This window comes from Rhipicephalus sanguineus, chromosome 2, assembly GCF_013339695.2.
Source record: "Rhipicephalus sanguineus isolate Rsan-2018 chromosome 2, BIME_Rsan_1.4, whole genome shotgun sequence".
In the NCBI taxonomy this organism is placed as follows: Eukaryota; Metazoa; Arthropoda; class Arachnida; order Ixodida; family Ixodidae; genus Rhipicephalus; species Rhipicephalus sanguineus.
Genome location: NC_051177.1, coordinates 91,922,925 through 92,146,692, shown reverse-complemented (window position 1 = coordinate 92,146,692; position 223,768 = coordinate 91,922,925). Strand labels below are relative to the sequence as shown.

General features: G+C 47.0%; 3 protein-coding genes across 3 annotated transcripts; 1 reads left to right on the top strand and 2 right to left on the bottom strand.

Moving 5' to 3' along the window:
- Positions 1 to 62,381: 62,381 nt before the first annotated feature.
- On the bottom strand, positions 62,382 to 64,388 carry LOC125757189 (uncharacterized). The gene is made up of 3 exons (XM_049412489.1): positions 64,061 to 64,388; positions 63,273 to 63,330; positions 62,382 to 62,479 (listed from the first exon to the last, which is right to left on the bottom strand). The coding sequence occupies exons 1-3, from the start codon at positions 64,325 to 64,327 to the stop codon at positions 62,415 to 62,417; spliced, it is 390 nt and encodes a 129-aa protein (XP_049268446.1). The 5' UTR covers positions 64,328 to 64,388; the 3' UTR covers positions 62,382 to 62,414.
- Positions 64,389 to 65,455: 1,067 nt separating this feature from the next.
- Positions 65,456 to 170,322, bottom strand: LOC119381739 (Down syndrome cell adhesion molecule-like protein Dscam2). Its single transcript, XM_049412881.1, has 24 exons — positions 170,262 to 170,322; positions 158,791 to 158,969; positions 158,213 to 158,369; positions 137,961 to 138,131; positions 120,258 to 120,419; positions 102,493 to 102,831; positions 100,940 to 101,272; positions 93,529 to 93,706; positions 92,109 to 92,341; positions 91,157 to 91,318; positions 88,529 to 88,819; positions 86,000 to 86,119; positions 85,081 to 85,260; positions 79,196 to 79,343; positions 78,063 to 78,211; positions 76,250 to 76,381; positions 73,907 to 74,080; positions 73,363 to 73,433; positions 72,220 to 72,472; positions 70,983 to 71,075; positions 70,419 to 70,643; positions 68,745 to 69,062; positions 67,942 to 68,109; positions 65,456 to 65,484 (listed from the first exon to the last, which is right to left on the bottom strand). Exons 1-24 carry the CDS (start codon positions 170,320 to 170,322, stop codon positions 65,456 to 65,458), a joined length of 4,326 nt encoding a protein of 1,441 aa, XP_049268838.1.
- A 28,549-nt stretch (positions 170,323 to 198,871) lies between these two features.
- On the top strand, positions 198,872 to 217,057 carry LOC119381737 (scoloptoxin SSD43). Its single transcript, XM_037649503.1, has 4 exons — positions 198,872 to 199,171; positions 199,721 to 199,811; positions 206,755 to 206,933; positions 216,944 to 217,057. Exons 1-4 carry the CDS (start codon positions 198,872 to 198,874, stop codon positions 217,055 to 217,057), a joined length of 684 nt encoding a protein of 227 aa, XP_037505431.1.
- Positions 217,058 to 223,768: the final 6,711 nt, after the last annotated feature.

Below are 223,768 nucleotides of genomic sequence, written 5' to 3'. Positions count from 1 at the left end.
ATTAGCCCTATTTATATTTTTATATTTTTTTTCGTTACAGCGGTCGTTGCTGCTTTTTTTTTTCTCTCTTCTTCTTCTCCTTCGTCTCACTTAGTTGGTGGCACGAGCCCTCGTAGCTCGCATATTCAGACGGCGCGTTTACCTCGAGCCCCAGCGAGCTGCGCCATGGACCCCAAGAAGAATGCTGGCCAGGACGGGCATCCGAAATCGTCCAAGTCACGAAGCTCGTCCCATTCACCCAAGTCACCCAGGTCACCCAGATCACCCAGGTCACCCAAGTCGCCCAAGTCGCCCAGGTCGCCCAGGTCACCAAGGTCGCCCAGGTCGCCAAGGTCACCAAGGTTGCCAAGGTCACCAAAGTCGGCCAGGTCGCCCCGGTCGCCCCGGTCGCCAAGGTCACCGAGGTCGCCCAAGTCAACGACCTCACTATGTCCCGATCGTGTAGGCTCGGGCAGTGCTCGCAGGTACGGGAAACCTCTTGGTATTTCCGATGAACGTGTCCGCTCATCCAGTCACCGTTCAGTGTTCAGCATTCGTTTGCACTTGGTGCTATATTTTCTGAATGTTCGGAAAATATGGTGAGTGCACATCTAGAGCAGTCGCTTTCTCGAACGCATGCACGAATGCCTAGCAAACACGTATTTCTTTTCTCGGAGTTCGAATTCACGAAGCACGAGTTAATGGGCCAGTTCATTGGCCATAAGAATCAAGAAGTGCAAGAGCATTAAAGAATAGATTATTATTGTCACAATTTCTTCCATTTATTTTATTTTCTTATTGACCTGTCTTAGTGGGCATGGCCAAAGGCTATATAACTGCCAGACCTCGCCATGCCAACCCGACAGCAGCGGCTGCATCTATGCACAAGTTGATCATGAAACGTACGAAATACACGATGAACAGAGAAATCTTACAAAGGTTACGAAATTTATGCATTTGTAACATGAGGTGAAAAGGACAAAAACGCGGAAGTGCAGCATAGGAAATACATTTGAGAACGCAACCCGATTTCCCTTTTTCTCGAGCTGCCCTCTGCCGTTTCTGTAGCGTTTTGGTACGGACCGAGATAACCGGTATCGCCAGAACGAAAGCGTCCGAGATCGAGGGGCGTTGCTCGGCCTTGCCGCTGGGGGAAGGGCTCATGCGCCTTGGCATCGCGCAAAAGGTGGATTGCAATGCCACACACACGTAGCATGCGCTGTATTAATCCAAAATGAAACGGTATCAAGCACTTTTGCGTACAATTTGGATTTTTGATATCATTCGGACTGAAAACAATGTCATAAGCAGTGTGCTTCATGAGTGTACATTTCAGTGTAATGAATGTCAGATGGCACTTATTTAGGAGCTAGTCTTCGTATTTCGTAGGGCAGTGATTCGGTGGCATCATTGCTCTTGATATCTTATTCCCTGCGTTCTTTCTGCAGCACTACTTACAACGTCTCGGGGGCGTTATACGGTTCTTGCTGCTCATGTTAGATGATATTTACCTTTGTTTAAGTGTGCCACTATTTGTATTCGCAGCCCGTCATCGCCTCGATCAGCTGGCATTGGCAGTCGCACGAGAGGCACGATGTCGGGTCAAAAGTGGGGCGCTTTCTCAGGTAAAAGCTCCCCCGTACTTCCGGTGAGCGCTTCCATTATTCCGCAGCCATTACGTAAGCGATCAGAACGAAAGCGTATAGCATCCTGTCATTAGTTTTGTTATTCGTGAACTCGCAAAACGCTCAGATTCTTTTATATCTTGAGCACATGTTGATGCTATTTGAAACACCCTGTACACCAAGGGTATACAGGGTGTTTCAAAGAAAAAGCACCAAGTATTAAAAAATCAAGCATAGGCGCTAAGCGTCTCCCATTAGCGTAGTATTATTTTGAGCCATATACAGCACATCAGAATAATTTTTTTTCCAAACCGCAAAGCTCGGCAATTAACGAATATTGCTTAATGAACTTTTTAAATAGTAACTGTAGAGAAAAATCTTCCAAAGTTGTGGCGCTTGTTCAGTAATGTCGTATTCTTCAATATATGGTAGGATAATTCCCTTGTTTAATTTTTTTCCGGCCTTTATTTAAATCGCGTGAATCTTAAAAAAATACAACGTGACTGCCGCCTAACGCGTGGCGCATTTAGTGCCCTGAATTGTAAATTGAATGAATTATCAAAGGCTGCTCTGCGCGCGAAGGTCGACTGAGAAGGCTATATCGGTGACTGCGATGGACGCTAAATGATGGTAGGGGCGTGCCGTCTGAAAAAAATAAATCTACGAAAGAGTGGCTGCCTCGTGTGAGTGAATCTTTTATTTCGGTCCTTCATCACGCTTTCCCCCTGGTCCCTTCCCAAGTATTTCTTCAATGGTGCGAAAAGAAAAGAAATGCGTACGCTGCATCAAATGCTTACTACGGTCTCATGTGACATTTGCTCCGTGGCTGCCACTTTTTTGATGAAGAATTTTGTTGTTGTTGTTGTTGTTGTTGTTGTTGTTGTTGTTGTTGTTGTTGTTATTGTTGTTGTTGTTGAAACGATATGCTGCTTTTGTCGCTAAACGTCCATCGCAGACACCGACAACCTGTTGAATCGATGTCATCACGCATGTGTTCCTTTGCTACTTTTTATTGGCTCAAGCGTGAAGCCTATAATGTTGCTTCACCAATTTTAGCTACGTGAACGTTTATTATTTAATTTTTATCTTTTTGCATGTACGCGCAGTCCTCAAGATCTGTTCGTGGCAAGGTGTCTGGCTATGCGAAGCTCTGGATGGCGGCGCTAGCTGTCATTGTCCTGGGCGCGATTGTGTTCGCGTTTGTGCGCATAGCTCGACTTCGAAGACCGAGTGCCCTACACGGTGCATCATGCAGTAGCGAGTCCTGCGAACGTTACAAGGCGCTCCTGAAGGATGTCATTGACTCAAACTACGATTCCTGCGACAACTACTACAAACACATGTGCAGCCTGTGGACCAAGTCTCACTCAAGGTCCGTGCCGAGCAACGCCCTTGAACACTTCATCGACAGCTCCATCGCAGGAATAAAGTCGCTGCCCTCGATTAAAGATGTGGTCACAAGGAAAGGGACCATGTTCTTCGCCGACTGCCTCAGCGTAGCCAACGTGTCCAACGTGGCGAACGTGAAGAAGCTTCTCGCCGTCGGAGGCATCGTGTGGCCCAAGAAGAACGCCAAGCCGGACTTCCTCAATGCACTTTTCTATATGTCGCGGAGCCTATTTGTACCCGTATTCTTCAATTTCCGGGTTTTAGAAAATGGAACAATACTCTACGTCACTCATGACAAGGATTTTTCCGATACCTATCTCATTATGCGCGGGCACATGAAAACTAACCATCTGCTTCAGCATTTGAAAGTCACGTACGAGGCTTTCGACACTCTCGACAATGACAGGCTTAATGAAATTGTCGCACGCTTATATAAGCTAACGCCGTTCCTCGAGCGCCACGTTGAGAGCAGCGGGGATAACATAACCTGGTCGGACAATAATAACGTATACAACGCGGAGTCCTTTCTCCGACTGACGCCATCGGTTCCGCGTGACAAGTGGGACACCGTGCTTGAACGTTATTTTGTAACCTCTGTCGCATACCTGAGCGCCGCGATTGTCGAAGGTGTGCCGCAGTTTAAGGCTCTCATGAAACTGCACCACGACTACGGTGAGGCAGTAGTCAACGATTTGGTGGAAGCCCTCTGCGTGCAGAGCCTAGTGCGCTACATCTCCTTAGATATCATGACCAGCCTCCACAAAAGTAGCGGCGTTGCGGACGTATGGCTGCAGAAAAAGTGCTTCTTTTCGACTTTCAGATTTTTCGGCTACGACATCAACCGGTACTTCCTCAGCAAGCGTGGCGACGCCTTGGGCAACGTGGAAAAGCTTGCCAAGAGAGTGCGCCGGGAGTTCTTCGCGCTTCTTAAGGGCAGCGAGAACGAGCCAGGTAGCCGCGACGAACAGCGAAGAAACGCCAGCGAGCCCTACTTCGGTAACGTGTTTGCCGTTCTGAATGCGGGCACAGCCCGGGCGTACCCCAAGGTGTACTTGACCTACCCGAACATGACCGGCGACCCTCTTATGAACTGGAAGATCCTAAACAAGCACTACCATGAGCTCCCAAAGACGGCCTCTTCGGCGTTGCTCGATTTCTCGGACAAAGACATGAACAAGTTTCTGGATTTCTCGCTGTTGATTCCACACCTCAGCTTTCCATATTACGAGCCGGACGCTCACGTGGGCGCCTTGCTCGGTGGACTGGGATCGCATGTCGCGGCGGCGGTGTACTACGACTATGCGGAGAGCCAAGCCAACTCGTCAGAGTTCTATCAACGCAACCAAGACTGCCTTGGTCACCTCGCTGGCAGCGAACAAGCAGACTATAATCTACAGGGCGCCGTCGCTGCGGTTCCCGTCATATACTCGATATTCAAGAAGGCTCGAGAGGACAGCGGGAACGCTTTAGTTCAGGACCTGCCGCCTTTCGAGGCTGATCGCATTCCGTTCATGATGGGATGCTATCTGATGTGCGGAGAAGTGCACGGTGAAAGGATGTGCAACGTTCCGCTGAAACACAGCGAAGACTTTTCCCGCACCTATGGATGCGCGCCGGGCTCACAAATGAACCCGGTTAAGAAATGTGTAATGGTACCGTAAGCATCGTGTAATTAAAAGCATAGTTTAGGGGCGAAGGTCCTTTGGGTGTGGGTCTGTCCCTCCTCTGTAGTATGTAGTAGTAGGTAGCCACCTCTAGTTCTTGGAGTGTTCACTAGATGGCGCTGTCGTAGACACCTATGGTTCACAGGAAGATCCCTAGATGGCGCGGAGGCGCTCGCTGCGTTGCAGATGCGTGCTCTAGTACACCCCCCCCCCCCCCCCCACGCCTCTCTCTCGCTTCGCGACGCTGACGCTCCGAGCTCGCTGCGTTGCAGATGCGTGAGGAGGTGGGAAAGGAGGCGGGAAAGGAGGGGGGAGAGGATAGCGAGGATGGACACCACAGAAAGCGGGTATGTGCAAAGCAGTTCCTATCATAGCATTGCCATGCAAAGTATCGTATAGCGCGAACGTTACGAGCTGGACATTGTATGCGCCAGAGAAGCTGCCTGCGCAGTCACGTACGGAGAATTTCATGAGCCCCTACATTGCCGCCCTCTGGGAAACACATGCACTGGCCAGAGTTAGAGTTGGCACGGACGATGTGCAAGTCTTCGACCTGCGCAAGGAGTTAGACCTGACTAAATCTACGAAAGGACGGTAATAATGCTGCTATCCATGCACCGGCTCGTGAGAGGTCGAAGCGCAAGACTCGCCAGAGCTCACAACCCGAACAAAATAAGCGTTCCAAGAGTTCACGCGCCACTAAAGGCGTGACTGAACTGCCGATTGTCGAAGCTGATGGAAAGAAATCCAGCGACGCCACGGAGGTTAAAGACACGCACAGCAATCACAAAATGAGAACGCCTTCTAAATCAGCATCGGTCAACAAGGAAACGACCTCTAGTCACCACATCGACGACAGCGACAGCTCTTCGGCAACAGAGACTGCGCGCCAGGAGGTTAGCTGCCCTCACGCTGCAGGCAGAGAGACCAGCGACGAAACGAAGACTGCCAATGACGTCACACAAGAAGGGATTCCAGCAGTTCCTGTTTCTACACTGAAGCTATGTGACGACTTCTACGCAGGCGCGACTGACAAAGACCCGTCTGTGCTGCCTGGCCAGATAGCCCGTGAACACTTGGAAGTGAAAGACTCGGATAAAGAGCCCAAGATTATCGTTCCGACCAACGCAGAACTGAATGTTTACAGGTGCTGTGCGCACGAGGTTGCATGTGTTTTGTACTTTGAATTCTTAGCTGTACTTTGCTTAGCAAGATATCGTGTAGCAGTTTGTTTTTTTCTTGAGGAGCCGACAACTACCGAGTCTGACCAATGAGTTTTCTTTCTTTCTTTTTAGAATTACAACATCAGATCAGGGAGCAGCGACAAGTTGTGTCGTTCAGTAAAAACACTTTGACAAGTGAAGTCGACAGAGCGAGGATATATGTAGCTTCATCTTGTAATTACCATCAGAGCCTTCTCTTTTTTTAACCTACCGTGGGCACTAAAGCCTCAACCAAGCATCAGCTTTCCGCTGTTTCGGAACTTGCAATCAGGTAGCTTTACAAAATATAAATTGCTTTTTTTTCCCTACCAATATTCTGCTCTTTCATGCAGTAAATCGCTATCCAGAAAGCATACTGTGGTACTTGCATGTGAAATCAGAGCACTGCTTCGATCTTCATTTCTTTTTTGTTCGCAAGAGAACACGACTTCCTTGAGACAAATTTGGTGCTGAGCACAACTCAAGTTATGACCTTTTTTGCTTTCTTGATGAAATTGTTAGGAGCGGTATGTCACACTGCTCCTCTCTCGTTCTTTCTTTTTTTGGCCCACTTGCTTTCTGAAAAAAAAAAGAACGGATGCTTGTTCAAACCTTACTTCCTTGTCCTGGCGTATTAGTAGTAAATGTAAGGTAATACCTTACATTTACTACTAATAACATCCCCTATACTTTCCTTGGCGTTATTGTCTGTTAGTGCTCATTAATATTGTGTAGAACTCAGAAGAAGTAACTTTCATTTCCCCCCTGAAGTATTTGTTTTTGGACAAATCGATTTCCTGTTGTCCTTTGCTACCTACTTTAGCGGCATCATTGCGTAGTATTAATGCAACGCAATGTGCTTTCCAGAGTGCGAAAGGTAGCACCTTATACGAGGCGTCGTGCCGACTGAGCACTTTAAGGCAGTAACTTTGCGAAGGCTATGACTCGTTGTGTGATGCATTACCGTCTTGATTACATTCGGGGATGTACTCTCAATTCTCTACTCATATATTTCTCCTACTATATTTACACCTGAGTGCAAGCTGTGCGGGGCCCCCCGGGCCGACCTTTTTCACATGCTTTGGGGCTGTCCCAGTAAACCTGTGCATCGTGGCCCACAGGGCTTGCAAATTACCACTACGCAGCAGTGGGAGGCCCCACTGCTCAGCTCCGACCCTGCCGTGCAGGTCTGGATCACGGGGCGGGCAGAGGCAGCCGCCAAGGAGCAGGGGCTCCTGGCCGACTAGCCGTCGTCGCCTGCCACAATCGAGGAAACCATTGGTTTTCATTAAAAAGGTTTTGTTCTCTCTCTCCTCTCTCTCAAGCCACGTGCACACGAAAGAAGCGGGCGGGGAACAAGGCGGGAAGCCCGATACCTATCGGTCTCGTGATTCCGCGAGTGAGATAGGCACGTCACATCGCTATTCGCAGGTGAACCTTGCCTTCCATTTCGCGGTACTGAGGTCAGGTAAACACATCAGCAGATGCAACGACTACTAGTTTTAACTTGCTTGATTACGGAGTCGCGTTACAGTAATTGTGAGTTAGCCTTACAATTTCGCTTCGTCCCCGTGCATTGCGAGGAAGCGTGCCAATCCAATCACAACTGTTGCCCGTTTTCTTCAGCGCGAAGCAACGCCCCACAAGCGGTACTCGCAAGTCGGAGGCTGAAGCGAGATCGAAGGAGTCCAAGCTGAACACGGCGTCTGTTCTAACTACGGACACGCGAGGAGCGTCAGTTTTACTTTCGCGAAGCGTGGTGCCGGCTAAAGTTCGTAGCACGAAGGTTGAGTCTTCTTCGCTGCCGGTTCGAAGATGGTACGTATTTTTGCCGTCAGCCGCTGTAAATTGCGACTCCTTTAAAAGGAATTCAACGATGCATCACCCTACTTTATTAAGCCGCTCATTTATAGTATGAAAAATTCGCGAACACGGGGTGTGGCTGGAGCCGACGTTTCGACAAGAGGACTTGTCTTCTGCAAGGCCTGCAAGCATTGAAGAAAAGTCCTCTTGTCGAAACGTCGGCTCCCCGTTTTCACGAATTTTTCTTCTCATCAAGTCTCCAACTTCCCCTTAATTATGTCACTTATAGTAGTAAATATAAAGAGGTGTAGAACAGTTCGTGACAGTAAACATTTATTGATCGAAGGAAGGGGAATTTGTTCGAGGGGCTCTTTTCTTTGTTAGACAAAACCAAATAACCAATACACAACTAAGCCAAAGAAAGCACAGGGTACATTGACTGCTGTCTTTATCTGCAATGTGGCAATTATGACGAAATTTGAAATTAATTCAAGTGGATGAAAGAACACTCTGTCGGTGGGATCCGAAGGTTGTGTGCTCGGATCCCACCTACGGAAAGGGCGTTTGTTTTTGATCCGCTTGAATTCATATCAACTTACGTCATAATCACTACAACAACTAAGGCCGCTTACGCTTTCCTTGGTCTAATTGTCTGTTGGTTTCATTTGGTTTAGTAAGCATTAATTGACAGATAGTCGGTTCGGCAAGCTCATAAAAGGTAAATTAAGATAAAGTATTGAATTTTGTATATAGTCAGGCGGTAGGTTTCACCTCAACGTCTGCACTTGCGAGCACGTGCAAGCTCACCAATTGCATCAGGAGCGTATATAGGTGATTTTTGCTCGAAATATATATTGCTTCACTCAGCTTCTGATGTTTGCGGGTACATTTGTGTGAGAACAGTCTATCTCTTGAAATCTTACTGTGTCGTTGGTAACGAACAGCTGATTCCGACAGTACATTGTACTTTTTGGACCACACAGAAAAGGTATTCACATGCGCGTTTATGTTTTCGTCGCTATATATTTCCTGTCATGAGTCCACGCCATTATAGTGTAATTTGTGATTTTTCGGAGCAAGTGGCTAATTAAGTTTGCTTGCAGCCTGCTTGTCAATGCGTAAACGAACGGGCTTTTAATTGTATTCGAGTCTCATACATTCTCTGTTGGAAATATGTCGTGGTTTTGGTAGGGGCTTTCACTATATATAGGCGCTGCACGAGACGTGGCTCAATATATCTAAAGCAATTACGCTCCTACAAGCTGGTTGCATGTAACGCAATTGAATAATAAAGAAACAGCGCTTATAATCTTCTACAAAATACATATCTCTTGGAGGGTTACCACCTTGATGCTTAGAAGATGGTACGCAACTTTGCCACCATGCGCTGTAAATTGCAAGACCTTTTAGGGGAATTCAATGCTGCATCATATTTCATCATGTATCATGCATGATAGCGTGCAATCATGACAGGAAAATAAAGGCTAGCACATCGCGGATGCGGGGAACTTTTCTTTGCTGTCCAAAAAGTACATTGTAGTGTCGGAATGAGCGATTCATTACCGACGACTGAGTAGGGTTTCAACAGACAGACTGTTCTGACACAAATTTATCAGTCGCCATCAGCAGCTGAGTGAAGCAATACATTATTCCAGCGAAAATCCTCTTATCCTTGCGTCGACTGCAGCGAAAACAGGTCTCTCTTGGATATCGATCACTCATTTTCATATTGCGCTGGCAAATTTCCTCGTTTAATTGCACCTTCTCAGTCTCTGCAATACTTTCTACCTCACTATACCAAGCATAGCACAGTTGAAGCTCGAAGAAAAACCTGTCTTTGTCGAAATTATAAAAAACATCTCGTCTTTTTGCTCACTTACTTCAGGAAAAGCTTCGTTAAAACGGGTTGACGACAACATTCAGCCCTATGCGGGCCTACCGTGAAATGTAAGTTTCCTCGCTAGATCGGGAACTTTGTAAATTCGGGTTTCGTTAAATCGGGTTTGAACTGTAACCCCTTTCTTCATTAAGTGTGCTGTTATTGCGTCATCTTCTACCCTGATTTCCTTTTGTGACATGTCTGTTCCGTAGGCACAGAGAATGATTGACGGTTGTCATCTGCAGTGGCGACGAGACGGCTGTCGAGCACACCAGCGGCTGTCAAAGCGTCGAAGAAGTGATCGACTCAGTGCCCAAAAGTCAACGTGCCACTACCAAGCGCCACTTCGGTACTGAAACGTCCTTGGAGCATGTCGCGAACACCGGCCGTCTCGCCAAACTTTCTCACTGAGATGCCCGTCTCACGCAGAGCGGCATATTATTAATTGAATAATTAATTTATTTATTAGCAGCTAAGCTGTTGAAGCCGGCCGTAAAATGTCGATCCTGCCGCGAAACTGTCGTCATGAATGGGTATGTGCCACATAATTCGGGCAAATCCAATTACTCACCGCTTAGCGTGGCCTGTAATAACCACGATAGGTGAGATAACGAGTGCAGCGAAAGATAGAAGAAAGAAAGAAAGAAAGAAAGAAAGAAAGAAAGAAAGAAAGGAAGAAAGAAAGAAAGAAAGAAAGAAAGAAAGAAAGAAAGAAAGAAAGAAAGAAAGAAAGAAAGAAAGAAAGAAAGAAAGAAAGAAAGAAAGACGGAAATAAAGATGTAAAGAACGGGGAAAACAATAATTCTCGCCCAAAAAGCTTTTTTTATTCGAACCCACGCACCCTCGATTCAAAGGCGAGCATCCTACCCACTCGGCTATCCAGGCACGCTAGCAAAGCACGGCATAGCATAGCATAGCCTTGTATAGGATAATGTAGCAAGGAGGTGGTGGGAAAGGGAAGCGAGCGTGAGGAGGAGAGATGTGATAATGAGGATGAGGATGAGGGAGGGCGAGAGTAAAGCGTAGCACATAAAGAATGAGAAAGATAGAAACAGAGCGAAAGAAATGCAGAAAGAAAAAGAAAGTGAGGCAGAGAGAACATCAGAGAAAGAGAGAGAAAGAAGTCGAGAGAGGGAAAAAAAGATAGAAAGAAAGAGAGAAAAATTCTTGCCGAAAAAAAAAATTCTTCACGAAAAAATTCTTCACGCCTGCCGACGTAGACATTGCGCGCATTGGCCGCGAGATCGACCTATAGGTGGCAGCACCGTCGCCGCGTTAATGTGGAGAGGCCGTCGTCGGCGCGTATACAAATGCACACAGCGGCGCTTCGTTGTGAGCGGTTTGAGCTGATTCTCGGCGAATAAAATGCGTTGATTGCAGCTTACTCGTAATATATAAGCTCTTCATTGTTGCATCGATGCACGAAGATCATCCAATGTTATTATTACTAGTGAGAGAAGTGCAATCTGCCGATGAAAGGGATGCTCGCCCTGGATGACAGTCTGCGCTTAGCAGTTTGTGACGCTTTTGGTTGTTTTCTCTGTACGTGTTGGGCTTGTGTTCTGTGTACTACGCATTGCTGTAGCCCGACTGAACTACTCAAGTGTTTACTTCTTGTTCATTTGTATACCAGCCCATATTACTGTGCAGTTAGCACTGCTCGCGCAAATACGCATTTTTTTATTCTTGTTCAGTTCTCCATGAAATGTAGGACAGTTGATAAGTTTAGTCAGGAAAGCTAGGTGATCGACAGCGCTTTAGCGCCACGGAGAATTTCAACGCGTACGCAGTTGTTCTTGCTCCAGTAACAGAATAAAAAGTTAAGAGTTTAGCACAGAGCTTTCATTGATTGATAACATGCACGACAGTGATGCAACAAAGGTCTGGTTATTTTATGGAATAAGTTTTTTTTAAAACAAGTAATGTCCACTGCCTTCCATCAATTTTTAACAACTCCACACAAACGCTCAAGATAATGTAATAAAAAAGGATGAGACATTGCGTGAAATTATACGACAGAAATGTAAGGCACGCCGTCGGGATTAATTTTGAACATATGGGTCCTTCAAAGCGTACCTAAATCTAAGCACACGGGTGGTTCTGCGTGAATTTTGCCCCAAGTTAAAATTGCGCTCGGCAATTCCGTTTTATCACTGCCATGTCATTTTATTGTCTGTTTTTTCTTTTCTTTTTTTAGGGAAAGCTTGAGTACCGAAGTGTCAGACTTCACTTGATAGAAATATTTCGCTGTAGCGGGACCACGACCGTACAATAAGAGGACATTTTAAGCACAACTAAAGCTCATCGCATAACCGATGAACTACAGTGCCGCAGTAATACACCTAAAAACAACGCGAAAGTGCATGGCCCAAAGCCTCGTTTTTGTTTACCAACGAGTCACTAAAACGTTGCCTTCACACACTATTTAATGCACCTCATGTTTGGGGCTATGCCGAGCGCACTTTAGGATGCTCTTAAACCAGAAAGTGGCACCAACACTGAAATGATTCTGGCGAACGAAGGGTACGACACCGATACACAGCCCTCTCGAAAGTCGCACTCACTGATCTTATTACAATGCGCATGCAGCCGAGCAAGCCCATTTGCTTCTGTACACCATGTTAGGTATACGTACGAGCAGTTGAACTCGCGCTAACACAACAGAACACACCGCCCTTTGAGAACGTGCATGACGTACTCGCACATGCAAATACGCCGCGGCTAGCAGACGACGCAGGGAGCAATCCACACTAGGCGCGCTTCAGCCAGTAGCCGCCAGGTGGCGACTCCGCTCGATCTCGCGGCCAATAGTGCATAGCCTGGCTGCGCCCGATCGTGTCCAGATAGTCATGGGGCATCCTAAGAAAGTGCGTACTCCCGAGGAGGAAGCCGCGCATCTCGAGCCTAGACTTGTCGGTGGGCGGAAAGTACGAGCGGCGACAAACCCGTGCTTCGCAGTGCAAAGTTTTGCGCGACTTAGTGCAAAAATTAACATTTTTTTTTATTTGCGCACTCGAGGTACATACTGTACATTATAGAGGAGATGGGCAAGAACACTAGTATTTGTAACAAACAGCAAAGTGGGAACGAAATGTACAAAAATCAATGCAGCGACTACAGTGGCAATTTGCAATAATAGCAAAAAGTAAGGGATGACACTGATTGAAAAATCGGCAATACAAAGTTTAAATGTCCCCTTAGTGAATGCAGTAGGGATCTGTAATAATAAGTAAAGGGGCTGTGTACACGTGTACGTAAACCGAACGTTGATGGGACGGTGCTTAATGATAAAGTACAGCACTTAGTTTTCATCACCTAGAAGTCTCTTTTTCTTCGTCCATGTTCATTTCCTACTCGTTGTATGTAAAGTACGGTCCGCTGTTAAAGGAAACACTCAAATGAGCATCGTTTATAATGCTTGCCCTCTAGCTTCAAGTGGATGGAGAAACCTTGCCTGTGCGCTGCACTAGTCTGTCAAAAGGAGTCAAAGCTATCAACCACCAGCAGCCTTACGCAAAACTAAGCCACTATGCTTTTGCACGAGTGCGAAATCCGGACACGCGCTCCACGCAAGTCTTCCCTTTAACAGTGGACCCGTCTGTACAGTTGAATTTCAAAAGTTGCTTAATTTTGCCTATGCTATATATGGCCTCAGTGTGTTTTTGCTTGCGCAAATTTCATTGCAAAAGATAGAGAGCGCTTAGCGGAAGGCTAGTAAATCGTCATAAAGAAAGACTTAAATGACTGAGTGTGGCTCCATATGGGTCGAAAGGCTCGATATGGCTCGGGACAGGAAAGAATCAAGTGACACATGTTCCATTTGTCTCCGTCTTTCTCGACGTACTTTTTCATTGGATTCTCCGTACTGCGCGCCATGCTGACTTCGCACAATGCTGAGAAGCCCTCCTGTGCGGGCAAAAGTCATACAGAAACGATACAGCTTGCCGCCATCTACGTCGTTGTTTACATAATATAATAATTGTTGGCGTTTTACGTCCCAAAACCCCGATGTGTACAGTTGTTAAGAAGCTATACTTTCTAACAAGGCATATTTGTGCAAGCCCGTTTAAGTAATTTGCTTTTCGCGTGTTGTTTCCTTCAATTATTACGCTGGAGGTTTAAGCTTGCAGAGACGCATAGTACGGTTGTTCTTGCAACCGGATGTCAGGCTAGTGATACCAATCAAGAGTGATAAGAACAAGTGATACCAATAAGCGTGTGAAAACGTATCAACAAGTGATACCAACAAGCGTGTTGGTAGGGGAGGGGTTCGGTAAAATTGCGTTGAGATAAATCTCAACGCAATTTTACCGAACCCCTCCCCCTATTTGTCGTTGAACTCAACCTGCAGATCTGCCTGCAAGCGACGCTGAATATTTTCCCGACAAATTGCCATTCTGGCTAGCCAGTACCGTGGAAACACCTGAGGCGCGCTTTTACCTGGACGAGATGGTCACCATGTTGAGACAATCGGCAAGAGACCTGGTTTACGAGGCCAAGTCGTTCGCGATCAACGGCTCAGAGTTCACAAGAACGCCAGTGACGACTATTCGTGAGCATTCTCTCTCTCTCTCTCACACACAAACACACACACACACACAAACACACACGCACACACACATACACACACACATACGCAAGCACGCACATGCACGCACGCAGTACAGGATGGCAATAAGCACCACTGAGTTCCCTAACGAATACGCTAGCACTTATTATTGCGCAGTTGGGGTATTGCATGAAGATCAAAGTCAAGCAGCCAACAAATACTTGCGCAATTAGAAAGCTTAAACTTGTGTCGTTCAACCTTTACTCCCACTTCAGCGATGCCATCACAGACACATCATCATCGTAAAAATAATATGATACCTGCATTGGTCAAAGCGGATGCGAAACAGTTGACGTTATTTCCCCTTCTGAGCAATTCTGCAAGTCATTTAACGAAATTCATGCTGGTCTACACTACGCAGATTCTACCGGGCTAATTGTGTTCATGTTAAAGTGCTAACATCGAAGATCACTTACACAAAGGTGTACATTTAGTACTTATTTCACCTGACATTCACTACCAAAAGCAGCCTTGATATAGGAACTGCAATATTAGGAATGTGGGCTGGACCGCAATGGTTTTACGAACCTTTACTTTGTGCCCCATTGTTGCGAATGTAATTATAGCGAATGTAATTATAGCATGGAAACAACCAGCAATTAATGTGGGTCGCGTAAGCGCACCAGGCGATGTCGATACCATAGGCCCATATAACAGAACCTGAGCCTGCTTAGTGCACAATAATTCTAAACTTAGCAGGACACTATTCTACCTGCCTTGCAGCAGTTGTCTTGAATTCTGCCGTGTCGTGCCAACACGCCACGTCGTGTAAAGTTAGCATCACGTTAGAACACTATTGAATAAGAGAGCTAATATAAATACTGGTGTATTACGTGCCAAAGCAATGATATCCGTATACGCAGAGGGAGACCCTGGGTCAGTTTCGACCACCTGGGGTTCTTTCACGCGCTCCTGAGTCTCAGTACGCGGGCGATATTACAGCTTGTGCTTCTGGAAATGCGGATGCATGCACGGGAATCGAACCCGCGCCATTGCTTACCATCCCAACGCCGTAACATCCAAACAAGCACCGCAGTTCGCAATTCGACGAGTCCTATAGTGCAATGCTGCACCTTGCTATCACTGTAAATGATAAGCCGTTAATGGCACAACTGTCAACGTGATTTGTATTAAAGGGATGCGGATGCCACGTGCAGATCGCAGGAGAAGTGCCCAGGACAGCGCGGTGCCTGCCTTGTCCGGAGTCTTCCCACTCTCCATCATCCAGCTAAGCCGGGAGCGCCTCGACCAAGATTGGCTGATGGCGACGATGACGGCGCAGCAACAACTGCGAGGGCACATTACCGCCCAGAGATCGGCCTCAGGAGAAGACGCCATGATCGTGCCCTCGCTGTTCCTCACGTCAGACATGATGCACTCGGACGACTTGGAAGAGACGCTCGACTATTCGATGGTCGGCATCCGGCTTCTCATCGCGTGGGCCAACATGGCGACGACAACCGATAACGGGTAACGGAAGTCATATGTCCTATTGCCTTCCACAACATCGACCGATTCTAGAAAATAGTTCGATGCGTCGCCTTACACGAGGTATTCATTTTCTTAAAGTGGCATTAATGATTAGAGGCCAGGTGTTCAGGCATTAAAAAACCCATTTTAGGCGCCGAAAATAGGCAGGCAAAACGACCTTTTAGGCTTCCAAAATCATAAATATAGGCACAATAAATTTGCACATAAAGGCAAACAATTTGAAAGGAAGACGAGCACGACCTTTATCTATGACAGGAAAACAAAAATGTTATTGCGCAAGATGGCACAAAGGCGCCAACTGTTGAACATAGCTGTACAACTGTGCTTTAATTGTTCTGCACGGTTCGCAGAACACGGACTTTCCCGTATTCTGCACGGTGAGTCAAGTGTCCACTGTCGCATCAACACACTCCTAGGTGTCTTTTTGGCATGGCTGGGAACGGCAGAGCAAGAGCAGATAGCCAGATCGCTAAAAGACCAAACGGTAGGGATTCCTCCTATTGGCCGGGTCGAATAGCTTAGAGCCAATTTCTCCCCTGGCAGTGAACCACTAGCGTAGCCAGGGAGGGAAGGGGGCTTCGGGGGGCTCAACACCCCTCCCCCCCCCCTCCCCAGAAACATTTCAGTTTTGCATGTGTATATATACACGCACACATGCAAACGCACGAGCGAACATACATAAAGCATGGTTGAACCCCCCTCCGAAAAAATTTCTGGATACGTTACAGTAGTGAACCCATCATTACAAAGTATATTACATACAAAACAAAAGCTGCGTGCACATCATATTTTACAGCGAAAGCTGTTATGAGATCATTTCACCGGCCGTTTTTGGCGCCGTAGTTGTCCGGCGCCGCCGCCGCCGCCGGTGTCCGTAACCACTATCGCTCGAAATAAAAAAAAAACGAAAGAAGAAAAAAGTTCCAGGATAGAACGAGGTTCGAACCTGGGTCCTCTGCGTGGGAGCCCAGTATTCAACCTCTGAGCCATGTCGGTTTTTTTTTTCTTTATTGTCTGAGCCACGCCGGTGCTCGAAACTGCTTTGCAAAAAGGCCCTATACAGGCTTCATGTCGAGAAGAAACCACATTAACATATGCAATATAGCGTGGTAGAAGAGTAAAATAAACACCAAGCGTCGCACAACGCGAATTCTGTAATCAGGCGTCAATGCGAATTGCGCAACGAGAAGGTTGTTCAATGCTTCCAACCCATTACAAAGGGCTCCGCCATAATTCTTCATCGTCATCAGGCACAGCATCAACAAAGTGCGCATAATGCCTTACATGCGTTTAGCATGTACCACGGCTCTCCGTAGAATGACGAAAGTTGGCATAATGCCTGCTTTCCTACTTCTCAAAAATTACAGTGATTTATAGCTTAGTGGGTTCCTCGCAAGTGCACTTGTATTGGTTGCCAAGGAAGCCCATAAGCGCATGATCCATTTCCTCGGGATCTCAGTAAAGTTCTTCGCCCCCCCCCCCCACCTCTCTCTCCCACGTCAACGTATGTTATACAGCATGGCGGGAGAGGGACATAGCGACCGGGCGTCACCTAATACAAATTACATAACTGGTGGGCCGTTTAAAGCTTCCAACCCATAACAAAGGGTTGAGCCATAATTATTCATCGTCATCAGTCGTCGCGTCAACAAAGTGCACATAATGCTTACAGACGTGTAGCTGGTGCCTCGCTTCTCCGCAGAATGACTGATAATGGCTTACTAGGTGCTTCCCAACTTCACAAAAATTGTGATTTATGGCATAGTGGGTACCTTGCTAGTGTACTTGTATTAGTAGCTCCGAGAGAGCTTACAATGGTGCTTTAGAAACGCCGCTCTTCCAGTTTTCGCTGTGACTGTGCTGCGGTTTCAGCGCAGGCCAGGCGTTTTTTTCCTTCTTTTTTTGCTCTTCACTCTCCTTTTCGGCTGACTACTCTCCGCGATCTCGCATTCGCCAACCACTAGCGCCATGTCAGTGCGGCGGCGAATGCTCGCCGGCGTGTCCCATTTCACTGCTGCTAGCGGTTGTTTTCCAGAAGCTGGCTGAACTAGAGGACTAGGTTGAACTCCAAACAGTTCCCAACAGCCATTTTTGCTCGGTAACTTGAATAACGGTCTCCAACTTCACTTCAAAGCGAAACTTAAGGCTAAACAGCATTCATATAAGCGTCAATTTTGAAAATAGGCATTTATAGGCATTTGTAAGCATTTAGGCACAAACACCACAAATAGGCATTTATAGGCACTATAAAACAATGTAAAAGTCCTTCTTAACATCTAATTCATGCTCATATTTCAAAGTGGCCCGATAGGAACGCAAGGAACAAAATAGGCATTTGCCTAAAATCCGGTCTCTATTAATGATATCCTGCTTGCTATTTATTCTACAAATCTTGATGGATGATCCGTGTTAGTTTATGCTGGTCGTCGATAAACTAGTTTTCCTCATGGTTTTTTTTTATAAACAGAGAACGGAAACTTCTGGATAAAACGGGGTTATGACACGTTGTGCAGCCGCCGGCACTGGACTTAGCACAACCTTTCAAATAGCTTACGCTGCATACCAGATCTTCTGTAGCGAAGAACAGAAACGGGTTGTTAATTGCAGATTAAGTGGGCTAGTTATAACTGTAGCACACATCAAGTCTAGTATTTGGTAGCGACGCGTAATGCTTCATTCGATGCCACAGTCTTACCGTCATCCGCTTACGGCCGGATGATCCCGTTAATAACGTTGGCGGAGTGTCTCTGTCACCAGTGGCCAACATCGAAAAGCACATAAAGGCATTGTCACCTGAAAAGGTAACACTACAAAATACTGACTGACCAAGATGATCGAACATCAGTTTCGTGCCATCTCGGCGTCTGTTCCGGCCATGGTGGCCGCATGTAGTAATGATTTCTTGTGGTGAGCGTGCCAAAACCACGATGTGATTAATAGGAGCTCTGTAAAAGCGGGGGGGGGGGGGGGGGACTGCTGATTCGTTAACGTGCTGGATTCGTTATCGTGCACCTAAATCTGAGCACAAGGGTGTTTTCCGCCTTTCGCCCCCATCGAGATGCAGCCACTGGGGCCGGAAATCGAACCCGCGCCCCGGAACTTAGCAGCGCGACACATATATGCTGGGCTGTCACGGCCAGTTGTGGCCGCATATCGACGAGAGCAATAAAAAGGGAATTCTTGCTGGACCTACAGGTTTAGACTAAAGTGAGCAAAATTAACCCGTAGTTATCCGCTATCGAGTGTCTGTAGATTTTGCATATTAAACCCCAGAACTTTATTAATTTACTGTCCTGGACTGGGAAATTTAACGCTGCACGGATCGAACGTCGGCTCGCCTTGGTGCATCACTAGCTGGGCCAGAACACGTGAGCCGACCAAGAGGTCCGGACTTGGGATTTCGTTTCTTTGGAACTAATACACGTTGTTTCTCTCTCTCTTCTGATGAATGCAGGGAAGTGAGCAACGCAAGTTCCAAGGACATCGCTGCTTACCGCGAATGCGTCGCCGACCGCATTGCTCTTGGCACAGGGGCGAGCTTGAGTCCAGACGCACTACGCTTCGTACTCTTCCTCCGCTGGGCTCTGGACGTGGCCCTTCTGTCTTCGACAAGAGGCACGTACGCCAGCAAGCGGGTGGGCGTACTCAGGGCGAAGCAACGGCTCTTCTTCCACCGCTTCTGTCAGACCACGTGCGGCGACCCTGACGCGGCCGACGCTTGCCGCTACGGCGTTATCAATTCTGAAGCCTTCTCAGAAGCATTCTACTGCGCTAGACTACCGCTGCCTTCGCAATGTTGAACGTTTTTCCTGTTTTCATCTCTTATATTGATCTTATCTATGTCATGTACCTTTTTGTGCTCTAGTGATAAGCCGGTACGTTTTCGAGACGTGCCAATTCTTATATTCTATCTTTATGTAACATGCATGACAGATGAAGAATCGAATACGACATGCTTTCTGCATAGTAACCGTATTCTACAACCTCTCTTTACTCGGCGCTGCTCGTTGACATGAGAAAATGGATGGCAGATACGCTTCGGCCGAAACGGTCAGCGCTTATGAGCGATATTTGGCATCATTTCTTGATAATCGCTGCGTCATGTTCAGTCGAGCGGTGGCACTTCGCTCAGCTCGGTCGAGTGAAGGAAAAACTTCAAGTCGAGGCTTGTTCGAGAATACGGGTATCAGAGTTTCGACTTCGCACTTGAGTACCTGTCCAAACAGTTACGAACGGAAGTGGCGCCTACGCAGCCGTATGAATTTTAACTGAGGTTGGTTTAATTGCACGTTCGAGATACAATTGTTGTGTTTTGCCAAGAGGTGTCTCGCGATTAAATGCAAGTGCGGCGATCCGAGGCAACTTCTTACATCGCGAAATTGTCTTTAGTCGAACAGCATCTTCTTTTTTGTGGCACGAATACCGAGTGATCCTCCTGAGTGATCCTCGAGCACTTCCGGTTTTCTGAATATTGTATACATCTGTTGCCGGATCATATTATTACTTAATATAAGGGTCAATTATATACCTGTCAGGATAATTGATGAAAAATTGATTGAGTTCATAGAAAGAATGTGGGCAGCTGCGATCGTTGCGGCATCTGGAGGAGCAGATATTAAACACGCGTTTCTTTATACGTGGCCTCTGAGATGTGTATCGGCAAACTGCTTCGAAATTGATTACTCTGGTTTAAGTTGAGAGTTGTATATTAAGGCGAACACGTTAGGTACCTCATCCAATGAGAAGAGTGACCATCGTCTCGTCAACACGACCGGTGCAGAGTCACGGCTTGATTACGTCATCAAGTGTCGCCTTCATGAGGTCACAGATCGCCACCATTTGTGACACCATCATGACGTCACATAAGATGGCGTCACGTGATGACGTCCTCACGCGAAATCATTGCACGCACAAATGTAGGCCGATCCCGGAGGCCGTGCAAAACAAGATGAGGTGCAGAAAGCTTGCAATGCAAAACCTCGTTAGGTGCACAAAGCTTTCGGGGGGCAAGAGGCAAGGATCAATACATTGACTTATAAGAAAAAGAATATGCAGTTAATCACAAGTTAACCAACACAGCCAGTGCGAATGCCTCCGTTCTTCGCCTTCTATTTCTTAGATTTATGCAGCACTTTCACGAGAGAAATGATCAGAGTCTGGTTATGGTGCAAAGCACCTTAGGGTCTCAGCTTGTCGGCGTCTAATGTCACGGTGTGTCATGCAGTCACGGTCCGTCATAAAACGGGTATGCGCTACAAAAATTGGGTAAATTCCACTACTCGCCACCGGTCCACTAAAAATGAAGAAGGCAACCCTTAGCCCAACAAATAGCCGACGACGTTAGTTAAGCTGAAACACCGTTCCCTACATGCCGTAGGGAACTGAAATAGGGCATGTAGGGAACAAGAAGAACCTTAGGGCTGAACTGAAATTGGGCATGTAGGCAAGAAGTAGAAGAAGCATCTTAGGGTCAGCTGCATTCCGACGCAGTTTTCCAACGGCGTTAGTGGAGCGGAAACACCCTTCCCTACATGCCCGTTTTCAAGCTTGGCAGCACTAGTGCCTCATCAAAGAAATCTCTCTCGAAACACTGCATGCTTCGCACCTCCCCAGGTTTCACGTTCGTGAAGCTGAAACACCCTTGCCTACATGCTTCGCACCTCCCCACTTTTTTAAATTTACGGTCGCGAACCCACCCTGCCCCATGATACTATGCGTTTTCATATACGCCAGCTGTCTGTTAGCCAAACTCCCGCTCTTTATGTACAGTGCATGTTCCAGAGAATAAAATTTTCAATCATAATCTGTGTTATGTTGGTTAATCCATGTACGTTCACAAACAAGCTGGCGAAGTTTTAGAGCATTTGGCCGCACACTTAATTTATATTTGAACACATTTATAAACACGCGAGCGGTCTGAGAGCCGGGCAACAGTGGCGCACTCGCGAGCCGTGACGTAACAAGCTACTTGCCGTGCGAGCGTCTGTGCGAGCGTCCGTGTTCAGCTGCACGTGACAATCGAGCTATTTCAGATTTGTTCAGGTTTGCACTGAAATTGAACGATTTGCAGCCGCTCAAACTGATAGAAGACAACGGTTTGGCTCCATGGAGGACATGACGTCACACACGCCATGGTAAAATGGCGGTCGCGGGCGGCGGGCGGGATTTATAGCGAGCGACTTATAGGGGTTATTTTGCATTCAAATATTCTTTTACAGTCCCTTTGTTCATATATGTATACGCGCTATAGACCCTTTACTTCTTTTTTTAGCTAAAAACCACAGATTTTTTGGGTGACCTTGTCACGGCCCCTCTAAAGAATTCACGGAACCACAGCAGCGAAAATAACACCGTATTAATGCCATCAATGGGTTATGAGTGCCGGAATGGGGTCCTATAGCATAACTACGAGTCTTCGTCTATTCAGACAGGTACGGAAATGGTCACGCTAGCAAACGAAAACCAAGCACGTTCTTTTATTTTCTCTTTTTTAGATGCGTAGCAGCTTTTGGGCTGGGCTTTGTCCGTAGTTCCACTGGCGACCGTCCGCTTTCTACCACCTAGAATAACTATCTGTGCGCGCGCTCGCGCCAAGGAGAAGTCTTCTTCCTCTTGTCCTTCGACCGCCTTGATGATGATACGTGGAGAGCACTAGCAGTGATACGTGCAACAGCAGCAGCAGTGAATTCATGGTGTGCTCCACTTGCAAGGACGCGTTAACATCGGGCAAGGTGCCCGTGATGAACGGAACTTCAAGTCGACCCATGCGCTGCTTCGCATCCCCACATGGTTCCCTTTAGTGGGAGATGGCGAAATTTTTTTTTTTTTTGTGGTGTACCTGCTCGTTGGGGCTCATTTGTCTTACCTGATTGCTGGATTCTTGTGTTGCATGAGTGCAACACCTGCCGAGGTTTTTTATAACATGGCTTAGGAGAGGCACCCTTAGTTCAGGATAACGCCGCAGGAGTGCCCAGCTAACACGTTTCGTGAGAGCGATATTTGGCGACGCAATAGCAAATATATCAGACATATACAGAAAAAAAGTGCTCTATAAACCCTCGCTGTGTCTTAGTGGCTATGTCGATGCGCTGCGGAGCTTGAGATGAAGCGTTCGATCGCAGCCCTGTCAGCCGCATTTCAACAAAATCGAACACGCTCGTGCATTTATACTCAGATGCGCCTTAAGTTCCATTACGGGGTCAAATTTAAACTGTAGTAGGTACCCTGACTACAGAATGCTGGCCAGGACGGGTCTCCGCGTGGTTCGTAATGAATGTTTGAACATGCAAACAAAAAGCTCTCGAATTTCATCATTTGTTTGTCGGTTGAGCGTCATTCTTACAGTGTTATTTACTGTGTACAATACGGTATATGCATTTAGTGGCTGTCGCATACTTCTCGGCTGGCACATACCCACATGGTGGATATGTGCCATTGTTTCGCTTTTCGACTTCTTTCTTCGTGTTTCCTATGAGCCAGTTTGCACAACGCATAAATGCAGCGAAAGACGTGCCAAGAGACATGTTATCACAGTGCAATTGATCTACAATTTAGTATCGACAGACACAGAAATTCAGACGTTCTATGAGCTTTATTCAATGGAGGAGGAGGATACAACTTTATTGACGCCATGAAATGGGTCAGGTGAGGGGGGGGGGGGGGATGGGTGCAGGGAAAAGGTAGCCGATGGGCCCTCGGGCCGCTTTAGGTGGCCGAAAGTCCTTGCGCTTCGGCGACCCCCATGCCCAAGGATAACTTCTTTTTCGTTACAGCGGTCGTTGCTGCTTTTTTTCTCTCTCTTCTTCTCCTTCGTCTCATTGTGTTGGCGGCACGAGCCCTCGTAGCTCGCATATTCAGACTGCGCGTTTACCTCGAGCCCCAGCGAGCTCCGCCATGGACCCCAAGAAGAATGCTGGCCAGGACGGGCCTCCGAAATCGTCCAAGTCACGAAGCTCGTCCCATTCACCCAAGTCACCCAGGTCACCCAGATCACCCAAGTCGCCCAAGTCGCCCAGGTCGCCCAGGTCGCCCCGGTCACCAAGGTCACCCAGGTCGCCAAGGTCACCAAAGTCGGCCAGGTCGCCCCGGTCACCCAGGTCGCCCCGGTCGCCAAGGTCACCGAGGTCACCCAAGTCAACGACCTCACTATCTCCCGATCGTCTAGGCTCGGGCAGTGCTCGCAGGTACGGGAAACCTCTTGGTATTTCCGATGAACGTGTCCGCTCATCCAGTCACCGCCCGGTGTTCAGCGTTCGTTTGCACTTGGCGCTATATTTTCTGAATGTTCGGAAAATATGGCGAGTGCGCGTCTAGAGCAGTCGCTTCCTCGAATGCACGCAGGAATGTCTAGCAAACACGTATTTTGTTTTTTCTCGGAGTTCGGATTCACGAAGCACGAGTTAATGGGCCAGTTCATTGGCCATAAGAATCAAGAAGTGCAAGAGCTTTAAAGAATAGATTATTATTGCCACATTTTTTTCATTTATTTTATTTTCTTATTGACCTGTCTTAGTGGGCATGACCAAAGGCTATATAACTGCCAGACCTGACCATGCCAACCCGACAGCAGCGGCTGCATCAATGCACAAGTAGATCATAAAACGTACGAAATACATGATTAAAAGAGAAATCTTACTAAGGTTACGAAATTTATGCATTTGTAACATAAGGTGATAAGGACAAAAAATGCCCCCACCTCTCCGAAGGGAATCGCGAGGAAATGCGAATGCATTTCTTGCGCCGAGAGTACACGGCGTAGTAATTTTAATGGCGTACATTAATGACGAGACGAGGATTTCTACCGTAACCATTTATTTACACATTAATCAGCACCTGTTTGCGTTGTCATTGTACCTGAAGGCCATAATCTCAGCCTTGTGGTCGCTAAAGTGTACAGTCAAAGGGTCTTTGAGAAGCGAGGACTACCGTTGCTGTCGCAGTTCTTCGCTGAAGGGCAGGTATCGCTTGAGGAACACGTCCACACCGCCCGCTCGGCGAGTGGCAACGGCGCGCGCGCACGCAGCAGCGTCGTACCGCCGAGCTCCCGCGATGCGAGTGCCCTCACACGCCAGAGCGCGTTCCTCCTCTTTACTCACTCTCCGCTTCTCCGCCCGCACCACCTGCTCCGGTTGCTAGGGGCGAGGATAAGCGCGCGCGCCCACAGCTGTTGCTATGGGAGAGGGAGTGAGAGCGGAGAGATAACACCTGACGGCGCGCGGACACCGACAGACGCCTGACATGCCCCGACTAAGAAATGCATTCGCATTTAAAACGCGAAAGTGCAGCATAGGAAATACATTTGAGAACGCAACCCGATTTCCTTTTTTCTTGAGCTGCCCTCTGCCGTTTCTGTAGCGTTTTGGTACAGACCGAGATAACCGGTATCGCCAGAACGAAAGCGTCCGAGATCGAGGGGCGTTGCTCGGCCTTCCCGCTGGGGGAAAGGCTCATGCGCGTTGGCATCGTGAAAAAGGTGGATTGCAATGCCACACACACGTAGCATGCGTTGTATTCATCGAAAATGAAACGGTATCAAGCACTTTTGCGCACAATTGGTACTCTTGATATCATTCGGACTGAAAACAATGTCCTAAGCAGTGTGCTTTATATTTGTGCATTTTAGTGTAATGAATGTCAGAGGGCACTTGTTTAGGAGCTAGTCTTAGTGATGCGGAACTATCGGTAAATTGACTATCGATAGCATCGATAGTTTTTTTGAAACTATCGATAGTGTAGACAAACTATCGATAGTACTACTATAAACAAACTATCGATAGTGCAATAGGTCGTACCATGGTTAATATTACTAGCGATACTACTGCCATGCCTGTTTATTACTTTGTTTTGATGTATTCGGGTTTCACCCACAAAGACTGTTAGCAATGTTTGACGCAGACCGCGCCGTAATGTTGGAGAAGCTTCACGATTGTGTGAGATGACTTGTTAAGATTACGCGCCGGACGCGAATAGTCCAGAGCTTACGCGAGCACCAGCGATAACGCTGGAAGGTTGGATCACTGATGTATAAAAGTCGACGCGTTCCACCGATGATCAGATTACTCGATGGCCGACGACTGTTCTCGCCGCTATCAGTGCTCAGCGTGTAATCGCTTGTATTTTGAGCTTTGATTTTCTGGGCACAGGTTCGCCCAAATAATGAGCTCCGTATTTCCCAGTCTTGCTGCAGCATTTTTCACCGTCACAACCGCGTGGCACTACTAACGATGGTGGTGTGAATAATGATGCTGTTGCTGGCCGGCCAAATTGCCAAAATATTTGCGATAGCCTACTATCAGCTTCGCTTAATTTATGAGCAGTTTTTGGCGAAAGAAATAAATTCCGCAGTGAAAATGTCACAATATGTCCATAAATAAAATTACATCCAAAAGCAACCAGTTACACCTTACAATTAACCAACCTAGTTCATATATTTTTTTTTATTTTGAAATTATAAAATGCAGTATAATTTAAAGCCGCGCAGTTCCACCACCTGTAACGCCTTCCTTTCCGCCACAGCTGAACAGTTTGACTTCATGATCATGTGTCAGCAAAGCACTCAGGTGAAGAACACAACATGTTAACTTTCTTGCCCTTCAGCCTGCTCCTCCGGCTCCACTATGCACCACGCGCGCGATGAACCATGTTTATTCTCCATTGAGTTCGCGCTGTTGCATTTATACTATCGATAGTACCGTCAAATTTTAACGCGAAAGTGTTTTATGCCGGGGTCCACCAAGACTTCAGTGACGTATTTCCGTCACGGAAATGACGTAGAAAAAATATACACGATCAGATGTCAAAGGAAAAAATTTCCATCAACGGGCATCGAACCCAAGACCGCTCGGTCCGCAACAACAGATGCCTGGTACGCTATCCACTGCGCCACCGTGACAGACTGTAGGACTGTAGGACTGTAGAAGCTTTACAAACGCGCCTTTTATATCTACCACTCTCCCGGTCGGCGGGGGGGTGTTGCCCTCTGGGAGCGGTAAAGTAATTCGTCATTACTGTGGCCTCGGCGATTAGCACCTGCAACGCGTTACCCGTCCCTCACATTCGGCGCGTTTTCAATAGAAGTTCAATTTTCTCAATGCCTTAACACACCACGAGGTGGCGACTCTAACCAAGCGTTGTAAAAGCGTCGGCCTCGCTCGTAGCTCTGTGACGCGCGCCTGCCTCACCTGGCTGTGACACCGCGTTTCCCGCTCACGCGCTCGCCCCTAGAAAAATCGCGGTCGGGCTACCGGGGCGGCACTACGAGCTTTGCGTTTCCCTCTAGTCCGGCCGTTGTGATCAATCACATTTTAACATGCCGCGGGATAGCGACCAAGTTCAGCGTCCAATATGCGACGCTCTTCTGGCTATCACACCTCGTTCTCTGATTACGCTTTCACCGTTAACTACTACAGCTACCACAAGGGTTTGTGTAATCATTTAACATGGACGTTAGTCGTCGGGATGGAGGTGTACCACCAATCATCAAAGTGGGTACATCCACGTTAAACGGTGCTATAGCTGCCAGACATCAGTATACATTGTGCAAACTCTCTTATATCAGTGTACAGTAAACATTCAGTTAACGTCTGTAAGGGCACGCTTTACTTTCGTGTTATTCCGATTCCTGTGACGGAGGGATCAACCATGTTTTTTTTTACTATCAATACAATATCGATAGTATTTTCTACCATCGATATTTCGATAGTATTTTTTACCATCGATAGTTCGATAGTGACTGCTATCGATAGTATCGATAGTACCATCGATAGTTCTGCATCACTAGCTAGTCTTCGTATTTCGTAGGGCAGTGATTCGGTGGCATCATTGCTCTTGATATCTTATTCCCTGCGTTCTTTCTGCAACACTACTTACAACGTCTCGGGGGCGTTACACGGTTCTTGCTGCTCATGTTAGATGATATTTACCTTTGTTTAAGTGTGCCACTACTTGTCTTCGCAGCCCGTCATCGCCTCGATCAGCCGGCATTGGCAGTCGCACCAGAGGCACGATGTCGGGTCAAAAGTGGGGCGCTTTCTCAGGCAAAAGCTCCCCCGTACTTCCGGTGAGCGTTTCTTTTATTCCGCAGCCGTTACGTAAGTGATCAGAACGAAAACGTATAGCATCCTGTCATTATTTTTGTTATTCGTGAACTCGCAAAACGCTCAGATTCTTTTATATCTTGAGCACATGTTGATGCTATACGGCTCCAAGGGTATACAGGGTGTTTCAAATAAAAAAATTACACCATCTCCCGCTAAAGGGGACCATGAGGCAATGCGAAGCCGGAGCACTTGCACGATCGCGTTCCGCTGGCGCTCGCTGGGCATGCTACCGACATCGCGTCGTGGAACGCGGAGAGGAACACTACGTGCATCGTGTTTTCCCTCCTAGCCTGGCTGTTAATTCTCACAGGGCGTGCGGGGAACGTGGTCGACAGGCGCGCAAGAGAGAGGCAGCGTAGGAGGGGAGAGAGAGGGGGAGGGGACGCGCATGCGCTGGCCCTCATCGCGGCGCTGCGCAGGAGAGAATTTCGGCATGGCGAGCCCGCAATTCAGAGGAGCCAACCGAGGCAAGCGCTGGACTGAACGCGCGCAGCGCTCTACCACTTGAAGGAGAGGAGGCTAGAGGAGGAGAGTAGCGTATGCGCCGTGACAGCGCCCTCTAGGTGCATTGGCCATGACAGCAGAAGCGAGAACGCAGGAGAAGCGCAGTGTGAGTGCGGACTACTACGCCACGTGCGGATTACCACGCCGCGATACATACCCCCGAGCCAGAGATACTTCGCATCTAAAAGCACCAAGTAATAAAAAATCAAGCATAGGCGCTACGCGTCTCCAATTAGCGCAGTATTATTTTGAGCCATATAGAGCACGTCAGAATATTTTTTTCCAATCCGCAAAGCTTGGCAATAACGACTATTGCTTAATGAACTTTTTAAATAGTAACTCTAGAGGAAAATCTTCCAATACGAAAGTTGTAGCGCTTGTTCAGAAATGTCGTATTTTTCATTATATATGGTAATGTAACTCCCTTGTTTAATTTTCTTCCGGCCTTTCTTTGAATAGCGTGAATTAAAAAAAAATACAACGTGACTGCCGCCTAACGCGTGGCGCTATTAGTGCCCTGAATTGTAAATTGAATGAATTATCAAAGGCTGCTCTGCGCGTGACAGCGATGGACGCTAAATGATGGTAGGGGTGTGCCGTCTAAAAAAAATCTACGAAAGAATGGCCGCCACGTGTGAGTGAATCTTTTATTGCGGTCCTTCATCATGCTTGCTTTCTCCCTCGCCCCTTCCCAAGTATTTCTTCAATGGTGCGAAAAGAAAAGAAATGCGTATGCTGCATCAAATGCTTACTACAGTCTCATGTCACATTTGTTCCGTGGCTGCCGCTTTTTCGTTGAATTTTGTTGTTGTTGTTGTTGAAACGATATGCTCATTTTGTCACTTAACGTCCATCGCAGTCGCCGACAACCTGTTCAATCGATGTCATCACGCATGTGTTCCTTTGCTACTTCTTATTGGCTCAAGCATCAAGCTTATACTGTTGCTTCACCAATTTTAGCTATGTGAACGTTTATTATTAAATTTTTATCTTTTCGCATGTACGCGCAGTCCTCAAGATCTCTTCGTGGCAAGCTGTCTGGCAATGCGAAGCTCTGGATGGCGGCGCTAGCTGTCATTGTCCTGGGCGCGATTCTGTTCGCGTTTGTGCGCATAGCTCGACGTCGAAGACCGAGTGCCCTACAGGGTGCGTCATGCAGTAGCGAGTCCTGTGAACGTTACAAGGAGCTCCTGAAGGATGTCATAGACTCAAGCTCCGATTCCTGCGACAACTACTACAAACACATGTGCAGCCTGTGGACCAAGTCTCACTCAAGGTCCGTGCCGAGCAACGCCCTTGAACACTTCATCGACAGCGCCATCGCAGGAATAAGGTCGCTGCCCTCTATTAAAGATGTGGTCACAAGGAAAGGGACCATGTTCTTCGCCGACTGCCTCAGCGTAGCCAACGTGTCCAACGTGGCCAACGTGAAGAAGCTTCTCGCCGTCGGAGGCATCGTGTGGCCCAAGAGGAACGCCAAGCCGGACTTCCTCAATGCACTTTTCTATATGTCGCGGAGCCTATTTGTACCCGTATTCTTCAGTTTTCAGGTTTCCGAAAATGGAAAAACCCTCAAGGTCATCCCCGACGAGGATTTTTCCGATATCTTTCTCATTCTGCGCGGGCACATGAAAACTAACCATTTGCTTCAGTATTTGACAGTCACGTACGAGGCTTTCGACAATCTCGACCATGACAGGCTTAAAGAAATTGTCGAACGCTTATATAAGCTAACGCCGTTCCTCGAGCGCCACGTTGAGAGCAGCGGGGATGACCTCAACGAGTCGGACGATTCCAACACATACAACGTGGAGTCCTTTCTCCGAATGACGCCGTCGGTTTCGCGTGACAGGTGGGACACTGTGCTTGAACGTTATTTTGTAACCTCGGTCGCAAACCTTAACGCCGCGTTTGTCGAGGGTGTGTCGCAGTTTAAGGCTCTCATGAAACTGCACCAAGACTACGATGAGCCAGCAGTCAACGATTTGGTGGAAGCCCTCTGCGTGCAGAGCCTAGTGCGCTACACCTCCTTAGATATCATCACAACCCTCCACAAAAGTAGCGACATTGCGGACGTATGGCTGCAGAAAAAGTGCTTCTTTTCGACTTTCACATTCTTCGGATACGACATCAACCGGTACTTCCTCAGCAAGCGTGGCGACGCCTTGGGCAACGTGGAAAAGCTTGCCAAGAGAGTGCGCCGGGAGTTCTTCGCGCTTCTTAAGGGCAGCGAGAACGAGCCAGGTAGCCGCGACGAACAGCGAAAAAACGCCAGCGAGCACTACTTCGGTAACGTATTTGCCGTTCTGAATACGGAGGCAGCCCGGGCGTACCCCAAGGTGTACTTGAACTACCCGAACATGACTGGCGACCCGCTGAAGAACTGGCAGATCCTAAACGAGCACTACCACGAGCTCCCGAAGACGGCCTCTTCTGCGTTGCTCAAGTTCTCGGACAAAAACATGACCAAATTTCTGGAATTTTCGCTGTTGATTCCACACCTCAGCTTTCCATATTACGAGCCGGACGCGCACGTGGGCGCCGTGCTCGGTGGACTGGGATTGCATGTCGCGGCAGCAGTGTACTACGACTACGCGGAGAGCCAAGCCAACTCGACAGAGTTCTATCAACGCAACCAAGACTGCCTCGCTCACCTCGCTGGCAGCGAACAAGCAGACTATAATCTACAGGGCGCCGTCGCTGCGGTTCCCGTCATATACTCGATATTCAAGAAGGCTCGAGAGGACAGCGGGAACGCTTTAGTTCAGGACCTGCCACCTTTCGAGGCTGATCGCATTCCGTTCATGATTGGGTGCTATCTGATGTGCGGAGAAGTGCACGGTGAAAGGATGTGCAACGTTCCGCTGAAACACAGCGAAGACTTTGCCCGCGCCTATGGATGTGCGCCGGGCTCACAAATGAACCCGGTTAAGAAATGTGTAATGGTACCGTAAGGCAACGTGCAATTAAAAGCATATTTTTGCATCTTCACCGCTAAAGTTAACGAATTCGTTGTTAGAGTGAAGAATAACTATGTGCAACTTTTATTGTGCAACTTTTATTACAATCCTAAACGTGTACTCCCGCTGTGTTTTCATTTCATACGCCGTGTAAGGCAATGGCGACTTAGGAAATGTCCTTGCACAAACTTGTTAGTTGTAAGGACAGCAAGTGAACTGAATAAAAGGCGAATAAACAGCGATTATGGATCCGACCTAAATATATGGCCTAGAGGTGCTGACAATGCCAACGAACAATTGTAACGCCAGCGTTTCAACGACGAGTTTTACGGCGTACTTTTATTTTCATTAGTGAGTTGTAAAAAAGCATACGCAAAGCTTCGCGTTAGCGTTTGTCGCCACATTATCCGCCCCCGTGTGGCAGGGGACGCAGGGGGTCACTCCACGCGCCGCAGTTTAAAAGAAAAAGAATTATCTAAGAGCATGTTATTCTTCACTGTCGACACTTGCAACGCGTTGCTCAAGCGCAAAGACCTAACAACTACGACAGTTGTTAGTTAGTTCACGCTTGCCCTGTGCATGCCTGTGCGTTCTCTTCGGGCGTCGTCCTTTGTGCTTCAGCGGCGCGCTGCAAGTATTGAGCTGTTTCTCTTTGTTCGTGTGACATTCCAATTTCTTGCTATCGCATTCATTGCTTCGCCCTTGCGGCGAAACCATGACTTTTTCTAAAACTGCCTATTGACACATGTGAACAAGCGGTCTCTGTCGTGTTAACGTCATCTGTGGGATAACCAGCGCCCCGATTTCGCATTGAAAACTGCATACGCAATGCATGCATTGAAGACTTGAGGTTGTTTACCGACGCTACATTCTGAAGCTGCTTGTATAGTTTTTATACCAACTACCGTCATGCTGAGCGAATTGTTTCAGTGTAGCAATTTTCACGGCAGAAGGTCGGCGTCTGCGTATATTGTTTTTCATTGACCATTTTGTGTAAAGGCGTGTGCCAGTTCGTGACATATTTTCAACAGCGGAGTTGTTTAATATTGGGGTAATTCCGGCGTAGGACGCAAGAACTCGGGCGGGTATGCGCTAAGCAACTCCTACCATCTTCTGAAGAAATCGCGCAGCAGGACGGGACACGAAGAAAGAAAGAAAGAAGCGACGCTAGCTCCTACTATAGCATAACCACGGTCCACGCATAGTATACATTAGCAAGGGGGTGGGAAAGGGAAGTGACGGCGAGGAGGAGTGATCTGAGGCTGAGGAGGAGGTAAAGGAGGAGCGGAGAGGATAACGCGGATAGACGCCACAGAAAGTGGGTATGTGCGAAGCAGCTCCTAGCATGGCATAGCCATGCAAACTATAGTATAGCAAGTGGATGTGAAAGTGAGTGTGAGGAGGTGTGATGTGAGGGTAAGGAGAAACGAAAGTAGGAGAAAAGGGGGCGTTTCCACCTGGGTGCCTGACATACGACTTACTTTCTTTCTTTCTTTCTTTCTTTCTTTCTTTCTTTCTTTCTTTCTTTCTTTCTTTCTTTCTTTCTTTCTTTCTTTCTTTCTTTCTTTCTTTCTTTCTTTCTTTCTTTCTTTCTTTCTTTCTTTCTTTCTTTCTTTCTTAGACTGCAGTGCGTGTTCTCGCCATATCACTTAGGTAAGCACTGTACTCCCCTTTGTTCCAGCAGCAGCAGCAGCAGCCGATTCAGAGGAAGGATGTTGTACGGGCTATCTGGTATTTCGGAGGCACTGCTGCTCTTCTGTTTCTTTGTCTTTATTTACAAAATTCTGGCAAAGCACTCGGGGATTCTAGAGGTGGACAGCGGAGTTTATATAAGGGACAGCGGAAGTCGGTGCATGCCGGATGCCACCCTGAAACAGTTTCATGGAATGCCGCGACTATACACTTTCCTACGGGAAAATCTCTTCGCTTACGCATCACTTAAGCGAGTGACAAAGGAGATTCTGCGTGAACTTTTATTTGTCAACCTCCTTGCCGCCACTTATAAGATCACCAATTCCACAAGAATCCAGTTGACGCTCGTAACACTTAACCTTCATCTTCCTTAGTGTTGTCATAAGCAACCCATACCCTTCGGTGGGTACGCACCACGAATAATACATCTTCATCATCATCATCACCACGAGCACCACTACAATTTATTTCGTTTATTGAGAGGTGTAAAAAAATATGCCGTGGTTGAGTGCTGTGAATCTAAGTTTGTGGAACGATAGCTTGGTTTTAATTGCTTTGGGAAAGAACGAAAACGCTGGTTTGCAGATATTTAAATTTACTCCAATGTCTTGGTGTAGGCAAGAGCGACTTTCTTTCTTCCTTTCTGTTTTTTTCTCTCTTTCGCTTTGCGCAATGCTCCCTCCTAACTGTTTGCTTCCTCAATGCCGGGAATCAGACCTTCGTCCTCGTGCGTAGCGGCGCAACACTTTGGTTGCTACAAGCAACAACTACGGTTATGCGTTCATATCCCAGCAACAATGAAATGTGGGGAACGCGAAATGACAAGTCGCCTCGATAAAATATCAAATTTTCATATCAGAAAGGGCTGGTCGCAAACAGGCCCACGATCGAGAGAGCATAAATTATTGGAAAACGGCACAATATCGAGGGTCGCATTTTTAATAATTGCCGGGGTTTACCGTCCCAAAACCACAATATGATTGTGAGGGACGCCGTGGTGGAGGGATCCGGAAATTGCGACCATTTGGGGTGTTTTAACGTGTACCTAAATCTAGGTACTCGGGCCTGAAGCATTTTCGCCTCCTTCGAAATGCCGCCGCCGCGGCGGTCGCATTTCTGTGCGCTTGCCGGAGCCGGGTTTTTTGCGTACGACGCCGCTACTGAAATCCGTTATTTATAAGGGCTTCGCTTAAAAGTGAGAAGAGTATTGGTTCCCGGTGACGATCACCATATCGTGGGCTCCTATTTCTCGCGTTTTCTTTGCGTTGCGGCCTCCCCGTGAAAAACGTTGTCGGAAGTCTTCTTTCTTGCGTCCGTCACCGCCAGCGATGCTGGCTGCCATGTAAGTTCGCTGTGCTTTCGCGCCTAGAGCGTTGACGGCGCTGAGAAGTGTCCGTGTGTCTCGTGGCATCTTCATCAAATCACACCGGTGTGATTTGGCGGATATGGCAATGGAGTGCAACGCGTTGGCTCCATTGTCGCGGCGAGTAGTCGAAGGGTGTGGACTTCTTGTCGCTGCTGCCTAAACCAAGACACGCAATAAACTTAAATCTCTGCAAACCAGTTCTTTCCCTAAGCAAGTGAAACCGATCTATCGCTCGACAAACTTAGATTAACCCCACTCAAGCGCAGCATATCTTTTTTTGCACCCTTCAATTAACAAAATAACTGCTAGTGGTGATGGTGGTGATTGTGATGACGGCCTATTGTTCATGGTGCGTACCTTAGAGTTTGTCACAATAATACCTAGAGGGAAATCCGGCGCCACCATCTATGCGAATTTCCTAAGGGGCGCCGTTGCCGCGATGGGTATGACGGTATGTGTGCCTGCGAGGCCTGTGTTGGCTGGTGTTGACCGAGGCTTCGGCTAAAAGGTGAATACGACTGCGCAAATAAAGCTTCTCTCAAAGAAAACATTTATAAATTGATATTATTCAGGCATATTGCATTCTAAAATAAAAGTACACCCACCTGTACGGCATAACGAAACAGCGAAAGAAAGAAAGAAAGAAACAGTCTTATTTAACTTATGCCGTAGGGCATACTGGCGCCAATAAAAAAAAAAAGAAACAGACGACAAGCAGTCGCAGAGTGAACGCTGGCTTTGTCGTCTACCTTTCAAGTTTAGTGGCCGTTCGTTACTTTTTACGCTTCGTAAATTTTTACATCAACGCATAAGTTTTCAAAGTTAAATGAAACTCGTTTCTGTGCAATGATAAAAAAGTAATAGCTTACTACGTGCTCTTTCAGTACGAAGTCAACCATTTTGACGCAAGGAACGCTTTGAAGCCAGACACGTCTTCGAGGTGCCCGGGCTCCTCGTAAACGATACCAATCCGAGCCAAGTCTGAAGATCACATATACCGTCATTCCCATGCATACAACAGATCACTAGCGCCAGATTTCCCTCTAGGTTATTGTGCGTACCCCCCGAAGAGCATGGGTTGCTTATGGCAACAAAAAAGAAGAGGAAGAGGAAGGTTAATTGTACTAGCGTCTACCGTATTCTTGTCTGAATGGCGACCTTACGTGGTGGAAATGAGGTTGATGAATAAAAAATTCACGCAGAATCTCCTTTGCGGGTCACTTAAAAGAAGAGTTTTTCCGTAGGAAAGTGTATAGTCGCGGCGTTCCATGAAACTGTTTTTGGGCGGCATCTGGTATGCACTGAATTCTGCTGTCCCTTTATTGTAGACTCCGCTGTCCACCACTAGAAACCCCGAGTGTTTTGCCAGAATTTTATACAGACAAACAGAAAAGCACCAGTGCCTCGGACGATTCGAACTCCGTAATCCCAGGCAGCCAGCACAACATCCTTCCTCTAAATCAGCTCGCTCCTGCTGGAACAAAGAGGAGTACAGTCCTCACTTAAGTGATATTGCGACAACGCGCACTGCAGTCGATACGCATACAGTAACTGATGTGAAACACTGCGTACAAATAAGGGAAACGGCAGGAAATGGCAGATAGGATGGATAAGAGGTAAAAAAAGCCCCGCTTGGACAATGGACAAGTTTGCTGATTCATCGCTGCAGTGCCTTCATCAATCAGAGGGCTGTATTCAATTATTGGATGCCATTCCACAATTCTGCATGCATATACCTGACATAAACCCCACTCTCCCCCCGCTCCCCCCAAAAATGTATAACTAGAGCTCTCACGAATTACCTTCTTCTTTTACAGTATTGCTCGAATTGCCCCGCTACCACGTTCTTGCTTTGGATCACAGGCGAAACTGCAACAACTATTTCTTCGAGAAGAACCTTCTCCTCTCCACCGTGAAAGTCTCGTAGTAAGCGTCTTTCTTCCACGCAAGGTAATTTTATCTCCGAGATTGGCCCACACAGCCACTCGGCTCGAGTGCGCTTCAGTAAGACCAAAGAAAATGGGCACGTAAGGCAAAGTCGTAACGAAAGAAGACAACGTTAAAGAACATGAGGGTAAAAAGAAAAAAAAACAAGAATTAGTAAACACCACATGAAAAAACAAAAAAGGATGTTCCTACCAAAACATATCGTCTGGCATGAGGACGAAAAATATTAATGTTAATGATACAAATATTTGGCAAACATGCTAAACTACGTCATCCTGAATACTCTAATTTCATTAAGCACACGATGCACTCTTCTTCTTTCTTATCGGGATTAGTTGACACGCCTACTGAAACTTCTTCTCAAACATAGTTTTTTGCGTGCACGTTTCTAACTTCTCGCGCGTGCGTCATAAACTTTTCGGTGAACTGGCTAAAGAAGAGGAGAAAGAAGATCAATCAAACTCTGACGTGGTCATGACAATATCAACCATAATACAGGATCAACTGCATCGTTTCGCAAAACTAGATGCAAAAAACGTTCGAAGGAAAGGCCTGCACGTACGCAAGCCGTCAATGATACGAGAAAAGCTCTAGAACGACATGAAACTATCACCGAAAACGAGATTTCGACTTGAGCAACGCCACCTGTCATAATTTTCCTCCAGGTGGCGCTGACCTGAACCGCGGCAGAAGAGGAGGGAGACGAGGAACGGAGAAGAAGACGAAGCCAGAGGGTATAAAAGCGCGCCGAAATCGAACGTTCTGGCATCAGCTGTCCGGGAGCCGCGGCCGGGACCCACCGGAGGCCACGTCGGCAAGTACACGTTTCGCCACGTTAGGCCTAGTCCATCGCCTTTGCTACACGTTGTTCCATTGCGATTCCCCTTTACCACCGATGTACCTCTGCTGTAGCGACTACATTCCTTGCTGAGAGATCCGCTGCTTCTCTGGGACCCCGGGTGCAGCCGTGGACGACGCCCGTGGGGGAATGGACGGTCCTCGAGGAACCTGACTGGAGCGTTGAGGGGGTGGCCCCGAAGACGAGCCTAGCTGTGGCTGTACGTGGGCTCCGCTCGTCCGCTCCTGATGACCTGGCATCTCGTTTTCCAAGGGCGCTGCAACACAAAAAAGCCGCAGCCGTTCAGCCGACCAGTTCGGCAGTTACTCTGCCACAGCAGAGACCATGCCTGCCGCTTCGTGGCGCGATCCGCGAGCCAGGATTTCTCCCCGGTCTTCCTACGGCAGCCCCGACTCGCAAGGGCCCAGCGAAGCACGGGGTCCGTCTACCACAGCCGTGAGCAACCTGCTTGACGATCCTGGATCGCTGCGAGGTCTCATCTGGAACCTGACAGGGGCGTGGAAGGGGGAGGCCCCGAAGGCGAGCCTAGCAGTGGCTTCACAATAGCTCCGCTCGTCCGCTTCTGTTTCAAGGCAGCATTCCAAGGGCGCTGCAACACAAAAGAGCCGCAGCAGTTGAGCCGACTTGTCCGGCTGTTACCTGCCCAAAGCAAAGACTGCTCCGTGGTGCCAGGTTGTGGCCTGGACGCCGTTGGAGAGCGAGAAGGGATTCTCGGCATGCCGCGACTGTGGTGGACTGACGAATTGGCCCTATCTATGGTCGTGAGCTCAAGGACTCTGACACTGTGCGCGTGGCTCCGAGAAGTCTGGACAGTTATTGTTTTCTATGTGTGTTTACCCCTGTTTTTTTGCGACCATTTTGCAGCACATCATGACAGACACGCCTTGATGGCCCCCTAGAAAGCTGCAAGTCTCATCTGGAAGCTCTCAGGGGCGTGGAAGGGGGAGGCCCCGAAGACGAGCCTAGCAGTGGCTTCACAATAGCTCTGCTCGTCCGCTTCTGTTTCAAGGCCGCATTCCAAGGGCGCTGCAACACAAAAGAGCCGCAGCCGTTGAGCCGACCAGTTTGGCTGTTACCTGCCCAAAGCAAAGACGGACCTGTGGCGCTGTCTCCAGCGCTGTCGGGTGGCTGTACGGGGGTTCTCAAGACGTGCCTGCTCTTCATCTGACTAATGAAAAACCGTGTGCGTCACAACCGTGTGGACGACTGCGTCCTCTCCAGGGTCCTGACCGCGCCCCCGGACAGCTGAAATAAATTTACGAAAATCTAAAATTGTTTTGCTCTGCGTCACTTGGCTGTGCTGCTTGCGCACGACCAGCCTTTAAAAGCGAAGCTTCAGGGGCATGGGCAAGCTGCATCGGGTCATTCGGGTCTTCAATCTCCGGTGCAGTTTCACTTTCCTTCATTGGTTCGAGACGACCATTAGCGCTGTGTTCATAACACCGGCATTCAGTGCATTGTATCGGACGAGGAGCTTGCGCTTGGATAGACAGTTGTTCATTTTTAGTGGGCCGGAGGTGAGTAGTGGGGCTTGGCCAATTTCTGCGGCCAATTTCTAACAGTCTTATTTAATCGTAAGACGTCATTGAATCATTCGTGTTGCCGACACCGACGGTCACTATACCCATTTGATGAGGCATATAAAGCACCAGCGCTCTGTCGGGTTACAGTCGGTAGGAACCGCTAAACGGCTGAGTTTCGTATTCATGACTAGTGGCTGGCTAACAGTCTTATTTAATCGTAAGACGTCATTGAATCATTCGTGTTGTCGACTCCGATGGTCACTATACCCATTTGATGAGGCATATAAAGCACCAGCGCTCTGTCGGGTTACAGTCGGTAGGAACCGCTAAACGGCCGAGTTTCGTATTCATGACTATTGGCTGGCCATTGCATCGATGTTGCTCAGTTGCTAAGAATCGGGATCTTCGACCTTTACGCGGAAGTTTCTCTGAGAAACATAATTGTGCGTTCTGGAATGCATCAAGCGGCGGCGTACTATTAACGTGCCGAGCTTTCCTCGTGAAAAACAAAGCAGAAATTTCAAACGCTCGCGCTAGATCCATGCCTACGAGCGGGTGCGAGCAAAGACGACGAAGAAGTCAAGAGACGCCGCACGGTTGCATTTTTCTGCCGGTCTTCGATCATGTCCTCTCGCGCCGACGACAGAGGTGCTAATCAGGTGCCATCGCCGACGCTTTCTGGAGATACGAGTAAGGACCTGCCTTCCCCGTCGTCCGAGTTGTCGGTGAGGAAAAAGCAGCGGCGGTCAAAGCTCGGCACACCCTCCAGATCTAAGAGGCCTCACCGCCAAAACAGGCAGTCTTCGCGAGGAGCACTCAGAAAAGTGGCCGGCGTCCAGGACAACGCTCAAAGTGGTATTACGCAAGAGCCTTCCCATGTAAGTTCTAAAGCCATTGTATAATGGAGCATTCCACATGCGACACCCAAGGAGGTTAAACAAAAAATTGCTGGAGTGGCGACTATTGCGCAAGAGTGAAGCCGTACCCACCACAAGATGGCGGCGGCGCCCGCCATCTTAGTAGGGGCACGATGAACCATCGGCGTTTGGCGACCGAAAGCCAGCGTTTTCCTCGCACGCTAGCCGAGTTTAATATGGCAACTTTTAGGGCTCAGATACTGCTCCAAGTGTGTCGTTGCGTTACTAGTTTTCGCAAATAAGCCTCAAAGTCATGGCAAATTTTATTGTAGATCAATCGCCAATATTCCTCTGGACGGGTTACTTTTGTCGGCAACAACGATCTTTTATTTCATAATTAACGTAGTATTTACACTAACAGATCAAAGCCATTTGATCTCTGAGTGGGCACCACCAGAAAAGAGCATGTTTCCGAGCTCTTTGGTGGGCAAAAGCTGGCTTCACTTTTGCTGGCAAGGCGTTGCGAGAGCTTCCACTCCAGAATTTTTTCTAAACCTCCTTGGCGACACCACCGCCAGAACGCAGAGTAAAGCGATGACTACACGCCAAGGAGGTTAAAAAAAATTGCTGGAGCGGCGATTATTGCGCAAGAGTGAAGCCGTGCCCACCAAAAGATGGCGGCTGCGGCCGCCATCTTAGTAGGGGCACGATAAAACATCGGCGTTTGGCGAAGGAAAGCGAGCGTTTTCCACGCACGCCAGACGAGTTTCTTATAGCAAATTTTACGGATCAGATACTGCTCCAAGCGCGTCTTTGTGTTACTAGTTTTCGTCAGTAAGCCTCAAAGTCATGGCAAATTTTATTGAAGATCAATCGCCAATACTCCACTCGACGAGTTACTTTTGTCGGCAACAACTGTCTCTTATTTTATAATTAACGTAGTATTTATACTAACAGATCAAAGCCATTTGATCTCTTAGTAGGCACCACTAGAAAAGAGCATGTTTCCGAGCTCTTTGGTGGGCAAAAGCTGGCTTCACTTGTTCTGGCAAGGCGTTGCGAGAGCTTCCACTCCAGAATTTTTTTAACCTCCTTGCTACACGCTAACAAGTAACGCTAATGCTAACGAGACGCACGCGTCTCCTTAGATTCGTCTGGAGCAACTAGAGCGCGCCTCGCTGTTCTTGAGACGCACGCAGCAGACCAGCTTTTGACAGCAATAGATGGAGGACGCGAGCGCGCGTCTCATTGTCTCCGTACACCTGCAGCGGCCAATGCCGGCGAGCGTCTGGGCGTTTGAGAGCTACGTTTTACACACTGTAGTCAGTGCATGATTGAGATCAAGGAGGAACTTTTTTTTAATCCTCCTTGGTTGAGAGAGATATGGTGGTAATTTCGGCGTTCTTATGTGACGAAAATCTTCAGCCTTGAGCTTCAGGAAGCTGCGTACAATACAGGGCGTCCCAACTAAAACACAGCACGATTTAAAGAAGAGGAACGGCGTTACGCAAAGAAAACCTAGTTTATATTACACTGTGGCAGCCACTACTGTTTCTTTCGTTAATGAGATCTGATTAAAAAATGCGAAGCATTTCTTAGCGAACATTTGGTACTTTGAGCGTTTCTATCTACGTATCTATCCATCCATCTAGCCGCCTACGTCTGGGGGCTCTCACGATCACCTCCTTAGCTTGGTGTAGACTAAAATTGGCATGGGAGGGTAAAAGGATTTGGCGAATATGACTGTCGGGTCATGACATGAATAACGTGAACATTCTGTCGCGTACGTCGTCAAACCCTTTCCTCCAGACACGTGTGGCACACACCCGTTTACCATGGGCCGCGGCGCATGGATATGCGCCACAGGTGATTCACAGTTTATATTTACCCAGGAACGGTGAGAGTAGATATTAAATGCGAGAGCGATAAGAAAAATTGTCATCGGCAGCGTTGACGCGACGAATGGAAAAAGTGAAAATTAAGATCCCAGCAGGAATCGAACCCAAGCATTCTGCGTGGCAATCAGGTTTTCTACCACAGAGCCACGCAAGGTCTGTAAACTGGTTTCGAAAAACAGTCTATGCAGGCGTAATATCGGTTCAACGTCAATTGTGGTTGTGGTGCTTGCTATCTAATTTTACAAGAAAGCAATAAACACTACATGATACTCCTACGATCTGTATACTCGTACGATACAGGCGTCATATCAGATTAACGTCTGTGGTTCCAGTGTTGGCTCCGCTTTTACAGCAGTCTAATAAACATCACATTTGTATTCCTATGATTCAGCAAGCTATATTGAAGCATTGCTCGACCCCAGAGGAATACATTAACGAAAGTTACGTATGATATTCACATCACTGCACCATAAAGTCCGACATGGCGCAGTGTCCTTTTCATTTCTTGCGAGGCTCAGCGATGGCCTCATGCTGACCGAGGACGATGCCAGATTGATTGATAGCCGATTGGTAGACTAGGCTACGTAGGTCACATACGTCCAGTTAGTCTACGAATACGACAAGCGCCATCCACTGATGTTGGTCTACGTAGCACTATCCAGGCCTACCAGCCTCGACAGCCTATACTTCACAAACGCGAAGGGTGACTTCAGATTCCGACATGTCGCCGGTTCTATCGACAGACAATTTGTCGACGAAATGACCGAGGCATCCACGATTTCCAATAGCTGTACTGTACCTCATACTCCACTACACATGGACCCCTCGTCACCGCGATCCCGACCTGATACGATAACAAGTCATGACCAGCTGCTGGTGCTCCCTGATCGCGGAGATGATGACCTTGTTCAAGAACTGTCACGAGCTTCTTCCACACATGCACGCGGGTTCGTGAAACGTGTGTGCGTTCTCCATCACAAGGGACAAGTATAAGCACTACATATCAGCCTACCGCTACTGGTGTTGGTATAATACCGACGTTGCCGTGGCAGCGTTATCCAACTATAAACAACTGTTTATATAACACATATGTGGCTCTTCAACATATATGTATGCGTATAAAATTTATACAAATTTTTAGCGTCATTTTGTAACGTTTCGCTCAGTGAAAAAAAAAAAAAGAATTACGCCACAGTCACCTTCCCGCCACATGCTTCGTATAACATCGACTCCCATGGTACGTGGGATCTACCGAATTTTTTTAGTCATAATTATATTTGTAACTCGTGAAGTACTCACCTAATTATGAAAATGCCAATGAGGCATGTGTAGGCACGTTCAAGTGACATCTAACTGCACTATTTTCAACACTGTACTAACTGCGCGCTCATTTAGTTCTGGTTGATAAAGAAATCCCACGAAATCTGAGAAGTAACGCGTGACTGGACTGCTGCGTGCATCAGCAAGTTGCGCCCTCAAATAGGCCCACTGTGAGGTGGCCGGTATAAAGGAAAAAATATGGATCGCCCTTTTTGCCGTTCCCCGGACGAAGAAACGTGCCGCTTTGGTCTTACAAAGTCAGGCCTTAATTAGAACAGCGCTCCTGCCACGTTATCCATAAGAGTCGGCCTTGGCAACTGGATAATGATAGTACAGTCGAGTGGAATGAATCGCTGCAAGAATGCGACGCATGCTGGCGCCCGGCCTGTAACCTTGCCAAAGTGCAAAACGCTGTCTCTGGCAACGGACAACAGGGAAAGCGGTTGCTTGCAGCATATAAGCTTATTTGAGGCCGCTGTTTCTTTTGCGGTTGGGAGCGTAGTCGCGTGCTATTCATATTTTGCGGGCTGTCTTTATCAGCCGGAAAAATTGAGCACGCAATTAGTACGTTCTTGAAAATAGCGTAGTTAGATGTCATTTGAACATTCCTACATATGCCTCATTGACATTTTAATGATGACATGATCACTTGTCGAGTTATCAATACAATGAATACTAATTATTAAATCTTATTAACAAAAAAATTAGTGCTCTCTACTTCAGTCTACTGGGAACAATGTGTACTAGGCTTGCTTCGCCTAACGCCGTTCCTCTTTTTCTAAAATGATGCTGCGTGATAGTTGGGACGCCCTGTATAAGGTCAACATGTGTGAATTAACGTGACTCCTCAATAAACTGCAAAACAGATTTCGTCGATAATTACCTTCGTTGTGAAAATTTATGTCCTCAGTGGTAACGTCCTGAAAGCAGCTTTACATCGTGCCCGGCCAACTATCTACCTTATTCATTGATGGGCTCGCCCAAGAAAACGTTATTGTGCACCTTACTCATCGCTGCGGACAATGCTTCATCATCGTGTTATCGACGTGACTGAAAAGTCATTATAACACCTGTGCCGTTGTCTCACTAGAAATGCTGCAGTTTTCGCGTTTCTTGATAAGCGTTATGAAACCGTCAGCTTATGAGTCCAACTGAGCTTACAGAGAGGGCAGAAAAATGAAGACATGCGCGTTTTCTTGTTCTCGTGCTGTTGCGCTGGTAAGGCTACACTAAGCCCGACACCTATACGGGTGCGCTACTATGCATTCGGTAGACGGAAAATTAGACCGTTTTCGTGCACAGTTAACGTATGTGCAGTAATACTGAACGGATAGTTCATGCATAACCAGATAGCCAGTGTAACGGACGCACTCGTTGGGGAATTCTACGAAGAGTATAACTGCCGCGCTGGCGAACGCATACGCAAGCGCTAGCATTCTAGCGCGGTCATGGTCTAACGTTGCAACACCAAATGTCACTATTGTTTTCAATAGTGTGCATGCGTTAGCGTGTGTCGCGAAGGTCATAGTAGGAACGTGAATCGGTCAAAGTATATTAGTGTATCAGCCCAAACACTCAATACTTCATCCGCATATATAACTTCTTGGTTGTACAAGTGAATGCTTCACTCACGCCCGCGTTGTACGTTACTGACGCCATGCTTTATGAGATATGTTGGACTATTATTTCACAGCTTGAACTTGACCGTGTGAGTGAGGCTATTGCATGCGTGATGATTATAGTCTGTCAGAAATCGCCTCGCATAAAACCAGTATGAGCCGAGTTGTGATGCGATGCATTATAAAATGGCACACTCTAAGAAAAAAGAGTCCTTCGACTCCTTTAGGAGAGTACTAACTTGCCACGTATAAGACTCTTTAAAGAGGCACGTTACCACTTTTTGGAGATCATCGTACTCTCTTCGGAGAGTCGTGTGAACCACAAAAGAGTTAACGTGTCTCTCTAAAGAGAGTATATACGTGGTAAGTCAGGACTCTCCGAAAGGAGTCACGCATATTTTTTTTTTCTTAGAGTGCAGGTGAACGTAAGAATGATTCTTGTACACCAAGCACACTGTCTGTCCTACCTTTCACGGCAGCTCTGTTTTATGCCTGAAAATGACAATTTCGTGACCTTCTATTTTCTCGCACGTAGCATGCGCCGGCGAGAGGAAAGGAGTCTCAGGCCTTGGCATCGGACACAGACTCGACGTCGTGGAATAAGATACGCGGACCCAGGCATTCTCACGAGCGTATCGACGAAAAGCCTCGCAGTTCCAGGACGTCCCGTACCGCGAGGGCTGGTTCGTCTTCAGCCGCCGAACTGCTTTCGTCGCTGTCATCGCTGGACATTCCACCAGGTACTGAAACAGAGTTAACAGCACTGGCCGTTATGAACTGATACTCTAATTTAAGCCTGGCAAACGCAACGCAGTTTATAACGTCGTTTTTTTTCTCAGATGTAGATTGGGCTAACGCACTCTGCTAACGTACTGCTATTGAGACCTGAGTACAAAATGCCACACTTAGTTATCCAAATACTCTAGCCATTGCTAGAAGTGCAGGTTAACAAGTGGTTGGAATTCCCCTCTAAGCGTAACTGTACGTGGGCCTTGTGAGGTTAAAATGCAATTACGCACCACCTTTCCCAAGCCTCACTTTCCTATACGCGGTCATACGTTCGCTGTTTCGTTGTCTTCAGCTCGCATGATCGGAACATTCTTTCCATGGCCGGCACAAGGTGTGTTCTGAGGGCTATTCAAAATAGCGCTTCGCGCATATGCTTATGCGTATAATACCGTAGGAGCGCACTCACCTTGAACCACCATTGCTATCAAAGGCTGCTGTAATGTGCAAATCTAACTGGCCATTAAACTTTGGGTCTTTACGTGCCAAAAACGACGATACGATTAGGAGTCACGCCGCAGCGGCACACACTGGATTAATTTTGACCAGCCGAGGTTATTTAACGTACACCTACATCTATGTACAGTGGTGTTCTTTCAGCCCCATCGAAATGCGACCGCCGTGGTCGGTAATCTAACCAGCCTCCTCGAGGTTAGCAGCACACCACGTTAGCCGTGAGGTTACGACGGCGTGTAACTAATTGGCTTTTCTGTGCGGGCTCCCGTAATGAATGCAACGGAGCTCGTCGATTTTGATATTCCATTTCAGTGGTCATTTAAAAGCGCGCGCGTGACAGTTATTAATCAAGTCATGAATCGCGTGCGCAAGAAGTCGTTCGTGGTTGAAAATGCACAGACTTGTTTGACGATTGATTGATTACCTTACGCCTTTACAACAATATGTGAAAGCATCGGTCGTTGTCACTTTAGAAGTTTCCACTGTTAACGTTGTCGGTAACACACGTGTTGGTACAGTCCGACAGGGAACTACGTGTAGGCTCCAAGGAACGACCAGCTTCTCTCCTGTAAATGTATCGTTCTAGACATGACATGAAGCAAACAAAGCATTCCATTGGCATTAATTAGCATTCATTATTGCACATGTTCACACACCTGTACGTGTGTCAAGAATAATGCGCTGACGAGAAATCTATGTTGTCACCCATCACATTGTGTGAACGCACTTATGGCGCAAACATCTTGCCGCGTTTACTATGGACGCCACCATCTATGGCACTGGACATACACCTACGGTCAAGTGCCTCCGGTAATATTGATATATAATGACAGCAGGAGCTGTTCTACGGTAGTTGTCAGCACGTGTAGGCCTTTCATTTCTTTTTGTCAAAAAGCCGCCATGTGCACGCTAACTAAAGCTTCCATTCGCCTTTTCTATTTGAGCATCACTGTAACTGGTTCCAGAGTGCCTTGGGCAACAATATTTGCATGTCACCATTGCACACATGCGCTTTCAATGCACCTTTTACACAAGATGTCCATGTACGTAGCCACCGACATTATACATCTGTAAAGAACAGCTGTCAAGGTTCACAGCCTAGGCCTCAACAACTAGGATTTAACTATCTCGCTAACGACATAACTAGCTGTCGCTGTGCTTCCACGTAATGAACGTTAAACTCTCCCTGTCTACTTTTACGACGTTGTTATTGCAGCTTCGGACACACTTTCGCCCAAAGCAGACCTGCGTGAATCCCCGCACGAACTAGATCGCTGGACGGCGTCCAAATCCTTTACGAAAGGCGAGCAGACGACAGATCCTGCTGGAAAGCTTCTGGAAGAGCCGCAAGCAACAACATCGCCACTGCCCATCTCGACCCCGCAAGGATCGACGTCGCCCGCGCCAATGAAGGCGCACGACGACGACGACGGCGTGACGCCCGAAGCTCTGGAACGCGTCGCGAGGACTTCTCATGGATCTCTGATGCCGACCGCCGCCGCCACCCTGATTTCCACTCCTAAAGTCGCATCCCCAATCATGTCTTCGCCGGGGACCGCCGGGAATGAGAGAGGCACGTCTGCCGTAAACCGCGAGGATTTCACGCCCAGGCGACGCGATGACGCTAAGGACTCGATAAACTCATCCAAGGTGTTAACCGCTGCGAAGGGTGTAGTCGATCCTGTCGGCGGGCGTCGTCTCACCGATGGAACGGTCAACCTAGCATTCGAAGGCGCGCCGACGATCATCTCTGTTACGGCACCGCTTAGCGAGACGGGCGCGCAAGTGTCTGCGACGACCGACCAGCAACCCGAGACGGCGCTGAGGGACATGGCCAATCTACCGACCATGCTGGACAGGCTCCTCAACCCGCTCAGAAAGCGGGCGTACTTCGGATCGGTCACACTCAGGGTATGTGAGGCCTTAGCACGCTTGTTGATGAGCAATTCCTCTACTATCTACAGTGTTATCTTCCCCACCTTAAATCTTTAGAGATGCAATATAGAGGAAGAAGGCCTGTCGCCCAATCCCAAGTCGCCTCTGCCGCTCTTCAAGCCACTCAGTTCCAGGCTGGCACTTTTTTTTCTGCCTTTTCATCCCTCATTCTAATCAATTTTTCCATATGTTTTCTTGCATATGTGCGTTCCTGCGTGTTCTAATCGCAATGTACTAATGGTTCTAAATATCAGTTTTGCATGTGTTTTTTTCTGACAGTCGTGACTCTCGTCATACAGCGCCCTACCTAGGGCCTGTGAAATACTCTAAATGAATAACGATCTATAATTTGTAGTCGCGAAGTTCGCACGACGTGGTACGTGCTTTGTTAAATTAAGATACTAGGTATCTGTTGCACAAGCCAGATGATTTAACCAGCTCCACATCTTCGTCTATAGAAAATCACAAGTTCCGCTTGCACTCCCATCACTACTGCCCATTTACTTCTTCTGAATGTCGCCCCTGTAAATTTTATAGCATATTTCGTACTCGTCGCTACTTGCGCTTTATTTTAACATTCGTGCCATTATGCTTAACTACCATGGCTGCCCCGGTAGTACCGGTTATATTGAAACACCTGAGCAACCGTGGAAAATGGGCTTGCATTAGTCTAAATTGGGCGAGTTGCAACGGGATCACTATCTAACAAGTTTCACAGCAGGACATGACACAAGGCTCGTCTGTCTCTTCTATCCTTGTGTCCTATCCCGCTGCACAGTCTGTTAGAGGTCATTCGTCTGCACTTTCTCGGACTTATCGCTCGCATTCCACGCAAACGTGCGCAGATGCTGTCGCCGCGGTCGACATCGACCCTGACGGCTACGCCCCATAAGAACAGGTCCTGGAGCTTTTCGACCGACGACAAGTGGCCACAGATCGTCGTGGTCACCATCCTCGCCATGGCCACGGTGCTGGTAATGTACTCGCTGTTGCACGGAACGAGCGGAAGCGGCGGCGGTGACACATCCGGCAACAGCCCGAACCTCTGCCAGACCGCCGACTGCATTCGGCATGCCGACTTGTTTGCCCACTGGCTGAACGCCAGCATCGACCCGTGCGAAGACTTCGCCGCGTTCGTCTGCTCCGCGTGGGCTTACGGGGCGCAATACCGCCGCGGCGAATCGACATCGGTGCGCCAGGAAATCGTGCTCGACTTTACCGAGCAACTAGCGGAGACAATCACTGCTGGCATGACGTAAGTACGTGAGGGATCAACGTGAACGTCTCCTAGGCATTGATTCACGCACAGATAATCTGGCCGGTTCATGAAATTTTAAGGGCGTATGTTCCAATTTTAAGGTTAGGTGAAGTTGTATCCGTCAGTTAGAATACTGGAAGTATTGTGATAATGAATTGCGTTATCATTTGCGATGAAGCGCTTCCCAGAACCACTCATATGTGTCAACTTATCGGGCGTCTAGCCAAAAAAAATCTTTTGTCGCAGAAAGGAAATGGCCCTGCGCGAGCACACAGCACATGCGCGGCCACAGTTGTGAATGTCAACTTTCCCCAAGCGCATTCGAGGTGGCCGCCTATCCGATTAGATATTTCGAAAGGGTAGGGCCGAAAGGCTTTCTCAGCCGGTTCCGTAGAAAATTTTGACGATACGTCAGAGCTGCAGAGTATCGCCCGAAAAGCTTTGGGTGGCAAGAATATTTAACGGGGGCATTAGCCACGATTGATGCGAATAATGCGAGGAAGCGTAGTATCATTTCCTTAGCCAACGCTTTCTAATTCAGTGTCAACCAAACAATCGCAAGCAACATTAACCTCTTGTCTCGTGTAAGAGGTTGAGACGGCAGTTGTGAAGAGTCTTTCATGAAAAGAGCTCCCAGCTTTCTTCTTCCAAGTGTTTGAGCGACGTACACCCTGTGACAAAAAATTTTCCGGGGCAACACATTTGCGAAAAAGCTGTGTTCCAGCTCAACCTGGACCCGCCACAGTGGTCTAGTGGTTATGATGCCCGACTGCTGACCCGAAGGTCACGGGACCGAATCCCGGCCGCGGTGGCTGCATTTCGATGGAGGCGAAATGCTAGAGGCCCGTGAACTTAAGATTTAGGTGAACCCTAATGAACACCAGAGTCAATATCCGGAGCCCTCCACTACGGCGTCCCTCATAATCATCATATCGTGGTTTTGAGACGTAAAACCCCAAGAAGTAGGTATTATTATTAGCTCAACCTGGTGGCAGAAGCTTAAACAATTACGCTGGTAATTGTTGTGACCTTGGCATTTATCTATTGTATTAGCAGCTTTGCTAATTAGGAAAACGGAAAGCGATCATTATTTTGGAGCTCGCCGTGTTCGGCTCACTTTCTTGTGAGTACATTACCGTAGTGCCATGGCCACTGGATGTAAATGCACGTTTTAATCCAGCGGCAATGGCAATACTTTGCAAACACAATAGCATTATTTTGAGAGCTTACATTTATTGGGCAAGATTTTCTGATCTGTACCCTCGTATACTTGGACGACTGCGAACGACATTGCACATGCAGGCAGATTCCGGTGGGCAGCAAGCCTCTGGCCATGTTTCGTACTTGCATGGAGGTGACGGCGCACAGCGCACACAGCAAGGAGGTCATTCGCCGATTCCTGGCTGACGAGGGCGTCCCTTGGCCGCGGAGCGCGCACTCCCCATCTCCTGGAGTCGCCGCATCGCCTCTTGAGATATTGATGCGCTTCGCTATCAAGTACGCCTAGTTTCATTATCGTTGCTGACCATACCCATCGCAGTGCCGAAGTCGTACTGTAGACTGCTTCAGAGTAGAACTTAAAACAATGAGAATGACAGAGGACCGATAAAAGAGGGACGCATACAACAGCGCTGACTCACGACAAAGCTTATTCGTCACAACCGCAGAATAATACAGCTGCGCAGACTATAAGAAAAGAAAGAAAGAAAGGAAGAACAAAAACTCACAGGGTCCAGGGCTTAAGCAGTCACCTAAGACGAGTGCAAGGCGAAAGCCATCTTCTTTTTCTTCTCAGTCGATGTATTGATCCTGCCTCGCCACCCTCGGAAAGCTTTCTGCACCTAACGTGGTTTTGCACTGCCTTCAGGATCGGAGGCACCTCATGTGGTTTTGCACTGCCTCCGTGATCGGCCCATATTTCACTAAGCTACGATGTCGTGTGATGACGTCACGATGGGACGGTACGTCACGTGACGTCATAATGATGCCACAAATTTTGACGATCTGTGATGTCATGCATGACGACATATGGTGACGTCATCATGTGATTTTTCGCATCACTCGTGTTGACGCCGCAGACGGGGGACGCCGACGCGAGACGCCGGGCGATTTCAGCGTTTGATGAGGCATCTAAGGCTTTCGCCTTAATAAAAAATGATCAGCAATGATAAAAAATTGGGGCCTTTAAAAGTTGAACGCGATAGCAATATCCTTCGATTACTACGAGTATTTATTCGAATGTGCGCACTAAGGTGTGTGCCTTATGTAATGGGTAGCATGCTTTAAACCAGGAGCAATTATGCGCGAGAAACTTTTTCGAAGTTGCGATGCACCCACTACGTGGTCTTAAGGGAATGCGCGCAGTAATGTGTGTGCCTTTTGTAATGGGTGGCTGTCTTTAAGCCACCAAGTCGTTAGGATATTGACATGGTGTGACGCCCGATGGCAATGTATGCTTGTACCACGCAATATTACTGCGATATTACATCTCGTACTGTGACACCCGTATACAGGACGCGTATTTTTGGGAAGCATGAAAGTTACTTTCCGTGCAGCTCCAAGCAGAGGCGTGGCTGTGAGGTAGAACACCTGCTTCCCACGTAGACGGCCTGGGTTCGATTCTCACTTGGACCCAACATTTTTATTATTTTATTTGCAGCTTTTTCGATTTTTTGGTCACGAACAAGATGATGACTTTTCGCTCACAACCAACGGCGCCGACGCCGACACCAACGGCGGAATTTCTGCGATACGAGCTCCTTAACGCTATCGCGTTAAAATAGCCAGCCTCTCAAGATCATCGCTGTGTACCATGCGCATCGCGCGCACAAGCGTCCGAAAGGTCCTCTTGCGTTTTGCGCTGTTTTAATTTCTGGTATGTCGTACCAACTCGGCCAAATTTGGCTGCGTCAGAGCAAGAATGCCCTGGGTTCGATTCGTGAACGAATTTTCATTTACGAATACTCTAACGTAAAAATTGTCATGCGCATCAAGGAAACACAGATAGTCAAAGTTGATTCAGGGCTCTCCACTGCAGTGTGCGTCCCAGGGGTATTTCTTTGGATTGTTGAATGCAATCAATCAATCAATCAATCAATCAATCAATCAATCAATCAATCAATCAATCAATCAATCAATCAATCAATCAATCAATCAATCAATCAATCAATCAATCAATCCATTTGATTTCCTGACGTTCAATATATTTCATGAAGTGGGCTTTGAGGTCGACGTTTCCCAATAAGGGAAGCGGCACATGAAACTACCGCAGTAGCATCCATGCCGCAGCTTCCATGCCACGGCGAGAACTTGAACGACAAATATATAATAAACGTTATGAAGACGTTAATAGAACTGCCAGCGCACACATGCATATCAGACAACGCAATTACGACATCCTGCTTGCAAAACGATATCAACCGCTGTTAGAGTGGTGGTCGTGGTGTTACTTGGCTTAAAAGTGAAATAAAATTTATAGGCTACGGCAGACAGCAACGGAAAGCACATGCTCGCTCTTTCAGCAGTGAATTTTATAGCAGTGCTTGCTTTATAACTGTCGGATGACAAAGGAGCTCGCTCAATAAATGCGTATAGGCATTGCCAAGTGAAGGTTCCGGTGCACACAAGGGCGGCAGCAACTTTTCTCCAGCAGTGGCAGATTAATCGTACATCTTCCCATGCATGCAAGCAGGTGGCAGCTACCCCTTTGGTTCAACGTGCTCGTGTTGCCCAAATTCGCGGGGAACCAGCGAGCGGTGTTGATTGCGGATAGCCCGAAGATACGCGGCTGGGCGTCCATCCACAAGGAGCTCGAGGCGACCAATTCCACATTCGAGTACTGGAGTTATCACTACGAGGCATTGTCACCGCAAGGCTCCGAACAAATACGGCAGCAGCCTTCCCAATCGGAATGCGAAGAGGTAAATTAGTATCCCTTATCAGGCTGAAATTATGGTCAGTTGTGATGGGCTATTGTGATGAGTTATATCGGTGGGCTTTTGTGGCGAGTAATAGTAAAGGGCAAGTGTGCTTCGCTTCAGTAAGACAGGCGAGTGTATGTCTGACACAACTTTAATGAAAACGAATAGATCATGAGGCCAAGGAAGGTATAGGAGATGTTAATTGTACCGCTTTAACTGTGTCGTGGTAAGTATGTTATAAATGTGAAGAAAGTAAAGTGGACGACAAGACAATTTGCCGCCGGCAGGGACCGAACCTGCAACCTTCGAATAACGCGCCCGATGTTCTACCAGTTGGGCGACACTTCCAGGTATAAGTGCATTGATATACCCAATAAAGTGGACTGGAGGACGACCGTCACCGTAGCTCGATTGGTAGAACATCAGGCGCGTTATCGGAAGGTTCCAGGTTCGATCCCTGCCGGCGGCAAGTTCTATTTTCATCGACTTTACTTTCTTCACATTTATATCATAATTACTACAACACAGTTAAAGCGGTACAATTAACATCTCCTATACCTTCCTTGGCCTCATGATCTATTGGTTTTCATTAAGGCTTCGTCAAACACTGTGACGAACGCTTCAAAATGTCCTTCTTTCGTTCATTCAAAGCGAGTGTATGTGCCCTATAGTGTTGCGGACAGAAAAAAGATAAGGCCATCCTCGACTCTCGCTGGGAAACTACAACATGGAGTTTCCCTGCGTGCCACGGTGCAAATGTACTATTTGTTTCTCACACTTAAGGAAACAACAGTTTGCACGTTTGATCACCGCCGCACCTAATTTTTTTTCTCGGTATCTTTCCAAGGTGAACCGTATAGAGGGGGCCGTGTACCACGATCTCCTGGACAATCGCCAAGGCGAGGTCAAGCAGAGTGCCATGTTCCCTCTAGAGAGGATCGACAACTATACGACGGGCGTCTTGTCGTCGAGCGAGTGGCTGGAGAGTCTCAACAACCAGGCGTTGGCCACTGGCCAGCCCAGGTTCACGACACGGGACCCCGTTGTTCTCAGAGACACTGGGCTGCTCACAGCTCTCCGCCGGATATGGACGACCCACAGCGAAGCGATGCTGCTGGAGGCGCTCGCGTGGCTGCTCGCGCAGATACTGGGGCCCATCGCAGATGCAGGGCTGCTTAGGTTCAGGTGAGTTATTCTGCGTTCCTTATTACTGTAATATGATGGAATGCGTGGCTGCTACCTTTCTTGATCATACGAATATGATGCGAAAGAAAATGGTGAAACACACCCAAGGAACAAAAACGGGAGGGCTAAACGATACTCATCTATATTCCATAGTAAATTATACTCCTTCACACAACAGTATCATGATGAAATGCTCGATGAGGATCGTTAGTAATGATATTTAAGCAAGATGGTAAGTTCGGTGAGTTGGTTAGAGTTCATTTTGATGAAACAGTGAGTTACTACACGAAGGTAGAGAAAAGGAGTGCGCAGGACGATGTTTAATTATCGGTGTGCGCTTGAAACAGGAAAGCTTCGGTGCAACCTATTCACAAAAATTGTCGAAGTCAATAATCTGTCATTCATCTCACAGTACGCGCACATTATTTGACTTCCACAACAGCCATGGTTTAGCGAAGCGTGACATGCCATCCGCTTACACTTTTGTCGTTTCCTCTCAAACCATGTGAAGACGTTCTATCCCTCCACGCGTGAGAAGTTCGAGCTGTACACTTGACGGCGCGGAGCGTGACACTAGGATGCCCAATCAAGATCTACGTTCAGGGGAATTTGGAGGCTTGAAGGGACGAAAAAGTCTTTAAGTAAGCAATCTTTCATGGAGCCAACGTTTGATCAAGGGGACTTGCCTTTAAGGTCCCAAAAGAGGAGCACCCTTGTCGAAACGTGAACTTCAGCGACGTTCAGCTTTTCATTACTCTTGGGTGGGAAACATCACACAAGAGAAAGATGCTGTGTAATCCCACATCTCTTCGCTTTTCTCGGGTGGAAATAGACAGCCTTGCCTTCCCTCTTTTCTCCCTTCTCTAGATACGGCAACCTCGCCACACCCAACGTCAGGCGCGTTCAGTTCTGCGCCAGCGAGGTTGAAGATATCTACCGGTTTTTGGTGATAGCCCTCGCGACGGCCGTCAATTTTCGCGAGGGTCTGCGCCTGAACATAAGCTCCCGGCTCGCCATTGTCCAGCGGACGGCAGCAGCGCTGGTCGGAGCGCTGCCGTGGCTCGACAACGCCACCAAGACGGCCGCTGGCAACAAGATCTCGCGCGCCAGGACGCTGCTATGGCCGGCCGATGATGTCCTCAGAGAGGACACGCTCTCCATCATTTACTCCGGCTTTCCCGAGGACGTGCAATCCACGGGCGAGACGTTCGCCGATATGTGGCTTGAGTCCAGACAGGCGCTGTCCTACCTGGAGACGGACCGGGACTACGAAGACACGGCGGCCGACATGCCGGCGAACACTCGCCTGCCCCTGGCCGAGTACGACTACGTGCGCAACACCGTCCGAGTCTCGGTCCAGGCGCTGTCCGCGCCGCTGTACTACACGCAAGGCACCAACGCCATGTTCTACGGTGGCCTGGGTTTCACTTATGCTCGCGAGCTCGTCAAGAGCTTGGACGAAGAGGGCGTGTCGTTCGACGCGGACGGCAACGTGGGTCGCGATTGGTCCTCGGATGTCTGGAAGATCACCATGGTTGAACGGACGTTCTGTCTAGCGGCGCAGAGTGGCAGCACAAAAAAGGGCGTCCCGAAGACCGAGCGTTAGTATGCAATGACCTGCGTTTCCTCCTATACAGCGTCTCTAAAAATTTTGATTATTTGCCTACTCTTTCGAAAAGGCTCAATGGCCTCGCCCCGTAATAATACTAACAGGCATTTAGGGTTGTGAGCGGACTTTTAAACATTCTTACAACACAAAGATTACATGCCACCTCAGTGGGGCAAGGCATAGAGTTTCCTAAAATTAACTAGAGGGGACTCTGGCGCTGCCATCGTTCAGACACCATGGGAATGATGGGTAGTACACATATTTGCCTAGTCTTCGTACTTGCGGACTTCGAACGCCCTTGTGGCTTTGTTTATTGCTGTGTTTTGGTTTTCTTTCGGATAACAGAATGGATCGTTGTGAACTTCGTGACCAGATTTCAATTGGTGAGCCTAAACAGGTTAAAGTGGTGAAGTGTAACTGCTGACTCTTGCTCAACTTTGTTTTGCGACAAGGCGGATACAGCCAACGCGGAGCCAAACGGAGCCGAAAGAACGAAGACTAGGCAAATATGTGTACTACCCATCATAACCATGCTGGCTGAAGCGTCATGCGTTGCAGCTCCCATAGACATTAGCGCCAGAGTTCCCTCTAGTAAATATTGTAGGAAACTCTATGGGGCAAGGGACAAATAGTCTGGTGCGTCCTCTTTTCGCCCGATCACACTGGTATGGTTCACTCTTGAGAGCGGAACTTATTTGGTTATGTAAATGTGAGCGCTTCAAATGCTTGCCACGCGCACGTAATCTTCGTTGTGTGCGAGTAGAGACTACCATGCATTTTACCGCTATGGAAGTACATAGAGGAAAGCCCATATTGAAATGGTAGGGGAATAACACCATGTATTTACATACAAAGTATGCGCTATTTTAAAATGAAAACAAAGAAGCGCCTCTACAATTACAATCAGCTGAATAACTACAACCAGCAACTACCCAGCAACCGAAATGCAACAGCGCTGCAGCGGCTAAAGCATAACGACGTTACCGAAGATGATCTAAATGTACGTGTCTTTCAGACGCTAGCGGCAGGCGGTGCCACGGTGTGTCCTCGCCTAGATATATGCTACTTTTAGGTAGCAGATTTGCGCATCTGTCTTCCAAACGCCGCTAGCAACCATGCGTTGTGGAGAAGCTGACGCTCGGGCCAAGTTTTGTATTTCTCGATGGCGCCGCTGCAGCGAACTGGATTGACACTAGTCATTCACAGTAATGTTAATCACCGGTCTTCGACACGCCAAACATGTCGATCGGTGAAGTGAACCGGTAGGCATGTCGCATGCAAAAAGGTAGCATATACAGTAACTCTATCCTCGCCCATCTATGCACAACCTTATTAGTTGCAACCCATGACGTCACTTACGCCGCGTTCTCCTCGCTCTGGTGTGATCGGGTGGCCATGTATGCTAGTGGGAGCTTTTCGTGGTAGTGACAACTGTGCGAACCAGAGTAATTTTAGCATATCCACTGTGTGTTCCCCTCTCCTCTCCAAGAGCATGGCATAACCTCATGCACGGTCGCACATACCAGCGTAACGTGCTAGATGATAGACGGCACTGCGATCGCAATATGGTAGCGCCCTCGAGGGATTGGTCTACGCTTTAAGCGTGAAAAGTGCGCGTGGTACTTCTTCGCAGGCCATCGCCTCTTTCCTGACATTCCGGCGCTGGAGGTGGCATACGCGGCGTTGAAGTGGGCGCTCGCTTCGGACCCACATCCGATGAGAGTGCTCGAGCAGTACACCGAGCAGCAGCTGTTCTTCATCACGCTTTGCTACCTCATGTGTGGCGCAGCTCAGCCGGGCACCAAGGACTGCAACAAGGCCCTGCGCAACTTTCCGCCCTTCGCCCAGCACTTCAACTGCGCGCAGGGCAGCAGGATGAAACCCGTCAAGCAGTGTTCGCTCCTCTATAACCCGAATCGCCAGAGCGACAGCGACTAGGGGACTAGGGGAATGGACTGTTGTATGTGTGTTAATTCATGTAAGATAGGTTCGACAATGCATATTTTCCGAACACTCCGAATGTACTCTATCCCAAGTGAAACGCGATAGGCTCATAGCATGCAGACACAACGTTCGCGTTTGCTTATCTTTTTTTTTTTTTTCATCGAGTAGCACTGCCTCGTGTCAGTCCATGACAGCAACTTTGATTCTCGCTGAACGTTTTTTTTTTTTTCAAATATTTTAAATGCGGGTTTAACGGACCTCCATAGATTGCAGCACGTTGCGTCGGCCTTGCAAAAGTTAGCTTTGTTGTTTTTCATTGCTTTATTGCTTTAGGCAACCTCGTAATGTTAGGTTAGGTGCAAAAATATTTATGTATTGTTACAGATCTGTTACCTGTATGCAGCATTGCTGCTAAAACGCCGGTCTCGCAGGTTAGACGCGCATTGTTGTGAATGTATGAATTTTATGAATTCAGCATAACGTCGATAGACACCCCGTGGCCCACGTACAGACCACATCTTCACATGCGGTACACGGACCGTGGCGCCAAACAAAACGGGCGTTGTGAATCTTGAACAAACGCACACAAACAGTTTCCACCTTCAACATTTGCAACAACATTTAGTAATGTGATTTCCCTTCTGTGGCTACAGATTGAACTAAACATTGTGCACTAAACATTGACGTTGCGGAGCGGAACAGCGTTCTTACTGAACAGAAACGACCATCTCAGCTTGCAGTTAAAACTTTAATGGCATAAGCGTCACCACACGAGCTTCTTACAGCTTAGCGACCGACTGTGGATAGCAAGTGGAAATGTATAATTGTTGTTCATAATGTCACTTTTGTCATGTATTATCCCAGAAGGAGCACCTGGCTTGTTAAACACCGATACTTTGACCATCTTGTAGCCAACCGCCAAGAGTCGTACGTCACACCATGCCAAAAAAGTCAGTTTCGCCGCAATGAATGGGATAGCAATAAATTGGAATGTAACGCGAAGAACGGAAAGCAGCTCGAAATTGCCAGCGCGTCGCTCGAGCCCAAAGAACGCACGAAAGGAATGCACACAGAACGAGCGCGAACTATCATGCGTCACAGCTCGACACTGGAAGCGCACTGCACAAACATAAAGCAGGACGCACGAAACAAACGAACAGGTACACACAGCACGAGCGCGAACTAACTGTCCCAGTTGTTACTTATTTCTGTTTGAAAAGCGCGCTCCTTTCGCAAACGCGGCCGCTGCAGCGAGCGAAGCGATCTTCGTACGCTCTGTGACTTCAGCGCGGACATCGCGGGGACAGCACAAGACATACAACACCCCCCCCCCCCCCCGCCAGCCGCCCCCTTCTTTCCTCGACATAAGCGCACGAAGGCGACCACGCCCTGTAGGTCGAAGAGCAACGGCGTTCGCAGGAACGGGGCGACGATCTTTAAAGCGCGCCACGCGTGCACATCGCGCCATCTATGTGGTAACTAAGAAAGCATGCTGATGTAAGTGGTATGTATAAATAGCTCGCCGTTAGCAGGCTGAAAGGCTGTGCTGTTGGTGGCCTAACCGTCTAACGCCGCAAGCGGGAGGTCGCCCGTTCGATTCCGCACGTCGGAAAGTTTTTCTGAATTATTTTTCTTTGCGGCTTATATATATATATATATATATATATATATATATATATATATATATATATATATATATATATATATATATATATATATATTATAGACATATACGGTGCATGACGGCGGCGACGGCGATGGCAAAAATCAACCTGTCCAAAAATCAGACTGTCCATATAATTGCTATCGCAATAAAATAAAAGCAAAATAAATTCGGATGGCCTAAAAAGAAAGGCAAAACACCTTGCAGTATGACTCTTCCTCGGCTGCTTGTGTAGCTGTAGGCTTCGTAATTGTTACAAACTATTGAAATTGCGCATATTTTTTCAGTTACGTTTCATGTGTAACGACTTACCGATTTTCCATACGCTGTCGGTCTGCCGCTCGCTCCTCCGATAAGCAAGCCACTCTTGCACAGAGGTACTAGTTGCTTCTCAAATCACGGCTTAGCCTGTGGGTGGGCAAGTGGCAGCGTCGAATTGATGCCGAACGAAAGGACACATGTTTCTTTCTTTTTTTTTTAATCCAGCACACCTGCGATGCACAGCACGTGCTTGGTGGTATTCTCCGATTGCTTTGGTGAAAACTTGGCACAGATCGCTTTCGTGATGAGGAGGACCTGCACGTGATGATATCCGCGACACGTGAAGAGCGCCATAGCGGAGCATACAGTCGCCGTGTCATGCGGGAGAGTCACGTGATTTGAACAGAAACGTGACGTATGACGTCACAACAGCGCTTTAAAATTTGGATGGATGATGAAAGGGCAAGGTTCTGCTTATAGGGTTGCATATGTATCGCTGTGCTGCCAGTGTCGCAGTTTTCACTCTTTTTCCAGGATCTCTGCTGCCAGAACCATAGTGGACAGCGAGCGCCGCTCCACCAACTACGTCATAGGTGACGTTTCTGCTCGTGCCACGCGACTTTCCCGCATGTGACGGCGATCGACATTTCCGCTATTTCGGTCTTTAGGGTATATGCAAACACGCGTCTGCGACGCCGAGCATACTGCGTACACCAGAATTAAAATTGCGTAGGGTAGGAATAAGGCATAATGCTAAACTCCGGAGCTATCACGTAGGTCACGTCGTTATCCATAGAGCGAACTTTACGTGTTCGAAAGAAAAAGACAAAATGCAGGAAGCATGCAACAGCATTTGCAAGAGCACGATTTATTGCATCTTACACATTAGTGCCAGGTATACTAGTTTTGTGCTTTGTTATGTGTGCCCATGTTGTAAACAAGATCCGGTAGAGATAAGATACGAGACTGCATGTAGTGAACTTACGAGATGTCACGCATCGGAAAACTAGCTGAGGAGGTGCTATGCGCTTAGTTATGACTCATGAGCTACCAGTACAAACACCAAGTTTGCACGTTGCGTGCGTCGCTTCGTCATCTTTGGATTGTGGTCACTGCGTATATTGTACGCATGGATGAAATCGATGAAATTAAGGCACATTTCTTGACGACAACGTATACTGCGCTTCTTCCACCACGCGCTGGAAACTACTGCTTGCAGAGCAATCACAGTAACAAAGCATAGCATTTTCAGACATCTCACTTGAGGGATGCAGGCTTCTAGCACACCCTGTTCAAGCAATTTTTTTCATTTAACTGCTTCAGCAAACTGCAGTAAGAACACTGTCTGACATGGGCGATGGTGAAGTGTACACTACTTTCTGATATGTTGTTTTTTTTTTGCCAGCATGCGCCTTTGTTCTTCGTCATTCTTCAGCAACATTCAACAAGCAGCAGCAACAGATGGAGACCCAAACCTCCTCACTGAAGCGTGGGAGGCTGCTATCTCCAAGCCAGTGTACTGGGTCGACCAGCGCCAAGTTGTCGCCCGGGTCCAGCGGGCGCTCCACATCAGAGGGTTCATGGAATAAGGGACCCTCCCACCTTCACTAACTAGGCACTTCACTTGCATCCTATCAGCTGCTTTGATGTCATGCACGACTTAACAATAATGTCTGACGACTTCCTTTTCTGTTCTAGCTTTTGCCTTCATATATTTCCGTCTATATCTTGCAGCAGCACGCCGTATTGACCACCGTTATGTTATTTGTATAATTGACTGGCACCTGTTCATACACTTACGATCCGCTTTTACGCATGCCCAATGTTTTTTGAACACAATATCGGAAGACACGGAAGCACGATATACGATTCGCGGACAAGATACAGTGAAAGCTACCAAGCATGTAACATACGTTGTTTTCCAAGCTACCTGATGAGTCTTAAGAAGTCACTCGCGAAAGGGTAACCCGTTGGCAAGCAAACGCACATTTCAGGTAGAACTTGGTCGCTCTGTGCGCTAAAAAAATGAAGTCAGCGCACGAAAACTTGTGACTTGCATGAATTCCAGTCGCAGCGCTGCTTGCAAATACTGCACCGCGAAGGCAATGTATCAAGGAGGGTCTTCGAGGGACATGGAACAGGAGGACTTGGTATCGCGCACCAACAGTACATTCCCGCGGCATCTGGTAGGTCCATCTTATTCGCAGTTGACAACGACCTTGTCTTGTCATTCACCAACGGGTTGAGCCACTGCACACCGCTTGCAGCGTTGGAATGCTCCGACGCCACTGCAGAACGATGATTCTGACCTGCAGTGAGCAAATAAGAACGTTGTTGGCGCGGCCATTAGAAATACGAGTAGCATCCCTCGCGACTGTCGCTTCACAAGATGCTTCGATACACTCGGAGTAGTTAATGTAAACCCCTCTATTATCAACAAGAGCCATTGTTTGCACCATATTTAGTTATATGGCTCTTCAACACACACATATATACCAAAGTTGCGGCGCTTGAAAGCTGTTGTGAAAAAAAAAAACGTTTTTTTGTAAAGGTATAATAAATGTTTGCGTGAATCCCAAGTCTCAAAATGCCGTATACGTTTACAAAATTGATGGTTGTGCGCGTGCTTCGCGAACAGCCCTCAAACTAGCTTACATAGCTGGGGCCGAATTCGGAAAGTTTTCCGTACCCACACATTACCGTTGGAAAGTCCAGAGTTTTTACCACACGCATTTCAGTTTAACACTGTCGGTCATTCAACAAGCAGCGCAAAAATTTTGCACGAGATCGAAGCTATCGTTTAATCTTCCACTTCATGTTCAGTCAATGCTGCGACTGCCAGCCGACCACCTGCGTGCACACTGACCATTTTCGAGTCGCACTTCGGCCGATGGCAGCTGTCTCCAGGAATCTCCACAAGAGTTGCGACCACCGCTATCCACTCGTCTTCCTCGTCAAAAAGAGGGCACCGCTTCGCATCGCGTAAAGAGGAGGGGACGCGTGACTTGCATGCCTATAAAGCAAAATGGGCGTAATTAGCATTTGTTCTTTAAGTAGATGGGAAAAAAAATTACACTCACGTTAGATTTCATTAATTTCTAAAGACCTTGTGGCTATTTGTGTGCCTCCGCTTCGGTGCTCTCTTCAACCTTGCTGATGAGTTGCGCTTGTGAGAAGTCTAACGAGCAGAAGAAAGCGATCGTAAACACACGGACATCTATACGGTAAACGGCGGGTGAAAATTGCATAACGTCGATCATAAGTTTTTTAGGGCCTAATTCTAAGTCACCCTTTGCCTAGGTGATATTTGTAACACTATGTATGACAACGCAAGCTTTATCCGTTAGTCGTTATCTTGAAAAATATCGCGTTGCTATAGGCCTACTCGTATTCTTCAGTTTCTGACGCTGATCTCAAGCTATCAGACACGTAGTATTCCAAGCTCATTTCTTAGTTAGTTAGTTAGTTAGTTAGTTAGTTAGTTAGTTAGTTAGTTAGTTAGTTAGTTAGTTAGTTAGTTAGTTAGTTAGTTAGTTAGTTAGTTAGTTAGTTAGTTAGTTAGTTAGTTAGTTAGTTAGTTAGTTAGTTAGTTAGTTAGTTAGTTAGTTAGTTAGTTAGTTAGTTAGTTAGTTAGTTAGTTAGTTAGTTAGTTAGTTAGTTAGAGCTTTTACGGCACAAAATCAACCGGCTATGATGTGCCAGTTACATTTGCAATGCCTTGTTGCTTGGAGATTGGCTATACATATCCAACGCCTCATTAGTGACAGCGCTTGTCCGCCTGAAGCCTAGCGCGATACTGTCTGTTTCATACCGGTCAAATTGCCTGTATAGCCTTTATTGCGAACATCCATTTCATATGCTCCAGCTACAGCGGTGAAGCAGAAGTCTTCTAAAAACTGGCTTACATTTTTCTTTCACACGCATATATATGCATTCCTTTTGCTTCCACCTGAAATGAGATACCGCCCCACCTTGTTTCGCCGTAGTCAGGCGCTCCGCCGAAGCAAGAAGGTCGTCACGTTCCGCAAGCTGGACAACAGCAAAGGAAAAAGAAAGGCAAAAGTATTGCTCAGCATACGCACGGTTCAGTTCACTACACATGGTTCACTACCATCGCGCGAATATGATAGGCCACTGCGCATCAGTATGAGTAATAGCTTTTAGACGTACGTGCACAACGCATGAATGAGCACACGCATTCTACTTATCTCTCAACACTGTCGCGATGTGTTATGAACTAGAGGCCTAATTCTTCTTCACCTCAAGCCCCTGAATTGACATTTTTTTTTCTGGGAACAAATAGAAATACGGCGTAAGTGTTAAGAAGAGCCGGAAGAACCATTGTAGCGCGCTTCCCTATTGGTTAATTGGGGACAAAACAAGCAGCGCGTGCCCAAACTGCGATAATACGAGTGCCCGTCTGTGCGTTTCTTTTTCGAGATGTTATCATATAGTTAGATAAATATGTACCCAGAAGCTCGGTTCTGCATCACAACAGCCATTTAACCTCTACAACAGGTCCATGACAACGAAATTGATGATTCGCTTAAAACGCCCATATCGGGCTGTACTGGGTCGCAACGTGCCGATTTGCAAGATTGACTTGTACCTCATTTTGGTTTCGTGCGACCTGATAAAAGAACATTAACATCGTCGTCGTCATTAGTTTTCTATACAAGCCTGTGTGTGTTTTCTTTGCAATGTTTCTTCTCTTTATTTAAATATATTTGAGCATCATTTGGCAGGCATACGAGCGCACCTTTTGCAGTGAATCTCTAGGTGCGAAAGGCACATCATAGGCGGACCGCTCCACGCAGTTTCCCGCGTCTAGCTCGATGTTTTCGTGAACGGTTGGAAGGCAGCGAGGCAGAGTGGCCGCATCGATGCGGGCTGCGTCGCTGTCGTCAGCGACGCGGCAGGGCAGCATTCGGGGCCCGAAAGGGGACGGCAAGTACAGCTGCTCGGACCGAGATGCCGAAACGTCGTGCTGCTGCTCCTGAAGTACTGGCTTCTCGTATTCGCACATCGGCACGGCTTCAACCGACTTTCTCGTCAATTCAGACGAAGACGCTCCATCTCCTGGACGCCAAACTGGAAAAAAAAGCCAGCATGTGGCATTGTAACAACTGAAGGCGAAAGCCTGCTGTACACTTGGTAATGCATTGGTAAGTTGTCAAGTAAATTATACTTGATAAGTTATACACTCGGGCGCCAGACTCCCTGCAACACACAATGAGCCACAGTTTGATAGACACGCAATAAATCACTGTAACGTTCGCAGTCGATTCCTATGTTCCTTCCCCCTCCACAGTAGTTCATTGTAGTTCACTGTAGTTCATTGTAGCTTTCTGCACCTGAGGTGGTGTTGCACTGCCTCCAAGATCGGCCCACATTTGACCGATCGACGATGTCCATTGATGACGTCATCACGTGACGCAATGTCATCGTGACGTTATAGTGCGACGTTATGACGGCATCATACTGGGGCGCCATCACTCGCTCGGAAAAGGTCACGCGGGTTTTTGGACGGAGCCTTGCGAAACCTTGCCAGACCAAACAAGACTATTTGCGAGGCTTTGTAAGACCTCACAAGACCTTTGTGAGCATAGAATTTCCTAATAATACACTAGAGGGAAATCTGGCGCTAGTGTCCATGGGAGCTGCAACGCATGGCGTTTCAGCCGGCATAGGAATGATGGGTGGTACCCGGATTTGTCTAAGCTTTGTTCTTTCGGCTCTGTTTGGCTCCGTGTGGCCTGCAGGCGCTTTGTGGCGAGACCAAGTTCCGCAAAAGTTTGGCAGTTCTACTTCATTACCTTGACCGTGGTCACCAATTCAAATCAGTTCGCGAAGTTCCCAACGATCCATTCTTTTATCCCAAACAAAATACAAAACACAACAATAAACAAAACAACAAGTGTGTTCGAAGTCGCAAACACGAAGATTAGGCAAATCCATGTACTACCCATCATTCCCACGGCAACTGGATGATCGCCGCGCCAGAGTTCCCTCCAGTATACAGTGAAACCTCGGTGATAGGAATCTCACGGGACCGCCAAAAATATTCGTATCTTCCGAAATTCGTATCACCAGAAAGCATGAAAAATTATCATGCGACAAAGGATAGCTGGCGTACATTTTCATTTATTGTTTTTCAGGGCTGCAGCAAGGTCAGGAAGGATCCTGAGTGATTGCCAGTTAATAGATGTCAGCAATCATACCAGCACTCGTAAATATACGGCCCGTACGCGCGTATTTAATTAATGAACCAGGTGCGTTGTGACCCGCGACACTCGGAGACCGTGACGCGTCTCTGAAGGTTTATTCTGACCGTAAGAAAACTGTTTTTCTTACACCGTGACTCTGGCGATTTGGCGGTGCGGCGCGCATGGCCACGCTTGCGTTCCCGCGCTCTCACGTGCTTGGCGCGTCTTCCGCGACAGCGTGGACAGCACCTCTTCGTATCTGGGCGGTAGCCAACGTTCGTATCAAACGTCGCTGGGTGAAAATCGGTTCGCAACAACCGTACTCCATTACATTGCAGGCTAATGGACTTTGGCCGACACCAACGAAAAATTCGTATCACCCCGAAATTCGTATGAGCTGTGATCGTATCACCAAGGTTTCACTATATTGTGGGAAACTATGTTTGCGAGCCCATAGTCTCCCGCAATGTCTCTCAAGGCCTTGCACAAGGGAGCGCCAGAACAGCCACTTAAGGCTTTCATTTTAAGGCGATAGCGTTAAAGAACTCGTTTCACGGAAATTACGGTGTCGGCGTCGGCGTCGTTGGTTGTGAGCTAAAAATCATCGTCTTGTCCGTGACCGAAAAATCGAAAAGATGCAAATAAAATAAATAATACAAATATTCGGATTCGAGTAAGAATCGGAACCCACGCCGTCGGCGGGGCAAGCAGGTGTTCTACCACAGAGCCACGCTATTTATTCGAACTGCTTGGGGAAAAAAAAACACTATATGAATGTCATGTAGTGGGATGTGTCTCCTTAACGCATGTAATACTGCGTGGCAGAAGCGTAGAATTGCGCCAAGCGTCAAAACATGTGAATCGCGCAACGATTGGGTGTTTTAAAGGCACACCCATTACAAAGCGCTCAGACTCATTTAATCATCATCATCATCAAAAGCATCAACAAAGCGAGCAGCTGCGTAGGTTCGCATGTTGCCTTACGGACGCGTAGTGGGCCCTTCGCTGATTCGCAAAAGGAAGAACTGTGGCGTAGTGGGCACTGCGCAACTGAACTTACAGTTGGACCGTTTAAAACGGCCAATGTTACGCGCACAGATGCTCATTTCCTTGCGTCACGATTGAGGCATGCACCGAGAACCGAAGCGGGGGCAGGGGGGCCTGCGGGGCCCGGGATCCCCCCTCCCCTCCCCCCTGAAATTCATCCAGTCGGCCATTAACGCAAGAGTATAGAGGCACAAGTATAAGTAGCGGCGTGCGCGTTTAAACAAATGAAAAAGAGACGCTAGTCAAGGAACTCACCAAGAACAGCTACCCAAGGACCTTTATTCGGAGAGCACGGCAACGCTCGCCGAGAAATTAGTGTCTTTTAGCAAGTTACGCAAATACGGTACGCAAATACGGTAAGGCAGCACGGTAGCTCTCCTCCTTTGCCGCTCGTACTTAAAGGAAATAGGCAACGTTCGTCGTATGTGTGGTGTCCGAAATTTCAAGAAGAGATGTCTAATAATAATCTCTGTGGGGTGGAGTGCTCAAACACCTATAAAAACTCGCCCGCAACACGGTTTTACTCATTTACCGCAAAGCCTCATGATAAAGAGCGACGGAAGCAATGGTTGTCACTTCGTTTTCCGTCACTGACTCTTTTGGCCCTTCTTGGTCGAGGTTATTTGGTTGGAAAGCATTCTTTCTGGTGCACACGCACTAGCTTTACAGCAGTGCAAAAACTTGCATTCCATCGCGGATTTAACTCGCGTCTTGTGCTGCATCAAAATATTAGCCCCCCCCCCCCCCCTACCCCACGAAAAAATCCTGGCTACGTGCTTGCTTTCACGGGTCATTTTTCTTTAGTTTTTAGCCAAGTTTATTTCTGCGATACTATTACCGTTATCATGTTCTCGCCTAGTGCAAGACGGGCCCAAAGAACTAAAAATTTCTTGAAGGTTTCGTATCAAAAGCATGATGAACATTGTGATCGTTTATCGGACAGTTGTATCGTTGCTGAATTTACGCGAGGCACCAGCAGTGTGCACGCTGCCAGCGAAATGCTTGTAACTATCTTGGTGATTTGAACATAACGTGTATTTATACGGAGAAGGGGAGAGGGCAAGGTGGGATGGTGGATGGGGCCGTCTCCTCAATAGAAAGTTTATTTAGTTTATTCATTTATACATACTGCAGCCTCAACGAGGTTATTGCAGGAGTGGGAAGAACAGACGTGCGCATATTTATAAACAATCCTGCGTGAAGACTTTCAGTAGTAGTGAGCGGATGTTTCCCGACTTCGTAACTGGCAACTTTCGGGGTATTTAACTGTTCACTGTCACTGCCATGTGATAACACTAGGTCTCTCTTTAATGTGGTTTAACGTTAAATAATAGTTCTCTATTCGGCACATGTCTGAAACAATTGGTATAAACAGAGAAGCACTGACCTAACCGACGTCTTCGAAGGGCAGCAAGACGCCTGCGGGACATAGCGTAGCCGACCACGGCCGCCCCAAGCAGCGTAACCAGCACCGTACACACTACGGGCACGACGACGTCAACGCTTCGGCGTTGCAGGTCAGTCGCCTCCGTCCAGTGAGTGGCCGACAAGGCACCTGCGGAGAAACGTTCAACTCCCACTTAACCACTCAACGAATCCAAGTGTGCCCAGCTTCTCAGTGTAAGGCAGGCAACGTGAAGTGTTTTAAATACTGTCATGACATCTCATGTGTAGAGTTGAAGGTGCAAGACGTTTCATTGTGTTGACCTTTCCTCTTGCAGAAAAGGAACATTCACGCTTAAACGAAGGCAGGCTCTGCTCTACGCAGTGGCACATGTACAACCACCGAACAACATAACGTCGTTTTGTTCGGAAGCAGTCATGACGCACATTTTTCGAGCAATTCACCACGATGACAGTGGGCTATTTTCATAACATTTCGATTGTTTTCCGCACTACATCAGCCATATTATCAACCCTAATCACAAAACAGCGGTTCTTCCTAAATTTAGTAGTTAGTTCCGGGGCTCCAAAGCGGCGTATGTATACGTAAGCCCTTGCGTTCCTTTGTATTCTCCTTGGGTGGAGCTGGGAGTACAAAGGAACGCCAGAGCTCGAGTAGGTAAGCTGCATAGCCGTAAGCCCCGGTGCCAAAACTCTCAAATGTGACGATACGAAATAGAGTGTGAACAGCGTGCTTTCTAAATGCCCACGCTGGTGGGAAGAAGGTAATGAGTTTTTGTATCTCACCTTCAGAGAGCGTGGGCGTGGCGAACACGTACTCGGCGTGCGTTGAGCCGGCCTCGCTGTGCGCCGTGACAAGCAGCTGGTACCTGGTGGCCGGTGTCAGGTGCCTGATGGCCAGCTCCTGCGGTAGCTTTGATAACTCGGACGCATCCGGTGCATGCACAGTGACCGGAGGGTCCCAGTGGTCGTGCGCGGAATGTCTCCTGTGGAGCACGGTGAACGAAGTGATCGGGCAGCCACCGCTTTTCCACGCGGTCAGTCGCAGGACACCGCGAGTCGGGTTCGCCACGAGCAGCTCTCGTAAGTCGGGAGCTACGGGAACTGTATGCAAAAGAGACGAAAGGAAGAAGGAAGGGGGAAGACAACGTAAAGAATGAACATGCAAGAGCGGTATGTCCATATCATCATAATCAACCTGACTACGCCCACTACAGGGCAAAGGACTCTCCCATGTTCCACCAATCAACCCGGTCCTGTGCTTTCTGCTGCCACGTTACACCCGCAAGCTTACTAATCTTATCTGCCCACCTAACTTTCTATCTCCCCTTCGCGCGTTTGCCTTCCCATGGAATCCAGTCAGTTACTCTTATTGGCCAGCGGTTATCTTGCCTACGCGCTACATGCCCTGCCCATGTACTAGGTACATTTCTTCTTGATTTCGACTAAGATGTCCCTGACACCCGTTTGTTCCCTTACCCACTCTGCTCTCTTCTTGTCCCTTAAGGTTACACCTATCATTTTCCTTTCCATTGCTCGCTGCGTCGTCCTCATATGTCCGTATATATCCATATGTATCAGGGGACATATGTGTCCATATGTTCCCAGTAAAGTACCCGCCGTGTAGCTTAGCAGGCAAGGCAGCTTAACTTCTGAGCTGGAGGACGCGGGCTCGATTCCAGGCCGACAGCGGCCGCATTTGAATGGGGGAGAAACGCAAGAACATCCCTGTACTTAGGTTTAGGTGACGTTAAGCAGCCCCAGCTGATCAAAATTACCCCGAAATCCTTCACTACAGTGTGCGCCATTATGTTATCTTGGTTCTGGAACGTAAAACCCAGAAATTATCGGTATTATCCCCGTTAAATTAAGAAAACTCACTCAGGCTAATTCACGAACTCGAACTATATTTTAGCTCGAAGCCTCACTCGAACCCGCCAGAATTCTAATCAGACTAGCACACTCAGACTTAAGCTCACCAAATTTTTCTCAGCCGGTTTCGCTAAAACTTAAGATCATCGAAATTCTACCAAGTTCACTCACACGCACATTCAGGTGTCACTCTGATTCTGCGAGACTATGGCTGAGTTTATTCATGAGAAAATGTGCAGACCTATAGTTCTTTAACACGCTTGGTACACGTGATGGGCGCGTGCTAGAGTTCTACAGATGTCCCAAATTTGAATGTCTCATATTTAAGAGCTACTGAAGCCTTTTTATATAGATGTATCCCGCTGAACTGCGTACACCTTTATGCAATCACAGCTTTCACATGCAGGCATACACCGCAAATGAATCGTCAGCCGAGGCAGTTTGCGTCAATAAAACTGCTGAATTTTGCTTCAGTATAGCTCAGATGAACTCGAATTGTTAACCTTGTAAAGTATCACAGGATCCTCTATTGTCTACCTTTTTCTTTTTGATTTATTGAGAGGCGTATGTGACGTCGCGGATACCAACCTGACCCGTCAGTCTTGGCCAACACGACGTTGCTTCGAGGTCCTCGACCTGCGGAGTTGAAGGCCAACGCGTAGAAGACGTAACTGCTGCCGCAGCTCAAGCCGCGAAACACATACGTCGACCTCTCGGCAGTGGTTTGCACGGACGACCATTCCGGCGTCCCTTCGGCAACAACACTCGTTGGCCGACCGAGTCGAGGTTCACCTTTGTAGAACAAGACATAGCCTGCGAGAGTAAAATTAGAAGACTTTTCTCGTCACTGATTTTATGATTATACCGCGAGCGCGTCTTGTCAATCTAGCCCAGACCGCCCTGTCCAAAAACAGTTGAAACGATTAAGCCGTCAGGTGGGCAACCTTCTTCACTGTATAATTAAGTCATTGGTAATAAATTCCACGATGCCGTGGAATAATTTTCCTCTCTAATTCATTGTTTAATGCATTTAGCAGTAGGGCTTGCAAAATTCCATAAATCTAAGTGAGTACGTCAATCCGCTTACTGAAATCTTGGGAATGGCAACACTGCTGTGTGAAAGCCAGCGCTTCACAAGAAGCGTGAACTCACCGTCGATAGGTTGGTGCTTCGATGCCAGCCAGCTGAGCTGAATCGTGGAGGATGTGGTGGATACCAGCTTTAGCAGCGGAGGAGCGGGAAGGTCTGCAAAAGATGGAGGACACCCCTCAGACTTCCGTAATGCGAAACTTGATTAACATGCATCCTTGTTTTCTATCGCCCTGAGCTGTTATGCACACTCAGGCTGCGTGAAAAATGTCACAATGCTCTTATACATTTCTTTTCTTCGTACCCACACAGCAAAGTTATACGAATAGGCTCGTGCACGACATACAAGCAAAGAGAAACTATCATTCACCACACTCGCACCTCTCGAAAGAGGACACGATAAATGCGCACGCAACTGCAAACCGACACTTCCCTACGCAGCAATGTGTACCACCCCATCCATCCCACATTACACAAATATAACAGAGAATTCTGACACAAGCCAAATACCTCGTGCCCCATTGTGTATAAATGCGACCGAACCATGGCTAATGTTTCGAACCCAAACCGGAACAGCGGGAGGCCTAGCTTAACAGCCTCAACCGTGATGACCAGCGACAACTGATGAAGATGGCGTGGCTGGTGGCCAGGTCAGATGTCCTCCCGGACTGAGGAGGCCATCCACCAGGAAGACGACCAAAAACTCCGTTTGCTCACACAAAAGCGTTCCAATCTGTCCCTCTAATACGTTCTTTTCTTCCACTATAAAAATATTCAATGCCGACTCCAACAAGGCGGGCATAAAAGTACAGAAACAGTTATATTTAAGGAGATACCCTCATACAGACAAATTACAGAAAATAATTTTGAGCGGAGTTCTTTTGTTTACCGTCCTACGGCAGCGTGCAACACTTTTTCCCAAGTGAAACACGAAAGACAGGGCCTGTGCTCGCGAAAAATGTCTTACGCTAAAATTGTTCTTAAAACGAAAATTCGATCAATCCTGATACCGGACGTATCATCAGCGAAGCTGGTCGACCTGTAGCAAAGACCTGTAACGAAAGAAAACCTTGATGAATTTGTCCCCAGGTGCACAGCAGTTGTTTAAAAAGGTCTCAAGCCAGCACATCAACAGAGGAACTCCAGGCTCGAATATGGCTGGAATTTGACGCTTACGAACGGTATTAGATCATATATACATTTCTGCCTCGAGATATGGGCCACATGGTCTCGACCGCAGCTCGCCTATCGCGTATTTGATCTTATTAGGACAATATGGAAAGGTGTCGACATGACTGACCAACGTCCGGTGTGTGCGCGACGATTTCGTCGGACGATGGTCCGGCACCATCAGCGTTGAAGGCTTGCACCACGATGCCGTAGCGGGTCCGGGGACGCAGCTCGCTGAGGATGCACTGTTGCAGTTGTGACGGCGAGGAGGAAGGCAGGCGGCTCTCCAGAGTCTTGTACAGGTAAGGCTGGCCGCTGCCCCACACGCGGTAGCCTACGTAATAGCCTTGCACTCCGCCGTACTTGTCTTCCTCGGACGGTGGCTGGTTCGAGACCACGGAACGTAGAAGAAAGAACGTCGAAAAAGGTGTTAATGGGAAATACTTGTTCAAGCCCCAGAAATATTAATAAATAAAGTGTGTTCTCATTTTTCACATTCAGCAGCATTTCACGAAGCATTCAATGCATGCTGACCTGCGTGCATGAACAAAAATCTAATTTTAACGATACTTAAGCACAAATTCGTAATAATAATAATAATAATAATAATAATAATAATAATAATAATAATAATAATAATAATAATAATAATAATAATAATAATAATAATAATAATAATAATAATAATTGCAGAGGTTTTGTGTCCCCAAGAGATGCCGTAGTGGAGGGCTCCAGAAATTTCAAGTTGCCAACTGAGGTTCTTTAACGTGCACCTAAATCGAAGCACACGGTTCTTTAGCATTCCGATTGCACAGGATTGCGGCCGCCGCAGCTGGGATTCAATCCCGCGACCTTCACGTTCAGCCGCCAAGCACCATAACTAGCCGCCAGGCCCCGCCAAGCACCATAACCACTGGCAGGTGGTTATGGTGCTGGGCGGTGCCTGGCGGCTTACACCGGGGCAGTTGCAACCCCAAAATGACATAGCGACATTCAATGCACAGGGTGGTTCGGAGCCAACGAGACGTGTGATGTTCTTTTCGCACGTTATACTCTGCAGGTGCTTAGGCATGCGGAAATTTCGCACGATGGGCTCACGGGCACTGTGCGCCTTTACCTACACTCCCCTCAACCCTTCTCTACTCCCAACACCACCCCTCGCGTAAGAAATCAGTTACTACATTATTTACGCTCGCGGACTTCGTCGGTTTGTCTCGGTGAAGTTACATTGCACAGTTACACCGAATAGTGAGGTAACACCTGCGATAGTCACCTTCCATGTCACGTAAAGGCTTCGAGAGCCGGCTGGCGTCACTTTGATGTCCTGCGGGCTGCCGCTTGGAGCTGCGACATGTAAAAATAAAAAAAATGTAATCGTGCATTGTTACACAACTGCAATTCGTGCCACTTGCATCGTAGCTTCTATAAGGGCTGTAGCACCATTATTACAATTTAAACTGACATTTCAGGCCCTGATATGTATCGAAACAAGATACTATATCCTCTAAGCATTATGTTGTCGGTAGCGACGTTGAGCATAACTGGGGGGCTTCCCTCGAAAGGTGCAGACACGTGTTCTATCCCACATGCGGCCCGTACATAATCTAAGGCCAACACCAGTGACTACTGCAGAAGGCTACCGGTGCTGGCTGATGAAACATGAATGGAATCTTACTACGCAGAAATACAACGCCCGCATAAGGAAGTCTATCAGCATTATTTTATGTTATCCATCCTATGTGTCAGAGAAAGAGAGAGAGAGGTTTACTCCGAATGATAAAGAAGTTATGATGTTGCAGTAGAAGATGAACTAATACCTTCTTGCTTGGTGGTGACTATGGTCGGATCGCTGAAGTCACCCAGTCCGAGGGCATTTCCAGCTCGGACTCTGAATTCGTAGTTGGTGGACGGTTGCAGCCCTTGTACGAGATGCGAAAGCCCACCATCAGTTGGATGCGCAGTGGAGACATCCACTTCGCGTTCCCAAGTTCCTGAAAAAAACAACAAAAGGACAAGGAAGGAGCACGTAGAGCCCATAGTAGGCGCCATCTTATCAGAGACTCCAGATAGAAGAAACACATTAATACATTTGCTAAATTAAGTGTATATAGCCACATTTCAAATGTGTACAAGTCACTGCTGCAAAATGAGCGGTATATTGCGATGCGCGGCAGCAAGTGATGGACGTGTAGCACAAGGGCGTCATTAAATAATAAATCTTAGCGCAATTTATGCCATATTTATGAAATACATTGTTATTGTCTAAATAAGCGATGTCGGGAGACGCGGAGCCTTCACAGGCATCCACTGTTAAATCAACGCTGTTCACGTCAAGTATCTAGCCTCCTCTCTTCCTTGGATTGTTGCTGTGTGAAGTGCATGGCTTCAGTACACCTCTCTATCTTATAACGTGCACGTGTTACAGCTAATATACGTCAAAAATAATCAGTAATTTTCTACTTGTCTTTACGATGTATCTACCTCTCTTTCTGGCAGTATATCGCCGCCGATATAATGTCATATGCAAAAGTTTCAACAATTTTCACTGGCAACCGGAGGCGTTTATGTCGCAAATGCCGTTTTTGGCACAGCGGTGAAATCCTACACGTACGCGTCAGCGCACTTATTGATGAATTCCTTATTTCCTTCCCTCCTCTCTCTCTTGCATTTCTCTTTCCCTTTCCCAATCACCCAGCGTACTGTAGCCAACCGGATACTTTCCTGGTTAACCTCACTGCCTCCTGCCTATCAGTTTCCTTCCTTACTTCACTGGTACAGCTTCATGCAAGACACAAAAGTGAGTTTTCGAAGACGGCAGCAATACATAAAGGAAATCAAGTATTTCTATAAAACTCTTTTTTAAGTTACACATTGTGAATCTTTTTTGTCTCTATATACTTGAGCAAGACTTAACGATAACGTACATAGTATTTACTTAGGACAGAACTTGAAAACACATTGCAAGCATACCTTAGTCACTGTTGCACGACATTATTGCGTCATTATTGCGGTGAAACTGTGATTTTTTTAAAAACCAATGTCACGTCTGCTGGTCGTTGCCGTTGATTAAGCGGGCTGCCTATTGTGATCGTTAAGGTTGTAATACCGCAGTGGCGATTGTTTCTGCGATCATATTGTCACGCGCTAAGGCACACGGAAAGAGCAACTGCCACACACGCACACACGCACACACACACACACACACACACACACACACACACACACACACACACACACACACACACACACACACACACACACACACACACACACACACACACACACACACACACACACACAAACACACACACACACACACACACCTACGGGCACACGTGGCATTGGTTTTAAGAAAATTCACAGTTTCACCGCAAGCGCGAAGCAATGAATGCGATAGCAACAAATTGTAGTGCTACACGAAGTGAGGCTGGCAGCTAACTGTTTTGTATCCGATCTCGCGTAACTACAAAACGCTGGTCTAAGAGAATACGGCCGCTCCAGGGACAGATACTCTCCGCATAGTCACTTCGCGTTGAGGGCGCAGCACGTAGAAGGGTATACGAGCCGCCCGCTGTGATAGCTGTCGAGATAGCGCACGCGCCAACGATCGCGACCGCGCCCTTAGATTCAAAGTTCAAGGCTGCTGCTCGCGCGACATCCCCCCCCCCACCTCGCGTGTTTTAATGATTGTTAAAGACGGGCGGGGCGTTTCCTGTCTGCTTCGACGGCAGGCCTCTCGAACGGGGTGATGTTATCGCATGCACCCTGCGAGCGACAGAAATGGGCCGGCTCGTTCGATCTCTGCTTCGGCCGCGTTCGTCGCCCCCGCCCGCGCGCTTTTACCCGCGGTAGAACATACGATGCGCTGGGGGATCTTATGAGTTTGGACTTCATACAAGAGGGACATGACGGCGACGGCAAAAACCCGTCGAGACTGTCTTTTTTATTGACTGATTTTTTATTGCTATCGCAATAAAAAAAAATCAAACTACGCGCATGTCGTCGAATCTGATAAAGGAAACTGACTTGAGCCAACAAACTCCCTACAAATAATCAATGTACATTTTTGAAGTACTTGGTTGAGTACTCTTGGGCATATGGAGAAAGCCAGAGACTTTCTATGATAAGACGAACGGTCATTTCCAGACGCACGGTCTCACCAGACAATGTCCTGTGTTCAAGCAGGTACTTCAGCAAGGGGCTGTTGCCCGAGTAAGGCACCGACCAGGCCAACGTCACCGTTCGGCTCGATATGTGCGTGGGCTCGAGGCCAGCAACTTTGTCAGGAGGCTCTGCGTGCCAGAAACACAAAATCAACGTGTTCGTGCCAGTTCAGTTTAATAAGCGTAGTAGTAACACTCACCGGTCCCATGTGACAATTTGTTCCTTAAGGAACGAAATAAACCGCGCAAGCTGCACTTGGCAAGCATAAGGAAATAAATGATCAAAGTTTCAGAATCGTACCGTAGGTCTCTCAATTATGAGATCATTTTCTAAGCGGATAAACTTCAGGTGACACAAAGGACGCGCAAACAGGTTCTAGTTATTAGACAGTTTTAGTACTGGGGACTTCAAGCCCTTGCTTTGTTTTGTGCTCTTACCGTTTACTTCCGTTCCTCAGCCGGTGTACAAGAGAGCGCAAGATCATGGGGCGGCTTGGGCTCCAAAGTAATAAAGCCCTCTATTCATGTGGAACCGCACGTTTTCCAACAAGGCACCGAGGCATGCGGCACACCACGTTTTAACACCATCGGTTGATTTCCATAAAGCATGAGTTCACCGATTTGTTGATACGATACGCTAAGCGTCGTTATGGCTCCATGTTTTCTTTTTACAGCGAAAGCTGTTATGAGATCATTTCACCGGCCGTTTTTGGTGCCGTAGTTGTCCGCCGCCGCCGCCGCCGGTCCGTAACCAGTATCGCTCGAAATAAGAAAAAAAAAACTAAATAAGAAGAAAAAAATTCCAGGATGGAACGAGGTTCGAACCTGGGCCCTCTGCGTGGGAGCCCAGTATTCAACCTCTGAGCCATGCCGGTGCTTGAAACTGCTTTGCAAAAAGGTCCTATACAGGCTCCATGTCGGGAAGGAACCACATTAGCATATGCAATATAGCGTGGTAAAAGAGTAGAATAAGCACCAAGCGCCGCACAATGCGAATTCTGTAACCAGGTGTCACACAATGCGAATTGCGCAACGAGTACTTTGTTGAATGCTTCCAACCCATTACAAAGAGCTCTGCCATAATTCTTCATCGTCATCACGCACAGCATCAACAAAGTGCGTTTAGCAGGTACCACGGCTGTCTGTAGAATGACGAAAAATGGCACAGTGCCTATTGCCCTAGTTCTCAAAAATTACAATGATTTATAGCGTAGTGGGTTCCTCGCAAGTGAACTTCTGTTGGTTGCCAAGGAAGCCCATAAGGCTCCCATGATCCATTTCCTCAGGGTCTCAATAAAGTCAATTCTCTCTCTCTCTCGCTCTACGTTTCTCCGGTTAACGTATGTTATAAAGCGTGGTGGGACAGTTAAATAACGACCGGGCGTCACACAATATGCATTACGTAACTAGTGGGTCGTTTAAAGCTTCCAACCCATTACAAAGGGCGCAACCATGATTATTCATCGTCATCAACCGCCGCATCAACAAACTGCACATAATCACTTACATATGGTACCTCGCTTCTCTGCAGAACAACGAATAATGTCGTGCTGGGTGCTTCCCAACTTCCCAAAAATTACGCTTTGTGGCGTAGTGGGTACGTTGCTAATGTACCTGTATTAGTAGCCACAGGAGAGTTTATAACGGGCTCTAGAAATGCCGCTCTTCCAGCTTTCGCTGTGACTGTGCTGCACTTTCCGCGCAGGCCTGGCGTTTTTTTTTCTTTTTTGTTCACTTGCTGCATCGAGATGAAACTTAAACGACACTACAAGCTCGATTTTTTTTTCCAGGTTATGGGCCACGTGCATACCTTGTATGATGAGCCGAAAGCTGGCGTCGTCAGCACCGTAAGCATTCTCTGCGCGGCACCCGAAGAGCGAAGAGTCCCGACGGTCGGCGCCCGTGATGCGCAGTACGGACTCCGACCACGAGCTGCCGGTATTCTTCTCGACCGCATACCTGCGGTCAAAACATCGGTCAGGCACTGCAAATGCACTGACAACGATATCACGGAGTCGGCCCAAAATATTTCACCAATGATTCGTAATCTTTTCCTTAGGTAACCAAGAGTCATTTCGAACCTGTCAGTATTTCTTTCACGACAGCTGCGTTTAAAGTGCATTCAAGTGCCCAGTGACTGTTGTGTAATCACCTTCATGAACTCTTCTGTAAAGCGTGGACGTTTCGGGTGTGTGAAATTTACGACGTGTAAACATTGTTGTTGCGTGGAGAATTATGTTGTAGCACCGGATATTAGGAATATGAACGTCCATTCATGTGTAAGTTTTGTAGTGTTTTATGGTTATTGACAACTTCACGATGAGAACTACTGTATTTTGTAAGACTAGAGGAGTAGCCGCAGCCACACCTAGGCAGCAACCTCTCCTTAACACATTTCATAATAATTTAAAAAAAACTTAGCAGGTGCGTTTAAATTAGTTTTTTACTTAAAAAACACTTTAACACTTTCGCTATACATTTGAGGACTGAGTGTTTTACTTGTACGAGATGATCTTAACTTCGGGCGCCAACCTATATTACTTTTTTTTCTTTGGCCTTCATTATTTTTAATTTCCTGAAAAAAGGAGTAGCCAGCGCCACCGAAAGGTGCCAGCATCTCTTAAACATAATATATTTTGAAAAAATAAAGACAATACAAGTAAGCAAACCAGGTCTCAAGTAAAGTTTCCACTAGTGCCTATAGGAAATGGCCCAAAGTCCTGGCACGTTGCTCGAGACACAAGAATAACTACTGTAGCATGTATGAACATGTGAAAAATATCAATAAACAAACTTGTTGCACAGTTTCTGGCATGCGCGCAAATGAGTGGGCCAACTTGTTTAACTACTCTACTTCACGTTCATTCAAGTTATCGATCTGCAACGAGGACAAAAGCGCTACGTTAAACTAATGCGCCACCGCGGTACCGCTCTGTTCTTCACCTGGGCTCTTGAGCAGGATCGAAGCGACGGCCATCCCGGGTCCAACTCAGATCTATGGACGGGTCGCCATGAGCCCTGCACTCCAGGCTGGCCGAATCACCACGCCGCACTGTGACCGCCTTGAACTTCTCGACGAAATGGGCCGCCACTGCGCAGAGAGCAAGGGACACCGTCGTCACGATAACAGGACTGTACTAAGTATTCAGACTACACGACTTTGACACGAAGAAATAAATTGTTCAACCTGGGACTAATGCCAGCGCATCGAAATTCATTGAGGAGTAGGTAAGTCGGGATTCCGTAAGGTGAGCAATAACATAACGAGAGTTATGGCGAGGATTCAAACTGTGAAATTTATGAAACAAAGCACAAGCGCGATGGCTCCTGATCTGAGTGCAGGCGCTCGCCGAAATATCAATATCTACACAGGTGTAAGGATAAACTAGCCGCTAATGAAAAATAAATTGAGGCATCTACACGTTATAGTGGTGCGAAGACTGAGGAAGCAACAGAGCTGGTGGTTTTTCTCTCCTCCTTTCCCTCCTCCTCACCTTTACTACCGTATCCCACCCCTTGCTCTACTATGCTGCACCCTTTCTCCTCCTCCTCACCCTCACTTACCTTTCCCACCCCCTTTCTATACCATACATGGCTATGCTACAGTTTACCCTCTCCCCTCCTCCTGACCTGGATATCACTCCTCACTCTTCCCTTTCCCACCCCTATACTATACTAGGCATGACTCTGCTATGCTTCCACTTCGCTTTGCACAGCTTCGCCGAGTTTTGGGCGGTCGCCAGCCACGGACAGAACTCAAGCTTAGACACCTCCGCTGTTAACAGCGAAAAGAGACGTGATAATCCGTAACAGAACATGAACACTGTGCTCATCTCACGACACTAGGGTACAATTCTCAACCCATAGATTTACATATGCGCCCGCAAATATTTGTGGCAAACATGTAGAAAGGACAGTAGTGTGTTTAAGGCGGAAAGTTGGGCTAGTTGGTAACGTGAATAATAGGACATGTTTACTAGCGAAAATAGACGTGGACGAGAAGAAGGAATACAGGACAACGCTAGACTTCAACTAAACTTTATTACACATAACATTCAGGTATATATAGACAACTTGGCGCGCGCATGCGCGCAAAGGTCCTGTTAATACCGAAAAATTAATCAACACAGAAGAGTTATCAGTTTCTTTCCAGATAGCCAAGTTCCTTGTCAGAGAGAGCCAAAGAGGGACTGCTGACATCAGTTTCTTTTTTAAAGACCAAAGCTTCAAAAATCTCCCTCTCCCCCTGCGTTGCGAAGCTGCGCAGCACTGCGGATATGACGTTGATAAAATGGACGCCAACGGGTCAGAAAGAAAAAACCAAGAAAAAGATACCCCGCTGGGAATCGAACCCACGACGTTGCGGCCGCGACGGCAAGCGCCCGACGCTCTACCGACTAAGCTAACTCGAGAGACGCTAGACATGGCGCGAACGCGCCTTATATCTTTCACACATTCTCTTTCGCGGCGGGCGGAGCGGGGTGGTGCCGCCATCTGTGAGATGTGAAAAGAAGTAATGCTTCGCGATCGACACTTACTAGCGCTTACTCCGAGATTTCGTGCGATATCGGAGGTCATGGTTAAAGCGTCTCGATACCAGAGAGGTAGACTGGCCGCGCTGGCGTCGCCGAGGCACCTTTACGCAGTTACGTTCTTTGCCTTTGGCTTCGTGTTAGCGTGCGTCGGCTCATCGGAGTAGTGCAGCTTCCACGTGCAGCAACGGGATTTCTCCGCCGCCGACTGCTTCAATTGCGAGAGCACCGACTAACAAAACTGCTGCAATATGTGTTGCAGAAAGCACGCGATTTCGACGGGCGAATGTCGTGCCTTGGTTGAGCGAGAGCAGCGCCTGCGAGACAGAGGCCAGCGGGACTCACGCGTTTGCGGCTCAGGCTGCGAACCTCTACCTCCCGTGGTGCTGAAGCGCAGTGTGTGTTATGTATGCATGAGCACAGTCGTCGGCTACCCATTACTAGAAAGCGCAACCCGTGCCGTTTCTCTCCTTAATTGACGACGCTTTGAAGAAGTGCATACCGGGTACCAGTGTTGATTATGAGCTTGTTGATATCATCCTTACGCGGGATTCACGATTCGCTGTGCCCAAATATATGTTCACACCGTCAGCTACCACAACGGTTTAATGATGACCATGGGCGTTAGTCATCGCGATAGAGACATGCTGTCAACATGGGTGCATCCACGTCAAACGGTGCTATAGCTGCCAAACACGAGTAGACATTGTACAAGCTCTCATATATCACTACACAATAAGCACTACTTCTGTGAAGACACGTTTCACTTTCGTGTTATACCGATTCCTATGACGGAGGGATCAGCCATGTTTTTTTTTTCATAGTATGGAGAGCATGAACATCTCCTGCAATGGTCGGCAAGGTGTCCACCACCGGCCAACGCTTTCACTGCCGCTCGGTGCTCCCGCAGCCTTACGTTAATGCAACGGCCGGTTTGGCCTACATAACACCGGCCACAGGACAGCAGAATCTTGTACACCACAGCAGTTCTGCATGGAACAAAACGAGCGGCGTGACTAACTTTTACAAGCCTTGTCTTGGCTTAGCCCGTTCACCGCTGCACATATACGTACAAGCTTATTCGGCGCGGTAAACAAGACGTGAACGCCGCATTTTTTCGCCACCTTCTTCAATCGGTGCGAGAGCTGGTGTACGTAAGGGATAGTCACAGGACGTTCCCGTGATTCACTCCCGTTTTGTCTAGCGGCTAGGCCGCCAGCCTTCACCTCCTTTACCAGACTCTCCAGCACGGACGTAACCAGCGGTTCAGGAAAGCCGGCCAACTTGAGGCGTTCAACTTGGCCTTTCACGCTGTCTCCTACAAGGTGCTCGCACGACTTAGCAAGCGCCGCTCGCAAGCAGTTTTTTGCTATGCCTCGCTTTACAATCTTTGAATGGGCCGAATTATATCCCAGGATCGATTTTTTGGAACGAGGTCGGTATTCCCAGCAAATGTGGTCACTAAAGCTAATCCGCAGATCTAGAAATTGCAAACATCCCTCATTAGGCTTCTCTGACGTGAACCTGAGACCCTGACCGCATCTATCAAACAATTGCAGGACTTGCTCTGCAGCCCCCGCTCCCCCTTGAGGCGTGTTTCTTAACAACACAAGGTAATCATCCACGTACCTAAAAATCTTTGCAACACTTGCAGCGTCAACAGCTGAGGCAATACGCTTATCAACGTATGTTAAGAAAATGTCGCTTAAAATCGGTGCTATACATGACCCAATGCACACCCCATCTTTTTGTACAAAGGTGTCATTGGCGAAGGTTACCACACCTTGCCGACCATTGCAGGAGATGTTCATGCTCTCCATACTATGAAAAAAGAGGTTCGCAGCCTGAGCCGCAAACGCGTGAGTCCCGCTGGCCTCTGTCTCGCAGGCGCTGCTCTCGCTCAACCAAGGCACGACATTCGCCCGTCGAAATCGCGTGCTTTCTGCAACACATATTGCAGCAGTTTTGTTAGTCGGTGCTCTCGCAATTGAAGCAGTCGGCGGCGGAGAAATCCCGTTGCTGCACGTGGAAGCTGCACTACTCCGATGAGCCGACGCACGCTAACACGAAGCCAAAGGCAAAGAACGTAACTGCGTAAAGGTGCCTCGGCGACGCCAGCGCGGCCAGTCTACCTCTCTGGTATCGAGACGCTTTAACCATGACCTCCGATATCGCACGAAATCTCGGAGTAAGCGCTAGTAAGTGTCGATCGCGAAGCATTACTTCTTTTCACATCTCACAGATGGCGGCACCACCCCGCTCCGCCCGCCGCGAAAGAGAATGTGTGAAAGATATAAGGCGCGTTCGCGCCATGTCTAGCGTCTCTCGAGTTAGCAACGTCAGTGCTGCGCAGCTTCGCAACGCAGGGGGAGAGGGAGATTTTTGAAGCTTTGGTCTTTAAAAAAGAAGCTGATGTCAGCAGTCCCTCTTTGGCTCTCTCTGACAAGGAACTTGGCTATCTGGAAAGAAACTGATAACTCTTATGTGTTGATTAATTTTTCGGTATTAACAGGACCTTTGCGCGCATGCGCGCGCCAAGTTGTGTATATATACCTGAATGTTATGTGTAATAAAGTTTAGTTGAAGTCTAGCGTTGTCCTGTATTCCTTCTTCTCGTCCACGTCTTTTTTCGCTAGTAAACATGTCCTATTAGACAGTAGTGTGGGCACGGAAGTCATTTCGCTCACCCTGCAACGCGTCAGGCCTGACGGTGTTGTAAGAGCAACCCCGGAGATACGAGTTCTAATGTTCGCGTTGTTCTTGAATATGTTGGAATAAAACTCACATGGTCCCTTATGAATTCGCCAAAGACGACTCGGCGACGAAAACCATCCGGGGCGGCAATTTTGCCGCCACCGTTATTATCATTATCATTGGACCTTGAGAGGTCACGTGAGTGGCTGCACACTGTTTTGGTACTGAGACCGATGATGATGAATTAGCTCAGCCCTTTGTATTGGGTTGGCAGCTTTCAACCATCCACACGTTACGCAATTCACATGGTGTGACGCCTGGCGTGATTCTACTCTTCTGCCACGCAACATTACACCTGTTAACGTGACTCCTTGGCCGACATGAAGAATTCCGTCTTTTTCTAAAGTAGTTTCAAGTGGAGCCGTGGCTGTGTGGTATAATACTTGACCACAACGCAGATAACCTAAGTTCGATTCCGGCTCTGACCTTAATTTTATTTATCTGATTTTTATTAAGGATGCGTGAGTTTTTGTACCGCAGGCCACATTGTTTGAAGCCAGCGTCTGATGAGGCACTTAAGGCCTTCTTATTAAAGAACAAAATAAAGCTACCCTACCTAACGTCTAGGGTGTCTAAAAGTGTGACACGTCCACAGGTTCCCTAGAAAACGATTCCTAGGGAGATGAGAGGGGCTGGTGAATAGGATTACTCGCGCTTCCTTTCAAAATCGTCCCTGCATTGCGCAAAAATGTTGCTCGCACACTTAACAAATGCCTTTGTCAGAATGTTGGCTCCCGAATGAGACTAAGAACTGCGTCTCTTCGGGACGTTAAACTTCATAAACCTAGCGAAACCGAATGATGCTTTCTTCTTTCGTTCACAATCGATCTGACAACCGTTGCTTTAAAGGGGTCATGAACCACTTTGCCAAGTAATCGTCGAATGACTGCAGAATTTGGGTTTATCGCCTCGCGAATCGATTGTTGCAAAATTTTGTCGAATTCGTCAAGAACGAGTGGAGTTACAGGGGTTTATCACGCGCTTTAAGCGCTTTCTCTGTTCTCTCGTCCCGACGAGCGCGCTGGAAGCTACGCAAGGTGGGGGGAGGGGGGGGATTGCACAGGGGAAAGAAGTTGCGTCAATGAGCGTCATGACCTTGTGCGCGCGTGATGAAACGCTATCGCTCTCTCTCTCTCTCTCTCTCGTTGTGAATCCTGTGCGCGAGAGCAGCTCACTGGGAAATTTAGCGTACTATGAAGTGCCGCGCCGGCTCGTGGCGCCACCCCGTGGTGAAAAGCGCATATGATCCAAACGCCGCTCTTGATTTATGCGGGCTATTGGTCAATAGCATGCTACCCGCTGGCCTACGTCACAATGCGGGCGCCGGCGGCTCCGAAGAGCGTGAGTACAGGCCTCTCTATGAATAGAGGGCGCTTGAGAGCTCCGCTTCTAAACTCTCCTTGCCACGTACCACTGGAAGATTTCGCTGAGATGTTCATAGCAGTGAGTGCCATCCGCAGGATGCGTTTTCTCACCAAGCCCGGGTTGGTTCATGACCCCTTTAAAAAAGACCCGTTCCAGCGATGGCCACTTGACGCTCACCGTGAACGTCCAGCTTGACGACGGTCGAGACGCCCGGTCCGACTCCGTTCAGCGACTGGCACAGGTATCGGCCGGCGTCCGAGCGGTCAACGTCGTCGATGGCCAGTGTGCCGTTCTCCAGAACCCGAACGCGGGCACTGCTGGTGATCGTAGCAAACTGGCGGCCGCCATCCTCCGACACTGGCCTCGGCAGAGAATAAAGGAACAATACAGGAGGTACAAGAACAATGTCGTACAGTGCGCCGGCTGTATACACTTATCCCTTAAGGCGTAGAAAAAAACAACAACTTCATTTCCTCTGCTGAAAAGCACAATGTACTGTATGTACATGGAAGATCACTGTTCGGATTTGCGACATCTGCATTCATGCAAGATTTATTGTCGCACGAAAATAAATATGGACAATATGCCAATTTCACGCCTTTCATTTGCGACTGCTTTATGCCATTGATCAGCCATACCGTTAACATGTGCGGCCAAATTCGCGAAAATGTTCTTTTTCGAGCATTTTAGTTTCACAAGTTAGAAGAAAAGACTTGTAAACTACATAAGAGTAATATTCTATTGACAGAAAGTAGTACATTTTCATGTGCACGTGTATAATAACCTCCTTGACAATAACCTGCAGTCTCACATTCTTGCATACGCGAAAACTTAACCACTTCATTGTGTGCGCTGACGTACATCAAGCGGGTTCTGTCGATTTTGCATCGGAAACAAGCGCATTCGGACACCCCACTTGTGTTAAAGCACACATTCACGCACTCCTCCCGTACGCCAGCCGCTAAGCACGCTTTTTCCCTGTACGGCTCAACGTTCCGCCGCAGTAACGTTTCACTACGGTTCTGAGACAAAACCTCGCCAAGAAAATGTGACAATAGGCTAGTAGATAAGAGATTACTTCCTTCGTGGCACTCACAGCGCTCTTTCTTCCAGCGTATCACGGGCACAGGAAATCCATCTGCCTGGCAGTCGAACGTTACAGGCTGACCCATGGTCGCAGCCTTGTCCTCTGGTCGATGACGCCATCGGGGACCAACTAGGGGAGATAACAGCAGCGCTTTGAAGTCATCGTACGAGTTAAGTCATCAAAGGAATCAGGACATTCTTGAAATCGCAAATTTCAAGCCACCTGTTATCCGTTTTCACTCCTATTGCCTCGAGTCTGAGGAATCGCCCAGCTGCTTATTTTATTGCGATAGCAATTATATGGACAGTCTCGGCTGGAAAATGTCCGTCCCCGTCGCCGTCATGCACCGTATATGTATAAGTATGTATATATATATATATATATAAAAGCCCCAAAGAAAAATAATTCAGAAAAATGCTTCCGAAGCGCGGAATCGAACCAGGGGCCTCTTGCTCCGCAGCGTGTGGCGCTATCCACTACGCCACGAAACGCAGATCCTCCACGTAGCTAACGGCGAGCGTTATATACATACCCTTTACGGACTCCGGACTCCGAGACGGCAGGCGATAATAAGCGTTTCTTCATTACCAGCGAGATGGCGCTAGCAGCACGACGGGCGCATTTAAAAGTCGCCGTCGAGCTCGCTCGCTTCTTGTATTTGCGCAGCGAGAACATTGCCCTTCCGTTGTCTGCTCGCGCGGTTTTCTCGCGGTGAGGGGAAGAGGAATGTTTCACGCTTTCACCGTGATGTCCGCGCTCATGTTACCGAGCGTACGAAAGTCACTCGAGCTGAAGGGACGCCGCTAAACAAACAAACAGAAGATGAGCGCGAACTATCAAGTGTCACAGCTCGACAGTTGAAGCACGCTAGTTTCCTTCGCTGCTTCGGCCGCCTTTGCAACAGGAACGCTGCTCAAACTGAGAGTATCCACTGGCGAGCCTCACTTCGTATAGCATTAATTTCTTGCTATCGCATTCATTGCTTCGCCCTTGCGGCGAAACTGCGACTTTTTAATATCAGACACTTCCAGCACGCTGGTAGCCACATATCAGGAGGTATGATGAGTAAGACAACAATGCGTGCATTTCCTCTCTTCACAGACGTTGATATATTTAAAAAGTAATATTCATCATACTTCGAGTACCGACGCAGTGTGCTGCAGCTCATCGAGTCTGCGAGCCGAAGTGGGTCCTGAAAACTGCCTTATCAAATCGTGAACGATACCATTAGGTACTCTGGAACGAGGCGCACTCAGCGGCAGTCGTGGACCTATCACGTGACCATCACGTCACAAGCTGTGCCCTGTAACTAAAAAGTTACCCCCGCGGCCTTTCATTAGCGATCCCGCAAAGTTCCCGGAATTAGTGAAGAACAGGGTTGTTTTTGCTTCATTTTTGTCGATGTCATCGCAGCCTAGGATGGGACAACTTTCTTAGTTGTTCAAGGGAGGATAAAAGGGAATAATATCAGGGAGAGGGTGGAAGGGAGCGGGTTTTGAGGACACCAGGCAGTGATCGTGGCTACCAGGCAGTGATCTTTGTCTTTGTGCCACCAGACCCGCCTGGGCGAGGAGAATCTTCCCAGCTCTCTACCCTAGGTAAGTAACTCGGCATTGAGACAATCCGCGAAGGCAAGATAGCCACTGGTCGTTAAGAGTAACACTTGATCCCAAGAGAAGACAAGCGCGCGAGGGGGAGGCGCAATATTAGGTGAGCAGATGAGATTAAAGGAGCACTGACAAAATTTCGAAGGCGAGATAACCTGTGGGATAGATTTTTGTGGACACACACGCATCATCTACGAAATATCAACGGATAATATAGCCTAGAACATATTTAATATCACGTTTAAAGTCGCATCGCGCCACTCCACGCGAAACGCGCCTTTGGTGTCCTTGTAAACAACCAACGGCCACCTGCGTCACGAGTTTGTGTTGGCTGCCACGATTGCTGCGGGCGCTCTCTCCCACTGTCTCCTAGCAGACCTTTTCAACGGAAAGAAGGGGAGACTTGCACGGGAGTACAAAGACTGATGTCCTCGCCTCGGCAGTGCATCTTGGGGCGGGAGGGGGGTCACGTGTATTTACAACGCCTCACAGGGCATTGTAGCAGCACCCAGGAAGCCTTCGTTGAAAAGAGTTGTCGACGCTGTGCTCATGTGCACGCGGTTTTGTGTGCTCACGTAGCCAGCTATGTTTACACAGCCACCACTCTGGGTCCTGCCTCCCTCGGTGCTCTCTGAAGCCGAAACTGCGACTGGGCGCTATAAAACCGTCTCCAAATAATTAACGGTTGCGCGCTCGAGCAAACGAGCTTTCCAGCCGTGATAAGTGGGTCGTTAACTACTTATCGCAACAGAAAAAACCAAGATGTAAAATTTTGGTGTCAGTGCTCCTTTAAGGAGTTTTTGGGGTTAACGTTGCCGCAGCAAGCACAGGACCACGTTAATTGGCGTAGTATGGGAGCGGCCTTTGCCCTGCAGTGGGCGTGTGTCAGGCTGATGATGATGACGAAAACAATGCGCGGTGTTGTCAGTACCTCGCACGACCATCGTGGCGCTCCGGTTTGCCGAGGCGGCCGGATTGGAGGCCACGCACGTGTAAAGGCCGGAGTGCGCCTCCTGGCGGACGGCTGCGATGGACAAGAAAGAGGTGTAGTCGTTGGTCCGGGAGACGGTTGCGCCGAGCGCCGTCTCGTCCAGAGGCCGGCCGTCCTTGAGCCATCCGATGGAGATGGGCGGGTCCCCGTCCGACACGATGCAGGCGGCACCGGCCCGCTTGCCCTCCGTGAGGTCGTTGGGAAAATTGAACGGGCTCACCACGGGAGGCGCTGCAGTAGTACAAACATGTATCAAGATGCAATCGATCACCATTTCAAGCCTGAACAACTTGTTGTTGTTCGTTTAAACATATAAATGCACCACAGGAGTGAAACTGAAGCGGGCTAGCAATCGTCTCCTAAAAGAAACACCACCCGCTCAAAGAAGAGAGAAAGATAGTACAAAAAAAAGGATAGGAAAAAGAGAAGTGGCCGGTAAATGAAGACAAGAGAGAGGGGAGGACACGCATAACGTCACACACGATGTCCCACCCAGAGTGCGAGCACTGTAGATGAAAGTATAGTACAGCGTTTCATAAGAATTCCAGCCCAACCTTATGACCATCAAACTTTCTTGATGCGCGACCACTCGGAAACAAGAAATCGTTGAGTGCTTATCGAGCAAGATTAAGTCACTAAAATTTGCTTACCCGCACACAGTAACGCCCCAAAAGATTGTTTTGCGTCGAAATTTAAAATTCTTTAAAAGTGTGTGTGTACATCGCAACACAATGTTTTTTTTTCCTTCGTAGGAGAATTATAGAGTCCACCAAAAGGAAACAAAGTCACGTCTGTTTAGAATAAGCCGAACAAGTTGCATCGATCGTATAGTTTGAATTTTCCCTGATGTGACATGCGATAGAGAAATTGTACTTAATCAACTCTCAAGAAAACTCCAGCCTTACTGTTCATAGAAGTATAAACCAACCCGGCCAAGCCTAGTCATGGATAACAATGAGATATAACATCGCCCTCTGAACACTTCTTTTCTTTTTGAAGACGTTCCTATTCTCTTTGACGTACGCCGCATCACCGTAAATGCAGCTCAAATCTATAGTTTATAAGATTTCTCTCTTTTTTCTCTTTGGGAACATCCCCACATATCAACACATTTCATGAGGCTAACCTAATTAGAACACAATATCCATCCTTTATGGCTCAACCTTCACTGCGTACTCTTCGTCCGCGCCTCATCCGAGCCCTCGAATTCCTAAAGAACAAAAGATTACGTCGACTTGCTGCGTTCATTTGCCGATGACAGAGAAACCGCCGTTCGGAGGCGCTGTAGTTTATTCATAGAGGCTATAGAGAACACATATAACCACTTTGTAGGAAAGACGCTGTTATTGATTCGTCTCCCTACTAGCAATGGCTGATACACTTTCCGAAGGCAGAGTCATCCAAAATTCATTCGGCGTTATTTTCGTCGTTCCGTGCTCCGTAATAAACTAAAGCGCTTCTAAAAAAAGGCTTCGTCGTGATTGAAAAAAAAGAAACTACTTTAGCTGGCCGTCATCGTTTCCGGATTTTTAAAGAGTGATTGGAAAGCGATGTGTTCAGGAACTTGTTTTCCCTTCAGTCATTTCATCGTGTCAGTGTTTGAAACAAACATGCAAAAAAAAAAAAACGGCAAGATTTAAATTTTTCTTAAAAACGTGTCTTGGTAACACGAGCGTGTGATTCGGAGAACTGTAATATAAACTTGTCTGGTGTCCTGCGTAGCAGGATATACATATCGGAACGAGCCAGATTATTCTGGCGATTTGCAGTAACTCGTTTTGCAGGGGCTAGAGGCGTGAGCGCCGTCCGGAGAGTCAATTTCGATCCGAGGACCGAAACATTAGACAACCTCAGCTTTAATCATAAATCATGGCGTGCAACTATGACTCGAAGCATAAATTATTTACACGCTGTCTCGCTCTTTATTTTCTCGCAAGACTACGGTTAGCTGACTTTTGCAAGCAGCAATATTTGAAGAGTCTTCAGAGCCATGGAGCTAACGCTTGTTTGCACTCTCCGAAGAGTATTCATATCCGTTAATTTTAAGCTTCGACGCCGGCTAGGCAGCACTCTTGCTTTCCAGAAAGGAAACCGCTATCTAGTGTATGTCGTATGCTATGAGACTGAGCGTAGACTTGGCGTTGGCGCATTCATAAGTAACGATAAAATCATGTGCATTTTTTTAAAAACCATTTTAAGTAAATGGGCTTATTTTTATCTTTTGAACTGTGCATGTTTAGACATTTATGCGTTGTTGCTGCATGCCACTGTATTAGATTTTGCGGCGTCACGGGGCTCGTGAGAAGACTGTCGAATGAAATTCCTGCATTTATTTACCATAGTCAATGACGTTTTGTTCTCCATGCGACTAACACTAGCCGATGGCACCTAAGGCCACAAACCTTTCCTTTATGACGATGCCATTCGAAAACAACCTTAGGTTCGTTGGTAACAAATCTGTGCATGCGCGCTCACGTCGTTTGACAACCAGTTCAAGCTCTACAACGGCGTCATTGTTTGGGGACAAACAGAGACGTTCAATGCTACGACTACGCTGGAGTGACTTACTCATCACTCTCACAGTGAGCTCGCCACCAGCCATGTTTCCATCGGGATCTGTAGCCATGCATCCGTACGTGCCACTGTCCTGGCCGCGTTGCACTTGGTTCACCACCAGCGTGCCATTCGGAAAACTGCGTTGGCGGTGGTTCTGTGGTAGCCAACGTCCATCTGTCCATCGAAGGTCACAGGACAGCAGAAGAGAGGAGAAAGAAAGCGAGGCAGACGCAGAAGAGTCGGGATATATGAACATGTTAAAAAGAGATGGTAGGGGGAAGGGTCTTAATAAAGATGGATAAGTGGGAGCAGGTGGCAGGGAGATCTTGTACCTGGCCTAATATTTCTTCATTCTTTTCTTTTTACATTGCTTTTTTTTTGCCTTTCAGAGTGTACCCTTGAGAAAACAATCCAATTTGCTTTGTATAAGGCTTTTCTTGTCGGCAGCTGAATAAGCTCTGAAAGTATACTTTTCGTAAAGCTTGTAGTCTTTAAGAGACTAAGTGAAGGGAATTATGTCACGCTTTATCATAAGAAATCTAGCTGTTATCATTCTAGAATCACGGAACACATTTTAACAGCGCCTTCCGAATAGCCGGTTGTGATGCACTCAATACTAACGGCAGTGATCAGCGCGACAGCACGACAGTCGTTATGGTGATAACAAGTTTAGGGACTACGCTACGGTAAGTTTTTTCCCCCTCCAAATTCGGTATCTGTAATCCGGGATTATGTGAAGATTCCAGTCAATATCCTCATCAAACTTCAACACTGAGTCAAGCTCCGCACAGTTCATGTTATCACATGAGTGGGCTGAATAATAACGAATACAAAAATCAGCCAACAGGCATTATTGCATAGCCCTTTGCTCTGTTTGAGGTATCGCACGGCGGTTATCACGAGTCATAGAGGCAATGAGGAAAAACGAAATGGCGAGCACGTTGCGGTCCTTTGAGACACAGACCTTTCTTCCAAGTAACGCTGCGAATGGGATGCCCGGCTACGGGACAGTGTAGGACCATGCTGCGACCTGCCAGCGCCGTGACGTTGCCCATCGGGCGTCGCAGCACGGGCCTCCCAGGAACAATTAGGCGAGCTGAGTGCGATGCCTGGCCAGCGCTGTTGCGCGCCTCACAGGCGTACAGGCCACCGTCTTCAACCCGGACTCCCGTCAAGTTCACGTAGCTGTGCACAAGACTGATGCAAAACATCGAAATGGAAAGTTAGAATCTGGTTTTGATACATCTTCTTGAATTCGTTGATAAACTATTCTGCATGCAATAACAGATTATAAAAGAAGCTGCAACTAACCATAATCCTTATGAGAACACGTAAATGACAAGAACTCAACAACGACAGCAACAATAAAAAAGTCTTCTGAATTATGCCGTTTGTTCGCTAGGTAAACATGTGCTGATGACGCTGATAGGTGGCGGTATCGGTATTGCCGATGATTATGAGGAAAAATATACGAATAAACGAAAACGAACGGATCGAAAGTAGTCATTCAACGTTGTCTAATTTTCAAAGTGAATCCTGGCTATTCTTTCAAAAACACACGTGATTTCTTTTAGCCTGTCAATGACAAGAACAAAGATTACTCCTACGACAACAATAATGGAAATCGTAACAACGTAAAAGAGGACTAAAACACCATAAATTGAAACACTGACGCACATAGCGTCATTCGCCGACATGTACAGAGCCACGTGGAATCTATTCGGCGTTCAGCTAACCAAGCATTGTTCTTTTTTCCCTCTAAAACTTATAAAAGTGTGGCGTAAATAAGAAAGTTATGACAGCTTCGGCCACACCACTCGTTGGACAAGCTCGCAATTGCATCACGGTCAGTATATTTTGTTTTCGCGGTTTATGAACAGACATTATTTAGAATCGCAAATATTCGCATAATATCTATGTTTGTCCTATGTCAAGATCATGGGCCCATTCATAAAGCTTTCACTTCGCAAAAAATATTCACCGTTAAAAAGCTGGCTCTACCAATGAGAAGTATCGCAACACGATAGGCCTAAATTTTCTCTAAGTTAGCGATTCTAACGTGAGATGAATCTTGTGCATAGTCTTTGTAAACAGAATGCGTATCTTATCGTTTTAGCAAATAATGGGCTAGAACTTCTGCTAAAAAATATGTCGCGCTCGCTGCAAGCAAACGAGGTCACCCTGCAGTATTCGCATAAGCACTTTTAAGTGACGCCCGAAGCATGCAAATAGATAACACGCAGTTATATGTCATCACAGTGCAGATATAACGGCAACGAGAAGGGCGTACGTCGATACGTTGAGAATCGGTATTAATTCTGACGGCCCGACGGCAGCAGCGTCTAAGAGCACTAGCAGAACGGGCCCCTATAAGGTCGGCTCACCGTTCACTGCTGACGTAATCGCCTACTCGCACGTTGTAGCTCTCCGGCACGGAGTCTCCGTCCAGCGCCCACGTCACTTGCGGCAGTGGGTTCCCGGAAGCTGCGCATCTCAGCGACACGGTGCTGCCCGGCACCGCCAGAAGCTCGGAGAACACGTGATTCAACACAGGAGCATCCTCTGCGAAAACACGATAAGTAGCAACAACGCCATAAAAAAAGAATAGAAAACTCAAGTCATTATATTCAGACTGAATGAAAACAATGCGGTTGTTATAACAGCCACTAGCCAACAATAGCAATCACTGGCCATGATTTAGCAACACTAGCCGACATTTGTCAATATTTAGCCAACACCAGCAATCCTTTAGCCAGCTAGCAACAGCCGATATTAGCCGACATCTAGTCAACGTTATTTATTGCCCGCATTAAGCGGGTCAATATGGTACTCTTCACGAAACCTCCACGTATCTTTCAAAATGAACACTGTAGAGTATATTTCGATGTTATAATAGTTTTATATGATAGTTTTGTATGTTCTACTTTACGTCACTAAAATTTTTCTTTGCTAGTTTTAGCTTGTAAGAGTATTTTATCGCGACCGACACAATGCTTTAGAACACGCATTCATATAATGTTCCGCATTAAGGAACAAGGAATTCCCTGCGGTTTTAATAAATAACGTTAGCACAGTCCTTTAAGTTAGCCAACAACACGATGCCATCACCCACCTAAATTCTCCTCTCGAGTTTACTGTCACTGTTCGTTAGGCTACTGCAAACAAATTCTGCGTGTTCAAGGAAAGATAAAGGCGCGGAGAACGAGTCTTTACTTCTATTGGCACAGTAAACTCTCGACTGGGCCTTAGGCTTCGCAACTCGTTCAATGCATGAAAAGAGGAGGCGTCATCTTAGATGTGCTTTTACGACCTGTTCCTTAAATCTTAGCCGTCCATTTGTTTCCTGCACATCAGCGTGTTTAGAATGTGTTTGTGATTAATGGGGCTTAAAAAAACGCTGTTCACTATTTTGTTTCGTGTGAGTCATTACACACAAGAAGTTTCCTAGACTAAACAAAGCTTAGCGTGTCTTTTTTTTTCTTTTTCTTTAGCGTGTCTTGTAACTGTCGTTACAAGAAAGTACGGCAAGCTTGTCACCCCGTTCGTTTTCGAACTAAAACAAACTCATCAGCCATAAAATAAAAAAAATATATATGTATAATGAAACCGAACAAGGCACGCCCGCCGCTCTCCCTATATAACACGACGGCTAATCTTGTTGCCTCGCCTCGCGTTTCCGTGCGAAGCTAATACCGAGACCTACGCCGGGGCACACGCCACAGAACTTGGGCTCAAAACAAAGTGTGTCCGCCTCAAAGCTCCTAAATTCAATTAACCGCGGCTCGGTGCTACTGGAATACAAGAGGCGCTGCTCCGCGCGGCGAAAGCGAGAGAGCCGGGGTTCCGCCTCCTGGCAGCTTGCTTCGCCAGACAGCCTGCGCCCCGACTGCGGGCCCTGTTTGCATCAATCGACGCGACCCGGTCGACTGGTCGTGCGGGGAACACGCCAAGCACGGAACTGTAAGAAAAACTGTAGCTGCACCGCTACCCTGGCATCACGTGCCTGCTGTCTTCAGACGTATAGAGAGAGAGAGAGAAGGCTAAAGGAAAGGCAGGGAGGTAAACTAATTCACGCCAGGTTTGCTACCCTACACCAGTGGGGAAAAAAGAGAGCAAGCGATGCGCGCGCGCACACAAGACCGACCGTTAATCGCGGAATGAATCGCAGACAGAGACTGGTTGTCTTGAGAAAGTGCAGTAGCAGGGCAGCCGACGCTCCTGCACCTTCTCACGACCTGGCTTCCTTATTTCGAGTTATTTTATCTCTTATAAACAAGTACCTGCTGTAACACCCTGAAACAAAGATTATCTGGGACAGCTATCTGCGAAGCGAAACGAACCAGCTGGTTCCCCCTGTTTACTGATGGTCACACTTCTCTGAATGCTTGGGGGGAAAACGCATCGAGAAAGGCAAGCTCCACCAATTCCTCGAAGGCATCTAACGTATCTTTGCAGTAGCAAAAAAGGTCCATTTGGAACTCGACAATGACGTTGACACAATACGGACAATATATATACAATCGTCTGTCTAAACCATTTATGTCATGCCGGGCGACACCAGCCTTTAAATGGAGTGAGCGCATTAAGCCTCCTGGAATGTGAAGGTGACATTGACTAATAGTTCGAGCATTGGATGGTCATACCAGGGTGGAGATGCCACGGAAACTAGCAGGACATTTCTTGTATTTTCTTTTATTTAAATAAAAAATAATTGAAAGAGTTGTCACCTTTTCCGGGCGGCGGCTGCTCCCTTCCAATTGCATACTGAAGACCTTGGCAAACGCCTCTTCCGCAGTATATGAAGCACAACGCTCCACAAATTTAGGCAAAAGCTTAGAGTAGAACACGCAAAACAGGCACCAATAGGCGTAGGAAAAAAGACAGAGACGTAAACGAGCTGTGTCTTTATCATTACAAAGGAAAAGCGAATAACAAAAATTTATTCACACCAAACATGTGATCTGTGTGCCTTCTACCCACAGAGGTGCTCTCTTTTCAACACTCAACTTTCTGGAACTTTCTTACTGTTATTGCGTGGATAAATCAAGACATTGATTCTACCGCCAAGGCTGATGACTACATTCCGAATGATCTATGCGGGATACCTCTCTTACGTAAATGGCCGTTAAATGATCACACCAACTGTTATCACCCGCGTGGAAGACCGTCCGTACGTCTCGTTTCGATTCTTTCGACTACCAGAACCTTCGGAAACGCTGTTTCGGGGGCTGCGGTAGAAGCGATTGCCGAGTCCGTAAATCCGTGGTTGCACTTCAATAGGTAAAGCCTTCAGATTAATATGAAGTCTTACCGAGGAAAAAAATATGTATTATACAAGGCACATGTTGGAATCTCTTGTAATAAGAGATGCATTCGATAGGCTGCATACGATGAATAGCCTGTCGCTATACAAGACTTCTTTCGAACATGCTTCTAGTTTCTTACAGCCGCCGACGCGAGTTCAATTTGTATGAATGACGACAGCTGCTATTGCTGAGTTCTGGGTGCTTTATGATTTCAAATGCGAAGCATTTCTTAGCGAACCTCAGGCACTTTGGCCGTTTCTATCTATCTATCTATCTATCTATCTATCTATCTATCTATCTATCTATCTATCTATCTATCTATCTATCTATCTATCTATCTATCTATCTATCTATCTATCTATCTATCTATCTATCTATCTATCTATCTGTCTGTCTGTCTGTCTGTCTGTCTGTCTGTCTGTCTGTCTGTCTGTCTGTCTGTCTATCTATCTATCTATCTATCTATCTATCTGTCTGTCTGTCTGTCTGTCTATCTATCTATCTATCTATCTATCTATCTATCTATCTATCTATCTATCTATCTATCTATCTATCTATCTATCTATCTATCTATCTATCTATCTATCTATCTATCTATCTATCTGTCTATCTGTCTATCTGCCTATCTATCTATCTGCCTATCTGCCTATCTATCTATCTGTCTATCTGTCTATCTGCCTATCTATCTATCTATCTATCTATCTATCTATCTATCTATCTATCTATCTATCTATCTATCTATCTATCTATCTATCTATCTATCTATCTATCTATCTATCTATCTATCTATCTATCTATCTATCTATCTATCTATCTATCTATCTATCTATCTATCTGTGTCTGTCTGTCTGTCTGTCTGTCTGTCTGTCTGTCTATCTATCTATCTATCTATCTATCTATCTATCTATCTATCTATCTATCTATCTATCTATCTATCTATCTATCTATCTATCTATCTATCTATCTATCTATCTATCTATCTAGCCGCCTACGTCTGGGCGCTCTCCTGGTCGTCTCCATAACTTGAAATATACCAAAATTGGCCTAGCAGGCGATCAGTGTATGGCGAACACGATTCACTGGTCGCGACACCAATAGCGCAAAATACCTGTCGCCTACGTCATGAAACCCTTTCTCTCAGTCACGTGTGGCACATACCCGTAAACCAGAGTTAATTTTATGCGAGTATGTGCCACAGGTGATACAGAGTCTCAGCCAACACAGTAACCGCGAACACACACATTGACACGCAAGGAAAGTGATAATAATAATAATTGTTGGGGTTTTATGTCCGAAAACCACGATACGATATGAGAGACGCCGTAGCGAATGGCTCCGGAAATTTTCACCATTGGGAATTCTTTAACGTGCACCGAGATGACACAAAACACGGGCATCTAGCATTTTGCCTCTATCCAAATGCGACCGCCGCGGCCGGGATCAAACCCGTGACCTTCGGGTCAGCAGCCGAGCACCTTAACCGTTACACCACCGTGGCGGACGCAAGGAAAGTGAGGAAACTGAATACAGAACACCCCTGGAAGACGCTCAAGTACCATCCACTCGTCCACCTGGTCCGCAACGTGGACCACGGGGATTACGCAAAAACCGGCGTCAATGCTTCCTACAATAAATCTACTGAGAGGACCAGGCCTCTCATCATTACCGGTGTCGTGAACATTGATTTAAGACCCAAAAATGCTTGGTCCTTATATTGCGTGAAAGACGGATTAGATGTGTAGAGAGCATCAAAAGACCTCGCTGCCACGTCCACGACAGGAGGCATCATAGATCATTTCATCGTAAGAGGCACCCAGGATTTCCACCAGCTGTACTATACCTCGCACTTCACTGCAATTAGACCCCTCGTAACCGCGATCACGAAGGGATCCGATTAACAAGTGCGGTCCAGCTGCTGGTGCTCATTAATCTTGGTGGTGATGACCTTGTTCGAGAACTGTCAAGAACCCCTTCTACACATGCACACGGGTTCGTGAAGCGTGCGTGCAATCTCCGTCATAACGGACAAGTATAAGCATTACAACAGTAACTGTGACTATAACGTACGTGCAGTGCGCCTGCGCGTGCCATTCGGCTGTGTATATATCTAGGGAAACTTTCCTGAATGCAGCTTAGTTGCGAATTACACCTGTTCTGTGTGTCTGTGTTCCTTCTTTGTCCTGTTCGGATTCGCGCTATTCAATATTGATGAATATAAGCACTACATATCAGTTTACCGCGTGTGGTGTTGGTAACACCCATGTGTCTGTTGCCATCGCTACGCAACTGTAAACAGCTGGTCATATAATAGATATGCGACTCTTCAACAAATGAGTGTGCGTATACTACTTCCATATTTCTCTAGCGTTATTCCGTAACGTTTCGCTCAATGTGAAAAATTACGCTACAGTCACAATCCCGCGCATGCTTCGCCTAACATCGATTCCCACGGTACGTGGGATCTGCCAAATTTCTTTAAACTATATTTCTATGGCTTCAAAGTTGTCGACGTGACTGGATTTGGAAATGGTTAGAGATGGCAAAACTATTCATAAAAAGTAAACGAGTTGCATTATTAATTACTTTTCTAATATTTTCGTTAATGTAATTGAATTGTATAACAAATTACAACTGGCGGAAAGTAATGACATTACAATACTTTTGCTTTTTTAACGTCATGGAATCACCTTAAAATTTAACAAAAAAGTTCATCCTTCGCGCACTAACTCGTATACACCTTATTTACAGCACATATACATTGAAATCTCGGAGATTCTTGTTCGTCTAGTCACGCTTGAGGTTTGTCCCTCACATTAAAGGGGTCATGAACCACTTTTCCAAGTAATGATCTAATGGCCTCAGTATCGGAGTGTACTGCCTCCCGAATCGATTGCCGCAAAAATTTCTCGAATCCGTAAAGAATCAGCGGAGTTACGGGGGTTTGGCGCACGCTCCCAGCGCTTTCTCTTTTTTCTCGTGCCGGCGAGCGCACTGGAAGCTAGACAGGGAGGGATGGCATGGGGGAAAGAAGTTACGCCAGCGCGCGTCATGAAACGCGATCGCTCTCCCGCTGTGATTCGCTTGCGCGAGTGCGGCTACCGTGTACTGAGGAGTGCGGCGCCGGCCAGTGGCGGCACCCCGCGGCAAGAAGCGCATCTGATCCGAACGCCGCTCTCGATTTACGTCGGCTATCGGCCAATAAGCATGCTATGTCCCTTGCGACGTACAGCGGACAGACGCCCCGCCCACCGACGAGAGTGAGAACCGGCCTCTGTTTGAAAAGAGGGTGCCTGGGGAAACGGCAACTTCGCGCTCCGCTTGTGGCCATTACGCGGCGCGCACGACTGTAATATTTGGCAGAGCAGTTCATAGCCGTGTCAGCTTTCCGCAGGATGTGTTTTTTCAATCAGCCCAAGGGGTGCTTCATGACCCCTTTAACATGTCCTTGTCATTTTCCGTGCCTGTTTTCCTTAGTTTCTTATGCCATAAAGCAAGCGGACATGCTATATTTTAGTCAAAAGTAATTGGGTAACTAATGAGTAAATTTCTTTAAATTACTCGCTGAAATAATTTCATTACATTACTCGTTACAGCTGAAAGTAATTTAATTACTCTAATTTCATTAGTGCCAAGTATGTAAATGGTCATCTGCAACATCGTCGCAGGATTTCAATAAGCTTGCTCCCTCGAGGTAAACCTAAGACTTGGGCAAAGGAAAGGAAATCACAGTTTCACCGCAAGGGCGAAGCGATGCATGCGATAGCAACAAATTGTAATGTTATACGAAGTAAGGCTGGCAGCTAACTCTTTTAGATCCAGTCTCACGGAACTCTGCAAAACGCTGGCGTAAGAGAGTACGGTCGCTCCAGGGACACATTGGGATTTCTCAGTCTCTTCGCATTGAGAGCGCAGCATGTAGAAGGGTATACGAGCCGTCCGCTTATGCCTGCCAAGGTAGCCCCCTCCCCCTTCCCGCGTCTTTTCATGCTCGTTTATGACGGGCTAGGCGTTCCTCTCTGCTTGAGCAGCAGAGAGCATGTTATCGCATGTTATAGAGAGCAGCATGTTATCGCATGCGCCCTCCGTGGGACGGAGATGGGCGGGCTCATTTGATCTCTGCGTCAGCCGCGTTCGTCGCCCCCGCTCGAGCACTTTTCTTTAATTACTGAACTTCATACGGAATGTGACGGTGACGCCGACGGCAAAAACCTGTCGAAAGTGTCCATATAATTACTATCGCAATAAAAAAGAAAGAAATTTGGCCTTAGGGCGTCACGCTTAACTTCGGTCGCGGGATCGAATCCCGGCCGCGGCGGCTGCATTTTCGATGGAGGTGAAAATGTTTGAGGCCCGTTTACTTAGATTTAGGTGCACGTTAAAGAACCCCAGGTGGCCGAAATTTCCGGAGCCCTCCACTACGGCGTCTCTTTGGGACGTTAAACCCCAGATATTATTATTATTACGCTTAACTTCGACACTTCCCTCTCACCTCGGACGATGATTTCCGCGCTTCCTTGGGCAGAATCGTCTGCGTTGAAGGCGAGACACTGGAACATGCCGCTGTCCTGGCGCTTCGCCGAGACGATGCGCAGCACGTCACGGGAGAGGAGCCTCACCCTCGCCGAAGAAGTCGGCGAAAGCGCATCGCCACTGATTCCGTCGCGGCCAGGTGATGCGGAAAAGAGTGGCCGCCCGTTGCGAGTCCACAACACGCCGTGCACCGGCTGCCCGGACACTCGGCAGGTGACGTTGATGCTTCTGCCGGCGTCCACTACTTGCGCGGCCGGCTCCACGTGAGCAGACAGCGAAGCTGGTGGGAAAAACGGCGCGGATAAGTGACGTCACGGTATGAAACGTATATCACGACTCTTACGCGGCTACGCAGTGCGATCAACGTGTTCGATGTTGTCACGTGGTTGTGACGGTGAAGAAACGAGCAGACAAACCTGTAGAGATCTAGTTATTTAGTAAACGAGCTTGTTTGCAACAAAAGACGCACTCAAAGTCCAAAGATTGCATGTTGCGAAGGTTGCAGGCTCGGTCCCTGCCGGCGGCAAGTTGTCTTTTCGTCCACTTTACTTTTTTCACATTTATGTCACAATTACTACAATACACTTACAACAGTACAATTGATGTCCCCTATAGCTTCATTGCCTTCATTATGTGCTGGTGTCCATTATGGTTGTGTCAAACAAAAGAAACGGGCCCGTCCGAATTCCCTTATTTCAAAAGTACAAGAAAGTAGCATCGGCAGTGACAATGATAGCGGCTATAGCACGGTCGTCGGTAGTCGACAGTCTGATCATCGGGGAAACACGTTGCATTTTATGCATGCGTGATCAAATATTTCAGCGTTATCGCAGGTGCTCGCGGTATACCGAATAAAATTCACTATTCGACTGGCATGCAATCTTATCAAAACGTTAAAAAAATCGTGAAGGTTCCTACACTTTCTCGCGTAGCCTGTGCCGAGCGATAGCGCTTGCCGAGTTTTAGCCACTCACACACGGTCAGGATAAAAAGAAAACAAGCATGCGTAACAATATTGCCAAATTGTAAGCTTTCAATGAATTCTGAGAATCGTTGCAGCACTACAGTGATCAGGAAAGGTTTTGCATATCGGCGTGACATAAATTCCCGAGAGAAGAAATGGCCAGCAAATAATGCTAAAGTAAGGAAACGCACGTAAGATTTTTTTTCCATTTACCGATAAATGCATCGTCCTTCTTTTAATATTATTATTATTGTTATTGCACTAGTAAAGGACAATTAAAATTTAATTTCCTGCATTGCCAGGTCGGTAGCACGGACATGGTTTCCGCTTTTCTATGGAGCACAGGTGCCACCAACGTTACCCGGGCCTGCGAGTTTGCTTGATCCGGCAGCGCCATTAGAGCACCAACCAGAACACCTGTGCCCGTAATCACAAAACGTTCTTAGGCAAGGATCTTTCGTAAAGTGTCTTCAGCAAAAGCAGCCTGGCCGACGGTAAAAAACCACTTGGTAGCGACACGCTTCGCGAATTAGATCCCTGACCCTTACCGGAAATGTGTACTTCCGTATAGACCTTTTCTTGTCCGGCCGAGCTGTTGGCAACGCAGATGTACTTCCCACCGTCCTTGACACTGGCTGCCCGTATCACCAGCACCGACCCACCGAACCGGAGCAGCATTCTATCCGATGACCTCAAGGGAATGACGTCACCGCCGAGGCCCGAACCCGAAGTCGGTCTCTTGTGCATGCGGTCGGTGACACGAAACCACGAGTAAGCAGGGGGCGGATGGCCCTGAGCAACGCACGGCAGTGCGGCTTCTTGCCCCTGCACCACATGCACCAGCCTACGGGTCTCCGTCATGCGAGGTGCAAGATCGCTCACAGGTTCTGCGAAAAGAACAATCAATAGTGAGCGAGGGCAACACGAAAGAGTGCGAAAAAGATAGAGAAGCAAGGAAAGGCACGCAGCTTAACGAGATGCACATCCTATTTGGTATCCTTAATTAGGGCAAATGAATAAATGAGTGAATAGAAAGAAAGAACGAGAAAGAGAGAACACGGGTCAAGCGCACACACGATGGTGCTCGCAAAGTCTACAAGCGGTCGCAGAGACCTATCGACTTAGAGTACACAAGCAACGACTTTTCGTGACAACGACGCACGTGGTAACAGTCCGAAACTTCGACTCACTTTCACGACAAAAATGTTCTTTTAATTTGTTCAGCGATTCGAAAAGCAAGGCCTATAGGCTGTTATAAATTCGTTAATAAGATCCCATACACAAAAAAAGCCTTGTTTTTATAAAAATATCAACGGTTTGCAAGTTTGCGCCTCACGCAAAAATGAAGTCTACCTTTCTGTACTCCATCATCTTAACAGTAATAGACCTGGCTTCGTGTTTTCTAGGTCTGTAGGGATTCATAGGATCACTGTCGTGAGTCGTGTTTAGCCCGTATATACGAGTTGTCTATACGTTGTCTATATTATCTCTATTTTGAGGCTCGAGCTTGGAACTGCTGCACCTTCTCGGCCCGTGGCAAGACAGCGGTTGCGCGATGCGCAACACCAAAGCGCTGTTGGTGTTCTTGAGGAACACTGGACTAAACCAAAGTTTGTGAATGACTCCTTTGTGTATGTGACTTTATGCGTATGTGACTGTACGTACCATGTGTTTGTGCGTGATTCATTGTATATACCATAGTCATCACCTGACACCCGGACTAGCAAGCCAGGCGACAAACCAGGCTAACCTCTCCGGGATTTTCATTAAAGATTATTTTCTCTCTATCTCTCTATTTTGAGCTGTTAACAGCGTAATCACGTCACTTGACTCCACGTTTAACTTACACAATCTGTTCCCTTTAACTGGTTTGGTTCCGTGTCGCCTTTCTATAGCTTTTTTTTTTTCATTTCGCTATGCGTTCAATCTATATCCAATTGAGCAGCCGGGGCTGCCTAAAGCACCCCATAACTTTCAAGTATCGTGTACTTGAAAAAAAAAACAAAAAAAGCACCACTCAGGAAAAATATCACCCGCGCAACAATGGCTTACAGCCCAGTGGCTTACATTGCAACAGAGGTAAGCATTTCCCGGCGAATGGTCCTCACGGTGTTAGACTTTATTGTAGACGATACAAAAAAGACACATTCTACACTGGCTAAAAGGTCGCGCCCAAAAGTGCACTTAAAAGTCCCTGTACTTACTCTCTCGAATTTAAAGAAAGGGAAACAGATAGGGGAGAGAGGTTATTGGCAGCGCTTTCCGTTCTCTGCTCAATTACCTCGAACATCGTGGAACGGGGTTTCCAAAACGACCCAACGTACGTTATTCTACGTCCCTTCGTCTTGTGCCCTTTGAACTAAGCCCTGAATCAGTGAACGGCAAATGGCCCCGAACGACTTCGTAGCTGGATTTTCTTCGTTTATTTCAAGGTGGGCCCGCCTGAAAGCCCTGCGAATCACTATAGCCGCTCTCTTTATGGCTCATGCTCTCCGAGGTATCTATTTAAAGCAGCCACTCAAATCGGCTCGACCAGCGAAGGCCCTATTGAACACCGGTCTGCGGCTGATTGGCTCGACCCCTCCGCGGCTCGAGAGGCGACGGCGGCACTTCACGTGTAAAGCGACTCGAAACTGCTACGCGTGCTCTACGTTGATTGGAAGCGAGGCTTCGGAGCGGACGGATGTGCCTTTGAAATTCAGTACAAAAGAACCGGGGCTGCTTTTAAAGTTATGACAAAAGAGTCTAGCACTACGACATGACATGACAAGGCGGTAAGGATCTTCTGCGTGTTTCGTAATTACGAACGTCCAACAGAAAGGTTCGCCGCAGTGTAGGTTTGTATCTTCGCGATTGATAAGCAAGCCAATATAAACGTAATAGCGCCATACGGCAGCGTTAGGAAAGTATTTGATATATCATTGACGCGGACGGTACCCTATATGATGGACATTCATTGACCCAGAGGCCCCTGTTCACAGAAATCCTTTATTGCGATAGCAATTATATGGACAGTCTCGGTTGGTTTTTGCCGTCGCCGTCGCCGTCGCCACCGTTATGCACCGTATATATATATATATATATATATATATATATATATATATATATATATATATATATATATATATATATATATATATATATATATATATAGACGCATTAGACGGCATTAGACGGCTAGACAACGGAGAGTAGCGTCTTTCAGCATGCTAACGGCGAGCTATTTATATACACCATTTATTTCAGTGTGCTTTCTTACTCACCAGCGAGGTGGTGCGAAGTGCGCGAGGGGCGCGCTTTAAAGGTCTTCGCCCTACGGGGCGTGGTCGCCTGCGTGTGCGCCTCGTGGAGAGAGCAGGGGGGTTGTATGCCTTGTGCTTTCGCCGCGATTTCCGCGCTGAAGTTAAAGAGCGTACGAAGGTCACCTCGCTCGCTGCAGCGGCCGCGTTTGCGAAGCGAGCACGCTGTTCAAACAGAAATAAGTAACAACTGTGACACTTGAGAGTTCGCGCTCGCCCTGTGTGTGTTCTTTTCCTTCGTCCTTTGCGCTTGAGCGACGCGCTGGAAATTTCGAGCTGCTTTCTGTTCTCCGCGTTACATTTCAATTTGTTGCTATCCCAATCATTGCTTCTCCGTTGCGGCCAAACTGTGACTTTTTGTTTCTAGTTTTCCCATTGCCTAAAACCCTCCCCTCCTTCCGAGCGCATACAGTAGCAAAGCAACCTGCCGTTTATCTATCTATCTATCTATCTATCTATCTATCTATCTATCTATCTATCTATCTATCTATCTATCTATCTATCTATCTATCTATCTATCTATCTATCTATCTATCTATCTATCTATCTATCTATCTATCTATCTATCTATCTATCTATCTATCTATCTATCTATCTATCTATCTATCTATCTATCTATCTATCTATCTATCTCGACTCTCACGCGACTTCGTGTTCTTACTTCTGCTATTGTCTATGAAGATCTTAATAAAACATAATTTTTCTAGTCCTGAGAGTGAAAGTGGGTTTCGCAACTTTATAGGCAACCTCATTTTTCACTGGTTGCGTAAGGCGCACTGCTGCTCTTATTACTTTTTTTTTTCGAAATACAAGAGCAAAAGAACGTGATACTGCCCAGTTTGCCCAGCTCACTTCCTTTTTTTTTTTTTAACACGAAAGTGCTTTATGCCGGGGTCCACCAAGACTTTAGTGGCGTATTTCGTCACGGATACGCCATTGGTAAAATGAATGATGAGAAAGAAAAAAACAGTAAGAAAAAGTTCCCCCACAGAGAATCGAACCTACGACCGCTCGGTCCGCGAAGATAAGCGCCCGGCGCGCAACCAAATAAGCCACCGAGCAAGATGCGAGACTCTCCACAAACGCGCCTTGTATCTTTCACACAGTCTCTCTCGCACAGTGGTCTCTGCTGGCTGGGCAGGGCGGTGCAGCCGTCTGTGAGCGGTGAAGAGAATTATTGCGGCATAGTACTTACTAGCGCCGATAGAGAGCAATTCGGCGACGGCGCAGTTAAAACGTGGCCTCCGATAAACCTGCTGACGCGCACTCCTGGAGGACATGATTAAAGCGCCTCGATACCAGCGAAAAACACTGGCCGCGCTAGCATCGGGGAGTAGCCATACACGCAGTTACGTTCTTTGCTTTTCGCTTCGTTTCAACGTGTGACGGCTCGTTGTCGGAGTAGTGCACCTTCTACATGCACCAACGCTGTTCCTCCGCCGCCGACTGCTTCCAGTGCGATAGCACCGACTGATAAAACTGCTGCAATAAGCGCTGCAGAAAGGCAACGGTGGAGCGAGACAGAGGCTAGCGGGACGTGGAACGCATGCGCGAGTTCGTGACTCAAGCTACGAACCTTTGCCTCCCGCGTTGCTGAAGCGCAGTGTGGTAGTCTACGCATAAGCACAGGCGTAGGTTACTCTATTGCTCAGGAGCGCACATCGTGCCGTTTCTCTCCTTAATTGACAACGCTTTGAAGAAGTGCACATCGAGTACCAGTGTTTATTATGTGCTTGTTGATGTCATCTTTGCGCGCAATTCACGATACGCTGTGTCCAGGTATACTTTAACAACTTCAGCTACCCCAGCGGTTAAATCATGATCGTGGGCTTTAGTCGTCGGGATGGAGATGTGCCACTAGGCGTCAATGCGGGTGCATCCACGTCAAACGGTGCTATAGCTGCCAAACACGAACAGACGTTGTACAAGCTCTCATATATCACTACGCAATAAGCACTATACTTCTGTGAAGACACTTCACTTTCGTGTTATACCGATTCCTTAGACGGAGGGATCAGCCATGTTTTTTTTTTATTTTGCTTTACTGTAAGTAACACTGTAAAAATTTCAATAGGTATTCTCTATAACTTCGCAAAGTGCAACTGCAATGTAGGACGTATGCCGTAAAATATTTTGAAATAAGTTCCCACTTTTCTTTCGAGAAATCATACAAGTGTACTACTGCCACGAACTATACATTTAGACAAGGTATTAAAAGCGAAACTACGACTTACACAGCGAGCCGTTTCTTCGGGAGGGATGATATAGGTTTAAATCAATTGATTAAGACGAAGCACCGGCTAGTGTCGTTCGAGTGGAAGGCCCGCAGGAAATAAATACTGCCGTAAGGATTTTGGTGTCTCAAAATTTCGGACACACCAAAATAGATGGAAAATAGGGAACGAAGCAAAATGGCAACGAGAAATGCGCGAATGCGGCGCTCCAGCTTCGAAGCAAACAACGCAGAGAAAAGTGGCGGTTAGCGATTAAATACCAAGAAATGGGAACGAAAGGAAGTCCGGAAATGCTTTTATATTATTTGCGATACCATAAAGGCCAGAACTGCGTCTGCGTAAATACTTTGGGCATTGCAGGAGAGAAATGAAGTGCCTGTACGGCAAAAGTAGTAAACTTTGGAAGACTTAGTTTCTTCACCGAGACAAACAAAGCTTATGACGACTATATATTCCGTTTGAAAAAGCAGGGCGAAGGTCAAAAAGAGGAAGTATTACCATCGAGGAAATTGAGCCGTAAGCCTTCTTAAGCGGCTTGGCCTTCTTTTGATAGTGGCCGCTGGAAAATTGATGGAAAGCGTCAATTTGGGCAGCTTCTCTTGAAGACACGTTTATGTGTGGCAGAGCACCCTTTACAGCGAAAGACAAAAAAGCACATGCAGGACACAAACTGCAATGACCCCAGAGATGGCGAAAAAGAGGGAGTACTCCTGGAAAACTTCTTACTTTTTCAGCGAGAATCATGCGGAACACAGTCCATAAAAAGCCAGCTGCACGTCCATTTTCATGGCTGGAGTCATCACGTTCCCGCTCTTCTGGCATTTGATTCAAAGCATGAATTCCAAGCATGCTGGCGGACGCAATAGACGAACCGTAAGGAGTGCTTAGTCAAACTGCATGCACCATAGTGTTACTAATTAAATTTAGTTCATTTCCTTTAGTATTCAGTACGGTGTAGCTACGACTAACCAACAGTAGTTTGAATGTGAAATTGCGGCAAAAGGCAAAGGGCCGCATTCTACAACATGTGTTCTATAATATCTCATATGGAAAGCGACTCAATGTCCTCATATGATTTTGATGTTCCACAATGCCATATGCATAGTGCACTAAATGTTAGATTCGAGGCTCGTCCAGCTATCGAGAACGACATAGAACCACTGCGAGCTATAGGACAGCGACAAAGAAGAAAGGGTCAGGTCAACGACAATATCATCCGTGCTGCACTGATGGTACTGACGTGTCGCTCCTTTCAAGAGGATTCTTTACAACGACAGGCAAAATACCAGCTTCGAACAGACCAGTTAGCAATGTTTAGCTTGCATCGCTGCAACCTGCCAGCTGCGTTAATGTAGGTCCCACGAAAAACGTACCGCACTGATGACTGCAGTAGTGAACAGTGTTATGCTGTGCCGTAACTGGCGCCGATCGTTTGCGTACGTTGTTCTTTCATCTGTTTCTCAATTCCTTTCCCCTTTATATTTCAAGACCTCTCCCAGCCCCTAGCAAAGAGCATCTTGCCAGATATTTCTTCAGGTTAAACTCTCTAGCTTTCCAGAAGCTTCTATCTATCTATCTATCTATCTATCTATCTATCTATCTATCTATCTATCTATCTATCTATCTATCTATCTATCTATCTATCTATCTATCTATCTATCTATCTATCTATCTATCTATCTATCTATCTATCTATCTATCTATCTATCTATCTATCTATCTATCTATCTATCTATCTATCTATCTATCTATCTATCTATCTATCTATCTATCTATCTATCTATCTATCTATCTATCTATCTATCTATCTATCTATCTATCTATCTATCTATCTATCTATCTATCTATCTATCTATCTATCTATCTATCTATCTATCTATCTATCTATCTATCTATCTATCTATCTATCTATCTATCTAAACATCTGTATCCAAGCAACACCAATGTTACTTCCGCGAAACATTACGCGTCTCAACGTCTCCGCTGTCCCCGACAAGCCACTCGCAAGATGTACACGCCCTGTTACGTCGGAAAACGATATTTTCTAGCTGCGAGGGTACGTCCAAACACTCTGCGTGAAGTCATAACTTTATGTGTGTGCGCGCATTCAGTTGAATAGAAAGGGCCTCGGCACAGGAAATGGATCTGTTTTCGAAATTCGCACGCCCGTTCGGAGCGGAGTCTGTGAGACCCGGTACATATTACAAGTTTCTCGGGGTACGACTGTTTTTTTCATCGCCATCGCTGTGCCGCTGCGAACTCAGCGAACGCATAGAATGCCCGAAATAACCAATTCGTTTAAAAAACATGGTTGATCCCTCCGTCGTACGAATCGGGATAACACGAAAGTAAAGCGTGCCCTTACAGAAGTAACTGAATGTTTACTGTACATTGATATAAGAGAGTTTGCACAATGTATATTGATGTCTGGCAGCTATAGCACCGTTTAACGTGGATGTACCCAATTTGATGATCGATGGTACATCTCCATCCCGACGACTAACTGCCATGCTAAATGATTAAACAAACCCTTGTGGTAGCTCTAGTAGTTAACGGTGAAAGCGTAATCAGAGAACGAGGTGCGATAGCCAGAACAGCGTCGCATATTGGACGAAGAACTTGGTAGCCATCCCGCGGCATGTTAAAATGTGATTGAACACCACGGCCGGACTAGAGGGAAACGCAAAGCGCGTCGTGCCGCCCCGGTATCCCGGCCGCGATTTTTCTCAGGGCGAGCGCGTGAGCGGGGAACGCGGTGTTACAGTCAGGTGAGGCAGGCGCTCGTCGCAGAGCTATTTTTGGTTTGGATTAGCTTGATGCTATGAGCGAGGCTAGCGAGGCCGGCGCTTTTACGACGCTTGCGCTAAGGTCGCCACCTCGAGGTGTGTTAAGGCATTGACAAAATTGAAGTTCTATTGAAAACGCACCGAAAGGGACGGACGTGTAACGCGTTGCAGGTGCTAATCGCGGAGGCCGTAGTAATTAAGAATTACTTTGCTTTGCCGCTCCCAGAGGGCAACACCACCCCGCCGACCGGGAGAATGGTAGATATAAAAAGCGCATTTGTAGGACCTCTGGAGTCTGTGATCGTGGCGCAGTGGATAGCGTGCCCGGCATCTGTTGCTGCGGACCCAGCGGTCGTGGGTTCGATGCCTGCTGAAGGACCTTTTTTCTTTGCCATCTGATCGTGTATATTTTTTCGACGTAATTTCCGTGACGGAAATACGTCACTGAAGTCTTGGTGGACCCCGGCATAAAACACTTTCGTGTTAAAAAGATGAAAAGCGTGACCCTACTTCAGACGTTGGCAATACAAATAATAATAACAATATTCACGCTGGAACACTGAAATTTCGCGCCCGTGCACGTGATGGCATGACATTATTTCACACTGCGGAGCAAGCGTCGAGCTTTCAATGATTTCTTCTTTTGCCTATTATTTATTTGCGTGTTGGTTGTTTCACTGATTCATTCGTTTGTTCTTTCCTTCTTGTCATCTCTCTTTCTTTTTTTAACATTACGAATGCCTACCTTTTCTTATTTTCTTTTTTAAACAAGAAGCATTTCTAAGCGACCAAAGGCACTTTGAGCGCTTCTATCTATCTATCTATCTATCTATCTATCTATCTATCTATCTATCTATCTATCTATCTATCTATCTATCTATCTATCTATCTATCTATCTATCTATCTATCTATCTATCTATCTATCTATCTATCTATCTATCTATCTAGCGGCCTACGTCTGGGTGCTCTGGTGACCGCCTCCTTAACTTGGTGTACGCAAAAATTGGCATGGGAGGGTAAGAGGATTTCACGAATATGACTGTCTTGTCATGAAATGAGTAGCGTGAAAATCCTGTCACGTACGTCGTCAAACCCTTTCTTCCAGACACGTGTGGCACATAGCCGTATACCACGGGCTGCAGTATACGGGTATGTTCCACAAGTGACTGACAACTTATATCTACCCAGTGTACTGGAAATAATGGGTAGTGGGGATATGGCTAAAAAAAGTCACAGTTTCGCCGCAAGGCCGGAGCAATGAATGCGATAGCAAGAAACTAATGCTATATGAAGTGAGGCTCGCCAATGGATACTCTCAGTTTGAAACGCGCTCCTGTTGCAAAGGCGGCCGAAGCAGCGAAGGAAACTAGCGTGCTTCAAGTGTCGAGCTGTGACACTTGATAGTTCGCACTCATCTTCCGTTTGTTCGTTTAGCGGCGTCCCTTGAGCTCGAGTGGCTTTCGTACGCTCCGTAACATGAGCGCGGACATGACTGTGAAAGCGTGACACATCCCTCTTCCCTCTTCAACGCAAGAAAACCGCGCGAGCAGACAGCGGAAGGTCAAGGTTCTCCCTGCACAAGTATAAGAAGAAGCGAGTGAGATCGCCGACGACTTTTAAATGCGCCTATCGCTCTCCTAACGCCATCTCGCTGGTAATGAAGAAACGCTTATAAGCGCAGGGGTCTCTGAGTCCGTCCAGCGGTAAAGGGTGCGTATATAACGCTCGCCGTTAGCTACGTGGAGGATCTGCGTTTCGTGGCGCAGTGGCTAGCGCCACTCGCTGCGGAGCAAGAGGTTCCTGGTTCGATTCCGCGCTTCGGAAGCACTTTTAAATGCGAAGCATTTCTTAGCGAACCTCAGGCACTTTGGGCGTTTCTATCTACGTATCTATCTATCTAGCCGCCTACGTCTGGGCGCTCTCCTGGTCGTCCTTCATACCTTCTAATATACCAAAATTCGCATAGCAGAGGATCAGTGTATGGTGAACACGATTCACTGGTCATGACATGAATAACGCAAAATACCTGTCGCGTACGTCATGAAACCCTTTCCCTCGGTCACGTGTGGCACATACCCGCATACCATAGTTTATGTTATGCGGGTATGTGCCGCAGGTCATACAAAATCTCAACCAACACAGTAAACGCGAACAGACACGTTGAAACGCAAGGAAAGTGATAATAATAATAATTGTTGGGACTTCAATTTTGACCATCTGGCATTCTTTAACGCGCACCGAGATCGCACAGTACAGGCATCTAGCATTTCGCATCCATCTAAATGCGACCACCACGGCCGGGATCGAACCCGCGACCTTCGGGACAGCAGCCGAGCACCGTAACCGCTACACCACCGTGGCGGACACAAGCAAAGTGCGGAATCTGACAACAGAACACCCCTGGATGACACTCAACTACCATGCACTCGTTCGCACGGTCCGCAACGTGGACCACGTTGATTACGCCAAAACCGGGGTCAATGCTTCCTACAATAAATCTGCCGAGAGAACCAGGCCTCTCATCATTGCCGGTGTTTTCAACATTGATTTATCAAGACCCAACAACGTCTGGTCTTTATACTGCGTGAAAGACGGCTTTAATGTGGACAGGGCATCAAAAGACCTCGCTGCAACGTGCAGGACAGGAGGCGTCAATAGATCATTTCATCGTAAGACATCCAGGAGACTTCACTACACTTAGACCCCTCTTAGCCGCGATCACGAGCGGATCCAATTAACAAGCCCGGTCCAGCTGCTGGTGCTCACTGATCACGGTGATGATAACCTTGTTCAAGAGCTGTCAAGAATCCGTTCTACACATAAACACAGGTTCGTGAAACGTGCGCGCGTTCCCGTTATAATAGATAAGTATAAGCATAACAACTCTAACGCAGCTTTAACAATTGCAACTGTGACTGTGACGTACGTGCAGTGCGCCTGCGTGTGCCGCTCGGCTGTTTGTATATCCGGGGGAACATTGCTGAATGAAGCTTAGTTGCGAGTAACGCCTGTCCTGTGCTTTTGTGTTTCTTCTTTGTGCTGTTGGGATTCGCACTATCCAGTATTTAGGAATATAAGCCCTACATATCAGCTAACGGAGTCTGGTGTTGGTAACACCCATTTTGCTGTTGGCATCGTTACGGAAATGTAAAGAACTGGTTATATATTACATATGCGACCCTCCAGCATATGAGTGTGTTTATACCACTTCCACATTTCTCTAGTGTCATTCCGTAACGTTTCACTCAACATGAAAAATTATGCCACAGTCACCATCCCGCGCATGCTTCGCATAACATCGATTTCCACGGTACGTGGGATCTGCCGAATTTTTTTCTGAGTTATTTTTCTTTGGGGCTTTTATATATATATATATACATACTTATACATATACGGTGCATGACGGCGGCGACGGCGACGGCGACGGCAAAATCCAGCCGAGACTGTCCATATAATTGCTATCGCAATAAAAGGAAAAAAAGACGACGACGGAGTATTCATCTACGTTTCGGTGTTGTCCCGAGTGTCATCTCTCGCTGCTCGGTCCTACCGCCTGAGTACTTGGTCACCCAGAACACCTCGTGACACCAGGTACAGCGAGAACAGACATTGGTAATTTAAATGGCAACGCGTCCAGAAAAACCGGCATCGGCAGCGTTCACCCGACGAATGAAAAGAAGAAAAATCACGATCCCAGCAGGAATCGAACCCAAGCCTTCCGCGTGGCAGTCGGGTAGTTTAACCTCGGAGCCACGCCAGGTCTTGGAACTGCTTTGGGAAAGGACCCTATGCAGGCGTAATGTCGGCGCAACGTCAATTGTGGTTGCAGTGCTCGCTATCTAATTTTATAACAAAATAATTGACATTACATATTTGCTCCTGTGATACAGGCGTCATGTTCGGTTATCGTCAATTGTGGTTCCAGTGTTGTCTCCGCTTTTATAGCAGCCTAATAAACATTACATTTGTATTCCTATGATTCAGGAAGCTATATCGAAGCGTTGCTCGACCCCGGAGGAATACGCTAACGAAAGTTACGTATGATATTCACATCATCACACCGTAAAGCGCACATCCTTTCGATAATACTGACGTATGTGCTCTAACGCGAGTGCTGACGTTACGCCAAACCACTGTAGTCGACGTGCCTGCTAAGCCCACGATGTGCACACAACTACTACACTTACAAAAACACGTCGATCCACCTTGTAACACTTGGTCCAAAGCCAAAGAAAACAGAACTACTCGCTGACAGCATCGCATGAAACCGATTCCCAGAAAGCGTGGGATCTGCCGAATTTTTTTATCGGAGAATGTTCTATAGAAACTATATTTGTTATCTTCTGACCAGAGCTGACCTAACCGCTCTTTTTTTTTACGCAATGCCTTATTTCTTTCGGTTACGATTTTGAGCACTTTGCTAACAAACTTCGTGTTGTAAAAACTATACAACTCAACAATACATTACGCAATGGAGAAATTTAGGATGTGCATTGTGCACGAGTGAAGTCTAGTAGAAATGCAGAAATACATGATGAGCTTTGGCAAAATGTCAGACCTTTACCTTACCATGGATTTTAGGAGCTGGCTCGCCAGGTTCTTAAGCTGGGGCGGAGTCCCGCGTCGTAACCTTAGTTCCAGGGGCGACCGCTACAGGAGCAGCTCGCGCGAAAGAGAAGTCTTCTTCCTCTTGTTCTTCGAGCGCCTTGATGATGATAATAAAGCAGGCAAAACCACTTTAGCATAGCCAACTGTAGCATGCGGCGCTCGCTCCACTCCGGCGCGTGCTCTAGTTTGATAGGAGACCGCTAGAGGGCCACAACTGCGCGCTTCCTCTCTCTTTCGAAGTCGTCAGTCAGTGCGCTTTGATACTTATAACATGAACGATACAAGGCGGCGGAGCGGAGGGCTCGCAAAGCAGCAGCAACGCGGGCTCGCCGCCAAGACCCTGCTGTGAGAGCTCGCAAGGTCGCAGAGACGTCAGCGTCATGCGGGCCCCGAGATACAAGCTCGCGAAGCCGAAACAACGCGGAAGCGGCGGCAAGAGAACCTCGAAGAGGTACGGCCGCGGGATGCAGCGGCCAAGCGCCGAAAGCGGTCGCTACCTGAAGTTGGTGGCGCCGACGCGCGCTTCAAGCGCGATTTCCTCGACCACACGTTCCGCCACAGCAGCAAGGTCTGCGACCGCTTGTAGTTCGCCAACAACCTGACCAGAATCGCTACTATAACAACGTGTCACGTCTTTATATGAGAGTAGAGGAAATGTATGGAGCATTCACGGTTTACCCGAATATCTCCGAGCTAGCTCCAAAATCATCATTCACTTCGTGGATATGGCGTGATTTTTTTAACTCGATAACGTTAAAGAGCTCGTTTCACAGACATTCCGGCATCAGCGTCGGTGTCGTCGGTTGTGAGCGAAAAATCAGCGTTGTCCGTGACCGAAAACTCGAGAGAGATGCAAACAAAATAAAGAACAAAAATCTTCGCTTCGAGTAAGAATCGAAGCCAGGCCATCTGCGTGGCAAGAAGTGTTCCATCACGGAGCTACGCCATAGTTTGAAACTGCTTCGAAAAAAAAACACTATATGAATGTCATGTAGTGGGATACGTTAATGCATATAATATTGCGTGGCAGAAGCGCAGAATCGCACCAGGTGTCAAAACATGCGATTTGCGCAACGAGTGGGTGTTTTAGAGGCCCATCCATTACAAAGCGCTAATACATATTTAATCATCATCGTCAGCAAAATCATCATAAAAGTGAGCAGCTGCGTAGGTTCGCATGTTGCCTTACGGACGCATAGTGGACCCTTCGCTGCTTCGTAAAAGGAATAATTATGGCGCAGTGGTGACTGCGCAACTGTACTTGCAATAGGCATTCTAAAATAGTTTGAAACGGTCAATGTTACGCGCACAGTCGTTCGTTTCCTTACGGCACGGTTGAGGCGTGCACCGAGAACCGAAGCTAGGCTAGCAGTTAAGGCGATGCGCACGGGGCCCGATTACGATATCGCGTTCTACTCTTGAAGGCGAAGCTCAAGCATCCTCCGAGCTTTTACTTATTTTCTTTTTCCTGATACGGTAGAAATATGTCCCCCGAGAAATATTAAAGGAGCCCTGCAACACTTTTTCAGCCTGGTCAGACAACGCTGCTGATCGGTAGTCGAGGCTCCTGAGAACACGTGAGCCAAACATTATAACGGTTCCGTGAAAAACGTATCAGTGGGCTTCTACGGTACTGCGTTTTCAAATACTTTTAGTCTTCAAATATTAAAACACGTCTTCAAACCACTCAGAGTTGCGATAATCATACTTAATAACAAAACAAATTGCCACGCTATCAATCGGTGATCTCTATCTCAGACTAGATAAGTTTGCTTTGTGCGCTCCATGGACTCTCTACAGTGCGGAAGAAAAAGAAAAACCACACGCACACACTATCACCAGTCTAGAATGGCCGAACACCGGCAAACCAGAGAAGATAATTTTGTTACGTTTCCCTACATTGCAAAGCGGTCAAACGCATTGAAATTAAAGGAAAAGAAAACGTTTCAGAAGTTCACTAAGACAACCTATTCCTTGATTGATAATGCAATTAAGGCATCGAAACGATGTAGGCTGTTGAAGGGTAGAATAGGCTGCAGCGATCGATATATTCAATTCTTGGAATCGACAAAAATTGTTGAACACAAAGGAACCGAACAAAATTGCCGAATAAGCCAACAACTCTTGCATTCGCTATCCTGACACAAACACGAGAGTGAATAGTATCAAATGCGCAGCAGTTTTTTTCCGGCCAGCGTAATTAGCTTGCCAATCCAATTTATTCTAATCGCCCCTTCACTAGGCTAGTCTCGGAAACGTGGCGATCTGTCATAATAAGAGTTCGTGTCTTTAAGAAAAGCTATGCTTTGCTCGCGTTCGTTCCTTCTTATTTTGGTTCTAAGAAATTTGTTTCCCTCACTTTGATAATTTACATATTGTGAAAAAATGGCTATGTGAAGGATAGATAGGACGCTTTTAAAAGTATTTCCCAAAATATGCCGCACGTTTCTGAGCCTTGTTGCACAGTCCTGATTATGACTCCCTCTTTTTTAGCATCATGAAATTTCGACTGATTTGTATTTTGTTGGAAACAAAGACTAAGCCAGACCCCGAGGCTAGCATTCCGATAAATCAGGCACACGAATGCCGCTACCACAAAATATACAATAATAGCTTTGTATCTATCTTTGTGGTCTCTTGGATAAATAAGAGAGGTGTTTCACATTAACAGATGCTCTATCACAAACCGTACTACAACATCTGGGATAGAAATGAAATGCTGCGCATCAGGAAACACTGCTAAAAAGGCGAAAAAAAAAAACACATCACCACAACTTGCTAGTATTTCTCCCACTGTCGAATACGTACCATATGATTCACTAAAGAAAACTAACAAAAATATTTTGGCTTTTACATATACACAGTGTCACGCACTTACCGGCAATATTACCTAGAGTATTATTAATGTCTTTTAACGATTTCAGTCTTATGTTCATCTCTAACAGGTGCTAACATAGCAGCCTGTTGTGAAAACGGGCACAGACTGCCGCATACTAACAGCGCTGGATTGTTACTAGTCTGCATAACGACTTGCTACTGAAATTGGCACTGTGATTGATTGATTGATTGATTGATTGATTGATTGATTGATTGATTGATTGATTGATTGATTGATTGATTGATTGATTGATTGATTGATTGATTGATTGATTGATTTAAAAGAACAAAAAAATTGAAGCTTTCCTACGGGCACGTACTTGTGTACACGGGAAGGCGAGGTTTGACCAAAAAGCCCCTTAAGTGGGCTTGCTTCTGAACATGTTAAAGAAAATATTAGTGGACGCACTCATCCAATGCAAACGTTCCGACGAGCGAGAGACTGTGAATTTGGTTCAAGAAGTGTGATATCGAAGAGAGCCCTCAGTCTGCGTCTTGCAAGCACAAAATGCCAAAATTGGATTAGCTGCTCGCGACACACATACACTCGCACTGAGGGACCGGATTCAGTCTCCAGTCGTCCTTTTCTATTTCTTTTCTTTTATTCTCCAAGTTGACCCTCGTCCCGACATATCCCACTTGCGCCTTATCTTGGTTTCTCGGCCGATACTATTCGTCCGCGCGATGAGAGGTAACAAACCCGCGAAGAAAACGAAACGTAAACACCCAAACAAACGAAGTCGCGAGGACGCGACCGAGGGCGAACAAGGCAGCAAAAACATATCCCGCACGCTTCAACCGACCACCAGTGGTCTGCATCGGAACGTCATCGGCGCGGAAACAGGGCAAGATGAAAGCATCCGTATTGACTTCCGCTTATGCCGGAGAATTGCCCCTGCGGAAAGAGTCTCGGCCTCGCTCCGAGCGAAACCGATAAGGCGGGAAAAGCCACGCACGCTGTGCCGTCGAGGCGCGGAGAGCGCAGCTGCGCCGTCTAGCGACCGTTACGCATCTTCTTCTAGGGCCAAGCACGCTGTTTCGCCCAAGATGAATGGCGCGGGATTACGAGGAAGGAATGGCACCGAGTAGAAGACGCAAGAAGAGAGGGGAAAAAATGAATGTGGGCATGGTACAGCTTGAGCGAGTGTGCCATGCGGAGGAGGTAAAAATATATATATGTATCGATGGAACGGACAGCCCATCAACTACCGGCCAGCGGTATCGCGCCAGGGTATTCAAATAGGAGGCTTTAAAAATGAAATGTGACCGACGGCCACAATCGGCTACGGTTTCTGAGGAATGAGACAAAAAGAAGCGGTTCCTGTCCTTACGCTCCTCGTGAACGACTGGTATTCGCGAAGGCCATTGCTGCTACGCAACTAAACGCAAGAACGATTCGCAAACGTGTGAGAACGCTGCGCGATAGGCTCGGCAAGAAACGCTACGTATGGATGGATTTCACGATGCAAGGTGTTCAAGGTAAGGAAACAGGTGCCCTGCGTTTTATTCTTGTCCGTCAGTTTTGCAATCCACCTACATAGGCAAAAGTGCAGCGCGACGCGCACATCTAATGCCTCCTGAAAGTTACGATACTGAACGATCACCCGTAGCCGTGGCTTTCAAGGACACTAGCACCAATTTAAGAGTCAGTACAATGCCGAGCCAAGCCACGGTACTTTTGGTTGCTTGGCTAACATGATTTGTAGAGAATTACAGTAATGTCGATGTAAGTGTCCTTGAAACCATATGGTACTCTATAACGCGTCTTGACCGTCCGTTTGCAGTTTACTTTTGTGTAGACATGTCCTTTGTTAGATCTATGGGCAAATACCGAAATCGGGGCAAATTGTTACACGCCGCTTTGCAACACGATTCTTTCATAAACGTCGTCAATATTGGCTCTGCAAATAAAAGAAAAGCTAAGAGAAGTGTTTCCCAGGTGTACACTCATGAGCAAAAGTATACGGAACGCTACAGTACGTATACCTTTGCCGTCTGCGACGTCTAGTGACGACCCCGTCTGCTGTCGAGAGCATTTCTCTGACAAATTCCGTCAGAGTAATGACAAATTCCGTCAGAGTAATGCTCTCGACAGCTATTCCGTGAATGCAATGCCCTCGACAGCAGACGGCTCGCGACTAGACGGTGCAGACAGCGATTTCGGCTCGCGCTTCCGTGGTCCGCATACTTTTGCTCACGGATTACCTTTGGATTCATTCTGAGGAAAAACGAAACGTTGGTTGCTGAGAAGACAGCACTCTCTACGGCATAAGCGCGTGTTAAATATGCTAAAAGCCGAAGATTCCAGCGCCGACACAGCACACTTAACGTGGGAACCTACCTAAGACAAAATCTAAACAAGACGAAAGTTCACGGTGAAATAGCTTTTTGAAGCGATTTGTAATGACAGAACCCGGAACGACTCCTCTGCAGTCAGCGTTTCACCTAGAAACTTTGTCTTCGTCAGTGTATCCTGGGGTACTGTATGTATACAGGATGGCTACTCACCAGTCACGACGATTTTTCCGGCGGTGTCGCTGAGACGTGTCTGTCCGGTGAACGCATTGCGCACCTGGCACCGATAGGTGTAGAACGCTTCCGAGGCCGTCGCTCCGAGGCCTCGTGTTACCAATTCACCAGTCGGCAGCATAGCATAGCGGCCTTCTGCACCTGCAGTCCGATATAAAGCACAGCGGCTGTAATACATGGTCGTATGAATTTTTCATAACCAACTTGTCGAAACCCTTACACTGTTCTTCCCTTCTTCATTTATATGTTTCCTTTTTTCCGCATATGCGTGATGTTACGACGTCTAACGTGTCGATATATATGATGCGGTGTTAGCAATAGCGACTTCTGTATTGTAGTCACTGTGTTAATACGTCTCGAACCCAGAGCTTTTTAACGCATTGCGTAGTACGTAGAGCCGCCAGAACCCTATGCACACTTTTAAGACTAAACCCTTCACTGTCCCGCTGAGCGGCCCCATGAGCGAAACACGGCAGACGAATGAAGTGATACAAAAACCCACGTGGCCTAAGTCAATGATGACGTCATTATCATCTGGTGACGTCATTATCCTCTTAGGAGGATACAAGTGAGCTGCACTTGCAAGTCAAATCTTTCGTAGTAACATAATCTGCAACGTCTTGTTGCCTCTAGTAGCGTGTCATCTCTTACTAAGTTTCGTTCGATTCTGATTGCCAGTTCGCGCGGGAAAGGTTCAGCGTAATGCAATTTTAACGCATTGGAAACGTTGTGTAATCTTATCTGTGACACATCAACTGGCTAAATATATTTCTGCTCCAATAAAAAAAGCGTGCATTTTACGCGCATTCTACTCCGCCGGACAACCAAGATCTTTCTTCGACTTTTCAAGAAAATTGAACGTGTCTTCGAACCTCACTAGAACATTTCGATGCGAAAAGCTCATACTTCGGAAACCACACGGAAATACGTAGGCCATTACAGCAGTACAGACCCCAAATGAGGTTGTGGCAGGAGGCATCCGCCATCGGTTTCTTTCCTTTTGAAGCTTCACTTCGCTCAACAATCGTTTTGCCGGATCACAGTCTTGTCTCCGCTGAAACTCTCCGCATTAAAAGGTCAGTCAATACCAGCAGTGGCCGCCTTTCTTTTACGAACAACGGCTTGCTTCGAAGAACGGAGAGGTCTGGACGGCTGTAAAACAAATCGCTCGTCTTACATGGGAGCCTTTCGTATTGGACGGAAAGTCCTTTCCCGTAGTACAACAGAAGCATAGAAGACCTGTATAAAGATTTGCAACAGCTGTAAGTACATGTCACAATGTTCGGTGGTTGCTTTTCTTTAGGTGTATCTGCTTGTGCAGCAAATGGTTCCGAGACCCCACTGCTTGGTTTCTTCGTCGCATTTTTTGTAAGACTGCCTTGGCTGTAGACAGAGATCCTCATTTCGATGGTCTAGCAGACTAATGCATATTACGCGGAGAGTGTGTGTGTGGGGGGGGGGGGGGGGGGGGCAGCAAGAAATTAAAGGCGTCTAGTTAACCTACGTTACTTTCGTCGTTTCTGTTTCTCTTTTTCGCCCACTTTTCGCATTTATTTTTTATCTTTGATCTGGCACTGGAACAAAGCTCTCCTTCACTTGTACTGCAGTACATACTGTACTGCAGTACAGGATGTACAGGATCTACCGTTGACGCAATGAATGATAATCTGACTAATATCATTAATGATATTAGTCAGATTAAGCTAAGATTAAACTAAGGAGTGTGCAGTGGAAGTCGGGGATACAGTCGTTAGACAGGACACTGGTAAGCTATTCCAAGAGACGAAAAATCTCATTAAGAAACGTCAAGCCATGAAAGCCTCAAATGCAACAGACAAAATAGAGCTGGCGGAGCTTTCGAAGTTAATCAATAGGCGTAAAGTAGCCGACGTAAGAACGTATAATATGGAAAGAATAGAGCATGCTCTAAAGAACGGAAGAAGCCTCAAAGCTATGAAGACAAAACTGTGCATAGGCAAAAATCAAATGTATGCATTAAGGGACAAGGAAGGCAACGTCACAACCAATATGGATAGAATAGCTGAGGTAGCGGAAGAGTTCTACAGAGATCTGTACAGCAGCCGAGACAATCAGGATGATAACGTAAGAAGCAGTAATAGCCCAGAGGAATCTGACATCCCACCAGTATTCGTATTCACAGGAGAAGTAAAGAAAGCCCTAAAGGGAATGCAAAGAGGCAAAGCCGCTGGTGAGGATGAGGTAACATCAGACCTGTTGAAAGACGGTGGAGAGATTATGTTAGAAAAATTGGCCACCCTGTATACGAAGTGTCTCTCGACAGGGAGGATACCAGAATCTTGGAAGAATGCCAACATCATCTTGATCCATAAGAAAGGGGACGTCAAGGACCTGAAAAATTACAGGCCCATCAGCTTACTGTCCCTTGTCTACAAGCTATTTACAAAAATAATTGCTAACAGAATTAATACGACATTACAGTTCAATCAACCAAAGGATCAGGCAAGATTTCGTACAGGCTTCTCAACAATAGACCATATTCATACTATCAATCAGGTGATAGAGAAATGCGCGGAATACAACCAACCCCTATACATAGCCTTCATAGATTACGAGAAGGCATTTTATTCGGTGGAGACATCAGCAGTCATGCAGGCACTGCAGAATCAGGGTATCGACGAAGCCTATATAAACATAATGGAAGAAATCTACAGCGGATCCACAGCCACTATAGCCCTCCATAAAGAAAGCGACAGAATCCCAATAAAGAAGGCCGTACGGCAGGGAGACACAATCTCTCCAATGCTTTTAACCGCGTGTTTACAGGAGGTTTTCAGGGCCCTAGATTGGGAAGAATTAGGGATAAGAATCAATGGAGAGTACCTCAGTAACCTGCGATTCGCTGATGACATTGCATTGATGAGTAACGCGGGAGACGAATTACAGCTCATGATTACTGAACTGGATACGGAAAGTAGAAGAGTAGGTCTGAAAATTAATATGCATAAAACTAAAGTAATGTGGAACAATCTTGGCAGAGAACAGTGCTTTGCGATAGGTGGCGAGACACTGGAAGTTGTAAAGGAGTACGTCTACTTAGGACAGGTAGTAACCCCGGAGCCGAACCATGAGAGTGAAATAACTAGAAGAATAAGGATGGGTTGGGGCTCATTCGTCAAGCATTATCAAATCATGAATGGTAGTCTGCCACTATCCCTCAAGAGGAAGGTATATAACAGCTGCATCTTACCGGTACTTACCTACGGAGCAGAAACCTGGCGACTTACAAAGAGGGTTCAACTTAAATTGAGGACGACGCAGCGAGCGATGGAAAGGAAAATGATAGGTGTAACCTTAAGAGACAGGAAGAGAGCAGAATGGGTCAGGGAACAAACGGGGGTTAAGGATATCATAGTTGAAATCAAGAAGAAGAAATAGATATGGGCCGGGCACGTAGCACGTCGGCAGGATAACCGGTGGTTAATAAGGGTATCTGACTGGGTTCCAAGAGATGGCAAACGCGTGAGGGGGAGACAGAAAATTAGGTGGGTAGATGAGATCAAGAAGTTTGTAGGCATGACGTGGCAGCAGAAAGCCCAGGACCGGGTTGATTGACGGAACATGGGGGAGGCCTTTGCCCTGCAGTGGGCGTAGACAGGCTGATGATGATGACATCCTGTACAACCCGAATATTCCAAGGACCACTTCTATTTTTGGCCTTGTTTAACCTTGTTGTCCTTGCAACTTGACCTAAGACTGCTTTCAAATTTTTCGCGAGTTTTCAAAAGAAGCAGGTAATGTCGCTTTCGAATAGGAAATTTGTCTTTTGAATTGGCTATCGCTTCCTCTTATACTGTCCGTTTTATGCCATCGCGCTTGAGGTCCATCACTCATAGCCAGAGAATCATCATTGAAAAAATTGTCCGATCGTCCCATCATAAACGCGTCTGTTTAAGTTAGCCTAATTCAATAGCAGCTAGGCACAAAGTAGTCTAAAGAAATTCCACGTTGATTCTAGACTTTAGTACGTATTTCTACGAGACTATATCTTCAGTACTAATCTACACAATTGTTGGTTGTGTTTGCGCACTTAAATGGGCCCTGCAACACTTTTTGAACGTGGTCAGAAAATGTTGCTTGGCAGTCGAGGCTCCTGCGAACGTGTGAGCCAAATGCTATAGCGCAGAATACGGCATGAAATTTACGATTAAATTTCAAATTCAGCTAGAAATTGTTCGCTTTTCCCTCAACTAATGATGCTATATACCCAAAATCAACTGCGTCACGTGCCCAAAAGCACATGCTAGGGGCTGATCTGAGCATTCTGAGCTGCGTAGTTGCCGCTGCCGCCGCGGTGTGCCGGGACGCGTCCGCGCCATGCTCTACCACCGCGCTCGTGCTCAGATTGCCTGAAACAAACCCTTTAGAGACCACCGCTATGTCCGTTTTAAAATTACCCTTTCCGTAAATATTGATACGGGTTTGTATGAGTATATAAAATATGTATTTACAGAGAGGAATCAGTAAAAGAGTCAAGATGGCTGACCGCCACACTCGCGCGCCAGTCAGGCTCTTCAGCCCTTCGTCTTCCTTCACTTCCTCTCCGTAACAGGACCCCCGGGCGTTGTAGCGCCGTCTCGGCGCAGGTCCGGCGATGAATTGCGAGAGAAGTAGGGCTTCATCCGCGAAACATGCACAATGTCAACAGGTGGCGTACTTGACGAATCGAAGTGCAACGGCGCAATCTCGTAATTCACGTCGCTAACTTGACGCAAGACTTGGTAGGGTCCTGTGTAGCGGGACAGGAGTTTCTCGGAGAGCCCTACACGGCGACATGGTGACCAAAGGAGCACCCAATCACCTGCGGCAAACTTCATATTACGATGCCGGTGGTCATAGCGGGCTTTCTGCATCTCCTGCGACGTGGCGAGACGAGATCGGGCGACTTGACGAGCCATGTGAGCCCGGTCAATAGCGTCGTGAGCGTACATGGTAACAGATGGCGCGGAAGGTAAGACGGTGTCAAACGGCAATATGGGGTGGCGACCATACAAAAGATAAAAAGGTGAAAATCCCGTGGTGTCGTGTCTAGAGGAATTATATGCAAAAGTCACATAGGCCAACGTGGCGTCCCAGTCGCGATGATCTTGAGAGACGTACATGGAAAGCATCTCTGTGAGTGTGCGGTTAAGACGTTCAGTAAGTCCATTAGTCTGTGGATGGTAGGCGGTAGACAGCTTGTGCTCTGTGGCACAAGATCTAAGTAGGTCGTCGACAACTCTGGACAAGAAAGAGCGGCCGCGGTCCGTCAGCAGCTGTCGGGGTGCACCGTGGAGGAGGATGACGTCGTGAAGAAGAAAATCCGCGACGTCAGTGGCGCAACTAGTTGGCATGGCCTTCGTGATGGCGTAACGTGTCGCATAATCTGTAGCGACCGCGATCCACTTATTTCCCAAAGTCGTCGTCGGAAAAGGGCCAAGCAGGTCAAGGCCGACGCGATGGAATGGTTCCGAGGGAACTTCAATTGGTTGTAGAAATCCAGCAGGCGGCAGAGAAGGCCTTTTCCGGCATAGGTCGCAAGTAGCAACATAACGACGCACGGAGCGGTATAGCCCAGGCCAGAAGAACCGACGTCGCACGCGGTCGTATGTGCGCGAAACTCCGAGATGTCCCGCCGTCGGTGCGTCGTGAAGTTGTTCAAGTATGACGGGCCGTAGATGGCGAGGAACGACAAGCAGGAGCTCAGGGCCTTCAATGCTGACGTTGCGGCGGTAGAGGATGCCGTTATGCAACACGAACATACGGAATGCGGCGTCGGTGCTGCCAGACTGGATGGCATCGATGATGGTGCGCAATGACACATCCCGACGTTGTTCGGTGCGCATGTCGCTCACGTCAGTAAAAGCCATTACGCAGCTGTCCGGATCATGCGCAGCGGGGTCAGGAGGATCCACCGGATGACGAGAAAGACAGTCTGCATCCTTGTGCAAACGTCCAGACTTGTAGGTGACTGTGAACGAAAATTCCTGGAGCCGCAAAGCCCAGCGACCAAGACGTCCGGTCGGGTCCTTCAGAGAAGTGAGCCAGCAGAGAGCGTGGTGGTCCGTAACGACGGAGAACATGCGGCCAAATAGGTATGGCCGGAACTTAGCGACAGCCCAGACCAAAGCCAAGCACTCTCTTTCGGTGATGGAATAATTTCTCTCGGGGGAAGAGAGCAGGCGACTGGCGTAAGCTATCACGCACTGTTGACTGTGCTGCCGTTGAGCGAGAACTGCTCCGATACCGTGCCCGCTGGCGTCGGTGCGAACTTCTGTTGGAGCAGATGGATCAAAGTGGGCAAGTACGGGGGGAGTAGTCAAGAAGCCAATGAGAGCGGTGAACGCTTGAGCCTGCTCAGGGCCCCATGAGAATGTGCTGTCTTTCTTCAGCAGATCTGTTAGTGGCCTAGCAATGTCGGCGAAGTTCTTCACAAAACGACGAAAGTAAGAGCATAGGCCGATGAAGCTCCGCACGTCAGAAGTAGAGCGGGGCACAGGAAAGCTGCGAACAGCGCGGATCTTTTCTGGATCTGGTTGGACGCCGTCAGCGTTTACAAGATGACCCAGCACGGTAATCTCCCGGCGGCCAAACTGGCATTTCTTGGAATTCAGTTGAAGTCCGGCTGTTCTGAAGACTGCGAGAATTGCAGCGAGACGCGTCAGGTGGCTGTCGAAGGTGGAAGAAAAGACAATCACATCGTCAAGGTAACAAAGACAAGTAGACCACTTGTAACCTCGCAACAGAGAGTCCATCATCCGTTCGAATGTCGCAGGAGCATTGCATAGGCCAAAGGGCATGACCTTGAACTGGTATAAGCCATCAGGTGTTACGAAGGCAGTCTTCTCGCGGTCCATTGCATCGACAGAAATCTGCCAGTAGCCGGACCGAAGATCAATAGACGAGAAGTATGTAGCTCCGTGCAGACAGTCCAACGCGTCATCGATGCGTGGTAGCGGGTATACGTCTTTGCGGGTGATCTTGTTTAAGTGGCGATAGTCAACGCAGAAGCGCCAGCTACCATCTTTTTTCTTTACAAGGACGACAGGGGAGGCCCAAGGACTGTATGACGGTTCGATGACACCTTTGCTAAGCATTTTCTCGACTTCCGTTTGGATCACTCTGCGCTCAGCGTGGGAGACACGATAGGGGCGCCGACGAATAGGACTTGCGTCACCGGTGTTTATACGGTGCTGAACGACGGACGTTTGCCCTAGAGGTCTGTCGTCAAGATCAAAAATGTCACTGTACGACGCGAGGAGGCGACGGATGTCATTGGCCTGTGCAGGGCTGAGGTCCGGGGCAATCATCTTCGAGAAATCAGCCGGCAAAGAAGATGAGCTGTGAGTCGCAGTAGGCGCAAGTAAATCAGTCTCGGCGCTGAGAGCTGCAATTTCAAATTCGTCAGCATCAGATATGTTGGCCAAGAACATGCCACGAGGAAGTACTTGAGGGCACAAGCTGAAATTTAGAAGTGGTAGCGAGGTACGGTTGTCGGTGACAGTGACGAGTGTATGCGGAACGGCAACGTTCCGGCTCAAAAGAATGTCAACGAGGGGATAGAGGACATATTCACCGTCGGGAACCTGCGGCTCTGCTGTCAGAACGACGTAGGTGACTGCCTGAGGTGAGAGACGCACGTCTTGAAGAGAGCACAGTCGCGGCGGGGTAGTGTTGGAAGCAGCGACGAGCTGAGGCAGTTCTCGCTCAACGGCGAGAACTGCCTATACTCGTATAGAGAACTGCAATATTACTCGTATTAGGACTGATTTGGTCATGGTCATTCTAATCTTTAACCACCAAATCAGAGGTATGGCTCTACGTAATCAGACCTGAATACCTGGCGCATTAGTATTTTAATTTAGTTCGTATTAAATCTGGTCACTAACACTTATTTGCTCTGGAACACATCTCTTTCAACTTGACTGTCTTGTTGATTTTTTTTTCACGCACATTACTCTAGCGAGACCACGTTAGCGATCGATAACGAAAAAAAAGAAAGGTGTTACAATATAGGCTTACTGTATATGACGTCGGGAAGACCATAACGATACGACACTGCACAGAAGGCCACCGCTCTTGAGTGGATTACACGAACGACCGAACCGGAAACTGCGCCGAAGTCAGCCAGAACCCGAGCTGGACAGGAAACGTAAGCAGCCATCATGGGAGGGGGGGGGGGGTGTAGCTGCTTCGAAACATCGTCGAGAATGGCGTTCCTCATTGCAAAAGACAACGCCAAGAGCACGTCGTCGAGCTTTACAGAGAACCAGAAGCACCCGCCGGCAAAGCTCCTGTGCTCTTAATCGATTGCTATCCTTCTCTCCCATTTCATCTTTAATTTTTCTTAACGGCATGTTCTATACATCTCTCTATTTTCGCCACGCCTCTTTCGAATCTCGTACTGCTTCGTGACTTGCGTCTATTTTTAATTTTCCTTGGTACGAGAACAGAGATTTGCTCTTGTTTACAGAGCCTTCCAGAGAAGAGCAACCGTGAGCACCTTTTCCGAAAACAAGTCTTCGCTTCGTCGAACACATATAAGTGAGCGAAGCGAGAGCCTCGAGGCTTAAAAATCTTTTTTTTTTTTTTTTACGAAAGCTCGTGCGAGGCTGAAAGGTTCCGCGACGCTGTCGATCCATCTGAAAACTGTTTGCTATAGAAAAAAAAATAAGTAAATGAACGCCACGCTTACGCCACGAAATCACGCAAATACAACGAGTGCTTCCTTGCGCTGATCTGTGGAATGCATTCGCTATACAGTAAACACTTGTTTCAAGTGTAAAGACGAGTCGGCATTTTTATTTATTTATTTATTCCTTCATTCATTTATTTTCGTTTCTAGTTTTTTATTTGTCGCTACGCGAGCATTTAGTTGCGACGAATACGAAATGCTTTCTTTCGTCGCATTAAAGCGTTTGTTTAGTCGTACGAATTTCCGAATATTCTCGAGAAACCGTAAAGATTATCTTCAAGTATTTCGTAAATGCGAATGCGTTTGCGAGACTGCACGCGAAAAAAAAAAGATTACATTTGGACTGAAGGGCGTAGAAGGATAGAGCCACGTTTAAGAGCGCGGCGTCTATGACTTCCTCTAGGAGAAAATATAAGCGGTTAGGTGCGCTATGTCATGCGTGTTTCTACTCAAGAAACATTGCAAAAAGGTGCGCATTTTTCGTCAACGTTGTTCGAAAGCGACACATTCCACCTCAGAATCAGGCACGCACAAAAAAAGGAAAAAAAAATAAACAATACACACAGACCATGTCGTCGTCAGTGCGGCTTTTTAGCGGGCGCGATTCATATTGAGGCGAAACATGTCCTTCGGCAAGTACCAGCTAGCCGAAAAAGCTGTGTTTTTTTATGTTCAATCTTCGGCCTATGTCGGTTTGGAAAAGTTTAAGCAGTGCTTAAATGCCACAAAAACAGACGCTGTCATAATACGAAACACACACACGCATGCACGCACGCACACACACACACACACGCACATGCGTGCATGCGCGTACAGACATAACGGCACGAGCAGCCATCACGCAGCTCTACGTCACTTCTATTTCTCGGACAATGTAAATTCTCCTATCGTCCGTTTCCAGTTGTGATACAAAAGTAGAGAAACGTAGTAATAAAAAAAATTAATGACTGGCTACCGTCGATTTGAGTACGTTTAACACCAAGCGGCGCGTTATCAACACTCACTTCACGCGGCAGCGGTGCGGAAACGTCATTTCCGGCTCCCTCTCGGGGCGAAGGGGCGGGGGGCGGTTGAATGTGCCACGTGCGGGCGCGCTGCAAATGAGGCGCTTTACAACGTTGTCGCGTGTGTTTGCTTCATCGAAAACGAGCTGGCTGCGGCGCGCTATCGCCCAAACCTCGAAGGGCTCCCAAAAAAGAGGCGCGCCTCGTTAAGCGAACCGGGAAAATGGAGCCGCCGTCTCACGTGCACGCCGGCCATATTTTACCACTCGGCGGCAAGTTCTCTGAGCTCGGGTCTCGGCGCACCACCCGAGCTAGCCCTATCTCCTGCATATAAAGAGGGCCCCCTCGTACGAGTCACACATTGCACCACCAGTGAGATGTGCAGAATCAAATTCATACACACGTAGGGGGAAACACTTTAATACAAAAAAAAAGAAAGAAAGAAAAGCAGAGAGCTTCGCCGGAGGACCTTTTGTCCCTGGCCTGCTACTGGCGTCATGGTAAGGGAGATGAGCAATGAATGGGAGAAAGAGCTGTAGTGCTATGACCATGATAGTGTACAGTGCAGTTATGTACAGTCCTGTTCAATGCTAAAGGGAACAGTCGGACATATCGGTAAAAACCTCCCGATATAGTCTGTCACACTTATTTACGCCCTAAAAATACAGGGTCCCTTATTTATTCCCCTTACACAAGTGGAAGGCGCAAGTCGCCCGGTGTGGCTACATTATCATCCTCATAATCGTCATCACCGGAGCTTCAGAGTTCACACGAGCAGCTGTACACTTTGCTGAAGCTGTGGCTGATGAAAAATGGCTGTCCTCCAAAGCGCACGATGTGGCGTTATGTGCGGTACAAAAGGCAGTCACAGATCGCGTGTTAAAATTGTGGGCAGACAGCCGCATTCCTGGCAGACAGGGAATTGAGGGTCTTGTTCGTGACCTATCTTACGAAGATAATGCCGTGTGAAGGCGTGAACAGCACTCCGAGTTCCGTTCTGTGCAATAATGTTTACGATTTCACAGCCATTTGAATCCTGGATGTTAAATTTGGGCCTGTCGCGAAGAGGCCATCTTGGCGCTTTGCCCGCTTTTGAAAAGCAGGCGGTTGTTGTTGTTGTCGTCGTCGTCATCGTCGTCGTCGTCGTCGTCGTTGTAGTTGTTAATAATTACGACGATGATTATGATGATGATGATGACTATTCATTTTTCTTTTGTCGCATAGAACCACTATGGGGGACAGGCTGTGAGACAGGCGGTATTACTTAAGAAATAATGGCTATAACAAACAAAGAAAATAGAAATATGCACATGAAAATGTCCGACAAGCTTTTAATAAATCAAACACGATTATATGTATTAACGATTATTGGTACTACTTAGACATGAGAAAATATAAGTTTGCAGAACAAGGACACAAAATCAATGCTTAATTGACGTGTTCAAGCAAAGGATACCATAAAATTTCAATTTTAGTATCTTTAATGTATTTACGAATGGCAAACTCGCTGCTGTCTTTTTTATCTCCATTGCATCTTTTCTTATAGGTCAGCGAAAATTTCTCCCACTGCTGATAGCTTTAGAACGCATTAACGTGGCTATTATAATAATTCGACACCGGTTAAAGGCAATGTCTACAAATTTTAGAAGTCTATTAATTTTCTATTAGAAAATAAGGGTAACCTTACCGTGTACGCCATTGAAATGCAAAATAGCATGGTTGACGCGAAATGTCTCGCTTCGTCGAAACACGAGTCACGTGCACGTCGCACACGTCGCATTAGGAGGCACAAGCTGCGCACGCAACTCGCCGTCTGCGAAGCTGGCTTCGCCTCCAGCTGCATAAGTTTGTAAAGAAGCCAGCTTTACGAGTCATGTAAAGGGCTCGGTCTTTCTTGTGTGACCTTTAAAACAGAAGCGGGGCAGGAATATATTGTGATCTCTGCCTTATACTGCTTTCGAGCGTGTTATCGCGCTCCTGCAGCCTCGAAAGACGCTTCATTTGCCGTAGCTGTTGCCGCCATTACCAGGTGTCGTCTACGCACGTGCAGCGGCGGTGAGCATATATCTTCCACCCCGCATCCGACCTGGCTGGAAAGCGTGTTAATGTGGTCGTGCGGTAGCTGCGTGATTTCTTTACGCTCGCCTCGCCGAGAATAGCTCAATGAATTAGTGTGAGTTATCAGTTGCAGTCAAATTAAACCTATACAGCTGATATGCAGCGTAGACGCCAATACAGCCATTTATAGTATGCGCCCCCCAGAAAAGGTTTTCGACCTATCTTGGTACCATAGTTTCGATGCATTTTGTTTAAGCTGTAGGAAGTGTGCCGAATGGAAATATGGGCATTCGTAAAACTTCGCCGACTTCGTCGAAGTAGGAAAACCCTTGAAGTGTAAGAGGTGTTGATTCAAGTAAAATACGAGCGCAAAACACATCAGCAAGTCACCACATTACCACCAGACTTCAGACTGCTGTTTTATGTAAATAAGATTCCAGCGAGAAAGAAAGAAAGAAAGAAAGAAAGAAAGAAAGAAAGAAAGAAAGAAAGAAAGAAAGAAAGAAAGAAAGAAAGAAAGAAAGAAAGAAAGAAAGAAAGAAAGAAAGAAAGAAAGAAAGAAAGAAAGAAAGAAAGAAAGAAAGAAAGAAAGAAAGAAAAGCGCTCGAGCCAACTAAAAAATAAGTGCTCCCCATCGCGCTGAACAACTTCCGTGCAAAAATAAACGATACAAACAAGATGAGTCCGTAGCGTAGGGAAAAAAATTTCTCATTAGTGGGAAACATCAAACCACCGCTTAACGACGCCGTGCCCCAGAGAGTAAGCGCGAAAGAAAGTGTGTGTCGAGGGCAGGTAACCTTAGTCCCGTTGAGCGCCATAACTTATTGCTCGTTGCTTAATTTGTCCCGCTTGCTTTAGCACGAGACTTCTCTGAATACACGCTACCATCGCTCAGAAAGACAGTCCACATTTTTTAGCTTAAGAACGCGACATTTCACTAGCACGTGTTGCTGCCTCGGGTCGCTTGATTAAAGACATCCAGTATGTCGTATGCTTCACAGTTCCGTATAGCCATAAATACTTATTATTGTTTGTTGTGTGTATTAGCTGTTGCTCTGCGAACAAAGCAATCACTCTCGTTATAGGCGTGCGCACGGGTAGGGGCGTGGCAGGAGTGGGGGGGGGGGGGGGTTGCCCTTCCTAAGCATCTAAAGGTGGGCGCCAATCCTAGCCTGTACCTTTACTCAGTCCGACCTTTCACCTCATTATTTTCAGTGCCCAGGGTAACGGCTACGCATATGTTTTGACAATGGTAGAGGCCAAGGACTCCTGACGTTGCATTCAAAGATCTGTTTACGTTCCACCTTGAACCCAGAAAGACGGAACCAATGACAGGCCTTTGTGAGTAGCACGCCGTCGCTTCATTTTCATTTTTTACTCATTGCGGAGCTCATTTTCTTTCAGACTCGACCAACAAGGGGGGGGGGTGGAGGCGCTGCGTTGACACTTGACCCCCCCCCCCCTTAATGGATGACCCTGCGCACGCCTCTGACTCTCGCACCGCGTGCGTATCGTAATTTGTAGAAAACACCAGCTGTAGGACATCAGACTGACGTCTCGAAAAAAAAAACATTCACGCGTCGTCTACGTCACTTTAGCCTTAGTGACGAGTCGCAGTGCCCACGCTGGACAGTCGTTGGCGCTTCTACTTTATTTTGTGGCGCGAGCCCCGATTGATTGATTGATTGATTGATTGATTGATTGATTGATTGATTGATTGATTGATTGATTGATTGATTGATTGATTGATTGATTGATTGATTGATTGATTGATTCCAGAAAAGGGGAACCGATCCAGAGTGGCACTCTTGTTTCTCTTCCAAGCGCTTCCAGTCGAGCACTTACTTCCGGTTTTCCCAATATTCAAAACGTGTTTTTAAAAAATGAAACTGGCACAAAATAGACGGCTCTGATTCAGGTTAATAGTTATAATGGACAGATATGCTATCGAAGCATAAGTTTACTTAGAATAAGATCCAATTAAGTGTCAGGATAATTATTGAAAGTTATTTCAACGAGTTCGTCAAAAGAAATGACGGTAATAACCCGTGCTTAGTACGAAATGTTTCACTGCGGCGCTTCTGACGTAGTTTGAAGGCAAATGACGTGTCACGGCGTTGCGGTAAATCTCCCGCCGCTTTGTAAACCAAATCCTACCGGTGGTCCGCTGATTACTTTATCACAAAACTGGTGACGCGGGTTCGACACGATAGTTTTAGTAGTAAAAAAAAGCATCCACTCGAAACCTGCACGCCTATGCTTATGTTGTGTCTTGAGAATTCATCTTGTTCGTAGTTGTGTAACTTTTTTCTTCTCTTGCGCTTACGTGAAGGAAGTTTTCGAGGACGAGAAATGTGTTCTTTTATATGAGGCTTCCTCACACAGTTTTGCTATAGCACTCTATACACAGAACTTCACGTTATTATTTCATTACACAAAGTCATTGCATAACACAACGTACCGTTAAAAATGCAACCTTTATACGTTTGTGTCACATCGCTTAGACATGAAACTGCACGCGACCTGGCAACGTCAGGTATATACAGTGTACATAAAGCTCCAGCGATACTCGCCTACTGAAGTTCCCGAATATGAGACGTCTTAGGTGCCATGACTTAATCTCTAAAGAAACTGAGCCAGAGTCTATAAACCGAAACAAAGCAAAGAGAGAGAGAGAGACTCAGAGTTGCGTCATGGATATCCTGAAATGTCCTGTGCCTCGGCTTCTTATAGGATGTCGCTTCTCATTATGATGGTTCAACAGTGAGCAGTTCGAATACGAGATAACTTAGGCAGGACAACTGTCGGCAGTTGTTTAGTAAAGGCACATCTACCTGCAGAATTCAGGTGATACATACATACATACATACATACATACATACATACATACATACATACATACATACATACATACATACATACATACATACATACATACATACATACATACATACATACATACATACATACATACATACATACATACATACATACATACATACATACATACATACATACATACATACATACATACATACATACATACATACATACATACATACATACATACATACATACATACATACATACATACATACATACATACTCATTCATCAATTCAGTTCAACGTCAACTATCACGGCCGGTTCAACCAAGCAATCTTTCAGCGAAGAAAAGAGCGTCGGTGCCGTATGCTCCAGGCTTCAGTGAGGCACTCGCCAGAATTTTGCGCTCCTACGACGTACAGGTCTCCCATATACCTGCGCGTAAACTTGGAAACAGCCTCACGAACGTCAAGGACAAGTTAGAGCGGGAGAAGTTTCCAGGTGTCGTCTACAAAATCCCTTGCACAGATTCTACACATGTTTATATCGGTGAGACCGGCAATTTCAAGAGAAGGTTACGCGAGCACTGCAATGACGTGAAAAACAAAAAGTCACAGTTTCGCCGCAACGGCGAAGCAATGATTGCGATAGCAATAAATTGTAATGTAACGCGAAGAACGGAAAGCAGCTCGAAATTGCCAGCGCATCGCTCGAGCCCAAAGGACACACGAAAAGAACGCACACAGGACGAGCGCGAACTAATGCGTCACAGCTCGACACTTGAAGCGCACTGCTCAAACATAAAGCAGGACGCACAAAATAAACGAACAGGTACACACAAGACGAGCGCGAACTAATTGTCACAGTTGTTACTTATCCCTGTTTGAACAGCGCGCTTCTTTCGCAAACGCGGCCGCTGCTGCGAGCGAAGCGAATCACCCCACCGGCCGCCCCCTCTTTCCTTGAGATAAGCGCACGAAAGCGACGACGCCCTGTAGAGCGAACAGCAACGGCGTTCGCAGGGGCGGGGCGACGATCTTTAAAGCGCGCAGCACGCGCGCACGTCGCGCCATCTATGTGGCCACTAAGAAAGCATGCTGAATTACATGGTGTATATAAATAGCTCGCCGTTAGCAGGCTGAGAGACGGTGCTGTCGTGGCCTAACGTCTAACGCGCCGGGTTGCAAAGCGAGAGGTCGCCCGTTCGATTCCGCGCGTCGGAAAGAATTTCTTAATTATTTTTCTTTGTGGCCTCTCTATAGATATACATACTTATACATATAGGGTGAATGACGGCGACGGGGACGGACACATGGAGGAAGGAATACTAAGTAGAGGCCCTGACGTCACATTCGTGAAGCCCCCACATCGCAAACACCCGCATCGCCTCCTAGCGAAGGCGTAGCGAAACATCTCGCGATTTCCGTTGCGACGTTTGCAAGCGCATGCGCGCATGCGCGCATCGCGAAACATTGCAGCCTTTTTTCTTGTTTGTTTGTTTTTCGCCGTGGAAGCGGCATAGTCGATTCACGCATGCTGCTCTTTGTGTGTGTTCTTTAGGAAAGCTACGCAATGTCCAGCTGTTGCGTATACCTGGTGCAAATCGCGTGCACTGCGGACAGTACCAGGTGTCACTTTTCATGTGTACGTATACGTTCGCTTCATTGCTGATCACTAAGGCACGGTATTTGCGTGCGAAGCTCTCGGATGTGCGTCTGTTGCTTGTTACTCATTCTGTCAACTCAGAACTCACGTGAACTTTTGTTTTTGGCGTCTGACGCGCCGTACATAACATGCGCTGAAGGCAGCGTACGTTTTAGAGGCTGTGTCGTTCAACGAAAGGGCAATGAACTTTTGTTGTTATTATCAGACTACGTGATGTATGTATCGTGCGGTGTGCGCTCGCTGCGTGCTTGTGTTGTGTGCGCACTGGAATTACAAACTTTACGTGCACGATCGCGTATACAATACAGCGGTGTCTTCTTTTCGACGTGAAGTTACGTCAACTATAGGTTGGCGTTGCGCCGAATAGCTACTGCGCTCACTCCTTATACACGAGCAAAGAACCGCTAATCGGGCAATAGATCTGGAAATCGGGCTACAAGAAAGGAAAAAAATGCCTAACGCTCAGCAGAACGCGTAAGTCGCTGCTAGGTGAGTTCGAATACGATGAGGCAGGGGCTGAATGTTTTTGATTACGGCACGTACCGGTACTTTCTGTACTGTTGCACAAAAACGCTCCTCGAAGAACTTCATCACGCAACGCTCGGGCCTGCCGCGCACGAACAGCCTGGTAAACGTCTGCTTGCAACATTTTACTGCGTGCGAACCGCACAATACACGCTAAGTTTACGCCGGGACTACAAATCCGAACAGAAGCGAACCACCGCAGAGAGCACGCCGCGGGGCGTCTGCGGTTTTGTTTGCCCCATATCGGCTTGTTTGCCCCATAAATCTGACGTCACTTCTGCCACACTTTTCGCAATGCATTGGGATACGATAGGGCCTCTCCTTAGTTTTTCCTTCCTCCATGGACGGACATTTTCCAGCAGAGACTGTCCATATAATTGCTATCGCAATAAAAGGTGACGTCAAATGCACTCGCCGAACATGTTGTGTCCACGGGCCATGTGATAAACTGGGAAGATGCTTCCGTCATCGCCACGGAAAAGAAACTCTTTCCACGGCTTCATCTCGAATCATTGTTTATTCAAACCACTGCGAACACGCTGGACAAGAGCTGTGGTAATCTTCCGCCTGTGTATGCGCGTTGCCTCAAACATGTGATTAGACAACCTTATAAGCAAGCGAACTTGCTGCACATGCTTCATTGTGAGCATGGCTCCCGTGTGGGAGCCGAAACGTCTTTTTAAGAACATATTTTTTACTTTTGGTCGGCGCTGTGTTTCCTCCGTCCATATATACTTTACATACGTGCATACATGCGATTGTATAACCAAGGGGATATGGGGCTAAAAAAAAGAAAGCGACAACAAAATTAGATTAAATCCATAGGTAAGAGCTAAACAAAGTCCTGCAGCCGAGCTGTAACGGCGTCCATCATGACATTAAATTATCATACCTTTCTGCCCAGCGGTGCCACGGCTGCCTACTACAGCTCCGTCGCTGCGCATCCAAGACACCACTGTGATGTAGTCCCTCACTGCGGCGGGTAGATGACACCGCAGGACGGCAGCGTTTCTTCGTATGGCGTACACGTCCTGCACGATGGGCACGAAGTCCTCCGCCACCACTGAAACGTAAAGAGGAGAACGCTTGAGCTCATACCTGCGATCCTTAGTGTGCCGAAGCATCGGTACCACACCTTTCTGCGGTATTTGCAGCGCTACTGTGCCCGCATATGCATTGACGCCGAAGATGCATGAATACAACGACATTCTCCAACGCAAGAAGAAATACGGAAAGATGAATAAGAGAAGAAGAATATAGAGGACAACATGAGCGCTGCTGTTCTTGGCGTCTTACCTTTCCTTCGGCCCGGAAAATGCCGATTTCGAAGTTCCAAATTTCCCAACTTCCCGCTTTGAACGTGCATGATTTTGTTATTTGAGATAGTTAAGGAAAGCAGCGTGTCGGCGAGTAAATGTTGTCATTGAACCGTGAGAAACAATGGCCCAAGTTCATGGGACAATCGAGAAGTGGACCACCGCCAAATCGAACCACGGCCAAAAGCTTTTTCAATGAGACCTTATACTGTTACCCTTCAGCTGGTTGTCGCGCGTTTTCTTTTTTGACCCACGCGTTCAAATGTAGTTTTTTGCCTCATACATGACAAGAAAATAGCGACTGCGGAGAATTGGCGGCACTTAGGCACAGAAACCTCGTTCTGAATAACTCTTTCGATGACGACACCTGCACAATCGAGAGAAGAGTAAGAAAAAGCAATTCTACTCTGAAAATATAGAGGGCTTTAGGAGAAATGGCCAATATAAAAGAAGGAGCAATCGGGAGGTGTCTTCCTCGCCGGGACAATTGCTCTCCCGGCGAACCGCATCCTATTCGGGGGCGTCGGCAGATTGGAATCTCGGAGGGAAAAGAGCGGGCAACTCGGCGCGGCCGATTATCTCGCCACATTTATTCTGGATCGAGGTTTCTATTTCCTTTAGATAGTGTAGAATGAAAAAATAGCGCCTTGCGCATTTAGCGAGTATGAATCTGCTGTAGCGTAGGCACTACGTTCTTTTGCTCACATTCAGCATAATGTTATATACGCCGTGTAAATTATGATTTCAGAAAAAAACTAAAGGCATGCGTTTCAAAGTTTGTCAGAGTAGACTGTGAATTTATATAAACTAGAGCTACCCTTTGCGGGGTGCCTCGATAAAAAAAAAAGTTTTTTTTAATTTATCGCGCCTCGTTAGATCAGAGTTCGCTCGTATAAACTTGACTGAAGAGCTTGAATACACCGAGCGAAAAGCGTACCGTGTGAAGCACCTACATTCACAACAGGGCATACATTGGGGGACATTTTTCTGTTAAATCTTAAAGTCAGACTTGTACACGTTACCGAAGATAAGTAACCAATTACAATTACAATTACTTCCTTTAAAATGTAAGTGATTACAGTGGTCAATTACAGCCCCAGGAAAGTAACTGAGCAATTACAGGAATGTATTCGATTACTTTTGCGTTACTCTCCTTCAACATTTTATTGTCGTAACACAATAACTCTAATTTATTCAAGCTACAACGAACTACTGTGGTTTGCATGGTAGAGAGAAGGCTCGAGGCTTGCGTGAAAGCTGGGAGGCTTACTGTGACTTCTGTGATATAGTTCTACACATTGTTAACTTTCAACGGGAGTTGTTTTTCGAAGTTGTCGCTGATTCTTCCAGGTTTTCTTGTTAAGAGGTCAGATGCTACACTGTACACTCTCTCAGTGCATGCGCTCGAGGGAAGGGCGGTATTACTTTGTAGGAACACTTTGCGCACCAGCTCGTAGCTTCGCTTCGCTGTTGCTAGCCCTCGGATAAGGCGTTGCAGTTAACGCCAAGGAATGAAAAATTACACCATCTCCCACTGAAGGGGACCATGAGGCGATGCGAAGCAGCGTTTCGGCATGTCGAGCCCCCGTTTCAGAGGGGGAGTGGGAGTGGAGAAGGGAGGGGAAGTGGAGAAGAGGTGTGTGGATAGGAGGTGTGTGGAGAGGGTTTGCGCATGCTCCGTAAGGATGGTCACGCCGCACACCACCACCACCACCACCACCACCGGATTGAACTCCGCCATAAGATGCTTCGCATCTAAAACTGGGCTCTGTAGGGACTGCCCGTCTCAAAGAACGGGGTGTCCCTACTGAGCCGTCGCATATTTTTCTGGACGAGAACTGCCGTAGAAGATTGGTTACAGCTTGATTAAGAAAAAAAAATGTGATTGATTACCGGTACTCGATTACAATAAGATATAATTGAATTACCCAGAACGTCGCAGTTTCGAAAAAGTAATCGATTAGATTACAAAATTACAAGAAAATGTAATTGACTACAAGTAATCGATTACTTGTAACGCGTTACGTACAACTCTGCTTAAAGTGGATACAGTGGAGAAACAAGCGAATGGCGATTAAGGAGGGAAATTTGCTAACGCTCGCTTCCAACTAATCCTTTGTTTTTATAAAGTATCACAGAAATTCATAAAGACGTTGACTGCTCATAGCAAGGCAGGTAGGTAACAAGGTAGAAATCACTGGAATCTAATTATGAGGAGACCAAGTGAACCATCTAATCATTTAAACTGCCCTTTCTGAAAACAAACTACAACGCGCCGGTGATTCGGCACCTAATTTTTAAGGGTGTATAGAGGTTATCGTTTTGCGCGCCTTCCCTTGTTTCCAGCGCCCCTTGTGACTGCCGTTCATGTGTTCGCGAATTTCTTCCTATGTGTCCGTGATTGTAAAATGTTAACCCTCAGATGGACTTCGGCTACTGCATTTGCCTCTGTTATTCTTCTTTCGTCTCTTAGTGAGCTACACTCGCTTTATCGTCAATAACCATTCACCTTTTTATTTTCGACGGTTATGTGACAATAAAACAAAACAAAAACTACGGAGGTTACGCAACGCGTGGGTCACAGTGCGCCTGCAACACACTGGTCACAGTGCAACTGAAAACATAGCCACCCTCTCTCACTTGACCTAATTAAGCTGGGAAACAACAAAAAAGAATATTCTAACTTAGGCGTATTACAGCACATACATTAAAGTGAAACTTAAGAGACCACTAAATGGGTTAAATGCGGCTGTTACTCTTTCACTTGGTGCGTACCCGTTGTATTTATGTTGAAGCCACTACAGGTAGTAGCGACTCGCCGTGGTGGTCTAGTGGTTATGGTGCTCGACTGCCGACCCGAAGGTCGCGGTATCGAATCCCGGCCGCGGCAGCTGCATTTCTGATGGAGGCGGAAATGCTTGAGGCTGGTGTACTTATATTTAGGTGCACCTTAAAGAGCCCCAGGCGGTCTAAATTTCCAGAGCCCTCCACTACGGCGTACCTTATAATCATATCGTGGTTTTGGGACGTTAAAACCCATTAATTTTTATTACTATCACTACAGGTAGTAAGACACGTTGATTCCCTATCTGCTCCGAGGAACTGAAAGGAACAGCGCTGGCAAACGTGCTGTCAAGCTCTCTCGGACTGTTTGGGATAGAAACGTATGTGCAGAAGATCTCCTGTAACTTTATCTTTGCTGTATAGCTCTACGATCTGCAGTGAAGCAAATCTGCAGGCAAACGATGTGGCCCCAATTTGTGAGACGGAGCCAACTTCTACGGTTTTAAATGCGAAGCATTTCTTAGCGAACCTCAAGCACTTTGAGCGTTTCTATCTACGTATCTATCTATCTAGCCGCCTACGTCTGGGTGCTTCCGTGACCGTCTTCTTAACTTGGTGCATACCAAAATTGGTGTAGTAGGGCAAGAGGGTTTGCCGAAGATGACTGTCTGGTCATGACATGAATAACGTGAAAATCCCGTCGCGTACGTCGTCAAACCCTTTCCTCCAGACACCTGTGGCACATACCCGTATACCTTGGGCCGCGATATGCGGGTATGTGGCACAGCTGATTGACAATTTATATCTACCCAGCAGAGGCGATAACAGACATTGGTAATTTAAATGCGAAAGCCTTAAGAAAAGCCGACATCGGCAGCGTTGAACCGACGAATGTAAAGAACAAAAATCAGGATCCGAGCAGGAATCGAACCCAAGCATTCTGCGTGGCAGTCAAGTATTCTACCACAGAGCCACGCCAGATCTGGAAACTGCTTTGGAAAAAGACATCACACAGGCGTAATGCCGGTGCAACGTCAATTGTGGTTGCAGTGCTGGTTATCTAATTTTATAACAAAGCAGTAAACAATACATATTTACTCCTATCATGCAGTCAAGTCCGATTAATGTCAATTGTGGTTCAAGTGTTGGCTCCGCTTTTATACCAGTGTAATAAGCATTACATTTGGATTCCTATGATTCAGCGAGCTAAATTCAACCATTGTTCGACCCTGGAGGAATATGCTAACGAAAGTTACCAGGGGCGTAGCCAGGGGGGGGGGGAGTTGGGGGGTTCAAACCCCCCCCCCCCCCCGAAATTTTTCAGTTTTGCTTTCGTATGTAGGCACGCACACATACAAACGCACGCACGAACATACATAAAGTATGGTTGAACCGCCCCCCCCCGAAAAAAATTTCTGGCTACGCCCCTTAAAGTCACGTTCACATGATGGCATCGTAAAGTGCACTTCGTCTCGATAATACTGACGTCTGTGCTCTAACATGAGTGCTGAAGTTACGTAAGACCACAAGTTGTCCATTAAACGCCAGTGTAGTTTACGCTCCCGGTAAGCGCACAATGTGCACACAACTAGTTCACTTACAAAAACACGTCGATCCATTTCCTAACGCGTGGCTCAAAGCCAAAAATTGCAGCCCAGACAATCACTGGCCGGCTGCTTCGCATGAAACCGATTCCCACAAGGGGTGGGATCTGCCGAATGTTTTTCTTAACGAATTCGTTTCGCAGAGCCTCGTTCAAAAGCACGAAAATATTAAACATCTCAGTGTCAAGTTATCATTCAAGGTTATCTGACAAAAAGACTAGTTATCGTATGTCGCCAAGGACAATGAACGTGTAGGACAGAAGGTGTACGACTGTAAGAAACAATCGTGCGTACAGTAATTTCATCTGATATACTTATTATGCATTCGTAAAGAAATAATAGTGAGGCATGCTTTTACAAAATGTGAATTTTTATACGTTGACTCTCAAATCATACTAATAGATTATCACTTGCGCAAAATAAAAATCAACTGCCATTCGAATTTTTTTTACGTCAGCCGCGCTTTGAAACTTCCCTGCTTAGCCGCAGACAAAATTACGCTCAGTCTCTAAATACGGCTCATCGCAGACCATTCTCAGACACTACGTTTTTGAACAGGCGAAATAAATTAAAACACTCAAAGCACGCCCCTAGCGCCTAAGATAAGATGAACTTTTCTAAACGTCGCCTAGATTTTTCTCGGTGCGAAGCGCCTGACCAAACGTCAGCGAATTCCCGGCGCTAACCTCAAAGAATCTCTTAACCTGCAGCCTCATTCTTAGAGCTACCTAATCTAGCGCTTTCCTAATACAAGGGCGGGCACTTAATTTGAGGACAACCTCCTTCGTCGGTGTCCCTCATTAACACTTCTCCTCTCCACCGCGGTGACGTATATCAGCCCAGCTTTGCTGTAACTCGCGCAAACCAGCGCTTGGGCATTTTCCTCAAACGCGCGGTCTCTGCCCGCAGCCCGCGTCGTCTATCAAAACCGCTTTTATCAGCACGGTGCCAGGCGGGCTGCAGCCGCCGCCTTCTGCTCGGTGCAACGAACGACTCCCCCACCGGGCGAAACGGCGGGTGGGAGATAGCGCGCGCCAGCCGAGCCAAGCCTGTAGCCGGCAATCCAAGCCAAGCCAAGGCGATCCAAGTGTCGTCGAGCCCGGTCCTTCTTGCTTCGTCTCTCTTGTCGTCGTGAAGCGAGCGAGCCCCGAGCGTTCCTTTTCGTCTCTATTTCTTTGTTTTGTTTTTTTTTCTTTTTTGGGGTAACGCTACGCACCAGAAACGCTCTAAAGTTACCTTCAATGCGCGCAGCATGGGCCCGTTCCACGCCCTGCCCATGTCCTCACTTGCGCCTAGCTCCCTTTACTTTAACACGCCCACTCCTTCCCCCTCCCCTCCCCCACGCCCTCCGCCCACCCTCCGCCCCCATCCCAACTCCGCCGAGTCTTATACTTCAAAAGTCCATCCACGCACCGTTACGTTCGTTCTGAGCCTCTTCGGCAGCATCGCCAGCGCTTCCAGGCCAAAGTATTTTATTTTATTTATTTTTTTGTTTTTTTAAAGAAAGAAATAACCTGGCAAGTTCACTGGGGAACCGGCTATTCACGACCTTCTGGTGGGGAAGCGAAAACTTTTTTCGTGTTTTTTTTCTTTACTGTTGCGTACATAAATCGGAACATTTCAATAATTTGCTTTCTTTATTCCCGATTCCTCGTTACCTCTTTCTTTTTTACATTTTCTAAAGGGCCTGCAGGTGACAATTCGAATGGAGCGCGCGCCTTTGGAGCCTGAGCTCCTCTCTAGCTTTAGTTCGACAGCGGCTCATTTATACCGATTCCAGCCTCTAGCGAAGAAATCAATACGGCGTCCCTCTGCCCCCCCCCCCCCCCCCCCCCATTTCGAACGTCGAGAAGCCGCGCGGTCTCTGGGGGATTTTTTTAACAGTTACGAATAGTTTGAAAGAAGCAACTCGTGAAAATGAGTAATTGCGCTTGGGCTCCCGAAACAAGGCGCATGCGCCGGCGTTTCCTTTCTTGGAAAAATAACGAAACACTGCGAGGTGCGTCGCCCTTAGCGGTCCGACGAAAACGAGAAAAACAGTCGCCCCTGCTGACTCCAGTTACGTTAAAGAAGATATATATAAAAAAGAAGAAAAAAAAAAGAACAGACGCAGTGCTCTATCATAGGCCACTTGAAGCATTCGCAGTCTTTCCTCTCCTCGACCCACAAGGCAACGAAGCTACTTGTGTGTTTTGTCTTTTTTTTTTACGATACGATAAAACGCGCGAATTCCAAGATGCAACACCAACCAGCCCCTGTAGCTGCTCTTACTACTTGTGTGCTTTTTAGCGCGATACAGCCTCTACGACTGGCCTTTGGCTACTTGATTCTGTGCGTGCGTGCGTGTGCTTTCATTCTCGGCGTCCTGTCTCTCTCTCTCTACCTTTCCCTCTCTCTCTCTCAGACACAAACAGGCACAGACCAACGCACACATACACGTACATACCCACAGGCACGCACACACATATGCATACACACACGCGCGCGCACACACATGAATACGCACAGCGCACACTCACACACACACACACATGCATACACACACACGCAGACCTTTCTGTTCCCCTCTCCCAACTTAAGGTATCCGAGCCTATCAAAAGTGTTTCTGAGGCTGCTGTTCGATATTCCTGACTCCTCCTCCCCCCTCTCTCTCTCCTTGATACTCATCAAGTGGATATGGGAAGTTGTTCTGGTATGTAGGCAGTGTGATCAGTAGAGCGTTGAGCCTTCTTTTGTTAAGTCTTTCGTAGTCGTGATGGTGACCATTATCGGCAGTTTTAGAAGAGGGCACGCAAAGCTTTGCGTTATCGTTTGTCCTCGCTGCGCATGCGTCATACGCTATCCTCATGTGTTAGGTTAAGGTTACAAAAATACTGTATCGCACCCAACGAACGCCACGAACCGTATTCTAAAACTGTTCCATGATTATGATAATGATTATCATTATGATATAACGATCATTAAAAAAAAAGTCGTTGCCTCAATGTGGGTGATAGGCCAAGGATCGGGCGACATTACGATAAAGAAAGAATTATTTAGAACGCAGAGCAAACCGATCGTTAAGGATGTGAAGCGTATATTACATTTGTCAGCCTCCCATGACAGAGGTAGATGAGCATAGAGTGAGTAGAATTGAAGTGGATCGCACGCACAGAGTTTTCGGTTAGAAACTCGCAACGTTAGTGTTGCCAAGTGTGATATAGATCCCTGAAAGTTTTAAATCGACGCATTCGAAAACAGTCGTCATGTTGAAAGCAGGTATGAACGGAGCGAAAGGAATACACTAACGCATTTATTTTCTCGCGCTTCTGCGCGGCATTATTTCGGAGGCATGTTACAGCACCCTGCCTTATCCTCAGTGTGCCTGTGTCTAATGTTGTTTAGAACAAAGTTTAGTTTCTTATCAACGAAGAGGTTGTTTCCCTTGCCGAACAACGACGCGATCCGCCGATTCATTGTACGCTTTAGAGCGACGGTCATTCTTTCACCTTCCTTCCGCTGGTTTCAGCCCTAGACAGTAAAAGTAACCACTCGAAGTATGCACAGATAAAAGGTAGATTATTATAGAAGATGAAGGTGGTAGTAGGGCAATGACTGAACTTCGTATTACTTGCGTGCAACAAAATTTTACAGCATTGTATAGTTATGTTGAACATTGTTTAGTTATGTCGCTTAATAATATTAATTGGGATTTTACGTCCCAAAACCACGATATGATTATGAGAGACGGCGTAGTGGAGCGCTCCGGAAATTGCGACCACTTGGGGTTCTTTAATGCGCACTTAAATCTATGTACAAGGGCTTCAATCGTTTTCGCCTCCATCAGAAATGCGGCCACCGCGGCCGGGATTCGATCCCGCGACCTCTGGGTCAGCAGTCGAGCACCATGACCACTATACCACCGTGGCGGGTCAGCGCGTTAGATATAGGCCGGACTTAGCTCAGAGAGAGATAGAAAAAAAAACTAATAAAAGAAAGGCAGGAAGGTTAAACAAGGCTGAGCCCGGTTGGCTACCCTGCACTGGGCAAAGGGGAAGTGGAAGAAAACTTTAATGAGTCAACTGCATAAGCAGTGTACGATCATGCGCACTGCTACGTAACAGCGCATCACTTTCCTCCTCTGGACTCTACTGTACTTGACTTTTCTTATCGCCTACTCGTCACATGATTAACGTAGAGATGAATGTGCCGCCAGGAAATGCACAGCGAGAAATCCTAAGATCTGCAAAGACCCAGCGTTTCTATGTCGACACTCCCGTAATTTGTGGCTCCCTTTCTTTTTCCCATTCATGCCGCCAAAGAAGCTGTTCCATCACAAAAGCTTCCGGGGTACCCGGCACATTTATTGCTCCTTCTTCGTAGGCCCCGTTCTATTCGCCGTGCAGTTTTTCTTTTCTTTTTTTTTCTTATGCGGAACTGTCGGGGATGCATCTCTCAACGAACACCGCCCCTCTTTCAGCGCGACAAGTGGACATGGAAAATCGGTCGGGGTGCGAATGAGCAAAGAAGCGTTAGGAGATGCATGGAAGGAGGAAGATGAAGAGGAGGTAGGGCTACACGGAGGGGCGGTGGGGCGCAAACGAGCCGACTGCTTTTCTGTCGTCGCGCCCGCCGGTTTCATATATACCGTTCTGACGCAGCGCCCCACTGGCGCCGTCCCGCTTGCTGACGTATACTTCGGGCGACGATGCTCGGGTAGCGGGCATCATTCTCCTCCATCTAGAGCAAAGTTCAGCCAGGCAGGCAGACAGGCAGGACGGGGTGAGGGGGAGGGAAACGACCCGTCGACGCCTCGCTCTGATTACGGATATTAGCGCAACGAGCGACCTGCGACGAATGTTGCCTCTTCCTCGGTTAGAATACTGCTCGCTCGGGTCCCGGCTAGGCGAGCATGCTTTGGTTGCTCTTTCGCTGACACGAAGAGCAGCAGCGGCGCATCGTGACGTAGATGCTCCCTACATGTTTGTTCTTGGTTCGCTCGGCTGGTTCCTCCTAGAAAGCTGGCGCGGCAGCATCACCGCTGTGGTGAAGATGCAATCGCGACCGGTTCCGGGGAAGAAAGAAAAATAATGCGTAGACGAGGGCATTAGCAGCGCTTCGAACCGGCGCGCAAACGAAGTGCTTGATGAGCATCCGATGTTGATCTCTCACTTTTGCGAACTCCCGTGCGTGAGCTCACACACGGCCGCTGCTTGCTAGTGTGGTTGGCGAACGTGTACGTACATTGCATTCAGGTCGTGCACCGAATGCGCCGGGCACGCGATATTGAGAGCGTATTGACGCGGGTTGGAGAGCGTTTCGCAAATACCGCTGGTATACAGCAAGAACTACAGGCAACAGGGAGGTACTAAAAAAGAAGGCAAGAGGGATTCGGGAGCTTACGAGAGCAAATACTTCGGCTCGGTTGATACAACGTAATGAACTGTGCACTGCGACGAAACGGAGTAGGAAAAAATATTCATCCGCTTGTTTGTCGACCGTTCCCCGCGCTGCTGCATGTTTCGTCAAAGTTGGATCATAACTTTGAAACCTCATGCGAATTGCGTGCAGCTTACTGAGGCAGCAATTTTAGACTGCTAGACTTTAGATCGCAACTAATTAGACAGTTTTAAACGCGAAACAAGTTCAATGATCCTGCGACAAGCGCACGAGACTGTATCCAGAGATACGGAAGAGGGAGAGAAGGAAGCTAAGATAGAAAATTATTACCATAATAAATTTAAACAAAGAACAAGTTCAGGGGAAGATGGAACCTTGGCGGGATGAAAAATCTTTGAACGTGGGGTGTTGCTTTAGCCGACGTTTCGAAGAGTGAACTTGTCTCTGTCAAAGGAGCAACTGCCCTGACTAAGACAAGTCCACTTGTCGAAACGTCGACTCCAGCGACGCCTCCTGTCCAAGGATCTTTAATTCCTTATCATGATAAATATATCTTCAGTAACCGTACAGCACAAGTGATGCAACAAGGAAATCTATTTTTACAAACAGGTGCGAAAGAAGCACTCGCTGATATATAGAATTACAGAACTACTCGCCACGGTGTTCTAGTTGTTATGTTACTCGACTGCTGACCCGAAGGTCACGGGATCGAACCCAGGCCGCGGCGGTCGCATTTTCGCTAGAGGCGAAACTGCTTGAGGCCAGTGTACTTAGATTTAGGTACACGTTAAAGAGCCCCAGGTGGTCGAAACTTCCAGAGCCCTCAACTACGTCGTATCTCACAATCATATCGTGGTTTTGGGACGTTAAACACCAACAATTATTAATTACAAAACTCAGACTAAACCATGTACTATGTGTAAGAGTCAACAGCGTATTATTTCACGCAGATGCTGTTGCTATAGTCACCGCTAGATAACACGTGCGTGTAATGAGCTCCGAGGTCGGGCAAAACGCAGCGAGTGTGATCTCTGAAGCCACAAGCGTATCAATGACAGCACGGACTCCTCGATCCAACGGAGCTCATGCTACCATCGTTTGAAACCGAAAGGAAGCGACGTAAAAAATGGCGGAGAGTGCGCCCGCGAGCTTCCCTTTTCAGCTACAACTCCTTTTCCACGTCTGAGCCAATCGGTGCGCGCTGAAAGTGACATGCCGGAAATCATCGATCGGAAATGTGCACCCAGTCTTTTTTTTCCTCGAGTGAAAAGCTTCGTCCTCTCGGCCGACTTCTGTTTAAAAAAAAATAAAAACGCGTAAAAGGCTACAGGCAGTGAGCGTGAGGAAAAGGAAATAAAGTAACAGTCACATCTGCTACGTCCATTCCGGTCGCGGGTCACGGTAAAGCTTTTCACCCAGCAATGACGTTTTACTATTTTTTTCTCTTTTTTTCTTGCCTGCTTGGGGAGGCTTGGGTTTGTTTGCTCGCAAAAACTTTGTTGTTGTTGGTGCCTAGGAAGGCTTTGAGAGAGTCCCGCCCCGTATATAACAGACAAGGACGAACAGGAAACAGATTTCCCTGACAGCATCGCGAGCCAGGCACAAATAATCTGTATAGTTCACGTGCGAAGTGCGCAGCCACGACGGTGAACAATACAGATTTGCGAGAACATCGAAGACGCAAGATGACGTACCTGGGTGAACACTTAATTACTGCATTTGGCCGGTCAAAATATACAATACAATACCTTGGCTTTGGCCAGTCACCTATGCCATGGTGTTATGTTCGTGAGAAATATTTTCTTACTGGCTAGTCTGCCTTTGCTAGTAATATGACTAGCGTCGGTGTTGGTTGAAGTTGGCCCTTGACAACTATTCTAGAGTATGTACTTCTCGTGAATTCGGCCGTTAGTGTCTAACTCACAAAAATTTTCACACGCAAATTAACTCTTCTTGAACGGCCACCTTCACGTTTGATGTCACGATTAGCCGACATTTTTCGCTCACATGCTATTAAAACGCAAGAAGTTTTTTTTTTATATATGTATGAACACAATGTGCTTAGTGTTTAGAGTGCATATACAGAAAGGCATCCAGGGAAGTTTAGCTTCCAAAGTCGTTCCGAGTTTTTTTTTTTTTTTTTTCTGATCTTCACTTATTTGCCGCAGGTTCCCTTAGACTCTTGGTAGCTAAAGTTAGGCAAGTGCAAGATGATGATGAAATAAACTTTTAATTTGCGAAAACAGTGTCCCCGAGCTCTTAAGCTTGGGGTCACTTTAGGCGGGAGGGTCCCTTAGTCCAGAAATCCTCTGGCCGCGAAGAACTGCATAAATAAAGTAAACAACATCGTCCATGGCTTCACTCTCATATGTTAGCCCGTTCAGAATGTGCGCTCATAAGCAAAACTAGCACAAAACTGGTCTATAGTAACGTCCTTTCGAGATTTTTTAATTGCTATGTGCCCTCAGCGCAAATACCGGAGAGACAACGCGTGCGGGACCACTCTCAGAAGAGCGTACCCGAAATGATCTTATTCATTTTGTACAAAAACTATAGTTCTGAAGCGGTCGCACTTCGGTATATCAAACGCTGAACTAGGCCACGAATTCCCAAGAAGCTCTTACGTAAGAACCTTTCGTAAGAGAAAACTTGAGCCAACACTCATGCTGGACACATATGTGAAGCTAGCGAACATCACTCACACGAACGGAAATGTCTGTGAATTCGGCTCCAGGTACCCCTGTGAGCGAGGTTTCACGGAAGTCACCGTGTTGGCAACTGTTGTTCACTACGCCAGACATTTAGAAACAAACTATTGCCGTTATCTTGATCAGCGTGTTCGTGAATTAGCACACTGAGTAACGTTACCTGGCATCAACACGACAGGTAAACGCGGCGCATAAAGCAAGGCACGGAAAGGTTGAGAGACGTAGCCCGGCGTTCACCAAAGCCTCGTATGCCAACATTTCCGCGATTAAAAGTTGAAGCTGGAGGCAAAAACAGAGAAAGAAAGAAAGAAAGAAAGAAAGAAAGAAAGAAAGAAAGAAAGAAAGAAAGAAAGAAAGAAAGAAAGAAAGAAAGAAAGAAAGAAAGAAAGAAAGAAGTACCCCTGTTTCGTGAACTGACCGACACAAAATTTTACTGAGTAGTAGTCGGCGAAATCAGGCAGCCAAAGTTAATCGTATCTGAGACTTTTAAAGCTGAAAAGAGCGCATATTGCGCCTATCTTTCATCCTGTTCTACTGGACTGATAAAATTTTTCTCCTGAATAGGATTGCAGGCATTCTTGTTCTGTACATACATGCAGGATTCTTCTTTTTTCCCTCCATGATTTTTCATTTTAAGTTCTTCCAACGACGATGTTCCAATCTGAACTGAAAAACCCATTTCCTCTATCGTTACAGCTTTCCGCACTTCTTCCACAAAAGTTCATCGGATAAGGGCGAAAATTTATGCGATTGGAGCAACGGTAGCTCGATGCGTTCTTGCGCCGGAAATATATTCCCGCGAGATGTTTTTCAGCTTTTTCGGTATAGAAAAATATTCGGGAGTGTTACCGTAAAGAAAGAAAAAAAAATGAAGAGGGGCCGCGGGTAGGGGATGCTTTGTGGAGCAAAATATATAGTTTGAAATTTCTGCCCGCGTTGCACTAACACAACTTCTCCAAACAAACAAAAAAAGTGCGCTCTCGATTCTTCGCTTCGCGCATTCTGTCGCGATACTTTGCGGCTTCTTCCTAGACAGCGCAATCAATAAACCACAGCGACGTACTAAGAAATGGCGCGAAATTCCAGAGGAACCGCCCGCGTCTTCGCTCGTTTAATATTCCCCCCCTCCCCCAACGACCGCGCTATTAAAAAATCTATTTCTCGATCGTGAGAGGTAAAGAATGCGCAAGCATTGGCGCCTATCAATCAAACAGGTTTTCGTATATGAGGTACCCGCCAATGCGCCGCGACTTGCTTCCCTGTAGACGAGAATGTAAACGCCGCATTTTAAGTTTACGTTGTACGGAACTATAAACTGGCTCAAAACGGGACGGGAGCAATATGAAAACGAAGTCCGTGTTTCGGAGTTTTTGATCGCTGCGTAAAGGGTGCTTGGCTTGTTGAGTCTTTGAAAGCAAAAAAAAAGAAAGCCTGTTCTTTTCAAGGCGATCGTTATCAAGTTTCCAGTTTTTCGCCTTATCTGTATGCAGCTTTTTTAAACGGGAAGCTACGGCGCAGACAAGTTTGCGACTTAGTTTTATTTTGTCGCGAACGAAGGGTAACGTCTACTGAAGCAAGTGCTGCACTTTCATTCTACTCTGTTGAGCGCGTAATTATGCGAACAAGGCCGAATTTAATAAATGTTGCCGTAACGTGACCGCGTCGTATACCTGAAGCCTTTCGTGAACGAGTTATATGCCTTCCCGAAACTTGACAGAAACAAGAAAAGTGATAGGTAACACGTACTTTCGCATATGCCACATCTAATGGATCTTAAACGGTACCAAGTGTGACTGATACAAAAAAGCGCCAATGCAAAATTCGGGGACGCTTAAGCTTCGCCTTTAAGAGTTGAACGCGATAGCAATATCCTGCCCCTAGTGCGCACTTCGAACACTACGAGTGTTTGACAGAATGTGCGCAATAAGGTGTGTGGCTTATGTAATGGGTAGCATGCTTTAAACCAGGAGCAATTATGCGCGAGAACCTTTTTCGAAGCTGCGATGCACCCACTACGTGGTCTTAAGGGAATACGCGCAGTAATGTGTGTGCCTTTTGTAATGGGTGGCGATCTTTAAACCACGAAGTCGTTATGATACTGACGTGGTGTGACGCCCGATGGCAATGTACGCTTGTACCACGCAATGTTACTGCCATATTACATCTCGTACTGTGACACCTGTATAGAGGACGCGTATTTTTGGTAAGCATCAAAGTTACTTTCAGTGCAGCTCCAAGCAGAGGCGTGGCTGTGTGGTAGAACACCTGCTTGCCACGCAGACGGCCTGGGTTCGATTCTCACTCGGACCCAACATTTTTAATATTTATTTTATTTGCAGCTTTTTCGATTTTTCGGTCACGGACAAGATGATGATTTTTCGCTCACAACCAAAGGCGCCGACGCCGACGACGGAATTTCTGCGATACGAGCTCTTTAACGCTATCGCGTTAATAATAAATAATATCTGGGGTTTAACGTCCCAAAACCACGATATGATTATGAGAGACGCCGTAGTGGAGGGCTCCGGAAATTTCGGCCTCCTGGGGTTCTTTAACGTGCACCTGAATCTAAGTACACGGGCCTCAAACATTCTTGCCTCCATCGAAAATGCAGCCGCCGCGGCCGGGATTCGATCCCGCGACCTGCGGGTCAGCAGTCGAGCGCCATAACCACTAGGCCACCGTGGCGGGGCTACTGATCGAAAAGGCCCGTTTTTTTTTTCCTTAACGCCGACTACGTGAAACCAACAGGTGACGAAGCCAAGTAAAGCACAAAGAAATTTCGAGTTTTAGTCGACGCATGAAAATTTTAAGATAACAAGAATGAAAAGAAAGAGAAACAAAATATAAAGTCGATGCGGGGGAGTTGCAGACCAGGCTGCATCCGATTTGCTACCCTGCACTGGGAGGAGAAGTTGGCAGGAAAAGAATAAGGCGAAAAAAAATGTAGCTCCACTATTGCGAAAGCTGAGGAAGTCTGTAGCACATGCGGGCACCCAGCGATTCCCGCTCCGTTTACCAAAACGTCGTTGGCGTCAATGTTTGAGATAAGCATGTAGGGTTTCCCCAGCACGAGCAGAATCTGGTTAGGGAGATTCGCAAACTCGGTGTGCGACACGTGCGCTACTTTGTGCTGCTCTTTATCGACTTCCTGCTTGTTACGGCAGTTGAGATACGTGTCGTCTGCAGCGAGTTCCGTCATGTTGTTTCCCCCTTCAGATCTAGCGCCGTAGAGAGCCGGTGAGAGGAGAAATCGTGTGCTCTGCGAGGCAGTGGCGCCCTCTCTAGCGCGGCGCCGGAGTCAGCCGAATGTTTCCGAAACGTATTTATCGATCTTGAGTTAATTGATGCGATTACTTCTTGACTATTTCTGCTAATTGTATTATTTTACACATTGTTCGTTCATTTTAACCCTGTTTTGAGCATCGCTAGCCTTATTAAGACCTGTAATGAGCGCCTTACGGTGAGCGTGACCACGCCACATGAGATCCGTGGATCGACGACAAGCCGGGACCCAAAATTGCTACGCACTTAAGATTCGGAGATGACCCTCACCTTTGACTTAGGCGTCTGGCAGTGGTACTCGCACGTCGGTGTTCGTGTGGCCTGGTGTATTCACTGGGTTGACTTTGTGCATCGTGCTCTGCCAAAGCGGATCTCGGAGGCCTCGTAGAAGCACGCGCGTGGTTGAGAACTGCTCCGCCAGATGCCTCAACAATCCCAGCTGCTCACTGATCTATCAGTGAACTCAAGTAATCAATTCTCATTAATTATCCAGACAGTTAATAGGCCCTTATCCTAAATTAGATTATGCACCGGTATCATATGTATCCAATGTAACTCTAAACTTGAAGCAAAACCGTCGATTTCTTTTTTTAGAAGACTTCTTTCTGGATATTCGGAAAAGCGGAACTAAGCGCTCGACTATTTATCTGAACATCAATAGCGAAAATTTTGGGCCCATGGCCAAGAGGAAATTTTTAAAGCATTGCTGCGCACGCAGTAGTCCAATTTTTTTAGAGGAATCAGAAATATCGCAAAGGTACCAAACCTGATAAAATTTTTCTTCGCGTTTTTGTCAACAGATATGTCTGGCTACACGACTGTCGTATTTTCGTTTTAGCAGATAATTCTTGGTGAAAGCATAATTGTTGCAGTTACAATGCGGCACTTAAGAGACAATTCCCAAGTGACTTATGATCGGCTATACGACAACATTTAAGCGAACTTTTATGTTGTGCGTGGTCATTTCAATTGCGTGAATACTTGCGTTTTGTCAACCTTTGTGTTGCGTTGACGCAATTTTGTACTGAAGAACTTGGAGTGAGTGCGTGAGTGTTGTACTATGTGTCTTTGTATACTCTTGTGTTAGTTTGCTACAACGCGACGACAGCTATTGCGCAAGAGCAGTAGCCGGCGCCACGCATTGGCACCAACCTCTCCTTACATACATTTAATAATAAAGAAAAACAGCGCTCGACCAGAAGTGCCTATCAATAATGCGTTATCAGTGTAAACTGATTTAGTGTGGACTTTGCCAACTTCAGTGCTGGTGTGTGACTGGGCGTTGTTATTTACATAATATACGATGTTCGTATAACTACATTACCGCTCTGAAAATTTTTTTCTAATTGTGGTGAAAATGGGAAGATCGTTCGTCACACCGGCGGCAACGAGCATGCCTTTGCCCCATAAAAAAAATAATTATTTTTTTTTTAATTTGATGTTGAAAATCGCGGAAGAATGACCGCTAGCGTCACCCAACGGCGATGCGGTTCAATCTACTGGTATGACAAGAAATCCTCGCAGCTAGACTCATTTTGATTAAAAACAAACATATATAACTTGAAATTGTATTTTACGCACTTGAGGCACCTTTCGATTGCGTCAAAGAGTAATGTTCTTGCTTTTTTTTTCTCGCGCATCCAAAAAGGCGCCCGGTGGCGCTGCTTGCGGCGCCGTCTTCGATTTCGTCTGCTTCAACTCATGCGCTATGCCATGCGGCTCTCCGCGCTGGTCGTATTGTGCTGCTGTATTGTTGTTAGGATGTCTCACATGTTCTGCGCTGTGAAGGTGCGCATTTATTGTCTCTTGTTGATGAATCGACTTGGCTTGGATTGCTGCAGCAGTGTTAAAATAAGCACATAGACTGCGATTACAGCAAAACAAGTGTTCTGTAATCGTGTAATAAGGCTTCAGTTAACCGCTAGCACGCTGAAAACGACTGTTACATTCATTACAATAGGGTTCAGCGAAAATAAAGTAATCCTACAGAAATCACATGTGCTTTCGTTTTTAATTTTCACCGGCACTACAATCGTCATCGCGTCCACTGTTATGCAGGTTTAGTGCTTTGAGCTTGTTTTATTAAGGCAAGGCCTCTGACCGGAAAAGGAAATAAGCCATTTTCAAACACACAAAAAATTAACTTTATCGCACACACGGGAAAGAAGGAGTCCTCTCGGGGCAGCAGGAGTCCTCTCGGCAGCCGGGACGGTGATTTCTGCGCTCCACGGTGGTTCAGCTGCCCGGATCCGCTGCTCGGACAATGGGAACGACCAATTCCAAGGTTTTACCGTCTCCGAGGACGTCTGGAGGTAGACGCTGTCGGGCCCTTTGTGCTCGAGTCCGAAACCCGACGGCACAGACCCTGACACCAGCGTCTCGTCCGAGCTGTCCGAGTCCGACTCGCTGCCTTCTATATCCTCCTCTTCCTCTTCTCACCCGTCTGCCGTGCCATCTTCCTATTGGCGGCGGCCACACGTGCCGTGCCCCGCCGACGTCTTCCTCTTTGACGTGTCGCACGTGTCCGTTGCGCGGTGCTTCTGTAGCATCACCCACCGCGTTTGGAGCCCTTGCGCCACCAACACCAAGACACAGCACCGAATACATGACGCCCGCATTGTTCGCGCACTCACTCATCACACCACCAAGCAGTGTTGTGGGAATATTTCACGCCATAATGGAAGAAGACCGAACGCAGATCGAAAAATTCTGTTTTAAAAATTTCTACTCGCTTTCCAGAGAAACCGCTGCAAGGTTGGACACTTCAGACGGTACGCTTTCTATTGCGGTACAAAACAGAAAAGCGATGAAGGACGGTAGACAGTCCCTTTAAGTGAACGACAGTGTTATGCGACGAGGTTGTATTTAGTTAGAACAAATAAAGTAACAGCGCGAATGAAACAAGGACGACAAAGGAACGAAGACCACGGGACAAGCGCTGACTGCCAACTGAATGTTTATTTCAAGAAAAACCAGCCTTTTATACATTCTCAGAATGAACATGCGCACAACAAACACTCGCTACTCACACTCTCAATCTTTCTTTCAAGAAGTTTATTTCTCTCTCCGAGAGTAGAAGAGAGGGCGAACTGATACACTTATCACCTTCGTTATGGATTCAAAAGGCCTCTAAAATTTCCCTTTCCTTCTTAGATTTCCCATTTCCTATAAATTTGCAAGCATGAAACCAAGAAACAAGCCTCCCGCATGCTCCACTAAACACAGAACCCGCTTCAGTGAATGCACGAGTGATGTGGTTTATCTGATTCCCATGAGTTGTGGAAAAGTTTATATAGGTCAGACTGGACAATGTTTCAACGATCGCGCGCGTCAGCACTGCAATAATGTAAAAAATGGATACGGCAGTCATTTAGTTGACCATTGTAAGAAGTGCGCATGTGTTCCCATGTTTGAAAAAACGAAATTTATAGGAAATGGAAAATCTAAGAAGGAAAGGGAAATTTTAGAGGCCTTTTGGATCCATAACGAAGGTGATAAGTGTATCAGTTCGCCCTCTCTTCTACTCTCGGAGAGAGAAATAAACTTCTTAAAAGAACGATTGAGAGTGTGAGTAGCGAGTGTTTGTTGTGCGCATGTTCATTCTGAGAATGTATAAAAGGTTGGTTTTTCTTGAAATAAACATTCAGTTGGCAGTCAGCGCTTGTCCCGTGGTCTTCGTTCCTTTGTCGTCCTTGTTTCATTCGCGCTGTTACTTTATTTGTTCTAATTATGAACCAACTAGCCCACATCAAGTTGTTACTGTATTTAGTGTTTTTTTTGTTGTTGTTCTGGGAATTGATTTACATGAGCTCTGCCTAACTGCTCTTCTATGTATTTTTTTCTTTCCATTGCTGTGATATTAACGCATCCTAGACAATGAGTGCCCCGCGCTATACAAAAGCGCTAACGTCTCCTAAACACTATATAACAATAATAAAAAAATTGTTTCGGTTTGGTGCGTATATAATGCCAACCAAACCCACAAAGGAAAGAGTCGAGAATTTCGATAAGGGGCGACTGGCAAGGGCCGCGGTCTCCACTATGTTTCTAAATGACATTCGCACTCACCTCCCCGAACGTGGACGAGGCGGCTTTTGACCAGGCCCAGGGCGTTGGAGGCCACGCAGCGGTACGTGGCCGAGTGAATCTCTGGCCTGAACAAGGAAGGACCGAAAGACCGCAGCACGAGAGATCCGTCCGGGCGGGTCTCTCTGAGGCCCGATATCTGCAGCGTGATTACGTGATCCCAAACAAACCAGAACACGGAGTTGAGCAGGCGACACCACCAAAATAAACATAACATCAAGCATGGGAGAACGAGATGCAATACATGTAGTTTTACTAGTAAATTACCGATTGGTAAAACCAGAGCGGCTCGCCTTAGGGAGGTCATTCGACAAGCCAAGAAAAGACGCAGGAAGAAAAGATCAACGACGAAACCATCAAGGGCCTGATGGTCCATCGCAAGGGCTGCAGAAGACAGTACCTTCTTTCCACTTCCAGAAGAACCACCTCTTTCTATTGTAACAATGGCAGGATGTTGGGCATCGCAGTGAGCATACACGCGAGGTCTGCGTCGGCACGTGAACACTTGCAGTTGCTATTGATATCACCGAGAAATCTCCGTTTGAGAAACTTGTACTCACGTCGTTGGCTGGACCCCCGTCGGCCATCTCCCACGCGATGGCGGGAACGGGACGACCCTCGGCCGAGCAGGGCAGCACGGCACCCGTCTCGCTCGAAAAGCGCACCACGCTCTGTGGTTCCAACACCAGTCGGGGCCCGCTTCCGTGTTCCCCGCGGTGAACTTCACTAAGTGTATCGCCTGCGTAGGAAGACAGCGAGCGGCTTACATTATTAAAGTATAATCATCGCATTGAATCGATTAGTAAAGCGCAAGGGCGTCCGCAGAAATTTTTCGAGGGGGGTGCATCCATGGGGGGGAGGGGGTTCACTACCGTGACTTGACCGGCAAGGTTAGTCAATAATATGTAATAAAGTGCAAGGTTGGGTGGCAATCCTGAAGGCCTTTTCACACGGATATGCGGACCTTTTGTGTGCTAACGAACGCGTGTGCAGCCTATTGCTACTGCATAGAAAGATATTATCCGAAATTCCAGGGGGGGGGGGGGGCAGCCGCCCCCCCTTGCACCCCCCTACGGACGCCCATGGTAAAGCGCACCTTGTTACGGATAGCATTCTGCACCCGTGAACACGCAAGGGCATCACCAAAGCCAATTTCGCTCAGGGAGGATTCTAGCAATATATGTCACCCCAGCTTTTGCTCTTGCTTGTACTTTTCCTCTCCGTTTGTATTTTATTCTTTCTTTCTCCCATTATCCAACCGTTGGTTAGGGCAGTAAGCAGGATTTTTATCGTCCGAGTAACTTCTCTGCCTCCCATCACCATCATTCCTCTTTTTCTCTCTATCCATGCTTTGAACTTTCGCGAAGTGTCGGCACAGCTCGTCCTATTACCCCTCTTAACCTTATGCCTCCTGCCGCGCTAAGGTTGTGGCGTTTAAGAAGGACTCCAGCACAGTAAGAACACGACACTGAAACTGCTTTGTGATCGATACGAAGGAACTAGAATATGTGAGGAAGGAAGACAGATCTCCTCTGGTACGCCTGTAAAGATGTTCCATAGACGACTTTCAAAACTGCCTGCTTAGAAGCGGACTCACCAATATCTTGCCACGTGATGGTGAAGACTATAGAGAGATAGGCAACCAGACAGAGGACGACCAGTTCAAGTGAGCAACATCCTCAGTCGTATTTGATGATTAACAGTCGGAAGAAATGCATGTAACGGTGACACGTACAACGCGGCAAATAGTAGAGCTCACATTTCGTGACAAAGCCTCAAAGAACTACTGGCGTTCACGTATTCGGTTAAATAGCTATCTATAGATTCTGGGCCCAAGTCAGGAATAGCATTTGTAGTTACCAAAAATAAACCTCCTTGGTAGTTACGGCCAAACAGAAACAATTTTTCCCCCGTCGAGTAACTATTGTTTTAAAAGGTTACCGACTTCTTGAACTAATCTTTACTGCGAATGTTGCGATCCTTGAGTAATAAACGTAAAAAGAATCTTCAAATTGCGAATAATCGCTTCCATACAGTGCTGCGCAGCTCTTTCTTGAGACAGAATTGCTGCCGGGCCGTTCCATTTGTTTATTCTCCTATGTTCCTCAAATCTATGCCAAGCCCTTTCAGTCTCAAGGACGCAAGACTTCTGAGGGAAACACTCCGTATCTCTAATCGGACACGCCAGTAAAGCGCTATGTGCACAAAGGACTCGCGAGAGAGGCCCGATTTGACACGATATCGACTAATTATTCAATCTCTAGTTCTATGGGTATCGATACGCGGCGACCTTGCTTCAGCGCCGTTACGGATTCGCGGCGGCCACGTAATTGATGTGGAGCAGAAGAGAAACAAGAAGAGCCGATGTTGCTCAATTGGAGTTTAACGAACCGTTTACGTCGAAAGCAGCTTTCTCGGAGCGTGTGGCGGAAAACAAAGCCACTTGGGAGCAGCGACACAACTATAGGCAGTGGCGTTCCACGCGAGCTGCCCTTTGCTCCTGCGCTGCTTGGGGCGAAGAAAAGCAAGAAAATATCTCATTAGCTACGACGAATCGGGGCCCCTGTTGCCTGCTGGAGCATCGCTCGTGGCTGCTCTGAACAGTAGAAAGCCAGGGCGGCAGCACTCGCTGCTTCGGCCAAGGGAAGCAAGCGCACCTGCGTTCTGCAGCAGCGCGAGCTATTTACATAGCATCGTTCACATTCCAGTATACGTATAGAAGTGTGGCGCGAAAAGCCAGTGCGTACGGTGCTTTACAAAATGATGAAAAGCACGGGCTTCTACGTACGTTCTTGTAGATGGCGGTGAATTAAAGCTTGCCGAAAACTTTGATGAAAAGAAATGCTCGTTTTGGGGAATATTTCCCAGGAGGCGCCTTTATAGTTGTTAAACGTTGAACAACGCCTACGCTAGCGCACGCGAGCGGGCAGGCTGGCAAGAGGCGTTTTTTCTATGTTCGTTACGAGCAACTCATTGAAAGGTCCTCTCGCGCGGTAAAATTAGGCGTTGTAGCGCGCTCGCTCTAATCTGCGTGAGAACAGGGACAGTCAAAGGTCAAAATAGCAAGATTTAGGTACCGCGTACGTAGCGTTGCTAACGGCGTTGCATACGTAATAACGCCACGTTTCGTGTAGAGCGCACGAGTAGAACTTCTGCACATACGTTCAATGTGAAACGTGGCGTTCTTGCGTACGCCGCGCCGTTCTACAGACGCTACGTAGTCAGTACTAGAACTTGTTATCCCTTGCGTGTGCCCCGCTAATATTGCCGTAGAGGCGTGCGAAAAAAAAGGTCACGAATAAGCACATCCATCTCCTTCAGCACCGTTCTGAAACCGTACACCATTAACTAAGCAGAATGAAGCAGAGAAAGGAAAATCGTAATCTTGTAGATCGATTCAACCAAAAAGTCACAGTTTCATTGAAAGGGCGAAGTAATGAATGCGATAGCAACAAATTGGAATGTCACACAAATAATGACAATCAGTTAAAACTTGGTGCGCGCTGCTCAAACACAAAAGACGCACCAAAAGAACACGCACGGGGCGAGCGCGAACTAACTGTCACAGCTCGACATTGGCAGGACGCTGCTTAAACGCAGAACAGGACGCATGAACAGAACGCACGGGTATACACAGGACGAGCGCGAACTAACTGTCACAGTTGTTACTTAAACTAGCCCCTGCTTTGGCTTTTCTGGCTGGCAGCTCACTCCTTTAGCAAACGCGGCCGCTGCAGCGAGCGAAGTGGCCTACGTGTGGTCTATAGCTTCAACGCAAACTTTGCGGTGAAAGCACAAGACGTACAAAGGCACGAGCCTTCTGCTGCTCCCTGTGAAGATACGGCGCGTCCGACCAGTCAAAGTACACAGTACCTGGCGCAGTCAAGTATCCACCCCTCGAGGACCCCTGCATGCGCCTTTCGCGTGACGGAGACGGCCGCCGCGTTTCCTCTCCGCTTGAGCTGCTATCGTCGGCAGCCTTCTCACGCTTTCACTCGCACATAGAACATACAACGCGCTAGGTGCTGTTACTGAGTCGAACTTTATACGGAACCTCACGGCGACGTCGACGGCAGAATTGCGCCTGGAGTGTACATATAATTGCCATCGCAACAATAATAAAAAAAGAGGTCATTGACGACACGCAGGGAGGAGTGTCTCGAAAAAAAAACCCGGTCAGAATTTCGAAAAACGCCGTAGGAGCAATTGTTCGCAGGAGAATTTCAGCCAGCCACCATGCTGGCTGTGTCAGTAGTCAAGCCCTGCCTAATCCCTCCTCGGTTACACTTTCAACAGTTAACAGTTACACTTTAACAGTTAACAGTTATACTTAACAGATAACAGTTACACTTTGTATGCTCTCGTCCTCTACAAGTTATGGCGACGACCAACCTCGCGAACACGAATCGGCCGCAATTAAAAAAGCAAGACGGTTTCGCTCTATGGCTTCTGTTAACTATTACGTGAGGCACCAAGTTCCGCGTTTGCAAAAAACTTTATATCCAGAAAGTTTATCGTAACAGCAAATTTACTTCGATTTTGATGCTGCGCATGTTTTTATAACGAAGGCAGCAAGTCAATGCCACAGAAGCCTCGTGAAAGTGAAGGCCTGCGAACACAGGTCTTACATTCCAGTATCGCATGCCTTAAAAGCAATGCTAGGCTTCTTGCCCCTTCCGTAAGGTTTCAATAAGAAATTATCGAAGGTGTTCACCCGAGAGACACTTTCGTGTCACAGACAACGAACGTACCAATTTTTTATAAGATCGCAGAGCAGCAAGTTGTGAGTAAAGTGTGTGTAAATTATGTATGGCGCCGTAACAGTGAGCGTAGCAAATAGCCTTAGTAATTAGAGCTTAGTAATTAGCCGCTGTAATGTCGAGTTAGCTTTTCCATTAGTGTTTTCGTGCGTAATTGTACGTCAAAGCATATAATTTCCCTCTGCGCAATGTACTTCAAATCAGCATTTACCTCGAAAGCTGATGTGTTATATTTAGCCATTAAAACCACATTTCTCCCTCAGCGTACGTAAATAGGTTGTCCTTGTTTGTTTAAAACTGCGTCCCTATAACACGTAGCGACGTCACCAGGGACGTATAGTGGGCCTCACATTCTGAGCTTCCGCGTCTCAACCCGGACTCAGGAAGCATTCGGCTGGCGCTTTGTTGAGATGCACTTAATCCTTGCCACAAACACGCCGGCCCAGGTCTTTGTCACGAGTGTGCTTAGAGCCGTAGGCTTAAATCCTCGCTATTACTACCGAGGTCTCTGAACACGGCGTCAGCCACTGTTCGCACTCGACACATAATTAGTACGATTTCTCAGGATTTAGGGAAGACGGCTCCTAAATGAATCCCGCGTCACAACCCGCTTCCACGACGTACGCAAACGCGTTTAATTTGCGTCGCCATAATTTGTGTCGACCGCGGAGCTCTGCAAAAGCTGTGTGTTGTGCGCAAGGCGAACTTCTCAGGGCGGCTGGGACTTTCCCAGAGTAATTATGCGGGCCCTGTCAAGCAGTGCGTTCAACTCATTCCTTTGAAAGAGTCGCATAGCTAGCCGCGAAACTACAGCACACTGTACAATGTGGATCCGCCTTCACAAAGCTTCGGGTTCGCAGAAGTATTTTATCATTGGCCGGTCGTTTTCCCTAATATCATTCTTTAACGCCACGACGACTGTATCCTAATGTTACGAGCCCTGTATCCTAATGTCATGAGCTACGTGTGTGTGCGTGTGTGTGTGTGTGTGTGTGTGTGTGTGTGTGTGTGTGTGTGTGTGTGTGTGTGTGCGTGTGTGTGTGTGTGTGTGTGTGTGTGTGTGTGTGTGTGTGTGTGTGTGTGTGTGTGTGTGTGATGCGGAGTTTCAATCCGTTGGAGTAGCGTTAGCGGTGCTTTCGGTAATTTTTTTTTTTTACATTTCACCGTAACCGCCTCAGGAGCCACACAAAACAAACATGACAGTGAATACTGATAACAGCATTCACTCAAAAGAGTAAGAAGTCCCATTTGCTACGAGTGGTCGCGAGAGTACAAGGTAACGCAATGTAGAGCTTAGCGAGTATATTACCGAATGCGACCAGACAATGGCAAGCAGTTTTTAACGCAAAGAAAATATATTGTCGAATACCGCATCCGGTGCAGATGTGGCTTCGAAAATATTTGTCTATGTGAAAATATACAGGACCGAGTAATTGAGCCATCGATCAACAAAAAAAAGAAATTACCGTGAACGAAACAATGAAAAAAGGGGGCAGTTTCAACAACGTGTAGAATGAAAGGCAAAAGAGTAGCGGTAACGACGACCTGTCAGTGAAATAGCAGCCATTAACATTTCCCGAGAAAAAACGGCGCACGAGCAAGAAGGGGAAGGTCTTAGCTCACTCGAAAATTGTTCCCCGTGTCTTTCACAGCACTACGTCGTCGCAGTCCATAATGAAACCTACGAGATGCAAAACATAACAAAAGGAGCACTTTGCACGGCGTGGTGCTGAGACAGATTGATAGCACAATCAGCGAAAGCACGTCAAGCGAAAAACGAATCCATTTGTGAACGGGCACCGAGTCGAGAAGCTGTTGTTTTCTCTCTTCGTAGTGGCACTCTTTTTTTTATTATTTTTATTTCTTTTCTGAAACCGGGCAATTTTAGAGAAATCTGCTACGCTGGCATTACTGACCAGTGTACCGATGCTTTCCTTTTACCTGAGCGTGAATAAAAAGCAGCGGTATTTTTACATCACCCTCTTCCGGTTTCCTGGAGATATTTTCTATTCCTTTAGTTCTCTGTCTCAGAAAAACGAGATTTTTCTTTTTAAATATACATACTTCCACATAAGAGGAAAAACAAAAAAGAAATGATAAACCGGTTAGCTCGGCGTTTCTGTCACTTCTGTTGGTGACGTTAAGCGCTTATCTGTATTTCTCGTTCACTTGTCTTTTGCATAGTTCCTTTTTTTTTACGGTAAACTGAAGCAAAAGGATGTTTTGAATTCCGTGCGGAAGGAGACAAAGCCACGAGACCCTCGCGACGGAGATGGACACCGTGGAGGAGTCACTCGCTCGACGGTGTCGGCGCTCGAGAGACGCAGCCCGAGCAGTTCCATATGCCTGGCGTGTGCGACTCTACAGAGACGATTACGCTGGATCTCTCCGTGCTTTTGAGGTGCATTTTGAGAACCGCAAGAAAACAGATACTTCTTTTTAGCAGCGAAGCTGTTCTAGCTCGGCGTAAAATGTGTCGTCGTGCCCGAAAACTATCATCATCATGAACGGGTATGTGCCACAGAATTTGGGCAAATACCACTACTCGCCGCTACGGCGTGACCTGTATTAACCCTTATAGGTGAGAGAACGATTACAGAAAGAAAGAAAGAAAGAAAGAAAGAAAGAAAGAAAGAAAGAAAGAGAAGTTCTTGCCCAAAAAAAGATTTTTTCACGAGGCGGGATTCGAACTCGCGTATTCTCGATCCAAAGGCGACCGTCCTAACCACTCGGCTATCCAGTCTTTTTTCTTTCTTTATTGCCTATGTACATACTATATTTTTTTATATTTTTTTATTTTTTTTGTTCTTTGTACGGTATATATTTGTTTTCACTCGGCTATCCAGTCACGCTATAGTATAGCATAGCCTTGTGTAGCAAGAGGGCTGGAAAGGTAAGTGAGCGTGAGGAGGAGAGATGTGACGGTGACGAGGAGAGGAGAGTAAAGCACAACATAGAAAGAATGAGAAAGAGAGAAATAGAGATAAATGCAGAAAGAAAAAAAAAGAGAGAAGATCAACGAAAGATAGACAAAGAATAAGAGAGAGAGAAAATGATAGAAAGAAAGAGGAAGAAAGCATCGCGTCGTCTAGCGACTAGATACCACACCACCTGGCCAAGCCGCGCATGCGCAGTAGCTAAGCCACGCCTACCGACGGAGACATCTGCTTATCTCAGCTGTATGTATGTGTGTGTGTGTGTGTGTGTGTGTGTGTGTGTGTGTGTGTGTGTGTGTGTGTGTGTGTGTGTGTGTGTGTGTGTGTCATGTATGTATGTATGTAGAGACTCGGCAACGCTGTCCATGTGGTCTACGTGACATGTGTTTTTGTATTGAATGGAATAGAGAAATTTATTAAAGCAGTTCTTTCTAATTATTGAAAAACCAGAAAGCCACAGCCACTGAGTCATCACGGCAAGCTTTCCCCTGCGAACTCAGCATTGCTACCCACAGCACGTACTGTCATGCTGTCTGCGATGATTCGAAAGCGCACTGGCAGTCCTAACCGACGAATGATCAGCACTTGACGGCAAACAGCACACGTCCGCAGCGATCTCCGCTTATATATATATATATATATATATATATATATATATATATATATATATATATATATATATATATATATATATATATATATATATATATATATATATATATATATATATTCCATATTCATTCTGGCTATCTGTCCCCGTCCCGAAATTTCCACAAGCATCGTGCCTGAGATTTTCAGCTCGAAACCTGTATCTCCAACGTTCTCCGAATCAAGAAAGCCCCAAACATCAACCAGGAAAACCAAATCAAGACGTACACTCCACGCAGCCAGCTACACAAGAGAGTCTAGTTTATTTTATATCATCGATCGGCATACGGAACGCGACAGAATAGAACTTAGGGCGGATTTTCTCACGCATCGTTATGACGGATGTGCAGCTCATGACTGGCCCCTCGATAAAGTCCCGTTTGTTTACGCGTCCATTTATTTGTGCGTTTGATCTTTTTTCCCGCGATCTCCTCGCAGCCTCGATCAGCAATCCGCGTGCACACCCAATAACGTCTTCGACGCCTAAGCTGTCCTCGGTGAAATCCGGATGCAGAGTACACACGTTTGCGGCTGCCTCGCTGCACAAACGAATAAGAACGGTGCTGAGCGTCGGGCATACCAAGGAGTTTGGAACAGAATTCAATTCTGCTTTGTATTCCGTAAGAAGGAAAGCAAATATGGAAACGGCACATATACAAGGAAGGCAAAAGAAAAAAGAAATATAATCCTCTCTGCCCGTTTTCATCACTCGAAAGACGGTGCGAGCGAGCACATTCTTCGCAGGTTGGCGCTTCGCGGACGTGACCATGCGTGCATTTTTCGGTTTGCGGTGAAGGAGCTTGGGGGGGGGGGGGGGGGGTGAAAGAAAATTTTTTCCAAGAACTCCCGGAAAACTTCCTCGGCCAGATGTTGCGCAGGTATTTTGCGCTAGCTACTCCACAACGAAAAAAAAAACATATTAAACTGTCCTACCGTAGCAAGCGCTTCTTCATGGAGGAGGAGGAAGGGAAAGACGGAAGGACAGGGAGGTTTTTTTCTTTTTTCAAGGATTGCTTCCGGACCGCCTCCCATGCACGTGAACGAGGACACGAATGTAGTGTCTGAATATTCTTTTTTTTTTCTTCCGTTATGCAGGTCTCGAAGTGATTTTTAAGAGCTCCGTTGAAGAGAATATAAGCGCCTATACTTGGGGCTCTACGTATAAGAATTATCATATCATGTTTCGGGGAACCAGGGCTCCACTCGGAACTAAAGTTGCCGCGTAATCGGCAGAGGTGATACTGAAGCTACGTCGTACGAACGATAACCCGGTGCGAATGTTTCCACCGCGAAAAACTAACACTCGATTGCGCACGTTTCACCTATTACAGCAGAGCTGTTATGCTCGAGGTTTGCCGTGTGTAGTAGATAGAAAATTACCATCATCATGAACCGGCACGCGCTCTCTTCTTCATTGTCGTCTTCCGCTTCGCTCCCTGAACGCGTGCGCCAATTTCTCCGCCGTTGGAATGCGATAACTCTGATGAGCGAGAGAATGAGTAGAGAGAGAAGGAAAGAAAGAGAAAAAGAAGGTAGAGAAAGATAGAAATTCCTGACGAAAAAAAAATTTCTTGGCGAGAGCAAGCACAGCTATTTATAGTATAGTACAGGGTTACGGTAAAGAGAAAGGTGAGAGCGTAAAAGGCAAGCCAAGCCAGGTCCAGCTAGGTGACCACCAGCTCTGTTGTTACCGCCGTAGCTGTGACCGAGCCTTGCGCGACTTAGTGCGAGGTGCGGAATTTTTTTGCAATGCGTTAAAGAAACCCAGGTGGTGGAAATTTCCGGAGCCCTCCACTACGGCGTCCCTCATAACCACATCGTGGTCTTGGGACGTTAGACCACAGATATTTTAATTATTTTTTTTTCAATGTTTCTTCTTGCTTTATTGGTAGCGTCGGGATTCTTCCCCACCAATAGAATCTTTTTTTTTTCGTCCTGCCTGATCTGCATTGATGACAACGACTTCGTCACAATGACCGATGCCGCGGAATGCAAAAATTCACACAGTTCCTTCCGCATTCCCCTAAGACGACTCGAAGGCGAAAGCCTTCTTCTTTTTCTACTCAGTCGATTGTATTGACCCCGCCACCCCAACCCCGCTCCCGGAAGCTTTCAGCCCCTTACGTGGGTCTGCCCTGCCTCCGGGATCGCAGGCAATGCAAGCTTTCTTCACCTCATTGGGTTTTGCAGTGCCTCCGGGATCGGCGTACCTTAGACAAACGACGATGTCATGTGATGACGTCATGGTGGCGTCACAAATTTTTGCGATCTGTGACGTCATGACGTCTTCACGTGGTGATTGTGTGCATCACTCGCGTTGACGCTGCCACCGCCGAGGTTAAATTTTCGTGTTTGATGGGGCATCTATGCTCTCGCCTTAGTGACAGCTCAAGATCTGCTTCCTGAAGGTCTTTAACAGATTTTCCGCATCAGAGCAATGACTGGCGCGTCAGGAACGAGCAGGTCATAGCGGCGAACTGAGGTCAGTTGTGTAGCACAGAAGAAAAAAAAAGACCTTAGCGTGGCTTTCTTTCGGTTCACCGCACACGCCGAAGCTGGCAAATCCGTGTCGAGCGTGACAGTGCACAAGCAAAGTCAGTAGCTTGACAAGGAGACGAGAAGTGAAAGCCAGCGCGGCCATGGACCGACAAAGAGTGACTGAAGTAGTAGCGTATAAGTCAAAGCACATACGAGCGCACAAAGTCAGTCGGCGGTGAGGATTGGCACCGCCGACGTGTGCTTAGCTTTCCACGCCTGTCAGAACTCATGACAGGCGCCCGCGCTGCTTACCGCTGTCGAATCCTTCCGGGTCGCCTAGACACGGGGGCAAAACCGGAAAAATAAAATTGAACGGAGATTTATTGTCTCTCCTCGTAAACAATCTTCGCCATTCGTGAGCAACGAAATGAGAATTCCTTGTCGGTTGCTTAGACTTCTTTTTTATTTTAAGTGAAGTTTTTTAGGTGTATCTTGATTGCGCTTTAGTACATCAAGGCACCGAGCAAAAGAACAGCCACGATGCTCGAACCTGGCATGAAAGATGACATTTCTACGTAGTATAAGACACAGAATTGTTGTTGTTGTTGTTGTTGTTGTTGTGTTGTTGTTGTTGTTGTTGTTGTTGTTGTTATTACTTTGAATAAAATGATGTAGCAATGCTGTAGGTAATCTACCACTACAACATGAATTTATTTTTTTATTGAAATGGATACAAAAAAATCTCTTACACCGTTCTTTGGGCAATTGGGGCAATCATTTTCACTACATTTTCCTTTCACTTAGTCGCCCATATTAATTTCCCTTTATTTTGTTTAACCTCCACTTTACTTTGTTTCACTGCTTTCTCATAGAGAATAAGTAAACCGTCCGCTGCGCTAATTTCCTTCGCGCTATTTTCCCGTTGCGACGGGAATCGAACCACCGACTTCTTTCTCAGGACCGGAGCTGCGCGGAGAGCAGAACTGCCGATATACGGGGCAAGGAAGAAAGCAAAGACAGACAGACTCTGCATGAGTGCGGGCGTTATACTCTGTATAAAACTGCGGCTTCTCGTCAGCACTTTTCTCTTAACCGTCGACCGACCGGTTCGAACGACCGAGGAAAGACAAACGAGCCAGCGAAGTCTGCGAGGATCATTAGCAGGGGGATTCATTAACAGAGGCACAATACGGGGAAGCCGAGTCCCACCTGACCAATTAGCCAGGCGTGTGCCCGGCCGCTCTCGCTCAAGCCTGGCCGCTATTTCCATTCTGGTTAACCTGGCCACGCTCCCACACCCTCTTTGTTCACTGGCTCTTTGCCGCGATCGCTCTTTGGAAAGAAAGAAAAAAAGGTGACACTCGGAAGGAAGCCTTTGCGGCATCTCCTATTGCGCCAGGTTACTGCGAAGAATAATCACTGCCTCCGAATCAACGCTCTAAGCTGATGCTACTCGTCGTATCGATATATTCAAAGTCAGTAGTATGCGTAACGTCGTGGCCCTGATCATTTACCTGCCTTCCATGTTCTGAGCGAGGCGAATACCTCCTTGACGTCTATAGACTTTGTTTTGAATGATTCGCCTCGGTTGTACACAGTGGTTATGGTGCTCGGCTGCTGACCCGAAAGTCGCGGGTTCGATACCTGCCACGGCAGTTGCATTTCGATGGAGGCGCTATGCTTAGAGAGCCGCGTACACTGCGATGTCAGTGCGCGTTATATAACACCAGATGGTCGAAATTTCCGGAGCCCTCCACTATACGGCGTGCCTCATAATTAAAGGGGTCATGAACCACTTTTCCAAGTAATGATCTAATGACCTCAGTATCGGAGCTTATACTGCCTCCCGAATCGATTGCCGCAAAAATTTCTCGAATCCGTAAAGAATTGGCGGAGTTACGGGGGTTTGGCGCACGCTCCCAGCGCTTTCTCTCTTTTCTCGTGCCGATGAGCGCACTGGAAGCTAGACAGGGAGGGATGGCACGGGGGTAAGAAGTTACGTCAGCGCGCGTCATGAAACGCGATCTCTCTCCCGCTGTGATTCGCATGCGCGAGTGCGGCTACCGTGTACTGAGGAGCGCGGCGCCGGCAAGTGGCGGCACCCCGTGGCAAGAAGCGCATCTGATCCGAACGCCGCTCTCGATTTAAGTCGTCTATCGGCCAATGAGGATGCTATGTCTTTTGCGACGTGGAGATGCAGATCGCCACGCCAACGGGCAGACCGACGAGAGTGAGAACCGGCCTCTGTTTTAAAACAGGGCGCCTGAGAAAACAGCAACTTCGCGTTCCGCTTGTAGCCTTTACGCGGCGCACACGACTGCAATATTTGGCTGAGCAGTTCATAGCCGTGTCAGCTTTCCGCAGGATGTGTTTTTTCAACAAGCCCAAGGGGTGCTTCATGACCCCTTTAAATCGTGGTTTTGGCATATAAAACGCCACATATCACTATTGTTCGATATATTCAAAGTTAGTACTATGCATAACGTCGTGGTCTTGTCGATTTTACTGTCTTCCGTGTTCTCAGCGAGGCGAATACCTCCTTGACGTCTAGACTTGGTCTTGATTACTTACTTTTGTAATGACCGCGAATGAATGGCCTTGTAGACCTCAGAAAACCATGGCGCTAATGAATACCACCTATTATCACTGAGTACATGAGAATGAAATGCTGGGAAAGGCTGCTTCAATCCATATATTACGCTGCTCCCCCACTAAAGTGTGCCTCATAATTAAATCGTGGTTTCGGTGCACGGAACTAGAAATCTCGCTCCAGCATAGCAAAAAAACGCCAGGCCTGCGCAGAAAGCGCAGCATAGTCACAGCGAAAGCTGGAAGAGCGGCATTTCTAGAGCCCGTGATAAACTCTCTTGGGGCTACTAATACAAGTACAAAAGCAACGTACCCACTACTATACAAATCATAATTTTTGCTTAGTGGGGAAGCACCCTTTACGCCATTATTCGTCATTCTGTGGAGGAGTGAGGTACCATCTGTAAGGCATTATGTGCGCTTTGTTGATGCGACGCCTGATGACGATGAAGAATTGTGGCAGAGCCCTTTGTAATGGGTTGGAAGCATTCAACAACCCACTCGTTGCGCAATTCGCATTGTGTGACGCCTGGTTATAGAATTCGCGTGGTGTGACACCTGGTTGTTATTATACTCTTCTATCACGCTGCATTACATATGTTAATGTGGTTCCTTCCCGACATGAAGCCTGTATAGGGTTTTTTGCAAAGCAGTTTCAATGCTCTGAGGTAAAATACTGGGCTCCCACGCAGAGGGCCTAGGTTCGAACCTCGTTCATCCTTGATGTTTTTTCTTTCATTTCGTTTTTCGTTTTCTTATTTCGCGCGATAGCGGTTACGGACACCGGCGTCGGCGGTGGCGGCGGCGGCGGCGGACAACTACGGCGCCAAAAACGGCCCTTGTTGTGATCTCATAACAGCTTTCGCTGTAAAACGCTTCAACAGGCTACGAGAGAAGCTTCCAACGCTTATATCAGATTTCTAAGGCGCAAAATTCCACGTACGAAAAATGATACAGCATTTGTGTGGTCCGTGCATATATCATCCAAATCATGGCCGCGGACGAACACGCCATTTTTCCGGGGCGTCCGCAGCCGAAAAGATAGCGGCCATGCACCGGGCCCGCAAACGCACCGACGGTGTATAAAACTAAAAGAGGAAGGACAACGAAATCCACTACGTCCGTGCGAGGTGTGTTGAGTGCAGAGAACGCGTTGCATAAAGTATGCATGCGCCGAGCTTCAGGTAAAATTCCGCGGAACACGCCTTGGCCAAATGTACGTGCGTGTTGCGCTGACTGCACACGACCGTCTGCATACTCCGGACACCTAAAGTACTGTGCACACCATTTAAATCCATGCAACGCAACGGAAACTGAAACCGACGAAGTAGTGTCAGTGTTCGGTGTCCACACAGTCGTTGCTACGGAACGTGATTGCGGCAAGATAGCGTGGTAGGCTTATAAAAGAACCGATAGTACAATCAAGGTTTGCAGAAAGTTTTCCAAATCATGTAGGATCCAAAAAGGCTCCAACTGCCGGCAAAGAGTAGTTCGTCATTAGCGGTTAAACAAGCAGTTAAACTGCTTATTTAACTGACCTGCCACATATATCTTATGCCATATCTCCTGACGGCACGCCAAATTCACTGCTTGTTTAATCATCATGCTTTCGAGCTCAAGTGATACCGAGTAGCTTGCGAATTCCGGATCGGGACATGTATTCCCCAATGCCAGAACAGCCCGTCAAAAAACAGGCCCGTCCTTTCTGTCCTGAACGTAAAGCTTCTCATCCTTGTCGTCTACTTCGCTTTCACAGTTCGCCCACACTGACCTGCCACATATATCTTATGCCACGTCTCTTTAAAGAGACACGCTAACTCCTTTTTGGTTCCCACGATTCTCCGAAGAGAGTGTAATGACCTCCGAAGAAAGTTAACGTGCCTCTTGAAGAGATACGTGGTAAGTCAGGTAAGTCATAAACATATACATGGTAAGTCAGGAGTATCAAAAAGGAGCCAAAGGAACTTTTCTTTTTTTTTTCTTAGAATGCACGTCACTTACTGCGAACTTTCCCTAAATGAAGGAACTTATGGGTTTTGAGCTTCTTATATCTAGCTGCTAAAGTAATCAAGCTATCCGCTAAAAAAGTCGCCCGCATCTTCCCACGGGGGGAACTCGAGTAAATGCGTCGCATAGTGGTGGGGGTATCGCGTGAACGTTGCGTATAGTTTGCGTATAGTTTGCGTTGCGTATAGTTTGGGAATGCTTAATTGTTACACGATGCGCACACCAAGTACGACTTGAACGGCTCCAGCGTGCACGAAGTTCCGGGTCCGCAGCTCGCTTCAAACGCTCGCGTTCAGCGTCGTATGCTTGTCTCTTCGCAGCCTTGTCTTCTGCGTTACTTGCTGTTGTTGACGCCGACGACGGTGAAGGTGGGGTAACGTAACCTTCAACGAGTGGTGGGACGCTGATTGAAGGTACTGTTGCTTCCATCGCATCTACTCGAGTCAAGCAAAGCGTCAAGTCAAGTGAAAGCCAAGTTTGCGCACGGCTTTATCTATATTTGCGCACGGCTTTATCTATATTCTACATGTCCTGCGGGTATTTTCGAGTGACCAACCCACAAAAAAAGCCGGCAGATCCCACGCATTCTGGGAATCGATGAAATGCGAAGCAGCCAGCAAAGAGCTGCATACATCGTCTTGTATGTCATTGAGGAAAATGCGTGTCATGGTTTTCATGTTAACACCTATTATTTATGTTCGTCACACAGTAACGTCGCGCAATACCAACTTCGGGGTAATCAAGCTAGAGAAACGGCCGCCAGCGCCCCATGAGCGTGGCACGTAAGTCATGCTGTACATGACATACGTGTCATGACTTTCATGTTAACTCGTGTTATTTATGTTCCTCACACGGTCACGTCGCAAGATACCAATTTTGGTGTATATCAAGCTAGCGAAACGGCCGCCAGCGCACCATGAGCGTGGCACGTAAGTCATGGTGTACATGACATGCGTGTCATGATTTTCATGTTAACTCGTGTGTTATTTATGTTCGTCACACAGTCACGTCACGCAATACCAATTTCGGGGTAGATCAAGCTAGCGAAACGGCCACCAGCGCACCATGAGCGTGGCATCTAAGTCATGCTGTACATGACATGCGTGTCATGATTTTCATGTTAACGCGTGTCATTTATGTTCGTCACACAGGCACGTCGCAAGATACCAATTTTGGTGTATATCAAGCTAGTGAAACGGCCGCCAGCGCACCATGAGCGTGGCATGTAAATCATGTTGTACATGACATGCGTGTCATGATTTTCATGTTATGACTTGTTATTTATGTTCATCATACAGTCATGTTACACCATACCAATTTTGGTGAACATTCGATTAACCAAGCGACCAGGAGAGCACAAAGTCGTAGGCGGCTAGATAGATAGATAGATAGATAGATAGATAGATAGATAGATAGATAGATAGATAGATAGATAGATAGATAGATAGATAGATAGATAGATAGATAGATAGATAGATAGATAGATAGATAGATAGATAGATAGATAGATAGATAGATAGATAGATAGATAGATAGATAGATAGATAGATAGATAGATAGATAGATAGATAGATAGATAGATAGATAGATAGATAGATAGATAGATAGATAGATAGATACGCTCAAAGTCGCAGAAGTTCGCTAAGAAATGCTTCGCATTTAAAATCAGACAATCGTGGCTCGCCCACGAGGTGTTCAACATTTTCTGAAGGGTGTGGGGAGGAGGGGTAACTTACAAATTTGCAGTGACGGATCAATTCATTTCTGCGTGACTAACGATCATCATCATCAATCAAGTGTCCATTACATCGTTTGAAAGAATGGTAACCCAGGCTGCGTGTTAGTATACTATACACCAGCACCAGCTCGCACTACCGTGACGAGATTATTGCCGAACATGCAAGCTATACGAAAAGTTTGCGTAAGTGGTCTGTGGCTATGGCAAGTGCAACGGACCGCGGAAGGCAGTGGTGCCGCGCGTATGCCACCCGCGTCCGCTAGAAGCGGCAGAGGTAATGCACTACAAAGCTGACTGTTGGCCTGCAGTCACGTCAGCTTCTCTATGGAGAATGCACTGGAATGGGATTCTGACGCCGCGCGAGACCGAAATAGAGCTTTCAGCAGTTGCAATACCGGTTCCACGGACTTTCTTGTTTGCCTTATTCGAATATATAACGCGGCATCACGTGTGCCTGCGCATGTTGTACGCAGCAGCGAGAAGACAGCAGCAAGGAAACGAAGCAAGGGAGGTTCGAGTTAAACAAAACGTATTCATTCATTGCTAGTTCAGCATGACTTGTCGGGAATACATGTACAACAAGATGGCGTCTTCAATTCATTCGCTATGATTCTTGTGCTCTTCTAATTATCCAAGCAGGCAAGCAGCCGCAGTGTTCATGAACGAGTTACCCAGCTATCTGAAAGCTAGATGAACGAAGAACTGAGCCAACAAACGGTAGTTTTAAACTTTCGTGGTGCACATACAGCTCATATACGAACCGTCGAACAAACGTTTGATAAACTCAAAGTTTTAGCATTAATACAACAGAAGTTCGAACTGTGTTATTTTGCAAGTCCCTCGACTTCCACGCAATAAAAAAAACGAAAAAAAAAAACAGTACTGTTACCGCAAACTTTTTAACCCAGTCACAAGGAGACAGAAAACCGCGGTAGTTCTAGCGTGTCGTCACTGTTCATCTTTCGCACTTATCCGCAGAACTACGAAAAGTTCCTCACATTACAACGACATCCACATTGCGCCTGTACAGAAGAATGCCTCATCGTCGGAAACAGCGCGAGCACACGGGACTAGGAAGACAGACAGGACTTTGCGCTGGCTGTCAACATGAGCGTTTATTTCGTGCGAACACATATACGCTTCCTTGGAAATAGATAAACAAGAAAGGATGAGGGAAAGGGGAAGCCCTACGCCTGCGCCGTGACTAGTGCGTGAAAAAGCAAAGATCAATCACGGAGGTAATTAATTTCCTTGTTGGTTAGTGCGATGGACGGTGCGCTTACACATGATGGCCCAATGGAATGAATCGTGAACGCTTCATATATTTCCCGGGCGTGGCAGTCACGATAAACGCTCATGTTGTTAGCCAGCGCAAAGTCCTGTCTGTCTTCCTAGTCCCGTGTGCTCGCGTTGTTTGCGACGATGCCAGCAAGCTCGAGATGACAACCTCCTAAAGAAGAATGCCTGAAGCGGCGCTTGCACACTTTGAGCCGTCGACTATCGAAAACGTCCATTTGTGTAGATCACAACTACACAGGCTAAAACAAGCCATCGTTGAACGGAAGAATGAAGAGACGCTAACAAAGACATCGCCGTCGAACGCGTTCATTATCTTAATCATAATTCCCTACGCCCATGTAGAGGAGGGACGCAGACCATTCCGGCAAGTGCCCACATTGCCGCAGTAGCACTTTCGCTGAAAGTGGAAGTTTCGCGCCCGCGCAGTCTCGACCGTACGAGCGAGCCCCTAATTTCTGCGCCGAGCGCTTTGCACACCGTCACCTGGCATACACAGCGCGCCGTTAATGAACTTTCTTTGGGCCACGGACAAAATGGCCACGAAGTACTTCCCTCGGCAGCGTCGCTCCATCACTCAAAGCCGCCACTCAGCTTCGTGAGACGCCTACAGCGCGTTGGTATAGCGAGGGCCTAGCTCGCCGCACCGCTGCTCCGCGTAGTAGACACCTTTGTATCGTATAGAGAAAGATTACATCGGACTGAATGGAAGAAGCACTAGGAGCGAAGGAATGGGGGGGGGGGGGGGGGGGGTGGACCTGAGAAGTTCAGCAGAGACGCTACAAATGTTCGCCGAGGACTTCTCTCTGTAGCACAGATGGTGCAAACAGAGACGGTGCGATACGGCGTTCAGATTCCCGCAGTGCCTACCGTAATCCGCTTCATCCAACTTTCACCTCGAGGAAAGTTCCCGTCTGTACTGCGCCAACCTGTTGGAAAGCGCTTTTCTGCTTTCTCTTACGCTGTATGTTCTTTTATTTTTCCGTTCATAATATCGCAAATGAATACTGATGTACCGAGACGTCATCAAATCCTACACTCGCGGATGTTATATGGAGGCTCTCACAGTAAGGCTTACTCGGTTAACATGCCTTGTTCGTAATTTAAGTACGTTCCAAGCTAAGAAGACTCGTGCTTACATCGAAGTACTGCCGAGGTAGCATGCATGAGCGAGCGGTATTTCGCGTTAACGTCCGCTTCTCGTCATGTTTAGTATAACGAGCTGCTGTACCTAATTGTGAAAGCGCCTCGATGCAGATATTCTCAAGGAAGGGTATCACTCAAGAATATCATTAATGTGTATACACTGTATACACACCAGTTCACTGGGAACCCACTTTGAGCCAGTATATAGCTCTGCGAAATATTCAAGTGCACTAAATAGGCGCACAGATCCGTCACAAGGAGCACAACGGTCTAAAAAGAAAACAAAAATTATGTGTTACTCTTTTCTATTAGTCTTGACTTGTCACGCACATGACTCTCTTTAAAGAGAAGTTAACTCACTATTGGGTCCCACGAACTCTCCGACGAGATTATAATGATGTCCAAAGAGAGTTCACGTGTCTCTTCAAAGAAGCTCATATACGTGACAAGTCACTCTCAAGAGAGAGTAAAAGGACTTTTTTTTTCTTGTTAGGGAGAAGAAGCTGTCGAATGTACCAGTCCGTTGTCGTCCGACCCACTGAACACTGCCCAATTTTTGTGTCAGCTAATGAAATACCTTCCACTCAACTCTTGTAAACTATCAATCGTTAATAGTCGTCAAATTTATAGGAAGGATGACGAATAATGATGCGTTGATCGCCCAATCGTTCGCTTGCTGAGAGTAAGGCGACCTGTTCGGTAAACGGGAGCAGAACGATCAACGACAGATTTTTCATCAAACGCACGCCAAGTGCCCCAAGAAACCGCAACCCAAACTGTTTCCGAGAGGTTACGACTCCTTAACGATGACGTGGTTCCCAAACCATGGAAACCCGTAACTTGACGTTAACGTTCAGAACCACTTTAACGTTATCGAACCCGACTCTCCATTGCGTTGAAATCCCTCAGCAAAAAGGAAACTGTTCTCGTCGAGGATTGTCATTACTATACATATAAATGGGGGTTCTCAATAAGCTTCGACAAGTGGCGCTTCAAGTTTCGCCAGCTATATACATGCGACTGAATCTATGTCAAAGCCATTAGACAAGTCATTAGGCGTCGTTTACTGGTTGGCGCTCGTCTCGCCCAGCGGATAATATTACTGCGCAAGCGAGATCATTCGCCAAAAAATCGCCGCGGCGGACTGTCAGACAGCCTGCGATCAATGAATGCCGCTTTTTGTTCCGCCAATGCGCGGCGAGCTTATTAATTCTTGTGACATAACGATTTTTTTTTTTTCGTAGAAGCTTAGGCTGCTGAAGAGACGTGTGGGGAGCGCGCGGGAACTTTGGTTAGTATATAAACACAAATTGCGCTTATTTGTTTGTAAAGCTTCGGCGGTGATGGATCGCCGTTTTCGTTCGTCGCAACGCGCTCTGTCCGGCATTCATGCGCACTCGGTGATGGAGCGCATTTCCTCAGAAAGGACGCTCAATGAGAATGCAAATGAAATGTTCATTAAGCCGATGACTCACTAGCTCAATCGCGCGCCTCGCAAGCTTGCAACTATGCTGCACTCTCATATATATATGTGGTTCGTGTAATGTCGCCTGCGCACAGTGTGATAGGCTAAATGAGACGCGCTGGTTTTATAGGTGCTCGAGAGGACTTGAACAAGCACAGCTTCCTGAGATAAAAGAGCACAGCTCACGCGTATCTGAAGAGACCCTGATTGGTGCGGAAAAAGAGACGCGACTAAACACAACTTCTTTCTTTTTTCCTCCGAAAAATATTACACAAGGAATAACGATTGGAAACATATATGCAATAACGACAATTTTCCCGTGAAAATGAATGGGTCCGCATTCACAAAAACGTCGTACGCTAAAAATTTTCGTAAAAGAACATTCCAGCCAATCACGATGCGGGACATATCATTAGCGAGGCTGGCTTATACCATTGGAAAAACGCACTTACTGAAGAGTTTTGTGAGTTCGGCCCCTGTTGAGCTGTCTGTCAATCAAGTAGCGATATAGAAAAGATAAACGCACGCACGCACGCACGCACGCACGCTCGCACGCACACACACACACACACACACACACACACACACACGCACGCACGCGCGCACGCACACACACACACGCACGCACGCACGCGCGCACGCACGCACGCACGCACACACACACACACACACACACACACACACACAAACACCGTAATTTTAAAAAAAAGTCGTACACTAGGATTGTTCTCATGACAATGTTTCAGCCAATGCTGATACAGGAATGATCAGGGAAGCCAGTCAACCAACTGCAAAATGCACTTACGAAGGTAAAACATTGCGAGTTGAGCACGTGCTTAACAAATTACGTGCAGCTAATTACACGCAATAGCTGCGCAAAGTTCGCCTAATGATCGTAGAAACAAGCATATCCATTTGATTATACAAGCGTACTGAAAGAAACAGTCAGCTCGTTCGATCTTCTGCATTTGTACATCATTCACAAAAGTGGGAATGAAAGGGCCGTTAGTGAGATTGATCACATTTTGCAACACTTTCCATTTTGCAACACTTTCCATTTTGCAAATAGTTTCTGCACCGCCTACATCTTCGACTGGAGGAAACGTAACCTGCTACGTTGTATCGCGCACAGGTATCGTACGAAAATAAGAGAGATTTTACTCGAGCGATATCCGTCGGTCTGTGCCCGTTTTTGTTCGGAAAGAGTCGGGAAGCCTTTCAAAGCACCGGCTTTACTTGACAGTTCCAAAAGTGCCACCAGCAGCAGCCGTAATTAAGCTCGGATTGCGTGCGCGCGGATAACTTCCGAGCCTCTTTGTACAATGTGGCCGTGACATTACATGATCCAACAAGTTTTTTTTTTTTTTCAACAAGTTCCCAACATGTTTCGAAGACCTGTGCAGCCAAGTATGGTTTCAGAGCGCCGTCCGAAGTATCGGATGGTTTTGATGGCAAACGGCCATTTTTCTTCCTCACGTTCCTTGAAAAATGGAGCCGCGCTGTCGCGTTTCCTGCGAAATTGAACGCGCACAAGTTCGTTGAGTTACACGAATCTTAACGTATGATTTTGTTTAGGTTTTGTACACCCGTCAATCAAAAATTTAAGATGACTCTGTGTCCTTAAGGGCCCTCAAAATTCTAAAATTAGATATGTATGTGTAAACTTCATCGCACGAGTAGCCATCGCACGCTGCCCGTGCGATGGAGTTTACATACATAGATATCTACAGGGCGTCCCATACGCCGCACGATTTAAAAAAAAGGAGAAACGCCGTTACGCGAAGCACGCCTATAATGCATATTGTTCCCAGTATACTGTATTAGCCACTTCTAATTTCCTTGGTAATAAGGTTTAGTTAATTAGTCCCAATTATGTTTTAACTCGCCAAGTATTCACCTAATCATTAAAATGTCAATGAGGCATATGTAGGCATGCTCAAATTTTGAGCAACGTACTAATTACGTGATAATTTTTTTCGGCTGATAAAGAAAGCACGCGAAATATGAAAAATAACCAGTGACAACGCTCCCTTCCGCAAAAGGTGGGAGCGTAGTCTTGACTTGCTACCTCACAGTGATCCTCTTTGAGGGCGCTGTTTCCTGATGCACGCATGCAGTCTAGTCACGCGCCGTTTTTCAGATTCCGTGGGCTTTCTTTATTCTCCAAGAAAAGCGAGCAGGCAATTAGTACGTTGTTAAAAATAGCGCAGTTAGAGGTCATTTGAACATGCCTACATACGCCTCATTGACATTTTAATGATTAGTTGAGTACTTGTCGAGTTAGAAACATAATTAGGACTAACTAAATGAAGCTCATTAACGAAAAAATGAGTAGTGGCTACAACAGTATACTGAACGATATGCACTACGTGTGCTTCGCGTAACGACGTTCCTCTTTTCTTTTTCAGTCATGCAGCGTGATATTTGGGACACCCTGTATAATTTTGGAACGCAGCCGAGGACGGCAGTGAGTTAGGTGGAGTGATGAAATTAAGAAGTTCGCTGGCATGAAGTGGAATCAGCTCGCCCAGGACATGGTAAAAATTGGGAATCAGTGGGAGAGGCCATGTTGCGATGAGTTGGAGGCGGACCGTATATCCACTGTTGTTAGTCAGGCGGGAACACAGCTGCAGAATTTTGTGCGAGAATGTATTGACGCCGTAGGGCAAACTAACGAAATACAAACAAAATTGGTAGCGCATAGCTATCAGAGACAGGAGAAACAACAGGCAAGGACAAGCGTATGGGAGAGGCCTTTTGGCCCATAGTGGACACAGGACAAATAAAAAAGAAAAATGGAGAACAGACACCGTTCTTGTAGCAGAGTTCGGCTAATCTAAACCCTTCGGCTGTTGCTCTTCCCACCGGGTGTATGTCACTTTAATGTATGCAACAAGAGACACTGATGTGATTAACTTACGAAGCCTACAGTGTCACAGCTGTGGGAGACGTTGTAATTGATAATAATAATATCTGGGGTTTTACGTCCCAAAACCACGGTATGATTATGAGAGACGCCGTAGCGGAGGGCTCCGGAAATTTCGACCATCTGGTGTTCTTTAACGTGCACCTAAATCAAAGTACACGGGCCTCTACCATTTCGCCTCCATCGAAATGCGACCGCCGCGGCCGAGATCGAACCCGCGACCTTCGACGTTGTAATTGAGGTTCAGTGTTAATCATGGATATCTATTTTTTTTTCTCACTAGCGCATTTATTACTTAATGTTCTGTTGTTGTTGTCATTCACGTTTCGTTCCCTTGCTCCACATCCTCCCGTCGCTATGGAAGCGTACGCCGTGGAAAAGAATAAAAGCGAAAACTACATGACAAGAACCGATGTAGTTCAGCCGTAAGGCGTTACATGTGTTCACGCCCCAAAAATCGCGGTAAAGAATTGGCAATGACACTTCCGGTGATCTGCGCACGGATTCACAAATCTGTTTTGGGGCCAATGACGGGTCTCCTAAAATCTGCCCTGCCGAAGAGCAACAGATCACAGGCGAGATGCATGCCTCAGAGATAAATTGCGCGCTTACGCACGATGAACTTCGAGAGCGTCGGTTGTGTTTTGACTCTAGTCTAATTTCTCCTAGAAATAAGTACTCGCTTGGAAGTTAGGCGAAGGTATGCTGCAAGATTACGGCAGAAGAGCTGAACAGCCAGCTGCAAAAGTTACTGGTCAACCTCTCAAAACAAGGCGTCACTGAAAACAAGGTTTGAGAACGGATATATAGTTGGTATTCCATTGTTAACTTGCGCACACCGCAGGCAAAGACGAAAGGACAAAAAGCACAACAAAGAAGAGAGCTGACTTCTAAGGTAATACAGAAACAATCATTAAAGCAGCAGCAATCGCTGAAGGGAACTTTTAGCAAGCCGTCAGTTGCATTAACGGATAAAGAACTGGCGTTCTTGAAATCGCACATGCCGCTTCTCGTTCGTCGTAGTATGATGGCTGCGCTTCGTTCAGTTTTGTTTCATTATGGTGCACACTGATATTTGCTATCGTGTTTTGGCTCGGAGCGTTCATTATCTCGTGTACATAGTTACTTATACATGCACCTAAATATAAGTACACGGACTTCCAGCATTTCCGCGTCCATAGAAAACGCGGCCGCCGTGTCCGGGATTCGATTCCACGACCTGCGGGTTAGCAGTCGAGCACCATAACCACTAGACCACCGTGGCGGGTGTCAGTTCTAACTTAAGTGACCCGACACCTCAACACTCAACACTGCGCAGTTGAATCAATGTGTGTGAGATACCATGCTCAGGGACAATCACACCTTAGATATATAAATAGAGGCTCATTTGAGCTCCCTTCTCGATCCAGTACACCTTTCCCTTTTTCCGACAAGACTTGGCGCCCTTCATTCTATGTGAAACGAAGTGGCTCAAGGATGGTGTACTAGGCGTAATATCAGCGTATACATCTGTACGAAGTCAAACGCAGGCGCATCATGCAAACGACTCACCGAAATACGGGAGCCAGCAGAGGCACCAAATGAGTGCTGCGACTCTTGTCATCTTCAACTCGTTTGCGAGGTGATGCCGTCGGTTTTATCCGGGTTCCTCTGAACGGTGCCACCCAGTCAGGAGCATCGACCGGCGATGGGCAGCCTTCGATGTGGAACAGTCGTAGTCACGGCCATCATTTGCACACGTGGTACGACCTTCCGAGCGATGAAACGCAAAGTCCGAAAAGTTCTGGGAAAAGTTTCTGCCCTACGAGAACTTTCCTGCAGCGAATGTTTGTCCGTCAGCCCTCAAGCTCCGGGTGTCCACCGATCACACGCAATACGCACAGGGCTAAATGCTCGCAATTGGATAGCTACAGTTACTATTTGTTTACTACTCTAGCTGTTCTTTGTCGCATACTCCCACTCACTCAGTTTTTATAGCAAAAGCTCCATCTTTACACGGTTGCAATTTAAAGCGAACAACACTTTTTTTTATCGGTAGTAACGCTCACGTCTCGGTATCGCTGTCTCAAAGAGGTGCGTAAACCACCTCAAATTGTAATATCTTTACGACACGAGCTCAGCACCAAGAGCTGTAAGATCAACTGTATCACCTTTAGGTCGTAAGTGCACAAAACACCATAATACATCTAACAAGAGCAGCCTTCCCATGCGGTCAACGCGCCTCATGCGACGAAAGCGTGGTCCTAATTTTCATCACCGAGCGTAGTATCAGCGCAACAGACTAAACGCAACAGCTCGAGTCCATCTAACACCTATCTTCCAGTCGTCAGCAGGGAGGGAAGAACATTTCAAGCTACGTTTCGGCACCACAAGCCGCGACACGCTCGACGCGGCGCGAAAGACGCGTCTGCGCGCACACGCGTGACCGGGCGCCTCGCCGCCTCCTCTCCCGACGATTCCCTCCCTACTTCCCCAGCCGAGTGAGAGAAATGGGGAAAAAGCATAGAACGCGGAGAGCGGGCGAAGAGGCGTACTCATAACTAACGGTAAACGACTTTTAAAAAAGCGGGTTCTCGAGTGCAAACGGAAAAAGAAAGGACATACAACTGTCGCTGCGAAAACAGCGCACTATCCTTCCTACCGTACACGATTTCTTCGTCAATATGTATTTCTTCTCGACCTTATGTCGACAAGTTTCGTGCCTCTTTCGCTGTCGCATTTGCTCTCAAGTTCATTTACTGGCGCCATCTAGGGACACAACTTCGCTTTAAGAAGGATTCAACCACGGCCTCCAATATTCGGGGCAGCGGCCACAAACCTCGAAGGCCATGAAACGATTTCCCGCGGCGGCGACAGATTGCTCTGGGGCGCTTTTCACGTCCGAAGTAATTCGCGATCTCGAGTTTCTGAACTTTTCGTGCTCTAGTCGCGTGGAACATTGTAAGAAAGCGCCAGTATGCTCTAGAATGCTGCAGAATATAACAGAAAATAGTGTGAATTCCGTGAGCTTCACGAGCTTCCTGAGAAAGCGACAGAAAGAGAGCTTGCTGCGTGAGGCATACGATGCCGGACTGATTGGCGTATAATGCCACAATGAAAGAATATTAGGACGTGGCGGAATTCTGAAATGTACAGAATAGCATAGGCGTGCGCAGGGTTCCCCATCAGGGGGGGGGGGGGGGGCGAAGGTTCATCGCAGCGCCCCCCCCCCCCTACTAAGTCAATGTATGGGGCAGGTTTAGCGCCCCACCCCTCTTTGGTGACTAGAAGGGTCAACGTACGGGGCAGATTTCGCGCCCCCCCCCCCTCTTAGGTGATTAGGGGGGTGGGGGTGGACGTCCCCCCTGCCTCCCCTGTGCGCACGCCTGTGGAATAGTGTCATCCAAACGAGACAGAAGCTCAGGGGGAAGTGGAGGCTTGAAGCGGTGTGATACCTTTGAACAGGGAAAGCCAGTGGAGCCAATGTTTCGGGCAGCAGTCATAAAATCGTTGAACAGCAAATGTTGTTGGAGCCACGACTCACAGGCCGATTTCTAATTACCGTAATAGTACAATGCGAGACGTCTACAGTGAATGACTTAATGCACCCGTCGCCTGTGAGTAAGAATAAGAAGCGCTCTTTTATCTCACGCTGACTTCCTCGTTTTCTGAAATTTTCCACTTATTAACCGCCGGCCTTTTGTCTCAATCCTCCATAGTGGGTAAGCGTCATTTGTTCAGGAGCGAGCAAGCAGGATTGCTTATCAGGACACCGTCAAATACAGCCATATTGTCAAATTTCGTAATGGCGGCATTTAAAGCCAATCAAAGAGGCCATAGCAGCCCTCTCTGCTAAGGAAATTGACCAATGGCGTAATTTGGCAACATGACGGAATTTGACAGTGTCTAGAAGAGCAACCAAAGTAAGTAAGCAAGCAAGCAAGCAAGCAAGCAAGCAAGCACGGCGGATGTGTGCCATGAGTCCGTTCTTTTTCGGGCTTTCGTTTTGTTCTTGATTTTCTCCGTCCTGCGCTTAGAAAATAAATTTCGCTTACGCTTTCTCCGGCCGCCCGATTAATAGATCACCCCCGTTAAAGGGAGCGCTGAAGTAAGGTTGATCGTAATTATCACCATCGTTTCCATCATCATCGTCGTCACGACTAGTGAGAAATCAAATTACCAGAAAGAGGTTCAAACGACTGTTATACTTAAAAAACAACGAAACAGCTCTCATACAATCAGAGGAGTACTGGCAGTTACAGTTCCCATGGAACACCACCAAATGTCTTTCACGTGAATGCGAGGTGACCCTCACAAGCTTTCGCTGTAGAGTTCCCCGGTTAAATTATTACCTGCATAAATCTGGCTTTTCCTTAAGAAATCTCTGCGCAGTTTGCAATGAACCGGAAACAATAGATCACTTTTTTCTATCATGCCGCCGTTTCGCCTCACTCCGTAGAATGTTTCTGGAAATGCCGACTGGTAGGCTGGGCTTACAATTTACTTCTTCTGGCCTGTTGTCGTTTGGAGCGAATCAGTTTGGGGCAAGCCTCAGTGCTATTATAACTGCGCTACACAAGTTCATTCAAGCAACAGGAAGAGTACGCTGCTAGTGTTACCGACCACTGAGGAGGAGGAGGAATAAACTTTATTATCAACCAGTAATTTAAGTTCCTTGGCCTAGGCCTCCCACGTGGGGACGTCGATGTCTTGCCTCTTCGCCGCCTCGCGGGCTTGCTGGATGGCCCATAGCTGATCATGTTACTACCGAGACCCTCTCGTCGAGATGGTGCGCTGCCCTGTGCAGCTACCGACCACTGAAACCAACTTTTTTTTTTCCTTTTTTATTTTTATTATATATATTTTTTTTCAATCGTTATCCTATGGCTTTGTTAATTGCTTAACTCTTTCATTTTTTATTTACATCGCGTTTCGTTCTTATTTCTTTTTGAAGTTTCATAGGGTTTACATGTCCCTATATAATTGTCAGTGTGGCCAATCCCCCTCATGGGTATGAGCCAGTCTCCTTAAGGCAAACAAATAAGCAAAATCGAATGCCAGACGCCATGACTCAGCTTGAAACGGGAACAAGCCTCTACGTGGCACTCATCTCGGCGATGTTGATCCGCCTGGACACGGTGAACGCCTCGCAGGTCAGGTGCCGGCCCGAGTACCGGAACCTACCGAGCGGTGTCATACACACAGCCTGCAAGGGTCCGAACCCGCGCTGCTCGCTCGACAGGGAGCTCAACGGGTTGAGCGACCAGGTGAAGCGGCAGGCTTTGCAGGCGCACAACGATTACCGCTCCAAGGTTGCAAAGGGTCAACTGCCGAATTACCCGCCGGCGAAGAACATGTACGAACTGGTGAGTGCTAATACACTATGTTTTGAAGTAAAATGTTGACCAACATGCCTGATGTGAAATACTAGATTTTTCGAAGCTTAAACTCGAAACAGAAACGAACTTTTGTATTCCTGATTACTGTATGCCATAGAGCGAGTCCTGTACAAGGGCCAAATGGGGCTCCTTGGTGAACGCGGAAAACAATACATATAGTCAATATCGGCATACAAAGCAGGCTGCTTGTGCTGTGTGACGTCTGTGCTTGTGACCGTGAAAATAATTAATATCTGGGCTTTTACGCGCCGAAACCGCGATATGATTGGAGCACGCCGCAGTGGAGGGCTCCGGAAATTTCGACCATCCAGAATAGCACCCACAGTACACGGAACTCTAGCATTTAGACTTATTCGAAATGTGATCGCCGCGGCCGGTATCAAACCCTCGACCTTCGGGTCAGCAGCCGAGCACCGTAACTGCGATGCTCGGCAGTTTCGTCGCAAATAAATTCATAAACGTGAAAGACATTGACACATCCATGGGCGTGTGTTAGCCAGTGTTTCTACGTAGTCAATCAACTGGGAACGTCGCTGTAGCAAATGTTTCGACTCGAGAACTTGTCTAAAGACAAGTCGTCTTAACGAAATGTTGGCTTCAGCGACATTCCTCGTTCAACATTTTCTCATCACTTCAGGCCTCCATGTTCCCTTGAACCGAATAATAAATGTTGGGGTTTTAAGGCCAAAAACCCCGATATGATTATGAGAGACGCCGTACTGGAGGACCCCAGAAATTTCGACCCCCTTGTGTTCTTGAACCTACACCTAAGTCCAAGCACACGGGCCTGTAGCTTGTTAATTGCCATCACCGAAATGCGGCCGCCGTGGTGGGGATTCGATCCAGCGAGCTCTGGGACAGCAGAGGAGCACTTTAACCACTAGACCACCGCGGCCAGATGGTTTCCCTCGAGCTTTTGTCTCTTGTCTTTGAGGAGAGGAAGACCGGCGGTTATAACGTAGCCGCTGGAGGTTAAAGCGTTGGCTACGATAAAGTGACGCTGCGCAGAATGACGTCATTCAGATTCAATTTCGTGTGCTCACCCGCAGGAGTGGGACGACGAGATGGCCGAGGTCGCGCAGGCTTTCGCCGAACAGTGCGACTACACCAATCCCGATCGCCCCGAAGCCCGAACAACGAGTGAGCTTTGAGTTTCTCGACATGAATAGAAACTTATTGAAACAGAACATACTTAGCCCTCATGTACTCTTGAAGGCATAGAATTTCCCATATATACACTAGAGGGAACTCTGGCGCTAGTGTCTATGGGAGCTGCAACGGATGGCGCTTCAGCCAGCATTGGAATGATGCGTAGTACACGGATTTTTATGAGCTTCGTTCTTTCGGGTCCGTTTGGCTCCGCGTCGCCTGCATCCGCTTTTTTTGCAAGGCGAAGTTCAGCAAAAGTCAGCAGTTCCACTTCCCCACTCTAACCTTTTTAGGCTCACCAGTTCAAATCTGGTCACGAAGTTCACCATGGTCCATTATTTTATCCGAAACGAACGCCAAAACACAGCAATAAACAAAGCCACAAGTGCGTTCGAAGCCGTAAGCATGAAGATTAGGCAAATCCGTGAACTACCCATCATTCCCATGGTGGCTGAACGATCGCAGCGCCAGAGTTCCCTCTAAGTAACTGTACTAAACTACGCTTGAAGGGCCTTCTATCCTATTTGTGACACGAGCGCCAAGTTAAACTCTTCTTTCTCTTCCAACAATATCCGGTCGAGCGCTTACTTCTATATAGGATTTTATTTTCGATGCATGGGCCCCGCCATCTTGGACTGATAAGCGATTGTTCTACTCGTTTTCTATCTCGTAATACGAAATGATCATGGTCATGAAACGTTAAGAATGTACCGGCCCAAGCGTTTTCGTGCATACGAGTTCACCGTAGCACTGTTTGTTTATTTGATACGGACACAAAACTGCAACGTTATCAGACCGAGATGGCGGCCCTTGAGCGTGTCCGGAAAATGGTGTATAGACGGGTACAACTTCAGAAGGCAGCGGCAGTTTCCCCTCAAAGGGGGATGCGCACGAGCCTCCACCAGTAGGCGCGCACTTCAGATGACGTCATGAGCCGGACGGCCGGTGACCCCGCCGACGGAGAACATGCCTAACATGGCCGCCCGGGACTATTACTTTAGTCGCGGAGGCAATTCGCTGCTTCGCATCGGTCCTCTTTGCGGAGCCTCTCCTGTCTTCTAAAGTTGTACCCGACTACAGTTTTTTGAATATGCATAAAAAGGGCTTATAAAAAATAGAAATCGATTTTTCTAGTGAAGTTAAGAGTTATACTGGATACATGTGATATCGGATCGTAACTCAAGATACGTGTCATTTAACTGTCAGGATAATGACTGAAAATTATTTGAGTTCATTGAAAGATTATGAGCAGCTGAGTTCTTTGATTCACCTGGCGGAGCAGATCTTAACCACGCGCTTCTTTCTATGTGGCCTCCGAGACCCGCGTCGGCAGCTCGCGAAACGCATTTAACCAAAAGAATACACCAGGACACACGAACGCCGACGTGATTGTGCCACTACTGGACGCCTACGTGAAGGATTCGGGTCACCTCCAGATTTTTAGTCCCTTTCCCTAGAACAGGTAGTACTTATGGATCCTTCCTGGTAAAGGGTAGCTTGCTTGATTGGTAAATGGTTATCGCACTAAAGTGGCAGTGCGTAATAGAGCAGGAAGTACTAGATAAACCATTCCACTTTCTTCATCTCTTCACGAAAATAAGCAGTGTTAGGACACTTCCTGGCCTGTTCGTTTCGGACTGCATTAATTGCCTTCAACAAGTTGGTCAATTCTTCCCGATGGCGTCTTTCGCACCCTAAGTAAACTATGTACTTTCTTGGGCGACAAACGCTCCACACTATACGAGAAAGGTAAGAAACAAATTATGCAAAAGTTTTCTTCTCGTTTCTGTCGACACGCAGGCAGGTTCAAATCTGTGGGACAGTGTCATGGCTGGGCTGTCGACACGGCAGTGGAGAATAACACCGATGTCAAGACATGGATCGACTACTGGTTTAGAGAATGCGTAGACTACAGCCCGAATGCGGTCGCTTCCTTTGATACGACAAGTGCAAAGGGCGTCGTAAGTCACTTTACGCAGGTAAACTACCCTACACTTTCGTGTAAGAGCCGCACTTATGTCCCCAGTCTCGGAGACGTGTGGCCTTCATACGGGAACCGGCAGTCTCTTTCAAGTTTTTTCTCCTTACTGACCGTAACCTCCGTAATCTATTTGTAGTAAGAGAGCCAAAAATATCATTTTCATAATTCAACCTCTCCTTTCCACTCGCCCGCAACACTCAGTTCTTCTAGCGCTCCCTACTGTCGCAATCGCCGTAGCTCAGGCTCGGCTCAGCATTGCATATGTCTGGGGCATTAATGCTCTTTACAAGAATATCCTAAAACAGTGCAACATGCACGCGCTGTGCAATGACTCCTATTGTAATTATCTTTTATTTCTCACTGGCAAGTCATATACGTGCAACTTTTGCACAAGTACCACTTTTACGTCAGCGCAAGCGGTCGGGATCGAACCGGCGATTTCGGGTCAGTAGCCGAGCACTGTAACCTCTGTACCACCATGGTAGACCTCAAGCACTGTGGTCATAGTAAAGGACAATGCATATCGGGCCCGATCTCAGCTGGAGTTCGCTTTGAGAAATGTTATGCGGATGGAAGGTCTTTATAGGTCTGATAAGAAACGCATAACTTTAATACAAGTAGATTTTTCGTTACTGTTAGGTATCGTCGGCTCTGTCAGACAAATCTTTGTTTTCTAATATCAGAGTGCCATTTTTCCGAGTGCCAAAGAAGCTTTGTCGCGAACGGACGGATATGGATTTCGATCGAACGCTACTACGCTACGCAATTAAAACAACCCATTCCGGAACGATATCATTGAATATATATTCACTTGCTTTCTTCCACGTCTTCCCACGGTTTCTACGCGTCAGGTGATATGGGCAGAAACACGCTACATCGGCTGCGGATTCAGCAACTTCCAGCACGGCAGTGGATATGCGAGAATCTTCGTATGCAACTATGCCCCAGCGTAAGTCGAACCCCGTTCAGTCATGAAACAAACCAGAGGTATACATCCAGTATACCTCTTCAGGCCATCGTAGCGGTACAGCCTTGCTAATTCATACTACCTGGCTTATCCTGATCTTATCTTGATGAAAATACTGTGCCTAAATAGGCCAATTTTCTGAGGCTGCAAAATGTCAGGGCCCATATTCACAAAAACGTCTCACGCCACAAATTCTTGTAAGACAGCACTTAATATTAATCATCATGATCAGCATATCATTAACAAAAGTAGTTGGCTAATAGAACGAAGCACACACGAACGAAAAGCATTCAGCCCCAGATTCGCACGCTGTGGAGCTGCAATGGTGGTCGAAGGAAAAGCTGCTCATGTCGGGTACAGGCTTGCGACGGCTTCACGATAGGGATGACGGATCGTCACAGTTCTCGCCAGCGTAGCAGAAAAGACGGACAAAGCGACTTAGTGTCGGTTATACCGGCATTGAAGGACTCCGGTTATACTTAGCTGCTGTCAGTGTCAAACAACATGCACGTCAACACTGTATACGGCTAGATTATGCACCTGCAGAGTTGATTCTGTCGGAGCTGTAATTCGCGAGTCATCGCGCACCACCACGGGATTTCTATTCTATGCAGTGGCAACCATGACAAAAAACCCATCTACTTGCCCGGGAAAACCTGCAGCGAGTGTCCGGCTGGAACCACCTGCATCCCAGCCACGGGCCTTTGCAGCGTGAGTGTATATGCCGTCACCTATGTGCCACACCGTGATTATAGCGAAGTTGAAAGAAAACAAGTGTGCGTCAGAAAGATCGGAATCGATCGAAAGAGCCTCGGTCTGCTGTAACCTTGTGGCTACAACTCTTGACATTGGTTTTACACGCTCTTCATGCCTGTCCCTATTTGACCTGTGCTTTTCATTCCTTTAAGTATGGTCGGTTACAACTAAAGTCCCTAGATTTTCTCTCTTAAGAGGGAAAATTCTAGGGATTTTAGTTACAACCTAAAAAAATGCCAGCTCCGCCCACAGCCATTTCTGTCATCTCCCAGGGAGAATTTGAATAAATGCTCCATTCAACAGCGCTTACTTTAATGACGTCAAACACTTCTCTAGTGTCCCAGACAGTTGGCGTTCCCGTACAGACACACGTTTGTGTCGTTGGTTTTCGGTCGGAACCTCAGATTGTCTTGGTAAATTGGGTCAGGGATTCTGGCAATGCATGCTTCTCAGCCAAACGTAATGCTTTAGGTAGTAACGACGAACCTTTTAACTCTTAATAGGCGTAGTAGTTGTATTTACCTTCCGCGAAAAAGTACTTACGGTTCGAGCGGAAATCAACTTTAGCACGACTCTCCTTTTATAGGTGAAGGCAGAGGCACCGCGCTTTTATGGGCGGAGCTTGCCTTTTCTCTTAGGTTGTAAGTGAGTATAGTAAATCACTATAGTCGGTTAAAACTTTATGATAAATGCAAGCATCACCCACAGCCATCACTGTCCCACCCAGAGAAAATTTGCATAGACGTCCCATCCAACCACATTTGCTCATTTCCGTGACGTCTAGCACTTTTCGTGCGTTTCAGATACTCGACGTTCCCATACAGACGCATGTTCGCGTCGCTCGTTTTAAGACGAAAACTTGCACGTCCTGACAAATTTAATCAGAGATACGGACATCGCTGCTTAGCCAAAGATATTTTAGGTAGGAACGATGAACCTTTAGTTTTCGATATGCGTGGTGTTCACATTATCAGAGGAAATGTACTCACGGTTCGAAAGGAAACCAGCATGCTCGACTCTCTTACACAAGTGCGTCGTGGTTCTTTGGGCAGAGCCTGTATTTATTCTTACGTTTTAACCGACTGTAATCTGACCTTGGCCATTGAAACGCAGAGCGATGGCGGGTCTGAACCAGGCGGAGGGCCAGCGAAACCACAAGTAGAACATAACCAAACCGGAGTTAGAGGAAGTGCAGCCGGAGGCGTAGTCGGCAGTGAAGGCGCTGGTGGTCTTGGCTATCGAATCGGCCAGAAAGTCAACGCCGTCGACGAGGAGACTCCGGCCGTCGGCTTCACACTGTTGGCTGCTGTTACCATGTTCGTGGCATTCCTTCTCGGCCTCTGCGTCGGCGCCTGCGTTGTCTCTCTGTGCCGACGCAAGACACCCAAAAACTACAGTGCTGGCGCCATCGCCAGCCAGAACTCGGGAAACATGGAGATGTCGTCTATGAGCACCATGAATTATTGACACATCGACGTCCAATAGAAATAGCATGCCAACTTCTGTGGTCGTGCTCAATTTCAATGTTCATGCCCGCGCGTAATAAATCCTACATGCACGTATATAAATGTATGCTTACGCATGTGTGATGCAAAAGATTGTACTTAGTTTGCCCCGTGCACACCTATTTACTACTGGACAGTATCCATGTGGTTTATCACACAGCACAGTGCATTTTTACAGTCTTAGAATATCTTCGACAATTCTGCTCACGTCGCCTACGGGCGTGCCTTAATAGATTTTAGCTAGTGTACGCTCTCAAGTGTTCACGACAGTGTCCGTAATGCAAAAGCTTTGGCGAAATGTTCGCTAAACCGAAAAAGCTAGAGACGCGGCAGATAGAAACAGAAGTAACCTAACGTCGCGTAACACCATAGGAATACTCAGAAGAGCCATATGATTTGAATCGTCGAGAGTGAATACTTGAATACTTGAATACTTGAATAAGGCACTCGGGTAGTCTCGAACATAACACGAACGCGTTCATACAAATAGTCACAGTTTCGCCGCAAGAGCGAAGCAATGAAGGCGATGGCAGCATATTGGAATGTCAAACAAAGAACAGCAAACAGCTCGCGGAACTTTAAGCGCGCAGCTCAAGTACAAAGGACGCACGAAAAGCACACAGGATGGGCGCGAACTAACAACTGTCACAGCTCGACGTTTGCAGTGCGCTCCTCAAACACAAAGGACGATCGAAAAGAACGCACAGGCGTGGCCGCTACATAAAAACTATGCAGTGGCTGTGGCACAGATATACACAGGACGAGCGCGAACTAACAACTGTCACAATTGTTACTTACTTGTGTTTGAGCAGCGCGCTGCAAGTGTCGACTATTCACAACCATATTTTTTTTGGGGGGGAGGGGGGATGAGGGGGTGACTGCGGCACGTGGAGCGACTCCTCTGCGTCTACTGCCGCGCGGTGGCGTTCGATGCATTATTACCCCGAGGAGCCGGCTTATTACCACCGTCCTATTGCCGTCGTAAGCATTTCGTTACCTTAATATATAACAAAATTTGCACACTGTATGACATACTGCCGCTAGCAAAAAACATACACAGAAGAGAGACACGAACAGGATTACAAATAAAAGTGAATGAGTGTATGACGACCATGAATGGCAGATGTCATGACAAGAATATCGTTACTTGCGTGTCTTGTCTGCCGCCTGCTTCGCGTAACATCGATTCCCACAGCACGTCGGAACCAGTGGCTCGAAGGCATCGTTTTAACGTTAGGCACATGGAGCGTCCAGTCCGCGTTTGCTGCCGTGCGGTGGCGTTCGACGAATTTTGCCCGGCGTTCCACATCTCGAGTGGGTACAGAAATGGGCCACTTTTTAGTGCGCGTCTCAAGGGCAGTTTTCAAACTGAAAGAAAATCTCGGAGCAGAAAAGTTGAAGAGTGAAGAATCTAGGAGCGTTGGGAGCGACGATTTTTAAAGCGCGTCCTTCGCGCCATCTCGCGGGTGAATCCACTGACGCACCTCCGAGCTATGCGTACCACCTGCGGTAAATAGTTCCGGAGGACACATAGCGCGTGGTAGACTTGTCTGACGCTGCGCGCCGCGAAGCGATTGGTCACAGGTTCGAATCCCGGCCGGGAGCTTCAGAATTTCTTCTATTTATTTTTCTTTGTGGCTTTATTTATACAGGGTGTTTCAGCTAAAAAGCACTAAGTATTAAAAATATTAAACATACGTGCTACGCGTCTCCAATTAGCGCAGTATTGTTATGAACCATATATATATATATATAGAGCACGTCAGAATATTTTTTCCAATCCGCCAAGCTCGGTAATTAACAAAGATTGCTTAATGAACTTTTTAAATAGTAACTCTAGAGAAACATTTCCAATACAAAAGTTGTAACGCTTGTTCAGAAACATCGAATTTTTTTTATCTGTGCTAAGATAACTCCCCTGCTTAATTTTCTTCCGGCCTTTCTTTAAAGCGCACGAATTTTAAAAAATACCACGTGACTGCCGCCAACCGCGCGGCGCATTTAGTGCCCTCAAATGTACGTTAAACGAATTATCAAAGGCTGCTTCGCGCACGCAGATCGATGGAACAGGTTATCGGTGACTGCGATGGACTGCGATGACTGGTGACCGCGGTGATAGCCGTGCTGGCGTCCCGTGTTCGCTTGTTTCAGTGCTTTCAGGGCTGTTAGAAAGTAGCGGTCTCAGCTGCTTGCTTGCCGCATACCCGGAACGGCAGTGCAGTGTATAAAAATTCGTCCGGGTGGCACCGCGCCGTCGTTGGGTGCCCGAACAACGAGCAAAAAAGGAAGCGGCTGATGCAACAGACTTGCGACGTTCACGGGAACTCGAGGGGCTTGTGTTTGTGCAGCGTGCATTCTAGACGTTTTCAAGGCCCTTGATTTCAATAAGTAATAACTCAGCTGGTGCTCTTGCTCAGGAGGCTATATTTTCTACCTATTCAAACGGCTGCACTGCAAGTAAATTGGTTAAAACAGGACCGCCTGCTGGATGAAAAATGTTAACTGAATTAGCTAGAACGGCAACGACGAATCTTGAATTGAGAAAGACAGTATCCATGCTCTTCACCAGATATTTTTTTCAAACTGCGAAGCCAACTAACAAATGTTGCTCAATTTTGGCTGAAAACTTACAGGCGCCACCGCAGCAACACGCGGGTGTGTAATTTTGCTTCTGAAACCCAAAATGCGGCCACCTTGGCTATAAATTTGTTCAAAAAGGCACAGGTAAACCTCGATGTAACGAACTGTTTCACTTTTTGCAACTTCATGTCCATAGAACATATTTATTTTGAACCTCACAGCCGCGAGGCATGCCTACCTGTGGTTTCATAACAACGAAGTTTTACTGTGACAGCAAAGGAAGGCCAAGGCGATAAATCCTGATCCGGGTCATTCGTGATCGAGAGTACCCGTGTGACAGGCAGGGGCGATCCATCAATTACAATTAAGTATATCCTGACCGAGGCATGTCGCGATAGAAAGTCCACGCGTGTGCGCCGCTCGGTCAAGACCGAACTTAATTATTATCTGTCTCAAACGTAATCTTCGTCGGTTTTGAACAGGATTCAAAACACCTGTGCGAAGGGGTATTTTTTTAAGAACACAGAGCTGGCGGGCCGGCATGCGCGCTGCGTCTACCTTTGCTGCAAGAGGCTTCAGGCACTACGTCAGATCAAATTTCGCAGTAATCTCGCTTAGAAACCGCACGTAATCTCAGCTACACCGTTCTGCGTTAAAAACTGACATAATCGTCTAATGAAATTCATCCGTTACATTTTGCAAGAGAACACAGAACAGCCATCTAGCAGCACAGAGTCGGACGGTAGCGCGGCACGAAAATATCTGTCGCTGCTGTTTTTCAGAAAAAAAGATACAGCTTACCACGTTTCATCTGGCCATTAGTATACGCAAATGTGTAACTTTAAAACGTTTCTTGATATGGCACAGTTCTAAAAGAAAAAAAAAAGAATGGACAACTGCACGGTGTTGCACTTGTTCAAACTTTCGTGACGATGTTGCTGAACGTTCTCGCGATGTTTGACAAGCTCCCTGGCACAATTCCATTGTTCGAAAATGTAGTTGCATAAAAGAAGATCCATGTTCCGACATTCAGAGAAGATTGAGGTCAGATTTACGGAACCAGGCGTTTTCTGGGTTTGCGCCTGGATGAGTAGAGCTATCGCTACAAAATGTGTAAGCGCTGTCCTGCGCGGTAAAACAGTGAAAACGTGACTTTCGTGCGTAGTGTTATACTTACGAACTGTACAAGTTTTGGAGGAAACTAAGCAGTACCGATCTCTGCTACACAGTTCTTTTTTTTGTGTGTGCTCAATAAAACGCGCCTTTATCATCAGCAGTAATGCATGCCTCTATTTCGATGTGGAATTTGAAAAATGTGAAGACTCGGCGACGTAGACAAGGCGATTATATGACAAAGAGGATGTAACAGTAGACGTGGTACAGCATCAATACAGTAGAGAGAGAGAGAGATGAAAAAAGGAATGCCGGGATCAATACAGTAAAGGTGCGCACGCCAAGGAGGATAAAAAAAATAATTTTTAATACTCCTTGGCTAACGCGCACCTAGAACAGCTACAAAACTACATCCCTACCAGATTAACGTGGCACACCAAGGCTGCCAGATTACGTAGTCTCACAAAATACAAAACGGCGACAGCATTAGTATGTTTGTTTGTTTGTTTGTTTGTTTGTCTGTTTGTTTGTTTGTTTGTTTGTTTGTTTGTTTGTTTGTTTGTTTGTTTGTTTGTTTGTTTGTTTGTTTGTTTGTTTGTTTGTTTGTCCTTCAGCACTATGGAACATAGCCACTCCGGGGGATTGGCCAAGAAATCGTAGCTTAAAATTTAGAAGTTAATTTGCACAATGTTAAATCATTAAAAAACATTAATAAAAAGGAAATAGTAGGTAATATATCAAATAAATAATGCAGTTATATTAATATGCGACTTCGCTCATAGACGAGTACCGGTTTGTCTTGTCTTGTCTTGTCGCCTAGATCTTGGCTCATACCCACAAGGGGGATTGGCCACACTGTACTTTATAATGTAAATGGTTAACACAACGCTTGCTAAAAAATAAAAAAATTAAAAAAGAGAGAAATTAGATAAGAACTATAATAACATTCCTTAAAAAAAAAAGTGAAAGGGGCAGAAGCTTTCGATAAACCATAATATAAAAACAAATTAGCAAAAATAAAGAAGGGGGTCAAAGAATTGGATGTACCGGTTTGCTCATGGTCGTCGTCGTTGCCCGTGCCATATCCACGTGACGCGCGTGTAACCGCGCCCCGCGTGCCTTCACTCAACGCGCCCCATCGCCACAGAAAACAAAGAAGAAGTGTTAGTCCGCTTCCCGTACGCGCCGCGATTAGCGCGAAAGCTACCCAAATACCGATCGCTATGCATCGACTCGGAGCGAGCGCAGGTTTCTTCGTGGCTCTCCTCACGGCGACATTCTTCCGCCTGGACACGGCGAGCGCACTGCAGTCCAGGTGCCGACCCGCGTATCGGAACCTCCCAGGAGGTGTCATACACACGGCCTGCAAGGGTCCGAATCCGAAATGCAAGCTCGACAAGAGGCTCACTGGGTTGAATGAGCAGCTGAAGGATCGAGCTCTGCAGATTCAGAACAACTACCGTGCCGAGGTCGCAGGTGGCGCACGGTACAATTACAAGCAGGCAAAAGACATGTCCGAACTGGTGAGTGTTGGTACACTTGTGTAGGGTTGGTCTCTCCAGCCCTCCCTGTGCTCGCGCCTATCCACAACCACACAGGCGAATACCACGCAACCACAACGTTAACGTCAGTCTCGCTTTGATTCAGCCGTCAACTGCGCGTGTCCGTCCCATACTCATAGGTGTGCACAGCTTTCTCCTTTATTGGAGGCCAAGTTTCGACCCAAGAGCATCCCCCCCCCGGGCCTATATAGTTCGGATATGGACACAGGGGTGCGCGTGGAGGGAAAGGGGGAACGGGGATGGGGCGCCCCTCCCCCTGCGCCGCCCTCCCCCCACGTGCACGCCTGTGCCCATACTCCAACTATATAGGCCCCCTGGCACACAACATGAACGGCGCTCCCCACAGGGGACGCCAGCAGTTTGCTAGCATATACAAATGTGCTGCCTGTTAATGTGTACGAAGAGGGATAGGAGGATGTGATGACGTCGCTGGAAGATGGAGTTGCTTTGACGTATAGCCATGGCATTTTTGTTTCGAAAAGAGACTAAATATTGCGCGTTGTTCCGCAGGAGTGGGACGACGAGTTGGCCGAGGTCGCACAGGCCTTCGCCGAACAGTGCGTCTACAGCAAACACGATAAACCCGAAGCCCGAATAACGAGTGAGTGACTCTTGACGCCAATCGAAAGGCAATACAAGCAGAACACAGTAAGGCATGCGCTCTTGGGGGGCTCCTCGGCACATCTGAGCGTGTTTAGTTAACTTAGTGCCGGCCGCTTAGTATTGAGGAGATGCAACTTAAGTTTCAATATATTACCACCAATGAGTACCTGAAACCCTTCCTCCTGAGCATACGGAGAAAGTGTGGGTTATAATGTATAGGCAACGCTGAATCAACCATAATGCGTTAGTCTCGCTCGACCATCACCTAAGTCCCAGAAATTTATGCCCGAGAGAGAGCTTTCATCTTTTCTCAGCAGTGCCGCAAACAATGCCGTGAAACAATGCCGCAAACAATGCCGCTTGCCACTAAAACAAAAAACACCAGGCCTGCGCGGAAAGCGCAGCACAGTCACAGCGAAAGCTTGAAGAGCGGCATTTCTAGAGCCCGTTATAAACTCTCGTGTGGCTACTGATACAACTACACTAGCAACGTACCCACTACGCCACAAGCGATAAATTTTGTGAAGGTGGAAGCACCCACCACGACATTACTCGTCATTCTGCGGAGAAGCGAGGTACCATCTTTAAGGTATTATTTGCAGTTTCTTGATGCGACGACTGATGATGATGAAGAATTATGACTCAGCCTTTTGTAATCGGTTGGAAGCTTTATATGACCCACTAGTTACGTACTTCTCATTGTGTGACGCCAGGTCGTTATTTCATTCTCCCACCACACTTTATAACATACGCTAACGTGAGAAAGAGACAAAGGGAATTAACTTTATTGAGACCCCGAGGAAATGGATCATGGGAGCCTTATGGGCTTCCTTGGCAACCAATATAAGTGCACTTGCGCGGAACCCACTACGCTATAAATCATAATTTTTGTGAACGAAGGAAGCAGACACTACGCAATTTTTCGTCATTCTGCGCAGAACCATGGTATCTGCTAAACACCTGTAAGGCATTATGTGCACTTTGTTGATGCTGTGGCTAACGACGATGAAGAATTATGGCGGACCCCTTCGTAATGGGTTGGAAGCATTCAACAACTCACTCCTTGCGCAATTCGCATTGCGTGACGCCTGGTTACAGAATTCGCATTGTGTGACACTTGGTTGTTATATTACTCTTCTACCACGCTACATTACACATGTTAATGTGGTTCCTTCCCGACATGAAGACTGTATAGGGTCTTTTTGCAAGGCAGTTTCAAGCACCGGCATGGCTCAGAGGTTGAATAGTGGGCTCCCACGCAGAGGGCCCAGGTTCGAACCTCGTTCCATCCTGGAATTTTTTTCTTATTTCGTCTTACAGCGAAAGCTGTTATGAGATCATTTCACCGGCCGTTTTTGGCGCCGTAGTTGTCCGCCGCCGCCGCTGCCGCCGCCGCCGCCGCCGCCGGTGTCCGTAACCAGTATCGCTCGAAATAAGAAAAAAAAAACGAAATAAGAAAACAATTCCAGGAAGGAACGAGGTTAGAACCTGGGCCCTCTGCGTGGGAGGCCCAGTATTCAACCTCTGAGCCATGCCGGTGCTTTAAACTGCTTTGCAAAAAGGTCCTATACAGGCTTCATGTCGGGAAGGAACCACATTAGCATATGCAATATAGCGTGGAAGAAGAGTAAAATAAGCACCAAGCGTCGCACACCGCGAATTCTGTAACCAGGCGTCACACAATGCGAATTGCGCAACGAGTGGGTTGTTGAATGCTTCCAACCCATTACAAAGGGCTCTGCCATAATTCTTCATCGTCATCAGGCACAGCATCAGCAAAGTGCGCATAATACCTTACATGCGTTTAGCAGGTACCAATGCTCTCCGTAGAATGACGCAAAATGGCACAGTGCCTGCTGCCCTACTTCTCAAAAATTACAAGGATTGATAGCGTAGTGGGTTCCTCGCAAGTGCACTTGTATTGGTTGCCAAGGAAGCCCATAAGCGCATGATCCATTTCCTTGGGGTCTCAGTAAAATTACAATGATTTATAGCGTAGTGGATTCCTCGCAAGTGCACTTGTATTGGTTGCCAAGGAAGCCCATAAGCGCATGATCCATTTCCTTGGGGTCTCAGTAAAGTTCTTCGCCCCCCCCCCCCCCATCTCTCTCCCACGTCAACGTATGTTATACAGCACGACGGGAGAGGGAAATAGCGACCGGGCGTCACCCAATGCAAATTACATAACTGGTGGGCCATTTAAAGCTTCCAACCCATTACAAAGGGCTGAGCCATAATTCTTCATCGCCATCAGTCGTCGCGTCAGCAAAGTGCACATAATGCCTTACAGACGTGTAGCTGGTGCCCCGCTTCCCCGCAGAATGACGAATAATGGTTTAGTAGGTGCTTCCCAATTTCACAAAAATTGTGATTTATGGCGTAGTGGGTACCTTTCTAGTGTACTTGTGTTGTAGCCCCAAGAGAGCTTACAACGGGATCTAGAAACGCCGCTCTTCCAGCTTTCGCTGTGACTGTGCTGCGGTTTCAGCACAGGCCTGGCGTTTTTTTTTCTTATTTCGAGCGATAGTGGTTACGGACACCGGCGGCGGCAGCGGCGGACAACTACGGCGCCAAAAACGGCCGGTGAAATGATCTCATAACAGCTTTCGCTGTAAAACAGTGCTTTTTTCACCAAAACAATCTCGACGTGAAATGACACATGAAATCATTCTTGGCCAGTCAGCTATTGAGGTTGTCGAGTGCATAAAAACATTGGGTATATACTTCCATAAGCATACGCTCCGGGACACACATGTCAATCATGTAACCAAGCAACTTTCGAAATGCGTTGGTGTCATGGCAAAACTACGTACACTACTACCGTCAAATATAAAAATTAAAATTTATAACGCATTATTTATGTCCAACTTAAACTACTGCTTTCTAGTCTGGGCCACAACCACATCATCTAATTTAAATCACCTGCATACACTTCAGAAAAAGGCTGTTCGACAAATAGCTGGTGTACCATAGGACGCGCATACAAAGGAACTGTTCATTCAGTTCAATTTTATCTCCATGCGGAACCTTTAGTCGTACACCCTTTGTACAATATACAAACAGTGTTTAAGAAATAATGAACAAATATTACTTGCCCTAGCGGAATCAAAAACCAGAACACCCCTGTATGCTACGCGTAACAATGAATTTTGGCAAGTACCCTTTTCAAGAAACAGATACAGTGAGCGAAGCGTTCGATACACGCTACCTGTATTGTTAAATATGTTCTTTCAACGAGGGATTGATATTACTAATATCACAAAAAAAGATCTACGCAATTGGTTTGTAATAAAAATATGACATAAAATGCTTTATTACCCACTGATGTAACACAAACAGATAACTAAGTGATATGAAGCACAATTTCACGAATTATTTTGTCATGTTTGAAAGCTATATTTGTATTTTTCTTTCTTGATGTATGTAGTGATTATAGCAGTATTGTTTGACTTCTACATGCAAATTCTCTGTACTTCCTGTGATATTGAATACGCTATATGTACATCTGTCAATTTTTATGAAAGGGAACACGCGAGCTCGTGGCCTGTGCGCTCCGGCGACTGCTCGCAGCGCCTTCAAGCGGGAGCGAGAGCAGCCACAGCCTCTTTTCGCGTCATCTATTGGCGAGCAAAACAACCAGTCATGTGTGATAAGGAACAGGCTGCAAGATTGCAACCCCCTCCCACTTCAAGGCGATTAAGCAAGAGGCTGGGCCGGCGGCGTGTCGTCTGCTGCTTGTGAATTGTGCTTGGCACGCGAGCGCAGTCGAAACGGGGAAGCTCTGCTTTTTGGCTTTCACGCGTTACCGCTTCGGCTGATTTAAAGCGCTTTAAGCGACAGCGGCGCAGTGAGCTCAACTTTGGTAGGTAGTTTGCCGTTATGTTGGTGGTTTTCCGGTGACTTTTGGAAAGCGCGCTGGCGGGCCGGCCTTTACACGGACTCTCGGCGGACAACCCTTGGGCTGTCATCAAGGAGGAGTGGGAGAAGTTAAGACGGGAGTCTGGAGACGTCCCTAACGGCCGCTCTATATGAATCCCTACAAACTAAAGTGGCAGTTGTCATGGCTGCAAATGGTGAAACCGCTAAGTATTGAGAAATGTCGCAATGTGGTACTTTTTTCTGTTGAATCTAAACGAAAACGACAATTGACGTATTTTTTCAGTTTCAATAAACACATTTAAAATATTTCTTTTCACGTTTCATACTCATCTCACTAATGTTACTAATAAATATCGATGAAAATCCTCACAACCACCAAGAAACTGTTTCTCCTTCTGTTTGCTACTCAGCACCATCTCGCGCTATCATCACGACCCCAACGGCTGTCGCTGTGCATGACTTTAAAGCATCCAGCGCGGTCATACTAGTGCTTTTTGTATTGGCAGGCGTTGCATTTCCTCGGCTAAGTGGGATTCCACCCAGAAGAATGTTTTCAACAGCATTCGATGAGTGATTTTTAAACGGGAAACTACCCGTCGCTTAAAGCGTTCTAAATCAGCCGAAGCGGTGACGCGTATAAGGCAAGCAGCAGAGTTTCTCCGTTCCGAGTGCGCTCGCGTGCCAAGCACAATTTGAAAGCAGCAGACGACGCGCCGCTGGCCCGGTCTCTTGCTTAATCGCATAGAAGGGGGAGGTGCTTGCAATCTGGTAGCCGGTTGCATATCACACATGACTGGTTGTTTTGCTTGCCAATAGATGACGCGAAAAGAGGCTATTGTTGCTCTCGCCCCCGCTTGAAAGCGCTGCAAGCAGCCGCCGGAGCGCGCAGGCCACGAGCTCGCGTGTTCCCTTTCATAAAAATTGACAGTGTACATCTGTGTATTATATGTCTCTTTTCTGTATGCCTTGTACAGGGGGCCCGAATCTTCAAGTGGGAATTGCCACTTTTTGTTCGGGCCTTCCTCCATTATTATAAAAATAAATTGAAATGGAAATTGAAATTGAAACTCAACAACGTTACTCTTGTCTAGGGTGACGCTTGTAGTCTTTATGGTCGTAGTACAGATGAAGGTGTAGGGCGTAAGCTCACCACACTTAAACAGCACTCGCACTCATTGAAGTCAGCATATATATATATGCTGACTTCAATGAGTCAGCATATATATATGCTGATATATATAAACAATGATCGGTACGTATGTATGTATAAGCCATGGAGGAAAAGCAGAAGCACATTCCGGCGGTTGTTTACTCACTTCCGTTTTGTACTTCACCTGTTTCGCTGCTCTACATTTCTGGTTAGAGCCTAGCTACAGAAGGCAGTGCCATGGCTGCTACATAAATGTGTGTTTATGTAGCGGCCGTGGCAGCGCCGTATGTAGTACGTGTTGGTATCCATCATTGGATAACGTTTTAACGCGATAGCGTTAAAGAGCTCGTTTCACAGAAAATCCGGTCTCGGCGTCAGCTGGGAGCGAAAAATCGGCGTTGTCTGTCACCGACAAATTGAGAAAGATGCAAATAAAATAAATAATGAAAACCTTAGGTCCGAGTGAGAATCAAACCCGTGCCTCCTGCGTGGCAAGCCGATTTTCCACCACAGAGCCACGCCATTGCTGGAATCCGCTACGGAAAAAAACACTATATGAATGTCACGTAGTGGGAGGAGTCTCTTAACGCATGTAATATTGCGTGGCAGAAGCGCAGACTCGCGCCAGGCGTCAAAACATGGGAATTGTCAGAATTGCTCAACGAGTGGGCGTTTTAAAGGCCCACTCACTACAAAGCGCCCTGATATACTTAATCATCATCAGCAGCCGCAGCAAAAGCAGAAGAGAGAGAGAGAACAAAACCTTTTTACTGAAAACCAATGGTTTCCTTGATTGTGGGAGGCAACAACGGTTAGTCGGCCAGGAGCCCCTGCTCTTTGGCGGCTGCCTCTGCCCGCCCCGTGATCCAGACCTGCACGGCAGGGTCGGAGCTGAGCAGTGTCGCCTCCCACTGCAGCGTAGTGGTAATTTGCAAGCCCTGTGGGCCACGATGCACAGGTTTACTGGGACAGCCCCAAAGCAGGTGAAAAAGGTCGGCCCGGGGGGCCCGGCACAGCTTGCACTCAGGTGTAAATATAGTAGGAGAAATATATGAGTAGAGAATTGGCGTCGGAAACGAGCCCGTCTGGAGTTGCCTCCATAGAAAAAGCATCAACAGAGTGAGCAGCTGGGTAGGTTCGCGTGTAGGTACGTGTAGTATGCCCCTTCGCTGATTCAAAACGATGAATTATGGCGCAGTGGGCACCTCGCAAGTGTACTTGCAGTAGGCATTTTAGGGCATTTTTAAACGGCCAATGTTACTCGCACAGACGTTCGTTTCCTTGTGGCACGGTTGAGGCATGCACCGAGAACCTAAGCTAGGCTAACAATTGAGAAGGCGATGCACCCGGGGCCCGATTATGCTATCGCGCTATACTCTTGAAAACGAAGCTCAAGAGTCCTCCAACTTTTTAACGCAAGCGGACTAAGACAGAAAATGAGATGCAGCACACTGTGTTGCCTAAACCTCACTTTTTGACCTCGCGCGCAGGCTCTAGAAATGCCAAGCAAGGCCTCCACACGGGACAGCGCGCACAAGACAGCGCGCACTCCACTCAGTTCTATAGCGAAATGCTCTGTCCTTTTTGCAGGCCTCGAGACAAGTTTCATTCGGTCAGCAATCACCATCACGCCTAGTTACAAAAGCAAAATTAGTGAATTGGCCCAAGCAGACACTGTCTTCAAAACTTGCGTGCTTTCGAGTATAATAGAAGCACCTTAAAGAACCTCGGATGCTCAAATTCAAGCACGAAGCTTTCTTCAGTTGCATGCCTGAATGCGCCAGTCTATTAGTCATTTTGTTTTGACATAAGTCAAGAGCAGTCATTCGAGTATCTCTATCAATCAACCCACTGAATAACGTCATTAACTGAAGGCCGCCGAAATTTTCATTCGGTTCCTCTTGACATGCAGCCAAGTTCAAATCGGTGGGACAGTGCATCGGCTGGTCCGTCGACACGACGAAGCAGACTATCACAGAAGTTGATCCGTGGATCGAAGAATGGTATCGGGAGCACTACAACTACAACCCCGATTTTGTCTCCTCTTACAGCACCAGAAGAGCCACGGGCCGCGTAGACCGCTTTGCGCAGGTAAATTATGCGCAGGAACTTGATCATTGCATAGGCCCTGCATGACGGGGTTCTGTCATTAAAGGAGTACTGACACAAAACGTTGAACGCAAGATAACTTGTGGGATAGATCTATGTGGACACACACGCATCATCTACGAAATATCAGCGAATAATATAGCCGAGAACATATTTAAAGTCAACCTTAGTGTGCGTGTCGCGCCACTGCACGCGAAACGCGCCTTTGGTTTTCATGTGAACAACCAGGGATTGGTTGTTCACATGAATACCAAAACAACCAATCCTTGGTTGTTTACATGAAAACCAAATGCGCGTGCCGGTCAGAGTAAGGGGAGATGCTACTCGAAAAATAAGTTTCTTTAATCTGCAGCCTAGCGCACTGAACTTTTAGTTGTTTACATAGTTTTTTAGGGGCGAAGCTCCTTATGCCGTGGGTCTGTCCATCCTCCGTTTGTTTGTAGCGTTGTAGTAGTTATGTAGCGGCCGTGGTAGTAGCCACCTCTAGCTCGTGAGAAGCGCGCGTTCTGGTATGCAGTAGAAGAAGAAGACCACGGTGAGTGAGACTCTCGTGCGTGTTCGCCTGTGTGGCATTCTTTGTTCTTTACTGCGCGCGTTCTGGTATGCACTAGAAGACGACGACGTTGACGAGTGACACTCTCGTTGCGTGTTCGCCTGTGTGGCGTTCTTTCTTCTTTACTACGTCTCGTGTTTTCAACGACACCCGAAGACAACATTTCAGAAGTAACGCGCCATGAGGCTCCCTCTTGGCACGCTTTCTCTTTAGCTCGGAGTCGCCAGATGGAAGACAAGGCTGCGGAACGGAGGGCACGGAAGGCGGCGGCAGCGCGCGCTCGCAGACAGAATCCTGAGGCGAGAGCCCGCGAGGCCGAAGCTGCACGTCGACGCTGCGAAGCAGATTCCGCCGTTCGAGCCCGCGAAGCCGAAGCTGCTCGAAAGCTGCACGGCTGCGGTGAGAAGACCCCGCCGTTCGAGCCCGCGAGCCGAAGCTGCTCGACAAGCTGCAGGGCTGCGGCAAGAAGACCCCGTCGTTCGAGCCCGCGAGGCCGAAGCTGCTTGACAAGCTGCACGGCTGCGGCGCGAATCGGATCTTCAAAATGTGAAGGACCGTGAAGCGGCGAGAAAGCGCGCGTACCGGCAGGCAGAGCCCGAGGCTATGCGAGCATGTGAAGTGGCTGCAAAACGCATCAGGCGGGCTCTGCCCGAAGGCGCCGACGCGCGCTTCCAGCGGGACTTCCTTGATAACAGTTTCGGCCTTAGTTGCGGTGTGTGCAACAGATTGTGGTTCTTAAACAATCTAGGCACAATATCTTCCATCAAGAAGGACCGCGCTCGCGCCAATGCCATCGCCGTGCTGCAGCGCGAGTTCGCTTCGCCCCACTCATCATAATTCACCACGTGGATATGCTGTGATTTTTTGAACTGATTTTAAATATATAATTAGTTTTATAGTAATTTGCATAGTTTTCGTTTTTGTACCATGACAATGTAAAATATAGCTCTTTTTGGACACACTTTTTCCGTCACTAAACTTTGATGATTATGAGCCATTAATGGCTAATATTGCTCCACATTAACTGTACAATGCAAATAACTAACTAGAAAGTGTGTATAAGACATTTTAATGAACAAGAAAAATTATAATATGGGAAGTCTTAAAATGCTCAACTAATACTAATTGCTTACTTTAAAATTGTAATAATTATAGTAGTGATATCAGGTTTGGAAGCACATAATTGAGCTCTTCACATGTTAAGGAATCTGTGGGAAAATTTGATTCTGATCTGGCCACCAGAAGTACGAGAAACACGATGTCCAAACTCAAGAAGTTGCCCAAAATTGCATCTTGAGAAAAATATTTTTTAAAGGTAGAAATGAAAGCTCATCCATGTGACAAAGATATGCTTTTTAAAAGTATTTCTTCCATCATGAGAGCTTGCGAATCATTGTTATTTTGAGCATGTGTCTTTGGTGAACTCCTCATCCGAAATGCAATGGCAAGCAGCCAGGTGACATTTTCCAGGGGACTCTAGACAATGAGCTTTGTTTAGTTTTTAATAGCCACCTTGTGCTCTTTAAAAGTGTTTTTAACCTACTTCAGGCTTAAATACAACGCTGATTTTTTGTCATGAAAGTAGAGAAAATAAACTTGACAAAACAAAAACAAACATATGTAATTTTGGAAAAACTTCCATTTTTCGAGTAGCTTCTCCCGAAATGTCAACTACTACGAATATCGGGGCCAACCGTATAGTTCGCTCCGTACGGATCTTCTTTAGAGTGCTAGTCTAGAGAAGGCGACCTTAGCCTGCAAAAAATCGGTAAAAGCTGATTTTCAAGTATTTTGGTACCTGTGTTAGATTTCAGCCGGCTGTACCGTGGGCCGATAGTGCTGTGTCACGAACCGGGTAACAAAATCTGACCACATTCTAAATATTTACCATAGCCTATTCCTTACTAACATACTTCCACGTATATTCGTCTTAATCTTTTTTTTTTCTCCCATTCTCACGACTCGTACGAAACAGCTGATATGGGCAAAAACGCGCTACGTGGGCTGCGGATTCAGCAACTTTCAGATGGCTGGACAGAACACCAGAATCTTTGTGTGCAACTACGCCCCAGCGTAAGTGAAAGTGCATTCTGATGTCGAATGATTTGGAGGTGCAGACAGATTTCTCACTATAGCACTTTGGTAGAAAACAAATCGAGCCGGCTCCACTCCGTGAAAGCCGTCAAAACATTGACGCTGATGCCCCCTTTCGTCAGGCTATTGCATTTCTGTTTTGCATGTGTGTTGCATTTCTGTGTTGTATCGTTGTTTTTTATCTGTTACTCTATGTGAAGCTGTGTGGTGGTAGTATAGTGCTTCATTGTACTACTGCATCTGCTGTGGCTCCTTTCGTCAGGCATTGCATTTTTCTCGAAAGTTTCGCCAGTTTACACTACAAGGATTTGTTTGTTCTTCAGGTTAAGTCATGTGAATCCCGCGCGACAATATGCTCGTTCACGGCTGCGCTTGAACGCTACGGTAGCGTTCTAGATAGATAGATAGATAGATAGATAGATAGATAGATAGATAGATAGATAGATAGATAGATAGATAGATAGATAGATAGATAGATAGATAGATAGATAGATAGATAGATAGATAGATAGATAGATAGATAGATAGATAGATAGATAGATAGATAGATAGATAGATAGATAGATAGATAGATAGATAGATACGCTCAAAGTGCCCAGGGTTCGCTAAGAAATGCTTCGCGTTTAAAAGAACAAAAATTGCGTGCCCGCTGAGGCAAACGCCGCTGTTGTCTGCTCACGAACGCTGCTACAGAGAACACGCGCGGGCGGGCTCGCCCGGTCAGTACCGCTTCTTTTTCTCTTTGTTTTTTTTTTTGCTTTTTTGTTGTGGTTACGGCTTCGCGTCGCAAGACGCCGCCAATTGAAGTGTCTCCGTCTGCGCATGTTATTTTTGTATTTGTTGTGACGTTATCTCGACGCCCCCCGGCGCCCGTTCTAACGGGAGTTTCGCCTCCTAAATAGTTCTTGCTCCATGCTCCGGACTCCTGGCCATGCCTCTCTGCAGGGCAATGAACGCACACTCTGTCGCCCACCAAACTTCCCTCCGTGCGGCCCGGATGGCGAGGCGACCAGTTCAGGGTGGGCGAGATCCTCTTCTCACAAAGACAATCTTCAGCGCGCCACCGCCATCTTTCTCGCGAGAAAAGGCAGTAGCGTTGCGCCAGCTATAGACCAACACTTTCCCAAATTTTGTATCTCTAAGTAAGTTCTACCCACACTGCTGTGCAGAACATTATCCCCGGCTGCGGAAACTCGCTCACGACCTTCCACGTCACGACTGAATGAACTGCAAACATCTTCCCTCCCTTGCCAGTTTTCCTTCCCCCTTTACGTAACAAGGAGCTGTGGGACGATGCTCTCCGCGATGGACCTCCCGATGTCCTCCGAGCCGTGATAAAGCGGGCCCTACTTGTCGCTGGAGTCATCCTAGGGACCCCGGACTAGGGGTTTCTCCCACGCGCTCCTTCTCCATTCAAACATAATAAAGATGTTTTATTCTCTCTCGCCACTCTCGGTGAGGCGCAGCTCTTTCCCCTTCCTACCGAACGTCACTCTCGCCACACCTCAAGGCCACGTGACCAGCGTGCGCCTCTCTACTTGACTCGCTGTCGCCACACTATACCGAGCTCTGCTGAGCGTCATGCCGGTTCACGGCGAAGGATCAACTAAGAACAGCTTCTGTTTTAAAAAAATCCGGCAGATCCCACGCACTGTGGGAATCGATGTAATGCGAAGCAGCCAGCAAAGAGCTGCATACATCCCTTTGTTTATTTTTGAGTCAAATGAAAACATTCATGCCATGGCATCTAGTTCACCATATATCGCATGTTTGCCATGCACGCGTGCATGTACAATGTGGTATATACCATGCCAATGAAACGCATATTCTGGTACATACACTGCATGACCGGTCAACACGCACTCCTGTCAAGCATAACAATTTTGGTATATATCAAGTTGTCTAAACGGCCGGAAACGCACCATAACAGTGTCATGTAAATCATACCGTACATGACATGCATAACATAATTTTCAAGTTACCACCTGTCATATATGTTTGTCATACAGTCACATCGCACAATACCAATTTTGGTGTATATCGAACGAGCGAAACGGCCGCAAGCGCATCATGAGCTTGGCATGTAAATCATGTCGCACATGACTTGCCTGTCACAATTTTCATGTTACCACCTCTCATTTACGTTCGTCATACAGGCGCGTCGCGCAATGCCAATTTTGGTGTATATCAAGCTAGCGAAACGGCCGCGATCAGACAATGGGCGTGGCATGTAAATCATGCCGTAAATGATATGCATATCATAATTTTCAAGTTACCACCTGTCATATATGTTTGTCATACAGTCACGTTGCGCAATACCAATTTTAGTGCATATCAATCTAGTGAAACGGCCGCGAGCGCACCATAAGTGTGCCATGTAAATCATGTCGAACATGACACGCCTGTCATGATTTTCATGTTACCACCTCTAATTTACGTTCGTCATACAGGCGCGTCGCGCAATACCAATTTTGGCGTATATCAAGCTAGTGAAACGTCCGCGAATGCACCATGAGCGTGGCATGTAAATCATGACATGCATGTCATGATTTTCATGTTACCACCTGTTATTCATGTTCTTGATACAGTCACATCGCGCAATACCAATTTTGGTGCATATCAATCTAGTGAAACGGCCGCGAGCGCACCATAAGTGTGCCATGTAAATCATGTCGAACATGACACGCATGTCATGATTTTCATGTTACCACCTCTAATTTACGTTCGTCATACAGTCGCGTCGTGCAATACCAATTTTGGTGTATATCAAGCCAGCGAAACGGCCGCAAATGCACCATGAGCGTGGCATGTAAATCATGACATGCATATCGTGGTTTTCTTGTTACCACCTGTTATTCATGTTCTTCATACAGTCACATCGTGCAATACCAATTTTGGTGTATATCAACCAACGAAACGGCCGCGAGTGCGTCATGCGCGTGGCATGTAAATTGTGTCGAGCATGACACGCGTGTCATGATTTTCATGTTACCACCTCTAATTTACGTTCGTCATACAGTCGCGTCGCGCAATACCAATTTCGGTGTAGATCAAGCCAGCGAAACGGCCGCGAATGCACCATGAGCGTGGCATGTAAATCATGACATACATGACATGCATGTCATGGTTTTCATGTTACTACCTGTTATTCATGTTCTTCATACAGTCACATCGCGCAATACCAGTTTTGGTGTATATCAACCTAGCGAAACGGCCGTGAGTGCGTCATGAGCGTGGCATGTAAATCATGACGTGCATGACACGCGTGTCATGATTTTCATGTTACCACGTGTCAGTTATGTTCGTCATGTCGAAATGTCTCGTCATACCAGTTTTCATATATATCCATTCATTTAAACGGCCGCGAGCGCCCCGAGACCATGTCATGTAAGTCAAGCCGCACATGACATGCGTGTCATGAATTGCACGTTAGGACCTGTCATTATGTTCGCCATGAACTCTTGTCGCGTCATACCAGTTTTGGTATATATGAAACTAACGGAATGGCCGCAAGAGCCCCAAGGCCGTGGAATGTAAATCATGCTATTCATGACATGCATGTCATGATTTTCATGTTATAACCTGTCATTTATGTTCGTAATACGGCCATATTATTCAATACCAATTTTGGCATACATCCGATTAACGAAACGGCCAGGAGAGCACAAAGTCGTAGGCGGCTAGATAGATAGATAGATAGATAGATAGATAGATAGATAGATAGATAGATAGATAGATAGATAGATAGATAGATAGATAGATAGATAGATAGATAGATAGATAGATAGATAGATAGATAGATAGATAGATAGATAGATAGATAGATAGATAGATAGATAGATAGATAGATAGATAGATAGATAGATAGATATGCTCAAACTCGCAGAGGTTCGCTAAAAAATGCTTCGCATTTAAAAATGGATTCAACCGTAGTATACCAAGCTGTCTTTTCAAAATCCCCAAAGCACCGTTCTCGCCGCAGAAAGCGCTTGGTAAGCGAGAAAACGCACGAAAGCGAATTACAACTGGCTTGAAGTTTGAAGCGAAGTACAAGCGCCTTGAGATTCCACCACCAACTTGCCAGGAGTCAGTCATAGACTTTGATACCGTCTGCTAGGGTCTACGCAATTATTTATTGGTAAAAGACGAATGACATCGTGTTCGAAGGGAGCCAACACAGCAAGCCTCAAAAATCCCTATAATGCAAAAAAAAACAAAAAAAAACTTCAAATCCGGGACGTCACACTGACATTCGGGCGCTAAGATTTCGGTTTGAAATTCGGAAGAGGAAACTTCTATTTCAATAATGAGCCTATGATGCTAAAATTGACGACAATAGAGTGCTGTAAGTGATTTATTCATATACACTGACAGAGTGTTTCACTTTAGTTTTTTTTTTTTAACTGCTGTCCATTGAACGCAGCAACACTGCGCGCTTGCGCAGTTCCTGCTTTACGGCGCCGCACTGTAAACCGCAATTCCCCACTGCTGGATTCTTGTACTCTGCAGCGGCGCCAAACTCGGACAGCCCATATACTTGCCCGGACTTACGTGCAGTGGATGTCCGCCGGGAGGCACCTGCGTATATGACCTCTGCGTAAGCGATGCTTGCACCGCCACCTAGCACGCGTCACCGCGATGCAAAAAAGTAAGGAGGCCAATTCATAAAGAATTTCGTTTGTAAGTGCGCTTTGCGATTGACCGGCCGGCATCGCTAATGATACGTCCAGCATCAGGATTTGCTGGCAAAATTTTCGAGTGAGTTCTAGCGTGAGACGTTTTTGTGAATACGGGCAGATATGCGTGACGTCAGAACGACCCTTTCCACTGCTTCAGAAAGGACTCGTGGCGTGTTGTTCCGTGAGCATCGTCGTACGCGACCCTTCTTGGGTAGCATACTAACCGAACATAATCAGAACGGGTAAGAGGATGAATTCGATAACGTCGCTTATGTTGACAATGTCTTGAAGGAAGGAAAAGAGAACAACGTTTTTCTGAGAGACGCAACAACGGTAGACGAGGCGAACAAAGACACAGAACAAGCGCTGATTCAAAAGTACAGGCTGCTCGTCTGTAAGTCGATAAAATAAATAAAAACAGCAGCGCGGTGCAATCAACAAGAGCAGCACCAGCGCTATTTTCTTTTTTTTTTCTTATTTTGTTGTAAGCTCGGTTCCTATGCCATGATGCCTTAGCGAAAAATCACGGCCCAAACACCCTATGGAGACGGTTAACCAGTGAAGCTGAAAGGGGCGGAGTCCCAGGGTCTCTTACGCATTCGCCTAACACGACTCGAAGGCGAAAGCCGCCTTCTCCTTTTTCTTCCCACTCGATGCATTGACCCTCCCTCGCCCCCACCGAAAGCTTCCCGCACCTAACGTGGTTTTACCCTACGTCCGTGATCAGCCCACCTTTGACCAAGCGACGATGCCTTGCGATGATGTCATCATGTGGCGTCAGTATGACGTCACAAATTTTGGCGATCTGTGACGTCGTATGGCGCCATATGGTGACGTCATGACATGATTATTTTTTGCATCACTCGTGTTGACGCCACCAGACAACGCCGACGGCCAACTTTCACGTTTGGTGAGGCGTCAAAGGTTCTCACCTCGAGTGCTGGTCATTCTATAGAGCATCTTATCGTGCAGGGCGGCAGTCGCTCATGGGATTCCTTTACTGATGACTCCACAAACACCCATGGCCTGTCGAAGGACTTTGCAGTTTCTCTTTATTTTAATGTTTTAACACCCTCCCCACATTCTACGACGAAGCGCGAATAACCGCATATTTTGTTCAGTTTAGCGATGACTAAATAGTAATTGCTGCGAGCCAGCGCCGTGTCGGTGTGCGTCCGGTTTTCCGTCATCCAGCTGAGTACGCTCTGAAATCCCATGTGCAATTTGCCAACTCGCCGTAGCTTTCACTTTCAAAGAAGTTTTCCCAAGCAGAAGTCCAGACTGTTGTGACAGGCTGGACTTGTGAAAGGGAAGCGAGAGGGAGGAATAGTGATGTCTGTGTGGGGAGGAGAGAGAGAGAGGCTTCGCTGTTTGCTCAGTGTTCGCGCCACTAGTGCGTAGCTGTCCCTATATTTTATTATTATTATTATTCGACAAGAAAACCACTAATTGGCTTCTATCGATACTCGCAGAGAGGCGGCACTCCCGTGACAGAGGGGCCACCTTCACCACAATCAACTGTACGACCACCAGTAGGACCGACACACCAGTAGATCCGGCGGTACGACTTCTCAATCCAGCTTTTCACTTTCACCTTCCTGACCTTCCGTCGACACACATGCCCAAGTCGCCAGGGGCGACATTCTACTACGCCGTCATCAACGTTTACAGACAGACAGACAGACAGACAGACAGACAGACAGACAGACAGACAGACAGACAGACAGACAGACAGACAGACAGATAGATAGATAGATAGATAGATAGATAGATAGATAGATAGATAGATAGATAGATAGATAGATAGATAGATAGATAGATAGATAGATAGATAGATAGATAGATAGATAGATAGATAGATAGATAGCGAAGCATAGGATAGATTAGGACGTTCCTAGAGAATTAAGCTCACAAATGGAAAAACTGGTATCGTAGTGCGCAAGCACGAAAGAGGGAAGAAAAAAGACTGACAAGAAAGAGCGCAGTTTTTTCCTCTTCCCTCCTTTGTGCTTGCGCAGTACACTACCATTTCGCTACGAATCAGCCATCTCGCGAGAAGGTCTAACTTAACTGGTACGGTTTCATACAGTTCTCGAAAGGGTACCTTTTTCTCTCAAAATGAGAAAGTGGGAAACACTTGGAAATGACGTCGCTGACGTCACTGGTGTCGCACATATCTTGTGTGCGTAACGCATACTTCTCGAGAGAACACGGACAAGTAATATGCGTCCACTTCCGTTACGCGCCACTAATATTGGAGAACCAACCGAAATGCCTTACGCCATGAGTCAACTCGAAGAGAGCGCGGGTTTCTTTGTGCCTCTCCGCGTGAAAGCTTTATCCTGATGTTTACTTAACTAACTCATGTACGAAATGTGGCGGTTTAGCCACCTTACACCACATGCGCTGGGAGTGCCCCTCGGTACGTGGCACTGATACAGCATCGGCCAGCAAGTGGGGCTCCGCTCTGAGGAGTCCGGACATTCAGTCACAACTTTGGGCTGTCCAGAGGGCCCACGATGCGGCGGTAGGTCTCGGCCTGACTGTCCCGTCGTGGGAGCCGCCCGCCGTGTGCTAAGGCACACGCCTCCGGACTTTGTTAATAAAGTTCTTCCAATCCAATCCAATCCAATCTCCGCGTGTACACGGTGGGCGCTATGATGCAGATCAGATGCCTGCCTGAGTACAAGAACCTTCCGGGCGGCATCATACACACGGCCTGCGAGCCTCCGAACCCTCTCTGCATTATCGACTACTCGCTCACGGGCCTCAGCGACTAAGCGAAGCAGGAGGCTCTGCTGGTGCACAACGACTACCGTTCCAAGATCGCGAGGGGTCGACAGGATCGTTACCTGCCGGCTTTGAACATGTACGAACTGGTGAGTGCTGACCCGCTACGGCGGAATCTAACATATTGAAAAAAGTGCATGTGAGGAAACACTGCATTTCCTGGCCCTTGAATTCGAAAATGAATTTTCCTTTTTTGTTTTTCAAGGCCCGAGGGCTCCATAATGGCTCATATGAAAAAGCTAGAGGCTTTGGTTACCTTAACCAGCAATCACGATAAATGAGATTATTTCGCATGCTGTCGTTTGTATCAGGGTTTCTCTTACAGAATGAATGAAAAAATCTGATCCTATCCGACATTCCATGAATTGTTGTGTGAAGAGAAAATTTTAGACCAATAGTATCAGATAATGGAGGTTATCTTGTAATTATGTTAGGCAACATATTTTCGGAAAGTCTCTGTACTAACCATTAAAAGAAACTTTTTCAGGTTGCAGAAATGAAGTTTTCTGCAGTTGACCAACGCGGCTGTACACCCCTTGTTCAAAAGTATAGGATCATTCATAATGCAAGGAAGGGAAAAGCGCTCATCTTACAACTGTTTCTTTTTTTTTTTTGCTAAATTGCAACAAAAAAAAAGCAAGATGTTATCTTGCGAGCAATTGTTTCAGGGAAAGGGAACCGTGAATTTGCTGTATAGAAGCTAGCTACCTGCGGAGCTGCTTAGCTTCACTGAAGTTTACCGAACCCTTTTTCAAATGGCGTAACTCGCAGACGCTAGTTCAGTTTATGACAGCGGAAAATCCTGGCGGATGTGTAGTTTTTTTATTATGGATATTCAATGCCTTTATTAACGTCAGCCGCGTGACGGGTTGTCAAACTTCGTTAAAGAATGTATTAATGAACTACGGTACGAATCAGTTTTGACGCGCAGAAAGTGCGGCGTTTCGACGTTTTTCTTTTCTTTTGGTTTTAGTTTTCTTTTTTTTTGAAATCTAGCAGGCCTTATCTTGTCCGTGTTTGCATGCTATACTTTGTGGGTTTGCAAGCAAACCCACCGACAAAGCCGATTTTCAACATCTGTCGTTTTGTTATGGCACATTCAGAGGAGAAATTTGGATTTGCGTAGGCGTTCAGGCTGTGTTTCGAAAAAGGTTACACATTTCGTCGTACAATGTCACGCGAGTGATATTTTGATTTTCTTCCTTTTTTCTTTCCGCAGCAGTGGGACGAAGAGCTGGCCGACGTGGCGCAGGCTTTCGCCGAGCAGTGTGACTATAGTAGTAGTGACAATCCCGAAGCCCGTATAACAAGTGAGCTCAGATTTATTTACGTCATTCGAATGCAATACGCAAACACTGTGAGCGATATTCCTCGTGAAGGGACCCTTAGCGCGTTCCAGCATGTTTAGTTAGCTAAACGCAGCCAATGGAGCACTGAGTGCACTTGATATGAGTTCATTCCTGCCATTCAGTGCACTAATGTATTCCCTCCGAGTGTCGCGTAGACAAGGGCCATGCTACGGAAGGAAGAGCGGAGTTATCTTAAGATGATATTGCATTACAGTTCCTTACCTATTTCTTGGATTTCATTTCGCTCCGAATGCGCGTGAAATCGAATCCAACCTATTTCGAACAGATCTCAGCAGTGCAAGAAGCTGGGGCCGAATTCACGCAACCCGTTCATAGGCTATCTTTTTAACAGCGATGTTGTTCTAGCTCAGCGTAATGTCGTGACCCAAAAACTATCATCTCGATGGGGTATGCGCCACAGAAATTGGGGAAATTGAGCCGATTTGTCCGGCGTATAGCAAGGGGATGAGAGAAAGATAGAAAGAAAGAGAGAGAGAGAAAGAAAGAGAAAATCTTGAAGAATTCCTCACGAGGCGGCGGTATTCGAACCCGTGTACCCACAATCCGAAAGGCAAGCGTCTTAACCACTCGGCTAACCAGGCACGCTGACAGAACATAGCATAGCCTTGTGTAGTATCGTATAGCAAGGGGGTAGGAAAGGAAAGTGAGGATGAAAAGGAGAGATGTTAGCGGAAGGAGGTGGGGAGAGAGTAAAACGAAGCATATAAAAAGAATGAGAAAGAGAGAGAATCAAAGAAGAAAAAGAAAGATGAAGCGAGTGAGAAAAGAAAAGAATGGAAATAAACAGACAAAAAATGCGTTCCTTGAGCAGCAACTGCGAACTTTGATCGTAAGTTTCATTTCGACGGCAAAGAACGTGCGAAAGCTCCAAGGGGGCTTTCAGCATCCTGCGACATCGACACTACTGTGACGTGTTCGGTGTGGCGCATACTATCCCGAGTGACGATGCGCTAGTAGCGATGACGTCGACGATCCGAGTGTTTTTATTGTGGCGCCGACGCCTGGAAACGCTCACTCTTCATGCCTGATCTTCGACACACCGCTTTGAATGATTTCACGAAATTGCAAGACGCAAATCAACAAGACAGGCGAAAGAAGAGAGCATGATTAGACGTGTGTTCGTCAGTCAGCATGTAGGGAAACCGTTGTGAGCTGCAGTTAAAATTGTGTTGGAAGCGCGGAAAAAGCGGTATGAGTGTGTCGTTTTATTACACGCACGATACACGCCAACGCGACCACAAGCTATGAAAGTGGAGTAGCGTGTAGATATAAATATAATCGCTAACAAGTAACACGCAGGTAGCTTTAATAGTGAATTTTAGTTCGTCCGTAGGACTCCTTTGCGCTAGCGTAGTACCGGGTTACTGCAGCCTAACCGTGAGAGGCCGGATAGGTGGGGCCATCTGGTGGCGCAAAGAATATTTCTCCACTGGTCCATAGGGCCATTGCGTATGCTGGAATGCCGTGCACGCTAAAATTCTGATACAGCTAATTGAGACACACCAGCGAGCATGGCCCAAGCGTGCGTCTCCGGGCACCTCCTGGTTGCTGCTTGGAACGGCGTCGATTTTTGAATCGCTGTTATTGCAAAGGGTCGAAGCGAAAATTACTCGCGGCGTCGCGCATCTTGGCGATTCCAAGTTCTAGAATGTCGTCTTCAACACTTGTCGACACTTTTGACGGCGACGACGGCGATGTTGGTGACAAGGCATGACTGAATGTGCGCGCCTAGCAGACGAAATGTTAGCTAGGCACGCATTTCGTCTGCTGTGGACAAGTGGCCAGCTGGGGCGTGGTCGGGAGGTGACCGTGAAGAAGCGCTGCCAGCGATAAAAAATTGTGGGCTTGCCGGCTGTTTTGAATCGTGCTAGATACCGGTGATATAAATCAATAAAGCACATAGTTATTCGTCCCTCAGTTGCATTTTGGGTCGCAAATCACTACTAAGGGGTCGATAACTACTCGTGGATGCAAAAATCTTGACATGCGTAAATTTGATGACAGTGGTCCTTTAAACCAGCGCTTTGTAGAGTGACGCGAGATCGGATCCAGAAGAGTTAGCTGCTAGCCTAACTTCGTATAACAATGCAATTTATTATTATCGCATTATTATTATCGTGTGTGTGTGTGTGTGTGTGTGCGTGTGTGCGTGCGTGTGTATGTGTGTGTGTGTGCGTGTGTGCGTGCGTGTGTATGTGTGTGTGTGTGTGTGTGTGTGTGTGTGTGTGTGTGTGTGTGTGTGTGTGTGTGTGTGTGTGTGTGTGTGTGTGTGTGTGTGTGTGTGTGTGTGTGTGTGTGTGTGCGTGCGCGTGCGCGTGCGCGTGCGCGCACGCGGGCCACGCGTGTTTATAGCTTTGTTTTGGTGTACTCGGGATTAACCCACAAGCACTGTTAGCAACGTTTGACGCAGACCGCGCCGTACTGGTTGAGAAGCTTCACGACTGTTTGAGATCATTCGGTTGAGATTACGCGCCGGACGCGAATAGTAAAGTTTATTCGAGAGCTCACGCGAGCACCAGCGATAACGCTGCAAGGTTCGATGACTGATGTATAAAAGACGACGCTTTCCACCGATGATCACATTACTCGACGGCCGACGACTGTTCTCGCCGCTGTTAGTGCGTTTCTGACAGTGCGCCGCTGTCAGTGTATTTTGCGTTTTCATTTTCTGGGCGCAAGTTCGCCCGAATAGAGAGCTCTGTATTTCCCGGTCTTGCTGCAGCATTCTTCGCCGTTACAACCACATGAGAATACTTTCGATAGCGGTGTGAATAATGATGCTGTTGCTGGCTGGCCATAATGCCAAAATATTTTCGATAGCCTACAATCAGCTCCGCTTAATTTATGAGCAATTTTTGGCGAGAGAAATACATTATTTCTGCACTGAAAATGGCAGAAATAATGGCATCAATAAATTCACATTCAAAAGTAACCAGTTACACCTTAGAATTAACAAATTTAGTTCTTGATTTTTTTTTTTGAAATCATAAAATGCAATATAAATTTGAAGCCGCGCGGTTCCACCACATGTAATGGCTTCCTTTCCGCTACAGCTGAACAGTAGGACTTTATGATCATGTGTCAGCCAAGCATTCTGGCGAAGGAACGCATACATGTCAACTCGATTGAGGAGAAAAAGGCTTTCGCGATCGAGTCATCTTAGGCGATTGCGTAAGGGGCCTTGTCAGTTTTGCTATAGCAATTATATGGATACTTACAGGGACAAATATATGGACGCGCGGTTTTTGTTCTCCCGTGGCTTCTTTTTACACGCAGCTAGGTTCAAAAGTGTCGGACAGAGCTACAGCTGGGCTGTCGACACAGTAGTGCAGACCGATTTCGACGTCAAGCAATGGATCGACGACTGGTTTAATGAGTTCCCATTATACAATTCGTACTATGTCGCTTACTTTGACCTTAAGCAAGCAAAGGGAGTCGTAACTCACTTCACCCAGGTAATTATATTTTCGTTCTTTTTTTTTTTAAGTGCGATAGCGTTAAAGAGCTCGTTTCGCAGAAATTCCTGTGTCGGCGTCGGTGACGGCGTTGTTGGTTGTGAGCAAAAAATTGAGAAAGATGCAAGCAAAATAGTAAAACTATTCGGGTCCAAGTGAGAATCGAACCCATGCCGTCTGTGTTGCAAGCAGGCGTTCTACCACAGAGCTATGCTATTTCTTGAAACGGCCTCGGAAAATAAAACACTATAGGAATGGCATGTAGTGGACGGAGTTTCCTTAACGCATGTAATATTTCGTGGCAGAAGTGAAGAATTGCGCCATTCGTCAAAACGTGGGAATCGCACAACGAGTGGGGAATCGCGCAACGAGTGGGTGTCTTAAAGGGCCCCTCACCAGGCCACATAGCAAATTTTAGTTAGACGCTGGAAGTTCTTGTGTGCCGAATGAAGAGCAGTACGCCGCAAGAATTTTTCAAATCGGTTGATTACGAGCGGAGAAAAACAATAATTTGTAGCGGCGCGAAACCATGATGCGAGGAGGCGAGTTTCAAACCCTTGCCACTCGTCCCGTGTAGCCTTAGCGAGCCAAATCCCTTCCCTGTCCTCTTCACTTGACACATACGCATGAACACGTCATGCGTATGCATGGTCACGTGCGCATGACGTGCCCGAGCCAGCCCGAGGACGCGAGCAGCGTTGCACGGCTGCTACCTTTTTTTTTTTGTGTAGCGGCCGTGGGCGTTTTGTCGGCGTTCTCTGTGGTGTACTGCCTCTTTCTGCGGGACGGGCATGAAAGTTGAGACATTTGTACGGGCACGAAAGTGGCGGTATCATGAGCCAGTTTACTTGGACGCGGTAGAATAAATGAGCATAATGAGTGCTCGAACGCGCCGGAACATTACTTTCGTTTCCAGGGCTGGCGTCTGCTCGATGCGCTAACCGCGGGGACACGAACGCATGGGAAACGGAGGCACATTAGCCCCGCATCTCGCTGCAATTCACGAAAAAAAATTAAAAAAGACGCACACCTTTCCTTTGTGCGTCTCATTATTTCTCTCAAGTTTTATTAATCTATTCAAGCAACAAATTACACAAACTACACATGTGTCAAATAATTATCGCAGTGTCACGTGCTACTGTTGGCGACGTCAGAGCACAGTCGTCTACGTAGCGGAGCGACGTAACAGCACTACCATCTACGTAGGGCCATTTTCTCATGTACGTCATCCCCTCATTCTCTAAAGCGCGCGCCCGCGAGAGGAAGGGCAAGCAGCGTTCACCTGGAAATTTGACCCATTTCCGCGGCGCGTAGCGTTGCAAATTTTGGCAGACGTGATCGCGAACGCCCAGTGTATGCATTGCGCTCGTTAGCTCAAAATTGTCAAACATGGTGAGGGGCCCTTTAAAGGCCCACCCATTACAAAGCGTGCAGAGGTATTTATTAATCATCATCAGCAAAAGCATCAACAAAGTGAACAGCTGCGTAGGTTCGCGTGTTGCCTTACGGACGCGCAGTGGGCCCTACGCTGATTCGCAAAAGGAATAATTATTCCTTAGTAGTGGGCACTTAACTGAACTTACAGTAGGCATTCTAGGATACTTTGAAACGGCCAATGTTACGCGCACAGTCGTTCGTTTCCTTGTGGCACGGCCGAGGCATGCACCGAGAACCGAAGCCAGGCTAGCAATTAAGAAGACGATGCGCACGGGCCACGATTACGCTATCACGTTCTACTCTCAAGCTCAAGCTCAAGCTCAAGCGTCCTCCAAGCTTTTTTTTCCTTTTTTTGCGATATTCAAGGGATAAGCCCCTTACACAAAAACCGGCAATCTCCGTACATATTAAATACCGCGCATAATCCCCGGCCGTGATC

Excerpts from the sequence above, each read along its gene's own strand:
- LOC119381737 (XM_037649503.1), top strand. The coding sequence starts at position 198,872 with ATGCATCGACTCGGAGCGAGCGCAGGTTTCTTCGTGGCTCTCCTCACG. Across the intron at positions 199,812-206,754 it reads ACCCGAAGCCCGAATAACGA|CCAAGTTCAAATCGGTGGGA; the intron begins GTGAGTGACTCT and ends CTTGACATGCAG. Across the intron at positions 206,934-216,943 it reads GCGTAGACCGCTTTGCGCAG|ATCAGATGCCTGCCTGAGTA; the intron begins GTAAATTATGCG and ends GCTATGATGCAG.
- LOC125757189 (XM_049412489.1), bottom strand. The coding sequence starts at position 64,327 with ATGTGCGAATACGAGAAGCCAGTACTTCAGGAGCAGCAGCACGACGTT. Across the intron at positions 63,331-64,060 it reads CTAGAGATTCACTGCAAAAG|CTTGCGGAACGTGACGACCT; the intron begins GTGCGCTCGTAT and ends GCTGTTGTCCAG. Across the intron at positions 62,480-63,272 it reads CCTGACTACGGCGAAACAAG|ACTTCTCACAAGCGCAACTC; the intron begins GTGGGGCGGTAT and ends TCTGCTCGTTAG.
- LOC119381739 (XM_049412881.1), bottom strand. The coding sequence starts at position 170,322 with ATGGAAATAGCGGCCAGGCTTGAGCGAGAGCGGCCGGGCACACGCCTG. Across the intron at positions 74,081-76,249 it reads TGAACACAGGACATTGTCTG|GAACTTGGGAACGCGAAGTG; the intron begins GTGAGACCGTGC and ends TGTTTTTTTCAG. Across the intron at positions 65,485-67,941 it reads CCTTCGAAGACGTCGGTTAG|GATCCTTCCTGACCTTGCTG; the intron begins GTCAGTGCTTCT and ends GCAATCACTCAG.